At 38.5% G+C, this 249,690-nt stretch overlaps 6 protein-coding genes across 14 annotated transcripts; 4 read left to right on the forward strand and 2 right to left on the reverse strand.

The window, feature by feature from the left end:
• The first annotated feature begins 15,126 nt into the window (after positions 1–15,126).
• On the forward strand, positions 15,127–71,067 carry rxfp2a (relaxin family peptide receptor 2a). 3 transcript variants are annotated; one of them, XM_041802208.1, is made up of 21 exons: positions 15,127–15,416; positions 26,485–26,628; positions 33,199–33,282; positions 34,601–34,706; positions 37,261–37,332; positions 39,423–39,494; positions 39,994–40,065; positions 42,927–42,998; positions 48,391–48,465; positions 48,975–49,046; positions 52,768–52,839; positions 53,473–53,547; positions 56,875–56,946; positions 57,022–57,093; positions 57,222–57,451; positions 62,415–62,560; positions 63,862–63,957; positions 67,816–67,984; positions 69,099–69,317; positions 69,418–69,515; positions 69,810–71,067. In XM_041802208.1, the coding sequence occupies exons 1-21, from the start codon at positions 15,350–15,352 to the stop codon at positions 69,840–69,842; spliced, it is 2,118 nt and encodes a 705-aa protein (XP_041658142.1). In that variant the 5' UTR covers positions 15,127–15,349; the 3' UTR covers positions 69,843–71,067. The 3 variants fall into 3 exon arrangements, with proteins under 3 accessions (XP_041658142.1, XP_041658141.1, XP_041658143.1); XM_041802207.1 differs by having other exon boundaries at positions 69,418–71,067; XM_041802209.1 differs by lacking the exons at positions 67,816–67,984; positions 69,099–69,317; positions 69,418–69,515; positions 69,810–71,067 and adding an exon at positions 64,763–65,675.
• A 2,339-nt stretch (positions 71,068–73,406) lies between these two features.
• Positions 73,407–158,757, forward strand: fryb (furry homolog b (Drosophila)). 7 transcript variants are annotated; one of them, XM_041800986.1, is made up of 67 exons: positions 73,407–73,534; positions 105,688–105,881; positions 106,283–106,336; positions 106,491–106,630; positions 107,719–107,809; positions 108,163–108,242; positions 108,428–108,508; positions 110,870–111,038; positions 113,201–113,293; positions 113,665–113,763; positions 117,587–117,688; positions 118,204–118,307; positions 118,542–118,650; positions 121,975–122,061; positions 122,663–122,834; positions 122,920–123,052; positions 123,533–123,640; positions 123,844–123,970; positions 124,083–124,196; positions 124,451–124,615; positions 124,933–125,019; positions 125,113–125,372; positions 125,500–125,689; positions 126,265–126,389; positions 127,425–127,482; positions 127,850–127,941; positions 128,172–128,344; positions 128,547–128,707; positions 128,810–128,920; positions 129,151–129,305; positions 129,571–129,670; positions 129,772–129,943; positions 130,628–130,878; positions 130,965–131,111; positions 131,224–131,392; positions 131,511–131,601; positions 131,694–131,767; positions 135,181–135,331; positions 135,650–135,753; positions 139,743–139,834; positions 139,999–140,092; positions 140,223–140,442; positions 140,612–140,763; positions 140,941–141,128; positions 141,223–141,317; positions 142,967–143,165; positions 143,267–143,488; positions 143,647–143,845; positions 144,727–144,824; positions 145,462–145,632; positions 145,840–145,980; positions 146,092–146,277; positions 146,444–146,608; positions 146,996–147,070; positions 147,590–147,760; positions 147,961–147,969; positions 148,360–148,554; positions 148,696–148,833; positions 148,919–149,133; positions 151,278–151,482; positions 151,651–151,800; positions 151,913–152,011; positions 152,104–152,187; positions 152,525–152,542; positions 152,723–152,833; positions 154,014–154,249; positions 156,102–158,757. In XM_041800986.1, exons 2-67 carry the CDS (start codon positions 105,762–105,764, stop codon positions 156,358–156,360), a joined length of 9,006 nt encoding a protein of 3,001 aa, XP_041656920.1. In that variant the 5' UTR covers positions 73,407–73,534; positions 105,688–105,761; the 3' UTR covers positions 156,361–158,757. The 7 variants fall into 7 exon arrangements, with proteins under 7 accessions (XP_041656920.1, XP_041656915.1, XP_041656917.1 ...); XM_041800981.1 differs by lacking the exon at positions 73,407–73,534 and adding an exon at positions 88,497–89,197; XM_041800983.1 differs by lacking the exon at positions 73,407–73,534 and adding an exon at positions 88,497–89,197 and having other exon boundaries at positions 140,642–140,763.
• A 942-nt stretch (positions 158,758–159,699) lies between these two features.
• Positions 159,700–162,144, reverse strand: zar1l (zygote arrest 1-like). The gene is made up of 4 exons (XM_041800733.1): positions 161,520–162,144; positions 160,357–160,449; positions 160,205–160,279; positions 159,700–160,080 (listed from the first exon to the last, which is right to left on the reverse strand). The coding sequence occupies exons 1-4, from the start codon at positions 162,096–162,098 to the stop codon at positions 159,937–159,939; spliced, it is 891 nt and encodes a 296-aa protein (XP_041656667.1). The 5' UTR covers positions 162,099–162,144; the 3' UTR covers positions 159,700–159,936.
• A 2,648-nt stretch (positions 162,145–164,792) lies between these two features.
• On the forward strand, positions 164,793–216,244 carry pds5b (PDS5 cohesin associated factor B). The gene is made up of 35 exons (XM_041801599.1): positions 164,793–164,876; positions 179,606–179,733; positions 181,665–181,868; positions 182,144–182,230; positions 188,589–188,686; positions 189,593–189,719; positions 191,193–191,273; positions 193,356–193,496; positions 194,381–194,496; positions 195,318–195,412; positions 195,650–195,795; positions 198,806–198,957; positions 203,557–203,670; positions 203,842–203,923; positions 204,016–204,064; positions 204,229–204,368; positions 205,015–205,130; positions 205,222–205,327; positions 205,839–205,999; positions 206,187–206,310; positions 206,491–206,649; positions 206,902–206,970; positions 207,190–207,326; positions 209,138–209,261; positions 209,507–209,711; positions 210,177–210,291; positions 211,346–211,478; positions 211,568–211,687; positions 212,018–212,080; positions 212,182–212,327; positions 212,584–212,656; positions 213,639–214,051; positions 214,195–214,275; positions 215,250–215,346; positions 215,458–216,244. Exons 2-35 carry the CDS (start codon positions 179,626–179,628, stop codon positions 215,488–215,490), a joined length of 4,215 nt encoding a protein of 1,404 aa, XP_041657533.1. The 5' UTR covers positions 164,793–164,876; positions 179,606–179,625; the 3' UTR covers positions 215,491–216,244.
• A 5,184-nt stretch (positions 216,245–221,428) lies between these two features.
• kl (klotho) lies at positions 221,429–232,848 on the forward strand. Its single transcript, XM_041801533.1, has 13 exons — positions 221,429–222,212; positions 223,967–224,397; positions 224,480–224,559; positions 224,652–224,814; positions 225,452–225,557; positions 226,125–226,274; positions 226,559–226,794; positions 228,109–228,304; positions 228,542–228,720; positions 228,964–229,071; positions 230,934–231,039; positions 231,379–231,505; positions 232,134–232,848. Exons 1-13 carry the CDS (start codon positions 221,496–221,498, stop codon positions 232,463–232,465), a joined length of 2,931 nt encoding a protein of 976 aa, XP_041657467.1. The 5' UTR covers positions 221,429–221,495; the 3' UTR covers positions 232,466–232,848.
• A 3,910-nt stretch (positions 232,849–236,758) lies between these two features.
• Positions 236,759–240,743, reverse strand: rfc3 (replication factor C (activator 1) 3). Its single transcript, XM_041801539.1, has 9 exons — positions 240,562–240,743; positions 240,112–240,249; positions 239,850–239,917; positions 239,177–239,274; positions 238,058–238,239; positions 237,789–237,925; positions 237,583–237,681; positions 237,428–237,497; positions 236,759–237,333 (listed from the first exon to the last, which is right to left on the reverse strand). The coding sequence occupies exons 1-9, from the start codon at positions 240,646–240,648 to the stop codon at positions 237,142–237,144; spliced, it is 1,071 nt and encodes a 356-aa protein (XP_041657473.1). The 5' UTR covers positions 240,649–240,743; the 3' UTR covers positions 236,759–237,141.
• Between the last annotated feature and the right edge of the window lie 8,947 nt (positions 240,744–249,690).

The following is a 249,690-nucleotide window of genomic DNA, read 5'->3' on the forward strand; positions in this document are numbered from 1 at the left end:
CTGCTGTGAATTTATATTTGGCTTGTTTTGTTTGCAATGAATCAGTTTCTTTGAGCAATAAAAAGACTGTCATTTGCCAGTGCTGTCAACAGCTTTCATAGTTTTTTGATATCTTTAACATTTTGGTAAAATAACGACCTAACTATCTTAATCACATTGTCAATATTTTGGCTTTACAGCTCAAATTAAATCATGATTTCAGTCTCCGATCTCATTACACACAGCCAACAGATAAGTGTAATGAATTATGCCAAATAATTTAATTAAACTTGATCTTAGAATGGCTCCCTGTCATACTGAACTCCATGTGGACAAGTTGCCTGAACAGCTTGGCTGTTATCCTTCAGCTCGGTGTGGCTTTTTGAATTAATATGAAATTAAAGCAAAAGAACACACATCTCATAGGCTCTGCAGACTTGCCTGTGACATTTAAAAGTGGGTCAGTAATTCTGGCACCTTTGATTTAATAATGAGAATGATAGGGAACCACAAGATCCTGGTCACATGCCAGTTTAAAGCACTTTCTCTCTCCCAGCCATGTGTGTGTCTCACAGCTGTTACCCAAGTTTGGTAATAAAATGCATCCAGCTGCACGTGCACTCCTGGGTGAAGATTAAATGGCTCTAAGTGGGAGATGACATTTATAAACTACAATCATTATAGCTTAACCCCAGTTTGCACAAATTTCGGAGGTGATGTATGAGAGGTCTCTTTTATGGCACATCCCAGCACTGCTTACTCTCCTCACCACTTTACATGTTGTCTAATTATTTTACTGGGGCAGCAGTAGCTCAGTCTGTAAGGCCTTGGACTGGGGATAGGAGGGTTGCTGGTTATAGTCCTGGTTGGACCAAATCTGGACTGTGGCCTGGTAGCTGGAGAGGTGCAAGTTCACTTCCCAAGTACTGTTGAAAGGGCCTTGAGCAATCACCTTGCAAAGAAGATGTTTCTCACTGTCGAATCCATCTTGCAAACCCCCTGTCTGAACAGTTTGGGCCCAGTTAGAAAGTGACAGGACCAATCAGCATCTAGGGGCAGTACTTTCGGGCACCGCAGAGTCGTGACGTAAACAAGCAGCAGCAAGAGGCCGGTGCAGTTATGGTGGAAGACATTAGCGTGGATGCTGCTAAAGCGCCAGTTTTATCAGAACTTGACGACATTTGTTCATTAAAAGAAGAACAAAGAACAGCAGTGAGTTGTTTTCTTTTAAAAAACAACAAAAGTCATGTACTGACATGTACAGCTGCCATGGTTCGCGTATGCAGTTCTCTATAGAGTTTATGACGTCACATGTTTTGTTGCTCTTGTTGGCCCATAAAGCCATGGCAAAAACTAAACTTACATGTCATCAGAGTTTTATTTCTAAAAAGTAATGTCAATTAAACAAAAATATGTAAGGTAAAATAAGTGCTTGCATAAATATTCACCCCCAGACAGACCTAATTCAACAGAGGCCCAGCCAATTCATGCAAGTAGTCTTATAATTAGTGAAACGGAGATCACCTGAGTGCAGTTAATGTGTCACAAGTGATTGTAGTATGAAGACACCTGTGTCTGCAAGGTCCAGTCACTGATTAATCAGTATTCCTGGCCACAATTACACCATGAAGACAAAAGAATACTCAATGCAACTTAGACAAAAGGTTACTAAAGAGCATAAGTCAGGGAATGAATACAAAAAAGTCCAAAGGCACTGAACATCCCCTTGAGTTCACTTAAATCCATCAGCAAGAAATAGACGGAATATGGCACATGTGTAAATCTGCCTTGATCAGGCTGACCTCACAAACTGAGTGACCGTACAAGAAGGAGACTAGTGAGAGAGGCCACCGAGACACCCATGACTACTCTGAAGGAGTTACAAGCTTCAGCAGCCGAGATGGGAGAGACTCTGCATACAACAGCTGTTGCCTGGGTTCTTCACCATTCAAAGCTTTATGGGAGAGTGGCAAAGAGAAAGCCGCTGTTAAGGAAAACTCAAATTGAATCTTGACTAGAGTTTACCAAAAGGCATGTGGGTCTCCTTGGTCAAGTAGAAGAAAGTTCTTTGGTCTGATGGGCTGATAAAAATTAAGAATTTCCCTGGCTTAAAAGTGTTGGAAAAATTTGAGACAATGTAAGAACTCTGACATGACACAGCTACACATTTTAGAGAAAATCATTATCACAATGCAAATGACTTAGAGAATGAAAAAGAGGTCCTGTTTATAAATCACCCCCTCCATTGTCTCATGTTATTCTTGTTACTCTTTCTCCCTTTGTTAAAAAGCAAAGATGGCACGCAAGCAGAGAGTAAAATGATTAATGAGTAGCTGGATTGTATGTTAAACTATGGGACCATTTATAGTGCTTTGTTTTGTGTGCAACCATAACAAAAACAAAACCTTCAGCTTTATATCCTGTCCCTCGTATGTGAATACAACAAGGAAAGGGAAGTCTTATCTGTGCAACCTCTAAGCAGTGTCCTGGGATCCTGTGTGGTCTGTTAACTATGGACTGGAAACATTTAGAGGGCTTGTCCGACCTTGCAGGTGGACTGACTTTGTTTCATGCTTTTTCATGATGTGAAATTTGCAGGTGTGTCAGACCTCTAGACAGTGTTTGACCTTCCTATCCACCTTATTCCTGGGTCCACTACTGTAAATCTGAATATGGGTGCTAGAGTGGAAGTACATTAAATACATCTATTCTAATACGGCAGCTAACGATAGAAGCTAACAAAGAATGACAGATGTTCAATAGGAATTCACCTCGAATTTGTAAATATTTACATATTTTTGTAATCACATGTTTAAATTGTTAGTCTTGTAAGCTGTAAGTAAGTAAATAAGGTGGATACCACTCTATTCCTGAGGGGGTCTACTGTATCTATGAACTGGCTTACTAAACTGATTTAGCACAACAGTGGTTGTTCTGAAGTAGATAAATATTTGCTGCAACCCTGCTTCATTTTTGTTAAATCAGTATGAGCTGAAAGTTTTAAATAATATTTTCTGTAATGCTCAGTACCGGTTGCATTGTTCAGGGTACCAATAGCATGACAAAATTAAATAGGCTATTTGGATTGTTTGGTTTTATGAAACATGATTGTGTCTTTCTATACTGATATGAAGCTAATAAAGTTAGCTAAATATGCTTGTCTAGGCTATCTGAGGTGTTGTTGTCACTTTGTACTCTCTAGTAGAGGGCGGAGCGATAATAATGTTATCCCGTTTAATAATAATAATAATAATAATACATGTGAGGTGAAGCAGTCAGAGTTTACATATTTGGTATCCAAATTGCTCTAATAATCACTTTCAGCATCTCATTTCTATGCAATCTCCTATTTAGATAGAATGGAGTAGAAGTTGCGCCCATACTTTATGCAAAGAATCATGGGAGATATGAATAAGGTGGATAATGTCGCTTTTGTCTGTAAATGTGCATTTCTTTACCTTAAGTACAACTTTCCTTTTCTATTATCATAAGTTTGCCTAGTAGCTATGACCGGCTGCTGTTATTTTGATTCCAAAGGAAAATTTGTTGATGTGGCTCTTTATTCTCTGAAACCACCTCCGCATTAATGGAAACACAGAACTGAATGTATTTTTCATGCAAGTACTCTTGTAATATATCACCCAATCCTGTTACTGCTGTGGCTCCAGAGGGGACTGCCCTTTCAAACTCCCACTCAAACCCCCCTGGCATTTGCTTGAGAGGGGTCTGGCTGCAGACCGTACATCTCTGATGGCCAATCTCACAGACTGCTCATCTGAGATGCCGCATATATCTCAGAAAGGAAGTGATGTAATTTGCCATCCAATATATCTTCAGTTTTAGATTTTTTTCTAAATTCAATTTTATTCATTAACAAAGTCCAGCAGTTACATTCATGAATAACCACGTTGCAAACAGACTAAGCACTACTTCATAAATAAAACAGCAAAACAGGTCAGAGGTCTAGCCCAGGATTAACCTAGAAAAGCACTCAGAGTACAGACCTCCGCCATTAGCCCTATCTCCCAACAGTGACGAATCCTTTAAAAACACTCCTTCATCCATACAGTGATCCTGATCACTCCCAAAATCTAATTGGCCAATTACTCCCTCCAGTGGGGTGGAGTCATGGTGAAGCAAAGCATTGGCTTCACTGCGTGTAGACTGTCATGGTGCTCACATTGCCTGCCTAGCCAACAGATGCACTGACAGTCTCACCCATGGTCTCACCGGACAACTGAAAGTCATGGCAGAGGGTGAGTAGTCCTCTATACCTCCCAGCACTGTGGGTATTCTCTCTATAATTCGCTGTTGTTCTCTCTGTTAAGCTCCGACTTGTCTCCTCGACCGGGCGTGCGTCTTTCAAACTCTATTTTGAATAGAAAGGCACCAAAAACATGCTGCTGGGATTGAAGTTACTCATGTCCGCCATCTCCTGGTGTGAAGTGGTAACAGTGCAGACCTCTGCCATTAGCCCTATCTCCCAATAGTCAAGAATCCTTTAAAAAAATTCCTGGATCCAGATGGTGATCCGGATCAGTCCCAAAATCTAATCAGGTCTTCCTTATGCCATTTCTGACGTTTCCTGAAAATTTCATGACAATCCGTCCATGAGTTTTTGAGTTATGTTGCTAACAAACTAACACTAACTAACTAACTAACTAATGAACAAACCCACCTCATCACATAACCTCCTTGGCGGAGGTAATTATGTATAGACCCATTTAAGAAGTAGATACACAAAAAGTGGCTCGCTTTGGCTTTGTAAACCTTACCTAAATTTAATACAGCTACACTGTTACAACATAAGCCAATGTAGCTACATCAGCTTTGGCAACATGAGCTTTAGCAAATGTAGTTAAAGCTAACATAGCTACATAAATCCCCTATCTGGAGGTTTAAATAGCTGCTTTGTCAGCTTTTCTTTAGCTACCTAGCTATGAACGGTTGAATAAGCTAAGCTATCCTACCTCATTTAGAATTAAAATGTTCATAAATACGTATGTAAACTAACCTGTTTATTGTCTAACCATGCCTTCTAACTGTCCTCTTAAACATTCTGTTGATAAATATCAGTTATATTATTTTTCTTGTCTTGATAAAAGCACAAGCTTTCAATTATTGATAAAATGTCTGAATTTTCAGTTATCATAAAAAAATAACAAATGTAAAAAGGAATGGATAATTACTTGTTAAAAATGTATAAATAATTTACCGTTAAAATATGTGCATTCTATAAGATTTAATGCGTTTAAACATTCTAAAAAAGCTTTAAAATATTTTTGTTACCTTATTTTTACATTTGTGAGGTAATGACCTGGAAGTTTTGTTTCCGGTGACCTTACGCAGAGAGAGGAAGAAACAGGAAGCGAGCCGCAGAGAAAGATTCGGTTGAACTGAGCCAGACTCCCAGTAGAGTTGTTACAAACTGTGTCTCAGTTATCCACTTTTATTCTCCTGTTTGACTGTGAACTGTTTTCAGCCACTAAGCTGTAATTTGTGTGCTTTTTTTGATTGTTTACTGACAGTGGAGTGTTTATTTCTCAGCTGAAGAGGGAGCTAGCTGTGTTAGCTTAGCCGCCGCCATAAGAAGAGAGAAGGCGGGCGATCCATCCCCTGTGACGACAAGAGCAGAGACCGCAGGCGCGAGGAGATTCAACGGATGTCGCAGGTGGGGTTTGGTGCGGAGGGTGTCATCTCTTTTCCAGGTGGGTGTACCTAGCTGTTGTCGCTGCTGTGCTCATTCAGACGTTGGAATATTAGAGGGATTTCTCTATGGTTGGAGCCGTTTCCATTCTATAAAATGGGAGTTTAAGCTGTTTTGTTCTACATGAACTCCATCTTTAAGGTGTGTGAACAAAATGAAATACAAGCTTGCTGAAACAACAGAGTTAAAAGAGTGCTCTCAGGTAAAAACTGGCGAGGAACAATTTAAAAAATCCTGGGGTTTTTCTTTTGGTGTTTTTCTTTTTCTGAAAGGTGTCATTTCCACATTTCATGTAAATTATTTGAGTTCTGTTAAAGGTGCAGTGTGTAATATTTAGCCTAGTAGCATTTAGCTGAACAAACTTGGTAAAATAAAGCAAAATATTTCTAAGACGGTCTATCTAAATAAGTGTTTAGTCATCTAAATTCAAAAATAGCTATTTTAAAGAAAACAACCCAGAATAAACCTTTAATTCATACATAGGGAGGGTCCCCTCCATCTTGGATTTTTATATGTTTCCATGGTAACATAGAGGAAAAAAGGAAAAAAGGAAAAATAAAGTTATTGTATTGTATTGTATTCACATTACAGATACACATTAGGTTCAACTGGTTACCACAGTTTCCAGCAGAGAAATGCCATCTAGAACCCACTTCTGGATGTTGATATCCAGTTTTACACACTGCACCTTTATTACAAATTCAAATCTGAGAGACTGCTGTTTATTTCTACATGCTTTGAAATTCATTAGGTGATCACTACATTTTGTTTACATTCAAGGCTCAACGTTGCCTTTTTTTGCTCACCAGCCACCGTAGCTGGTAGTTTTCCAAAGGTATTAGCCACTCTGAATTTTCTGTAGCCATAATTTTCATGTTGAAAATAATGGGATTTATGATTAAGGTTGACTATGACATGGTAAGAGTAGCTTGAACTACATCCTTCGAAATGTAAAAGTATGCTTTAGTTTTAACTTCCTTATCAACCTTGGAGAAAACATGAATTGACCAACAAAGTTTGTGGTCTAATACAATGGGCACAGTCTAGCAATTTGAAATTATTTTGGTGGAAAATTGACCCTTTTAATGCAAAGCAGTCTCCCTACAATAAGCATCTATCACTGTAAAAGTTCATAAACACTGGCCCAAACAGCAGAGCCCAGTTAGAATAAAGCACAGAATGTGTCAGATAAATTCCACGTGTCAAAGTGGCTAGTGGGAGTCACTACCTTCCATGTCTGAAATCTGGCTGCATTTGGCTGGTTGGCAGGTGTAAATGTCAAGTCCTGTTTTTATTAAACTAACATAATTTTACCTAACTTTAGCGCTGGCCAGAGGCATCAGCCACATAAGCAGATGTTCAGGGCCCCAAGAGCAAGGAAGGGAATTTTCATAAGCAGTACACTAGCAAACTATACTGACTTAAGTCAGGTTTTAAACGATGTTTCAGGTGAAAGAAACAGTGCCCCATCTCAGATTTAATGTTTTAAGTTGATATTTTATATCAGGGTATTCACAAGAAGCTGTTTTGGGTTGTTTCATAAGTGTTCTCATTAAAGCGAGAAGAGAGGAGCCTTTCTTCCATCTGTGTGCTAAAAGGTAAAACCTCCAACATCCCAGTGGAGACAGAGGAGTGGAAGACTTCCTGATCTCTCAGAAACAGTCTGTCCTTTTCAGATTCAATACAGTTGAGCTCACAGCCAAAATTACTGCATGAATGCCAGTAGGCCCAAAGTGGGAATTTAGTAACCACTACCATTATGTATAGGGTAGACTAGTAGACTAGACTAGACTAGACTAAAAGGATAGTTTATACAGACCAAATAAATGAGTACAGTATAACTAATGTGAATAAATATAATTAGAAATATATCTTAACACTGCACTTCATATCAGATGATAAATCATTTTATTTTTCATATCAAAGTGGTTAATAACTCACAGATATGAGATATGACTCATCATAGCATGCTATCAAGTTAGCAGCTTGGTCAGCTAGCACACTGCCATACAATCTTTGGAAATCTACAACAAGCATTTTTCACACTTGTTGCATATTCTGGATGAAAATATCATTGAGGGGTTGGTTTTCTAAGCATGTCAGATATCATGGAAATTCCCGTATGAATGAACAGATATTCGTCTGACTAGCCTATGTAAGCATGTATGTGAAAACAAGGTGTGAGACACTTGAACTTATGCAATGAGAGATAAGTCACTAAAAACAGTAGAAATAAAACTGAACTTCAACTTCACAAATATCCATTTTCCTGACTGCATGTGTTTCTATCAGATACATGGAATTAGATTACTTTTAAATTCTCTCAATTTATTTTGGTCAAATGTGTTGAGGAGAAACATAATTGCTGACCGTTGATATTGTCAAATGTCAAAATGAAGCCAAACAGAATACTAATAACCTCAATACATGCCATTTAAACCATCTGCAATTATCCTCAATGTTCTTTTTGTCTGTGCAGCACAGATGCATAATCTTTTGTTCCTTAACCACCTCATAATATGGCATTGTTTTTGCCCTGAAAGAACTGCAGATAGGGCTTTTCTCAAATAACTCCTCAAAGCCTCTTCATATCATGCAGATGAAAAACGTTCCAAATTTTACAGTATAACCAGGATTTATTTAACAGCTATCTAATCTTAAAAATGTTAAATGTGTTCATTTAAATGTTAAGTGTTTTGTGTTTACAGGGACTTGGAAAAAAAAACAAAGAATCTTTTAAACATCTGGCTGATACCATTTCATGATAAAGACCTAACTTGTGGATCCTTAGAGACTTTAAGTCGTGACACATCAATAACTTAAGTACTTATTTTTTGCCTGCTAACACTGCGGGTAAGAAATGCATTATGATTTAGAGTAAATATGACCTTCCTCCCTCAAACAGACACTGACTCAGTGTGTTGACATCATACTGCACTCCAGAGAAAATCCTCCACAATAAAAGGAAACCCCATGTTTTTTGTAGAGCATCATGTCAGCATATCTAAATGAGTAGAAGAATTTTACAGAACAAGAATAGCTGCTTCATACCCCTTTCTGCTCACCAGTTCATGCTGTGAATATATCCAATTACACGTTAAATTGATATAAAGACAAAAATTGTCATTTCAGGGACAGCCTGTACTAAATTTCCAAGATTTTAAGGAGTACTTGTTTGAAAATAGCCTACGTGATTGGTTGTACTTCAGTTTCTTCAATGAGGCAGGTAATAGAAATAGATAACCTCATGATAATCCTCAGAGAACATGAACTTTGGAAGATTTAAAGAATGAATATTTGTCAACCGCTTAAACAGCTTCTTCATGCTAGAGCATAATTCTGGTGGCATTTTGTTTCTCTATACAAATTCTCTTTTCTCAGAAGGCTAAAGGATTACTTGTTCTGAATCATGGGGAGGTGAAAGGAGGCTGCAGCTGCAAAGCACAACTGCATTACGGGGCTCATAAACAACGTCAGAACTCAGTTTCATGGATTTCTCAAAGGACATGTGAAATATTCATTTGAAAAACTTTTTTTTAAAATAGCTTATAGGCTAAAGAGATCCAAGTTATTGGTATTATATCTACATTTTTGTCAAATAGCTTGAAGGAGGAATGTCAATGTGAATCAAAGGGATGATGTTTCTCAGTCTGCCTGTACATATTAGGAAAAAAAATAATAATTTACATGCTTTTAATGTTCATGTTCAGTACATGCTTTAAAGAGAGTAGATAGTTAAATGTAATTACACAAACTAGCTCCTTTGTGGAAATGCCCATTAAAAAAAAGCACATTCTAGGCCTTAAGGCATTTCCTCGGTGGGGGGAATGAAAAACTGTTTCTTCACCCCTTTCATACAAATTAATAAATGAGTAAAAGTCTTTTTTTCTGTGGCAGTGTGGCTTACAAAAGCACAAAATGTAACCAAGCAAAGACTCTTCTGATCTTAATCCAGTTAACAGTTGCCAAAAAGACAGGGTTTGTGCACTGGTGTAGCTTAAATTATCATCGAAGTGGAGGCAAAAAAAAAAAAACTCTGAACAAACTGGCACAAAGGAGCAAAAAGAGCCAGAAAAAGTGCTCTGGGAGGTAAGACTGATTAAATACAGGTGCGACGATTATAGGCCTCGCTGCAGCTACAGATTCTCAAAAAGTCTCAAGATTTTTCTGATCTAATGTCATACAGTGTTTTTAAGTACCATTTTTACTTGTGAGAGGTCTTTATAAATTATTGTAGATAGCACTTTGAAATGTTCTGAATATGCCAGTTAGGAGAAGAGCAAAAAAACATCTCTGCAAAAACAAGCTTTCTTTCCAGTCCTGCTATTCCAGCCTCTGGCCCACACTTTGGGAACCACTGCGCTATACTACAGCTACATCTGAACTAATCACTACACTAGGGGCAGCCACTGCTACCTGTTTACTGTTCAACTAAACATTTAGCCAAAAAACATTTCCCATTTATATGAATGGCTCTTCAGAGAAAGAACCTCATTTTGTCCAGTTCTGACATAAGTCAGCTAATCTGAGACTTTTTTTTTCTTTTTTTAGAGCTGTTCACAAACTAATGTATAAACATTGGCTCAACTATTTGTTCTTTTTATCTGTAACAAAAGTTTACACCTTTGTGATTCTTCTGCAGCGGAGCGGGGCGCTAGATTTTGTGGGAATGTTTGTGCATTTGTTTGAGCGCAGATGGTGAGGGTTGATCTCTGAAAAAAACATAATTTGGCTGTTTTTCACTCTCTGTAATTGCGAGGGGGAGCCTGGGTCCTTTTTAGTTTCTCTGGCTTCCCCTAGTGTTTCTGAGCCAACTGATGCTTTCACTGTTCATCTTCAAATGTAATGAGTCTCTAATGTGTGAATCACACCAACAGCTCTCTGTCTTTTACTCCAGCTCAGGCCACAGGGAGACCACATGTCAGAATTGTGTAATGGGATTTGTGACATACTGAAGAAGCTATGGGAGGAAATTAAGGATCTGAGTTTGTCTTGTTGAAAGCCTGAGATATAACAAAATTATGATGTCTTAGAACTGCAGAGAGATTAACATTGAATGTTTAAAATACTTATTCCAGATGTTTAACATTTTAAAATCTCAAATTTGCAGTTCAACAATAACTTTTTTCATGTTGCACCCCAACTTCGGTAATATCACTTCAATATTCACTCTGACTGCTCCAGAGATCCTGTGTGGAGATGGGACAGAGTTCCAGAAGGACAACCATCACTGCACCTACCAATCTGGGCTTTATGGTAGAGTGGCTTGATAAAAACCTCCCTTAGTGCAAAACACATAAAAATCTGCTTGGAGTTTACATAAAGCAGCTAAAAGACTCTTAAGACTGTGAGAAACAAGTTCCCCACTCTGGTATACCTAAATGTCACTTGTTGTATCTTACAATGCGTCATGAACAGGAGTAGAAAACTTTGCTTTATCTTTGGAAAGTTGAAAAAGGTCCATGAAACATCGGTGTTTGTTAAGGCAGGGAACTCCCCAGATTTCCAGGTCACAGTTTGTACACCTACACCACCAGGGAACTCAGCATCTCTAGACTCCACTGAGGTTTCTCTCCTCTCTTTCTTCCTACTGAGTCTCCATCTGTAGAAGCTGTTCCTCTGTGTACTCTGGCTTATAGAAGTATCCCCTCACATCCACAGTAAACTGCACAATATCGCTACTCGAGTCAAAAAAGCTCATTTTAATTGTTTTTAGCTTAGTTTGTCGTTGTTTTCTCTGACAAAGACTGCACACCCTAACGGCTGACCAGAAACACTGAGGCAGGAGAGTATGTAGCAGATAGCCAAAGCTTGAATTGCAATTAGTACCAAACAAGAGGCCTTCTGGGTCAAAAATAAAATTCTTCAAAAAAATTCAATATCATAAACAATTGCTCCAACGTCGTTTTCAGGTCTATTTTTACCTTAAACACGCCAAATTACACGTAACATCTGTATCCATCTGTGTGTGTCGGAGTGTGTTAAAATAAAGCAATCTCTACTAATGAAGGGGGTTTCTCCAAAGAAATGCCACCCAGGGCTTTTACTTCGAAAAGCACAAACCAGAAGTGCACTCATACTGTGTTAATCTTTCCTGTGAAATATTCTACCGGTATGGAAACGGAAAGCTTCACTAATGGTAGAAGTTTAGTGAAAAAATTCATTAAAAATGCACGTTTAAACTTATGGTCTTCTTTTGGGTCATATGAACTGAAAACATATTCTACCATTATGGATGTGCATATGTGCTACAACAAGGTAAATACGGCTCTTCATTTATCATTTTCCTGTCAGATTTGGCTGAAAAACTCTTGAGTTGTTAGCATGCAAACAAACGGAAAACCGAGCCATGTCGCAGTCAAGACGCACATATCACACATCCAGTCTGGAATGATTAAGAGTTCACACAGCCTCACTTTGCTCAGAGCAAAGTCCAAGACTGATTGAAATTTGTGTGTTAGTAGTATTTGTCTTTTTAGCCAAGTATGATTTAGAAAAATATAGTTTCATTTAGACTCTTTTGTTCACTCTGTGTGAGTCCTTGCTGTACCCTTTTTTAATCGGTTTGTGTTTATTTACCTTTTAGAGAAACTCGAGTGCCTTTACCATCCTCCTTACTTGTCTAGTATTTTTCCACCTTTTTAGCTCTTTTAGGGGCAAAGATGCTTTGTGAATAACCTTTGGCTTTACCAGGATCTAGTCCTCTTTGAAAGTCAAGTTTCTAAGAATCTTCTTAGAATTTTATGACTTGGAGGAACTCTTTGGACTTATTATTTATGAATACGGCCCCTGGCCTTGCTCCTCAGGTTTCCTCCCCTCTGTGACAGTCCTGCTCCTGGTTACCAACACCTGCATCTCGTTATCCCTTCATTGTCTTTATATTTAATCCCAGCATGTCCTTCCTTGAATTGCTAGTTTGTACTTTTTTCCCTTGTGCTACGTCAACTTATTGGTCATTAGTATTGCCTTCATGTGTGATGATTCTGCCTGATTTTTGGACCCAGTCTTTTTCCTGCTTCTCTGGTTTTTGTTTGCCAAGTGACTGAATTACTGTGCACCAAACATTGGACTGTTAATAAATGACCTGTCTTTTTTTGAATGCTCCTTTGAGTTTGTGTTTGGATCCATTGTGTGTCATCATTGGCCGTTCTCACACCAAAGCCCTATTGCTCAATTTTGATTTTAGTATATTGTGCCAAATAAGGGTAGAAATTTCAGTAACACAGGCGTGATTTAAACAAGACATTAAATGATAACAAGGAGCTGAAAGAACCAAAGAGGATGAGCCAGAGGAGGATTTAAGAGGTAGTTGCTGGTGAATGTGGTCAACCTTTGCAATGAAGAAGGTCATTAAACAGGTGTTTCTTTGATTAGCCCTTCTAGAGTTGTCATTATCACAGCAGTCCATGGGTATTGAGCTGTAACATCTTTGTTTGCTGCTACTTTGATGCCAGATTTTTTATCCTTAGAATTGTTTTTGTTAACTTGACTAAGCATTTTAGCATCCACAGTGGCCAATGCCACTATTTGATGCCAAAACTACTAGAAAAGACTCAAAGAGTATCATGATTTGAGTTAAAATAATGTTTTATTGCTGACTTTCTTACGCTGATGACACACAAAAGCACTTTCCTGGACAGATTCCTGTGTTTGGCTTGTCCATCTATCAATTCATGCTCCGTGTATGATACCAAATCCTGTTTTTGTCACCTGAAGCTTTCTTTGGGGAAAAACTAGAAGGAACTTCCCCTAAAACAGCAGAAATGAACAACCTAAGCAGATAGCTGGGAAAGAGGGTGAAGCATTTGGCAGCCAAGGAAGATTTAACAGGCAGAATAATTCACACATTCTTAATGTGTTAGTAACATGTCTTGAATACAAAAGTTGGATCTTGTCTTTTACACATTGCTATTAATAAAATGCACATGCTTGTTAACTTGACCATGTTAGGTTTTATTAAGCCTCATGTTCTAAATCAGCGCCCATGAGACCATGTCATGCAGGTTTGAGTCCTGCAGTAATCTTTGTAATTCTCAAGATCAAAACACATGTATTCATTTGATCTGTAGCAAAATGTGCGTTCTTTGACTTTTAATGGGAACACAGATATCCTGGAGTTAGTTTCTATCTCCAGGCTTATTGGTAGGTCTGAAAAATAAAACACAAGACTACTGTTGATCCACAGTGCCATTTCACAAGGAACGGCTGCATGGTTCTAATTAATGATTGCCTTCCCAAGGAAAATCACTGCAAGTTAAGCCACATAAACATAGAAAGAGTCGCTACCTTACCGTCAAATATGTTGGTTTTTGATGTTGCATGTGGGATTCACGATGAGGAAAAAGTGTATGAGCTACAAAGCATTATGAAATCACTTGCAGCTTTAACCAGGAAGTCCACTTTAACAGCTTTTTCTCCCTTCTTATATAAAATTCATCCATGGAAAAACAGTTTTCAAAATTATGTTATTATGGTGCGCCGGTAGTCGAGTGGTTAAGGCGCATGCCATATACGCAGGCGACCCGGGTTCAAATCCGGCCCATGGCACTATTTCCTGCATGTCTCTCCCCACTCTCTCCCCTGTTTCCGACTCTATCCACTGTCCTATCAAATAAAGGCAAAAAGGCCAAAAATAAATCTTTAAAAAAAAAATTATGTTATTATGTGATCACTGAAAACGGTGAACAAATGTCATTAGTTTGTTGTATCATCCTGACTAAATCAGTTACTTAAAAAAGTTCAGACAGATCATATGAAAGGATATAAAAACATGGAGTTTTTATTGAAAAAGAGCCTTCAGTTACAAAATTGATAGGCAACAGAGGTGGATGGAGCACAACACTCTGTCAGATAGCTACTTGACATGTTCAGATTACAAATATCTGTGTGCATGAGTTTAACGATGCCTGACATCTGCAGCCAGGTGCAGCTTAATGAGGGTGGCATGGTCTTTTTAATAACACAGTAAACATAATCCATTTTGAAGGCGCGGTACATTATCGCCCTTGGGTTGAGCTAATAGCAAGCTAGCTGTAAAGCTAATGTACCAAATGGCTGTAGCTGCAGCCTAAATTGAACTGATGATTTAGGGTACAGTATATTGTTAGCTTTGTCTACAGTGGCTTAAATCCTGCTGTGAAGATTTAGGGGAAGATTTTGAATAAAGTCTCTATTATTACCACTTTACAATGTCTGGTTTTTATGTGGAACCAGCTGGTGTGTCACAGCAGAACTAATGTGTGAAAACTGCACGAGGAAGAGTCACCGAGAAGTGAAATAGAGGAAGAGAGGAGGGGAAGCCCGCTTACAAACCCTGTGATGGTGTGTGTTTCATGCCCGCATGTCGAGTGTGTGCATCTGTGTGTGACAGGGAGAGGAGGGGAGAGAGAGTGAAGAGAGGGTGCAGCAGACTTTCTGCAGACACTCCAGTCAGAGCTCTGAGGAGGACAGGAGGGAAAGCATGCATCTATATTTTTATGCACCGGCTTTATCCCCACTTTCCATGCTCTTGCACAGCTGATTGAACCTTAGTTTGTATCCCAGCATGCTCCAATGTGTTATACTGACCAGAACTTCTGTCTGAGTTGTCTGTGAATTGGCACGTTTTCCTACAGTGGATTACTCAGAGGCATCACATGTGAATTGATCTGGGCGCAGGAAACCATGCGAGCCTTTATGATGGATTTACCTGTCATCATTCTGCTCCACCTGACCCTCATGGAGATTCAAGGTAAACAAATCCTTTCACACAGTCATTCAGCAATATTTCCCTTTTAAACTGATAAGGAATAAGAGGTCAGCGCTTAATTTGTGTTATAATTGAGTCGGCTAAGTAAGAGATATTCCCAAATTATTTTCATGATCTTAGCTTCTCTGGTTGGCCCGAGGCTCAGTGATGTAGTAGTTAATCTTCCTCAATCCTAGGTTGAAAGCTCAATCCCCCTATCTTTATGACAAAATGTCTTTGGTCAGTCCCTTGGTGAGTGTATGTGCAAGGGTAAATGTAACATACCATATGTAAAAAAACGCTTGAAGCAGCTCAAATTACTATGAAAGTTCTTAATAATCAGTCCATTTACCATGTCCTTATACTTTTTTTTTTTTAATGGAATTGTGCTACAGTTCTGCAGTAAAATCTGAACTATCTTCACTGTGTGCCAAGGGCTCTCCATGCATCACAAACGTCAGCTGGCCTGTGGACTTGAAAAGTGTTGATGGTCTGCTTGAATTTGACAAAAGTTCTTTTTCTATTGGGATTTGTCTGTTCAGCTGTCAGATTGAAGTAGAAAGGCATGAAATAGACTGAGAAATGGAACTATGTGAAACCACAGCGCTTATAAAAATAGCCCTCACCGGAAAGACTCTTAAACCAAACTTATTCTATAATGTAAAACAAAGTGAAGTGTTGGGATTTTAACGTGGTTGGTTCATTTGAAAAGACACTGCAAGTCTATACAGATGTCACATGATACTGAGTTTTATTTGCTTTCTTATCAGCTGTTAGATTGTTATCCATCCGTTACTCAGACGTTAGGGAGGAGTTAGATGGATTTAACATACAGTGGGGGGTTAAGCTTGTAGATATCCCAGCATTTGGTATTCAGCTCTTGTCTAATGCCCACTCACACTTCCTTTTCCTCCCTGTCTGTGACTCATCCTTCGATTTCCTATTTTGGAACAAGATTTGGTGAATGTTTGAGGTGAACAGACACAGATTCTGGAGTGACTGGATTGAGGTGCCAATTCAGTGTGGGTGGAGAAAACTGAATACATTATCTGTGACACCTTAGAATGGTTTAGTCATTTTCACATTCATAGAAAATTTCCTATCAGGCTGCTTCTTAAATCTTCCTAAGTTCATTGTTCTTACATACACCTTTCATCCAGAAACCGTCCTTAGGAGGGGTCTTAAGAGGCAAGGCAAACTGGGGATGAATCAAAAGTAGAAAACCTGATGAACATTTTTGTGTTTATATCAATGCCACATGCAGTTTGACATATATGTGGATGGGACTGTGTATTGGTAAGAATCTGGAGATACAGGGGTGCCAAAACCGGTACATTGTGATACAATGAATAAGGCAATATTTGGCAATATATTATATATATTCTCACATACACATAAATATGTGTAATTTTAAATATAGAAAATAACAACAGAATTAAACTATTAATTAAAAAAGGTCCTGCTCCATCTAGCTTTATAACTGCAGTCTGAAGATGAGGGGTTTTCCTCATTTGCTGTCATGAATTAAAATGCTTGCAGGATTTTTTTTTTATTAAGAAAAGGCAAATAAGTAAATACAAAGTAATTGTACTCCAATCTTGTAAATTTCATGTTGTATCAGTTTGTATATCATTACTCTATTTTCTTTGTGTGTGGAGGCAGACTATGGGAGACAGGCTGGTCCTCAGCCCAGCTTTAAGGACTGTTGGACTGTGTTGAGGGAAGGGCATGATGTAACAGGCTTGTGTTTTTACTGTAATATGGAAACCATCAGTCTCAACACTAAGACAACACAGATCCTTACAATCAAAGTTGTGACTGTGTTCATGGTTGCACTAGTGGAGACCAGCAGTTGCTTTAACAGGCTTGTTTCCCATTAGCCGTTAGCTTTAATGCTATCACTATGATGTCTGGCTATGAATGTTTAGATTTGCTGTGGTGCATCCTCTCTTAAAAAAGCCAAACTTGGACACTTCAGTCTTGTCTAATTTTAGACTAATTTCTAAACTTCCCTTCCTCTCTAAAATATTGGAGAAAGTTGTTTTTAGTCGACTGGCAACATTTTTAGACAGAAACAACATCCTTGAGGTTTTCCAATCTGGTTTTAAAGAACTACAAAGCACTGAAACAGCACTTTTAAAGGTTTTTAACAATATTTTATTAATCACTGATTTTAGGAATTCAGCTGTTCTTATACTTTTAGATCCTTCTGCAGTTTTTGACACTGTGGATCACAACATTTTAATTTCGCATCTTGAGGACTAGGTGGGGATAAAAGGTATTGCCCTAGAGTGGTTTCAGTCCTATCTGACTGACAGAAGCTTCTCTGTCAGCCTTGGCGATGCCACCTCCTCCTCAGCTCCTCTTCCATGTGGAGTGCCCCAAGGCTCCAAACTTGGTCCAATTCTTTTTTCATTGTATATGATCCCCCTGGGGTCTATTTAAAAAATATATATACGCTGACGATACACAGCTGTATTTACCCCTTAAAACTGGAGCTTCCAATTCCTTGGGCCAACTGCTGGACTGTTTCAGAGACATTAAAGCCTGGATGGCTCTAAATTTTCTCCGACTAAATGAGAGTAAGACTGAAGTCATTGTCTTTGGACCCCATGGCGGCTCTACCAGCCCCAGAGCAGATCTGTCCTTTCTTGATCCCTTTCTCAAAGAATCTGCAAAAGATTTTGGAGTAATAATGGACAGAGATTTTAAAATGGATCTGCAGATAAATGCAGTTGTAAAAGACAGTTTTTATCATCTTCTTTTGACTAAGGTCAAGTCCTTTTTCTCTTTTAATGATTTTGAGAAGGTTATGCATGCTTTTATCACAACTTGTCTTGATTATTGTAATGCACTTTATTTTTGGTCAAACCTTTCTTAATCATTTACAGCTCGTTCAAAACGCTGCAGCTCGTCTTTTAACTGGTTGATGTAAATTTAACCACATTTCCCACATTTTAGCCTCTCTTCACTGGCTTCCTGTGCGTTTAAGGATTGATTTTAAATTTTGTTATTAACTTATATGTCTCTAAACAGGCTGGCTCCTCCTTACCTTTCTGACCTTTAAAAACCCCATATTTTATCTCCGACTCTCAGATCCTCTGACCAGTCTCTTCTGACCGTCCCAAGGTCAAGGTTGAAGCTCAGGGGTGACCAAGCTTTTTCAGTAGCTGCACCAAGGCTCTGGAATGCTCTTCCTCTTCAGCTCTTCCTCTTCATGTTCGACTGTCCCCCTCACTGCCTGTCTTTAAATCAAACTTAAAAACGCACTTTTACTCCCTGGCTTTCGGCTCTGCTTGAGAATTTGGCTTTTAATCCTTTCTGTTTTTATTGATCCATTTATGTCCTCCAGTTTTTACTTTGGTCCTGCGTCTGAGTTTTTTGTTTGTTTTATTGTTTTTAATTTTCACTGTACAGCACTTTGGTCAGCATTTTGTTGTTTTTAAATGTGCTGTATAAATAAATTTGGATTGGATTTGATTGGACTTATTTTTACTCTGCTCTTTACTCTCTCAGCATTTTGGTATATTATGCTGCAAATATTGTAATATTTCACTCCTTGTACACGTCAAAGCAGGGATTTTTAAAAATGTTATACAATTTGGTGAAATATATTCAGGGCTTTCACTGCTGTCGGCCAAACAGCCAACTAGTCACTTAATCATAACCGGCTACTTTTCCATAACCTTGCAAAGCCAGTAAACTGGCCAGATTCCATGTCTGTTGTTAAGCAGATCCATGTTGTAAAAGCTTCAAGGCCTTCCAAGAAGAGTGGAGGCTGTTGTAGCTGCATAAGGGGGGCAACTCCATATTAAAGTAAATGTACATGAATACACTGTCATTACAGTCCCTTTTGGTGTAATGGGCAGGCAGCTGTTTCACCGAACCGCAGACATGTCTCCAACTTTGCTTGCCAGCTTAAATGGTGAGAGGTTGACATTATGCTATCAAATATTATCAAATACACTGCAATGTTTAATGACTATGAGCACAAGTACTTGGTTCTGGTACTGGTATCAGCATCCCTACTTCAAAGGCACCACTACAAATGTAACCTTGCAAAGCAGATGGATACGCCCATTTCTGTGTTTGGGCTCGGTTAGAGAGTGACAGGACCAATCAGTGTCGAGGGGCAGTACTTTTGAGTGCAGTGGAGTCATGACGTAAGCATGCAGCAACAAGAGGCCCGAAGACATTAGCGTGGATGCTGCTAATGCGCCAGTTTTATCAGAACTTGACGACATTTCTTCATTTAAAGAAGAACAAAGAACACTGCTGAGTTGTTTTCTTTTCAAAAACGACAGAAGTTGTGTACTGAAATGTCTACAGTCGCCATGGTTCGCGTTATACAGTTCTATGTGAAGTTTATTCCTTGGTAGCTGCGGTAGTGGTGCACCTTGGTAGCAGCGACAACATCACATGTTTTGTTACTTTGATTGGCCCCTACAGATGTGACAGAACATTTATCCAATCACCCTTCAAGGTTTTTTTTTTTCAAAGGTTCTGCCCTTTCCCAAACCCTGTGTATCGAAGGTTTTCCAGATGGATGTGTGAAACACATCCATCTGGCATGTCAGGTTACTACAAATGACAACACTAAAGAAATCAAAAGCCTTGAGTAAATCAAACACTGAAGAGTACTTCAGCCGCATTGCATCTTGGCATTTTAACTGCAGTAAAGAATGGACTCCATCTTTTTTCTGATTGAATTTAAAGAGCTCTCACTGTGAATTCTTCTTTCCTTCAAAGTCAAAAGTCAGCTGAGGACATCTGTTACTGAGAGTCAGTAATACTGTAGCATTCATATAAATCTGAATTAGACACAGCCATTAGTCACTCATGCTTATATGTACATCTACTAAGACTCAGAAGAATGCCAGCGAGGAAAAGGCCTCTAAAATTGAGTTAAATCCTTAACTCAGATACTCAGGATAATGCATTCAGACCATGTAATCCTGGTCACACTGTGAGAGATTGCACAAGAAGAGGAAATGATCCCTGATAAAGCCTTTTATATGTCAGAAAGAAGGGAACATGGGAGAGGGAGATAGACATCAATTCTGTAGAGCCTGTGCAGCTCAGATTGGGATCCACCCAACCATCAAGTTCATACAAAGATTTTGATATTTTTGGTTGAACTGGAGACTTGTAGTCTGCAAAAAGGTCCAGTATTTTTGACTGATAATGCTGACACATGCTAAGAGGTAGTCTTGTTGATAAGACAACTGCTAATCTGAGATAAGAGGTTGTATTATTTTACAACCAAGGTTATAATTTACAAGGAGATAGGAGTTCAAATCTTGATTTGATGATAATTATCAGGGGGCATTTGTGCATTCTGTGGTTTAGTGATACAGAGCCCCTCGGTAAAAAAAAACTGCATAATTCATAAACAAAATCATTTTGAAGATATGAATTTTATTACATGCATCATCATAGCTTGGTCACTGAATGGCCATAGTTGCTTCCAGATGTGATGAGGGAAAAGCGGTTGGGTGGTGTCAGTTTACTTGGGTATGGGAGCAGATTTTTGGCACTTTGCCTGTACTGCTCTGGCCTCCTGATGGCTATCGCCTGCGCAAGGACCACACCTCATCTCTCCAAGTGTCCTCAAGCTGAGACCTCCATGACGCATGTGGTCTCTGGCATCTGGACCAGCCCACTGAGTCCTTGGCATCCAGTGACCGTAAAAGCGCAGCAGTTTAAATTGATTCACAGTCAGTGTTGCTTCTTAACCATAGACTGTAGAAAGAATTGGACAAAGCCTGTGTGAGGTTTTTCCTAAACATAATCTAAACGATTGTGGCACAAAAAATGCATGTCATTTCATCCACTCTTTAGCATCAAATATTAAACTAAAACTAGAAATACCACCTGGTTACATGTTTCTGTGAAATGTACAATTGCTTTAACCTTGCAAAGCAGATAAGCCCGTTTCCGTGTTTCTTACTGGCAAATCCATCTTGCTAAGTTCCCATCTGAACCATCTGGGCCTGGTTAGAAAGGGGCAGTACTTTTGGGCGCGGCAGAGTCGTGACGTATGCAAACGGTGAGAAGAGGCAGGTGCAAGTATGGCGGAAGACATAAGCGTGGATGCTGCTAAAGCGCCAGTTTCATCAGAACTTGACAAAACTTCTTCGTTAAAAGAAGAACAGAGAACAGCAGTGGGTTGTTTTCTTTTCAAAAATGACAGAGGTCGTGTACTGAAATGTCTACAGCCGCCATGTTTCGCGTTATGCAGCTCTCTACGGAGTCTGGCCTACTCTGCAGTAGTGGTGCACCTCAGTTTGGGGCTATGTCGTCACGTGTTTTGTAGCTCTGATTGGCTCATAAAGATGTGACAGACAGAATGTTCATCCAATCACCCTCTGAGTTTTTTTTTCAAAGGCTCTGCCCTTTCCCAAACGCCGTCAATGGAAGGTTTTCTGGCGTGTCAGGTTACAATCGCTGTGCTGTGAATGTAAAGAAGAGCTGATGCGTTTCCTGTGATAGTGAGAATTATGGAAACTGTGTAAGCAAAGGATGAACATGAGGCCCAATGACACCGACCATCAGTTTATCCTCAAGCGATAGTGGATATTTGGGCAAAGTTTGAAGAAGATCTCTTGAAGACTTCTTCAGATATTGCGTTCTGAAAAATGGCCCAGATGGACACAACCCAAAAACTCTAATGCTTCAGCCTTGGCTATGACTGGTCCTGAGATTTACTCAACATTAGTACATTTGTCAGGACAATGAGAAGTAACAATAATTTATGAAACAGTGTTTGAGAAAAAAAAGGCATGTGTTTTGATTTATTAGCGGCCTAAGTTAACATGGACAAGACAGAGTTTATGACCCCTGCTGCAGTCAGTCAGTAGGGGGATCAAAAATATGCTGGCTTCACTTTTTGGGGAGCAGTCATTTAATATATCTTTTTACACAGTCCACATGTTCTGGCTAATGCTAGAGATTCTGGCGTTGTGGGTATGAGCGAAAGGGGTAGATGAGAAAAGAGACGGAGGCACTGCAGGATAAAAGGATGCACTGGAAATGTAACACACAAGAGAGCACTGTTGCAAAATAGAACATGGCATGCTAGTCATTTTATCTCAAACTATCTTGTTTCTTGAGACAAAAATAGAAATAAAAAGTAGGCCTACAATCTAATTAAGTTTGCAGGTGTTGGCTACTGTGAGATCACCTGATAAAAGCCTTTAGCCCCACAGACAAACACATGGACTGGTGCTAAAAACGCAGATATCTTTGGTTAGAAAAAGAATTAAGATATGATGTGGATCTGTTCTCAATTTCTCCTCTGTCCATTTTTCTTCATTAAAAAATCCTTGAGTCATTGAGGTTTATTCTGTTTATTTGTTTGCTCTTTACCTCCAGCCTCTGTAATTGCTGATTTGTCTGTTGATGAATGTTGAAGTTTTTACAAGAACCATGTGTTTTTAGGGCTGTTCAGCATGTTGGTTCCTGCAGAAAACAACCATTACAACAAAAAACGGACAAATCTTTTCATTGAGATAACTCCTTTATTCCACATTGTAAGCATTCATTACATAATAACACATTATTAAAAAATATAACTAGACAGCATGTAAGCAACTTATAATGTAATAAAACATCTGATTACAATGCACAATAAGCACACCCTTGTTCATGAAATGATAGAATACTGTAAAGCATAGGGTTGTAATAATCTATGGATGTAGAGTATATTGATACATGGATTGGTTGGTTAATTATCTTGAAGTGGGTCAAGCAGGACAGCTGCTTTCTTTATATCCCCCTTCTTTCTCTATTGTCTAGAGGCTGCTCTTAACAAGAGTGGGCAAATAAGAAGTACTTGAGGAAATAAAAAAAATTGTACTTAAAATGTTTGTTGTTAGAAAACAGTATATTTCAGTATAAATGTCCACATTATGTTCATAATTTGAAGGTCCAGCAACATTTAATACATGGCAACACCAAATTTTGGATGCAACATGGAATCATTTTCTCATTATGTGCTAGATACCTTCATGTGGTTGTGTTTGCCACACAGCTGGCCAGGTTGAGATTATAAGGGAAGCTTGGACAACTAGACCTCCTCCTTTTGTGATGTGTTTTTTGTATTTTCACTAACGGGTGCTATAAATATGTACAGTAGTCCACAATACAATATGTAAAAGAATGCCTGACTTTAGAAATTACTCAATTACAGTAATGCAGTTATCTTAGACCCCTGCAATCGGTTATATGTCACTGTAATCCAGCAACATTTATGGTATTTAGTAAACTTTACAAGATTGAAAGAAAATGAAAAAGCTGGTGTAAGAATTTGTTAGACTAATTAAGCCAGAATTTAATAAATGAATCAATGCAAAGAACAGCTAATGTGTTCCTTGATTCTAAAGTGTTTACACACGGGGATGAGCTTTTCACTACGCTTAAATAGTTAACTTAATACTTGAGTTAGTATTATTTTGAAGGTGTATCCTCCATGACTCCATGAATATTGAATTAGCTCATAAACCATCAGTCACTTCTTACTGGAAAAGAAAGGGGCATAACACTGGCATTTTAAAATAGGGTGTCAATTCTTGGTGATTTGCCATGTTTCAAAGCATTCAGTATAAGTCAAGCCTGTATCTTTGTTGTATAGTGACAGTGCTCAGTGTGCTCTTTGTTTTTGTTCTTTTCTGCAGCCTCTTCACTTTGGTTATAGCACGAATGGGGAAGAATTGTTCCCCATCATCATGCATGTCTCAGCATGTTGTGGTTATTACACATTCTTTTTCTTTTTCCTTCCTCTTCTTTTCTCACTTATTACGAAATCTTTGTAATCCAGAGATAGTCCAGTTTATTTTGCTGCATGAACTAGGCCTATTTTCCAAATACAAACCCTTATCAATAGATGAAATTACAGTGAAGCTAGCCCTGTGTTTTATGCTCAATGTGAGCCATAATAGATCTACAAGAGAATGATGCTGAAACCAAAAACAGCCATTCTTTTCTGTCCCAGTTACTGAAGCAGCTAAAGGGATTCATCATTTATTTGTTTACACCTAGGCTTCCTGTTATTAGCTGACAATTACTAATGTGATAGGTCAGAATATATCCTGTAAAAGTGGAAAATTAAAGGACTGTAAGTTCATAAAACAATGCAACGTTTTACACAGTGATTTAAACCTTTGAGTTAATGTGTTTATTACTGAATGACAAATGACTAACAAACAGATATGAAAACTTTAAGCTTTTTTTTTTTTTTTGAGGTGAAATATTTTCTTCATTTATGGGTAGGCAACACTCGTGAAATGTGTGAAATTTGTTTTTCCAGCTTTGAAGAAAAAGAATCACAGATTAGGAACGTTAGTTTGGTTGTAACGTTGACAAATAGTTTACTTACAGCGTGCCTCAAATAACATACTTCTGTGAGTATGCTGTAATACGGTGCACTAAAATGCAGTACAGAGCGCTAGTGGGCTAGTATTGTCCCAAATCGCGTGCTGCTGTTTTATACCAAAAGAAAGTGACGGCAGTTTAACCACCTGTTTTCTTCTTCTATTTCTCTTTGAACTTCTCTGAACGGCGGACGCCCAAAACATGTAAGGTGCTTATATCAAAATTTGACAGCTAGTACGCAAACGTTATACACTTGACAAAATGAACTCCCATTGCTAATAGCATGTTAGCACTAGCAGAGCCACTGCTGACAAAGGTCCTAATGAAGACCCGAGTAGGTCGTCAGCTTTTTATAACGTGTTTAGCCATGTAAAATTACATATAAAACCTACAGAGTGCCTTGGATTGCTGTTGGAAGAACAGTTGCAGTTTTTCTATTTCATTGAATATAAAATGTTTAGATTAAACCCATTTTTTACTCATGCAATCACCCCTTCACCAGATGAACAGAGGAAATCAGCCTGACTTTTCCAAAGAGCACCTGTATGTGAAAACATAAGATACCCAGCGGCGCTTCTTATTTTTGTCTTCAAATTCAGTGTATTTTACTCACATTTAATTTATTTTCAGAACATAAAGATAGCTCAGGCTTATCAAAATACTTCTTTTATCTTTCTTTTAATTGGAATTGTAGCAATAGGAAGTGAAGTAATGAGGATGTGACACACTGTAAATATGCATGAATATTTGATATGAAGTGCTGTTAAATGCCATTTGAGTGATGACTAGACAAGATGTAAAGTACAGTTGCGTACATGTTTGCAGTGATATTCAGTGCAAGAAGATTAATAGTTAAAACTTTACCTGTAATCTTTGTTTTTATATCTTTCACTTGTCTGAAAGACAAAAATTCTATTCAAATGTTAACAAAGTAAAAAAAATGTGCAAAAGCTTGTCTCATCTGGTGACATAAGAGTCTCCCTGCCCTAGAAATAGGACAATATTCTGATGTATTTGTCCTTGAATTTGTATTAAATGCCTGTTGTTAAAGCAGTTGCAGACATTTCTTCATTCTTTTTCATTCTTCAGATATTACAGGGTATGGATTCAACATGACGTCAAAATAGCCATTCAAATTTCTAGATGTATTCTCTCTGAAAAGTGTTTTCTTTATCAGTTATTTTTCTGTTTTACTGTTTAAATAGCATTTTTTTTTATTTTGAAAAATATGTGAGAAAAAGGTGATAATAAATCACTGATTACAATTAAACTGAAAATTACAAGAAACAACCTAGTGACTCAAACATACATGCACCTTTTTTTTCAACAGGACTAGAGGAACAGTAACAGTGCAACTCCTAACTTAAAAAATTCAATTTTTTCTGAGCAACACTGAGATTTAAGTTGAAGAACTTTAAATTGTACCTGACAGCCCTCCAAACAACTCCCTGCACTGAGAGTCCTCTAGCTCTGATAACAGAACCATTACATGCTGGGCAGCTGCCTCCTTTTATGCACCTTCTCAGCTGGAATTTTTTACTTGGTCCGGCCAATCTAGCATTTACCAAAACTGTCACATTTCCAGTCAGGGCCTCTACCTGTTAGAGAATCATGTTTTCCTTGTTTTCTAGCAGTAGAGAATGTGAACACTGACATTTGGTGCATGTATTCATGCTCTCTTTTTGCATTTGACCCTTAGCATCCCTGGCCAGCAGGGTGTCACCGGCATCTGGATGCCCCCTCGGCCAGTTCCCATGTGGAAACATGAGCGAGTGCCTCCCACAGGCTTTGCAGTGCAATGGACACCAAGACTGTCCCAACGGAGCTGATGAGCGGCGCTGTGGTGAGTGAAAAAGTGACAGCAAATTTCTGGCTAAACAGTTCAAACAAATAACTTAGAGACTCTCATAACTCAGTCTAAATTTACAGTTGTGAAGCTTGAAAAAAAAAACCTTTCTATTTATAATTTACCTTCTAATGTACATGCAAGTTTAAGGGTAAGACAGAAAGATCACCAGACAAGTGCTGCTGACTACTCTTCATTAAAAGTACAAATCCTCTCATTAAGGGGCTGGCAAAAAAGAGGAAATCCTCATGCAATACAGCCAGGCAAAGATGAATTTTATAAATATAATTGCTACCTCAAACATTATTTCAAAGCTTTTCCTAGGAGCAGATCCTCCGTTCACCCTTGTTTGTGGCCAAAGTGTTTTCCAGAAAATAAATCAAACTTTCTTTCTATTATCAGTGGGGAGAGGATGAGCCAAGAAAAGCTCTGCACTGGCACAGAGTTGACTTTGTCCTGATTTTTAAGCCAGTGTAAAAGGGGTAAAGTCATCAAATAATTATTTTTAGGTTTTAATTAGCATCCCATTGCCAAGAATATGAAAATAGAAAAAAGGGAGGAGTTTGAAGGACTGAAATGTTGTGACTTGCATTTATTAGGGGAGGAATTTCTATTGGACCGTGACTTACACAAAGTCTTTTAACACAGCTGTAATTATTTATCCACTTAGTTGAAAGTGTGAGCCTTAAACTCAAGTTTATTTCAGCCTGAAGTCATGGAAGGAACAATGCACCCCTCTTTCACATAATAAAACAGACTGCTCATTTTAAATAAGAGTCCTTCACTGACATCAAAGCTCAGCTCTCAGCCACTAAACCAATATCCTTAGAGAGCTCATATATTTGAAGACTTTCTGACTGTTTACAATAAAAATGCTCCACTGGAGAAATTGGAGTGTAAGTGCTCTAAATGAATGTCAAGAAGCAGCAGCTAAAGGGTAAGTGGCTTTTAGGAATGTATATTAAAGTAGCTGCTTCTGAGACATGACATCTCTGTAATTTTAGTGTTTAACAAGATTAAAGTTTGAGGATGACATCTTTATTATGGATGTATAGATAGCAGGTGCAAACAGGAGTACCGGAGTCATGGTAGATTTAAGAGACTGAATGTAATTTAAGTCTCAGACGTTTTCAAGCCGTTTTTTTTTAACAGATGCTGCACTTTTGACCCAGTAATCCAGATTAATTTTGCTTAAAATAAAGGAGCAGTGAGGGCTGCACGGTGGTGCAGGGGTTAACACTGTTGCCTCACAGCAAGAAGGTCCCTGGTTCACTTCCTGGTCAGGGCCTTTCTGTGCGGAGTTTGCATGTTCTCCCCATGCATGCTCATTAGGTTAATTGTTCACCCTAAATTGGCCATAGGCGTGAATGTGAGCATGCCTGGTTGTCTGTCTCTATATGTCAGCCCTTTGATTGACTGGCGACCAGGCCAGGGTGTACCCCGCCTCTCACCCAATGACCGCTGGGATAAGCTCCAGCCCCCAGCATCCCTGAACGGGATAAGCAGTGTAGAAAATGGATGGAAAAGAGCGGTGAATTCTGATGTTTGATAAAATCCTTCAATAATGTTTAATGCCATTCTTTAAACTACAGCAGGGGTGTACAACATAATATCGATATAATATTGGTATCTGAAGATAATACTTGAAAAAAGGTTAAATATTGGTATCAACAGAAATGGAAATTTCATTTCAGTATTTACAGCCGATTTATCAGCTGTGCTGAGGTTTTAGTAAACCATAATATTTCACTTTATAAGGTAAAGCATCAAGTGTTTATTTATTTATCCATTTATTTATCGTAACTTTTTCATGCTTATTCCTTAATCTTGAAGGTTGCCTCACAGGACCAAAGTTTTAGGACTGACTGTAGCTGGTTTAATTATTTTACATTTAAGAGAAATGGTTGTCTCACTAAACCACCCTGCAAACCCATTCATCAATTAGCAACAGTGATTTTAATTTGAAAGTACATGTTAAAATAGGGTAGAATTTTTACTTCATGCTTTACAGAGCTCAATTTTAGCAGGTTTTATGGAACTTTTTGCAGATGAAGGTAATTTTTACTGTTACTGTTTGAAAAACATTTTAAATATAATATACATGTAATCCAAATAATTTACTTTTCTTACTAAATATCAGTTTTAGATAAGAAAATACAAATCTCATTAATGTTGAATCAAATGTTGTCTGTCTAATTAAATGGATATTTAGACTGCCACAATAAAATTCAGACCCAGGCTCCACAAGAGGATGGGGGAAGCAGAGCTAGGGTATGCTGACGCTCTACATCATCCTCCTTCCTACCTTAGCACGGCTCATAATAACAACCACAACAGCACTACTATTCCTATCACCAACATGACACACGAAACTGCAAAAGATACACAAGAGAGAAGGAGAAAGAGAGAGCTTAGCAGGATGGTGGTTTAGAAATATCAGCATACTGGATGTCAGCAGCAGTGCAATGTCATGCATCCTATTACTGATGCATCATCAAAAAAACTGCATTGCAAAGATAAGAGGTTCACAGGGGAAGAATGAATCCACTGTAGCCATTGTATGTATGCAACTTAGATTGTGCGGGAGAGGTTGCCTGCAATTATTGAAATTGAAAACAACACACTGTCAAATATAAAGTGCATATCGCTTGTCTTTTTATGTTGATGTGGTATTAGTTCAGGCATCCAGATTGTTTGATTGAGCCTTGAATCTCCAAGTTTGAATTCAAGTATCAGAGCACTGACAGTCTAAAGATTATGTACAGAGCAGATGGCCTGGTTTTCAGTTCAGCCTCTGGCTCCTTTCTTTCATGTCATTCCCCACTTTGTCTCCCTCCAGTTTCTGTCACTCTTCAGTGTTCTATCCTCTAACTAATGCCATGTAAAAGCCCCAAATTAACACTTAAATAAAATAAATTCAATCATGGTTACAACCCTAAAACTGGGCTTTATGTAATGTAATACATGCGCAAACTATTTGTTTTTGAAGAGTGATCACAGCTCATGTGTCATGGCTAAAACATCAGACTTGATGGCCAGACTTTCCTAAATCCTCCAGATCCTTGGCTTTCTTTTTAATTAGGTGCTAAAGAGCCTTCATCTCACCGCTCATCACATTCAGTAAAATCAGTGAACTGCTGGAGAAGAGAAAGCTGTGTGTAACCCAGTCGGATATCTAAAACAGAAGACTTTGACTCAACTTGTTGGCAGCCAGTTTCACAGAACAGTTCTGTTTTACATCAACTATCAAACTTCTTATCTAACTAACACTGACTCTATTGTTTCAACCATTCTGGTGTGAATTAAGCATCAATTTAGCTCGAAAATATTCATAATGTGAGTAATGCTAATTTGTACTCTTGTTTGTAGAGATGATGAAATCCCCCCCTCTTTCTTATTTGTTTGTTTCACTCATGTTTAAAACACAATAGGAAAAAGACATTTTCAGTTTAGCTTCAATCTCTTCATCCTTTTTCCTGAAAGCCCTGAAGCATCTACACGTATTCTGCTTATCCTGTGCGAGGCCTGAACCAGATTTATTTATTTATTTATTTCATTTAATATGCTAATAAATGTTTTTATTTAAGTAAACAAATGGTCAGGGCATTTCTCACATCTTCCTGTCTGTAATCAAAAACACATTCTTTGTCGTATTACCATTTCTTTTTCCCACACTCATAATTAGACATGTTGCCCTTACAGCAACGCTGTGCAAGAGGACCAAAATAAAGGGAGTTAAAGCATAGCTAACAATGACCATCTGGCCCTTCCTCATAGTGCAGCACATCTTGTTAACAGCCGTCCTGTTAAATGAAGGTTTGCTTTACATCCACATCAGAACATATAAATCCTACATCAGTTTATTAATCATTGGATCCCTGGTTCATCCTGGTATTCTGCTTAACTCAGGTTATTTCATGTTTTAATTAAAAGTCATTTTCTTACTGCTCCCTTGTTAAAATGTAAAAACTGCAAGGTTTTTGCAGCCTTATCCACCAAACGTACTTTTGATCTTGCAGATAGAAAAGGAACTCTTAAGTGTAAACCTGAGTAAAAGAAGTGAGGAGGCTCATGTCCACTAACAGTGTTCAGCACTGGCAGCGGTGCCAACGACCTCAGCTTCAGATGGCTTCTAACCTCTTCTGGTTTTGAAAGTTGCACTCCCTCTTCCCTCGGAAGTGACTGTAGAATCTGTTTTTAATTGCTCCTGTAGGCTTGTGTTTGCATTTCTTAAAAAAAAACGTACAAGGAAGATGTTAAACCAATGGAGAGAAATCATGTCAGCTCCAGACCAGGAAACTGTACCCTAGAAAAAAACAAAAAACAAAGCAAAAGTCTGGATGCATGAGATAAACACCAGCATCAGTTTCTTCTCAGCCAGTGTTGTTGACAAACTTGTTATCAGGAAGGAAAACAGGATGCTGTGGGCTGACAACACTCAACTACTTTGGTTTTGTGTCGTGCTGTGCCAGTGCTTAAAAACAAATAAATAGAGAGAGGAGGCCCTTAAAGAGGGCATTACCAATAAAACTAGTCTAAGGTTATTTTTGTTGTGGGTACATCGAGATCTGTACAGTAAAATTCCCCAAATTGGTTCAGAGACTGCTGACCCACACGTTTGCTCTGCATTAACCTGAATATGGAGGTAGGTGGCACTGATCTAATTCTGAAATTTCAACAGCAGACAAAGAGCTGATTTTATTTAAAGTTTGCTGACAGTAGAATGGTTGCTGAAGCTGAAGATGCTCTCCAAATAAACAGAGAGAATTTTAAAATGATTTGAAAGAAATATAGAGAGCTTTGAGAAGTGAGATTTGTGCTTAAATGTGAGTAAAATGTGTAAAAACTCCATAAAATGTGTATTTTTATGTGATGCTTTGTGTGACAGCATACACTTTAACCAACCACCTCCAGGGAAGGTGGGGGTCCCTGGTCTCTGACGCTGTTAGGGATCACAGTCTGGAAAATTTGGAACCCCTGATCTAATAGATCTGATGCTGAAAAGTGAAAAAGAAGAGTGAAAAAGAAGAGTGAATAAAGTGTGAGCAAGGAGAGGGAAATTTGGCTGCTGACTAACTAGAAAACTAACAAGCAAAATAATGTCCCTCCATCACTTCTGCTTATCTGACTCTGAACAGCTGATTCTTTGAGTTCACTTGCAACATCCAGTGCAGCCAAGGCCTGAAACAAACTCTGTGGGACTCCACTTATACTGAAAATTCCTTAATAATAAACTGTTTATTCATATAGTAAGAAATCCTATCCACTTTGGCTGAAGGTGGCCTGAATTTTCTTCTTGCCACAGTCAACATTTAATCTGTGTTTTGGTTTGGAGTGCTAGATGACTGTCGATGTTCTTGGTAAACCACAAAACGGTCTTCTTTTCAAAGATAGCATGTGTGACAACGTGGTTGACAGCTTGTGTTTGGATTAATTTCATGCCATTGGTGCAAAATCTGTAGAATTCGTCTATCCTGGTGTTGCGTAGGAGAGTGAGGCCTGGTCCATTGTTGTTTAAGGTTGCCAGGGCATGAAAACTACGTATTGGATCTGGTTTCGAAAATAATTTTAACCCTCAGATGATGTTGAAGAAATTGCACTCAGGGTGTGAGTGACCGAAAATGGCAGCATACATAAATAACACTAAATATGACCTATAATTTTTAAAAATATTTTTTGCATGATTTTTGTAATCAAGATCAGACCTGATCATAAATATCAGATATTGATTATATTTTATTTTTTAGCAATTAAACCCCTTTTGTGCCAGTTTGTGCAACAAATAAACCCACAAAAAAGAAATATTTTGATATCATACATGCATATTGAATTTACTTGAAGGGGGTTATTGCAGGCATTAATGTGTTGATAATCATGCATGTTTTTTTCTTTGATTTTGATATTTCAATAAAAAGTTACACTCGGGCTATAAGTGGCCAAAAAAGAACACCATGCATAATAAGCTTTAAAAAATATGTACGTTAACATTTTTCCATTTGTTGTATTCATTTCTAATCAAGGGGATTATCATAGCCTTGATTATATTAATGAGCAACAGCTTTGAATTTTATGCATTTTAATTCTTTTTTTCTTTCTAAGATTTTAATACATTTTTACATTGGAAGCCATATAGAAAACCAGGAAAGGCATGCATACAGAGCTTATCATTGACCTTTAACAGATTCTGGTATTAGTATTTCAGAATTCTATTGAAGAAAAGCAGAACCTCAAAAATGTATGTTTTTAACTAACAGTAAAAATGATTATAAACAAAAAGACAGAAAATGGCTCAAAAAGCCATAAAATCTCATACGTCCTCCATGGGTTAATAAAATGTCTTGCAAAGCATCAGTTACATTCAGATCCACTCCTTAAACTCATATGAGTCACGATTGAGTCTGGATTTAAAAATGCACGTATAGGATTGCAGAATTAAAACTTGAAGAAAACATGAATTCATCGCCACATTCTGCACAGATTGCTTTGTCCACAGGAGCAGCGATAACATAGTCTCAAAATACAGGCTTGCCTGAACCGCTTCAGTTTGTGTTTTTGTTTTATTTACAGGAGACAACGCCGGATGGGCGGACTTGTTTGGTCAAACACTAGAGAATACCAGTCCAGTGGAGCACTACTTCCTGGATGAGTGTTGTAAGCATGTGCTGTTTTATTTATATTTGCTTGAATGTGTTAAAGTATTTACTTTGGCATGTTTTAGTGTTTGCACGTTCACACATTTACTAATGAGGAATAATATAAAGTCTGAAACAATGGCATTAATCTTCTAAAAAAACATCATGAACAACAAACAGCTTTTGTGTGGCAACAAAAGAAAAAATCCCAAATAATACCCTATCCATAACAATCTGCACCCATTACTACATTATTTTAAAAACAACAATAAAGAAACTTGTTGCTGGAGTCAGGTCAAAACCTTGTATCGCCATTTTTTTTTTTTCATAAATCACTTCTATTGGTAACCTGCAACATCTGTGTTGAAAAGATGCTGACTATGACTTTTAAGTGTCAAATTATTTTAAAAAATGCAGATTTATTTTTCATTCCCTGAAAAGTGGTGATTTGGTAGATAAGAGGTTTTGGCTTGATGCCAGCATTGTGCAAAAAGCATGGACAAGGTTTGGGGAGAAATTAAAAAAAATGTCAGCTTTAGGGTCATTCATAGTGATGGCACAGTCCGATTGTCCCTAATTACTATATTTATTATTATTCTCATTATTGTTTTCTTGATCTATTTTAAGATTGATGTGTTTGCTCAGAAGTTAAATCACAAGTAATGGAGACACATCAATTTAAAACAGAGGGTTTGCGGATATTAAAATCTGAAGGGTTTTATTCCATTTTAGTAGAAAAGCATGAACTATTGACACTGAATTCATCAGGAGGACATCTCTGACATCTTTGAGACCAGGAGTTTCTGTGAGCAGTTGGCTATTTTAGTATCATATTAATAAAAATGTTAGTGCACTTGTAAAGACCAGATGGATCACATGCAGGAGTGCTTGGCGACAGGCCTGCCCAAAGAAATGTCTGGGTCCTTGAAAGGCCCGTTGAATAGTTGCCTCACAAGATGTGAATTAATACTATTGACACGTAGCATTCCTTTTCCTCTCCTTTCTTTTTTTGGTATCCTTAATTTAGTAAAGGTCATTACAACACAGTCCAAAATTACTGGCTTACCATCTAAGTTCAAAGGTCCATTCTGCTCTGTTAACTGTTAATTAATTTGATCAGTATTCAGGTTAAAAATTAATTTTTTTTTATCATTGCTTCAAAGTAAAATGGGTCACGTTTTGATGACCACAGTGGGCTAAGCCCCATCAAATTTTTATTTGTTGAATGTTAAAAAATCTCATTATGTAATTTTTTTTAAAGATTGGCACAATCATTAATGAAAACCCTTACGCCAAACGCAGCTTGCATGTGTGAAAATAAGTGTTTGTCTGTTTAGTACTGCAGGAGTATCCAGAGAGTTGTGCCTGCACAAACACAGACGTGGAGTGTGTGGAGGTCAGCCTGCAGGATGTTCCTTCAATCTCTCCAAACGTCACCTGGCTGTAAGTGTCCTCTCCTCTCATCATTGTAATGACTGTGTCTGTTACCCAGCCTTTATGTGGAGTTTAATACTTCCTACTAGATCTCATGTCTTTAGATGTCAGTTGGCTTTTGTCAAAAATATAATTATTTTCATGCAGGATTTACATAGTCTTAGTGTCACACTGGATTTCAATCCCAATTTCCCCATGGACTGAAATCACAAAAGAATCTCTTTTTCATTGTTTTGTTTTGTGAAGTATTTACAATGTAGAGGTTATGAGCTGAACACAAACTCACAGCCCTCATTAGCATGAGAAACACTGTTTCACATATTCACAGGCACATCTTTGAGCTCCTAAATGAAATGATTGTCTTACTGGCTGGTATCAAAGGCAGGGATTTAAATTGCTGACTTTGATACAGGAGATTGGGGTCAGGGCACAATGAGTATCCAGTGTGGGCCCTTGGGTAAGGCCCTCAGAGCCAGAAACACCAGTCCCAAATCAGTCACATTGGATAAGAGCGCCTGTTTAATGACAATGTAATGTAATGACCTTGCTGCATTGATTTTTACTATTCATTCTTTTCATCAACTGCTGCTTTCACTATCGCATTTATTTATTTATTTATTTGTCCATTTATTTATTTGATTAGGACAGTGCACATTAAACAACATATCTGCAATGCACTTCAATGTAAATATGCCTGAATTAGCGCAATAGCCACATTTCATCTGATGTCCTGACGCAGGTAATAAACAGATTTAAAATTGCAAGATACCTCACAGCACAGAACACAAGACAGTACACCAAAAGCACAGTCTTAACAAACAGGATGAACACAGGTTGTACGCAACAAATAACACACACACATATATGAGTTATTTAAAAGCAGGATACTCTAGAGCCCTCAGCAGTTAGCATCTTAAGAGGAGACAGGTATGAGTAAGTACATGTTTGAGTTACTTTTTAAATGTTTATTAGTTGTTACAGTCTCTGATATGTGTCTGTAATCTGTTCCATGAATGTGCACCTCTAACAATAGTAATACAAAAATAATGATGATAACAATAATGATAAAATAACGCCCGCATCCAAATGAACTCTGCTCTGCGCCTCAACACATTGCAGTCTCTCTGGCTTGTGCTCTGGTATTTATTCTGCTATTGTTCTTTTTCTGAATAAAATCATTTCATGGTGTCAAGGCAAACCCATTTAAAACGTAGAAAATAAGACAAATATCTGTATATGTGGTAACTGTCGAAATGTAATTATTATTCTTACTAATGATATTGCAGTAATGGAAATGAAACGATTTCCTGTCCAAGATTTTGACTGTCTTCTTGAAGAGATATGATGGGTTTTGTCGTACTTGTATGAGACCAGGTTTTAAAACAAGAAAATCATTGTGTGCATTTAAGCTTTAGCTGACTGTGTAGAGAGAAAAGGTCTTATATGAGCCTTCCAGGACCAGTTGCTTAGAATCATCGCCACAGTATGATGCTGCCACCGCTGTGTTTCACAGTGGGGATGTTGTGTTTCTGGTGATGTGCAGTGTTTGATGTTCGCCTTGTCTGGTGACCAAAAAGCACTGGACTTCTGCTGAATTCGGTCAGTCACTTTAAAGGAGGTGAATATGTTTGCGGTCACTTGTTTTGATTTACATTTATAGAAATCTTTCACTTTATGATTAAAGTTTTTTGGTGAAAAATCAAATTATATTGACCATGATTGATTCCTAAAATCAATCATGGTTTTAGTCTGCTCCTGCTACCACTTATTTTCCTGCCCCTGTGTCATTTGTGCTTTTTCTGAAAGGTGTCATTTGTTTGAGATTTTCCAAAGAGGAGTATATAAAAGAAAACAACATAACTTGTTTTCCTCAAGACTCACTCAAGGGTTTTGATTTATTTTCTGTTGATATTCCTTTGTTAGTTTTAGGACATTGAAAAGCTTTGCCTGTGCCGGGCTTGTAATGGTCTCTTTAAAGAGCTGAACTTTATGTAGTTGCAGTTTTATTAGACTGATGAGAATAAAAAAGCTGTTGTATTTTATGTTCTCCTCAATGACTGTTTGCAGGAGATTTATCGCTGTCTTATGTGTTTTGTACACAATGAGCTGTGGTTTAGATTTTATTATGGTCTTTAACTGAGTCATATATTTTTTACTCTGCTGCTACTGCTGTTGTAAATGTAGCCAAGATCAGCCTTAGTCAGAGGCTCAAATAAGGGCGATGTCGAAATTCAGTTTTTGGGATTACTTGTCTGTGACTGCAACTACGTTGTTTCTCTGGTGCCAGACAGTTTTACGTGTTAAATCACAGTTTGCAGATGAGCAAGCTCTACCTGATTTTGCCTGGTAGAAACTTTTGCAGAAAAGTGTACTTTGGACCTTTTAGATTTGTATATCTTATACTTTCCAAACTTTGGCAACTCTAGGAACTCTTGAAAAGTCATTTCAGAATGATTCAGAATCAAATGTGCTCCTTTCTGAGTAAATCTGCACTCAGGTTTTCTGTTTATGCAAATCTGTGTTGCATTTTTCTAACTGTGGTATTTTATGTCCTCTGTTACAGGTCACTAAGGAGCAATGAGATCCAAGTGTTGTCTGATTTTGTCTTCTCTGAATACTCTGCCCTTGAGAGACTGTGAGTATTGTTAAATTGTGTTCTCCTTGCAATATCACCTCTGATTTGTTTACATGTCATTCATGCATTACTGCATTTATTCTGTAAAACTAAAGCTCCCTCAGAGTCTGTTTGAGAGATTTTACTGAGGGTGACTCAGCAGGTAACAGCTGGCAGGTCTGGTTTAATCATTTGGCTGACTGATTTTAAGTGATAGACCTCACTAAGTTAGACTGAATGTTTTTTTTTGTTTGTTTTTCTTTTAATCTGATGCCATTCGTCTTCTACTGCCTCCCCTCAAGGATATGTCACAGCACTAAGTGAATAGATCACATCACACCAGTCCTCAGATCACTACGCTGGCTCCCTGTGAGTCAAAGGATAGATTTTAAAATCTTACTCTTCACATATAAAACATGAAATGGTCTTCAGACCTCCTCACCCCTTATAAGGCACCCAGACCCTCAGGTCCTCAGGCCTTCTCATGAGTTCAGCAACTTCTTTTATTTTTTTGTTCAAAACGTTTAATTTAACTTGCTACTTAATGCAACTTCTTTTATTCTTTACTTTGAATTTAATTTGCTATTTGATTTATTCTGCAAAGTTTTCCTTCAAACTTAAATTTACTTTAAAAGAACTCTGATTTTAATTCTGTTCATTGTTTCATTGTAGTGTCTTCTTGTTGTATTTTAAATGCTCTTTCATTCTAATCGCTGTAAAGTGGTATGAATTGCTTTGTGTATGAATGGTGCTATACTAATAAACTTGCCTTGCTATCACTACTTAATTTTTTTATATACAAACGCCTCTCAGTGTCATTTCAAAGATGAGTTTGATCAAGTTTGAGGATTACTCTGGTGTTGTTTCTTTACTCTGTTGTGATGGTTTTAATCATTTTTGATACTGATGTTTTATTCTTGTTTTATTAATCCTGTTTTAACATTCTCTTTTATCTGCTGGCTCTGGTCTCTTACTCTGAAAAAAAAAGCTGAAACACATTTTGAGAATGCCTATAGATTACTAGCAGCAGTTTTTAATGAGCTTGCCCTTTTACACAGAATCAGGGCTACATTGAAAACTCAGGCTATTCTGGCTGACTGCGTTCATGCAGAGAACAAGCTGTTAACATGCGGCTGCAGATATCTTCTGCCTAGGTGAAGGACTACCAGATTCAAGTCATTTGTCCCTTATAGCACTGACCTCAAAAACAGCATCATGAGACCACTTCTGCCCTTGATCAGTGTAATTCTGTGCTCATTCTGTTTATTTCAGGGCTCTTTTTTTCAGAAGTAAGTAGGTTTTTTTGTTGGTTTTATTCACTGCTTACTGCTTGCTATAGAACAAATTGTCCCTCAAGAAATAGAATATACTTTGAACCATAAAAGTCTACTTTGAAAAGATAAAACAGTAAGAGGTACTTGACTTTAAAAGAGTCCTCTCTGCTTTAAAAGACTCATCTCTCTTCTTTAAAGCCATAAACACACTGAACTCCAATATGCTTCCCACCCCACCAAAAAACCAAACTCCTGTCTGTACAACAAATTACCTTGAACCTTGAACACCACAGCCATCGTTTAGCACATTATCCCCTCACTTTTTTGTAGAATAATCACTTAAAGGTGTGATCATATATCACACCAGCAAGATGAAATTCAACAATAACATTCCAGACAGCTGTATGAAAAGATAACAGTCTAAAGGCACGCTTTTTCATGGTGTGTGGGAGTGTAAACAGATAGTAGCGTTCTGATGTGAAATCCCACAAATAATTTTTTCTAAATGCTACAGATTAAGCTACATTGTGAAGAGTTATTCTTTATGGAAAATCACATCTCTAAACTTTTGATAGGAATCAACTGTCAGTAAAAAGGTTTTGTGAGTGTGTTTTGAATAGGTTTTTATCATGCTGGATATTTTTCTCAGTAACCATGACTTAAATTTTAGGAATAGTTCAGTAATTTGCAAGGGGAAAATTCATGATATTGCCATCCCCACAAGGTCATAATGACTTAGATGTTGATTTGTGTGCAAACAAGGCAGAAGTGAATGACAGGGACAAACTCAGAATTGACTAGAGCTATGAAATATCTGAAATATCTCACTGTTTCTAGATTCCTCCAAAACAACAGCCTGCAGTTCATATCCCAGCACGCCTTCAGTGGTCTGTACAACTTAAAGAGGCTGTAAGTATCCTGCTCATCTTGTAATTTACATTTAGTTTATTTCCCTCCTCTTCTAGTTTTCCATCAAGACGTACTTATCCCTCATAAATGTCAGCTCTTGCTAGAACTCTTACTTTTCGTTTGAATGCTTTAATTTTATTTATTTACCATTTCCTCTGAAGTTCTTTGTCAATTTGTGCACAACCAAAACAATTTCTCTGCTTTACAAGCTCATTTTTTTGCATTTGGAATAAGTGATTGAGACTGTAAATCTGATACAGCAGGCATCATTTTCACCTTATATTATGTTTAATCTGCTGTTTTATTCCAAAATAATAGTAGTAATAATAGTAATAATGGTTGCAGTTTTGCTTAAATGTTCAAAATACAATAGAATAAAATAAATAAAAAAAAAACACACAATGTGGACAATTTTAAACTCTGGAATTTAGAGAAACAACATTAGTAGTTGTATATTCACCTGTTCTTCTTTCTTTTCTTCTTAATCTTCTCCTGCCAGATTTCTCAGTGAGAACTTGATATCCTCACTCAGTCCTGGTGTGTTCAGGGATCTCCATCAGCTAGAATGGCTGTAAGTAACACACAAGTGGACACATCTGTAAATGGGTGTGTGGCTGTTATTGTGTTGAAAGCAGAGTTTCCATGAAACTATTTTGCCTCCGGCCAAAATGACCAACAGTCCTGAAGAATTCCAGCCATACAGACCAACTACTGGACATTTGCTTTTGTTTGCCATGAGACCAATAACCTGCATTTAACAGCATTATAATATATACTTGGCAGGGCAGGGGTTAGCGCTTTTGCCTCACAGCGAAAAGGTTGCTGGTTTGCTTCCTTTCTGTGCATGTTTTCCCCGTGCGTGCGTTGGTTCTCTCCGGGTACTCTGTCTTCCTCCCACCACCAAAAACATGCTCATTAGGTTAATCGGTGACTCTAAATTGGCCATAGGTGTGAGTGTCTTTGTTCAAGTTGTTTTAACATACTGCTAATTGTGAGCTGTTCCTTACACACATGCAGCCAGTTGTGCAATATACACCTGCAACAATGGCAGCACACAGCTCCACATTAGCATCATTAGCTCTAAGTTAGCCTGTTAGCTCATTAGCTGCTACCGAGACTTAGCAGCTTGTAACAGCCATATAACATCCTCCACTGAAAGCACCAACAAATCAGCCAAACAAATAACCAATTAGTCCTCTGTTAACTAGACACCACCTTTAAACTAGGGCTGGGCAATTAATCTCAGATTAGATTAAATCGCAACATGGCCTGCTGCAATTTTCAAATCACAGAAGGCGCAATATTTCTTTAGCCTGAAATTAGTGTCAAAATACCAGTTTAGAACTTTTTTTGCAGCAGAGATGTTATGCATTACATATCTTGCAATCATTCTATTGCCATATTTTTGGAATAGTGTACAAGAAAACCCAGTTTTCTTTATTTTTGTATGTTTTTCTCATTCATCACATTACAATTATAAAAAAATTGTCATTCCCTTTAATAAAACAGTTCATATACAATTTGCAAAATAAGTAAAAAGTCATCACAATTTGACATTTTTTAAAAATTGTTCGGCCCTAGTTTAATTTAATATTGTGTTGGTTATAGTATTGAATGGATTATTGCCTGTTTTTATAGTAAAATGCATGAGATAAGGAGCTGAAGAAATAATCACATATTAAATTGCAATCATAATATTGGGTAAAAAAAAATCGCAATTAGATTATTTTCCCAAATCAGCCCTACTTTAAACTCAACATTACAACTGAAAATTGAGTCTTACCGTCAGTCGTCCCATCACAGTCCTCATAAACTGATGATCTCAACTGTAACCATTCCTAAACCAGTAAATCAAACTTAAGTGTTTTTGTTTTGTTTTGTTTTGTTTTGTTTTGTTTTGTTTTGTTTTGTTTTTGAAGAAGACCAGAGGAAAGACAAAAGTGTTCCTCTTATTGATGGCTTTTCCTACATTGTTGCTGCTGATTAGCAAGGATGCGAGGAGCATGATGTCGCAAGACCAGCAAATACCAGACTCAGACTGAGAAGTTATAAAAATTTTAATGCATTTTTTTTAAATATTTGTTACCTTGTTTTAAGTTACCAGTGTATTTAAGCAGTTAAGACAGTATGCAAGAATTTATACATTTTTTGTTATTAAAAAAAATAAGAAACTCCATATTAAGTGTCTGACTTCTGATTTTGTTGCAGTGGTTTCAAAATAGACATTTTTATCATTAGATATTTACAAGGATTGTATTGATGATTGATAATCCAGTATCTTGCAGATCCCATTGGACTGTACTGTTGTTAAAGCTGTTAAAACTTTGTGACTGGTGAAACATAAGTGCACATTCAAAAAGAAACACCCAAGTTTTCCATCTTCTCTCTGTGATATCTGTTGTTTTTTGTAGTATAAGATCTGTTTTATGTTTTCAGGGGTTTCCTTTTATTTATATGGCATTTCCTTTGTCAGAATTTGATTGTTGGTTTGAGGTCCCCTTTGAAGAGCAAATGTGCTTCATGTGTTTAAAATCCCCCACATTAGCAAAAGGATGGAGTGAGACATTGAGATTTATTTATTTATGCCTGTGACAGATCACAAATTTCACAGCCTAGAGCTGTTGGGATAGTTTGATTTTCAGCATGAAATCAATTTGGAGTAGCACAATCGAGCGAAAGCATACCTCAAAAGCAAGTTTCCTGAAGAGGAACATTTTGTTATTGTTTCAGAGCTTTATTTTATTTGTGTAGCTGCTACAGGTGTTCAGGACTCACGTGCCAATGTTAACAGACACTTTGATGCTACCAGCATCCCAGACCCCGCAGGGGAAATTCCATCGTGTCATCCTGCTGCCAACCAATACAAAGTATACAAGAGTGGTGGAAGAATGACTCCTGTATCTGATCAAGTGAAAAGAAGTTTATCACAAAGTGTTTGCAGCTACAACGTTTATAGCATATCTGAAGCTTATATTAGGTCAGTGCATGCTGTTCCATACTTATGAACATCTTAAATAACCAGGCATGGGATAGTGGAAGGTAGACTGAACTTTATACAGCACAGACCTACGATTTCTGCAGTTTTCTGTTGTGTACCCAGTCTTGCCTTCATGTGTGCTTTAGGAGCTTCTCCTTCCATATTTGCAGTGGTATTTACCCTGTTTTCACTTGTATGGCTGCTACAGTTGATGTTGTGAAAGGCTCCTCTCAGAGCTTGTGCCTGTCTACATCTAACTTCTTGAGATGACTCACTGCTGCTGACGAATATGCTACACATGCATAATCTAGTACAGCTCACATAAGGGCCTTGTAAATATTCAACGACAATCCTCTAGTTGCTCCCAGTCTTGCCCTGATAGGCATATTTTAAAAATGAATGACGTTTGGTTAAATGATTAGATAATGTAAAATAATTTTTCTTTGTTCTTCTAGGATGTTGGATCATAACCCATTGAGCATCTTGTCCCAGGATACTTTCATTGGACTCCAGTCTCTCATGTACCTGTAAGTAAGAAAAATGGATATGAAGAAAATCAATGCCTGCTATTTGTTTCAAATATATTTATTAAGGAAAACAGGATCCTTAAATTGCATCCACATAAACCTCTTTTTCTTTAAACAATTAATTGTTTAAAGGTCTGATATCACAGCCTACAGCATGTGAAAGGTGGGTTACTTATTCCTTATCAGCAGGCGAAATGTCTCACACATCACAGTGTATTCAGGTCTTTTCTGTTAAATTGTATTTATCACAGTGTGGTAAGATTTCAGGGAATGTTCTGTGTAGTGCAATCTTAGTATATTCTAACCTCTATTAGACAATAATGTTCACCCATACTGCCTCCCAGCCTGTCTTAATGGTGTCAGTAATTTTCGCAGCTTTGTTCTCAAATGTACTGTGCTGGCAGGAAATCATATTTTCAGACCTAGCAAGATATTTTAGACCCTTATTTTGTTTGTCAGGCCCATCACTCTCAAATTCAGGGAGACATAATCTCCTTACCGGCAGGGATTTAAAGATATCCTGATTTGGCAGAATGTCTTCTCTCTGTAGGCAGAAACCCTTAAAATATTCAATATAGAAAATTAATCATTTTAGCTGGACACTTAATTTTCATGTTAAATAGGTTTAAGAGATACAGTGGATCAAATTACAATCATGCATACATTGTGGTAAAGTTTGAGAAGTAAGCCCCCTTGATGTTGACCATTTCAGTTTCAAGATGTGAAGCAGTATGCAACTTCATTTTATTCATTTATCTAATATCTGTGGGACACATCAGTGTAAATGTGCTTGAATTAGCACGATAGCTACATTTCACCCATTGTCCTCAGGCAGGTGAGCACCTTCTCCGCTTCTCTTCCCATATTTCCGAGAGGGGTCTGACTACAGACCATACATCTCTGAGGCCACACTCAACGAGCGTTTATCTGAGATGCAATCTCTGTCGGGACAGTAAAATTCAAAGTGACATCAGATTAAACTTCTGTTTAGGGTTAGGGAAAGGGTTAAGGTGACCAGAGGTGGAAAAGTACACAACTATTCTAATCAAGTAAAAGTATAGTTGCTCTGCTTAAAATTTAAGTAAAAATAAAAGCGCTGGTCTATAAATCTTCTAACGTTAAAGTAAAACATATTTAATATAAAGTTTCCTTTAAGTACTGCGCACTGAGGAGTTGTACAGTAAAATATGATCTTGTCTTATTGGCAAGAACAACAAGAGAATGGATCTCCAACCAGGATGTTCAGGTAAAGTCACAACTCTGTAATAAGACTGACCACATCATTAAAACTCATACAGACTTTAATATAACACTTTAAAAGTGTCTTTTTTTGGTCCACATTACATAAAATTAAATTACACTTTTGAAAGTGTAAAACATTTTACAATATAACAGAGCAGCAGTAATTCTTGAAAATCTGTGGCAAGGTGGGTCTCCTCTGGCAGGAATAAAGTAGAGAGTCAACCTCTTAGCAAAGCATTTCATACTGATGAAGAATATGACCTTTGCAACTTTAAGGAGCACCTAAAGTCACCAAGGATTAGTATCGAAAACAGATGCTGACAACACATCTGATACCAGCCGGACTGAATTATAACACAGATATTCATACTTCATTTTGATACCCTGCAACCCAGTGAGAGGCTAGAAATTTGTGTGATGTATGTGTTAAGTTACACTGAATTCCTTTTATATCCCATGTTTGACTGGAACCTTATAAAGATATTTCTATAAACCATGATACCCAGACAGCTTTTATTCTCCTGCTGATTTTCAAGGCATGTTTTTGCCCTCAAAAGTATCAATTCAGGCACTGTTTAGGTACTGGCTCTGTATAAAAAGTGGCTAATTAGTAACAATATGATAAAAACCCAAACAATACCCTACCCTAAAAGTCACAGATGGGAACTCAAACTCAATGGATAACTTCACTCATGGTGCAAATAAGTCTAACATCAAAAACAACAACAATCCAGAGATGTACTGTCAGCCGTTAGACTGTGCAGGGAAATTTCTTGTCTCTCTACAGCTGTCCCATCAAATAAAGGCAAAATGCCCAGGAAAATTATCTACAAAAAACATTTACATTATAGGACAGCCTATCATACATTACACAGAAAACTCTCAGTTTAACAAACAAGATGGACACATTTTGTAGAAAACAAATAACAGACTTATGACAAATAAGCAAAGCACCCAGGAGCCTGCAGTAGAAAAGCAGATGGACATTATGAAGCAGAATGTGACTGGTTTGTTTCATTAACCAGTGTTTGGATTTCGTTTTGAATGCCAGATAGTGGTCACAAGCTCTTAAATGTGCTGTTTATCTGTTTGATCAATGTTCGCTTTTAACAGACTCCACCTCTTAACTAAACTCAGCATTCCTCCCTGATGCATTGCAGTCACCTTCAGTTTGTGCTCTGGTGTTTATCTGGAAAAAGATCACTTAATTCAAAACTTTAGAAATAAGACAAACATCTGTAAACATCTGGTAACTGTTTCCTATGTGTTACTTATGTAAGGCCAAATGGAAGTGTTCTGATGACAGACCTCTGGCAAAGTAATTAATTTGTTTTGGCTCATTTGCCTAAATATCAAGTCTAGCATATTTGATTAGGCTTATTAAAAGCAGTGGTGTCAACAAAAGCACTAGAAAAGACAGTAATTAAAACATTGAAGAGTAATAAGCAGTAAGCAAACATTACCAAGCTTTGCTATCATCACATCTTTCCACGTTTACATCCAGCTTCTGCTTCTTTAAACTTCATGGAAAGATTGCCAATGTTGCTCTCCCAGTTCATGCCTCCAGTCAACGTAATGTATGTGATTCTCATTCTTTTTCTGGAAGAGATATCCATTTCAGTAAATTCCCTTTTAATGTGTATACATCATGGTTATAACCCTTTAAATTAGCTCTCTCTTTTGCCTTTTAAGAGAGCGTTCAACCTCCCAAGAGAAATTCTAAGAGAAATATCCCTTTATAGTTTCTCCATTTATGTGTGGATTTAAGGGGTCCTTTTTCTCTGCTCTCTTCTCCATTCATAAATACATCTTTTCTGTTTTTAATCCAAAAAACTTACAGGGGCTAAAATCCACTCTAGTAAATTCTTAATGCCTCAAGGGGGTTTCATGTTCTTAAAAACATCTTTTGAATGTTCTTATTCCAATTTTAAGCTTATTCATAAACCATACAACATGTACTGACATGAGCCATAAAAACAGTAGTTACATTATAATTCACTGTGGCAAGGCAGGTAAGAGATTGCAAACTTATACAAAATACATCTGCTTGTTTTTTTACTTTTCATTTAAAGGTTTTCTGATTGGCTGCAAAGATAACTATCAGATAGGTGTAGAGGAAAAGTCAACAGGCATGTAAGGGAAAAACAATCTTTAACCTGACACACAAGATGGATTTGTTTCACACATACATCTGGTAAAGCACTCATAGACAGCATTAGGAAAAGGGCAGAGGCTTTGAAAAAAAGTTGGAGTGTGATTGGATAAACGTTTTATCTGTCACATCTTTACGGGCCAATCAGAGCAACAAGACACGTGACGTCGTAGCCCCACACCCAAACTGACTGCAACGCAATGAGTAAAATCTATAGAGGAATGCACAACAGGAACCATGGCGACTATAGACATGTTCCTGTCACTTTGCAAGATTCACCCGTGAGAAACACAGAAACTGGTGTATCCATCTGCTTTGCAAGGTTAATCTTTATTTGGAAACTAAAACAATATCCTGACTTTACCCAAGATTGGTTTCTTGTCTTTATAGCACAGTGGACAGGTACAAAATTAGAGATGAGTGGGAGTGACGTGCAACAAAAGGCTGACAGTGTGGGTCAGCTGCTTGTATACAGGGCACGACCTAAGCGCAAGACCAACTGGAACCCTATAACATGCTGACTTTGATATGAAATGATGCTAACAAATGTATAGATCACTTAATATAGAGCCAGTTTTAGTCTCAAACAGATTCATAATTAAGCTCTAGTTTGTGTGTGAACTGGTGGCCCTGGTGGGTGAAGTCACACCTCTTTCTCTTTTGCTGATCTTGTCCACATGCCTAAGAAAAATTATCTGTTGAAAAGTCCCATCCTGCTGTCTTTTAACAGTTGTATCTGTTACTCACCTTAAAGAGAAGACTTTCTGTGCAGTATGCCGGGAATTGCCAGTTCATGCCAAATTTTGAGTTGCACGATTCACTTGGAAGTCGGATGGAGACATTTGATATCTGGTCAGACAACTGCACACACTTACACAGTGAGAGCAGAATCCCCAACTGTGAAGCAAGTTTTTCTTTGTGAAATTACTGACAGCATCCTAAATCACCATGAAAACAGCAGGGATGCCTGTTTAATGTGAGTTCCCCATCTTAGATGAAGGGAAAAAAACAGGCAAAAACCTATATAAGATACATTTTTGGGGCTTTTGGTGCCTTTATTGATAGGGGAGGACAGTAGATATGATCAGAAACAGGGATGAGAGAGAGATATGTGGGAAAGGGCCACAGGCTGGACTCCTGATTCAGCATGCTTAGATACACTGTATGAAAAAAAAAAAGTTAGGCTGCACCTGTTAAATATCAATAGTGTGAATTCAGACCTATTGCCACAGATTAACCATGTTGTCAGTCAGTTGGGTGAGTTGGGGTTTGGTGGATGCCAGGAGAACATTACCTGCCTGACAGCATTGTGTCGACTGTGAAGTTTAGTTTAGGAGGGTTAATTGCATTGGGGTTGGTTTTTAAGGTTTGGGCTAGACCTCTTTTCTCCAGTGAAGGGCAGTCTTACTGCTTCAGTATACTAAAACATTTCGGACAATGTCATACTTCCTAGAAAGATATGATTTGATTAGTTCAGTGTGAAAGAGAGATCTGACCTCAACCCCATCAAGCACCTTTGGGATGAACTGGAACAGAGATTGCGAGCCAGCCTTCTAGTCTAACATCAGCGCCTGACTTCATAGATTCTCTACAGAATGAATGGGCACAAATTCCCGCAGAAACACTCCAAAATTTTGTGGAAACCCTTCTAAGAAGAGTGGAGGCTATTATAGCTGCAAAAGGGGGGAAACTCCATATTGAAGTATGCCATTAAAAAATGCCACGGCAGTCCCTTTTGGTTATTTCTGCAGCATGATGGAGAATTATTTTTTGTTTGTAGCCCTACCATTTTTGCTCATTCCAGTGAGACATCATCCAAAGATCAGACTGAAATATTATTCTTTATCACACAAATCACTGCATTTCTGCAGCTGTCAGGTTGTTCCACTCTTTTATTTCTAGCCATTCAAGCTTTAAAAATACATCACCTCTTCTCTGTCATGTATCTGCAAAGTTAAATCTGTTTCTTAATCATGTTTATTTTCTCTCTGTCATCAGATCCATGGTGGATACTTTATTGCAACAGCTTCCTCATCCGAGCTTCTGCCAACACATGCCTGCCCTGGACTGGCTGTGAGTCTGCTCTGACAGTGTACTTGTGTGTGTGCAGGTGTGTAGTGCATGTGTGTGATTCAGTAGACATGAGCTTCAACAACTTAAAGACAGATTGATGCGTGTGCTTTAAAAAAGGCGGACTAGCTGAGGGGACTGCTTAGCTGGAAGTATGAGAATCAGAGTCTTCAGTCGATGTCACCGCTGGCTGTTAGATCATCAAAGTTTATAGCCAGCAAGACTTAGTGCAGAGTGGATGGCTTGTGCTAGATCACTCTAACAATGACTTCATGCCATGGTTTGACTTTTATCCACATGCTACTTGTTAGCACTCATACCCAGTCTACTTCTATGAATTCTAAAGCAGGTTTATCTTTTGCGGTATTGTTTTCATTAGTATGTTTTACTTCTTTCCATGCTCATTTGGTTAAACTCTTAGTCATGAATCATGTGAACATTACATTTGGATCCATGTCTTCTTAAGTCATTTCACAGTCTGTTCTTTCCCTCCCTCCCTTTTTTGTCCTCAGGGATCTAGAGGGAAACCAGATTCAAACTCTCAACTTCTCTATCTTAAAGACCTGCAGCAAGCTGGAAGTCCTGTGAGTGACTCCACTTTGAAATGTAATAAAAACCGTCATCTTTGGAAACCCAGTCCTTTTACTAGTTCACAAAAGTCATACCACATACCTATGGGGACATTCCCAATATAAAAAGCATCTAGAGGGGGATTTCTGAGAATTGCTGCATCAGAACCCATAATACACCAATGGTTATGCCACAACTGTGCGTCATCATTGTCTACAATAAAAATTGCATCTCTGGCTCCTTAAACCATAAAACTGTAGGTATAACTTTCTAAGACCAAGAAGAAAATAGATCCTCATACCTTAAGTCTTCCTCTTAACAAGGGAATTTTGTGTTCTCATCTGCTCTCTGGGGTCCCAAAAACACAAGAGTGCAAAACCACATCTGTTCTTTATGTTCCTGCTCTGGAGCGTATTTACCATTTAAACACAAATTAGAACTGAAGGATTTCTTTGTTATCAATTTAACTTAATTGTGCAGTTTTTGGCTTGGATCGATTTTTCATGTATTTCTAACTCTTTGACTAAAATGAACCTTGAAGACCAGAAAATTACCCTTGAATCTTGTTGAAATTTAAATTCAGGATCTGATCCTGCACACGCAGACAACAGACACACTTGTCGACTTCGTTTCATTTAATTAGGAGCTGCTAATGGCCTGAGGTGTTCCTTGTCTTTTCACATTACTGAGGAGTGTAAAAAGAAAGGACAGACACAACGGCACCTCGTTTATACGTGTTGGCAGCTGGTAACTTCACAGTAGGCACCTGTAAAACTGCTCAGACCATCCAACTCTTTGTATGATGGTAACACTTGTTCCTACACTTCAGAACATTACACCTCTGCTTTAAGAGCACAAAGACAACTAGGACCTCAACCATTTTTACATGTAAACTGATTTACTCAGGATTGAATCTTTATTTAAAATTACTACAAAGACTTTAAAAGTCATAATGAAAGAGGTTTGAACAAGAAGTAGCCTGTCAGAAGAGCCTACAGTGACTCTGAAGACCCCAGGGAGACTAGCTGCTCTAGGACAGTGGTTCTCAACTGTAGCCTCAGGACCCACTGCAGTCTCTTTAATGACAAAGTGCGACCCACTCAATTTCAACGACTCGTATGTATTCAATGCAAAATTTTCAGTTTGGTCTGTAGATGAAGCAAAACATGACTGAAAAAGAGACAGGACAAAATACCCATCACCCTGTTTTCATGTGATAAAGCATACTTTTTTGGCAGCTTTCCAGAGATCTTGAGGAATTTCCTAGTTAAAACTGGAAATGCAGGTTTGTTGTCCAATAAAAACTGGATAAATGAGTTAACATATTGATAAAACACTAGATTTTATCCGTCACCACACTAAAACAAAAATAAGATGTATAAATGTATGCCCAATAAAGGCTTCAGTCCTCCATAGAGTTTTTGACCTTGCTTTTTTCAGGCACACATTCACAACAGCTCCTCTAGGACTTTTGGGTCTCAACCCACCAGCTGAGAGCTGCTGCTCTAGGGTACAGTTAATGGGGATTCTAACGAACATTTAAAAAATAAGGCTTGGATACGGACAGTCTGTAAATCACATATCTATTTTAAAGGCAAACAGAATAATAAGATGAGCCTTTTTACTCTAATGCAGGTGAAACTGTGATAGAGAGAGGGAAATTTTGTTCTTTAGATTGCTCCTAAAATGTTAATAGAAGCTGTTTCACACAACCTATGAACATGACTGTTCTACCTTGATACAAGAAATATGTACCAATAAAGGGTGTAGAAGCCATTTTGCCTTTTTGTAATTTTGATACCAGAGCCTCTAACTGTCCAATAATAAGCTCTGTACACTTTTTGTATACACTCAGAGTGTTTCTGACCTAAAATGCCCAATTAACCCCGTTAATACCAGTATCTTATAACCTCCACCTGTCACATTAAAAACAAACATGAACTTTATGATATTACTCTTTCATTCTGGAGTCATTGCTGCTAAATATCAGCCATTTTCCCATATTTGGCATGAGGGGAAATTGCATGCCTTTTCCTGGTTTCCTATAGGGTCATTACTGAAAGATTTATCAAAGTCTTTAAATTACGAAAAATATGCATCAAAATCATAGTTTTTGCCCATTATTAACACAATCCAGGCTGTGATAATCTCCTTCAAGTAAATCCAGTTTGCATGTAGTATATGAAAAAAAAAATAACATTTTTTGTGTTTTTTTTAATTGGAAAAATCTAGCTTTTTTTACACTTAAACTTTCGTTGAAAGTTTAAAATTCCTTAAAAAAGAAAAAAGTAAATATTTGATATGTATAATCAGGTGATTTTGATTTAAAATTTAATGCAAATAAATAGAAATGTTTTAAATGTATCTATATTACTATGTATGACATCCATTTTTGGCCACTTACAACTTGAGTGTAACAATTAATTAAAATATTTAATTAAAAAAAAGTATAAAAGCAAAGTTTTTGCTGTTTATTAACATATTCAGGGCTGCAATAATCCCATCCAAGGAAATCCAATTTGCATGTAGTACATGAAAAATATTTCATTTTTTTGTTTTTTTACTATAAAAAATCATGCTGTTTTGCACTGTAACTGGCATAAAGGGTTGAATTCCCTACTAGAATAATATTTATGATCAAGTTTGATCTTGATAATAAATGCAGAAAATGTGGAAATGTGTTAAATGCATAGTATTATTTATGTATGGTGTCCATTTTTGGCCAATTACACTGTGAGTGTAACATTTTCTTTATTTAAAAACATACTGCAAAAGAAAACAAAATATAATGGTGTATTAGTTTTATTGTCTTTGTGTATGCTGCCACTTCTGGTCACAAACACTCTGAGATAAGTTCAACGGTTTATTTACACCAAATGAGGGTTAAAAGAAAAGTCCGAATTTAAATTCTACCTAAACTATAGTCAGTAAACTAGAGAAGAAAAATGTTAATAGTTACAAGGAACAAATAGAAAAACTTATGATTGGTATAATCACTCAATGCAGGTGAAGACCTGTAACTTCCATCTGATAGACAAGTAAGGGAACACAATTTAATGATTATTAATGCAGGCTTTGTAAATGGATAAGAACTAGTGATATTTTACTTCTCTGACAATGCTGTCTCCATTTTTCAGTAGAGGCTAATTCAAGAATATAACCTTTAACTCACAATGGAGCAGCAAACCCTGCTGGGTTTCATCCCTTCGCTATTTCCTCTGTGTATTTATTGCTTGATAGTGTTTTTAACCAAATACATAACATTGTAAGACTTTTGCTCTTTCAAAATGTAAAGAGAGGCAGGCGGAGGTTTCAGATTTTCATCAAAACCATAGACACCAAGTTGGTCTCTAAGCTGATGGTCTTGGTTGTTTTTGCAAATCATAAAAAATCATCAGTACGTATCAGTCTATTTCACAAGCAGCTATGAAATCCATACAGAAGATTTAATTAGCCCACAAATTAATTGCACAACATGTTATTTTAGATTTTTTATTTCTTAATACAGAATGAATGAGAAGATCTCATAAGAGGATAAAACAGAGATATGAATCCAGTCCGTCTGAAAGTTATAAAGCCCTGCTGTGATGTGATGAAGTTGCAGCACTAAAGGAGCAGCCAAGGAATTCAGCAGCAGAATGTGCAGATTCAGAATCCAGTCCCAGCTGGAGTTGACCCCAGGAGTTTGAACACCATTAGACTCATGGTTTATGACAGCAGCTTTGTTTTTTGCAGGTTACTGATGGACAACAGGATCAGAAAAGTTCCTGAAAACACTTTCCAGTCTCTGTGGAAACTGGCTGAACTGTGAGTGTCTTTATCATTCTGTCCATGTAATCAATTTACTTGAGAGGACATTAAATAACTGAAGGATAGATGAGTATAACAAATCATCGGGCTTCAGAGAGAATAAATAAACTGATTTAAGATTTTGCCCACTCCAGTACTGAAGGGAAGTCATGTTTGCTGATATATAATTGAATTCAAACATATCCATCTCTTATCCTGCTCTTTATATTTTCATTTAAGGAAGACTCACTGGAACAGCTCTAAAACTGATATCTGATCTTTGTCATAAAGTAGACAGAATGAATCCACTATTCAGATATAAGTGATAAATCTCACATGAATCCTTCAAAGATATCAAAGGCTAGAAAACAGTTTAAAATAAAATGAAACCAAACAGATTAAAAATTTGATTTAATATGAAATGAGAAATAAATTATTCAGCAAACATGCAAGAAGTCAAACAAAGGTCTTTAGAAAAATATAGGGATGTTTTTAAATGAATCAATGAAAACCAATGACTTATGCTTTCGTTTATCCATGTCAGGACATGACATCAAACGGTGTATGTGGATCAATTTGCATATTCTGACAATGGCCTACTGTCTAGGATTTGTCATTCTATTTTTCCCCTTCTTTTTCCTTCGTTTGCAGGAATCTTTCCAGTAACCGGATAAGGGAGCTGCCAAGAAACACCTTTAAGAGCCTCTCTAAGTCGCTCCTGAAACTGTGAGTAACTGATAATCTGACAGTGAGGAGTGATGTGTTTCCTCATGTAAGGATTGGGGTTGTGGATAATGCCGAAAAGGATTTTATTAGCTGTAAAAACATCAAAGGTTGAATTCAGAAGACACAGCTTCATCTTACTGTTAGTGTTCCTCAATAGACAGAAACTCATAAAACACTCACAGCTCTGAATTCTTTGACTGTTTAAATTTTATTCAGTGTCAAGTGTTTTAGGCTTTTTCTTTTCTTTCCCAGCTGTACATGTTGCAATGAGACAAATTTGACATGTTAAAGGCATATTTACTCATGTTCCTTCTATGCGACCCTGTTTATCTACTCAACTACACACCGGAGGACAGATTACAGTCTTCTTTCGCTTCATTTATCACACACAAGATACCTTACAAATTCAGACTTAACTTTTGCATTCACTGTGCTTAAAATGATTAGTTGTTAGAGAAGCAGTCTGGGTCACTCTATCTATAAAATCCCCCACTTACCCTTGAGTCTCCTTCAAACTCAGGTCCTCCACTAGAGGCCTATGAGCCTGAGGGTTCTGGGTAGTATCTAAGACATGGGTCATCAACTATATTTGTACAAGGGCCGGTTTTTACTTGGAAGATACTGAATGGACCAGACTTCCCAAAAATTAAATGAAACAAAGAATGAAAGTTATTTCTGTCAGTAATCTCGAGAACAATCATTCAAACCTGACATCTTAATCAAATCACGTGATTCACGTCCTCCTAAACTAGTGGGCCATTTAAGCTGCAAGATTTCCGGTCTCTTCCTCTGATGCATCGCTGTGCCTGGATCAACACTGTGCTCTCGCCTTGAAAGTTGACATGGAATCAGCTGCTTTAATCAAGGACAAATTCATGAGTATGTCTTTATCATGCCATATTTTCACTAATAATGGCTGACGGGTGGATTACTGTAAAATGGATCAAACATTAAGCCAACATTTAAAGCCTATTTGGATTTTTTTTAGATAACACACCCTAAATACCACAACATATTATTCCTCTGCACAATTTCTGATTAAAAAAATCTTCTGGGGGCCTGATGGGAAGCTGTGGAGGGCCTGATGTGCCCCCCGGGCCTCCAGTTGATGATCGTTGGTCTAAGGCCCCGTCCACACGAACACAAATTCAGGAGTATACGCAAAAGTTTTCTGTTGTATCAGCATTTCATCCACACAGAAACAGCGTTTTAAGAGGCAGTAAACGCTACTTTTTGAAACCGGGTCAAAGAGTGAACAAATCTGTAAATGCTTACTGTTTCGTCTCCGTGTGGACAGCCAACCGCATCTCTCTTGAAACGATTGCGTCACACATAATGTAGCACACTTACACCACATGTGCTGTCGAACCAAAACAACACTAGTGGATTACAGTGCTGTGTTTGTGCTACAGAAGGTACTGAGCTTATTATAGCTTTTACAGCAAGATCTGATGCTCCTTTACCACCAACGAGAACAGCATACACCAGATGCTCTTAAATCCACCGCAGAGAACAACCAGAAGGGCAACCAGGACAAAATTTGTGGCGGTTTTCTGTAATCTTCTTCTCTCTTTTGGTGCATTCCCGTGGCAGCGCCACTTACAGGCTTGGCATATATACTACAGCGTTTTCAGTGGATCCGGGCTTATGCAGACATTTCCTGAAATGATCCCGGTGGACAAGGCCTAAGATATTCTTAGGGCTGCACTTCTCTGGACAGAAATCTCAGAGGCTGTTCCTGAAGTGTGCTGGAGCCACTGTCTCAGTGTTGGGATGACAGTCCTGTGTACCTTTCACTGGGGTTGCTTGCACCATAGAATTCTAACAGTTCTAATCTCGACTGCTCTTGAAAGACCTGAATTCAATAGTTAACAGGTGTGGCCAAATAATTTTATCCATATATTAAATGTTCACGTGTCTTCTGGAAAAAGAAAGTTTGGTTTGTCCTCTATATCTCTGTACCCAGTCAGCTGTTTGTTATCAGCTGTTGTTTGTGTGAATTTAGCGGTTGAGAGCAGTTATACCTCCAGTCAGAGTCCTGCTTCATAAACAGTGTTGTCATAAAAGTCCTGAGCTCCAAAGTGCCTGCTCATTAGTGTCCTGCCTCAAGCTTTTGGAAAACAATTTACATGCATTAAAAGCGTGGGTAAAAGGGTGGGTTTTATCACTGAAAGGCAAAATTTTCCACTTGTTGTTCATTCAGGAATCAGCTATTCATGCAGACTTTGAACTACCTAGACAGAGCAGTTTTCAAACTGTTTTTCATGATGTGTTTTTTTTTAATTCAGTCCTTCCAGCCTTTCCAAACCCCAGATTATCTAAGCCGCATGAACTACATGATGATACAACACTGTTAATTCTTAGTCAAAAATAGCTGGATATAAATTGATTTAAAAGCAGGAGGATTTTTTTAAAGAATGTATAGCTTGATATCAAAGTTACACATAACAGATTATACAAGTAGATGATACAAAATGGGTTATGTCATGATGTTATTGTTATTGTATAAAAGTAGCAGAACAAGAGAAAGCAACTGTGTTGTGCCATCTACAAGCACTTGAACATCTCTCTCCTTGGTATAAATGAGACAAAAGATATGAATGAAAACCTGATATATCCAGCAACAATCATCAGTGTTCAGCACAATTCGCATGGGATTAGTATTACCTTTGGACCTCTGATAATGTGTGAATTGCCCTTGATGACTGTTTGATGCAATGCATTCCCATGGAATAAGGGAAGTCTGTAATATACGCAACTTCACAGACATATCTGAAAATGTGTATTAAGAGAATATCAGGAAAGTAGAGTTAGGATAAATAAGTAAAATAAAGTCATTTTTGAACATGAGATAAAATTAATTGACAGAAAATCAGTTTTGATAACATATATGTGTCAAAACTTTGTTAACAATGTCCTACGCAGCCTCTATTAATTTTTTTCGATAGAAAAAGCCACATGGATTGTAAAAAACCCACATCTCACTCAGACAACAAAATCAGCACAATACCAAAGTTAATATTAACGGCTTTCAGTTTGGCAGGCAACAATTCATCACAGTTCACACTGATTGCAGTTGCGATAGCTTATATATTTACAGAAGGGTACCAACAATGTTGTCCTTTTGTTTATGTGATGTATTTTACATTGTTTAACTCTGAAATAGCATTATACTGAGTCTTGATCCATTTTGGAGCAGAATTGAACACATGCTGATGGTCTGTTTCTAGTCACATAAAAAAAAAAAACAATTTCTCTTTAATTTTACTGCATGTTTCATTTCCACTGGGTACATTTTATTGAGTTAGTCATCTGTTTCTTTCCTAGAAATATTTCCCATAACCCTCTTGTCCACATTCACCCCAGCCACTTCCGCCACCTGACACAGCTTCAATCTCTGTGAGTAAAAACACTCACACTAACTGCTCACTGCAGCCTACACAGAGCTGAAATGATATGTTCTGTTTTGTGCAGGGCGTTGGAGGGCATAGAGATCCCAGATATTCAGACCACAATGTTCCTTCCTATGAAGAACCTCTCCCACATGTACGTACTGTCCCCGCACAAACACCACAGTCAGTGACACAAATCAAATTACGTGTTTTATTGTTTGCCAAAGTTGTTTCTTGTGCTGTAAGTGTTCCAATTTTATTTTTGGTTCTTTTCTCTTCCAGTTACTTCAAGACATTCCAGTACTGCTCATATGCTCCTCATGTCAGGTCCTGTAAGCCCAACACAGATGGGATCTCGTCCTTTGAGGACCTGCTGGCTAACATGGTTCTACGGGTGTCCGTCTGGGTCATTGCGTTTATTACCTGCTTTGGAAATCTTTTAGTCATTGGTATGCGGTCGCTGATCCGAGCTGAGAACAACCTGCACGCTGCCTGCATAAAAGTCCTCTGCTGTGAGTAACCACATTTGCTTCAGTCACAAAATAAAGGTGCTCTATGGGCAGATATCCCCCTAAAACCCAGTATGTGCAGTGCTGTAAAAAGTTATTGGCCCCCTTTCTGATTCCTGATTTTTTTTTTTCTTATTTATTACACATAAATGTTTCAGATCATCAAACCAGTTTTCATATCTCACAAAGACTACCCAAGTAAATAAAAACTGCAGTTTCTAAATGATGATTTTATTTATTAAGGGTAAAAAAAAATCCAAACCTACAAATATTAATTATTCTTATGTGTGTAACCCTTTTAATGTCAGGTTTCAAAAAACAGATTTTTGAAATCTAAACAGCACAAAAAATTAAATATTTCTATTTGCAAAACTGATATTCTTGAATATGTTAATGATGAGCAACAACTTTGATTTTGATTATGTTATAATAATAATATAATTGTTATAATAGTAACCCTAAAGAAAACCAGGAAAAAAGGATACTATTACCTCTTTTGTCATAGGAAAATGTCTGACATTTGATGAAAAACAAGAAAAACTACAAATTTAAAGCAATGACTCCAGAACAAAAAGCCAAATATTATAAAATGCATGTTATGTTTTTTTTGTTTTTGTTTGTTTGTTTGTAGGTTTGTTTGTAGGTTTGTTTGTTTGTTTGTTTGTTTGTTGTTTTTTTACTGCAATGGTTCGGATCAAATTTGTTGCGTTTTTGGTCACAAACACCCTAAGTGTATACAAAAAGTGTCTAGAGCTTATTATTGATCTGCTATAGGGTCTGGTATAAAAAATGCCAACTCTACTGTAAAAATATATGAATACATACCCATATTTGGTATCAGCTCTGGGCTCCTTAAAGGGTAACACTACTTTGCGCTGAAGTCCCTGACTACAGTCTTACCTTCCTGACAGAAACATAGTCATCTAGGCTCACAGTTTGCTTGAAGTTTTCCCTGGGTTTTGAAAGAAAATCTAAGTCTACTATCTTAAATCATTGTTAGCTTTAGCACTGCCTGTCAGTATGATTAATATTTCTCTTCTCTCATTACAGTGTTAGCAGTGTTGTAAGCTATAGCTCCTTGAGTAGAAGGCAGTTAATCTGATCTTTGGTTTCCTGCGCTCCATTTATATGCTCTGTAGTTCTTATATGGAGACACGTTTTGTCTTAATGAATCATATTTAGTTTGATCGAAGAGAGTCAAATAGATTTAAAGAGGGACAAGACAAAGTCAGTAATAAAGACTGTGAACAGCACGTCAGCAGCTGAGTTCTGGACAGAGTTATGTGGCATTTGTGGCTGAAGTAAAGAAGCTAAGGACTACGTTTATAGAATACTGAGTGGCCCTTTTTTTCTTGGAAGAATCCTTCTTGTATCTTCGCTGCATGTTTACTGAGTCAACCCTTATTAAAACATCTAAATACAGTATTTCAGCTGTTCTGTTCCCCCAGATGATGAGAAAACTGAACAACTTAATATCAAACAAAACATTCAAATGGGCAAGCAGTAAAGCAGATGAAACGTAATTTTATCAATGCACAATCTAAGGCAGCTGCATTTAATTTTTTATGCAGACTTAAAAAGACCATTTTATATCAAAAATTTTGTAAAGAAATTTTATGTTTAAATCAGAGGTGAGCTCTTGGAAAGACTGATCTGTGAAAGAAAATGGGACTTTGCTTTATTGAGCAAATAAACTCACTGCTTTAGATTTAAGTTTTATAAAACACCATGCCCTCCTGGGTAATTTCACTTTTCACCCTCTCTCTCTTTTGCATCATGCATTTATACCTCTTTCATTTTTTCTTAGGGTTAGGGTTAGGATTAGAAACCAGCTCCAGTCACTGTCTGACTCTCTATTCTCGGCCAATCATCTCTTCTTTTGTTTCATCCTGCAGCCTTTGTTCTTCTTTTCCATTTGCTTTATCTCAAATTCTGGGATGAAGATTTATCTTGTTGTCATTTTCATCCTTTGAAAAACGGTGTGCACTGCAGTACAAAAATAAAATTTCAGCTTCCCCAGGGCCTTACATTATCTCACCTTTTTTCACAGACACCTGCTCACAGCAGCATATCTGCTCTGTGGTTCGCACATCACAGCAAAGAAGGTCCTAGGCTTTAATCCAGGACCAAGTTTGTGGGTGGCCTACCTTCCATAAAAATGTGTATGTTAGATTAAAGGCCTTACCAAAAGATTTAAAAAAATGTTTTATTTCTCATACTACAACTGAATGTCCAAATATCATACTGAAATGGGAGGTTATAAAGGATGCTGCTTCCACTTACTAAGATCAGATGTAAAATTTCATTACTCTGGTCTCAGTGGGCGCATTTCAATGATTTCAGTTAGATCAGTCTTCTTCACAAATTTCAACTGAGGAGACTTCTGTGATGGCAGATCTTTAAGAACCTGTGTAAAGTGACTACATCTTCAGAGAGTCTGCAAGATCATATCTGCTTTGGTAAAAGTCCACCAAAGCAGTCCCTTGCCTCGGAAATCTACATTTTACTTCTCTTAAAGGGAAAAAATACATAGTTTGTGTGAACCATGCATAAGTAAATTGAAAAATAAATACTAAAAATAACAAATAAATCTATTAATACATTTTACACAGACCAAAAAAAGGAGTAGGCTAGAACTAAGGCATATTCATCTTTTTTTGCACATTAACCCTTAGTTGAAGTTAAGTCAAAGCATGTTATTTATCAAACAACTGGCTCTGTCTGAAATCCTGACCTATTTATAATATATTTTTGATGTCATTTTCAATTGTTGTTTGAATGCTGAGTGATCACTGTTATAAACTATACACTTAATTGATCCCTCAATGCACTGCGAATAGTGAACAAGTGATGGTCTCTAGCCTAGCAAAATTAACCATCATGCATCTCAGTTCAATCTTAAAAGAGTAGAATGGGCGCATTTAAAAGTAGACCACAGAATAACATAAGAATTCATATTCTGAGTCATTTTTACTAAATCTGCAGTCTTTTATAATAAAGTGCTATAGTAGATTCGTAATTGTTTTTTTTCTTGATGATGAGAACAGACACAAGACCATCTGTATGTACAAATAAATAACATAAAGCACGATAATATGTCTTATTTTGCTAGATCTTATATCTATCATTTACGGGTTTTTTTTTTTTACAAAAGATGTTGATTATCAATTTTCAATGAAATTGTAACATTAATTTCATTCTGAGCTTTTGTCATGGATATCTGTGAGCCGTTGTTGCTACACCATGTCCAACAAGGCTGTGCCATCAGCAAGGAGGTGGTGGAGGCATGTTTTGGGCTGGATTCATGAGGAGAGAGCTGGTAGGCCCCTTTAGGTGTGAGGATGACCTCGGCAAAGTATATAGAGCTTCTGACTGAGCACTTTCTTCCATGGTACAAAAAGAAGAACAGTGCCTTCCATAGCAAAATTATTTTCATGCATGACTATGCAGCATCTCATGCTGCAAAGAATACCTCTGTGTAATTGGCTGCTATGAGCATAAAAGGAGAGAAACTCATGGTGTGGCCCCCATCCTCCCCTGACCTCAACCCTATTGAAAACCTTTGGAGCATCCTCAAACTAAAGATCTATGAGGTTGGGAGGCAGCTCACATCAAAACTGCAGCTCTGGGAGGATATTCTGACATCCTGCAAAGAAATTCAAGCAGAAACTCTCCAAAAACTTACAAATTCAATGGATGCAAGACTTGAGAAGGTGATATCAAAGAAGGGCTCCTATGTTAACATGTAACTTGGCCTGTTAAGATGTTTTTGATTGAAATAGCTTTGATTTCAGTAAATATGACCTCCCAATGCTGCAAATTCAACTAATGATCATTTTCAGTTCTTTATAACCTATAAAATTTTTTGAAACTCTGTTGTGCTTAATAATTTGCAACAGTGTATTGTGATTTTTTTTTATTTAAAAAAAAAAGTTATCACTGGGAGGTTTGTTGAATCAAGTTAAAATTATGCTCTAACAGTTGGTTACTTGAAAATTATACTGACTGTCATTTGCATCGACAATTTATGAAAATCAGAGAAAAAAATCATTTGCGTAATAATGTGAAACACGGTGAAAAGTTTTAAACATTTTTGACCCCATGTAGCTGTTGGAAATTCCAAAAGGTTCATAGTTGCTTGTGAAATTTCTTTAGATTTACAGAAAAATTACCAAAAGTATCTGCAAAAATGGCCACAGAAAACTCCCAAAACTGAGAAAAAAGTAAAATCTTTGTGGGGAATTTACTTCAAGTTCCTTAAAAAACATTTCAGGGAAAATTCTTAAAAGATGTCATATGAATTCTGGTGAAAATTCCTGAATAATTCAGACAAAAATCTTTTGGTTTCCTTTCTGCTGTCAAAAACACAGACTTAGAAGAAATAAATAAGTAAATGAAAGCACTTCATAGACTCTGTCTTTTTTTCCCACTGCACAGTTTCGAGTCCCAGTGTAAACAGATCTGTGACCCACTTTTGGGTCCCTGGAGAACCACTGGCCTAGCGGTTAGGTCACACCCCATAAATGCAGGCAGCTTGGGTTCAAATCCAGCTTCTGGATTGGTCCACTCGCACATGTCATTCCCAACTCTTTCTCATCCCTTTTACTGACGCTATCCACTGTCCTCCTCTATCGATTAAGGCATAAAAATCCCCCATATTACTGGGATATTAATGATAAATTGAAATTAAAAATGAAATTTACTTTCTTTTAAGAAGTTTTTTTTTATCTTGCATTATCTTCCTTTGTGAGTTTTATTAAAGATAGTTATATATCCTCTGTTTTGCCTCAAACTGTGCAATCATCTAACTGCATGTCTTACTCTGGACACTTGAAAATCAGATTTATAATCTTAGAGAGACCTTACTTCAGTTTAAATTAGATTATAATAAAAGAGGTAAATTTGAGTCATCTGCAGCTGATAGTTGAACTCCCCTCTTATCTTCTCTCTCTTTCTTATCACTCAGGCGCAGACTGCCTCATGGGCGTCTACCTGTTTTTTGTTGGAGTGTTTGATGTGAAGTTTCGTGGGCAGTACAATCGTAACGCTCTGCTGTGGATGGAGAGCGTGGAGTGTCGGACCATTGGATTTTTGGCCATGCTTTCCACAGAGGTAATTAGCAGAGATCAACATCAACAAACATTCATACAGACAAACTATAGTCCTCTGTGTTTAGTGGTAATTAAGACACATAAAAAACTTTATTCTCTACGATTCAAACCTTAGATCTGTTTCTTTCCTTTTTAAGCTTACACAGCCAAATTTTGCTGAAGCTGCTTTTTTCATTGATCCCCCATCTACCACCACTGCTTCCAGCTTCTCTGTCCTCTCTGATCCTGGTTTTGCCCATAGAGAATTTGATCATCATTTTTTTCATGCTACTACAGAATTTGAGCCTAAACATAACCCCATGTGTGAGCAGGCCAAAGTGACTGCTAGAGTGTGGCTGATGGAAGATTTAATAGCTTTCTAGTGATGTCACTTACTAATGGCACTGCCCCGCTGGTTGGCAAGAAAAGTGTCCTACTGCTGCACACCACAGAGAAGCTGAAGTCCTGGTTTTCACCTGTGTGTTTTAACCAATTTTCTTTTTTGTTTATTAATGAAGGAAAGTTGTTTTAAACTGGATACACAAATTAATGAGGAGATAAGCCTTGATTTTGCTTTTATGGGACCCCAACTCTGAAAGAAAAAAAATGAATGCCTATTAACTAATATTACAGCCACAGAACACTGACTGAAAATGACAGCTGAGAATGGTCCTGATGCTATTGTTAGCTAACATTAACCAGCTGATTAGCACTCAACTGTGCTTTAATGATGAAGAATGTCTTGTCCTGACAGCTGTGTATGGGGAAGGATCTCCACTACTGCGGACATTTCAGTTTGAATATCACCAAAGTAAAGCTTTGGCAGGGACTTTGTTGTTTTTATTGATTGAAAAATCATCAATATTATTAATAACTTTATTTACTTTATTTATACAGCACTTTTAAAAACAGTTGTTTACAAAGTGCTTTACACACAGCAAAAGCAAAAACTCAGGGAAAAATGAACATCAACAACCAGAGCAGAATAGGAGCTCGATAAAATCAAACAGGAAGGGAAGAACATGATGTGGACATAGAGGAAAAATAACAAAAATTAAAATGACACAAGCAGATCTTTAATGAGAGTTACAGTAAAAGATAATAAAATCTAAAATACAATGCCCTCTAGACCTCTGTGCCTTATGTGACTGAAAGCTATGAATTGTGGTCCAAGTGGCAAAAGTAAAACAGATTTATGTTAATGATTTCTCTTTCTCTGCAGATTTTCAGTTCTATAAAAGTTTCATTTATATAAGCTTAATCTAACAAAGATGTCTCTAAAAATATTTTAAATATGAATCCTAAGAGTTTTTTGTCCTTTAGGTGTCTGTTCTCCTCTTGACCTACCTGACTCTGGAGAAGTTTCTGGTCATTGTTTTCCCCTTCAGCAATCTGCGTCCAAGCAAACTTCAGACTGGGGTGAGCCTTACTGCTAATATGGTCTGTTGATGCTGATTTTCTACTGATATCCTTTTTACATTCATTAGACTGGGCTATTTTGCTTGATTTAGCTGTTTTAATTACAAAAACCTCTAGAGAAAAAACAATCTTGAGCTGCTTCCCGCAGGTTTTTTTTATGTAAAATAATTAGCCAGTACGGCCACATAAATAAATAAATATAATGTTTGTCTTTGCAAAGCAAATGTATCATGCAGTGTACTAAGTTAACACTCTTTGGCCTTTGCTTTAGCCACCTTTTACAAAAGACAAATTATACTGCAGAGCAGTTTCTTCTTTAAAGGGAGGGAGAATAATCAATCTGTTCAATGTTTGGAAGTACAGCTTTTCCACTTTTGGTCCCTATACCAGCTTTATTTTAAGATTACTGCATAAACCTATATGAACGACAATTATAAAAATGATTTTCTGCATCATTAAGCCATAGAAACCTTCTTTTGGAATCTCTGTTAAGATCGACAACAAAGATTAGAGACAGTTCTCATCTAAAAGCACTTAAACTGTGACACTCAACTTCTAAAAAATATACACACACATAGTTCTGCTTTATTTGACTTGAGTTCAACTCCACTTCTTAAAGTGCTGTTTTGGCAAACTTAATGGGTGCATAAAGATAAAAAATCTGTACAACAACAGAAGGGCGATATATGTTGCGGAACTTTGTTGAATTTGTGCCTCATAATCTCTGCACATCCAGTTATATTCATGCAGTGTTAAACTTTGCACTTATTACTTTAACTTCTCACTGATGTTAATATTTCTTTAGAATCCAATGGTGATCAGACCGGTTTCATCAAAGGCAGACATTCATCTAATGGACTATTCATCACAACAATATACACCATCCATCATCGTCAAACTGGACGCAGAAAAAGCATTCAATAAAGTTAACTGGTCATTTCTCATCCCCACAATGCAAAAGTTTGGCTTTGGGGAATCATTTATTAATTGGGTTAAAATTCTTTACACTGCACCTTGAGCCACTGTTATCATGGACAGACTAACGTCACAACCATTCACACTGCTCAGGGGGAACTAGGCAAGGATGCCCACTCTCTCCCTCACTATTAACCATCTTCATAGAACCTTTAGCTGCAGCCATCCGTCAGAACACCCACATCCATGGAATCAAAACACCAAACCACCATCATAAAATAAGTTTATACGCCAATGACATACTGCTCTTTTTACAGAATCCATACATAGCACTACAAGAAACAGTTCAAACCATAGAAACTTACTCAAAAATTTCTGACTACTCCGTAAACTGGCACAAATCTTCAATCCTCCTGCTCCATAGTAACAGCTGGGATGTGGCAGCCCATGCACCAGTGTTAATTTTGACAGTAGTTTTTAATTTAGTTTTAGTTATAGTCTTTTGCCAAAAATATCTTTTAGTTTTAGTCATAATTAAGTCATCTAAATTGTTTTAGTTTTAGTCTAGTTTTAGTTGACACAACTTCCCAACATATCAGTCGACAAAATTTACAGTAAATTTAGTCGACTGATTGGATCTCCCCCAACTTACCCCGCCACCACGTAGCAAAAGCAGTCGTGATCAGATCTCCCCCGTATCTCATCCCACCTTTCCACACAGCCAAAATAGCTGTGATTGGATATGTGCCTAACTTGCCCCTACTTTCTACATGACAAAACTAGGTCTGATTGGATAAAACCTCTGTCAAACATTTTCGTCTCATGTATTTGTTGACTAAAGTAATTAATTTCTTTGAAGTTTTTGTCCATGTGCACTTGGTTTTATTAGTTACTGTCTTGGTTTCATCAGGGAAAAAAGGCTATTAAAAAAAACTAAACCGAAAATAATTAGTCAACAAAATTAACACTGCCACACATCACCCACTCCTTTATGCACTAGTCACATCACATACTTAGGTATTAACATTTCCTCCAGGCTGTCAGGGCTTTTAACCCTCAGTTACACCTCATTACTCAAACAATAACTGTCACTCTCCTCCATTGGATGAACTTAACCACTTTCACTAACTGACAGGATAGCATCAGTAAAAATGACAGTATTACCCAAAATAAACTATCTCTTCAATATGATCCCACCCCAACCCACTTCTTCATGGTTCAAATCTCTAGACTCCATCATCAATAAATACTACTGGAAAAAGAAAACACCCAGAATCAAACTAACAACCCTACAGAAACCCAAAGCACAAAACTTTTATCAATATTTCCTGGCAAATCAACTACAGTACATATTTAAATGGATCCACCCCCAACAGTCAGACAGTCCATGGTTAGATATTGAAAAGATAGAATGTGACAACATTCCATCTCAGATTTACCGTTCATCAGTCCATCTATTAATGCCAACCCTGTTTAAAATATTAACGATATCATCAGCTCTGACAGCCTGGTGGGAATTCCACAAAATCACAAACTCTACTCTGGCACCATGCAAACTCACCCCCATCTGGACCCACCTTTCTCAGCAACAAAAAAACCATTTCACCTCCACTCATAGTCAGACAAAGGCATCACACATTTACAAGATATCTTCCAAAACAACAAACTGGTTTCATTTTCCCACCTGGTCCAGGAGTACAGCATCAGGAGCAATCAATACCTGGACTACCTGCAAATTAAATCATCCATTCATGCCAAATATAACACTATAACCACCAACCTAGATCTTCCTTAGCTAAGCTCAGAAATAATCAATATCAGCTCAACAAAAAAAAACTCCTTTCTAAAATATGTAGAGTACTATCAAAATCAGACGGTACCATAGCCATACCAATATCATAATGGGAAACAGACTTACCGATTGCTCCTGATGCTGACTTCTGGACCCAAATCATCCAAAAGATTTGCATAATTTCAAAAAATGCAAATAGACAACTAATACAGTGCAAAATTCTTCACTGAACACACCTCACTGGTCAGAAAATGTTTTAAATGGGATTCAACTCAGAAATTTGTACTTACTGCACCTAAAACAAACCAGACACCTACATCCACGCCATCTGGCACTGCACACCGATTCAACAGTTCTGGAACGAGGTCATGGCACATTATCAAAGGGCGAACCCATTGGCCGGTTCCCTCCGCAGGGTCATGGGGCGACTGAGGAAGGGCCAACTGAACTTCACACATCTGCAAAAACAATAGGGAGGGGGGTTAAAATGGTATTCTTTCACTCTCTCTTTATCAATTATTAGAAGCTTTTCTTAAACTATTCCTTCACCTATATACATCCCACATCCATATATACTGCATTTTTTTATTTTATTTTTTACAGTGCCTCTCTTCTTGTCTTAATGTATTTATCCAACTTAATCCCAACTTTAATTGACAGCCAATACCCTTACCATTCCTAATATTCCACTTAAACAAATACATTCACACACACACACATATACCTATACCCATATATACATACTCACGCATTTACACACACCCACACGCACACACAAAAACATAGCCCCTCAACACCCTCAAATTTAAAGTGTCATTATGTTATGAGTTCCTGCATGTCTCTGTCTTGTCTGGTTTCCTCTCTCTATTGTTTGAACACAGTGTTGTTGCAAATGTGTTGTCCCTCACTTGTCAGGTTCTATCGTGCATCACTCAATTTAAAAAAACAGGGAAAAAAAATCTAATGGTGATTTTTAATGAAGCATTTGCTCTCTAGAAGAGTCATCACAGTTGCTGATTTAATAATGTAACAGAAGCTGTTGTCAGGTAAATGACAGTGAAATTGTGATAATTGAATTTGTCAATGTGTGTTTCTGTCATTTTCACCATGGTCTTCAAATAACTAAATCCTGTTTGTTTCCCTGCTGTAAGGTGGTGCTGGCCTCTATCTGGCTGCTGGGGTTAACTATCGCTGCCGTGCCTCTCATGAATGAAGACGTGTTTGGTAATTACTACGGCCGTAATGGTGTGTGCTTCCCCCTGCACTCTGACAGGCAAGAAAAAGCTGCCGCCAAAGGATATTCAACAGGGATTTTTCTGGGTAATTTGAAGAATAAATAGTTTTTCCTATTTTTACACATTTTACAACAAATACCAGCATAGGACTGAAAAATGGTTTGATATTTTTGTAAAAACTATGTTCTCTCCTGGGCCAAACGCCCATCAGACAGGGCCTCTCTGTGCATGTTCTCCCTATGCATGTGTGGGTTCTCTGTTGGTACTCTGGCTTCCCACAGTCCAAATACATGCTTACAAGGTTAATGTGTGACTCTAAATTGCCCGTATGTGTGAGTGTGAGCATGACTGATTGTTTGTCTCTGCGTGATTGAGTGGCAATCAGTCATGCCTTTTACCAAATGAGAACTGAGATGGACTCCTGCCCTTAGCAACCCATGACAGGATAGGTGGTGTCAAAAATTGATGAATAAATCAATATACATAGAATATACAATAAGTCAAGCAGAGCAAAATTTTCTTTTTCACTCAGAAATAAGGTAGAGAATTCCAGAAGAAGATAAACACATAAATTCAATGCACCTTGTACTTCTGTTTTGTGTTTTGTAGGGGCCATTAGGGCCCATATGGTGTTGTAGATAGTATCAGCATTGTCTCTTCCTGGAGCTTGCATATATTGAGTAAGGCTCGGTTGCAGGTTGGTGATGCTGTTAGGGTTGTAAGCATCATGTAGTATAATAGGTAAGATAAAAGTCATCTATGTGTGGGTGTGGTGGGGGATGAGAGCTAACATGTCACTGAGGTGTTGGGGTTTACTATCCAGCCTTCCTGACGTGTCTTGGGACCATTTGGATATAAAAAAAAGGGTGCCTTTGCCCCCCAAGCTAAGACAGGTTCCTCACATGAGACAAAGATTATTTTTAACCCAATGAAGACAATTTGCTTGAAATGACAGCTAAGGAGCCAGAGGGAAAGAAGGAGTGATTAACCTCTAGATTGATGGATGATAGATGATTCAACCTGTTATGATAACAATAGTACCATATACTATACTCTATGTACACCTTTTCTTTCTTTACATAAGAGCATGACTAATTGCACAGAAAATTGCTGAAACCTTTTTGTAGCACACATGCACGTGACTTTTTCGTCTTTCAGCACAATTAATGAGGATGTGTGAATATCCTGTCTTTCTATAGGTTTGAACATGGTGGCATTTCTGGTGATCGTCCTCTCCTACTCCAGCATGTTCTACTCCATCTATAAAACTGGCATTAATGCCACAGACCTGAGAAGCAGACTGCACAGAGATGTGGCAGTGGCAAACAGGTTTTTCTTCATAGTGTTCTCTGACGCCCTCTGCTGGATCCCTATATTTTTGGTGAAAGTCCTCTCGTTGTTGGAGGTGGAGATACCTGGTAAGAAAATAAAAACAGTCAATTTTATGGAATAATGTTCAGTATTATAGTGAAATAAAATGCATCCATAGACACACTGCACAATTTGGTTTTTCTTTAGGTACCATCTCCAGCTGGGTCGTCATCTTCATTCTCCCCATCAACAGCGCCTTGAACCCCATCCTGTACACCTTAACCACCAGTTTCTTCAGAGAGCAGGTAGAACTCTTACTCTGTAGATGGCAGAGACACACTTTGAAAAAAGATCGTAAAAGCCTTACCTCCTCCACCATCTTCATGGAGACAACACGGGCTCCTTCATATCAGCCATCATACCTCCAGCAGGTGTCACTGACTTGTCCAGACCCTCGCTACGCCTAAGAAGGGAACTTTTCCCATTATGCTATGGTCCAGGCACCTGCAGCTGGTTATTCAAAAGGCCTTTAACAGGTTGTAGTAAGCACAGCCTACGTATGAAACTGTTTAAACTTTATATTTCTTCCTCAAACACAGGATAACCTTTGGAGGACCTTCTCAGTCATGTAAATATGGACACAAGGAGCACCAGATCAAACCCCCAACCTGATGACTGGTGGATAACAATCTGCACAACTGAGCTAAAGTGATGCATATCATACTTACATCTGAGGATGGTTCTAAGCATAAATGCTTTTTGCAAAAAGAAAAAAAAAAGGTCTTGGGCTTTAAAAAAAAAGGCAGCTTTCAAACATGAATGTAGTGCTATGATTTGATAAGTGAATTCATATTTAAAATTCAAGTGCCAAAATTCTGCTTGTTTCTATTCATCTATATCATGTATTTTTTTATGTTTTCCAAAAAATGCATAGCATTTATTATACACTCCACCCTCCCTCTGTATTTCTGCTTCTTTGTTGTCTCATCTTCTCTTCCTGGTTATTTCTCCCTCCAGTATTCATCCATTTTCCGACCTGATTAGATTTCCCTCTCAAATATCTCTTTTCAGGGTATCCCACACAGAGAAATGTAAATGACGTGCAATAATAGGGTGCATTTGCATTTTAGCACAGTTTGATCATTCAAATTATTCAAATGCCACAGCCACAGTTTAATTCATGAAGCAAGACTAAGAATAAAGAGTTTAATGAAATATTCAAGGGATGATTTTGACACTAATTAAGTTATGACAATTAAAATAGGTGCAGATTAAAATGACATTACTAACTGGGTCTTTACTTTTGAAGAAAATCAAATGATGTGTAGCTGCCTTGTGGGTTGAAATTAATTAAGGCAACATTATAAATACATATTTAAGACACTATGGATGTTTTTGAGCTTTTGAAAATCCCTTTATAAAAAATGTGTCATCTATCAACCAGTGGAAGAGAAGTATAGGACTAAAATTAAACCATTGACAATCAAATGTTTTGTATCAGTTTTGTGTGATAACAAATGCCTATTAAAGTCAATTTGTTATGCTGCTCTGATATAATGACATTATCTGAAATATTTCTTGGGTAGAGAACATTCAGTATAACCCACCTGCATGCCTGATATGTGCTCCCTTTATTTCTTAATCTGAACCTCTATGAATGAATATGAATACATCATTAATTTGTTTGCTGTAATGCTAGACATCAGATTGACTGTTCTTTATTCATAGTTTTTAATACTGATATTTGCTTTCATTTTGCTGCCTTCAGGTTATAGTGAAAGACAATCATTGAGAACTTGCATAATGATGGAAAGGGAACAAAATAAACTTAGCACAAAAAGTAAGGAAATTTGTGTTTGGTAGATTATTTCTTCATTGTAACAAGGCTTCTTGGCAATAAAGCTTATACTGTTGGGAAGCCTGTTTATTTCCCTTTTAAATGGTGCCACATTTATAAGGATCATGCATTTGTGGGATGAGCAGCAGAGCTGAGTATGTGGGTTGCACCCATGAAAAATTTGCCAAATCTTCTCTGCCAATGCCAAAAAGCTTATTCTGCCACTGACTCTTGTTTGGTGTTTGGTGGATTGGATGATTGAAGTTTGAACAAACAAGCCATATTGGCAATTTAACAATTTATTCATTTAACAAACAGGAGCCTCAGCAGCACGTGGAAGCACCATACACAGCCACAACAGCCTGGCTCCTCCTCCTCATGCTGGTCACCAGCCTGGTCACACATTTCTGTGGGATGGCGTCCCATTCTTGGACTGCTGGCAGGTCATTCCATTCTCTCCACTCCCAAATTCTGGAGGTAGTCTCTGATAAACCCCGCCCAGGGGTGAGTGTTGTCATCTTGGAGGATAGAGTTTGGTCCCAGACTCTGGAGATATTGGATTTCCACTGGTTGCAGAATCTCATCTGGATATCTCTCTGCATTGAGATTTCCTCCAATGATGGCAAGCCTCGTTTTTCCAGTGAGGGAGATGCCACCCACCCCATCACACTGCCTCCACCAAAAGATGTTAATTATCAGTGCAGTAATCAGCATAGCATTCTCCCCGTCTTCTCCACACTTTGACCCTACAATACAACTGCCGTAGGCAGAATCTGGACTCTTCACTGAACACAGCGTTCCTTCACATGTTCAGGTTCCAGTGCACGTGTTGCCAACACCAAGGCAAATGGGCCTGATGGTGAAGGGCAATCATGGCAGGTGCTGACAATCAGGTGCCAATCAGGCACCTGATTGTCAGCACCTGGGGGTACCAGAAGCTCAAAACAAGAGTCAATAGCAACAGCAAAATAAGCTGTTTGGCACTGGCAGACAAGATTTGGCAAATTTTTCATGGGTGCAACCCACATACTCAGCTCTGCTGCTCATCCCACAAATGCATGATCCTTACAAATGTGACACCATTTAAAAGGGAAATAAACAGGCTTCCCAACAGTATAAGATTTATTGCCAAGAAGCACTGTTACAACGAAGAAATATTCTACCAAACACAAATTTTCTTAATTTTTGTGATAAGTTTATGTACAGATGAACACACAGGATGTCTAAATGATTGTAAGAATTACCGGTATTGTAATACATATATATGATTTTGTTTTTTTTCACATTTCGTGCTGACAACCGTCCGTACTGTGGATGTAACGTCTATCCTTGTGTTTCCTGGAGTCAGATTAGTGTAATTAATTATTTTTTCTTCACAGAGATGACTTCTTAATTGAAATAACAAAAGACAAAGAAATACTTTTGAGTACTTTCAATTGTTCAAAGCTGACTATTGAAAAGGCACAATGTGTCTAAGTGCTCACAAATAAGCTCACATGATGTACTTGGTTAAGAATTTGTTTCTTATAATTACCAAAATTGAAAATTTTTCCAAATAAAGGAGCATGTCATCTTAGCTGTTTGTTTATTCCAAAGCTATACTGATTTTTCAGTACTGTGCAGGCTTGTAACAGCTCATCTTACTCCAGACAAATTTCAGAAATTTAGCATTCACTACGTCATTTCTAATGAGCTGTTTCAATTTCATCAGTTTTGTTTTACAGTGTTTAATTCTCATTCAAGCATATTTAATAGAAATATCTGCATGGTGTGGATTTTAAGTCAGTAACAACTGTAACTGACTTGGTTGAGATATTTGAAACACCAAAAAAATGAAGATGTTTAATACAGTGAGAAAAAGATTTACAGATTGAAAAATACTAGATGAGTTTCTTCTTGTATTAGAGTAAGTTAGATGGGGGAATGGTGGATTTTTTTTCATTAAATAATTTTATTAAGTGGCTATTTTCTACACTACAGCAACATTGTGGTTACTAGGCATGCGCAGATGCCTTTTAGCTATTTAGTGAGATCATTCTAAACGTGAACACAAATGCAAGCTGAAGAAAGGCTGACTCTTTGTGCCGCTTCATGTGGTAAACTCTATCACTGTAAAGCTGCTATGTGTCTTTAATGTTCTTCCACAGCTCTTTCAACACTTGATTTTGCCCCACCTGCGGCGCTCAGCATCCTTTCACAGCAGGTGTCCTGCCCTTGGACCAAGGTGCGCCCCTAGCGACACGATGACGGACACGGCCGACAACCAATAAGAAACGTGCTTTGACTCAGTTTCCAACACATTGTCACCTAATTGGTTGCTAAGGGCGGGGCGCTGTCATCCCGAGCAGTAGTGCTGTCAGCCGGGGCGGCACGACTCCTGGAGGAGAGAGACGAGACGGATTGATGAAAACAAGCCACAAAATCACATAAACAAAGAACCGTCAGCCTGGAAATGATCGTTTAGTCGCCGAGGTCGACGCCAAAAAGGTACCGTTCCGTTTAATATTGCATTACTTCCGTTTCTGGTGGGGTTTAACGGGTCTGTGTTGACTACAAAGGCAGCTCAGCAGTGTCTTGATGTAACATCGGTATAACTACCATAGAGGCTCGTACTAGCTGGTTGGCTACCGAGTTAGCCACAGGCATTGCTGGTTATAGTGGACGACACCCGCTAAATGAAAGAAAATGTGACTAGCGCGACCACGCGTCCACGTTTCCGTGGCAGCACCTAGACAAGGAACAATGCCGGGCTCGCTTTGTGAGGCTCGTTAGCAGAGCAACAGTCTTTACGTTGATTGTAAATAACCGCCCGTGATGGCGGTTAACGTTTATGTGCTGCACTGCTTGTTGGCTACCAGCTACGTCGCGTGCATTAATGACACACAAGCCTGATAACCAATGCTAGCGGCTAACAATAAGTGCATAAATAAAACATTGAACATCCCGTAATGTTACATGAATATCTGTCTGGTATCCTGTCTGAGCCTTTGGACCCATACTCATGTGATTCTTTTCTTTTTTGTAGGGATGATTACACGGTTATTTTGATTGTGGATTAAAACAAGAGCCTTCCAGTTGTGAAAGATAAACTGGTTGTGGTCCAGTGGCGTGCATCATCTCGCCTGAGTAGCTGTGCACTTTATTATTCTAGAGCTGAGATGCTCAGAAGTCGACTTGAACATTTTGTGAGAGAAAGCCTGTATTACTGCATGTATTATTTACATCATACACAACCAGATAGCAGACCACTATTCTTGTGGGGTGCTTTACTCTTAGTCAGCATTCAAAGTGGGTTAACGTATATTGATTTAATTTTTTCCACATAGCAGTTGACATACCATTGCAATGGTTTGTTGACAGGTAGTATTACATTTTCATATTCACTAGTTTGTCTCTGTGCTTGGACTCATGCTCTGATTTCAGGCCCATCTTATTCCTCACCCTCCCTCCCCTCCTTCCTCATGACTCAATCATAGTCCCTCTCCATTTCTCCAGCTGTTTGGCACAGCCAGTCAGGAACGGCGACCCAGTTACTACATTGTTCTGTGTCTGGACTTATACGCTACAAGTAACACACACAGACAGCATGTCATGTGTGACACAGGGCTTTGCTCCCCCCACATACTCCAACAAATTTGTACCCAATTAAAAAACCCGAGCTAGGGATGATGTGAAGACTTTTTTTTTTAATCTAGAGATACTAACATCAGAAACATGCAGTGTTAACTACTGTCAGAAAATAGTCAGTGGTTGACTTCAGTAAAAGAAATTACTACAAGAATTCAGTGGAGCCATGCTATGCTTAAGTACTTAAAGGAATGTGAGGAATTAGGATTTTCTGCTGACTTAAATGTTGTAATCTTTTTTAATCATGTATGTTGGTGTGCATGTGGAGTTGACTTGCACTAAACTAAATAGTATACCATTAATTTTAACTGCTGTAACAATGATGGTATGATAAGTGGGGTGAGTATTTTTATCCTCATCTTGTTCATTTAAACTCAGAAGCCAGTAAAAAAAACAATTTTCTGACATCTGGATACAATATTTGTAGGCAAGCATGGGCGTCGCCACAATACAATTGGGGGGTCACGTCCCCCTCACCTTAAAGAAAAAGTCTTTTGGACCCCCCACATTTACCATCAAAAGTATTAGCATGGCCGCTTCTTTCCATTGCTTCACAATCAAATCCGTTCAATTTTTTCATTAGGGGGAATTACCCATATCAATAGAAATCCACACCGCGTTTTCCTGGTTTCCTACACACACAGCTGCATTACGCAGGCATATTGAGACTGAGAGTCAGATCAATGACAGCGACAACAAATGTCAAAATGTCACGCTTTTGCTGGAATACTTTCTTTGACTGTTCAACAGACGAGAGAAGGACGTACGGAGTTTTTTTCCGAAGAAAAGGAAACTAAGTTAGAGTTGCCCAAGTTTTCCCTTGAGTGACCAAACAGCTAAATCGCGTTCTTCCATGGCCAAACACAGCCAGCTTTTCTGATAAGAATGTTAGCAGGCTAGCACCCCGAGCAGGCTGGCGCGTCGGTCTCATCAGGCACCTTGTGCTGGAGCAGTGTTGCCAACCTAGGGACTTTGTCGCTATATGTAGCGAGTATTCAGACCCCTCTAGTGACTCTTTTTTAAAAAAGCAACAATCGACAAATCTAGCGACTTTTTCTGGTGTTATTGGAAACTTTAGGAGACTGACATGAAAGCACGTGTTGTTGCTAGTCCTCTCAGTGAGCAGCGGGGGTTGCCGTGAGCCCCTCCCAGTCTCAAAGCTCTTACAGGCGGCCAAGTCTTCACACAGCAGTCCCTCTCAGCTGCAGTGGAGCAGGAGATGTTAAACCCCTTCATATTGCTTTGGCAGTTTTTCTGTTGTCTCTTTGGTTCATTTAGAACCAAAGAAAAAAAGAAAAAACATATGAATGACATGGTTAAAAATGTTCATGTCTCACTGTGATTTGTTGCAGGCTCTTAAATGGACCATAAGTTTCAAAACTAAACCAAAGTTAAGAAAACTAAACTTATGAAAAATAGAATAAAAAAAAAAAACAACTAAAAATACAATTTGAAGTAACTGCCAGAGTATCTCTCTTGAGTCATTTTTGCAGGTCTTAAGCCCAGATAAAGGATGAGGGTTGGAAGTGTGACGTTATAAAATTAAGAATCGACAGAAGTAAGTTCATCTGTAGTTCTAAACATATTTGGGCTCTTTTTTACTCTCTTTTTTCTCTCTCATGATGTTATTCCTCTCTCTGACAGCATCCATTAAAAAAGACTCCAGGTCTGAACACACATTTGACAATTTCTGAACTGTCAAACTGCTCTGTCATGTTTTAGGGAGCTGGCCCATTTCTAATGTAGCCTACATAATTATTAGGCTGCTATACTACCTGTGTATTTGATATGCTGATAACATGACTTGGCTACATCACAGAAATCTTCATATGAACAATCTACATTAAGCTTATTTCAATTATCAATATGAAAGAATGCTCAATGCATCTCCATGTCTCCTGATATAGGTGGTTGAGATTGAGAGTAAGTCAGAGGCAGAGGCAGGGGCAGTGGAGAAAGCTCTGGTGCTGAGGTGAGTGCTGAAAGGTGACAGGCAGTTTTTTTCTGCAAAGAGTAGTTTAGTGCTTGCTACGTAGCCTGAAACGAGTTTAATTTCTAAAAATTTAGATGCAAATAGAATAAAAATTAAATCAAATGAAATAGAGAATAAAGTGCCAAAAAGTTGTCAGTGTCAGTTCTCTGTGTATTACACCAGAACATAGCAGACAGTAATTGCAGACCATGCTGGCTCCATGAACAATGAAAGAGGGAGATAATTTTCAATATAAAAACATGATAAAATGCACCAGAATGCGGGAAATTACATCTACTTCTTGCACTAGGAGACCTCTGGTGCGCACTAAACCAAATTTGTATTGTTGCTTTAAACGGATCCCTGTTGACTTGGGCGCATGGCCACTTCCTGGGCTTCATAATGTAATGTAACAGACTGCATTCAAATATGCCTTACAAATTAAAAAGTAAAGATATTTTGTGCAATATAGGCAGTGAGTTTGCCTGCATTATTTGGATATTAAAAAGAAGCAATTTGGGTTCTTCACAGACTTCTAATTTGTTGCAGTTGTATCAAAGCAAGCAACAGTATCATTTCTTTTATTCAACAAAATGTAAAAATCTTGCAACATGCCAACCCTTTGAGGAGACGTTTAAAAATGGGCTGCAGTTACCACAATGTACACTAAAAAACTGGTGTCAAATATATTTTTATTTCATTTATTTAATGTTTTTGTTTAAAAAATCATCTTTTTTACAAACTGTAAAAAGCATTAGTTTTGCTGCACTGCAAAGTGCACACCCACTGGTCTTATACACTTTACACACTGCTTCTGTGCATTATTTCAAAATTCAAATCAGAGCCATTAATAATTTAATCTTTCATCTATTGTGATGATTTTTAAAGGATCACAGAATTCACAGGGGTTTCAAACTAAACATGGCTAGAAGCCTGTATGCATGGTGTCTACCTTGTATTTATAAAGCAATGTTCAATGCATGTGTCCCAGTTAGATTAGAAAAAAAAAAATATATATATATATATTTTGGATTCTTGTTTACAGAGAGGGCCTTCTTAATATCCACTTCTGAAACACTGTTTGTTTCATGGTTTGTAATAATGGAGATTCCCGCTGTGCTTCATTTTCTTTACTGTATGTAACAGGGAATATTTGTTAAGGCTTGACATCTGACATTGGAGGCCATCTAGATTAGTGCTTCTCAACTGGTAGATTGGTACTCAGAAGTAGGTCATAGAGCCTTTTCAGTGAGTTGTGAATGTGTGACTGAAAAGAAAATTGTGGCAAAGAGTCGTATCATGTACGAAATCCCAAAGTGGACATATATCTACAGTACTGATGCTATTTTTTAAAATTTTACAGTGATTATGAGTGGATTTTTATTGTATTTTTGAGATGTAGATTTATTTATCTCATTATCTTGGGTGAACAGAGCTGGTTTTTCCATGATAATGTCTTAACTTCTCAAGGTCTTAAAAAAACAACCAAACTATTATGTGAAACACAGTAAATAAAATGTATGCCTGCTAGCTCTCCCATGCAAGGCTTCTGTTTTGACACGTTTATTTTGTTCTGTGTCTGTTTAGTATGGTTTTCATCTGTAACACATACTAATCTACATGTAAGTTTCTTTAATTATATTCTATTAAATAAAATATCCGATTTTATTAGTAACTAATTTTATCAGATTTGTACAATTGATCTGCATTTTGTTGGCCTTTGAGCATGAAAATGAATTGTGCAGCCATCTTATACGGGATAAGTATAACGCCTTCTTGTGTTCTTTATAGGTTTTTTTGCAGTAGTTAGCGTCAGTGGATAGAGACGTAAACATGAAGAGAAGGAGGAAGCAAAGATGACAAACGTGTTTAGCTCAAGGCAAGAATGCTGTGGTTTCTTATGTGTTGTTAGTTTGTCACAATGTGAGCTCATGATCTCTTTTTCCTTTTTTCTTTCTTTTTTCTTTTTTTTTTACTCCCAGTGACACAGTGCTCTATTTTTGCTCCCTCACTCAGTGGTGTGCTCCGAAGGCTGTTGATGACTTTGTCTGTGAAGACGTTTCTCATCTTCATCCACATGTTGGAGAGCAGCGGGCCAGACACTGTGTGACCTCCCACAATCTGACTGTTCAACCACGGTCAGATTGTGGGTTATCAATCTCTCCTCACTGCCATTGTTTCCATAGATACCACCCGACACCTCACTCCCACTTACTTACATAACTGGGTGTTTCTGCCAGGCGCACACAAGTCCACACACACTCAGAAACTTTGGCACACACACAAACACATTCCAGAGCATCACACTCCCTTTTCACTTTGCCTCAGGTGCTGTTGGAGATGATTAGGTGGGCGAAATCTTCTTCTAAGTATTACTTAGAGAGCAGCAGAATACTTTTTTACTCTCTATTAATCTGATAAGCTTGTTTGAGCCCTGTGTTGACATAGTTATGGAGAATTAATTAATTTGACTGATTTGTTTTGGATGTTTGAGTTAGGACTTCAGATAATTAGTTAAGGGAATGTTCTTTTACTGCTGATAGATTTGATGGACTTCTAAGCTATAGCTAATGCATTACTCTGTGCATTAGAGACAACAGAGATAGTGTTACATAACACAGCTCTTTACAGTGTATATGAAAAGGCCTATGGGCATACAGCACTGAGTGTTTGTATGTAATATTTGTGCCTAAATTAATGAATGCAGTGGCACATCTTCCTTTCTCACAGCTTTCATGAAATTGACAGCATTTTGCGGTCACTTTGAGGTTTAAAGTTTTAAGTCAAAACAAATGTACAAAGATGAACTGAATTTTGTCTGAAATTTAATTGTATGTTTTTATATGTCTATTATATTCAGTGCCTATAGAGGAGTATTCATCCTTGAATGTTTCACCCTTTAATTGAATGTAAATCAATAACAATCAATATAGTTTAGCATTTTTGACACAAAATCCTCTTTAAAGTCAAAGGGATAACAGATTTCTACAAAGTAATTTCAATAAGATTAAGTAAACATAATGTCACATTAGTGATTGCATAAATACTGTATTCGTACTGTACCCATTCAGTACAGGCCTCTCAGTACGGTACAGATGTGTACTGAACGGATACATGTAGAACGAAGCTCACACACAGACAAAAACCAGAGAACAACTCACTGTCACACTGTCCTGTTAACCGAAGCAAATGACAGCAACAGCCTGAATATTCCCATATAAAAGTGTCCTGTTAAGGAACCCTTTGTTTCCCAGTAAAATACAACAGTGGACAAAGACAACAACAGAAGCACTGACATTATTCAGCAGATGTATTGCTGAAAGCACGTTGTCCAGCAGATCAATCAAAGCATTTGGAAATCATTGCATGCATATAAGCTTTAGCTGGCTGTGTAGTGACAAAAGGTCTTATATGAGCCTTCAAGGGCCACTTGCTGAGGAGCATCCCCACAGCACGATCCTGCCGCCACCGTGCTTCACAGTGGGGATGGTGTGATGTGGTGATGTGCAGTGTTTGCTGTCTACCAAACATACTACCTTGTCAGATGGCCTTAAAAGCACCATTGTGGTCTCATCAGACCTCTTGTCCATGGAATCTCCTATATGCCTTTTGGTGAACTCTACTTAAAATTTAATGAATTTCCTTCTACAGTGGCTTTCTCTTTGCCACTGTCCCATAAAGCTTTGACTGGTGAAGAACCTGGGCAACAGTTCTTTTAACTCCTTCAGAGTAGTCATAGCTGTCTCTCTCACTAGTCTCCTTCTTGCATGGTCACTCAGTTTGTGAGGACGGCTGGATGTAGGCAGATTTACACATGTGCCATATTCCTTCCATTTCTTTATGATGTATTTAACCAAACTTTGGGGGATGTTCAGTACTTTGGAATTTTTTGTATCCATCCCCTGATTATACTTTCAATGACCTTTTCTCTGAGTCGCGTGGAGTGTTCTTTTGTCTTCATGAGGTAATGGTAGCCAGGAATATTGATTAACCAGAGACTGGACCTTTGAGACACAGGTGTCTTTATACTACAGTTACTTGAGACACTGCACTCAGATGATAGCACCAATTAGCTGGACCTCTGTTGAATTAGGTCAATCTCTTTAAAGGTGTTGAATACTTATGCAATCACTTATTTGACATTTTATGTATCATTGACATTACTTGGTAAAATGTTGTTTTCACTTTGACATTAGAGAGTTTTTTGTTTGTTTGTTTGTTTTGGTTTTTTTAAAGATGTGTCACAAAAAGCAAATTAAAAACATCTAAGGGGTAACCTTGCAAAGCAGATGGATACACCCGTTTCCTTGTTTATCACTGGCGAATCCATCTTGCAAAGCTCCCGTCTGAACCGTTTGGGCCCGGTTAGAAAGTGACAGGACCAATCAGCAACGAGGGGCAATCACACTCCAATTTTTTTCAAAGCCTCTGCCTTTTCTCCAACATTTCCTGTTGAAGCTTTCCCAGATGGATGTGTGAAACAAATCCATCTGGCATGTCAGGTTATCCAAGGGGTTGAATACTTTTTATATGTAACATAAGTCCCTGATAAATTTCTACTGAATGTATTGCCGGGGGGGGGTCTGTAGTTTAAACACCCCAAAAAAACAATTATTTATGATCCTTAAAGAGTACACAAGAGTCCAAAAACAAAACTATCAGAAGGAAAATGCATAAGATGCCAGTTTAACACAGTCAGTAGAGCAGCAGTTGACCCATATAAAGAGAGGAAAAAAAATAATCCCAAAGAAAGTATGTGAAGTGCCTCTAAATCTGACCTATTGTAAGCAGAATTATTATTTCTGTAATGGGCTGAAGGGGGCACTGTTGTAAAGCCATTGTGGAGGTCTGATGTGACAGAAGATAATAAACAAAGGTGAAGGACATCTGAATGTTATCATATAATCATGTCCAGGCAGTTGTGCTATGACTGATATCTAAGGTAGCATTTGTGATTTAATCATACAAACATGAAACATCTCACAATAGTTTGTGTTAATTCCAGTATATCTTATTCCTTACCCTAGTCTGCAGCTCCAGACTTCTAAATCGAAGCCGATGATAAAGTCTCTCTTGTTTTGAGATTCAAGTAAAAGGGAAAATGGCATAAGCAGGGTGCTGCTGCTCAGGTGTTGGCCTGTTCTTAGGTTGTCAAAATTACATATCCGCGTATTAACTAAAATCATGATTAAAAACATGTAATTTATATGTTAGAATCATTTTTTTTTTTAAATAGAAACTAGTAGAGATGCTGAATGCTGACAGATAAACATTCCTGTGACTCCAAGGATTAAAGGTTGGGACCCACTGTTTTAAATGGTATCTGATCCTTATAAAAAGGGTAAAGAAAAGAAGAGGTTTGATAAGAAGTAAAGGCGTGATAATGCTATTTAATGCAGGATGATGCCATTACAAATGTGCTGTAAAACATAAATTGGTTACTGTGCCTGTGAAAAACCTGCTTTTGAAATGTACAAACCGTAAAAAAAATGCTTGAAATATTTAATAATGTCATAAGCAAAGTAATTACAGGATGTCAAGTCAAAGGCTGTTAGTTAACAACTATAAACATCAAAGCCTCCTACATGTCCCATCCTCGTGGTTTATCAGCTCTGGTGTTGACAAGGGTTCGAAATATGTTCTTGATCATATACTCTGCATAAATGTCTCAACTCCAAATAGGAGCGAAAAACATTCTGTGCTGCAAAGCTGTATTGTTCGTCACTAAAAGGCTGATCCTTGCAGTGAGTCACTCCTGTCATTAATTCTAGCTTTCATCCCTCTGAATCCCTGAACTGCAGTCTCTGCTGATGTGCATAAGCCAAAAGTAAACTTGTTTATGCCCTCATTTCTCCTGTTAGACCGGGTTGCCGAGCATCGGGGGCGATCTGGGCGACTGCTAACATGACAACATTTTTGAGTGGCAGGGAAAATAAAAGGGTGTTTTTCCACTGTGGTTAAGGTCTCGGGGGGGTGCAATCTAAATGATTAGTGGAGGGTTAATAATCTGAAGAAGTGGTTCTTGGAGTGAGGATGATTCTGAGACAGTTTTGATAATGGAAATAAGGTGCCCACTATTAGCATGCCACATTGTTTAAAGGCACCTTTCTTCTCCCAGTGCCCCTATGTCTGGTAACTACTGCTCCAAAAATGATTGTACTGACCTGTTAAAACACCAGCTAATGCTCCACAACAGCTAAATCACCAAGGGCATAACAGTTTAGACAAGGAAGTACAAAAACAGAAAGATGTCAATGATAATAATAAGCCTCAAAAAGTGATCCCGGCACATTCCTTGTGGTTTCCTCTTACCCTCAGTTATTTCTGTGTGGGAGAGGAAATCGTTTTATATTTCAGATGGTATGTGAAGCTGCATGGTGCTTTTAGTCTGCTTTATGTCATATTAAACAATCTAATCTTTGCCCAATTAAGGATTGTCAAATTTTCTCATACTTTTGATACCACATTTTAAAATGATACCACCTCTGCTATTTGATTGACGTTAGCATTGGAAGTGCCAAAACTTTATTAGTTCATGTATTTCCTTAAACAGTTGCTTTGGAGAGAAATAAATTCTTAAAAGATTGCAAGCAAACTCCTTCACACTGTCTGAATTTCTTGTGTATCAGTTGAAAATTAAACATAAGAAGTTATCCAAGATTGGTGACCTATCATTGTATTGTTGCTCAGATAGCTGGAAACATAGTTGTGTGTTGCTAAAAGCCAAGTTTTTCGGGCTTAACAGACCGTGAACTTGGCTGTTTGGGTGTGTTTGCTTGTCTCAGTCAGTGGGTGGCAGAGCACATAACTCATATTCATGGTCAAAATCTGCTTACACACCCAAGAAAAGTAGAAGTTTGAAAAATAGATAGTGTATTTTTAAACCTTCAGGTGGTCTTTTTTCATATTTTACAATTTAAGAATTTTTAACTTAGATACAAGTAAAATCAAGCATACTTATTTGGATACTTTGATGAAAATATAGAAGTTACAAGCAACCAGTATCGGGTAATTTCCTGTTTTCATTTTTCAAAATTAGCAGGCACACTTCATAAAGTCTGGCACACACTAAGAGATTCCTAAAATTGTGACTGATTTTGATTATGTAAGACCCCACACATGGTGACATATAATGACTGAATTAACTGTTTTGTTCTTGTGTGTGTTTTAGAACAAATGACCACCCACAGATTCGCCATTCATTCACCAACAACCAGTCTCCACAATCAAAACTTCAAATCTTTACTTTAGAGTTAACAAGCAAATGTGACTGGCTGTTACATACCAGCAGCATCCATTGCAGTATGTGCAGTGTGTGCTGTAATGTTTTTTATAGGTCATGTTGTACAAACACTTGCCCGTCTGTCTGTCCATCCATCTTTCCATCTTCATCCACTTATCCGGGGCCGGGTTGTGGTGATAGCAGACTGAGCAAGTCAACCCAGACATCCTTCTCCCCACAAACACTTTCCAGCTCCTTCTAGGGGATCTTGAGGCATTCCCAGACCAGACAGGATAAATAATCCCTCCAAGTTCAGGTCTTCTCATGCTTGGAAGACCTCCGAAGGGAAGTGCCCAGGAGGCATTCTGAAAAGATGCCTGAACCACCTTGACTGGCTCCTTTTGATGCAAAGGGGCAGTGGCTCCACTCTTAGCTAACTCCATATTTCTGAACTCTTCACCCTATCTTTAAGGCTGAGCCCAGCCACCCTCCAGAGAAAACTCATTTTGGCTGCTTGTAGCCATGATCTTGTTCGACTCACTCCCCACACGGTGGGAGCAATCCACCATTTTCTGGCAAAGAACCATGGCATCAGACCATGTGTTTGTGCCATGCGTGTTGTTGCAACAAACCTTCAAGTTGCTCTTCCATTTCTGACATCCATCTACGGTATGCTTTACGTTTACTACCTTTGCCATGGCTATGTTTGTTGTGTGTCCTTAAGTCAGCTTGCTCCCTGATTGGGTCCATGGAACAAAACTGCTCATGCCAACTCAGCTGTCCTCAGTGTTCCCCTTACAACAGGAGTTCTGATCAGAAATATTGAACATGTTCAGTATTGATAATCTCAAGTCAGCGTAGCTAGTAGTAGTGGAAAGAAATACCATAATAGTAACAGTAGTAGTAGAAATATCACTCCTAACACATGACAGGATAACCTGGAAGATAATCTTTAGAACCATCTGATAATTGGGCCTTTGCTGACTATAGGGGGGAATCATTAGAAGTCAGCACAATTACCTTGCCAGGCTTCAATTGTGTGGATACATTGGCAAGGAAATGATGTCAATTATTATAATTATTAATTATATAATTATTAATCCTTCAAATATTTTTGAAGGATTTAATCCTCTCCTACACACATGTCTAATGAGGTGCATGTAGTTAGTTTTAAAGCATTCATGTTCATAAAAATAACAGAGTATGATGTTTGAAACCCTTCGCTTCTCACATCAGTGAAGTCAAATTTGACTTATGTCTTTAAACAACTGTAAAAACAATGCTGAGATTTATTAACATCACAGAGTTCCTGAGACCATGAAGTGAGGAATAGACAGGATTATTTACCATGTTTGACCTGCTCAGTATAAACACAACTGACTAATCAGGTCAAGCAAACAAGAGAGTGATAAACCTGAGTAGCTTGTCAGAGAACCCTTGTGGAGCCCATTATCATCAATCAGCCACTGTGCAACCACAGCCAAGTATGTTTTCCATCAGCATAACATAGATTTCCATCTGTAGGTCTATACTTCTCATTATTACAGTCTGGTGTTCCCCTCAATCATCACCCACTTTGTCCTTGGCAAAACAGTCCTGTAGATCAGTTGACCTTATCCTGATTGGTTGGCCAGATTTGTTCATTAATGACAGGATAACAACAATCTGCTGTTTGTGTATTCGTGTGTGTTTGTGCGCACACTTAAGACTTGATATTTGGCTGCGGTGTTTCCCTTGGGGATGGCACGCCTCTTTAACTGACTTTGGCACTGTGCCTCCCTGCTCTTGTTTGCCACCTTTAACTCTTTCCTTCTCTAATTGTTGATGATGAAGCACATTTTGAGAAACTCTGGAAGTCTGTTAAAAGAAGGCAATGTATAAACCCTTGTAAATGTTATTTTTCTAATAAGGTCTGTTTTGTTCCGTGTGCAGTTTAGGAATATAACCGTCTGTGGACCAAAGTAAAAACCTGTTATCCTTTTCTTGTGCTGAATTTAAAATCATTGACAGATATGATACAGACTTTCACTGTTCAGTAGATTAATGATTGTTCTTTTTTTCAGTGCGTGCATACAGTCGTCCAAATAATGAAACATCTGTAAGATACAATAACCAATTACAGCAGCAACACACACCTATGTACTTCAACATATGTTCATAATATGTGTGCAAGCATGAAAGTTGTGTTGTTTTCACATCTATGTGCGCTCTGGTGAAGCACTCAATGGAGCTGATGTCATGACAATAATGACATAAACAGCAGGAAGTCACCTCAGGGTAGCTATCTCCTGAGAGATACTACACCTGCTCCGCATTCAGAGAAACAGAGAACTAGTCCGAGGGTTTTTTTAGAGTACATGCCAAGAAAGATATTTTCATCATGGTGTTAAAGGGCTTCAGTTTGGGGAGGATTTTGTCCATTAAGATGGTTTTATATTGTTTAGGGAGAGGGTGGGAGTGGAGTCTAATTTTAGCAGTCAGAATGAAAATGCTTTTGTCAGCATTACAGCCCCTTGTGTAATTATGGTCAGAGAAAACCCTGAACTATACTTCCTGTGAGATTTGTGTTTTGTAGATAAGGGGGCAGGGAGGTTACTTTAGTTTAGACTGAGGTTTTGGTTTATTCCTGGTCTCTTTTCAGTATAGACATTAGGCCAGCATTAAATGAGAAAATATGCAAGGCAGAATATCATTGTTGAACACAGGAAGTTAACGCCGGTGCATATTTTTGTTTCTACTGACATTTTTTATATACACTTGTTACTCTTCACAGTGTAAAAAAATGTTATTTACAAAGCATTTTAAGATTGCTCGCTGCATAAACTAGGAAAGCTGTTTTCCTCCCTCATTGTGTGAAATTCATCCATGAAACAAAAACAGCTGTTTATTGTAAGTATACCTTTTGGAGTGCAGTTTTTCATCGAAGAACCTTCAGTTCAAAATGAGGAATAATCAGTGGAAGTGGACAGAAACTAGCAGCACATCTCAACTCTAAAATGTCTCTAGTGCCATAGTATTACTAGAGCAGAGGGGTTGAGATTGTGCATTATGGGGACAATTGGGTGATAGAACGTTGAACCATTTGGCAGAGAATAATTGTAGTCCATAATGAGTAAACAGCTAAAAACATGAATGAGATACAGTACATCAACAGAGATACTATGACAGTCTTTGACTTTACATAAATTGTGGGCTTTTTGACATATTTACTTCTTAAAATTTCAAGAAAATTTCAGTCAACTTAACCTGAAGTCTTCCTAAAGTTTATATTCACACATGCCCCTCAGTGAGTTTTTTGTTTTTTTGTTTTTTTTTCAAAGGACAGGGTCTCCTAGGGATCAAGGTGTAAACATGGCACTTGAAACAGCCATAATGCAGATGAAGTAACAGAGTCTGACACTGGCAGTTTTATTCCTTTTAATTTAATTGTTCCTGTGATTAAATGTCTTCGCACTATTAAGGAAAGAGTAGAAAAGATCATACCTGGGAACTAGGGGTGCACCAATCGATCGGCCAAAATCGGTATCGGCGCCGATTTCCTTTATTTTAGGAGATCGGCCGATCCTTGTAAGTAAGATCGGTGGATAAGATCGGTTTCATATGCCTCTACCTACTAAAGACTAAAGGAACTGATATAATTTAGTAGTTTGGACAGCAATGCTCTAAACTTTTCATTTATATTTGAGAGAACTACCTCATGTGCAGTTAAAACAAGTTTGTATTGTTTCACGGGTATTGTTCAATGTTTTCCAATAAAATAAGATTGGAACATTGAAGGTGTATGCTGTCAGTTATAAAAAATCGGTATCGGCCAAAATCGGAATTGGCAGGTCAGGCTTTTTAAAGATCGGCGATTGGTGATTGGCCAGAAAATTGCAATCGGTGTACCCCTACTGTGAACATTATTTTCACGAAGATCACAGTTTATTTAACTGGTTACATTTAGGCTACACATGCAGCTGGGAAAGTTTTGTGGATGTGTGAACATAACTAAATAGTGGCTTTTATCTTGCTTTTCACATTGTGACATTATATTTTAAAATACTCCCTTAATAGAAGGATGTATGAATTTATAAATGTGCTTTCTGCTAGCTTTAGGAGCTGATATTTTAAAACTTCTACACATGGCTGAGTGCTCAAACTGTGTGTTCTCGTGTTCTTCCTGTTTGTTTGGCTTTGTTTCCCCCTTCTGTAAAGGGGTGTGTCCACCCTCAGTAATCCTACACCATTAACACATTGAGGTTACTGTAACTGGCTAAACAGCCTCAACCAGTGAGTGCAGAGCCTCACACCCACATGCCATGTGTTGGCTGTCTGAATCAAGCAGATGCATGCCATTCTGTTGGGTTTTTACTTCCATGGGAGATAAAAAAGGAAAACAGGTGTGTGCAAGACTGAGGTAATGTTCTAGCAAATCAAAAGACTAGAGGGAGTAGTTGGAAAAACCCCTTCAGAGACAGAAAGGAGGAAAAATGAGGAAAGCGAGGGAGAAAGGGCATTAGGGAACCACCCAAACTTCCCAACCACCCAATCAAGCTGCGTTCTTGGAATTGGATCCCTCCCTTATTCACCACCTGAGAGTGAAGAAACAGAGCCGTGCCTCAGAGGCTCAGAGGAGCGAGGAACGCACAGAGAGAAAAAGACAGCACAGGTGAGCGCAAAAACAGAGCACGCAAGACAACTACTGCTGAAAAACTGAGATTTTTATTCTCATGAAAGCGAGAGAGAAGCATACTGGAGATTAGAACCTGAACTGTCAGGAGAGCTGTGTATCTGAATCAACAAAGCATGAGCTCACTCTCAGGACTGAATGAACACAACGTAAAGGAAAGAAGCACTCGTGAGAAGAAATTGGATACCAAAATGTGGACAAAAGGGAGATGAAGACAGAATTACAGGGATTTAAGGGGTGCCAGAGATAACTTTTTAAACTTGCGGAAACTTTTTTGGCCATTTTTCTTTGTGGATTTTTTTTCCTGCTGAATCTTTAGTCAAATCAAAATGTAGCCTCTGTTTGCAAGCTCTGTGGAGGGCAAGGTTTAGACTTTACAGTCGAAGTGTGTTACATCTGATAGTTGAGACATGTCTCTTGAGGATGTAAGAAGCACCAGCAGCCTCAGGGCTGAAAGCACTGCTTCAGACCATTGCAACGGCCACTCTCAGAGCAAAGTACAGGACCAGGACCTGCAGAGAGAGAACCAAGGCCAGGATGGGATTGTTCTGGAGCGAATCGCCTCCCTTTCTCTGGACATGTTTGACCCTAGTGACTTCACTGGGAGATTTACTAAGATCCAGTCTAAATCAAGAAAGAGGACAAGGATCATCAGAGGTATGTTTAGGATATTCTTTTGGGAATTTTAAGCAAAAACATTACAGCAAATATCTTAGATAGCAGTTTAGTTTATCCTGGTTAGTTTGAATGTGAATGCTGAATTGTTATGACCTGAGGCTGTATTGCAGACAAGCTTGTTGAATGACTGATAGCAGATCCTGTATTCCCTAACTGGAATGTGGGATGGCTTTTTTTTTTTTTTTTTTCATCCCACCTGGAATTTTTTTACATTTTCAGTGCCCTTTACCTGATTAGACTGGGCTGTATCTTTCTGTAATCCATAACAAGGTTCTTCTTTTCTGGGACCTGAGGTCTTGACAAGTGTCTTTGTTGTGGCTTTTGTTGGTGCTGTGGAAAGTGATACTTGTTTTGAGGGAAAAAAAAGGCACAAGATAGTCTGAGGAAAAAAATATATTTTTTTTGTTTTGTTTTGTTTTTTTGTTTTGTTTTTAGCAGGTGACTTTTCAGAAGTTTCATTTAAAAACACCATCAACTGTGGGATATTGCTAAGGCATTTCAGGCTATAATGGGACAGTGGGTTTGGAATCAAATGGTTACTCAAGATACGAGGGATGTACCATATTAGATTTTTGCTGATATGCCAATAAAATGTAGCTCAGACCCAAAACTTCACTCCTAAGACACTAAATTTAAGATTTTAGGATGAACAAATTCCTAATTTTCAGTCCTTAGAAAACACTTTAAGTGTTACGAATGATGCTGAATAAAGAAAAAGATCTCAGCTGCTGTAGGTCTGTTGGTCCAGCCTAAAACTCTATTAACTTCATTGTCCATATGGCCATTATTTACAGCTAATACAGGCTGATTTGCATAGACAAAGTTTTGGTTGTAAATATCAGCAGAACTATTCAATTTTTATGTAAGTAATCATATTGGGTCCCGTTCTTCTTTGATCAATTCAAATCTGAAAAACCTGGGAGTGATTTTTGATCGGACTGTACTTCTTATGAAAATGTCAAATCATCAGCTCGTTCATGTTTTCTCCATTTAAGAAACATCATTAAATTGAAATAAGTTATCTCACAAACCAAATAAGAAATGTTAATTTATGCTTTTGTTTATCACGTCCTGACGATGGTAACGCCTTCTTTACTTGCCTCCATAAGTCTTCTGTTGACAGCTTATGACGACTATTAACCAGGTCCAGCAGGACAAATCACATGATGCCCATTTTATATTCTCTGCATTGACTTCCAATAAGATAAAGAGTACATTTTAAAACTTTTTTTTTTTTTTTTTTTTTACTTAAAGCCCTTCATAATAAGGCACCTGAATATATCTGATCTGCTCCACCCCTACAATCTCAGCAGAACCTTCAGGTCCTGGGTTTTGATTTAAAACCAAAGGTAATTGTGCCTTTGAGGTCAGTTAATCAATCAGTCTTTGTTTGTATAGCCCCAATTCATAACCAAAGCTATCTCAAGACACTTAGCAAAAAGGACAGGTCTAGACTGAACTCTCTGTTGCGGCCTGTTGTAATAGACCAGAGCCGTCATCAAGGCCCTGAACCTGGAAAGCACTTTTTGACTTGCCCTGTGAAATGTGCTTTATCAAATAAACTTTACCTGCTTGCTTTTTAAGCTTATATCTGCTGATACCAATATTCATATCACACTACATTCTTTACCTTTAATCTCCCCTGTCTGACATTGTCCTGCTGCCTTTTACTCCTTCTTCTCACATTACCCTCATTCATGTCATAAACACCACAGGATGTGATGCATTATTGTCATGATGTGTTAATGCCGTTAGATAATATTTTGCACTCATTTTAAATAGTTGTATCCTAATTTTGACCAAGCACAACCTTAGTGTCCACCTTATCTAAACCAAACCCAGTGGACTTAGCGGGATCATGTATATTAAGAGAGTGCTGCCACAGTTGAATATGTATTTTATCTGTTATGCTCTTGAGACTATTTTTTTGAACTTCAAAGGGAGTGTCTTTGCCTAAAATTGTTACCAGTTAGTGGCTGAATATTAGGTTTATCTGTGAAGCTTGCCCTTTACACTCGTCTTTTCAGTTAGAATTTACAATAGTATCATATGTTCTCTCAGTTGACAAACAGATCTTATGTTTCTGTCTGTTGGAAACGCTTGATCTTTCCTGGAAATCCAATGTGGGAGTGATGCAAGTCCAGTGCATTTTCATATTTATTAACAAGGCTGATGCTGTTATCAGTTGTGACCTAAGTTACAGTAACTGTCTTTGCAATTACATTTGTTGACGTTTATGATGGTGAAAAGTTTTAGCAGTCTTTTACTAGGTGATTTTACTTTTCCAGCTGTTCTTCACAGGAGTAGAAAAAAGTGGCCATATACCCTTAACCTGACGTGAGGTAGGGCCTGTGTAATCAAGTACCACCTGCACAAACACGTCTTTCAGGAGAAGTTAACAGAGACGTCTCCCATGAATAAGCACATAGATCACAAAGGTTCGAATTGTCGTCACGTGAAACGCCACAAAATGGAATATTGTGTGACTTGTATGCAGTGAAAATGTGCAGGACTGAAGCTTTGAAGTTGAGGAGACAGGTATGCCTGGTATGAAAACCACTGACACACTTGCACATTCTTCTCTAAAGTTATCTATTTGATCAAGCCATCTGTGTCAAGGAAACACCACTGTGTGAACTCAGAGCCTCAAACAGACCATCTGTGTGTGTCTGTTGTGTTATGACGGAGCAGTTAACACACACAACAATAAACAAACATTGTGCTTGGATTAATCTGATTTGGCCAGTTACTTTTTTTTTAAACTCATGGATTAATTTAACTCATTTCCTGGAAACTACTCTGATAAAGATTAGTGATTGTTTTATCAGATTTTAAGCATAAATAATATACAGTAGCTTCAGTTTTTCAATGTTTTTCTCATGCTGACGTTTAGTCTGCAGAATTTATAAAATAAAGACAAACACTACTGTGCAGATCTATCATAATTATGCACATTTTTACATATAAAGGAAAAGAGGTGTTTAAATGAATCCTTTCTATGATATATCACCACAAAGACATGGACAATACTGCATTAATGAGGTGGGAACAGTCATTTAACCTTGCAAAGCTGTTGGATAGGCCAGATTCCATGTCTTTCATCAGGCAGATCCGTCTTGCAAAGCTCCTATCTGAAACGATCATAACCCAGTTTGAGATCAGACTGGCCAATCAGCATCATTTAAGGAGAACAAGGTAGTAGCATTGCTTAGTTGTACTGTAAGCTGGTAAACAATGGTAACTGATGTAGTGATTAACTTGAATTTGGCTATAATATAGCTGCAGTTTTTTATGTCAGAACTGGACCACATTTCTTTATTACAAGAAGAGCAAAGAGGTGCATTAAAAGCTTTTCTTGGCAGAAACGATGTTATTGCTTTTCTGACCAGCTTCGGCTTGAGTGTGTTTCACTAACTGACTCCACTTTTACTTAGCAATGATAATGGCCACTGTATTAAGTTCACTCTGGAGCTATGCATGCTGACCACATCATGTTTCATCACTCTGGTTTGCGAGTGATGAATGAGATCGACAGATTGTTTGTCCATCACCCTCTGAGAATTTTGCCAAGGTTCTGCCCCTCCCAAACACAGACTGAGGGCAGTTGCCCAGATGGATGTGAGACATACAGTCCCTTTAAAAAGAATTCAACCTCCTTGATGTTTTACCTTTTTATTGATTTTTTTTTTTTTAAATGTGTGGTGTTCTTAAATGTCAAAATAAAAAACAGATTTTCAGCAAAGTAATGTCAATTATATAAAAACAAATATAATGTAAAATAATGTCTTGCTGGAAAAAAAAAATCTTCTCCCAAGCCTTGGTTCTCTTGCAAACTGAATAAGATTTTCCTCCAGGATTTTCCTCTATTTTGTCAATTTCATTTTACCCTCTACCTCTGCAAGCCTTCCAGGGCTGGGTGCTGAGAAGCATCCCCACAGCATGATGCTGCCATCACCAGGCTTCACAGTGGGGATGGTACACTTACACAGTAAATTTATTTTGCTTAACAATGTTAAAATGTTTATGTTAAAAATTCTAAAGCACCCTCCAAATGATAAAACGGGAGTTCATATTCATTTGACCACTTGTCTTTATTGATTAATCAGTAGCCATGTGCAAAAATATAGACAGTTGAGGATGAAAGCCATCATAATGGAATCATTAGACCAGTGAACATGCACAGGCTTCAGTAGGATCAAGTATTAAAACACTCAAGAAAAAATAGGGACTTTGCCTTATATTAAAGATGATACTTAAGGTGCAACATTGAAACCAAGATTTTCTCATTTTAGTCTCTTTCTACCTATTGCTTTAAGAGCTGCAAAGACTGTAATTGATTAGTCCATTTAAATAAAATGAGAAGAAATTAGTCTCTTTATAAAAGGGCCTGCTTTAAAGGATCCATACACTACAAAGAGATTGTATGTGCTCATAGCAAGTTGCATAGTGCATAAGAGACTTTTTTTTACTATGGTAAGTGAATGAATCATCAAAATTAACATTAAACATCTTTTTAGCTAGAAAAGTTTCAAAATGTTGCCTAAAAGTCACTATGAGTGGGAAAAAAGTCTTCATTTTAAAAACCAGACCTGCCTCAATGCTTGATGCAATCTCTAAATGTTTATGTTCAATTCTTTGCTGAATTAAGAAGTCATCATATTGATAAGGATTGATATTATGCAATTAATGACCTGTGCATTTGTCTGTGTGCATGTAGGAATATGTTTAGGTATGTGTGCGTGTATGACTGTATGTGTGTGTGGTGGAGTTACATTCCAACAGCTGAGGCCCTGCTCAGAATGTGTGGAATCCTGGGAGCTCTGGGTGTGTTTCTGAGCATGTGTGCCCATGATTTTTGGGTTATAAGCTGAATAAGTGTCTGTCCCTGTGTGCGAGAATGTCCCTACTCTTTTGAGGTCATCAATTTGAATATATTTCCATATCTCTGATACCTCTTTACACAACACAACAAGCAGTCATGCTACAGAAAACTTCTCATTTACATCTGGAAAGTGATAATTGTTTGCTAAAGAGACAAACTTGCTTTTTAATTTGAAAACTATTCTATTTATTTGCTATTCAATTTTCAAGGAATGTTTCATTTGCTTAGAGACAGGGTCAACAAACAGTTATACTTTGCTTGTTCAGAGTTTGTTTTGTGTCAAGAGAAGAGTGTCTGACTCAGGGATGTCTAAGTGGGTTTCAAATAAAGAACAGACCTCACTGTAATATGATCATCCACCTTTGTCTAAGTTCGATGTACATTAAAAACTTAAGCTGGGCAGTTGAAAGAGAACAATGCCCTGATTCAGAAAGCAGCCAACAAAAAGGCAGCACTGGTAATTTGTTAGTTCTGTTTGTCTGAAGTTTTTAATGAAATCAGCAGAAGTTACAGACAGGAATAGGCCTGCAGAGATCCTCTGCTATATTTCTCCTCCTTTGAGATCAGACTGTAATTGTCTGTTAATGTGAACCAGGCCATCCTGTGCTCGTCGGCTCTCCTGTGAGCTGCAGCTTGATATGTATGATACTGTATCTTATGTACTTTCTCCTCCTCCCCTCCCTGTCGGAGCTCTCCCTCCCTCACCCGTTTGCATGTCCTGTGGCACTTCCGCAGTTCATCCAGGGAATTACAGGATGACCCTAATTATCCACTTTTGCTTCCACTCTAACTCATTGAACCGTAGCGTGATTGTCATGATGACCATCATACCTCTCTGATCGGACAGCCAAGGGAAGTGATGGTTGAAGATAGAAGGGGAGACACTATTTTCTTTCACTCTTACATTATTTTTAGAGACTACACTCAGATTTAAAAGATTTAACCACAACATCATTTAAAGTTGATATCAGCTGATTGCAATTTTTTTGGATTCTAAGGCAATACAGTACGATAGAAGACAATATGATACATTTCTCCAAGTGCTCCACACATTAATCTTCCTCTAACAAAGTATTGATTCAACAACAGTGGTTTTTAGATCTGTGAAAATTGCAAATACAGTGTAATTTCATCAAGCAACAGAGCAACTACGTATATTTTAAGGCCTCTTTTTTGGCTTTTCTGCCTTGATTTGAGAGATATGACGGTGGATAGAGTTAGAATGGGGTGCACCGACAAAAAGCCCTGAGCTACCACTGCCCCATACCTAAACTGTTTTACACACTAAAATGTCAAAGAAATGGGGGAAGTTAAACATGCTACCACATCAGCAGACTTTTCTCCAATATGACATGGCACTTTCTTTAAAGTGGACACTGCAGAGGAGTTGTAAGGTTTTCTTTTAGCATTTGTCTGCAGGTATCCCTCAGAAGCTGCTTTTGGCCTCAGTCATCCTCATCATGAAGCAAGGACACCTTGTGTTTGGCCTAAGAGGCAAAATCCAGGGTACAAAAAAATCTTTCAGTCACTTACTGCTGTTGTGGCTCAGGAGATAGAGTTGGCCATCTCTGAACTGGAAGGTCAAGGTTTTGAGCCCCAGTTCCTTAACATTTAACCCCAGTTTGCTCCCACTGCTGCATCAGTGGCATGTATGGATGCATAAGAATGGGAATACTGGTGGCTGCTCGACATAGCAGCTTTTGCCATCTGTGTGTGAATATGGAAAAGGGATGAGTTTGATCAGCTGGCTAAACTGTTAAATTCAGATCCAGTGGTGGTCAGGACCAGAATTAATTAATATTTCAGGCCCACAATCACAGTGAAATGCATCATCTAAACCAGTGATTCCCACAGACAGGGGCCCAAAGCAATGTTGGGGATGTTCAGCAAGGCTACATAAACACAACACTGCTAACAAAACACAGCAAAGTTTTTAAGATGATTTCCAGGTAAATATAGGGCTAACAATAAATCCACAGAAGATGTCATTACGACTTAAACATAAGAAATTTTAATGAAAGGTCATGTTTTGCCTTCTGCTTTACCCATACAACAATGCGTATTAAAGAGAGAACAGTACGTCATCATTTTACCACGTTCTCCCAGTGTGAGAGGTTTTTTTTTTTCCGTGTGTTTTGATGTAAGTTTATTTGTTAATGGTGGGGGCTGAAAATATTTTCATCTAAAAAAGGGGGCCAGAGAGAAAAGTTTAGGAACCACTGCTCTTACACAGCTGCCTGCCTCTAGTAACCCTTCTTAATGAGCAGGGCCATGCTGCCACAGTGCTTTGTAATCCAGTGTAAACAACGTTGAACTGATAGCATCGATGGCATCTCATCAGAACAGCATGTTTTAGCACAAACACTGGATTGGAAGTCAGTGGTAAATGTTACATGGATTTGAGCTTAAATGGCACTTTTCTAGTCATCTGACCCATTCACACCCTTTCATCCCATTCACCACATTCACACACTGATGGCAGACATTTCTATGGAGAATTGGTCATCAATATAATCCATAGTCATCAATAAAATCCTTAGTAATCTTTACAACATTTTGTCAACAAACTTTGCAACATTATAGTGTGAAGTTGATTTGCAGAATATATTTATTTGACTAAATGCAGTTAGAATATGCACTATAGGATGTGAAAGGATTCACTTAGGAACATCCCTAATGTGGAGTGAATGGGTGTGAATTGTTAAGTGTGACATGCAATGTAAAAGTGCTGTGAGTTGTCAGACAACTTCTAAAGTGCTATACAAGCTGCATTTCCACAAGTGTTCACTTGAGGCTATTTGCAGTAGTAACGTAGTCACCCCATGTGAAAATGCTATTGATTTTTTTCAGCTAGATAAACATATTTACTGCCTGGTAGATCGGAGAACTGGGCTAGTGTTTCACAACAGCACAGGGTTTATCAATCACAGGAAATTAAGAACATAAAGCACTAAATTCACTGAATTTTGGAGAATATTTACGCTATAATTTATGGAGAAAGATGATTAAACTTGTGTAAGGTTGGCTAGAAAACGAAGATTCGATATGGGAATGTCAGACTTTTTTTAAGACTTTTTATGGTCTTAAATTTCGAATGTGCAACTTTAGACATTTTAAGACTTTCCAAGGGTCTGCAGGAGCCCTGTGTGTTACGCAAAGTCCACCTCAAATCCACCTCTTTGTCTGACAGGGTCTTCAATATGGTGGCTGCTGTTGATTGTCTGCAAAAGTCTGCTCCAATAACCAAGCACCTGGCATCACTTTGACTTTGTTCAGTATTGCCTTCAGTCCATGCTTCTCCCTGCTGGTACATTCTGTCTGTTGGTTTATTATGTTAATACCTGTAGTCCACTCAGTTGGGCATTTCAACAGTTTTGTTAAGGACTACTTCTTGTGGTCTTATTTTGGCAGCTGTAGAGAAAGTGTGAAAGTGATCATTCAAAATTTGTTTTCGGAAAAGTGTTCCCTTATGCCCCGTTGAAATTAACTCCACACTATACTGCCTAAACTCCCTTATCTGAATTTGAAAACTTGTTATTGTGCACTGTGCAGTAGATAATGTATTCTGAACAGAGCAGTCATTGTGCATTGCATGGTTGCACAACCATCACACACTTCTCTAGAAATAGTATACATGTCGCCCACACTTTGTGCTCACATCTCTGCTGGATTACGTGTGCAGTATGGACTCAGACACGCGATGCCATTGACCAGTTGTTATTCTCAGCAATTCATTAGTGCTGACTGCCTATCAGTGCATCTCTCTGCTCTCATTGGCTGAGGCTGGCTTACAATATGCTCACTCAGCATATATTTTGAAACAGAATTACAACATTTCTGCGTTTTGTCTCTGTAATCTTCATTTCACCAGTCTTCCTCCTTCCATAGTCTTCATTGAGCAAATCTTTCATCTTTCTGCAATCCACCCCATGCAGTGCTATCTACTGTATGTTTTTATCCCTCCCCTTCCTCTCTCTCCTCCTCTCTCTCTCTCTCTGTCCTTCCTCTAAGAGGATTGGCTGCCTGCGTCTACCAACATCTGTGTATCACTGTCCTGAGAGAGCAAAACAGAGAGGGGATGGGGGGTGTTAGCCAGCAAGATAGCAACACAGAGCGCAGGCAAGGCTGACTGCCGCTCTCTTTTTCCTTTATCTCTGACATACACACAGGCATTTCTTTGTGCACACGCACACAAACAAACACACACTCAGCAGCCGCAGCATCCGCATCGCTGGCTGCCCACCCGTATCCATCTCTCCTTTCCTCCCAGTCTCTCTCTCTCTTTCGGACCGCTCACACCGCTCTTTCTCTCACTTGTTCCGTCCGCAACGCCTCATCCTGCCGTCCTGTCCCCCCTCTGCTGTCTGTCACCGTGGCGACATAGCCTCTGCAGCCATGGCGACCAGCCAGCAGGATTCAGGCTTCTTTGACATCAGCATCAAGTCTCTGCTCAAGTCGTTAGGAGGGAGTGAGTACAGCTTACGCATCCTGGTCATTGTAGCTGGTGTACAGAAAAGAAATGTGTGCTTCCTAAAGGCATTCAGTCGATCCTGCACTGTGCCTACGTTGCATTTTTGTTTATGCATTTATGTGGAGTGGAAGAGACTGAAAAGTAGACAGCATGCAGCATGATCCACACTGTCAATATTTGGCAATGTTATGTAATGGAGTAATGGAGAATCAGGGGTCGAGATGGAGGGAGAGGGACCAGCTTCAGAGGTTAGCTGAGGTTAAGTGTGGTTCCTAGGCAGTTTAGCGAAATTACAAAGCACATTAATAAGCAAACTAAGCATATCTTCTGTTTTATTATCATCTTTATCCTTAGCAATGAGCTGACCAAATTCAACACCAAGTATGAAAAGAGATCAGCAAGTTTGGTCTCATCATCTTTCTCTTAGCTCTAACTCATGCAGTGTTTATAGCCTAAAAGTCTTCATACACCAGTCATTTCCTCAGTCTGTAAGTCACTGTTTACCAAACAAAAAGTAAAGCACTCTAAAGCAGTGCTGGATAAATGTCAATGCTGCTGTATTCCCGCCGTCACCAACAAACTGGACATACTGTACTTTACCCCTGCATCCAGCAATAGGCTCATTAAACTTATGCGTCCAGTAAGAGTAGGCAACTGCTGTCTTTATTTCACCTCTGGGGACTGTTAAATAGCCATCAACTTGCAGCTTACTGTAACAACAATGTTTTTCCTATTGATAAACTACAGAGATGAGCCAGCAGAATCTCCTGTTATTGTCCTCATTTATTGGCTCTTATTTTGGGCAGGTATGTGCAAGTTACTTTCTGATAAGTTAAGGCGTGCAAGAAAGGCCTTGTTTTGCATTCTGGTGCTGAATAGTCTTCATGTTATTTGGTCCTTTAATTAGATGTCATAACCATTTGGTTTGTACAGGGCAGCTGCGAGGAGCTCATATGTTTGGAGCTGAAGGTTGCTGTCAGCAGGGGTTATGATCAGCTGCAGAGCAAGAGTTGTGTTGACCGTTCCCCTTCCTCCATTTATGATCAAGTCATAAAAAAGCAGTGACATAGTATATTCCCACTGTAGGACTAAGTTAAGTACATCTGTGTCTTTCAAGGTCATGAATAATGCAGGCAGTAATGAGGCTCCAAAGCCATCAAACAGGCCTAATAACTCAAGTCAGGTTAGATAAACAGAGGATATCTGACGTCATTAGCTTGAACTTGTTCGCTCTCATGCCAGCCAGACTAAATTAATCATGTGCAGGCCTGTATTAACTATAACAACACACTCATAGTCAAAAGAACAATCCTGAATCCAAATGTAAACAAAGAGATTAGCAAACTATGAAAACGTTAGCACAGTAAAGTAACCTGCCATGTTATCGTTATAATATGCACTTTAAGGTTTGTTTGTTTTTCAGGTAGTCTTTGTAAAGGATTAGTAGAGAATGAGTTAAGATGATCACTTATAATAGTTAAACACTTTTGTTCATCTGAATGTCAAACTTTGGAATTGTATGTGTGAACTGAAGCATGTAGCTTTACCTTTTTTGCATTTGAAGCTCATATAAGTAAGGCACAAAAGGCCAGTGAGGTCAAAAAAAGGCTGTTATACAGAGAAACATTAATCACATGCGATGAGGATTAGTCAGCTGCCTCCTCTGAAAACATACAGGTTTGGTTCTGCTAGGTCTTGTTGAAAGCAGTCGGTGTGGTAATTGTCTGTGCTCTTAAAAGTGAGTCATCCCTATCTGCTTTATTTCAACACTGACAACAAAATATACCAGCAGACCTAAGATATTTGTCTTTGTAAAAACCCTGTAAATGTTCGATTAAATCAAGGCTAGAATATCTCTCAACCGCTAGATGAAGACTTGTGTTTGATATCAAATGTTTGATGTGTCAAGTTGTGTTTATGTGTCACTCATGATGATTCATCCCTTTATCATGCTTGTATGTAGTGTATGAAGTGATGGATTAAGGTCAACCTGCAACTATTCAAAGCTGGCTTTCTACTAGTTCTGCAACTTACATTGACTTTTATTTTCCACAGATTGTTCAGTCTGTGAAAAAAGTTGCTCAATACCACAATTTCCCACAGAATGTGTCCCTTTAAACCAACCATTAAAACCTAAAGATGGACAGTTTGGAAGGAATTTAATAATACATTGCAATACAAACGAGTTTAATTGGACAATTTAAAACAATTGGAACAAACATTGCAATTATCTTTGTAGTTAGCAGAGGTTGCTGTTGGTTTCAGAGTTTTTAAAATGTGTGCCTGGAAAAAAATGATTGCAAAAGTCTATGAATTTTAATATTTTCTCAATATTTCAACTCATTTCGCTCATTTTTGGGTTAACATAGCTGTTTTTTCTCCCATCATAGTGTTGTAATTCCACAAGATCTTTGGCAAATTGACAGAAATTGACATGCTATAATGGGTAAATGGATGTATTTGTTTTGTCATATCTCTTTATCAGTCATACATTTGATCCATCCAAGATTTGACCAGCAACATTTTTTATTAGATTAAGATCCATTGTTGGGTTGTGATTTGATATTTAAGAGACCAGTAGAGAACCACGCCTCTAAAGCACTTTCTGAAAACAATTACAATGCATATATTATCATGGAATGGGCACATAGGCCTTAAAAACACAATTTTGGTCACACTGCAGCACTGAAAAATAAAATTAAAAGCCTGATTCTTGTGTAGAGCTTGCTTACTGACATACAGTACGTTATTCATTTGCTGACCCTAACACTGACATGATTTCAGGGCAAATGAGACCATTTTGATTATTAATGTCAGGATAGTAAATCATCTGCATATTAACAACATTTCTTGGTTAAATTTATAGAATTTTGAAGGCACTCCTGATGATGTCAGACAGCACTGCAGGTGAGCAAGGCTAGACATCAGAAAAAACTGTTGTGTATTAAATCAGAGGCTACAGCCTTCTAAGACCCTAGCCTATGGAGGACATAGCCCCGAAGCCTGTGGAGATCGCTTAAGCCGATCTGAAATGAGACAGTCTGAAAAATGATTCCCTGTTTGTGTAACCAGCTTTTCCCAACCTTACCCTGACTTTTCCCACTATGTCTAGGCACCACCCCTCATCGCAACCTCAACAGCTGGAGAAACTAGCAAATATAAAATGCCCTGTGTGAAAGTACCAAACAAGTCATTGTTAAATGTAGATTTGTGTCAAGCAGTTTTTAATCCTAGTGAATAAGTAAAAACACTGAAGTATTTTCAAACTGAAGTTAAACGAAGCTTTATGTTGTGTATGCCAATTTGTAATTGTAGTGTCAGACTTTGATAATAAATGGAGAAGGTTCAACCCAAAAATAAAACAAATTGCACAATGTGTTCTGAGTAACAATCTCAAAATCAAACAAATATTACATTTATGAAGGAAAGATAGGGAAGGGATGTTCAGTATTTTTATTGCCATGGTATTAAAAATAAAACAACCTGGGTGCCAGTTCAGCTCTGGAAGTAGAGCAGGCACCCTCATCGAGCTCATGCCATCTTAAACATGTTAATTTTCCCCTTTTTTTTCTCATCACTCTCACTCTTGCTCACACAGTGTCTTAAACAAGCCTTTTTGGATGTATGTAACTAAACCAACGTATTGATCAGATGACAGCTTTTTGCTGACTCATCACTTTTAATGTTGAGTCATGCAAACAGATCTGAGGATCTCAGGAAGCGCTGCAGTGCTCTGTATCGACTGCTCTATTGCACATCGTAAAGTCTCCCTACTCTTCTTCCCCAAAGACACACATACACACACATACATGTTGACACACACACACACACACACAACTTAAATTTATGTGACTGGGAAGCTTTAAGTGATTATGTCAGTTTATGAGCAACCATTGTTAAATTAGATCAGTGCTGCTTGCTTTGTAGTTAAATCACATTAATACATTTTCCAGATTTGTCACCGTCCCCCCTGGAAAAACTTCAGATTAGAGTACATGTGTGTGTTTTTGTAGTCATGTTTGTGTCTGAGTTTGCATGTGTGTGCACTTGAGTGTGGGTAGGGGTCAGTAGGAGTGGTGGGTATGTAAGAGAGTGACCTCCAGTGGTCTATATATAGCGCCCTCCCTCCTCCCCTCGCCTCTCTCTCGGGGCAGTGTTGAAATTCCAACCCGACTCTTCTGGTCAGATCTCCACAAGGAGCAGACTTTACTTAACTGCTTCTGACAACTGAAGGACAGCCACAAAACGGCCACTGAAAGAAGCACTTTATCTTCATACAACTTTTCCAATGCAAGGATTCAAAGGCGCTGCTGCCGTACGGGGACGTGATGGCAGGCCGGAGGCGGAGCAGAAGTAGAACCTGATAGTTGGTCTGAGGGCTCATATAGCTCTCAAACATGGGGCTCTACGCTGCATCTGAGCTACATAAAACTCTGCTGGAGCTGTACAGTGGAATATTTCCTTACCAGCGTTGGTAGACTTAACTTGTTCGCCCTCTGTTACTTTTAGGAGACGCTTTGACAACATCTCTTCTTCTGTGATTGCACTTATCTGAGTAGTCAAGTCTTTCTTTGGGCAGTTTTACCCCTGGCTCTTCTGGTGTGGGTGCAGCATGTCTTCCACTTTCATTTGGATTAAATGTTGGATACAGCTGTCATGAGATCTCTACTTTTTGCCCCTGGCAAACATCTTTCACTTTACCTGCCTGGCATTTTCTGAAGGATGGAGCTTTACTGTTTTAGCTTTGGTTAAAACCTGCCCTGTGCAGAAACCAGACACCACTCAGATGTCTGTGGTCACTGTCTCCATGCAGTGGTTGAATATTAAAGACTGACTTCTGTGCGCCTAAGTCTTCTCAAAGGAAGTGCTTTTACTTGTCAATCATGGGAGCTATATTTTAAACTTCATAGACTTCTTGGTAACCCCCTCTACCCTCTTCCATTCACCCTAAATCCCAGTGTTTCTTCCCATATAACTCTTCGCCACCCACTGTGTCTCTGCCCCACTGAGTGGCTGTCCTCACCATGGAAGTGCCAACTAAATGGAGCAGGGCTAGTGTCATCAGCTTCATCAAGGGTCTTGGTAAGCGTGCAGGGGCGTTATGTGTTTACATGCACGCCAAGTTTGCGTCTTTTGAGTTCTCGGGTTACAAACAAACAGGTTGTTGTCTGTTAGGCCTAAGGGGGGCTGTACTGTTGGGGAATTAGTATTTACACTTCACCTCTTCAAGGAGGTCAGGTCATATGGTCAGGAGAGGTCAGATGGACCTGACAGAGTTGTTAACTCGCACACACCAGACACTTCTGGGAATGGCTTGAGTGAATTATAGCTTGTTTCATCTTGTGGGGAAAAAGTGAAGGCACACAAACCTCTTCTTTGTTGTTTGGCTACCATTGCTGAAATTGTATTGTGTTTGAATGTGTTATTTTTCATCATCTAAACTGGTTGAGCTCCACCAGCCCTTTCTATATTCTTCCCTGCATGTTTAGCCATATTTATCTTGTAAAACTTAGCTTTTGCTCTATGATGCAAGATGGTTGTTGTATTGAGATTAGCATTACATTCATGACGTTAGCTGATGAGCGCAAATGTGTATTAATATTAGGGATGCACAGAATTTTGGAATGATTTCAGTATCAGCAGATGTTAGCTTAACAAGTCTAATATCAGTATTGGCAGATATGAACATTTCTTCTAATATTTACAGCTGATATTACTGGTCGAGCATATCGCCATTATAAATCATATCCTCCCTAAAGATTGGAAAAATGTATCAGGTATGGGTAGTTCCCAAGGGCAGTGACTTTCAAACATTTTTTGCCCAAGGCACACCTAAAATCAAGCCAAAATCTCAAGGCGCACCATTTCCATATTCATGCAGAATCTCCTCTTTAACATGTCTTTATTTGTGTCTTCATTGGATGTATAGTTGTAGTAATAATGAAAGGTTGCTTAAATTCACATCCCACTCCTAGACATTCCTGGCCTTCACCATTTGGGATCAACTGAGGCACACAAATACACTCTAAAATATCTGTTTTATCTGCCTTATTCACAGTTGTTGATTAAAGCAATCTACTGTTGTAAACTTAAAACTTTTTGCACCTTTTGTTTGGCATTTCTACACGTAATCATTCAAAATCTGTAGAGTTAGAACATACCAGAAATGCCACTGAAATAATGCAATTCTGCAAGCTTTAAAATGGCATCCTTGTAACAATGGCTATCTTAATCAGTAATAGGATCAAACATGCCATTGCAAACACATGTAAAAGTATCTTAAGTTGTTGTATAGTCAAAACAATAATGAATTCTTGGAAAAATTCCCAAGGCACACTTAGACTTTCCCACATCAAGTTTAAGAGGTCTACATTTAGCCCTGAACAGTATGAATAAAGTGGCAAACTTAAAAAGCTCCACTTGACTCAGCCTCTCTCTGCACATGAGACACTTGGTAGTATAGGTGTGTATATAAACGTATTGGTATTGGCTAAAATGAGTTTGAAAACATCTGCATATCAGCCTAAATCCTGTATCATGCATCCCTTAGAAGATTATAGAAAGTGTCAGTACAAAACTTCAGACTAGGATTGCACAGATGCATAGGCTTTACATTGGTAACAGCAGATATCTACCCTGCCTACAAACACTGACCTTTGGCCTTTTTTTTCCTCAAACCATTGATTTTCACAAAGTCATTTTGAGGAAAGTGTTGTACTGTAAAACATATTACATAGTGTAATATGAGAGAGTTACGATTAGCGATTACGATTACAATTAGCAGTTAAAGCAAGGGCCCATTGTAGAGTCTAGAATCCTTGCGGTTCTTCTGGGGGTTTTTTTTTTTTAAGTAAATGGCTTAAAAAATGCTCCATTGTTTACTTTCTGGTTCTGTGTTATTATTAGACTTCCTCTTTACCCCCCCCCCCCAAAAAAAAACAAAAACATAAAGAATAGATCATGATTGATAGAAATATCAGAAAAAAAGCAGGGAATAATAGTATGTTGGATTTTTTTTGTCTGTAGTGGTGGTGGTGCCCTGGCTGGCTCTGGCTATAGTATTAGTTTTTAAACACCATCTGCTCCAACTAATTCTCCTGTCCTCTGTCTCCTCAGCCTCTCCAGTGGGACTAAAGCCCCCACTCCCGCCAGTCAGTGGAACCTTGGGAGAGAGGAAGGGTCCTGTCGTCATGGCGCCCATCAACGTGGACCCTGAGAGTAAGCCAGGCGAATTTGTCCTCAAAAGCCTCTTCGCAAACTTCACTTTACTCTCCGAGCGCAAGATTCGCATCATCATGGCTGAACCCCTGGTGAGTGACTTTGCATATTTATGTCATCTTTTTGTGTTTCTTTTGCTAATCTCCTGCTCCTCTCAGGTTACAGAATTAGATTGCTTTACATTTTTTGAGTTTCAGCTTATTGTTTTTGAACAGTATGTCTTCAGTATGCCGGCTAATATATGGTATCACTGCCATTAATAGACAGTGATACTGTAGTGATACTGATTAGCTGAAGAAGCGGAAGAATATTTGACCCCATTTTTATTTTCTAACTTGCAGTAAAAGCTACTTAGACTTACCTGAAGGTTCAGTGCTCTGTCTGGTAACACTTTTGGGGATTGTGTATCATATTACCTGTCAAATGGTTTTTGTAACAGATTGTCACTTGTTTCTCCTGACTGTTTATCTTACTGCCTGTTCTTGTCTAACAGGAGAAGCCCCTCAACAAATCTCTGCAAAGAGGAGAGGACCCACAGTTTGATCAGGTGTGTTTACAATCATCAGCAGCAGTCTGAGCTGCCCCCATTTTTATCCATTATCCAAATCAAGCAGTAACAGTGTTGCATTTTGGGAATGGGATTAACCTCACTTTCTCTCTCTCTCTCTCTCTCTCTCTCTCTATCTCTCTCTCACCCTCAGTTGATCAGCACGATGAGTTCTCTAGCCGAGTACTGCCTGCCCTCGATCCTAAAAACTCTGTTCGACTGGTACAAAAGGCAGAACGGCCTGGAGGATGAGTCCCATGAGTATCGACCCAGGGCAAACACCAAGTCCAAAAAGTGAGATGACACCAGCAGAATACACACAGTTTAAAACTCTCCCCTGCAATGACTCTGCATCTATCTTAGAAGTGCTTAGATTGTGACTTTAAAGTGATAAAAATGCATGGTTTAAAAAGTGTGGAAAAACAACAATTAACCAAACACCACCATTTGAACAGTCTCACTGACATTTTTATATGAGATTTTATTGTCATCCTGATTCATAAAACAAGCTACACACCTTAACCTTAAATGTCTGTCCGACTTAGTAAGGCTATACTTTTGGCTATGACCATGATAACCTGGTACTCGTAGGCTGCCAGTCACTGAGTAATGTATGCAGGTATATTTTGTGTTGCTTTGTGTGAAATGAATGGCTGCCTAAGACAACCCAATTGCTTGCCAGCATCTTAAAATATCTGAGGTACATTTCCTCATCTACATCTCTCAGTGGCCAAACAAGCCCAAAAAACTCCTCTGCTGATTCGGCGGCTATAAACTCCATCCTTCCAATGTCTCCTCTGTTATCTTCAACCACTGCTCAGATTTTATCAGCTCAATATAATACACTCAGTTTCAGTTGCCATTATTTCCTGTTTACAAAAAAGGAGAGAATGCGATTGGACAGTGAACTGACAATATATTGAGCATAGGAATCTCCCTGCTAATTTGTGTTTTGGGAGAATAGTGCAGAATGATGCAGACACATCAATGCACAAGCACAGTATGTTGTACTCTTAAGGGTTTAGACCACAACAGCTAAGATTTAATGTAGAATTATAAGCCAGGCTTAACTGTACAAACCTTCCACACAAATCAGCAGCAAAACGAAACCTAAGAAAATAAATATATTATGAAACAATAGCACAACAAGAAAAATACATAAATGAAGTGCACCGAGGATGCAATCTTTACAAAGCCTCTACCCAAGCAACAAACAGCACTAAAATATTGTACAGAATTACACCTCGAATATTCCTATGTTGAAAAAAATCCTCAGTAAGCAGATTCTCCTGTTTGACATATTGATGTGCAGAGTTTGTGCTTGGACTACAGTGACCAGGACAACTTATATCTCTGTGTCTTTTTCTCTCCCTCTGTCTTAGTGATGAGCAGCAGAAGGACTACTTATTGGAACGGAGAGATCTGGCGATAGACTTCATCTTTTCACTTGTGCTTATTGAAGTTCTAAAGCAGGTGAGTCTGATTGGAAAGCTATATCAGTCTCCAAGCTTGTGTGGTTTAACTTCTTAACAGTGAAAAGGTAAAAACTTATTCACCAGTGAAAACAAACACACACTTTGATTTGACTGTTAGAAACAGGTCTGTTTATAATACAGTGACAGGGTTTCAACAGTCTGAATTTTTAACATGTTTTTCTTTGACTAATAACACACTCAATGTCAGATATCAAACTCAGTTTCCAACCCTCAAAAGGAATTTAAAAGGCTATTGGCATGTTAGTGATACAACTTAAGTGGATTTGCAAAAACATAATGCATCAAAGCCAATTCAGCAACATTTATTCACAACTCTTTCTTTTTATTTAGATTCCTCTCCATCCTCTTTTGGATGGACTCATCCAAGAAGTCATAAACCTGGCCTTCAAGCACTTCAAATACAAAGAGGGGTAAGACATGTTACATTTACCAGGAACAAAAATGTACCTGAATAAAAAAATCTGCTACATTTTATTTGTATGATTAACATATAGTTTATACTTGCACTTCTCTAACAAATAAAAAAATGTTTCATAACAGCAGTTCTGTACATAACTTCACATTGTTATTTATATTTTCTGTGTTGGCTTTGTAGGTACCTGGGACCCAACACTGGCAACATGCACATAGTGGCTGACCTCTATGCGGAGGTTGTGGGAGTTGTAGCTCAGTCCAGGTACTGACTTGCACTGATTTAGCAAAGTATTGTTTGTACTTTCTGTGTGTGCATTCACAATGCTTTCAGTTAGTTTTTGTGTTTTTGAGTTATTGACATTTAGTTTCCCAACTTTATAAACTGCTTCTGAAAGCTTGCTGAGATTATTAAGTAATGGCCATATGCCCCATAATGGAGAATCTTATTTAGACCTTTATCACATAGCTATTCACCGCGAAAACTCTGAATTTCCTCAAGTGCACTTGTCAGATTTCTAGAAAATATACACCCACACTTATACAATTAACAAGTCAAGGTAAATATCAAATTTAAAACAAAAAACATAACTTAATTGGCTAATAAGGAGAAAACAGCCACCAATTCAACAAAGGGAATATCCCTGTTGAGTTTCTGATAATGCACTCCTGTCTTAAATCATGAAACTTTTCTTTCCTCCGGTATGTTAAAATAGGATTTTTATCTGGATTTGCCAGGTGAGTGTGGCCTATATTAAAGTCCCTGTAAAATGATAAACAATCTCTGTTTTAGGTTTGTTGTATGACAGGCCACTGTGTTATGAACCACCAGGTCAAATTTCAGTCATGAAAAACATCTCGAAGTTTCTAAAATTAAGCTTCAAAATTATGAAAAATGAGGCAGTAAAATAAGAAATGAGATCCACCCAAATTAAAAAAAAAATGCATCTGATCAGAGCACAGCTGCCTGGCACTGTGCCAGAGCAAAGAGACAGATGTTGGGGATTTACTTTAAATTTTGTTTTCTGGTAGAAAATCTCCCTGCCATGATACTTTCATGACCCTTTGTCCACCATGGCTGATAGATTTGGGGAAATTTGCCTCGCAAAGAACAGTAACACAGCTTTGCATAAATAATCATGTAAAAATGTATATTTTAAGGACTTTGTGTACACATTCCTTACATTTAGGCACAAATTTCAGTGAATAACCGTGATTTTATTTGAAATGTAACTAATTTTAAGGATATTTTTTTACAATTATGGATGAAATATTTCTCTGGAGGATTTTTTTTTTTGTTGTTGTTGTTTTTTTTGTTTTTGTTTTATGTCTTAGGATCCTCCCAGGGGTCCCAAAGTATGACTATCTTAAGAAACCATAAAGTTAAAAGAGTAAAAAAAAACGATGACATTTCAGTATTTCCCCTATATTTATATTTTCCAGGGTTCACAAGTCAAGTTAGCAATTACAGAATGAAGTAAAATCCAGTATGAAGTGAAGAATTTGTTTATTTATTATCCTAATTTTAGGCTAAATTTGTCATGTCATTCAGGCAGCCCTAATAGAATTTTCTAATTTGGGTCATGTTGCTGCTTTAGGCTATGAGTGGAACATTGAATTTATTTCTACAGTAGCTACCTGTCCTCCTCCTGACCCCATTTCCAGTAGAAACAATTATAAATACAGTCCATTTGTCTTGAGTGAGGTAGTAACAGGAACAAATGCCTGCCATACCCCGTGTACTCACAGCCTGGAAGTGTGTTTATGCTGACGACTGATGATAATGACACTCTAGATGATGCTAGAGCTTCTGTTTAATGTTGTGGGTGATGAGAGATGAGCTCTGTTCCAGTGCTCCAAGAGGTTATTACTGTGATGGAGGAAGTTCACAGTAGTTCAGTCACTGCACTGATACACACATGCGTACACACATACACAATATCAGAGCATAACAGCATTTAACACAGTCATCGATCTAAATAATGGATCACAGTCAATACGTGGAGACTTAGTGTACCAAACATAAACCCTCCTCTATCTGGATGAGTGTTTTTCCTTTTGATTATGCTCTTTTGTTGATTTCTTATCAGTGTTATTTATTTACTGTAATGTCCACATAGAGGGGAATGAAAAAGCTGAACATTAAAAACCTGATGCAGTGCTTAAATCTTGGCGTTCCACTGTATGTGATTATGAATGGTGTTGTTTATGTGTCTGTGTAAGTCTGATGGTTGTTCCTCTCCCTAAACTGCTGTGGTAACTCCTGCGTATCATGCAAAAGCATGTGAAAAAAACTAGACACACACGTTCACATTCCCTCCACATCACCCCTCCAGATGCCTTTCTAAATATAGGCACGCTGAGCACTGATGGTAAAATCTATCTGGATGGTGGGTGCATACACAAGCACACACACCCACTAGTACATGCAAAAAACAGGTGCATTAAGGAGTAACAGTGAGAAAGAGAAAAATAATCCATGCCAACTCACTCAGCTATATAAGCATGTAAATATGTACTTAATTGTTGTAGTTTCACTCACTATACAACCACATAGTATATTAGAATACATTGTAAAAACTAAAGAGAATAGAGCTTCATAAATGTGTCACTGCTTTGGCCACAGGTTCCCAGGAGTGAGAAAAAAATTCATCTCAGAGCTGAAGGAGCTGCGGCAGAAGGAGCAGAGCCCCTACGTCATCCAGTCCACCATCAGCCTCATCATGGGACTCAAGTTTTTCCGTATCAAAATGTATCCTGTGGAAGACTTCGAAGCCTCCTTTCAGTTCATGCAGGTAGAGCCGCCTCTGAAGTTATCATTGTTCATGAAAAATGAATGAAATAACAAAACAAATTTGCTGAAACTTTTTCAAACTGACATGAACTAAAACAAGGCTTTACAAAACAATAAAAAATACATCTAAAATCAAGTACAATGTACAATTGTGTTTTTGTCATACCCCTGCTCAGTAATTTGAGTAGATATCAAAATATTTTTTTATCTATCAATATATTTCACTGACTGAGGTAGTCATCATAGTCCATCTTTAGTGGATGGTTTTGGTTGTTGGTTTCAATGGTATGGCTTTTTTGTGCTCACTTTTTAACACAAGATGTATTAAGAGCTTTGGGGGGAAAATCTGCTCATGTAGCCCCATCAAATAAAAACAAACTATTTACATATCCCCTTTGCCTTGATGAGGAAAGTCAAGTATAAACGTTGAGGATCAAGAGACATAAAAAGGAAAAAAACATGCATGTATGCACATATTCACCTGCTGTAGATAGATTGTGTTCAGATGTACGTTCTATCATAATAACTGATTTTACTTGTTCAAGAAGCAACCAAGTCAAAGTTTTCACGGTGGATGCCTCACTGTGATTTACAGCCAATGATAGTGTATGAGAGAGATACTATAAAGCACTTCTACCTCTGATACTCAACCTGTAGCTCTTGAGCTTGTCTCTTTTGTGACTAGTTGTGGCTCTTTTAAGTCAAAACAATCCAATCCAACAAAACAAACAAAAAAATCCATTAGAAGTATTTTCAGGAGGAAGATTATCACAGAAATGTTTGATTGCTATGACAACAATTTATACCAGATCTAACCCTGTTGGCGGACATGCGTTTTCACACTTAAAAATCTGCTGCAAAGACATCAGTTCTTGCAAATGAGAACCCAACTTCCAAGTCCATCAGCGTTGGTAGTCCTTGGCAGCATTGTAAAGTAACTTAAAGCAACCTGCAGACTGACTGTGAAGGGGTTAAGAAAAATAAATCTTTGTCATCTCCGGCTGCTGCTGTGGGACAGTTATCCTTTTCCTCTCAAAGCAGCGGTGGTAAGCACTACCAAACGTTGATGTAAGGTCTGTTAAAAAAAAAATTAAATTAAAATCTGAACACAGGCTCAATTCAGTTATTGCCAGTTCCTTTTAAAATGCAATGTCTCATACCCTCAACAAGTTATTCATATTTTTTGATGATAGTATTGATAATGACTTGGATCCTAACAGGTACGGATAAGGGTAAAATGATCAATTATAAAAATCTTCATCCCAAATTGCATCTTGCATCATATTTTTTATTCCATAATTAACTATTATTATACCACAATTCTCTACTGCAAATTGATGTCAGGAAAGAGGGGACCTTTTTGTATTGGGGCTAAGCAAAAATATTTTTGTCAATGTCCCTTCTGATTAGGGCAATCCTGAGTACCACTGACTTAGAGTATTCTCTTAAAGAAAAAGTTTCAGCAAAGAACCAAGAATGTATCATGGTCATCTTTGTAGCAGTTCAACCTGCAAATTTAATATTCCTAAAGGTCTGGTTTTATCCCTGACAGCAAAATCATCATTAAACAGGGAGGGCTGTTTTAGAATTTGGATGTTTGGAATATTTTCAAGACACCTTAGACCAAAGGCTGAATACAAAATAACACTTCCAGAAGACATGGAGGCGTGTACCAACATCTTGGACTGTCTATGAGCTTCATTTTAAGCACCTGTGTAGTTTTGTGGTCTTATGTTTAGATTTTTAATCACACACTTTTGAGTCTTGCCTCTAACACAAATCTTAAGTCAAAACCAAGTGAAATACAATCTCATCTAAATTCAAAACTAATCTTACCCTGTTAAGTTGGTATTATTTTGCAGCTGACCTGTTATTGAAAGTCAATGATTTATTCCAAATGTTTAGAATAATGTCTCTCGGGGCATGCTAATGTCTGGAAGTAGTAAGTATGCTCACAGCACTCCTCTCACTTCAACTGGAGTAACAAGGTGTTAAGTGTTTTCTTTATTGGCCCTTTGATGTTTGCAGCACAAGAATGTTTCTCATTTCCTAACCCCATGAAAAACAGGATAAGGTGCCAGCGGTATTGCATGAACAGAGTTAACCCGTACATACATATATTTCACATTCTCAGAACTTCTCTGTCTCTCTTTGTGTCTTTAGGAGTGTGCACAGTATTTCCTGGAGGTAAAGGATAAAGACATTAAGCACTCATTGGCTGGACTGTTTGTGGAGATACTTGTTCCTGTAGCCGCTGTAAGTGCTCTGCCTTTTACTGTTCATTGCATTTGTAATTATCCCTCCTTTTAGGTTTTATTTTTTGCAATAAAAGATGTGGTAGAAAATATTTAGCTCTAAAATTTACCATTTATGATGCAGATTTTTAAAAATCACAGTCTTCAGCTGATTCCCACCAGAATAGTGCCTATAAATGACAGAAAAAAAATCATTGTTTGTCTTATTTGTTCTTGAATGCACTTACATTTATTGGTATGAAGATTCTGTAGTCGTTTTGACTTATGATCACAAAGTTACTTGATGCACATTTACACCAATTCAAAAACCAGTATCTTCCTCATGAAAAATATGACTGGATGTAACGTCTGCCATATTTTTTTCTCTCCCAGACTGTGAAGAATGAGGTGAACGTGCCATGTCTACGAAACTTTGTTGAGAGCTTGTACGATACCACGCTGGACCTATCCTCGAGGAAGAAGCACTCTCTGGTAAGTTTCTTTATTCAGTCTCATCACTGCTGAACATTCTCCATTTCCCCTCCATTAACAGCGATCGGATAGAGCACTTACTAAACCCCTCCAACATGTGGGCTTTTATCTCTCAGTGGGAAGAAGGCAGAAGTGTGGTATGCAGTACACGTGCTGGATTTTGAAGCAGTGCCAGATGGGTAATAGTTGCCCACAGCAGGGGCACAGAGAGGAAGTCAGCAAATTAGACACAGTAGATCTGCCTTATTAAGACAAGGGTGTAACATGAACAAGCACGCCTTCAAGCAGGTATAAAAAACTGTCAGAGGACATGTTTGAACATTATTGGATAAAAGGTAATTTATTGTAACTATATCTGAACTAGTGTTGCATATACTGTATGTGGATACGTTTCTTCCAAATGTCATGAACTCTATACTTATTCTTACTTTAAAGATATCTTGGTTTGTAATTCTGAACTTTGAGTATTTTACCCCTTAAACAAAGTTAAAGGGGAATTTTAAACACATTTTTAACTTTCTTCAGCATAAGCCGACTTCTTACAAGTCTATTAAAACTTATTTTGACCTATTTTAGTGCAGAAAACTACTGTTATCTCAAGACATGCATTTTATAAAATTCTAGCAAAAGTTTGTTTATAGGTTGTTTGCAATCATGTGATCCTGAATGTCTGCTGGGGATGAGAAAGTGCGGGAAACCCACTGGTAATGAATGGGAATGAAGTATGTTTGGTACTTCTCTAAATTGAACTGTACACTGCAATTCTCATCAGAAAATTTCTACATACATTCAGTAAGATCCCTACACTTTACAAAATACTGTTTTTTTTCCCACTGTTTAAGTTATTTACCTGGTGTGGAGGTGATTAATATCCCAAGGTACTCTGGCTGAGCTAAGAGGCTAGCTGAGCCACTTTAACATAGTAAAAAATCCTCAGTTTGCCACAAATATGCTTTTGATTGAAACTGTGATGTTGTATCTATCTAATAAACTTTGAAGGGTAAGCAACCAAGTAATGATGTGCCATTCACAAACAGGCCTGTTCTATGAAAGGGCTCTATAATGAGAGCCATGTTAACTAGCTCACATTTTAGTGCCAATTTTCTTTCCTCCATCCTTTGTTGTTTTTTAATCCACATTTAAAAAGCCAAACTGTAAATGATGAGCAGTTTGGGAGCCAAACAACCAGCTCTACTAAGCGGCATAATTGATCTGAATCTCCAGAAAGAGACAGATTTCTGTCACAACAAGCGAGGCTGGACAGCAGCTGAGAAAACACAGCTAAGATCAAAGCTTAATGTGCTTAACCTTTGGAAAACTGTACTGAACCAAACCAGATTGCTTTGTAGAAACAGACCATACACTTGTCCAGGCTTTAGATGAAGACTTTTTTAATCCCTGCCTGAATTCCTGCCTGCTGTCGTTTCTTTGTGAGTTTTTTTGTTTTTTTGTCTGAATATTTCAACAATTTCAGAACACAAAAGTATCTTAAGAATAAAGATTGTTTTTATTTTTGCACTTTGAACACTTGGCATAGTCGTAAACAGCTCCAAACCCGTCTTTTTGATAGCGTCTCTATGTAGAAATCACTTCTTGCCCCCCATCAGGAGGTCCCTGCTGCTGCAGGACGTCATATTTAAAGAATCTATAGGACTTAAATCATTTTTTTTGTTCACAAAAATTGCTTTAAAAGCTTATTTTTTCAGCATTAGGGACTTGTTTTTCCTTTTTCTCATAAATATAGCAATGCCTTTGACTCTACACCCTTTTGATAGGCAATTGGATCATGACATCAGGCTTCTGTATGATGCTTTATTATGTGACTTTAGCTGTTGCATGAAAGCATCCCTCATGCTGGGACCAAGACTCATGTCAGGGCTGCAGATATGTCACTGGCCCAGTATGTATGCGTCCTTCAACAGATTCTTCAAATACTTAAAGAAACATGCATTCTTGACCCCACACACCTCTTTGCACACCTACTGTCTGTCTTTTCACTTTTTCCAAGCGAACAGTGCGCAGGTATGCACCCAAACAAAACATAACAATAACCTACCGTTGTACTGAAAAAGTGCTAAACATGACAGGAATGGCAGAAATGTGGTGTATTTCCTTAATTGTTATTCTGGGTGTCTGAGAGACGTTGAAATGGGAGATAACAAATACTCATCTTGATAAGAAGTGACAGGTAAACGATCCTTTCCACAAACGAAACGTTCATGACAAGGGTGTAACTGGACCTGGACTGATCATTAGCTAAACATTCAGGTTGAAGAACGATCTGTATGCAGACTTACATGTCCTGTACAGGTGGTTGAACAGACTAGAGACCAAGTTCACATGCCATTATGGGAACTTTATGTTGAACTTTAAAATAAACTGATTTCCTTGTAAACCTTAATTGGTTTTGTCTGTGCAAGAGGCAAAAAAGTACAAAGCCAAAAGGGGATATTTTGCTTTTAAGTTAACTTTAAAGTGTGATCTCTACACTTAAGATGACTACAATAACACTTCTTCCATAATTTTAAACATTTTCTTCACCCATGCTTCATGCCTTTGCTTTTTGACTTGTTATTTTGCTTTGTTTAATAGGAGAAAAATACAAGAAAAGATATCGCTGATTGGGGAAAACAGGTTAAATAGTTTAAAGATTTTTATGTCTCTATTTGGGCCGGAACAGTAGATAGAGTAGGAAATCAGGGAGAGAGTATGGTGAATGACGTGACACAGAGAAACCAAGGGTCAGAGTCAACCCTGTGCTTTAGGACAATAGTCTGTACATTTGCTGTGTAGCCTAACTCCTAGGCTAACCAATGCCCTGTTAAACATGATTTTGACATTTTTTGTGGTTTATCTGAAATAATGTTATTCCATTTTTTTGTTAACCTTACAAAGCCAATGGACTGGCCAGATTCAATGTCTGTCATCAGACAGATCCATCTTACAATGTTTCAATCTGAAAAGCGCATCCAAAGTCAGACCAGATCAGTCAGCTTCAGTTGAGGAGAGAAGGGCAGTAGACACAGGCGTGTTTTAGTCGTACTGAAAGCTGGTGAAAAGATTAGTATGAATACATCAGTAGTGGCAGCTTTATCAGAATTGGACCATACTTTTTTGTTAAAAGATGAGCAAAGAACCACACTGGAGGCTTTTCATGGCTGAAAAGATGTTTTTACTATTCTTCCAATCGACTAATGCAAGACTTTGATTCACCAAGTAGCTCCACTGATAGTTAACAATGACAACAGCTGCGTGTTGAGCTTATCAAGTCAAGTCAAAATGTATTTCTATAGCATGTTTAAAACAACCACAGCTGACCAAAGTGCAGCGGAGGTTTAAGATTTAGAAGGCAATAAAACACAGTACAAGACAGTCATAAATAGTACAAATAAGAGCAGCAAAAAGGACAGATGTCAAGCTCGACTTGTATTTGCAGGTAAATCTGGAAGTCATATGCACTGGAAAAATATTTTTTATTTCTCCAAATTGTCCCTAAAGTAAGGAGATACAAAGATACAGAGGGGGACCTGGGACTGAGCTTTGGGTGACCCCACAGTCTAGTGGGGCTTTAGCAGAGGAGTACTGGCCCAAATGTACTGAGATATGATCGGTGCTACTTTAGGACCGTACCCCTAGGCTCAATTTAAGATTTTCAAGCTTTTTGCGTGATTCTTTTTAAGATTTGGTGTCTGAAACCAACGTGGTTGTTTATGACATATTTTCACTAAATAATAATGACCTTTAGATTAAGATGCTTTGCTGCCTGTCGTCTGAAGCTCCTGATGCTAATGTGTCCCATCTGTTGTCTCGCTCTCTTTTTCAGGCTCTGTATCCTCTGGTGACCTGTCTGCTGTGTGTCAGTCAGAAACAGTTCTTCCTCAGCCGATGGCACATTTTCCTAAACAACTGCCTCTCAAATCTCAAGGTCAGCTCCTCTGTCTGCATCATGCCTTTGCTAAAATAACCATAGTGGGGGTTGTTTGTTTAGATTGCTAACAGTTTTGCACTTCTACTAAGGCTATGTTCACTGTGCAATAAATTCTGCCCATGGGGAACAGTTTTGATAAAGTGACAAACTGTAACTGCATGCATGAGTGAACTACTTCACACTTCCACTGCACTAATACTTTAAAATCAGCCATCAGTATGTGTTGCCTTCAGGGAAACACAGCAGGTTAAGAATGTAGTGATTGATTGGGGCTCATTAAGACTACAGTAAAAGTTGAGTTTATGATCAAACTGTGAATGCTGAGAAAGCAGACTGTGTACAGCCCGTAGTAAATTATCACATAACTGCAGAGTACAGTATGTTAGGAATGTCTAACAGGGTGTTATCGCATTTCTATGAGAAACTTTGTCTGTATGGCTGCAAGCAAATCATATCTCTATTTGTACTTGTAAATAAAACAATTAATGTTCTCTGTGTTTATATAAATGCAGAATAAGGATCCCAAGATGGCACGTGTGGCCCTGGAATCACTCTACCGCCTACTGTGGGTCTACATGATCCGAATAAAGTGTGAAAGCAACACTGGAACACAGAGGTGACAGCCACATGTTTTTGTTTTCTCCAAGCTTTATCTATCGCTCTGTAATACTACTTCTTTCAAACACAGCTCAGTTATAAAGTCAGTGATTTGCACAGGTTTTCGCCTTTTTTGTAGTTATTTGCTTTTCTTTGGGATTGTGCATGTCTTAGAATCATGTGGGCAATGTATCTAATCCTTGAAATGATAGCAATACATATAAACTTGCCTCTGCTCTCCTCTTTTCCCCAGTCGTCTGACGTCCATCACTTCCACTCTGTTCCCTAAAGGGAGTCGGAGTGTCGTGCCCAGAGATATGCCCCTTAACATCTTTGTCAAGATTATCCAGTTTATTGCACAGGTGTGTATGACTGAATAATGAACAAACTTACCTGAGGGTTGGTACTCTTCTGCTTGAGAAAATACCAAAGGTATGCAGATGTATGCAATGAAAACAGAAGTTTTATGTCCATTGTAGTGCTTAGGAGTCTATTGGGGTGTGTGAAGCTCTCTTTAAATATTTGTGCCATACCGTGCCTTGTTTTTGGTTTTCCTGTACCTATGAGATGTGGGTATTATAACCACTTTCCTCACCTTTCTGCTTCAGACCCTCAGATATTAAGTGAGGTTTGCTGTTTGTTACATGTAACCAACAATGTGTCTTCTGCTGAGATTTATTTTTCTCTGCTGTCACCAAGATATCTAACAAGAGTTACTGCAAAAAGTTCTTCATGATAGATTTTCTAAAACAGGTCAAACATATTGAATTACTTCCATATTTACTTAAAAAAAATACACAATTACATAGAAACAGAATGTTTTTAATTGTCCCCTGAAGAAAAATCCCAGAGTCAAAATATCCTTCAGGCCTTTTTTCATAGATAATACTTTTTGTCTATCCAGCACCCATAACCTCATTTACAGAGTGCTTTTCTTAAGCAGTTATTGTATCTGGGTTACTAACAATGATCATTGTAAAATAGCTGCATGCACTGATATTTTTCCTTTATTCAAGGATATATAGAAAACCTGAAAAGAATAAATATTATCCAATGTAATCCACTACAGATTACTGGGAGAAGTCAAGTCTCAGTGAGAGCTCAGCAGTAAGGCACAGACACATCTAATGGTGTTTCACTGTTCTGATGTGGTCAGAGGTGAGTAAGGTGGACACATCTGCCCTACTCAAGAGAAAAAGCAAATAATTACTTAAAAAATGTCTGCTATTATTTATCATCTTTTCTTTTCAAACTAAAAAATGCCCAAATGTAAAATAAATGCTTACAGTAAGAAATTACTGTCTTCAGTCCGGTAGATTTACTGGAATGATAATAAAAACAAATTTGAAGCTGCTTTTCTCAACTCATGAAAACTCAAAGTAAAAGAAGTCTCAATGGAGAACTTTTAAGGTGTAGTAAGAGGATTTAAGCATCTTTTCATTCTTCAGATCATAGAAGAGCTACAGATTTAATCTCATACTATTTTTTCTTCATAAATAAAGGAGACCCACAGTCTAATAATGCTTTTTAGCTTATATTATGATACTCTACAGAGCTCATTCGCTGCTTCACTCTCAGGCTCACCTGTAACACCTCTGCTCCCCTGTCACACACCAGCCTCTCCTGCTGCCCCCTCCTCCTCATGATGTAGCTGGATATTCACCAGCATTAGATCATCTCCTATAGGGACTTAAGAGTCTTTGACAATTTTGCAGCATCTTGATTGACTGTTTTTTGTTTTTTTTTTTCATTTGGCGTTTATTTACTGTTCCAGTCGATCGTTTTGGCGCATAAGTTTGTTTCCTCTGAATACTTTCACTTTCAAGTGGGAGCTTAGTGGGGATGGGAGAGGGGACAAACAGACCTTTAGGAGACGTGATCGGACCAGTCCACAGTCAGTATAAGGGGCAGCACCTCTATGGAGCCGGTACATAATGGAAACGAATAAATCATACTGGCCCAAAAGTGTGTAGACCCCCCAAGAAATGCCTGGTTTGCCAGGTAGTGAGTCTATCCCTGCTGGCAGTAGGGTTGCCAGGAACTTACTGTAAAATTAACGGTATATTGCTGTTGCTGAAATTTACAGTTTGCTACTGTTTTTATAAATACAGCAAAAAGCTTTTATTTTAAACCTTAACAGGAAAATGCTGTTAAAAAGATTAGCAGTTTATTATCGTTTTTTTACACTTTTTCTTAAGAGGTACAGTAAATTTGCAGATTTTTACAGTGAATTATCGCAAAATACTACACCTTGCTGTGAATTCATTTCCTTCTAGCAAAACTGACAAAATATTTATTTTTCTAAACCTAGTGATTTGATAAGTTACTCCTTACATGTCATGTTATAAACACCATGTTTTAATGTGATAAACATAGCCTTTGAAACTGCAACTTAAAATGTCAAGACAAATAACAAAACTTCAAGGTGTCTTCTCAAACCATGTCTCTTTATTAAAATTGAACATACATACAGGTATGTATGAAGTATCGCTGCTGTCGTGCCAAAACCTTCTGCAAAAAAGTCAACTTTTCAAGGTTTAACAATAACTGGCAAATTTTTTATTTGTTTGTATATTGGGTTTTTAATGAGTTTGATGGTTCTTAGGATCATCAAACTTTCTCATAACTTAGAAAATAACTTAAAACTTCAATTCTACTTAAAACACTAAAATAAAACGAAAATAAGTCTGTTTAGGACTGACAACAGCAGTCTGCTTTAAGCGTTGCTGTCTAAGAAGATTATAACACAAACAATAAATATCAAAAAATTTGGTTGTAAAGAAATATTGCATCACTATAAACTGAAGTTTCCCATAGGCCACTACAGAACTACATTAATGTCCACAGATCTGGCATGGAAACATTATTAAAGGTACTGTAGGATATCCTGGACTAGAGACATTTTTGCTGTAGCTCCCTCTGAATTTCCTTGCTGGACAGGAGCTGTGGGATTCTGTATAGGGGAAAAAAACAACATTAGAACAAAAGCAATAATACATTAAATGAATTATCTGAATTCAATTTTCAGCAACTGTTAAGATCAAGCTAATGTTAGCTGGCAAAGAATTTACTCACTCTGTGTGCCTGCAGTGTTTGTGTGTCATGTCAAACTCTAGCTAATGGTAATCTTACAAATGACCTCAAGCTTAGTAAATGATGGTTTTTGCCTGTTCTAACTAACAAAGCAGTAAGGCACTCACCCGTTTATTGTTAAGATGGAGTTGGATAACAATATGTAAGATCAGGTACTTGCAAAGAGAAGCTGTAGGAAGCAGAGCAGAAGCACTGGGTATATGGGTGATGTGAGCGCAGCAACAGAAGCGGCGCTAAGAGACGCTAAGAGTATTTTTGCCTCCAGGATGGTTAGCTCTGAAAACACTAGACTACAATAGGTTTGTTTTGGAAATAAGCATAAAAAGGGGCTGTGATCATGTACTCTTCATGTTTCAAAAACATTTGTAAGTACTGCTTTAGTTCAGTAGACATTAGGCTCATAATTTTCCTATAATGTTTTTCCTGTCATCTATTGTTTGATCTACATTTGTCACTTCTCTTTATGAGCAGTTATGCAATGAAAAATGTCCTGACTTTGCACTGTCAATGACATAACACTGATGCACTGAGATTCCTCACAGCATATTAACTTTTCAAAATCCTGTAACACCGGTATGTTGTCCTCTGCTCAGGAGAGACTGGATTTCGCCATGAAAGAGATCATCTTTGACCTGCTGAGTGTCGGGAAACCTGCCAAAGCCTTCAGTCTCAACCCAGAGGTAAAGACCTTCATTCATGAACACACAATCACATAGATAAACGGAGTATCTGCTGGCCATGTATCAAGGATGAGCAATCCAACATTTATATGTAGTGTTCAGACAGTGGGGGCAGTGAAGAACAATAAGCTCTCTGTTAGAGCTCTGACATGTATCACCAGGATGAAGGAGCAACTTGGGAGTTCATCATAAACAATGTAATTACAGGTCTTACGAAAAGAAACAAGTAGTTCACATTACCGAAGTTTGAAGGGGAAATCCCATGAGTTCACACAGTAAAGTCATTTTACAGGTCTGGGATGAGGGGCTGAAGAAGATGTGAAAATGTTTGCTCCTGTGAGGATTTCTTTTTTTAAATACGGTTATGAAAGAACATTGATAATGATGACTCTATATGAGCTTCAAAAGTGAAGAAAAGCTTCAGTTACAAGACTGACTATTTCTGAATAGTTCTTGAATACCTGTAATTCAGGGCAAGGTGTCAGAGGAGATGACAGCATGGTGGTAAAACCATTAATTCCATCTTTTTTTGGCTAGTATCATGTCTTATATTAAAAAACTTCTTAGCATGGACTAAAGATATGTGTTGTCTGTGTTCCAGCGTATGAACATAGGTCTGCGGGCATTCCTGGTGATAGCAGACGCCCTTCAGCAGAAGGATGGAGAGCCTCCAATGCCCAACACAGGAGCCACTCTGCCATCTGGAAACTCTCTGAAGAAGAAGAAAACTTATCTCAGCAAGACGCTCACTGAAGAGGAAGCCAAACTAATAGGTCTGTGTGTTTTTGATGAGGTTTTAAAGTTAAGAGCCTGTATGATTTGACAGTTGTCATAAATGTCTGTCTCTGTTCTCCACAGGCATGTCGCTCTACTACTCCCAGGTACGAAAGTCTTTGGACAACATCCTGAGACACCTTGACAAGGAAGTGGGTCGTTGTATGATGCTCACCAGTGTCCAGATGCTCAATAAAGAACCAGAAGACATGATCACGTATGTAACTATAATCCTGGTATTGAGCACCATTCTATTCATTTGTAATTAACAGGCACTTTCAAATAAAAGGTTGTGGATATTTATTGTCTGAAAGTTTTAAAGTTTTGCAAAATTACCATAGAATTTTGATAACATGAGAAAAAGCTGCAGCTGTAGCTGAAAATTGACATTTTACATATGCACTGAAAAGACCTCCACATCATCAACAAAAGGTTGCCAAGCCTTATGTAATTTCCAAACCTTGTAAAGTGAAGCAGAGAAGTTTTTCTGGTTGTTCCTAACATCCTTGATTGGCAAATCAAGCGACAAGCTGAATAGGTCATGAACTCTTGGAGCTGAGTCTTCTAAGGCCACTTCTCTCTTCTGCCACCCTAAAGACTTATCTTAATTGTTGTAATTAAAAATGTTGCAAGAACCAAGTTTCTGTTCCTTAAGAAAGTGTCACAAAGCTCATAGCCCATCTTTTATCTTTGACAGAGGTGAAAGGAAGCCTAAAATCGACCTGTTCAGGACGTGTGTGGCAGCAATTCCTCGTATCCTTCCTGATGCCATGTCCAAACCTGAGCTTATAGACTTGCTCTCACGGTGAGTTTTAAACAGGATATCTAAATGTCCATTATGTGTGACAAGATACTGTTTTTACAATACACTCAAACATGTTTATTTTATTTTCACTGATGATTTTATCTGTTTTAATTTATTTGTTTTGAAGCTTGTTTAAAGAAATTCATTAGAGCGAGGTGGTAAAACTATTTAACTTGTTCATATGTTTGTCATCTATTCCTCAGACTTACGGTACACATGGATGATGAACTTCGTCTCATTTCCCAGAACTCCCTGCAGAGTCTGTTGCTTGATTTCTCAGACTGGAGGGAAGATGTCCTGTTTGGTTACACACATTTTCTTTTGCGTGAGGTATAACTGAACTAGCAGCTACACAAGTATGAAAAGAGTACATAATGCATTAAAATAATTCTCTGCCACAGAAACCTAATCTATAAATGTGATTCTGTATAAATTATTCCAGGTCCAAGACACCCATCAGGGTCTGCAGGATGCGTCTGTGAAGCTCCTCCTCCAGCTGCTCACACAGTGGAGGTTAGCTCTGCAGCTGCAGGGCAAGATGCGCGGTGGAGTTGAGGTGTGTACAGCTTGTGTGAAAATTAATATGGTGATGGTCACATTACAGATGTCTCTTTTCCTGTTTTAGTCCAGTCATTATGCTGTCTTCATTCAAAGTTACAGTGCATATTGTCCTTTTGTGTCCACAAATAACATTAAATGTCCTCTATCTACCCCTGATGATTGGTTGGTCCAGTTTTATCCTGCTGTGAAAATGAAGGTATAATTTTTCCTAAACTTACTCCCCCTTTGTTGTCTTTTTTTCTCCATCAGTCCAGCCCTAGACTGCCTGATCGAAGCCCTCACTGCTCAGTTCTCCATGCAGTTGAGGGCCTGGCTCTTCTGCTGCTCTGCTCTTGTCAGATCAGCACAAGGAAGCTGGCAGTCGGTGTGTTAAGAGAAATACGGTGCCTCTTCACAGCTCTGGGACATGCTGAGGTATGAACAGGGAACCCATGCAAACAAAAAAAATCTAAAGTTAATCACCAGCATCTCACTTTTTAGACTTCCTCCTAGATTTAAGTGACTGTTGAAATACATAAACACTCAAACGGAAGTTAAACATGATGTTATAGGTAGCAATTTCTAAGTTTTTACACAATGAGAATGATTTGGAAATATTTATGATTGAGGAAAATCTAATTGACTGTACTGTCACTGTGATCAGATATGCAGCATATGCAGCCTGTGAATTCTCTCACACTGTATGACGCTGTTATAAAAATAGCTGACTCTATAAATGTCCTCCCCTCCAGGATGACGACAAGCCCATGATAGAAGTCATGGACCAGCTAAGCCCAGCTGTAATGGACAGCTTTGTTCATGTAGCTGTGTCTGACTCAGTAAGTTTACATGCAGCAGTATTTACATTGAAGAAATATTAGAAATAAACTATTTTGTTAAATTCTTTTGTGTCTCTTCTGTTGCCTCTCCAGTCTACCTTGCCACTCCACCACAACATTGACCTACAGTGGTTGGTGGAGTGGACGGCTCGTCTGGTGAGCAGCTCATACGACGTGAAGAGTCCCAGCCACGTCTGGATCTTTGCCCAGTGCATGAAGGACCCATGGGTGCTCTGTCTGCACATCTTCCTGCGGCAGGAACACCTGCCCAAACACTGCTCTATCGCCTTGGGATATGCCTGGCCCTATGTGTTCACACGCCTACAACTGCTGCTGCCACTGGTCGACCCAAAGTACAAGAACACACATTAATTATGTCTTAGTAGTTTCTTTTTTGCACTTATCATTCACAAAAGGATCCATGTTTATAAAAGATTTAGATACCCAACCACCTGCTTGTTTTCTTCTTGTCTCCTGCAGCAGTCCTGTGAATGCAAAGAAGACCAGCACAGCAGGCTCTAGCGACAGCTACATGTCTTTATGGCGAAACTACCTGATCCTGTGTCTGGGTGTGGCTAAGCCAAGCATCATGTCGCCTGGTCACCTCAGAGCCTCCACACCAGAGATCACAGCCACCACACCCGATGGCAGCGTCACTTACGACAACAAGGTATGTTTGCCTGCAAAGTACAAAAGTTAATAAAAAATCTGGATGGTTATCTTTGCTGCCAGAGGACCAGTTTGGTGCACAGCCAGCAGTATTAGAAAACAAAGAGAAATTAAAGAAATATTAGACACATCAGAAAAACACTCCTGCATGAGAGTTAAAACCAAAGACCTGTTTCCTGCATGTGTTTTTCACTAATAATGACACAGCATAATAGAAACCAGTGATGGGCTCCACCAAAGCAAAGTATCTCAGTCGCCTCTTGTGGCTGGCTGCAGTATAGATGATCAGGACTGACCTCACTGTTAAAGGATACAAAAAGTACAAACATTTAAACAACACCATGCTAATAAGACCACAATAATTAGTATATTTCAGTTTAACCAAAAGTGTGGTCCCCACAGTATCTGTCAAGAAAAATGCTGACCCTTGTGCAAATATAGTTGATGATCCCTGTTTCAGATCTTTAAAGAGGAGAGAAATTGTAAATATTCTGGATAATAATGACTTGTTTTTGACTTATTTCTTTTTAATTCAGATACCTGCTGCATGTCTGTATATTTGTTTTTGTCTCTCAGGTGATAGGCACTCCCTCAGTAGCATGGCTTTTGAAACAACTTGTTCCTCTGATGAGAGCTGAGAGTTTGGAGATCACAGAGTCTCTGGTGCTCGGATTTGGATGCACTAATGCTTTGGTCTTCAGGTAAATGAATATCAACACTGCCAATACTTGTTACACATACTACACCGGGTTCAAGTGTACAATGTAGGCCATCTATTTGTCCATTCCATGGACAAATGTCCAATTTAAAGCTGAAATGGCTTGAATCTTGAATACGTTTTCATAAATTGTCATTCATTATGTAATGCTGTTCAGGCCTGTTCTTTGGTGTGTTTTCTTTGACGGTGAATTACTCTTACATTTAGGATACAAAAGAAATGAATGATGTGCTAGATTTGCTCCTCATCTCTTACATAAGAACAGTGTGATTCATCAGTCTCTTAACCCTGCCTTCCTTTATTAGTTATTCCCATCAGTCTTTACATTCACTTCATAACTGAAATGTGCTGCATGCCTCTGAGACATTCAGCAGAGAAAATAAAAACCTGGGCCTCTGATGTAGAAGAGGTTTCTCAGAGGGACAAAAATGTAGCACTTTTTGATAGACAGAGGATCCTTTGTGAGAGAGAGGTATTTCATTTTGAAAAGATCACCTATTTTTAACTCCAACTGTTTTCCAATAGGGCGCCCATTGTTATGAAAGAGATTATCAGTATCCCCCAGACGAATTTGTCTAACGTTAGACTGTGTGAGGATTAGTGGTTTTAAGGGCATTTGACATTTAGGCTGCACAAGATAGATATCTGTTACAAACGGCTCTCTCCTTAAATCAGAATATCCTCATTCACCTCCATCTGGGTGGCTGTGGATGAGTGGGTTCGATCCTCAGCTCCTGCAGCCACATGTCGATGTGTCTTTGGGAAGACATTTAACCCTAATTTGATCTTACTGATTAACCAGTAGTATGTAGTATGTGTATGGATGGGATTAGTTAACACTGATGTGAATGGGTAAGGGTGATCTGCAGTTTGTAAAAACACTTTGAGTAGTCAGATGACTCAGAAAGCACCATATGAGCTTAAGTCCATTTACCATTTACAAGGAAGGAGATTTAGCCAGTGTCATTTAGAAATGGAGCAATCAATTGATTCCCTCTCTGATCCTGTGTGTTTATAGAGAGCTGGTTGAAGAGCTCCATCCGCTGATGAAGGAAGCACTTGAACGGAGGCCTGAGGTAACACACAAGCACCCACAGAAAGAGAGAAGGATAGAGAACTGCTAGATAAGATTTACTCCACTAATCCCAGACAGAAAACTGTCAAGAAATATGCTCTTGGTAGAGTGTTAATTGAGATTAATGTTTATGTAAATAATGCTGTTGATAAAGGTTAAGGTGTGTATCTTTCAATGTGTTTGCTCATGGCTGCTGGCAATCCTTTTCAGTCATTAAAGTCGTTACTTTATTATTCATGAGAATGAACTTTATCAATTATTACTTCAGCTAAAGGTTAGCCACTTTTCCTCGTAGAAACTTATTACCCAACTTTAAAAAACATGCACAAACTTCCAGGGGAAACAGATTTGGCTATGTGTTTTTGCAGAACAAGAAGCGCAGAGAGAGGAGGGATCTTCTTAGACTGCAGCTGCTGAGGATCTTTGAACTGTTGGCTAATGCAGGAGTCATCAGTGACAGGTACCACCCACATTTAAACTCCAAATGCCCTCTAGTTAATTTGGTTTTGATGTTTCATTATGTAATACAGCTCATGTAACTGAGGTGTCATTCTTTCTTATATACAAAAATATCCATCACTTACTCGTTTCCTCCTTTAATTTCTAGCTCAGCGATGCATATTTATGATTTTCTGTCAAACTTCTAAGATGATCTCTGTGGTTGCTAAAATCATGATTCCTCCTCTAAAGCACTAATGGAGCATTGGAGCGTGACTCCCTGGCTCTGGGCGCCTTGTTCCTGGAGTATGTGGATCTCACTCGGATGCTCCTGGAGGCTGAAAATGAGAAGGAGCTGGATGTGCTTAAAGACATCAGAGCACACTTCAGTGGGATGGTGGCTAATCTCATCCAGTGTGTTCCTGGTAAATTATTTAGATTTCTTTATATACCTACAGTATATGTTAAAGTTCATTGGTATTTTTTCAGATGTTGTGGCTCTGACAGTGTTTTGCATCTGCAGACTAAATTTCCTTGATAGATAGTGAATATACAGTCCGTCAAAGTAAAGTTTTTCTACTCTAAGTTGACCTATTTTCTCTCTCTCTTTCACTCTCACCTGTGCAGTTCACCACAGGCGCTTCCTCTTCCCTCAGCAGTCTCTGAGACACCACCTCTTCATCCTCTTCAGCCAGTGGGCCGGACCCTTCAGCGTCATGTTCACTCCCCTTGATCGTTACAGCGACCGCAACCACCAAATCACTCGCTACCAGTACTGTGCTCTCAAGGTTGACGGAACTATTCTCACCACACAGTTGAGGCTATTCTGTTAAGTTTTTGTGTCAATGCATCTGCACAACCTTAGCATTAACTTAACTTTTGTCCCACAGGCCATGTCAGCAGTTCTGTGTTGTGGTCCAGTGTTTGACAATGTGGGACTCTCTACTGATGGCTATCTGTACAAATGGCTCGATAACATCTTGGCCTGCCATGACCTGCGGGTAGGGTCAAATGTTGCTTCTCCCTTTTGCACTCAGCTGTGAAAATGGTGTTTTGATTAATAAAATGGTCTATACACATGTGGATTTTCTCATGAAAATTGAACATTTTTTGGAATTTTTTAACACTAGTTTACACCAGGACAAAATACGTAGAAGTCAATTATGCACTCACACTGTTGCTCCTCTTGCCGCACTATGTAGCTAAAAATCTACGTTTTTTTCCCCCCCAGGTGCACCGTCTAGGGTGCGAGGTTGTCATCCTGCTGTTGGAACTGAACCCAGACCAAATCAATCTTTTTAACTGGGCAGTGGATCGCTGCTTTACTGGGTCTTACCAGCTCGCATCTGGCTGCTTCAAGGCCATTGCCACCGTCTGTGGTAACAGGTGGGGAATTATGAGTTTATTACAAATGCTACAACAAAGACACTGAATATCCAACTGCCCTCTTAGCTTAAAAACTCCCATGTAGAGGTTTAGGTTAACTATAAAATGTAGTTATGATTGAAAATATAAATCATTTAGGAAAAAAGCTAGTCCCAAAAGTCTTGTTTTGGTTGCAGTGTATTTCGTAGATTGTCCACAGCCATTTTAACACTTATAAAGTAAGTTTTCACCATAATCTATAATGAATGACTGTTGTCTCTACCAGGAATTATCCATGTGACCTTGTGACTTTGCTCAATCTGGTGTTGTTCAAGGCTTCAGACACCAGCAGAGAAATATACGAGATCTCCATGCAGCTGATGCAGGTATATATAGTGAAGATCTCACTCCTCATTTGAAATATTTCTTAATTGCACAAAACATGTCTGTGAATATTAGCAGTAAAGTCGATATAATGTTTCTGCAGGTGCTTGAGTCTAAACTGTGTGCATACTCTAAACGCATGGTGGAGCAGAAACCTGGTAATATTTTATATGGAACACACGGCCCCCTGCCTCCACTATACAGCGTCAACCTATCTCAACTCTCAATCCAGCTGGCCAGCATGTACCCCGAGCTCACTCTGCCTCTCTTCTCAGGTACATTAGCATCTGTTGTGTCTTGAGTACAGATGCAAAGAGCAGTATCATACGTGTATTATGTTGGCACTACCCAATGCATGCTGCTGATGTAAATACTATAACTCCACACTCGACCTTTTAATGTCCCTTTTTACGATGTTTCAAAAGCAAACACTGAATCAGATAAGAAGTGTTTCAGAAGTTGCATTATTGAGACATTTTTGTTTGATTTTCTGAATGCTTAGTAGTTGCATAATATTGAAGCTCTCATTGAGCTTTACTTATAAAGCCCTTTTCAAAATCAACTACAGAGTGCTTCACAAGGATAGCAAAACAGGCAGGTCATAAAATGAAAAGCAAAGACTAAAAAAAACATTTCAGAAGAGATTGGATGCATTGAAAATAATTCTTGAAGACACAGAACCCATTTAGGTTGTTTTTCATTAAAATTGAGGTAATACCATACCATACCATACCATACCATGAAATACTTTATCATGCCATGCCATGAGTTACTATATATCCCATCCCATCCCATACTATATAGCAACAACAGTCCACATGTTAACAGAGACGCACCACAACTGACATCCGTTTCCCACTTTTTATAAGATCTGCATTAAGAAATGCACCATAAATAGAAGATAGAAATAGAATGAAATAATAGATACATACATTTTTTCACATTTTTATCTTGTGCAGAGGTGAGCCAACGTTTCCCGACCACACACCCTAACGGCAGACAGATCATGCTCTCTTACCTGCTACCCTGGCTGAGTAACATTGAGCTAGTGGACACTGGGCTCATGCCACCTGCCTCCAGCCCCTGCACACCAGAAGAAGAGCCCCACAGCCAAGGTCAGGGTCTGTCCCCCTGTCTGCGAGGAAATGGCTGGGGATCCCTGCAGGCAACCTCGCTTGTGCTGAACAACCTCATGTTCATGACTGCCAAGGTAAGCGGCCATATTTGTGTTTTTTTTAATATGTAAAATCAATTAAAAACTGATGTGCTGTAACATGTTTTTTCTTACATTATCAGTATGGAGACGAAGTTCCTGGCCAGGAGATTGAGAATGCTTGGAATGCACTGGTAACAAATGAGAGATGGAGCAACAACTTACGGATCACTTTGCAGTTCCTCATCAGCCTGTGTGGAGTCAGTAGTGACACAACACTGCTGCCATATGTAAGTGTAGCTTGAACACAAGCCACACTGCTCTACTGTACAGTGGAAATTCACAGTTTCCAAGAGGATTTATTGATAAAAAAAATCATTTTATATATTTGTCTGCTTTTAGATCAAGAAGGTGGTGATTTACCTGTGTCGTAACAACACAATCCAGACCATGGAGGAGCTCTTGTTTGAGCTGCAGCAGACAGACCCGGTCAACCCTGTGGTCCTGCACTGCGATAACCCTCCTTTTTATCGCTTTGCTGCCAGCAACAAAGCCTCCACTTCACAGACAGGTGAGAGGAATCATTCTCAAATACTCTGCAATGTCAAATTATGCAGAACCAACTTTCAAAGCTGGGCTTTTGGCAGGAAATCAGTGCACTCATGATTGTTCTTTTGTCTCTTGTCTAGGAACTACCTCCAGTAGTAACACTGTGGTGGCTGGTCAGGACAATCTGGCAGACACAGATGAGAGCAAGCTGTGCAGAGAGAGTGAAGAACGGTAACTATTAGTATAATCTTAATTTTTACTTATGCAGTTGCATTTAGCTCTACACTTCAGAGATAAACTTTGCATGTCATGCATCTTCTCAGGAGGGCTAGGGCTCATAACAGACTGGAGTCTCGCTACAGCAACAGCTCAGGAGGCTCCTATGAAGACGAAAAGAGTAAGTTCTCTTTGGTTCTCATGGGAATGATAGTGACAAATGACTGGACAGTATTGATATTAACTTTCTCAGACTCCTGGCTTGTTGATAATAATACTCTTTATAGATCTATTGCAAGTGACCTCACAATGTCTGCCTCACCACAGCCTGGGTGCCAAAAGGGACGTGTTGGCATTAGTGCATACAGTGCTTCTGTTGCAAAGTAAACATTGCTATGTAAAATGATTTGCTGGTATCTAACTCTGACATTTAAAGCTTTCTAAACTTCTCCTTTTACAAAATGCACACTACAAAGATTATCACTGGGGATTTGTAAACAAGAGTATTTCTTTAGCTCTTTAGCTCCATTCTCAAGGTTTAATATGTTCCACTGTTCACTTGCACCTTTCAACTGAATGAGGTGTTGAAACAAAAAGTACTCATGAATGCCTCTGTGTAATTTACATTATATACATGTCTGAAGAGCATATTTTAAAATTTTAATGATAAAATAAAAAGTGTTCACACATCTGTGCTGCATAGGCATTCAGGTTTATGTATTTTATAATGTCACTTAATATGTATGGAGAAGCCACTCTTTCAGTCTGGTCATGGCAAGTTTCACAGTTTGTGAGCGCCCTCAAGGTGGCTAGGCTCATTTGTCAGTGTCACTGACATTTGAATTAAGAAGGCTAACTCTTCTATGGGTCTTTTGGTTCTTTTACATGCTCCAAAATACACCTGAAATGTAATTGTTGACTAGAATGCATGGTAGCCTTATGTCAACAGCAATAACTCTGCTGTCCACTGTCGTGAGGGAGGTTATAGTAGTCACATGTCTGAAATAGTAGAATATTGGGAGCACTTTATTTTAGTGGGCCCTAATAACCTTATAATTTTATAGTAATAAGTAATAATTATCTAGTAATTTCTCAAGGATAAGGTGGTAATTACAATGTAAGTAGTTGTATTTTACCAAGAAATAACTTGGTTATATTAAGGAAGTATTTACCTTGTATCAACATATTAATTATCAAGCAATTTCTTGTAATACCATTTCAACTCTCTGCTAAATAGGTGCTATTTTACCCTAACCCTCTTTCTCTAACCCTTGTAATGTTATGGCAATTCTCTGGCAATAAGGCGGTAAGTCCTCCCTGAAAAATTTTTAAGTAATTTTTAGGATTTGGGTTAAGGTTAATGTTAGAGTAAAACACTACTCAGATACCAGAGAATTGCAACAAAATAACAAGGAATTACTTGATAATTAAACACTATTACTAGCTAAATACAGTTAGCACAAAAAGTAAGGAAATTTGTGTTTGGTAGAATATTTCTTTGTTGTAACAATGCTTCTTGGCAATAAATCTTATACCGTTGGAAAGTCAGTTTATTTCCCTTTTAAATGGTGCCACATTTGTAAGGATCATGCATTTGTGGGATGAGCAGCAGAGCTGAGTATGTGGGTTGCGCCCATGAAAAATTTGCCAATTTTGCGGAACACCAGCTTGAAGATGCCCTATTGCACAGGCCCTGTCCAGGTCAGTCAAATGTGGCATGTCAATTCTTGGAGCAGACACCTACTGACCACTGTAGCAGGGCCCATGCTCACAGGTGCTGCCTATCAGGTGCCAAAACAAGTCAGTAGCAACAACAAAATAAGCTGTTTGGCATTGGCAGAGAAGATTTGGCAAATTTTTCATGGGCAAAACCCACATACTCAGCTCTGCTGCTCATCCAACAAATGCATGTTCCTTACAAATGTGGCACCATTTAAAAGGGAAATAAACACGCTTTCCAACGGTATAAGATTTATTGCCAAGAAGCATTGTTACAACAAAGAAATAATCTACCAAACACAAATTTCGTTACTTTTAGTGCAAAGTTTACTTCCCTAATATATTTCAGAGTTGTTACTTTTAAAATGCCAAGTTATCCTTATATTTACATTACCATTCAGAGTGACAATCAGTGTTGTTTTAAATAGGACTCTGCATCATATACTGTGTCATTCACTACAGTTTGTTTTTTGATGTTTGTGTTGAAGTTGTAAATCAAGCATGTTTTTGGAGACAAGCCAAAGCCCACCATGTGTCCCCCCTTGACACAGCTACAGATTTAACCTCATCTACACTGATGGTACCAGTCTATCTTTAGCAGGCGTCTGTGTCAGGACATGCCCTCGTATGAGTCTGCTACTGCTGCAGTCGGCATGTTACCAAACAGAGCTGTAACCAGCCAAGAATCAAGCTGGGTCCATAGTTTAAAAAGCTTTTTTCTCAAAGGAACTTTGAGTAAGTGTTGATTTTAGTGACCCCTGTGTATGAAGTAGTCTGCTATCTTATCCTGTACATGTTTAAGTAGTGTTTTCTGAAAAAATATAACGCGCCCTGCCCTTTTGAACTTCCAGAAATATCACCCACTGTGAATCTTTGATGTGAAAAACACGACAAAGCTCCTCTCTGGTGCACTCATAATCTCTTTGACACATACAACCTGGCAACAGTTGTAGACATTAAATTACTGTGCAGTAAGTCACCATCGACCCTGGTGGTCTGGTTTGTTTTGTAAGTAAAAAAAAACTATCAGTAAGCATTTCAATCATGAAACTTCATTTGTAAAGCACTTTTGAACAAATTAATACAAAACAAATAATACCATAGATGAGACAATCTCAGAGATGCATATTTAAGATCCTTAAAGACTGATATTGAAGAATATTGTCAACTTTGAAAACAACAATAAATGATGGTGCTATTAAAAAAAGGATCTTCATCAGTAAGGCAGTCAGATGTGGACAAAACAGAAATATATATATATATACAGTGCTTAACAAATTTATTAGACCACCACCAAAAGTAAGGTTTATGCCACAGCTGCCCTAAATTAACAGCATTGGTAAAAACTGGTAAAACCAAAATCATTTTTTATGTTTCTGCAACGGTTAATACACCAATATGTAGAAGATCTTTAACCCAAATGATATTTTTAATGCTAAGATACAATTAATATTTTTATCCATGAATTTTCAAATTCATTGATTTACATAAAAACTGAAAAAGTAGTACAGCACATTAATATTTGTTGATTAATATGTCAAATTATAGTTATTTACTTGCATTCCTGAAGAGAAAAATGAGTTTTAGTGGTTGAATGTTATGCTTGATTAATTTCTGACTTCTCAGAGAAGCCCAGTGAGCCGGCTCAAATTTGGGTTTAAAAAGGTGAATTCAGTTTAAAATTCCTCATTCCTGTTCAAAATGGTAAAACGTGGAGAGCTCAGTGAAAATGAAAGAGTCTGCATTAAAGCACTTCATAATGCTGGATGGTCTCTGAGGCAGGTGGTCTAATAAATTTGTTAAGCACTGTATATACTGTGTGTATATATATATATATATATATATATCTTTTCACTAAGTATGATGTTTTTGTAGATGATCCTCTCCCACCGTATGCTGGTTGGCTTCTGGGTGTTCTGGAGACCAATCATCCTCAGCCGTTACCCATGCCTGTTAACGGAGGCTGCTGGGCTCCACTGGTCGATTACCTCCCGGAAACCATCACACCCAGAGGGCCACTGCACAGGTACAGTACAAACACAAACATGACCACACAGCACAGATCAACGTCTCTGAAAGAGCTCAAGACCCAGAGTTGGGAAAGTGATGATCCTATCACCCAGACAAATTGGCAGTCGGAGTCAGCATGGTGAAGTTTTTTTCTCGCAATGATGGGATAAAGGTATACCTCCTTGCAGCTGTTCTGATGAACTCCTCCATGAAATGACACCAAGCCAGCTTCTCTGCTACACAAAGAATGGCTATCACAAGGAATTACAGATTAACCTTTACAAAAATATATATTTTGTGTAATTATTATGTATAAATATGTGCTGGTTTGCAGGTGTAACATCGCAGTAATCTTCATGACTGAAATGGTGGTGGATCACAGTGTGAGAGAGGACTGGGCTTTACACCTGCCCCTGCTACTACATGCGCTTTTCTTGGGTAAGTGAACAAAACACAACATGCACATACGTTAACTTTATTTCACCCCTTTCTTGATGTCATTTTTTTCCAGGAATGAAGGTTTAAATTTGATTAAGATAATTTTAAAATTATGTTAAAACTGGACTAGTTGGCTGGCTAGCCACATAAACTCAGAGAGTTTTCCAGCATCTCTTGCTCTTATCATTCATCAGCTGGACAGAAGAAATTTGAACAACAACGATATGATCAAAGATCACCTTTTACTGTCCTTTTTGTTTACATACCTACACCAAGAATAACGCAGAGGTGTGTCATTGTTTCCTGTGACGTCCATTCAGCTCATAGCGTGAGAGTTGGAGGATTGATCTCTCAACAAAATGGGCATTTCAGAGATGCTCATCACATTTGTAGATTAATCAGTTTATGGTTCAACCCCTTTTAAAGTAAGTAAAGAGAAAATTAGATACCTAGGTATATAGGTTACTCGTAAGCATAAGGATCTGTTTAAGGCTAACTTTCCACCTCTGTTATCAAGTCTTGAACAGGACATTGAGCGCTGGGACCCCCTGCCTATGTCTTTAGGTGGAAGGATTAATGTGATCAAAATGAATGTCCTTCCTAAATATTTTTATTTGTTTCAGTATCTTCCAGTTTTTTTAACCAAATCTTTTTTCTATAAGCTGAACAATAAAATACCTTCATTCATATGGAGCAAAACAGTGCCAAGGATAAATAGAAATATATTGCAGAGACCCCAAACACAAGGAGGAATGGCACTTCCTAATTTCATGCAATATTACCGGACAACCAAGATTAGAGCTTTACTTTACTGGATGAGGAATGACGACACCAGTCCCAGCTGGAAAATGTTAGTTGCCGCATCTGCTAAATTTTCCTTGACATCTTTTCTTTGCTCAAAAATGTCACTTAACCAATTACAGCTTTTACTTCAAACCCTATCATCATTCACTCATTGAAAATTTGGAATTAATTTAGACATTCCTTTAATCTTACTGAACTTTCACATGAAGCTCCAGTGACAAAAATCATGTTTCCCCCATCATTGATGGATGAGGTATTTGATAAATGGTCAAATATGGGAATGGGCATGTTGTCTGAACTTTATGTGGATGGTGTGTTTCCATCTTTTGAACAGCTGTCACAGAAATTCACAATTGGCAATTCAGATTTCTACAAATAAGACACTTTGTAGCATCTAACTCAGCCTGTTTCTCTCAACATCCCTCAGTTTCTCTGTTAGATTCAATTTTTAAATGTAAAACAGTCACTAAACAGATTACTGGAAAAATGTATGCACTCATTAGCTCACAAAATCTAATTAGTTTGGATTGTCTAAAGAATAAATGGGAGATAGATTTAGGTGAAACAATTCCAGAGACTATACGGCAGCAGGCAAGGATTTACTCCTCTTCAGTATACCTTCATCATACTATAATTCAGTTTAAAGTGGTGCACTGGTTACATTGGTCTAAAGATAAACTAGCTAAATTCAAAAAAGATCTTGACCCTACATGTGATCGTTGTAAACGAGCTCCTGCCACAATACTACATATGTTTTAGTCATTCCCTAAGCTTTGTAGATACTGGTGCTCCATATTTGAGACCTGTTCTAAAATATGTGGTACAAGAGTAGATCCCTCTCCATTAATTTCCTTGTTTGGTGTTATCCCAGGAGACATCCATCTTAATGTATGTCAGAGAAATATGATTGCCTTTTGTTCCCTTTTTAGCGCGAAGACTAATTCTTTCTAAATAGAAGGACACTGTTCCCCCAACATATGGTCAGTGGATAAGGGAGGCTATGTGTCTTGTGCACCTAGAAAAGATCAGATATACTATCAGAAGGTGCAGCAAGAAATTTTTATGTTGCTTGGCGACCATGTATGTCTTTTGTTAAAAAAAAATGACAGCTGACAGTATAATGTAGTACCCCTTTTTATTTATTTATTTATTTAATCTTTTTTTATCATTTTCTTTTCTCCTTGTCTATTAATTTTTTTTTTTTTATATTCGTGTAACATTCGTATGTAATGTTCATCATATGTAGAAGGAAGAAATCTGATTTATATATATATATATATATATATATATATATACAGTGCTTAACAAATTTATTAGACCACCCTAACCAAAGTAAGGTTTATGCTACAGCTGCCCTAAATTAACAGCATTGGTAATTACCAAAATCATTTTTTATGTTTCTGCAATGGTTGATACACCAATATGTTGAAGCTGTTTAACTGAAATGATATTTTTAATGCTAAAATACAATTATTATTGTTATCCATGAATTTTCAAATTGACTGATTGATTGATTTACATAAAAACTGAAAAAATAGTACAGCACATTAATATTTGTTGATTAATATGTCAAATTATAGTTATTTACTTGCATTCCTGAAGAGAAAAATGAGTTTTAGTGGTTGAATGTTATGCTTGATTAATTTCTGACTTCTCAGAGAAGCCCAGTGAGCCGGCTCAAATTTGGGTGAATTCAATTTGAAATCCCTCATTCCTGTTCAAAATGGTAAAATGTGGAGAGCTCAGTGAAAATGAAAGAGTCCGCATTAAAGCACTTCATGATGCTGGATGGTCTTTGAGACAAATATGACAGGTGGTCTAATAAATTTGTTAAGCACTGTGTATACAACTGAATGTTTTTTTGTTTATTAAAGGCAGGTTAAGTGATGAGAAATGGGGTAGTGGGCAGTTTGTTTTTTTGTTCCTCTCTGTCCTTTCGTGTTGTTGTTGTTGATTGTCTTTTTGTTATATATGTGTAAAAAATCTATATAAAGGCCTTAACCAAAAAAAATGTGCATTTCAGAACAGACAATTATCTTGTGTCACAGCAGCACTTACCCCCTTGGGTCAAAGTTGCTCACAAATTGCTTTCTTTTAAAACGTGGACACACTCCTGCCCCGCTCCTTCCTAAATATTTTTATTTGTTTCAGTATCTTCCAGTTTTTTTAACCAAATCTTTTTTCTATAAGCTGAACAATAAAATACCTTCATTCATATGGAGCAAAACAGTGCCAAGGATAAATAGAAATATATTGCAGAGACCCCATACACAAGGAGGAATGGCACTTCCTAATTTCATGCAATATTACCGGACAACCAAGATTAGAGCTTTACTTTACTGGATGAGGAATGACGACACCAGTCCCAGCTGGAAAATGTTAGTTGCCGCATCTGCTAAATTTTCCTTGACATCTTTTCTTTGCTCAAAAATGTCACTTAACCAATTACAGCTTTTACTTCAAACCCTATCATCATTCACTCATTGAAAATTTGGAATTGATTTAGACATTCCTTTAATCTTACTGAACTTTCACATGAAGCTCCAGTGACAAAAATCATGTTCAAAAATGGTAAAATGTGGAGAGCTCAGTGAAAATGAAAGAGTCCGCATTAAAGCACTTCATGATGCTGGATGGTCTTTGAGACAAATATGACAGGTGGTCTAATAAATTTGTTAAGCACTGTGTATACAACTGAATGTTTTTCCTGCAGTAGGATGTACTCTGCATATTCTAGGTACTTGCAAAGTTTGAGTTTAGGATGTTTGTTATAGATCCAGCATGTGTTACTGTGGGCATGAGCTGTCCAAAAGCTCATTTGTGTTGTCCCTGAAATATTTTACTGGAGATTTAAAGAGATAATGTTACAAAAAGCTGGTAGATGCTATACATGAGAAGTTTACTCTTGGTTCAAGATTGTCACTGCAGGCACTATGATACAACAAGCTCTTGCACAAGTGGGTTTTTTTGAAACTGCACACCTTCACGGCATCTTGCAATTCATCATTTCTGTTTACTTTGCCTTTAAAGTTTTGGTCATTTAGAAACTGTCTATTTACGGAGAAAGATAGATTTGCAGTTTGATATGATTCACAAAAAGTGAAGAAAGGAAAGTGAAAATTTTCTTTTTCTTTTCATATCTGAGTCTAGTTTTTGTCTAAGTGGTTCTTTTCTGTACTGGACAGGTCTGGACCACTACAGGCCAGAGGTCTATGAACACAGCAAGCGTCTCCTTCTCCACCTCCTCATCGCCCTCTCCTGCAACAACAATTTCCAGGTCAGAGTGTGATCCAAAAATGTGTTGTTATTTGCCATTTTAAAGGCATATTTAATTCAACTATCATGCACAGTGACCGTAAAAGCCATACTGTCAAAATAAGTCAAACACTTTTCTGCTTAACTTCAATAGCTACTTAAGGAACCTTTTGTTGTCTTTTCAAGGTCATAGCCTCCGTTCTGATGCTGACCAGGGAGATCAGCGACAACAAAACTCTTACCATCAAGTCAAGCTACCACACTGAGTACCAGCAATCCCGTAAGTTTGAAAATAAAGGCCTGTTCTATCAGTTTGTTCAGCAAAATGCCTGTAAAAATACTTGAAACTGCAAATGATTTGATATAGCATGCAAAGCAAGTAGTTCATTTCTTTGCTCATGTTTCTTTAGATGCACCTGACTTTCTACGAGAATGGCAGGCATCTCCAGTCGTGGACTCCGGCCTCAGCTCCACTTCAAACTCCTCTTCTGCCAGTCTGGGTGGCGGCAGCACTGCAGGCAGTGTTGGAAATTTGCCCCTAGTGACTCCTGATGACCTGGAGGACCTGGAAGACACAACCAATGAGACGGACGAGAAGACAAACAAACTCATTGAGTTTCTCTCCACTAGGTATGAACACACACTCCCAGTGATGTTATGAGGAATTTTAGGTGGACATATTTTCTTGGAGGTGTGTTTGTTGTGTGGATGTGACAGTGAAAATCTCACTGTGTATGTGGCTCACTTGTTCAAGTGCTGGTGTAATGTGTATATGGTGCTACTGGTGGTGGGTATACAGTGCCTGGAGTACTGTGTTGTCATTGCTCAGAGCGTTTGGGCCGCTGTGGGTGCACGAGGACATTACACCAAAGAACCCTAACTCTAAGAGTGCGGAGCAGCTCTCCAACTTCCTACGCCACGTCATCTCTGTCTTCAAGGAGTCCAAGTCAGGTGGGAAACAACGCTACTCATGCCATACTTTTTTCCTATGTTTTAAAATTACCAGGATTTATGTATTACCTTGTGAGCACTTCATTCACTTCTGAAATCTAAATCTTATTCAAAATACAGATGGTTAAATGTGTTTCTTTTTATTCTAATATGCCATTGATCCATCTGTTTGTACAGACTTCCACCTGGAGCAGCAGCTGAGCGATGTGGCTTTACAAACAGCTCTCTGCAGCTCGTCACGTCACTATGCCGGGCGCTCTTTCCAGATCTTCAGAGCCCTGAAACAGCCAATCAATAACCATGCAGTCGCTGACCTGGTCTCACGCCTGGTTGAAGTGGTGGGAGAACACGGAGACGAAGTGCAGGTGAGAGTAAGCTAGAGAGTGAGGGAATATTACAACTTTTAGTTTACTCTATGGTGCATTTTGGTGCTTATGTGTTTGCCTTTTTTGCGTGTAGGGCTATGTGATGGAGGTGCTGTTGACACTGGAGTCAGTGGTGGTGAATCTAGCTGAATGTCTGAAAAACAGTGACCTTATGGCAGCTCTAACAAGGTAGGTCTCTGCTCTTTATGGGTAAAAAAATGAATCAAGGTAGCCTTTGAGTTTCATTTTATACAAGGACATCCGGAGCTGGAGACACGCTTGCTGCCTAACCTTGCGCTTGCGTATTTATCCAGCTGCACCATGAGCTTCTAAAGTTACATTCCTATAGGGGACGGGTGTTACTGGAGGACACCACTAGAGGGCAGACAAGAGAGCTCAGGCTGTATAGAGTTACCTGATGTTTGGGATCTGAAGTACAACCATGGAGACATTTGATGAGGCATTTGGGACAAAAACTAAAATAAAAACATTACTTATCTAAAGCTTTATTAGCTCAGCTCAGACTGATGACTGGTGGTCAGAACATGCTGTCTGCACTCTGCGTCTTTTCATATACCTCCACAAATGGAGACCCAGTGTTGTGGTTTAATGGGTTACCTTGTTAACTGGTGACTTTGGGCTGACTGCAGTTTGTAGATGTGGTTTCTACAGCAGTTTGAAGACGTAGGGTGCCCTAAAGACTGTTTAGTGTGTTATCTTTATAATGTCAACATCAGTTTGTTAGACATGTATTTGATGAAAAACTAAACTAATACCAATGCATTTACGGACTTACTTTCTTGAAAGTCAACAGTTCACAAGGTACTCATTGAACCTTTATACAGTTTTAAATGTTGACCTCTTAAAAATGTATTTTTAACAAGCTAGTTTGAGTTATACAGACATGGTTTTCAGTGTCAAAAACACAGTATTTAAGCGTAGATGATTGTGCTTGACTCAGGCTCATCTTCTGTCTCCATACTCCTCCTACTGGTCATGTATGTTCATACTGCATCTTACGTCATAGCTGTGTTCGTTTTTTAAGATGTGAACAGCCAACATGTCGCGGGTTCTTGCGTGTCCCTGAAAAGTCTAAAAGAGTCTTAAAATGGACTTTTGCCTGATATATTTTATGGTTCAGCACCCAGTACTCAACCCTTTGGGATGTGTGTGCCTTAGAACTTTTAAGAACTTTTTTAAAATGGACTTACGACATTTTAAGCCACAACAAGTGTAACTGTTCTTGCGAATCATCTTGAATTTTAAATGGCACTTTGCCTGTGACATATCTTCATCAAGTCATTGTTTTCTGGTCAATTTTATATTATTTTAATCATCCTTCCTCCACTTAAAAAAAATCTGTACAGGCCCCCCTTATTTTGACAGGTCCGCCCTGAGAAAAAATGTAATTTTCATTTTTGATGACAAAACCGTTTAGCATCAGGTTAGCACACCTGAAAATATATCATAAGTTTCACCATATGATATATTGATGAAATAGAGGTATTAAATGGACCAGAAATAATCAGATTTGGGCATGTACAATCCAAAAATGTCCCACACAAATTGACATTTCATGATTAGTACCTTAAAACAAATTACCAGTGTGCTGAGGAAACTCTCGTACCTTTATTTTTTGACCATTTGCTGTGCATAAAGAAGTATAATTTTTTTCTCAGTTTAGTTCTAAGAAATTCAAAACAAAGCTTAGAAAAAAATGTTGATTTTTGAAAGTGTGCAGGAACCCTGATGTCAAACGCAAATGTAGTTGTATCTCTAGCCTTATCCTACACATTTACATATTTAGATATATTGAATCTTACTGTGCTGATTTTCAGGACATCTTCACCAGACTTTGTGACCAGTGACAAACTGATGAACAGAAAGAGCACAGGTCAGTTAAACTTCCCTGGACCTGGGTTTGTCGGCCTTTCATCCCAGCGGCACCAGCGCTCCTACTCTGTACCCAAAAAGTTTGGGGAGTGTGGCTACCAGGCGAGTGATCCTCCTCGCAGTGCAACTCTGGACCGCATACAGGCAAGAAAAGAAGATTCTTATTCAATACAACAATACCACAGACGACAGGATAAACACAGACCATCTCACGCCTTTAGTCTAATATTATTTCTAATCTACAGGCCTGTAACAGTCATGGTTTGGCCAGAGTAGGAAGAACTCCTGGCTCCTGCACATCATCGACCAATCGTATTGACCCAAGCGTTCTTTCTGATCCTGCTCATATTTCCCATCCATCATCGATACTGGCCACAGTGTTCTGGGTGGCAGTGTCACTTATGGAGTCAGATTTTGAGTTTGAATATCAGATGTCACTTCGCCTTGTTCACAAGTTGCTGTCAAAGGTAAATGAAATGTAATGTACTTATCTAAGAGGTTACATGATTTATAATGTGGAGAAAACTGGAAAAAATTCTCCTAATCCAGAATGTATTACAGTTTAACACTAGATAATCAAAGGCTTTCAGTCTCAAATAAACCTAAGTTATTTTTTTCCTCCCAGGTGCCCTTAGACAGAGCAGAGAACCGTGAGCGCCTCGAGAAGCTGCAGGCTCAGCTGAGGTGGAGCGGCTTCTCTGGGATTCAGCATCTTTTGTTGAAGGGTTTTACATCCCAGGCCACTTGTGACCTCACCTTACAACTCTTCTGCCAGCTCACGCCAGTCTCGCGTGTGCCTGTTGTTGACAGCTCACAGTCCATAGGTAGGCACTTTAGATCACTACTGTAATCTATAACTCCTTTGGCAATCATTGTGTTTTGTGCCTCCTGGAATGAAGGTAAATTTTTCTTTAGTTCCACTGAAGCTGCAGTAGATTTAAGTGTTAATTGACTTCTAGGCATTTTTTTTCTTGTTGGGTTTATACCTGCAATGTAAGGCTCTTACTTTTTTTTACCTGGAGTATTGCCATTAGTCTAATGAGTCTTAGTCCAACAGTAAAAGTAATGTAAGTTACAGCAGCTTTACTTGCACTCGTGTGAGTCTAAAAAAGATTTTAATGTGGTATTCACATATTTAAGTGGCATAAAGTTTTCCAAAATAGCAACATCATGATGCAGATTTGTTAAAAGTCAAGCTTTGTCTCTTCTAAGGAGAAGAAAACAATTTTTAAGTTCCATTTGTTTTGAACAGAGTCTGGTTCAGTCCTTTTTCATGCATTTCAGGTAGTAAGGAAATCAAATCGCTGATTGGCTTTAAGCAGATTTGTGGCTTGAGGTTAAATTTTATATCTATGCTTGATTCTTAGCAGTGTTGGCAGATGTTTGTTTACAGAGACAAAAAAAAGCATCATAAGAATGCTGTCGGTTAGAGAAAGTTTTCGCCTGATGATTGTTGTCAGCACAGAATGCTTATCTGTAAACACCAAATCCTTCTGATATGTGATTGGTCAATAAAGCTCAGACTACAAATGTTTTACCAGAGCCTTTGACAAAGTAAAAATCATAATCTCATTGTACAGCTCCTACATCTCTCTATGTAGAATCAATAAGTAGAGATTATTATTGTTGTAATCCTGTTGCATTGAGTCCACAGAGTGTTTTGTATCTGTGTGATTTTGAAATTAAATTTCTCCTCTGTTTTCAGGTTTCCCTTTGAATGTGCTTTGTCTACTCCCTCACCTGGTACAGCACTTTGGCCATCCTACTCAGTTTTGTAAGGAGAGTGCTGAGAGGATTGCACAGGTATCGTCTAATTTGTCTTTTGACTATCCTAGTTTATTTTAGTTTCTTTTGCTTTAATTCCACTTGGAAAAGGTCAGATTTTAGTTGGCACAAACCAATGTAACAGATACAAGCAAAAATAAGGACAATATGTGGGAGCAACAGTTGCTATGCTGCAAAATTTGTTGCCAACTGGACTTTGATAACTGATGGGACACAAAGATATACATTTTTTGCAACCAGCAGATCCCCCAGAAGGCTGAATATAGTAAACTTTCTCCTGGATTTTTTAAAGAATATTTTCTCTGCTGCTATCACAGTAAAGTTTTTTGCCTTTTCATCCTTCATTAAAATGCACCCTTAATTTGTGTTCATTAAGATGTTTTTCTAATTTGTCAGTCTGCTTTATACCAGTGTTCATTTTAATCCCATCTCATATTCTTTCCTCGTTTGTGTAACTTATATTTATCTGTAAGTTATTTCATATTTTTGTCTTTATCTACAAACTGCTCAAAACCAATTACCCATGGAGGAATCAATAAAGTTGTTTCAATTACATTGAACTGAATTGGTCCCTCATAACACTAACTGGTACCTGCCTTTTTCCTCCTCTTATTTTCTCTCTCTCTCTCTCTCTCTCTCTCTCTCACTCTCTCAGGTGTGTTTGGTAGAGAAGAACACAAAGCTCTCCCATCTGGCTCATGTGATGACGCTTTATAAAACACGCTCCTACACACGAGATCCTTTCTCTTGGGTTAGCGTAGTTTGTCGCTACCTCCACGAGGCTTTCTCTGACATCACACTCAACATGGTCACCTATATGGCTGAGGTAAATGGTGAAAAACATGTATAATTAACCTTAATTCTAGGATTACACGTGTGTGGCAAGTGTGGCTTCATGGATTTAATTGGGCTTTGGTTTGCTGAATACCTTTTGGTTAGAGTTTTCTAACTTTGTAAAGCAAGTACTGCTGTAGTGCACATGGGCTCAGTATGCTATTCACACATTCACTGAATTTCTCTGTCTGTCAAACAGCTGCTGGATAAGGGCCTTCCTAGCATGCAGCAGTCCCTTCTCCAGATAATCTACTGCCTGCTCAGCCACATGGACCTGACAGCTGTTCAAGTCAAACAGTTCAACGCTGATGTCACAAAGACCATTGAAAAATTTGTACAGGTAAGTGTTGTTTAGTGCTTTGTTTAAGCTTTGTTTTTAACATTTCCCTATTACAATACGTGTGACATGTGTGCCTCATTTATGTTGTGTTCTCTTTTTGTGTTTCAATAGACAATACACTGGAAGGACGCCTTAAACATACTGAAACTGGTGGTATCGCGCTCTGCCAGCCTGGTTCATCCAGTGTACGGCCACTCACAGGGCGACCTGTCAAACCTGGAGGTCAGCAGGGTGTGGGATGGTTCATCCAAAGCACTGCCTGGAAAAACACTGGACTTTACTTTCGATATTTCTGAGGTGAGGAAGCAGTGACATGAAATAGGGAGTTTACGTTTATAGAGACAATGATAATAATAACTGTTGACAAGGTTATGACAAATAAAAGGAAGATGATAAATTCAACATAGAAAACGACAAAAGGAAGGACTACACTTAAAAGACATTGTTACTGTTTTCTTTATAGACTCCAGTGATTGGGAGACGGTTCGATGAGCTCCAGGGCTCAGGGGGTCGAGAGGGGAAAGCCAGAGCCATGGCTGTTACCCGCAGTACCTCCTCCACCTCTTCTGGATCCAACTCCAACACGATCCTGGTGCCGGTCAGCTGGAAGCGACCACAGTCATCTCAGGTAAACTGAGACTCTGACTTTATTTTGTGTTTGTCTTCTGTGGCTCTAAGCACAAGTCTTTTGGAGTGGGTTTTCCAATTCTGCTTTTGTTTTACAGTATAAGTTTGATAGAAACTTAAATATGAAAAGTATGAGTATCATGCTGTTATTACATCTACCCACTCGTCTTGCCTTTATATGGTAGAGCAAGAACAACCCTATCAGATTTGCTAATGTAAATGCTAAATCTGTTAAAGTATTGGGCTTAACTGATGCAGAGGTGGTTAAAAAAACTGCTTCAACTTTATATAAACAATCCAAGGAACAGAAAATCTGTGCTCTTCAGTAGATACTATTCCTCTTTGTTTCAGTGTGTATCTTTTGTTGATGTCTTTCTTTTTTATACAGAAAAGAACCAGAGAGAAGCTGGTGAACGTTTTGTCTCTTTGCGGACAAGAAGTTGGACTTACCAAGAACCCATCAGTAAGCTACTTCAGTTAATGTTCTTTACAATATTTTACTGTCTGCTTGTTTACAACAGTTAAGTCTACTGAAGTCATTTCTCTTGTAAGCTTTTTTTTTGTTTTAATTTTTTTGAAACCCAACAAGATGAAAAGTACATCTATATAAATGGAGGACAATGCCTCTAATTCCTTCAGGAATGTAAATTATGTTATATGGCTACCTTTATTTACTTACCAATTTATCTGTTTATTTATCTATGCATTTATTTATCTATCTATTTCAGCTGTGCAATCTCACTAATAAAGTGGTTGCATAATTATGTTTAGTGCTTATATTTCTTTTTGATTGCTATTTCTTGTATTTTTTAGTTATATATTTGTATTGTGCCTAAAATGTATATATATATGTGTATATATGTATATTTCTATCTTCTTTATGATAATTTTGTTTATAAAGGCCACTGGAGTGCCCATAATTCAATATATTTATCACATGAGGAGTACTGAGTATTTCTGATTCTTGTCCTTTTTTCATCAGGTGATCTTCTCATCCTGTGGCGACTTGGACATGATGGAGGTGCGTGAGAGTGGCGTGTCATCAGAGGAGGGTGGAACCAGAGAGGACACGCTGGACGATACAGCCAGCGAGCAGCAGTTCAGGGTTTTCAGAGACTTTGACTTCCTGGACGTGGAGCTGGAAGATGGAGAGGTGAGCTTTGTTTTGACCTGAATTTCACTCATGAACTCTTCAAGTTTCTGTCTTTTTCCTTCTGTTCTATCTCTTACTGTGTTTAATTTTCGTCCTGTCTTTTTTTCACTATAATATATTTGAAATGTATTACTGTCCCTCCTCATTGTCTCTCTCTCTGTCTAACACTTTGTCTCCTCTCTCTTCCCCTCGCTGCCCAGGAGCTTCAGGTAAGGTCTCTCACACTGAGCACTCACATTTGCTTTTATCAGCGCTGTGGTGTTGCTGGCTCCTTTGTTTCCCCCTGAAGAAAACAAAGGATGATTGTGCTTCATTTTGCTCTCACAGCTTGGTTGCAGAACTACATTTCTGACTTTATTGCTATGTGCCATAATGAAAATGAGTGACACTGCAATGTCTTTATGAGGAAAAAAATGATAACTTTGATGGAAACGGCATTTCCAGCACATTTTCATGCCATGAATAACAGTTCATTTTGCATCTTGTGCTTATCAGATGCTCTATATTAGAACTATTTGAAATATTGAAGATCAAATGAAAATCTTCTCACTGCTGCTGTTGCTTTTTGTCTACCATGTGTATGTGCATATGCTATCTAGGGCGAGACAGTGGATAACTTTAATTGGGGGGTTCGTCGACGATCGCTGGACAGCACAGAACTGGGTGACTTGTTGGAGGAGAGCCAGCACTCAGGCAGCACCCCAAGTCTGGGGCATGAGGACCCCCACGACTCAGACGAGTCCTCAGAGGAAGAGGAGTCTTCAACCAGCCAGAGTCTGTCTCACTCTCAGCTTGTGCGTAGCTCTAACTGTTGGATTGATACTACATAAACATCCTTTGGACCCTGAAGAATTTATGTGTCATGGTGACAAGCCAATTTGACACCAAAAGTCAAATGAATTTATAGATATTCCTACTCTGCCTTTATTTTCCAGACTAACCCTTCTCCATCAGAGGAAACCAATCACACTGACTCTCTGTCTACGTCTTATGACACATCTGCTGACCCACAATCCCTCAACGCAACCACACCTGGCCAAGGCGCACTCCATGACGATCTCAGAGGCCTACATGTAGGATAACAGCACCCTTTAACATGTGCATATTCTTTTTTTTTTTTAATATCTTGAGGAAAACTGATTGTCTTTGTGTCCTCAGAGGAGGGTGTGTGGCGATGATGAGGATACTCAAGCTCAGGATGATGAGCTGTCACTGAGCACCAACGAGATCCCGCAAGGCTCAGATGGAGGAGAGAGCTTTACCCTGGAGCTGCCAGGGCAGCCTCAGGACCAGCCGCTCAATCTGGACCGCAGCCTCAATCCAAACTACTGCCAACCACCGCTGGACTTTCTAGACCCCAACTGTCTGCCTAGGTGAATGTGACACAGAGGAGTAAAAAAAGAACAGGAAACAAGGAGGAGTTTTGTTTTACTGGAAGTTTTCTTATGAAAAGCACATTTATGACCAAGAGACCAAAACTCCAGTATTACTGTAGTCTTGGAGTCTTTTTTAAATCTTTTTGAACATATATAATGAATATCGTAGCAAAAGGATTTGCATATGTCACCAGGTTGGTGCTCATTGCTCGATTTCCCATCTGCTTGCAATATACAGTGAATGAAGGTAAATAAGGGATAAGAATCAGGTTTGTGCTGCCACTTTTATTTTAATTAATTATTTATCCGTTACTTATAGGTGCAGTGTGTAATATTTAGCCTAGTAGCATTTAGCTGAACAAACTTGGTAAAATAAAGCAAAACATTTTGTAAGACGGTCTATCTAAATAAGTTTTTAGTAATCTAAATTCAAAATAGCTATTTTGAAAAAAAACAACTCAGAATAAACCTTTAATTCATACATAGGGAGGTTCCTCTCGATGGATGCCGCCATCTTGGATTTTTACGTTTCCATGGTAACATAGAGGAAAAAAGGATAAATAAAGTTATTGTATTGTATTGTATTGTATTCCCATTACAGATACACATTAAATTCAACTGGTTGCCACAGTTTCCAGCAGAGAAATGCAATCTAGAAGCCACCTCTAGATGTTGATTTTCAGTTTTACACACTGCACCTTTGACCAGGAGTATTCCCATCGAGATACAAAAATCTCTTTTACAAGGGAGTCCTGGCCAAGACAGCAGCAAGATAGGTTTCACATATATGATAGAAAAAAACAGAACATAACAATAAAGGTTGCATCAATCAACAAGTCAGCAGCTTTCATCAGAAAAATATGCACATGCATTCCCTAATTCTGGCTTTAAAATCTCCTAAACCAATGCAACGTTCAATCTTTAGATGACCCTGTAGCTAAGACCAAGATGATTTAGCAAAAGCATTAAAACCTGAAAACACAAATTATAGCCAGAGAATTCTAATTTTTTGGAACTGAAATGTTTATTTCACTTTCTACTGAAATCCAAAAAAATCCAAATTTCCATAAAATTTAACATTTATATATTTTTTGTATATTATTTAATACTTTAGGTGTTTTTGGTAAATGATAATCCACTTGAGGGGATTTTTATCATTTTTCAGATTGTATTCAGAGGTTTTTTTTAGTAATTTATGATCATATTGATTAGATAAAGGTATTTGTCAAATATGTGACAACAGGCTTTAAGGGGTTACAAGCTTTTTTGCCAAAGACAGAGCAAATAGAGGGATCTCCTACATGATGAATCCATAAATAAATCAGTTGGGGTGCTGATTTAATTTAAACTCCTCATGTCCAGACAAGTGACTGGAGAGGCGGAGCTGTCCTGAATTGGTCACGGTAAGCCTGCGAGACCAAGTTCAGGGCAAACACACCCTTGCATCAATAATTTGCTGTGGATCTGTGTACACATCTGTTCCAGAAGTTTAGCCATTTCAAAAAGGAACTCAGTTATAACAGCTGACTTCTGTGTATTTACAGTTTGTATAGTAGAAAGATTTTTAGCCATTATTTACAAAATAATCAACCCATTTGTTTATCTTTGTGTGTGTTTAAAGATTTGTGTATGGATTTGCAAGTTATTTTTCTACAATAAGCTTTATCATTACTTTTATTTAAAATGAAGTTCACAGTAAATACATTTCCTAAGCATCCAATTTAAGTGTAATATTTTTGGAAACTATATTTAAGCTTTTGTATGAGCAACTTAATGGCTAAAAGAAAAAATGCTACATAAGTTGGTAATACTAGCATGTAGTATTTCTGAGGCTGTATGTGAGATAAGATAATTCTTTATCCATCTCCAGAGGGTAAATTCTGGAAATGTAGTGAATATGCTATGTTTAATTCACCTTGAATGTTTTTTAATTTTCTGCCCCCTTTAACCAGCACTTTAGGATGGTTTTGAAATCCAAAACCAGCTCTAAATGGCGCAGAGGCAATCACGTTATTCAGTTCATTTAATCCCACGAGGTCACTTGGTTTTTTGATTGAAAACCGTTTCTTTTGGGGGAAAGTATCAAATCTTTTCTTTTTTATTTCTGTGCCCCCATTTCTTTTCCATTTCCATGGCAACAGCTTACGTGATGATGTAGATGACTTGGAAGACCTTGGTTTTCCTCCTCCCCCTTCTCCATTTTTCTCCGCCATCTTGGCAGCCTTCCAGCCCACGGTGTGTGACGACGCTGAGGAGGCATGGCGATGTCACGTCAACCAGCTTGTGACCGACTCAGACGGGTCCTGTGCTGTCCATACTTTTCAAGTCTTCTCATCTCTGTTCAAGGTAAATCACTGGAGGGAATGATCAAAATCAATTCAAAGTCAGTAAACTGTATTTATACAGTACTGTTGCTGTTTGAGCTCTGTAGGCAAACTCTTATATCCTGTAGGACTTAGAAGCATTTGTGTGGCACAGTACAGTAAATCCCCAAACATGTTCTCTCTTTCTCAGAACATCCAGGGGAAATTCTGCCTCTTGACGAATGATGTTGCCACTTACCTTGGAGAGGGCTTAAGGGGCATTGGATCAAAGTTCCTCAGGTCTTCGCAGATGTTGACCACATGCTCAGACTGTCCTACAATCTACATTGATGCTGAAACGGTAAGGACAGCTTCAGACTTAATCGACAAGGCGATGATGAAATAAAGGATTGGTAAAACATGTTTGCTCTAAAGCAGTGGGAAATAGGATTTGTGCTTCTTCTCCTATCCAGATCATGTCCTATGGTCTCCTTGAAAAGATGAAGTTCTCTGCACTGGAGCTGCAGGAGTATCTGGATACCTACAACACCAAAGAGGATGCTGCCGTATCGGTAACTTAACCACATAATTTCAATCTCTTTTTAATGTGTATGTATAAAAAGAATGACGAAGATTCTTACTATGTCACCTTTTTATGTTTCAGTGGCTGAGAAACTGTAAAGACACATTTCCCAGGTGCCCAGGTGAAAGCGTGGTTACCTGCCAGCCTGGAGACTCGGAGGAGAAGGTACGAGTTCTTTCCTGCAACATGCTGATATGTAGGGTCAATATCTGGGTAACTTCTTCATCTTTGCTTTGCATACGTGTTCCTCTTTGCTCTTCTATAACTCTGATGTTTGTTGTCTTTGCATGTTTACTGTTTGTGCTCTGTTTTTGCCTTTCTGACTTTATACCCACAGACACCAAGGATAAATAAGTCTTAAAGTTGCTGGTTTATTGTACACTGTTGACTAATTCTGACTGTTAATAGCTATGGTTTATACTGTGCGGTGCATGTGTTGGACTGACGCTCTGTCTTCCTCTTACCTCACTCTGATGCCCTAACATGCTCTCTCGCTGTCTAGCAAATGGAATCTCTTGCAGTAAGTCTTACAAGTTTCTTTACCTTTCTGCTTTAGATGCTGACTCTGCTTAATTTACTCTGCACAGCTGAACTAAAAAAGCTGTTACCGTGTGTTTGTTTCAATTCTGCATGTATATTGCATCTATGTAATCCATGTCATAGCTGAGTCTGACCATGATTATTTCATGATGTCTTTTAGCAACTGGAGCTTTGTCAGAGACTCTACAAGCTGCATTTCCAGCTTCTTCTACTCTTCCAGTCCTACTGCTCGCTCATCGGTCAAGTTCATGCCATCAGTTCTGTGCCTGAGGTGAGCCAAGTCATAACTCAGCAATCAATCAGTGTTTTTTAAATTGTTTACACATAAAGCTCTTGATTGGCTCTCTTTTTATTGTCAGAAGCAGATTTTTGAATACAGTCCTTGATTGTTTTAATTAGTGCTGTCAAACGATTAAAATTTTCAGATTAATCACAGGGTTGCTGTGGATTAATCTTGATTACGTAATCATGATTAAATATCATTCATTTTTAATCCATATTATTGAGTTTCATTTTGCATAAGCAAACAGACACAAGAAGGAAGGTAATATATATGCCAGGGCTATTCAATTACAAATCCACGTTAATGTGTTATTTTAAACCGGAAGTGCTTCTGTGAAAAGAAAACTCCTTCCTGCAGAATGTGCATAATACTTTATGTTGGTCGACTGTTGAATGAATTTGAGTCATTCTGCACTGTAGATGGGTTAATTGCATTAAAATTTTTAATCAGATTAATCATGATGATGGATTAATCCGCATTAGCGCGTCAATTTTGACAGCCCTAGTTTTAATACAAGAAAAGGGAAGTGACGGAGAAATTTTCTGAGTGAGATATTTTACAATGAAAAAAAATCACCTTGTTGGTAATTTTGTCAGAATAATATTTGTTTTTAATATTGATGTGATGGTAGTAAATACAAAATACATTAGACAGCATAAGACAACAAGCGTTCTTTCTTTTCAATGGCAAACAAAAACAGGAGAATCAAAACACTATACTGAGGAACTATGTTTAGGAGTGAGTATAAAAATCACTTTCTTTTATCTATATTATTGTGTTTGCTTGAAGCCCAAAAATAAGTTAGTAAGCACTCAGCAGCCTTTAAAAACTCTCCCACAAATCAAGTGCTGACGATTTTTAAACCACTGAGTGTGCTCGTCTTTGCAGACAGAGTGCCAAATAACAGCATGGGGTCTGCACAAAAGAAATCACTTCTGTCAAAATCAACAAAGAAAAAGAAAATAAACTGACTGCTCAATAACTGCAAACATGATGAAACATCAGTGGAGTCAAATTAGTATCTTTCACAAAACTCACCTGATTCATATCAGAAATCTGGTTAGCTATCCCAAATATGCATGCACACAAAGCTTCAGCAACATGGTCTAAACATGGCACATACAAAGACACATGCTAAGCCACCCTCTGTTTCCCTCCCTCCTCGTAGTTGCTGAACATGTCTCGGGAGCTCACCGATCTGAAGACAAGCCTGCAGGCGGCTGAGGCAGCTGTGGCCAGCGACCTGGAACACAAACTCTTGGCTCATACTCACACGCATGCCACCCAGGTCGCAGCCGTGGTCGTCCCCAGCTTCCCCACCTCTGAGGCTGCGTTGCAGGCCTTACTGGAGTGCCTTAAGAACCATGAGTTCACCAAAGCTGTGCGCTACATCCAGGAGTGCAGGTGAGGAACTAATGTCTGTGTCATCGTATGACATCATTGTTCAATAGTTTGTGTTGATATAATATTGACCTTAAAACATTTTTATTTTTTGGCTGGTTGTGAAATAGACAATGATTAATACAAATACATGGACACAAAAAGCAAAAAAAAATCAGAACTACTTATTGTTTTATAAGTTTAGGCAATTTCCAGTCTAATCTTTAGATCAGCATTTTCGGTGCTGCGTGGTAGCAGACCAGGGTCCATTGGGAACAAAGTTTTATGTACACTAGAAATAGCATCATAACCCCTGACCCCACTGAATCAAAATGAATGATTTTAGAAGGCTTCAGTGTATTTCAGAAATCTGTTACATGTTCACAGAACTTGGAGTAACATTTTTCAGCACATGCACCCTTCAAATCGACCTATCCAATGATCTTTTAATGATATTCTTTTGTAAGCAGACATAATACAACAGAACAAGTTTTTCATCTTTTCTTTCTATAAAACTGATGTAAATACAAGTCAATTCATGTGATAATGGCTCAGTTATTACACAAATCTATTTGCCTCAGTATTGCACAACAAGGGGTGGAAAGTAACTTATCACATTTACTCAAATTAATGTCATCGTGTAGTGTTTTTGGGTACTGGTACTTTTTTGAGTACATTTTGAAATTAGTACTTTTACTTCTACTTAAATTAGTTTAATGCGAGTAACTCTACTTTTACTTGAGTACAATACTCTTGTACTTTATCCTCTTAAGTTGACTAGACAGGAGCACATAGAGAGAGAATGATTCAACACCACATCCCAAAACAGCTGATGTTCGTAGCAAAAACTGGAGAGTTGATATCTCATGGTTAAACATTTCTAAATTGATTTTTACTCCCAAAGTGTAATTCTGACTCCATTTGCAGTGAAATGATCTTTAGTGTTGGAGTTACTTGGGGCTGACAGCTTCAATTTGATTGGTCGATTAATTGATCGAAAAGCTTTAGTTCGACCAAGATCACCCTGGTCGGCAAATCGCCGCCCACCCCCTGACTGAGATTGACTCTCTGTGTTGTTCTTGACAGAGGAGACCCACTTTGTCACATATTGTTAGGAGTTACTGAAACGCTATTATATTGTAAAATATTTAACAATTTCATACTATATAACTATATGTAGTGTGGATTAATATAGACACTCTAAAGGTGTTGTGCTGTATATGTTTACATTATTATAGAGATGTGACTTTACCTGAACAACCTGGTAGGAGAACTATTTTATATTATTTTTTTACTTTAACTTGAGTAGATTTACATACCAGTAGTTTACTTTTACTTTAGTGAATTTAATCAGAGCACCTGTACTTTTACTTGAGCACAATAGACGATTACTTTTTCCACCTCTGCGCAAAACTTTCCCCACCCTCAGATTTCCTGAGAAAGTCCTCCTCTAAATATCTTGAAAATCGGTCGCAATTTCCATCCAATCAGCCTCTGTTGGAGGTATGGACTGGAATCACTTACATGTTCCTGTTGCTGGCTTTAAAATAATGTCTTTCATTAGTTTTTATCATGCACATAGAAGTTGGCTGCATTGTTGCCCAGATGAATTGTTGAGAAAGAACAGTCAATCCCTTAAATAAAATGTTCTGTACGACCTACTACCTTCTAACAGTATGGCCGAATTGCAGGGCAGTTCAAGAATATGTGAAAATGATCCGCCAACTGTTCTCCACATTTCCCTCAACACAGACCCTTTCCAGCCTCAGCTGTCTGTATCTCATTAGGTTACATCAACAGAGTTTCTTCCAAAGACTCATGCTTGAGCTGTCCATATCACATATTTAATATGGTCTTCTTTCATATCTCATTTCAGGCGGCAGTGGCCTGGTGGTGTCTTTGGTGGGAGCTCAGAGAGCGAGGTCCAGACTCTGCTCAACGTCTACTTCCGGCACCAGACCCTGGGGCAGACTGGAACCATCGCCCTGGTTGGATCCCGGCAGGACCTCAGCCTGATCTGCTCCAAGCTCCTTGAGCTCAACGGGGAGATCCGCGACATGATCCGCCGCGCCCAGGGTTACCGGGTCGTCACAACCTACCTCCCCGATTCCAGTGCCTCCGGGACCAGCCTCTGACAGGACCTCAGGAGCCCCCCGCCCCCTCCTTCCCCACCTTTACTTCACCCGTTGACACTTCCAAAACCATCCCCACATCAGTCTGGTCTTACAGAGGAGGCTCAGCACCCTCACACCTGGCCTCTCCCTCCTCCTGTGTGTCTGCTGCCCCGGCTGCACAGCTCCAGACCGATCCCTGCATTCCGCCCCGCCCATTTTTAGATACAAACCTCTCTCCAAGCTCCTCATCTCTATCTGCTGGAGCCTCTGATAGCACTTATCATGAATTTCCCAAACCCCCTGATCTGTTCTCATCACCGAGGCGCTTATACACACAACACCAACCAGACTTTACACTGCCGCGCTTGCACAAGCCAAGGAGAAGTTATCTGGAAGAAAAAAACGAGTATTACAATCCTTTAAGAGGAAATTCATCCCCCAGCTCACCTCTAGTTAGAGGCAGCAAACACCTAAAATCATCAGTCATGTCTCACATGCTCCCGACTGTGGCCTCAGAACCCACCCTGCTCGCACAGTCGGACAGAAACACCTCACCCCTTCCCCCTCCAGGCTCACATCTCCCCCACTTCCCCCGCTCTCCATACAAACACCCAAATCCCTCCCCTGCACTTCACCCAGACCATGACTCAGTCTTAACACACGGCCCTACACCATCTTCATCCCTCCTCCTTCCTCCTCCTCCTCCTCCTCCCCCCCCACCTCCTCCTTGTCCCACCGGCCCAAGAGAGGCTGCAGCATGGGGGTGTTGTTGCTCCCTGGGAGGTGCTGCTATGCCATTATCTCGCTACCTGGGGAAGGTGGGGCACGCTGCCCTGCCTCTTTTGAAAGCAGGGGGGCTCCTGAATGCTGAACCATCTGACGTCCAGACCTGAGGATTAAACTCAGAATCCTTAACTGATTTTTATTAATCTAAATGCCTAAAACCAAGTACTTCTGCGCAAAAGTCAGACATATGTATCTAAAAAGAAGACACCTGTACAATGAAAACTCTTGACTGAACAAATCAATGAACCAGAAGGCTGCCTACTGATAAAGACAACCCAACATGATTCTATTCAAGTGCTCATGTTTTGACAGTCATCGTCCAGCATATTACCTGATCTGCACTTGAGGACCTGTGAAGGCTTTATAGCTCGGATTGGACCTAGAGAAACTCACGCCCTGTTTGAACTTGATTGACTCGTTGCTGCCCCCTACAGGAAGTATGTAGTTTGCTGGTAGTTTCAGTGAGAAAACTCCTCCTGACACTACATTACGTCACTGGTAGAGTTTTTCGCTATTGCACTAAGTGGAACTTTGGTATTATTTTCTAAAAACAAAAGGAGGTAATGTTTGTTTGTTTTGTTACTGTGAGAGAGAAAAGGGCTGAAACTTAGACCGGAAAGGGAAAGCCCAAAGCTGGATGAATTTTTCTCTCCAGTTGTGTCTTCTGTTTTGAGGAAAATGTGCAATGCATGACCCAATTGAATGCTCTCTACTGTATTCGTGTCCTTTTTTGCTCACTAAAAAGTCTGACCCCTGCAGACTTGACTGAAAGACTGATGGACACAGAGCAGATGCAGAATATTCAAGCGTAATTCCTCGTGCTGCCCCGGCTCTGTTTATATTCTGTTATCAGTGAAGCAGCTCGTCTCCTGACTACTGTCGTAAATATTGGTAGAATAATCATACCGTTATCTGATCACTCCTCTGTGGCTAGTGTTAGGATCATTAGCGAGTGTACACACTGTATATTTCTCTGTCCACACTGTATCAAGCTGACCTTATGTGTTCACATGCCAAACTACCGTGCATGTCTACACAAATATTTGTCTCTGTGTCTACTGTTAGTAGAAATAGGCACACAACCGTTGTAGCATATGCTTGTGTGTGGTATGTAGTTACCTTACACGTGAGGGAAATGCTGACATTCAGCACTCATTGTTGATGTTCAAAACAAAAACTGTGCTACTACTGAAGTCCAACACCTCCTGTTGTCAGCCTTTTTTGTGCCCCCCCCCCCCCGAAAGTTATTTGCTGTAAAAATGTTTTTTTTTTTTTCCTATTTATATCTGCTAAATCACTCATTTGACTTCGGTTTTATATTGATGTTTGTTCTCTCAAATCAAACTGCCATGCATGCATTGTCTGTGTACTGTATGGAGTGTTTGAAATATTTATTTACAAAAAAAATCATTTTATCTCAAAGATAGGTTTGTGTGAGGTGCAAAAAGGGAGCTGAAAGCTCATGCGGGTATGTTTTTTTTTTTCCTGTGTTTGGGAGAATGTGTGTGTGCATGCCAAACAAGAAATTGCACATTTTTAAAAGCTTTTTAGATTCAGACTGTAGTTGTTTTTTTCACCTTGTAAATACTTTTACAGCCTTTGTGAAGTTGTTTTGAGTTTATGCTCTGTACAAGTCGGTGTCATAGTAAAAGACATGAAATTAAGTTGTGTGTGTATTTGGAACCTCCTTCAAGATTTTTTTTTTTTTACTAGGATTATACTCTAAAACAAGGATGGGCAACTGGCAGCCTCTGGGCCACATGCCCAGATCAAACATTTCTTGCACAATCATTGATTACTGGTGTATGTTAAGTTCTTCACAAGAGTTCTTAGATATAATTGACTGTTAATATTCATGTTTTTTATATGCATGACTAAATAGATCTTAAAAAAGATATGAAAATCAAGTAAGTTTAAATAACCATTACCATCATGGTTACAGCATTGGTAAATAAGCTAAAATTTGGTTAAACTGTTTGTATTATATTACTTGAGTTGAAAATCTAAATTTTGGCACAAAAATGATCACGAAAGCTTTATTCTTCCCTTCATTCATTTGTGAGTAGGTTACATTGAGAATATCCAAAAATTCTTAACTATTTGGCCCTTGGCATTGAGAATAAAGCTATGTTCACCCTGCAGTTAAAAGTGAACTGAATCTGATCGTTTTGCTCACATGTGACTCATATCAGATTTTTTTTCTGAAAGTGCGAACAGCGCTCACATTGAATCTGACCTTTTCGAATCAGATTCTGGCCACTTTCATGTGCGGTTCTGAATCAGATACACATCTGATCTTTGGAAGCTGACTGCAGTGTTAACAGGCAAACAAAAAAATCAGATCTGAGAAAAGATCAGAATTTAGCATTAAGGCCTGCAGTGTGAACGTAGCCTAAGATTAATGTGGTCCTCTTGGTATCCAAAGTTGCCCATTTCTGCTCTAAAAGTAGCACAAATCAGCACAACTGGGCTTCTACTGTTTAAAATTTCAGTTTTAAGTCATGAAGATCTAAGTTTTACACAAAACAATGAAGATTTCATATACTTTTAAATTAGTCGCCTTTTTATGATGCATTGAGTTTATAATTTTTTTTATTAAACTGTTCAACAATGCACCAGGATTACTGAAGGCAAGCAAAGGCATGTCTTTATTTAGAAGTTGTTTTGAATAAACAAACCCAGCAAGAGATTTCTCTAATCTCTGGTAGAAGAATAAATCATCTCTTAGAATATGTTAAATGGAGACAACTTCCACTGTGGACATGTGAAGGTATGGTCTTGAGCAATGGCTGTATCCAGAGCAGAGCCAGCTCAGATGATATATTTAAAGCTGTAGGTGGTATCACAGGACAACCTCATGCCCTTGCAGCGACAGCACAGGTCCTGACGATGAGGCCTCTTCATGTTAATGTGCCTCTTCTTTTTCTCACAGCTGCAGCACGTCTGAGAGCAGCCCTGATACAGCAGAGACAGGACAATGGCATGTGGGGAAGAAGAATCAAACTACTGGATAAAATATGTGTGGACCATCTTCAAGCTGAAGCACAATATCAAACCCAGGTGTTTAACGTGGCTGTACCTTACAGAGGATGGACTCCACTCTGTAGGGGTTAAACCCCACCTGACACTTCCGACAGAGCTGCTTGTAGTACACCTGACAAGTTAGGAAAGACAGAGTAATGCACCTACTCATCAATGTGGCAAACTGAAGATCTTTAAAAAATGACATACCTTACTGGTTCCAGAGATGCACCACACATAAGCACTCTCCCACCGGATGTTACATTTCTTGCAGTGGAAAAAGCCAAACCTCTGTTCCAGGAACTAAAGCAAATAACACCCATGTTTTTAATCTACATATATATTATACAAAAGACAGTGATGGAAATAGGCACGATCTACATCAGTCCTGAAAATACTTAACTATGCACATATGTTGCAAAACCAACTGGCAATATACTGCCTTCAATGAAACCTTACCTCCCATTTCACCCCGCACTGCTCCTTTTTGATGTCTTTTATTTAACAATGTTAAAATCTATCAGGAATATCATTTTCCTTCAGCATATTCTCTTCTCCTTTAAAATCTTATTTAGGGCATTTTTAAAACTATATGAGGCTATGAGACACAACTTACCAAACACTGTGCTATTAAATCGAGCTTTTTCTATAAAATATGCAGGAGCGTAGCTAGGAATTTTGGGCCCCCAGAAGGAATATTATACAGGGTGCCCTTAACTGGCTAGCCAAGCGACAAATGTTGCTAAAGTTTTACAAATATCCATGCATTTCAATATATTTTTGAACCATAAGTCTCCCATTTATGAGCAATATTTTACTATGGTTAAACTAAATTACTTCCATTACTTCACAGAACTGGACTACACCATTTGGACATTATTGAGAGAGGAGCAGAGACCCCCCAGTATTTTATTTTATTCTATTTCATACAAATTTCAGTCTGTGCATTCAGTCAGACATTAGTTACCAAGAAAAAATAAAAACACTCTTTTCATTGTAGGCTTCTCAAGGGCCCACCCCTACTGTGGGTCCAAGAAATATCCTTTTCCCACCTGTGCTACGCCCATGAAAACATGCATCATGAAAGCACAGTATTAAGTAACCTGGTGTGCCATATCTAAGACCAAAATATCTTATTCACTTTAATCTGACGTAAATATCAAACATGTCCTAGTCCTCAGTGGCCATAGATGGAGTTCAGTGCAGGGCGTTTGAGAAAAGAATGGTTTTGAGGGGCATAACAGCTTATTTTATATCTCAGGTAGGTTTATACAGGCGACAACTTGATCAATTTGATCATTTGTGTTCACCTCTGATATTGTCTTGGTGTGACTCTAAAGGGAGCTCGGTCTCTTCGTGGTTATTAAACTCACCTGAAAGTTGGAGCCCTTCGCAGACCTATTGAATGCTGTCTTCAGGTCTTTGACCGTGTCCTCACAGCTGTTGTCCGTCTCAGCCTCCTTATCTGACTCTTGTTCAGCACCTCCAGCCTCTCCCTCCCTTCCTCCATCTTCGCTGAGTTTCTTCACCAGGATCCTGCGGTCAAACACGGGTGAATAGATGGAAACCGGCTTCAGGAAGCGCAGGTTGCTGACAGGCGGCGTGATGCACGGCGCCTTCCCTTCCGGTCTGGTCAGATCTGGGCTCTTTGGGGACTTTGAAGTCACACTATTATGATGTTCAGCCTCCATGCAGAAAAGCGTTTTGGGCCCCAGTGAGCACTGCACGATTTTATCAACTTTGGCGTTGACTTGTACGCCGCACTCTTTGGTGTTAGCCTTTTTAAACTGAGGTGGTAGAGCCGGGCTAACCTGGGATAGGATGGCCTTGCAGAGCTCCAGGTAGTTGAGGCCCTGGGGGGTCATGAAGCGGCCCTCTCTCTTTGCCCAGCCGCAGTCCTGGGCTGGACCTGGGGCAAGGTACGGTGGAAACGTGGACAGGAACCCCTCCATCCTGGAGCCATGAAACCAGTCCAAGTCGCTCCTGCTGCGATTTAAACAGCTGACTGATTGGTTGATTGATAACAGGGGCGTCCAGGCTTTGATTGAGCTGCTTTCTACCAATGAATCCAACAACGATATTTTAACATTTTAAATCTTCATCTCTGACACTGTGCTTAATATAAGAGTAAGTTAAGCTGTCTGCATTTTTAGTTTTAATAACTACAGAGTTAAAAGATTTGATTGGAGCTCCCCCTATAGTTCACACTATGCAGAGATCATTAGTGCTTTAACGGAACCCTGTATATTCAGACGGACCTTATTGGATTATTCTTAAATGCCGTATGATAAAATATATTGGAACATTTGCAAAATATGCAAGTAGGTACCTAATATATTGTTGTGCAATTCTCTCTGGGTAATGACGTCAAATAATTGCATTTTTCTCCACCTCTCATATTTCTGTTAGTCGATCTACATTGCAGCAACTTCTCTACTGCCCACTTAACTAAAACGGAACTCGTGATAATTAGAAAAAGTTTACAGTCCTTAGGAGTGAGAACAATTTGACACCATTACCCAAAGTGCAACAATGGCGGCCTACATGTGATTTTTAAACAAATGAATTTTTCCTCGTAAAACATACACATAACACATAGTAATATAATTAGTCATCATGCTAGTTGGAAAAAGTATACGGCTATTGCACTCAAGTAAAAGTACAGTTACTCTCTTAAATTTACTTCTGTAGAAAAAAAGTAATGTTCTATAAATCTACTCAAATAAAAGTAAAAAGTATCTTATTTAAAGTTTACTTTAAGAACTGAGTAGCTATTGAGGAGGCGTACTGTAAGATATGTTCCGTACTGGCAAGAAAAATAAGAGACTAGATTGTATAGAGCTATATTTAACACTTTCAAAGCGCTTATATTGGTCAAAACTACATTTTCGAAAGTGTTAGATATTTCACAATCTGACAGAGCTGCAGCAACCCTTGAAACTCTGAGGTAAAGTGGATCTCCTCTGGCAAGACCAAGAATATGCACTATGAGTTCTTTGGGAGCACTGCTAACTCAGTTGGTAACTTCACTTATGGTGCAGATGGTGTGTGTCTCATATCAAATACAACAACAATCTGCCAGAAACATGACCAAAAGAACCCCAGCAGGGAAGATTGTACAACAGGCAGCATTAAAAAACATGGTTGGGAACTCTGCCCACACAACCCCTCCAGATTTGAAATCACAGTAAGCAAAGCTTAGATCAATTGACTCTACAGTGCTGAACTAGCACTGGTGGATCAGTGCTCTCAAATAATAGTGAGGCCCATTTCACTCAGAATAGAGATAAAATTACAATGTGGGTGTAATCAACTCTGAAATGTTTAACCCTGAGATATCAACTCTCTGCTTTTTGCTGTGTACAACAGCTGTTTGGTGACGGGAAGTGGAATCATTCTCTCTCTTTGTGCTACTGTGTAGTCAACAAACAAACATATACATTAAAATGAAAAAACAATTACTCTGGTTAAAATTTACTCAAGTAGAAGTATCGATTTCAAAATGTACTTGAAAAAAAGGCACAGGTACCCAAAAACACTACTCGGTTATATTAATTTGAATAAATATAATTTGTTACTTTCCGCTCCAGGTCATCATGTCTTACCATGTAGTAATCCTTTCAAAATAATGTGCCTGTTTCATGAGATCAGGGAAATAAAGGTCTGTAAAATAATCCACAGCACAATTGTACTGCATGAGAACAGGTGTTTGTGCACAACGAGTGGGGAAAGAAAGAAAGAAAACAAAAAATGAAAAGGTATACAAAAATAATAAGAAAATCTGTTGTATACAAATTCATTATTATTATTATTATTATTATTATTATTATTACATAATGACAATGATGATACATTTCATTTATAGGTGCCCTTTATAGAACTAAAGGTCACCTTAAAGGGCAAATTTGAAGCATGACACACAATAAGACCCACAGATATGTAAATTGACAATAAATAAAAATGATGTATTGGTCTATGAAGGCTTAATACCGAGTGTAATATTTGAATAATTACTTATATTTACTAATACTTATATTTATATACAAATTTGTATTGATCCTATTGTCTTACGATGCAACTATTTGTATTCATTGTGACATGAAAAAAAAACATTTGACCCAGGGTTGGTGCGTTCAGGTGCACGGTTATGTTTGAAATTCGATGTTAGATCCACGGGGCGAAGACATTTGTATACACTACTATGCCTCCCTCTCAGCCTTTTTAAATTAAAGACTGCTGTCTAACTGCACAGTTTTGCATTACTTTTTGACACATCAATCAAAAGGCCAGGCAATCTTTCCACATTTTTATCACTATCTACTTTTATAAGGTTGTTTTGTTTTCTGAAACTGTTATTCGCACATATTATGATCAAAATTTTGTCTAGCAGCGGGAAAATATGTTTCATTCAAATAATATTGTAGTCATTTGTTTTATACATCAGGCCTACGGTCTACCACGAAGCCTTATATTACAATGTATCTGTGTCGAAAAAGAGCAATTCGTAATCATTTGGATGACGTGCTTATAGTTCTGTAATACGAGCATCCCTTGAAGGCAATACTATCAAGGCAGACGTGTCACGGACTTGCTCCATAGGTGGCGCTACACGCTTACTGATGTTTTGTACCCATGGGCACTGAATCTGTACATATTGGCGCCATTTTGGAGCTAGGAGGGGGAAGAGAGCTGCAGAGGAGGACACGATTGATCACAATTCACCGTAACGGGTAAGAAAATAAACGAATACAGTGGTTGTTTTGATGTAAAAGTGGGTATGTGTTCAGCTTTTGCAGTAAAAAATGCGTTATAATTGAGGATGTTTCCGAGGAGTTGCTATGTTTCCAGCGCGGAGGAGGTGGAGTGCAGCCCGCCTTGCTCGCCTGTGTTCTCGGCAGCCGTGTCCGATTCCCAGCGCTGGTTGACCTGGTGCTGCGGCGCTAAATGGTTAGCTAGTGAAATACTATCCATTGTGCTAGTCTCCGTGATTTAACGGTGGCTCGCGTTGCCTGTAGGACTTGATTTGGGATGTTAGTAACGGTGTAACGGTGGTAAGCCGGGGTGTTTTGTTCAGTGCCGCGTTACTATCTGTCCGCCCTCTGTCACTGAGATTGCTGCTTACAACGTTAGCTCCGTTACGCTAGCAAGTACCAGCTAGCTAGCGGCTGCTAACTAGATTAGCCGTGGACAACATTACAGCAACAAGGGAGTCTAACTGTACCCCAGTCTCTGGCCTTGAAATGCTGCTTTACTGTAACGATACCTACCTATATTCATAAAGTACACCCTTCTTATCCGCCTGATAATGACACCTCACGTGAGTTAAGTGTGGAAATCATAATTGCGACCCTCATTTTATGGGCTACTTGCACAATGCTTATTGCTTGTAACATAATATTAATTGGTCTATTTGGCTGACTGTTGGCTGCGATTTTACTTTTATCGCGTCTGAGAAGAACATTTTACTGTGTCTAAGAAGGGCTTTCATTGATTTTAAGCACCTCACCTGGTCTCGTGCACGCTTTTGTCTGTATTTTCAGCCAGCTGACAACACAAAGGCTTTATGTGAAGCAGCAGCAGCAACAGTAACCTTACAGACTGCAGGGTTTATTTCTAAAATTGGATACTGTTTGTTTGTCGTGTAAACCGAGCGGGAATGCTGCAGTGCATTTGTTTTGACAGCCATCAGCGTGTGATTATTAAGTAGAGTGTCATCAACACTGCTGATTGGTCAGCTGATCATAGGGTGCAAGACGACTTCACACTTTATAACCATGATGTAGAGAAAATGATTCCCAGTTGTTTGGTTGGTTAGTTGTTTAATTGAAATTTCAGCCCGATTAGATGCATAGAATCAGCCCTGTTCATCATTTTCTCTTTGAAGAACTAAGTCCGAATTGAATGTTATTTTTTCAAAAAGCTTTAACCGGTAAAATGATCATGTTTCAGCTTGGCACACATTTACTACCATCATTTCAAAATGGATAGGCAGAAAATAGATGCACTAAACCTACATTTCACTGTGATAATATACACATATGCCAAGCTTGTTATATAAAATTCCACAACTAACAAAGAAAAATGATTCCAACATAATGTGGGATTGTGTGATTATATGATAATGTGGGATTCTATATAGTCTAAAAAAAATGAAAATGTTTCAGACAGAACAGCATATTTCATTTTGCTTCTTTTAGGGGTGCACTGATAGTGAAAATTGGGCCAGAAGCTATAACCAGTATTTTTTTCTATTACTTATTTAGCTGTAAGGCTATCACAATGCCACATTGGACTTTAAAATCAGTTGAGAGTATGTTCAAAAAGTTATTTTTTTTTATCCTGTTAAAAATCTCGTATTTGATTCAGCAGCTAGATATACACTAGTTGCAAGCTTAAAATTTATTGGAAGCAAGGCTGAGGGGTTTGGTAAAATAATCGAATTGTGACACCACCCACCCAGTATTGCCATTTGAAATGAGATTATTTTTTAAGATCCTCATCTTATGCATTTCTTAACATGTCATTATCACAAAATTGAATAATGTTTTCCCACATTCTAATATTGTCCTCCTTTTGTGCAAGTTTTAAAAAAAAGATACATTAAGAGGAATATCAAGGTGTCTGAGTACTTAGTTCTAGTGATTTTTAAAAAATTTTCCCTTGTAGACGGAAGCAGACTGACAAAGAAGAAAATTATTTTTGATCAAATTTATGCCGTATGATTTTCTGCAGTTTGATTCTCTGTGACAGTTTTCTTGTGTGGAAACATTAGAGTGGAGGAAACATGGCTGAACTGATGGATGTGTAACTGCTAAGTGGCAGCTTCTTTGGTTGAAAATTAAAGGTCACTTATTTTACTCCTTTAAGAGAAGTTAATATTGGTCTCAGGGGTCCAGAAAACATGCCTGTGAAGTTGTTGCTGATAAAACACTCCAGTATTGGATTTTTGCATGTCTAAAAACCCTCTGTGTGAGCCCTGCTCAGAACGAGCTGTTTCTGTGTCTGCACCTTTAAATATTACTGATCTGTCTGACTCCGCCCCTGACTACACCCCTCTCAGGAGAGGAGGGTGGAACTTTCTTCCAAGCAGGGAAGGCCAACTGAACCTGGGGGCGGTGCTAACTCCCCACATGACATCATGAGGGGAAAATCTGAGAACTGCTTGTTTCAACACACATTTTCTGAAAGGTGGCGAAAGAGGCATGGGGAGGGAATGGATTTTTCTGATTTGTGGGGGGGATTTTGGACAGACCTGAGGCAAATATTTTTGCTAGAAAAGCCTGAAAAGTGTATTTTGTGTAACATGTGACCTTTAAGCCTGTGTAGAAATGAAAAAAAAAAAAACTGCAGTTCCACTAGTGTCCACCTGAGGCTTGCTGCAGAAGCATCTTAGGCCACATATACACCCCATGCTAAAATGCTGGTTGTAACAGGAGAGTTACACAATTTCAGTTTGGTTAAAAATGGCATTGGTCAGAGTTGTTCACTTCTTTATGGACACACACCAAATAGGGGGTGGGTTTTTTTATAACTTGTCCATTTGTTTTAAGGAGGAAACGAGTTATGCAAATTTTCAAACTGCAAGATAAACGTATGCGGCAGTAATCTTGGAATTAGCATGTAAACTGTTGAAAACGGTTTGTTGAAAATCTCTCTGAGATTCTCCCGAGACGAGATTTTGATGGAGCAAACTGATGAGGTCATCGCAATGGCATCTCCTGACTGGTTCGTGGTCCGTCCGTGCTGCAGGCAAAGCGGCCTTTTAGCCATTTAGCAACACAGTAATTAAAGACTTACCAAACAGATACGTCCTGCTCTATCCTTCGCTGCTGCTGACCCCACCCCCCAAACTATAAGGATCAGACTCTGGGTCTAAGACGTACAGACGTATAACAAAATTCACCATATTTTACTCAGTCAGACCGGTTCATTCAAAGTTTTCAACTACTAGCATAACAACATTAGCCATATTGGAGGGGGCGGGCACAAAAAATTGAGTCCTGCCGCCAGCCAGCCTCTGGAAAATCGGCCAATTGGAGGAAAGCAAGTCTGTAGAGCAGGGGGTGTTAAAGAGACAGCAGCGAAAATGAAGTGTTTCAGACGGAGGTTAAGGGTTTTTCAGGACGCCAGTGTGAGAAACATGAGGAGTTTTTTGAGCTGTAAACCATGTAATGCTACTACCTGGGTATCAGAGAGATGGTGTAAAGCCTTGAAAAAAGGCATAATACCCCCACTTTAAGCTTAAGACCTGCCTCAGCTCTTCTCTTGTGTGATTTCTGGTAGATCTAACAGTTTGAGACAGCGTTTGATATGGTCACTGCTATGGATTGGCATCTGAAGCGCCCTTCAGTGACCAAATGGCTTGTGTGATTCAGATTTTTCCAATATTTTCTACGGTCTATGGTTACTGCTTCGTTGTTTCTTTGTCATGTCACACATCTTCCTCTTGCAGTGAAGCTCCACTCCCACCTTGATGCCTTGTTTTCATAACCTTTTGACTTATCTCAGTCCCTTCCTCCGAGCCTCATTGTTGTGTCTGGACAGTCTTCACTAGTTCAGAATCAGCCTGAGGATGGATGTGTTCTGAAAATGTCTATTTAACTTCATCCTAGGTAAACTAAACTCTTTGATAGTCCTTGCCTGTTCAGCAGTAATGCACTCTTTTGTTAGTGTGAGTGCCCATGTGGAGGTTGATGAGTTCATCCTCACAGTCAACTGGTGTCCAGTCCTCCCCGTGTTGCCTGACAGTCTCTCTCTTCCCTGTGATCACTTGTGGGGTAAAAACAAAGGATGTCTGTGCAAAGGTTCAAATTAGGTTAGGAGGACTGCGTTGTGTCTTCATGTTTCTGCTGGTAGCTGCATTAAAGGACTGAAGTAGGAAAGCAGAAGATGGATACAAAAACCCTGATGGAGGTCTTAATGTGTTTTATTGTGATAAGTTAAAAGAAACCCATGCTGAGGAGGGTCTGTAACAGTAATTTTTGTCCATGCACAGTCATTTACTGCCGCTTCTTATTCAAAGTGAAATTGTCCCTGGTGGATGGTACCCAGACAGGCCCCCCAGGTCGAGAAATACTCACCTCTGATTGGTTGCCAGAGCTCCCGGTTTGAGCGTGTATGTGTGTGCATGTATATGTGTGTGGTAGACGGAGAGAGAGACGGACTCAGATTTGGCAGCAGCTGTGGGGTGGAAAAGAAGGTCAGAGCAGAGCGATTTTGGCAGCCCGCCAGTGCTGGACAGCGTGTGCGCTTACCCATGTTTGTGTGCATGTTTGTGTGTTTTATAAAAGCTGAAGTACAGCTGCAGAAAATTGTTTTGCTGTTATTTGAAAAATCTGTATTGAATTTTGGCCTCTAAATCAAGCTCAGCAAGTGCTTTTATCAGGCGGCAGACCAACTAACCCAGACTGCTTCATAAAAATCTATTCTGCTTGGGTGATAAAAGCAATAAAAAGTCACTTACAAGGCAGGTACTGTCTGTTTTCTCTTGCTCATCTTTAGGCATGTCATTTTGAAGCCCTTTCACAAATGTATGAAAATCCTATTAAACTTACTGAAATATTTAGTATACATGTGTGAATGCACACTGGCAATATTTTTGCCATAATTTCTCCTTTCAGCCTCCTTTTTTTGCACAAAGTGTTGAGCTGATGTGAGAATGTAGGGCCCTATGAAATCTGTTTTATTTTTTGCCAAATTCCATTTTATTTTTTCCCAAACTCTGTTTTTTCCATTTTAATTTTTTGGAATTCCATTTTTTAACCTTTTCACTAATTTTACCATAAAAAAGTGTCCTGTTTATGTAAAATGAATAAAATGTTCACTAATTAAATAGAAATAACCTTAAATTTTTTTAAAAAGGGCCGTAGTTGGCCCAGGAGCCGTTGCTGCCTCTGCATCCTTGAATCCATACACAGTACATACATAAAGATCTATATGAATCTATAAAATTATAGAAACTGCTGTGATGCAGTTGTCTTCACTTTAATGGGGCCCAGAAGCACATAAGAGAGTGAATGGGCATTTTGGCTGGTTATTCAACAAGCTCTCCAAACTTTAGGAAGCCATGTGTACTTGTTAAGAAACTGACATCAACAGAAACTGAATTTAATAGAAGTTAAAGAATAGATAGAATTCAGGGAGAAGTGCAGATGCTGCGATTTTGTGATAATTATGTGTACGAAACAAAACAGCATCTACTATTGCACTGACAAATAAACCTGTTTAATAGAGGTGGGTAAAAATATTGATTAATCGATATATCGCAATATTTCCCCCCTCAATTCAATATTGATTCAGCAAATCCTCTGAATCGATTCACCTCCTGGCCAGTGGGGGTCACTGTGCATGTGATTCGCGTTGTATGGACGGAGGACGCACTCGACCAAACAACAACCAACCATAACCATGTTATGTGAGGTTTATCACAATTTCCAAGAAGAAAGAAATATTATTAAAGTTTACATGCACTTTACTTTTTCATTGTTTATATAGAACTGGCAAGTTTTTTACTTCTGTACTCCTTATGCACAAATAAGTTAGTATAGTGCAATTTTTTATTTTCATATGTTTTATTGCTAAAAAATGTGAGGTGACCTACCACATATGTTCACAAAAATAATTATTAAAAATTGTCAACAGATCATTTTTGTATTTCTACTTCTAACTGAATCAACATCAAAGCATTTAAATCAATATTGAATCGATATCGAATTGAATCACAACTAAAAGAATCAAAATCAAATTGAATCGTAAGGTTCTTAGCAATACCCAGCCCTACTGTTTAATCAATAGTTAGATTTAATAAGGCATCAATGATTCAGTCAAACTGATGCAGAAATGATTTCTCAAAATTTCCCAGATGTGAGCTGATCAACAACTTCCGGAGCATCTGGAGTGACCGAGCCATCACTCAAACACTCGTTGGCCAATAGGGATACACCCCAGAAAAGCCCGCCCACACATCATGTGTCAGAGCTGAGACCAAAAACTCAGTCAAACAAAGGATCAGGCACAAACACAAAACTTAGATGTGAGAGCAAAAGTCTGATCACTGAGAGAGAAAAACAGGAACTGTAAACAAAAAGATAGATGTTCAAAATTCAAAGACGAATAATTTGGTTGCTATTTCAAATTTGTTCTCTTGATGTGAAGATTTTTCTGCTTGGATCACGTTTTTTTTTTTTTTTTGTTCTCAAATGCAAATTTTTGTTTGATACTGAAAAATGTTTGTTTGAATCTCACTGACACAAATCTCATTCCATAACGGCCTTCATGCTGTAGTGTGGTATTACGTTGAGTCCTTTAACTGTCAAACATTTACCAGTCCACGAGCAATAGTTTCATGTGAGTCGTTATTGATATCTATTCATTCACAATAATGAATTCTGCAATGACTTATTTCTCTCTCTTCACTATTATTTTCCACACACATGCCATGTCTCCGTCTCTTCCTGTTGTCTCTATCCCTGTGCGATCTTTTGTCAGTATTCCGCCGTTTATAAAGGTTGAAGAGTTTCTGTCGTAATCTGCATTTGGAAGAGGTTTATTTAAGAATGTAAACAACAATCATAAACATCTCCAATAGCTAGGGATGCACAATATAATCTGCCTGATATCAGTATCGGCAGATATTAGCTAAAATAGGCAAGTATCGGTAATTTAAACTTTAAAGTGTGAAAACACTTTTTTCCCACGTTTCCTTTTTCATCCTCAAACCTTAAATTGTGTTCAAAGGACTGAATTTTAGTTATGTTAAAGATATTTAAACATAGGTATTGGCTTAAATTAATCTGTAGATATCGGTATTTTGGATACTGGCAAAAATCTAATATTGTGCATCCCTACCAATAGCGTCAGGTGCGATGAGAAACATGCATGCAAGGAATGAAATACTAAAGGGATCATCAACCAATTTATTGATCCAGATGAATGAATTTTAAAATGATAAAATGATCGTCAGGTGACCCGCAGATGGGTCGCTCAGTCACAGTCTGTATAGGAACTGATCCCCTCCGATATTTACGGCACAGCTGTCCCCACACACCTGTGAGGGGCCTTGTGTATTTCTGCCTGATGTGGTGAGAAGATCAAGAGGGAGTTGGTGCAACATGAACCCAACTGTCGCTGTTTTTAACCACGTTTCCCACCAGTTTGTCAGTTTACAGCGTGGTATACGGGGGATTGCAGGATTTTCCTGCATTACAAGTGTCAGCCTTGTTGGGAGAATTTAATAAATTGTGCACGACTGCTGCAATCTCGCGCCAAAATTCAGCACCCGTTTAACTATCTTGGACGTAAAACAAGCGGGACATCGATTCATACGCAACTTCAGTGGATAAACTACTTGCAGTGGAGATCTCTCTCTCATGATACTGAGTCAAAGCACCCCAGCACACGTATAGGTTGTTTCCACTGAGCGGGCTGGCTCAGTTTGGTGCGGTACGGCACGCATTTTTTTGGCGTTTCCATAGAGAAAGGGTCCCAAAAACCGACCCGTACTGTCCCACTTTTCGGCACCCTTCCGTAGGGGTGCCAGTCTTACCTAACCATACCAAAAAGGTGGAGCTACACACACAACAATAGGGGGCTGCACTGACATCATGTCAGCGTGCGACTCAGCTGTGAGAAGTGGGCGAAAACGGGAGAAAATGGACTAATATCTGCCTAAATGGGAAATATTTGGACTCGACGGAGATCCAAACTGTTTCCTAGTCTATGGATATTGGCTTGTAAAACTTCAGGCTGCAGACTATTTCACAACGAGATCAGTGCACCCTGGATTTCTGACTTAATCTAGCTTGATTTTAACACCAGCTGAACTTTTACTTTATTTTCAATGCAGCGAATTCTCACAGTACAGCTCTTAACTTTCATATTTTGTCATATAAACTGTTATAGCCTAGATATATTCACATATTAACGTAGCGTTATGACTCAAACCGTCTCTGTACACGTATTCCATCAGCTGAGGATCTGTACTGACAGTGGTTAACATCATTAAAATGTAGTTATTTTTTAAAAAGCACTTTCAGCTGAAATAAAGCTATTTACTGCTTATTCCTGACGAATTTCTGTCATTCATCCTTTTTATAACTCTGCGGCTGGACCAGCAGACTTGTGTTGTCTGTGACTTCACACGCTAACTATTTTGGGGGTTTAGCGTACCAAACCATACCAAATCGAACTGAATCAAACCGGACTCCCTGATGGAAACACGACTGTGTTAGCCCAGCTCTGACATGGGGTGGAGGTGGGGCTCTCTGGGTAGCGAGCGTGTGGGTTTTCTCAGCTGTGGTCATAAAGTCACAAGGAACAAGCAGAAAACCGGGACTCAGAAATTTGATGTATTCATGTAAACAAGATACAATGCTGTGAAAAAGTATTTGCCCCCTTCCTGATTCCTGATGTTTTACATATTTATCACACTTAAATGTTTCGGATCATCAAACCAATTTTTATAACTCACAAAGACAACCCAAGTAAATACAAACGCAGTTTCTAAATGATCATTATATTTATTTAGAGAAAAAACACTTACTGTTATTGATATTATGTGTAAGATTACTCAAAGCTCCAATAAACTTTAAATAGTATTTCTAATTCAAAAACTGAAAAATATTTTAGAGGTCACATATTATGCAAAATACACTTCTTTAGGCTTTTTAAACAAAAATATGTGCCCCTTGCTTGCTCCCCCCAACAATTGACATAACATCGCCCACTGGCACTGAAAAAACAACCTGATATGAGTGTTCACAGTAAAAGCTCTCTTGTTAAACAACACAGACTTTAATTGTGAGAGAGTTGTGTGAAGTACCAAATTTATCACTGATTTCATGTTACTTTAGTAACAGCCACCGTGTTTATGATCAGCCTCGCTGCCACTGACTACAGCTGATTCTCTGGCCTTGCTACATGCCACAGCCTGCTTCTTTGAATCATCATGGACTTACAAAGCTTACATTTTAATGGTTGCTTTAACTGTTTTGTAATACAAGTCACTGCAGCCCTGGGCTAAAGATAAACTGTCTTGATTACCCGTCGTAGTAAAACTCCAGACAGGCTGACTTGAGACGCTGGTCAAAGCCGACACTCATTGCATGTTGCTGTTATCGACATCAAACTTAGGGAGGAGAGAACACACCTTTTGCCTCATTACTGTGCTTCACAATAATCACACAGACACAGAGGGGTGACGTTTAGGTTGCTAGCAGACTGCTCTTAAGTGTCGGAGGCTAGGCTTTCATTAAAAAGTAGTTAAAATCACAATATGTCCTGCTGCGATTCTCAAATCACAAAAGGTGCAATAGCCTATTTCTTTAACCTGAAATGTGTGTTAAATGCCAGTTTAAAACTTTATTTGCTGCAGGAATGTTAGGCATTATATGTCAGGCGGGGGAATCGCAATTAGATTATTTTCCAGCCGATCATTTACGTCAGTTGCCGTAAATGGAGCACAATTTACGACAGGCTGTAAACGCGCCAGTAACAACAAAGCGGCAGTAGCAACATTAGCTTTCTTGTGTTGAAAATCTCAGCGGTGTGGAAATACTTGCAGCATCTGTAACACGACCATTTCATGAGGTGGTAGCAGCAGAGCTTCATTTGATTCTACAAATTTGACGTGTCATTGCCTATCAAAACATGCAGCAGAATAGGGGGACTTCACTGTAGCAACAGGCAGCTTCACCGTAGCAACATACTCTGGACTTTCAGAGGAAAGACAAATACCCTCACGAGAGCAATAAGGCAAAACGATAACAGAAAAGGTGGTCAATTCATGGCGCTGGACAACCAGCCCATCTCCGTGGTGGAGAATTCGGGTTTTTGTTGTCTTCTTGAGCTTTTAGCCCCTTACTATGCCATGCCGCCTCGACATTACATTACTGACACTGCGTTACTGGAGCTGCACAACAAAATACGTGATAGCATACAAGAGAATTTAAAAAGGAATGGAAATTGCAACAATGTTCCAACATTTCCGTTCCAAAACGGGCCGAGTCTCCCATACTATCAGGTGTGAAAACGACCTTACAGTGTATGAAAAGTTCTGAAATGTATTCTGTTATGTTTACTATTGCTGATTATAAAATTATTATTTTCCTATTAAGGGTAAAGCAAACCTACACAGAACTCACCAATCCTGCATGCAGCCGAAGGCCAAACCCCTGCAGTCTAGTCCACCAGTTAGGCTCACAGCTTTGATTACATTAGTCCATTACCTGTGCGGATGCACGCTGGACCGGCTTCTGACAAGTTCATGACATGAAAGTCATTAGACCTTATTCAAGAAACTCTCCCACGTGATCATGGGGGGCAGAAAGCTCGTTTAGAGGCACATAATTTTAACCCCTGGTTGTCGGTGTTTTGAACTGTTATGCTGAAATTAGTCTCCTTAGTTGTGGAGGGTCACATTTGTCCGTTGCTGGGCCAACTTCTCTCTGACATGTACAACTCTGACAGGGTTGTTTTCAGCAAAATGTTCGCGCCAAGGCAAATCACATATTCTGGGTTGATTGTCTTCATGAGAAAATTTTAAATCCTGGCTTTTCAACAACACTGGGGTCATGTCTTTAGCGATGTGTTGTGTAACTGCTGCCATTATCTCAGCATCATCATGTGGTATACTCTAACAATTACCGTGTTTAGTTCAACATATTCCTTTTTAAAGCTGAACCACTGCCAGATAACAGATCCAGCGCTGTTTCTCATTGTCTGTCTCTGAATGCTCTCTGATTACATCGCAATATGTCCTGCTGCAATTTTCAAACCGCAGAAGATGCAGTACTTCTTTTACCCAAAATTTGTGTCAAAATACCAGTTTAAAACTTTTTGCAGCAGAGACATTACGCATTACATATCATGCAATCATTCAATCAAAGGCTGTGATGAGTATACTCGATATATCGCCCAGCTCTATATGTAGGCTCTTAATGTGGTTGAGGATTGAGATGCTGAGGCAGATATCCTTTTATGATATTCAGGGATGTCCCAATCACATGTATTGGATCGGGGCCGATACTAAGCATTTTTAATTGATCGGCAATTTGATCCAATCAGCCCAGCCAATCATTTACATCAGTTGCTGTAAATGGAGCAAAATTTACGACAGGCCGTAAACACGCCAGTAACAACAAAGCAGCAGTAGCAACATTAGCTTTCTTGTGTTAAAAATATCAGCGGTGTGGAAATACTTCAAACTTAGGAGCAAAAACAGTCCAATGACCACTTGCAGCATCTGTAACACAACCGTTTCACGAGGTGGTAGCAGCAGAGCTTCGTTTAACTCTACAAATTTGACCCGTCATTGCCTATCAAAACATGCAGCAGAATACAGGGACTTCACTGTAGCAACAGGCAGCTTCACCGAAGATACACATTCTGGTCTTTAAGAGAACAGACAAGTACCCTTAAGAGATGGATAAGGCAAAAAAGATAACAGAAAAGGCGTTGGACAACCAGCCCATCTCTGTGGTGGAGAATTTGGACCTACACTATCCCCTGCTGTTTCGACATTACATTACTGACACTACTTTATTGGAACTGTATAACTAAGTACATGATAGCATACTGGAGAAAAGCAGCTTCACTGCCGTTAGCTTCACTACAGACATTTGGAGCTATAATGTTTGCCCCATGTCACTGCTGAGTCTCACTGCACACTGGATTGAGTCCTCCACCTTCGTGTTAAAGCACGCAGTGTTACATGCACCCCACTTCCATTTTAAAGTAACAGTGGGTAAAGAAATAAAAGTGAGGGGGGGAAAAAGTGATGTAGCAGCTCTAGTTGCACTTTAGAAATTGCACTGAAATGAGAGTGCTTGTATTTGATATTTGGGTTTTATTGCACTGTTATTGTTTTGGTTCATGTCTCAGATTAAGCTGCTACATTATAATAGGGATTGTTGTTTTGAATCTGTATGATTCATATGTTTTTGATCCTATTCAAGTTAAACAAGTCAAGTTAGCTTCTAAAGCAGGGTACACACATAAAGATAATCGGGCTGTTTTGTCCCGATTTTCCAGCTTCCTGACCAAGGACGGCAAACGCCCAATTATCTTAGGTCTTATAAGATTATCCTATAAGATTATCCCGTGGTCTGAGGTGTGTTAAGAGTGAATTTGTCCCAATAATTGGCTCCCAAAACGGTCGGGGCCGACAATCGTAAATGTTAATCTTGTTCAATATTTAAGACCAAAAATCGTCGTGTGTGGGGCAAGCCGACAACTCCCGAGTCATGACTCCATGAATTGTGACGTGGAACGAAATGTAGCCAATCAAGAAGCAAGCTGACTGACAACAACCATAGACATTATATATGTATATAATGTTTATGACAACAACTCACCTCTAGCTCGCCCAGTAGATTATAAAGTCCGTGTTCGCGCTGTCTCCAGGATTTTCTCTACAGTCTTCTCTTTTTTTTTTTCTAGTTCATGATTTTTCTGTTGAAAGTAGTCCCAAGAACACCATCATTCCCTCTTGTATGTCCTCTTGCATGTTGCATGCTGTGTTTCCCGGTTGTTGCTATGTTTCCTCTTTGTTGATTTTGTTACATCATGTGTGATCACGCGAGATTTCTGGCTTGGAGGACGAGATTCTAGATCGGTGGTGGGACAGAATCATGATGTGTGTGTTGTGTTGAGATTATTGGAGCACACCACACACAGTACGATCAAAACTGTTCAATGCCTGATTTTTTATCTTCGTGTGGGGTCTCTAACAGATAAAAATCTCTAAAGATTTAGAAAATCCTTATGTGTGCACCCTACTTTAGTGGAATTTTAATCTTTAAAATTCATTTATTGAATTTATATGTTATTGTGACTATTGACTCTGTTACACCACCTTAAAGTGAAACTGAGGTTATTGAGTTCACTTTTTTGACTGCTCAGGTCATTCAGCTGACCACTTTAAGTGGATTTTGATTGTCTGATTGAATACTAAAAACTGCACTAAGTGAATATGTACATTTATTTGTTGACAGATAATTAAAGCGAAACAGCGCTAATACACCATTCTGAGCAGAAATGTGATTTTAATGTTTTTTACAACAATATTGGCTGTACTGAGTTAAATGGATTAAGTTTGAGATATCTAATAGTAACAATTGAAACTGTATTCTAGGTAATTATGAGTATTGGATCAGGACTCGGTATCAGCAGATATTCAGTATTAAAAAATCGGATCTGGATCGGAGGCCAAAAATGCTGGTCAGGACAACCCTAATATTATATACCCTATTGTTTGTGAGTGTGTTTGTGTGTCCATGGCCTGTTTTTAAAGCTCTTCATCATAGCAAAGCTGGCTAACATTTAGCTTTTTAAATAGTTATAATTTTGTGTTATATTAGCAACTCAGAGACCTTAAAGGACACATCTGTATTTTGGTTTTAAATAAAGGGACACCAATAAAAACCTTTTCTTTTTTCATCAGATTAATTGATGATTTAAATATTTGTTAGCTGCAACCCCAATTTCAATCATACAGTGACTGATGAAGCCTTTTGAATTGTGCATGATGATTTGAATATTTGAGGGTTATCTGATTAAAGCGACTGAGACATGACTTCTGAAAGCACTTTGAGTCAGTTATTCAATCTGTAGCCCTCTGATTGATTTGTTGCAAACCTCTCTCAGCCTGCTTTTCTCTCTTAGACTCAAATCTCCCGGGAGGAGCCCCTGACTTTGAGCCCTGCTGCTGTTACTAATGCACTGCTGTGTTCAATGTTTGTTTGGATCATTTTCAAACCCCACTGCAAAGTATCAAATCTTGAATCTATTTTAAAATTACACAGCCATTTCACCATGCAGGTTCTTTATTTATTCAGTGACTATTAGCCAGGCTTCAGGTTGTTTAACCGAGGATTTAGTAATGATGTAGGAGGTAAGATGAAGTCATTTTCCTAGTTTGATACAATTCTGCTTTTTTTTTTAATCGTTAATGAACTGTAAGGTGAGACAGGTCAGTGCAGTATCTATCACCAGAGCAGTTTAATGTGCAGCATTACTGATCCAGCCATGAAATAGAAAGTCAGAGCTCTTTTTACGTCATACAAATGCCCCAAACATGAACTGGCTGTAATCCTTGAGAGGCTGATGGCTGCGGTAATGGCATGTGGAGCACAAAAGGAGCAGCAGCTTGTGATGACAAGTCAGCTTGTCATCTGAATGTAGCAATTTCATCGTTCATTCAGCTTGTACATTGCTATTACTGTGCTGTGAATACCTTACTGAATATTTTAAAGGTCTCTTTTGCCGCCTTCTTTCAAGGCTTTGAGTATTGAAGAGATTCGTCTTGTGTTTCTTGGGTTGATAATACCCTTTTTGATTGTTTTTGTTTTTGTTGAGGTTTAGCCTTTCTTAAAGATTTGATGAATGTCTCTTCCTCTGTTCCCGTCTCATTTGTGTTTTGCTTTCTTTTAATTTATAACAAATATCTTTTTCTCCTCCCCAGGCAGTGAAGAGCTAAAGAGGATGGCTCACTCTAAAGCTCGAGTCACAGACGGGAAGGTGACCTACCCCCCGGGGGTCAAAGAAATCTCTGACAAAATCTCCAAAGAGGAAATGGTCCGCAGGCTCAAGGTCAGTGTCATTTTCCAATCCTGCAGCAGCTTCATCTTCTTTCTCAATCGGGCAGAAATGATTATGCCTCTCAGTATAATATTAGGCATAATTTCATAATTATTTCATTCAAATCAGATTTAATCAGATCAAGAGTTTCAGTATAACAATGTTAAAGTTTTTTGAGATTGAAGTGTTGATGTGTTTTTATAAGGAGAATAAGGAGAACTGTTTGGACGTCTACACAGTAGGGGTATAATGGTACCAGACTTTAAAACCTTGGTAAAGTTCTGCTAAAAATCTAATTAAATTAACATCCGTTTAAATACAGCCACAACAGGTACCCACTATCAGTTAGTTTCTTCTTTGCAGTTTTAATAAATTGCAAGCAAACTCCTGCACACGTATAAATTGCACACGATTTTTGGTTTGCAATGTTTTTTGCAGTTTGAACTTGAAATGGGACACAATTTTAGAATATTTGAAAAGCCATTTATTTACTGTAAAGTAGGGATGCACAATAATTATTGGTACCGATAGATTATCGGCCGATATTGCATATATTTTACATATTTTAATTATCCCAATAATAAAATATTAACCGATAAAACCCACCAATTAAAAAAAGGTGTTTGTGAATTACCATTTAAGATCTCAAAATCTGGTTTTGTCTATCTTGGAGTTCATGTTGCTGACACGTTAGTTAATCTTTATAAGAAGAATTTCTTTACTTTGCTTACACAAATTGAACATGATTTTGAGCAATGGCCCCTCCTTAATCTCTCAGTTGCAGCTGGAATTAACACTGTAAGAATGAATGCTCTTCCTCGTTTTTTCATATTTATTTCAGTGTGTACCAATATTTCTTCTGCTGTCTTTCTTTCGTAAGGTTGATACTCTTATTTTTGATTTTGTTTGGAATAAATGGTCACCTAGGTTGTGATGCCAGACCTTACAGAGACCCAAGACTCTGGGTGGCATGGCATTACCTTTCTTGCTATACTATTACTGGGCAGCAAACATCAGAAACTTGAACCCTTCTTACCCCCAGATGTGCATAAACACATCGAATAAACTTTTTTTTTTTTTTTTTTAAATCAACAATTGAAAAACAATTATCGATTATCAGTTATCGTCCATCAGGAGTAGTAAATTATCGGTTATCGGTATCGGTTCAAAAAATACTTATCGTGCATCACTACTGTAAAGGCACAGTGTCATTATGTATTCTCTCCCTGACTATGTACTTCTCTGCCCTTCATCACTACCGTGAGTAAGTGGAACTACACACTGCAAGGGCTAAAGTTGCTGTATCGTTGATCTCTGTTGCTTTGTTCCACACTTCTGTCATTTCTTTTTACGTCACATACTGCCCTCCTAGAAGCCCCCTTAACCACCCTCCACTTGGCATGAAAAGTCTCCCAGTGGAGATCAAGTTATTGACTTTTTTTCTCCAAACTATTGCTAGAGACTTTTAAAACCGTACTTTCCTTTTAATGGCGGTTCCTGTTAGTGCCTGTAGACTTATGAGTTTCAATTGTGATTATGATTTTAGCTCTCGCAATCATGAAAACAAGATACAAGAGATGTGCTCCTTTTGTCATGTGTAGTACACAGAGTTGACATCACCCCTTTAAAAGCATGATGAGTGCCTGCAACGTTGTACCTTAATGTGCTAAATGTTCGTATTTTAAGTGACGACATAAGCGTAGCTCACTCTGAGGCCGCTGAACCTGCGTTCTGTTTGGTGAGATCCATAGACTTGGAAATTGCTGTATCTGAAGCAGATTCACTCTCTGCAAACTCTTATGAATGACACTTTGTTAAAGATGTTATCGTTAAATGGTGTTTTGGGTGTAGTTTGGTTTAACAGGACAAATTAATTCCACAGATTGATGTAAACTTTGTCTTTGACTGACAGGACACTTAACCTTAGTCCTTGTTTCTTCCAGATGGTTGTAAAGACCTTCATGGACATGGATCAAGACTCTGAGGAAGAGAAGGAGCTGTACCTGAACCTGGCCCTCCACCTGGCCTCAGACTTCTTCCTCAAACACCCAGACAAAGATGTGCGTCTGCTGGTGGCCTGCTGCCTCGCAGACATATTCAGAATATATGCTCCAGAAGCACCCTATACATCTCCAGATAAGCTAAAGGTAAAGTAATGAAGACCGTGGATATTAAACAACTTTCTGCCGTACACTAAACACTACCTGCACATTTTTTAACTTCTAATTCAATCTGTATATTAGACAGTTTACAGACACACACAAAAAACATTTTTCTAATGTTTAGGCAATCATGTTCTTATCATTATGAAATTTTATACCAAAAGAGGCTTTGTTTTCCTCCCTTAGTCACACCTGGGATTTGCTAATAACTACATCTGTGCATTTAGAGGACTCACTGTGTTTTTGTCTCTCCTCTCCAGGACATTTTTATGTTCATCACAAGACAGCTGAAGGGATTGGAAGACACTAAAAGCGCTCAGTTTAACAGATACTTCTACCTGCTGGAGGTATGTCACTTAACAATATTATTTGCCTGATATTTGAGGTTTGTTTTTGATCAGGCTTCATGTATGAGAATGATCCATCATACTTAAATTTTACATAATTAGAACAAAGTAAAACATACCCTAATCCACTGATTACACTTGTGCTTGTGAGAGCTGGAACCCGCAATAGTACATACACTGTGAACTGGCTTTTTAGTGAAGCAGGAGGCAGTTTAACATTTTAAACAACAATTTGTTGAAGGAAAAATCCAGGGGAACAGTAATGTATTTATTTATGACAAAAGGGAATTTAATTTTCTGGTGGAAAACAAACTATCCAAGATGCTAAATATGATATGGATACTTGTTGTCATTTTATCTTTATGACTGTGATCTGAATACTGAAGGATAATATTTCAAGATTACTGAAGCCAGACATCTTACTGTTACTTTGGTGTGTAAACATTTATGTGTTTTCTTCTCTTCAGTCATGAAATCACTATTTCTTGTAAGGTTGATTTATTATTGTACCTCACATTATTGGCCCTTTATATTTGGCTGAGTGCTTATCAATCAGGAGCAAGAAGCTCTTTCCCCCTGTCTTTGTGCCTTTTTTGATGGAGTTATATTTTATTGAATAGTTTATAAATGTCTCAGAGATTCTTACTCACTCTATTTTTAACTTGAGTAGTGCTTAGAGTCTTCCTGCTCATTATTTACTAACAGTGTAAGCATCAGCTCTTGATTGATCTCATCTCTGAATTTCTTACAGTACTTAAACTCTGACGCTCTCAATACATTTTCCATATCTCATGTTTATTCATGAACTTGTTTTAGTGTTTACTATTAAATAAATGATGCTGGCAGTGAAAGTGTACAGGCTGTGGTGACAGAACGATGTGTGCTGTATCCTGTTCAGCAGAAGCTTATCTGAAACATATATCTTTATCTAAACATAATCTTGCAGTTCTGTCTTTTGTCTGTGAGAAACAGCAGCAAACTCTCAGTCCGACCTCGGTTTAACATCAACTTTTAAAATTAAGTTAGAAAAGGTTGTATGCCTTCTTTATTTTTCAGATTCTTTTATTAGACAATATTCCTCAGTCTTTCTTATCTGTCATGATTTTTTTAAAGAATTTTGGTGAAAGTGATTTTAATGCTTATTGCACCAGTAAGCTAACCTGGCTGAAAACTACTCAGAGACAGCGTTTGGGAAAGGGCAGAGCCTTTGAAAAAAAAAAAACTCAAAGGGTGATTGGATGAGTGTTCTGTCTCACATCTTTACGGGCCAATCAGAGCAACAAAACATGTGATGAAGCCGTTTCCGAGTTGCTACCCTACCGAAGGAGTAAACTCCGCAAACTGTGGCGACTGTAGACATGTCAGTACACAGCTTTTGTCATTTTTGAAAACAATTCAGTGCTGTTCTTTGTTCTTTTTTTAATGAAGAAATGTCATCAAGTTCTGATAAAACTGATGCTTTAGCAGCATCCACACTAATGTCTTCTACCATAATTGCACTGGCCTCTTGTTGCTGCTTGCATACGTCACGACTCCGCCGCGCCCAAAAGTACTGCCCCTCGTCGCTGATTGGTCCTGTCACTTTCTAACCGGGCCCAGTTGGTTCAAACGTGAGCTTTGCAAGATGGATTCCCAATAAGAAACACGGGCGTATCCATCTGCTTTGCAAGGTTACCAATCAGCCATTTCCTGAATCAAAGGGCAAGTTGGAGCTAATTGGTAGTAATGATCTTTAGTTTTCAGCTTGATTAATACACTTGATTAAAAAGCCAGTATTGTGAGCAAGGCATAATTAGATAATCAGAGGGAGATGAGAGATGAAGGGGATCCAATTTGCAGTTTTTATTATATTAATTGCATGAGAATTCATACGACAAGACAGTGAAATTGGCTACAAAGCTGTAATTGGTAATGCTGAAACCTTTACTAATCAAAACAGGTCCAGACAGACTTTCATTTTTATTTTGTAACAGGCAGCATAGGTAGTACTTACTGTCTTAGTTGATCCTACTGGAGTTAAATCTGCATAATAAAAATGAATAATTCGAGAAGCATTGCTCTTAATGATAAACCGTTAAACCTCATTTACTGAATCTTTGCTTCATTCTGTTTAACAGAGCTTGACAAACAAATTAATGATTGTTTTTAGCCATTCTGTTTTCAACGTTGCTATTTTCATGCAAGTAATCAAAATTTGTTTTCAGTGGTTGCATAAAATCACAGCAGAAAGCTCTTTACAGTAAAAAAGGAAAAAAAAAGAAAAAAGCATAAAAAATGTATCATCTGAAGGGCCAGAAAAATCCTTAGAAGTTGGTCAAAACTTGAAACAGAGCTTAAAGATGACAGATACTAAAGATGCCAGTAAATGCCATCATTTTCACTAGTTGTCACCAGAAAAACTTATTTTCTTACTACTTCAAAGTAGTAAAATGCTTTGTCCCAGCTGTAATGACTAGCAGGTCTAGTTAATGTCTATCACCATTCTGCTAAAGTACCCATCTATCTGGATGCAAACTAGCACAATGGACATGTGGCAGAGTGGCTGGGCTTTGATCTAGAAAACAGTAGGGGTGTACTAGTGTTTGTATTCATGGCGGTTTGGAGGTCACAGTCCGGTGCACATAGTCCCGCATCTGAGTTCTTTCTACAATGTATGGTCAAAATGGAGAAATGAGGCAATCACAGATTACAGTATTACCCAGGAATAAAGGGGCAGTAACACTCGTAACTGTTAGTTAACCGCTATTAAACTACCAACAAAGAAGAAACTTTACCTATGGTGCAGCAGCATAGGAGCAGCAAGATCAAAACCCGCTGGCTCCTTCCTCCTCTCGCCAACTTCTCCTGAAAAATGCTCATATTTTGGTCCTAACTTTTAGTCCAAGCTAGGGCTGGGTGATTATGGAAAAAATCCTAATCACGATTAATTGAACTCTTTTCCTCAATAACGGTTCATGAACAGTTATTCCACCCCCTGCCTCGGTTTGTGCTGTAAATATTTGTGAAACTTTAAAACAAATAACTGATATTTTGTATATTTTAGGGATGCATTGAAATGAAAATTCTTGGCCGAAGCTGAAAACCGAAAATAAGGAAACCCAGGCTGAAAATCGAAAACTGAAACACCGAAATAAATTATTATGCCAATTATTAGTACCATTGCATTTATGGCTATGACTGTGTACTAACCTCACTAAAATCAATTGCAGTTGCATAAATTAATATTAATGCTTCAAAGAATAAATCAATTACAAAATTATGTAAGTATTTATTAAGCACTGACATTCCAACAATGCACAATATAAAATAAAATAAAATACAAAATAAAATGTATAGCATGAACCCACTCATGTATACATTAAATTAGTGGTTCTCGACGTTTTATCAGTCATTAACCCTCTGTGAAGTATTTTTTCAGCCAAGTACCCCCTAAACAGCGCAAAGCTTTTTGGCCAAAAAGACATTAAAGAGTGCTGTGACAGCCGTCTGATTTATCAAACTTTGTGACCTATGAACTTTGAAATTACAAATATGAGATTTTGTATTTTTTTTTCCAAACATTTTAAATGTTATAAATGCATGACCAAATTCATGGCAAATCTTCGCATCACTAAATGTGGGAATTCAAATTGATGTAGTGAAAACTGTGAGTGGAAAGGCATAAAACCCAAAAGTGTGCAAAACTCTGCTCGGCTGCAGCGGTCTCTTTGGAACAATTTGGAAATAAAAACACAGAGCTAGAAGGAACTAAAAACCTGTAAATAATTAACTAATTATAAAAAAGACAGCTCAGTGCCCCTTTTTGGGATCATAATAAAGTTCTTTTCTCAAACTGAAATCATGAACTTAGTTATAGATCAGCATGTCTTCACAAAAAATAAACCATGAACCTTTTTATGAATGGTGTGCGACATTGCTGCAGATATTTTTTCAAAGTTTCACTCTGACGAACGCAAATGGTGGTGGTACCGATTTTTAAGGCAGAGGAAGAAAAACGTCCTCCTTTCCAACACTACCTGATGTTTGTCCTCTCCTCATATCTGTCTGTAGTCAGTGCTTGTGTTTTTGGCTCATGTAGCCTGGTAGAGAGGGAAACGGGCAGCAGGCAGCCCGACATGCCCATGTGAACGTAAATGCACTACTCACACAGCTGGAGCTGTTTCTAAACTAACGGGACTTTAGTCTAGTGAAAAATTCATTGTTCGCAGCACGAATGTGATTTTAGAATGTAATATACTCGCAAAATCGTGTCGCTCCTGACATGCAAAGGAAGGCGCTATTTTTCTTACATATCCGGAATATATTATAAAATCTCGCATACCCCCTGGAGTGCCTTTACGTACGCTTACCCCTATTTGAGAACCACTGATCCAAGCGCCTGCTGGCCGCAGTTTTTGCTTGTGTCATCACAACATTGTGTTTCAGCCTTGTTGTTTCAGTGATAAAAGTCTTTCAGCCGAAAACCGAAAATGCACTTTTGGGCTGTTTTCGGACAAAAATTCTGTGGCCGAATTTTCGGTACATCCCTAGTATATTTTAAAGTTGACTGCATCAATCTTGTGTACTTACAGGACAATATAATGCGGCTGAATCTATAAAATGCTGTTCTTTTTAAACAGTGTTTTGCCCTTGTAGTAATTAAACCAGAGAGGTGCTGATTCCAGTTTGACTGGCCATTTTCAAATGATTTTCCTGGTCTGAACTCCTGATAAAGTTTTAAGATTAACCAGATTTTCTTTCCTTAAAACCTGTCATTGACATCAGTTACTCACATTGACATGAATTACATTGAAGCATCAACAAGGATATTATACCAAAAACTACCACAGACTGTTTTGTTTTTAGAAAAACTTGCCTTTTTTCTGAAAAGTCACACACTTGATCATTTCAATCCTTTTAATGATCATATTCCTTGTTGCAATAATAAAAATAATATTTTAAGTTTTTATCTATTATTAAAAAACCTTTATCACCTAGGTTGATTATTTTAATCATAGCTTAATAAATGCCGTCTGTTTTATTAGTGTTTTCCAGAAAATTTGAACTAACATAAACTCTTCTTGCCTCCCCCCTGCCACCCCCCTCCTTTCTTCATAGGCTAGACAAACAGCAGCTCACCTGTTTCTCACCTGTTCTGCTTTCTTTCTCTCCCTAACTGTGTTTCTGCTTAAGTGTTATCATCAGTTGCCTTTTTAAATTAAATTACCTTTCAACATACGTCCTGGATGGGATGGTCTCACGTGACCGCCTCTCACGTAGTGTTCTTCTATGGTGCATTAATAGAGAGATTTACAAGGGGGCAAAACCAAAATAACTGACAAACAGGTTTATGTCGGTTATTAACTCTAAATGTCGGTTTTGGTTATTCTTCAATTAATCACCAAGCACTTTATTATCTTGCCTGAATCCGATATCAAATTAAGTTAGTGTGTTCTTTGCACCCTGCCAAACCTGGGGTCCCTGCTTTCTACAGCTGAGAGACAGAATAGCTGCAGATGCATTGTATTTTGACAGATGGAGAAATATCATGGATTTTGTATGTCTGATGAAAACTAGACTTACCTTTAGCCAGTTTTAGTCATCAAAGATCTGTTTTTGGCTAGTCTAATTTAAAATAACGGCTGTCAAGGAACATTTTTAGTCATAGTTTTAGTCAATGAAATTAACACTGGTTTCCATGAGCTGTTGTGTGGTCCTTCACTGAGGAATATGAGTCATGATTTTGCACAAGTAATACACACTTTAGCCAGTGTCCTGTATATATCACTTCATTATTCTCTGGAGATGTTAAACTATTAATTTATGTGTTTAGCATCTATTTAGTTTTTTTTTTTTTAATGTTTAATACACCACAGCCTGTACCAACTATCACTGATGGTTCTTCAGACGAGAAGGATCAAACTGTAAGCTACACTACTGTCAGCTTAAAAGTAATAAATTTGGGAAACCAAGAATTACGCCTGTAAATTTGGGACTGTATTTTCCTTTTTTACCAATGAACTGAACCAAATCATGCCCCAAAAACTGAAGTACCAAACCATGACCTCTGTGAACCATTTCACCCCTAGAAAACCGAGATGAACTTGTATGAAGGCTGTCTGGCTTAGCACAGCTAATGTCATCTGCACTCACCAGCCCATCATAACAGAAAATATAAATACTGTTTTCTTCCTTGTTTCTTTGGATTCTACATTTAAAGAGAAATTACTGTAATTGTTTGTTTATATGTATGTTTAAGTGTATGTCATTGGAAGTCAAACGGTGAGCAACCGTGCCTCCACCACTGCTCTTACCACACTCCTCTCCCGGTGCGTATTTGCAGTGACTCTAACATCCCACCTTCTCTCTTTTTGTTCAGAATATAGCATGGGTGAAGTCCTACAACATTTGCTTCGAGCTTGAAGACAGCAATGAAATATTCACCCAGCTTTACAGAACGCTCTTCCAGGTCATCAAGTAAGTCTTTTTTTTTTTTTGTTAAAGTCAGCATCAGTGTAAGAGGTAATTTTTAGGTGATCCTAGACCAACTCTTATCTTCCCAGCATTCCTGCCTCTTGCTTCTTAATTTGCAACAGCAATTCTGCAGCGACAGAAACTAGCTCCTGTAGCCCTCTGTAACACCACAGTTTGTCTCTACGGCTACGTCCTGAACCAGCAAAGTAGCAGTCCAGTTGTTTCTCTTTGATTGCCCGCCCTCGCTCTCCCTCTCCTTCTCACCCCGCTCTCAATTTCACTCTGCTCAACACAACCTTGAGGGCTGAATTCTGCAGCACAGAGCTTGGCTCTTTGCCATTGGTACAAAATAGTGGATGAGTGTGTCAAGGTTGTGCCAGCACAATGCTGGTTTATTTTAAAGGAGGACTCTAAAAGATCTCGGTTTTTCATTTGAAAGGCTAGCAGAGAGATGGGCAGTGTAGGGGGATACAGCCATTATGTTTGTGTGTGCGTGTGACACTCAGTGAATTTGAACGTAATGAGACTTGTAATGCCTGGCAGCATCCACAACAGCAATCACTGTGATACAAATCTAGGTAATAAGCTTTACCTCCTGCAGTCTTGCAGATCATTAGGAGGCAGTACACCCAGCCTCCTAGGGTTAGGTCTCAAATTGGGAGGTACATCAGGTAAAAACATAAATCTCTACTAAATTCATGGTGCCTGCAAAGTAAATCTAATCCATGATGCAGATTCAGCTTCATGAGATAAGTCTGAAATGAACACACTTTGTAAAGTACTTTGCAATCTCTTAAAACCCAGTCTATTCAATTTGCTGCCATATTCAAGTGTGTTTGTGCTAAAAGGTTTTTTGAAATGCAATAATGGCATCTGTGATCTTTAATATTTCTTTCTTTGTTTCCCTAGCAATGGCCACAACCAGAAGGTGCACATGCATATGGTGGACCTAATGAGCTCCATCATCTGTGAGGGAGACACAGTATCCCAGGAGCTCTTAGACACTGTGCTGGTGAACTTGGTGCCCGCTCACAAGGTTTGTACACCGAAGATCACACACCTGAATATACACACATAGATATTCCACTATAACTGCTAATAGAAGTAAAAATGCCTCTGAAATGGTCTTGAGTGTGCTCATTTTATCTATTGACTGTGGCCAATGTCATTTTCTATTCTCTGTAATTCAGTGAGACCCCTGCAGGTGACAAGAGGTAGTGCATCGTAATACTTTGTAAAGAAATGTATATGGACAGCTCTGCCAGCTCCAAGCTAGAGCTTAGATCAGGCCCAAAAAGATCCAGCCAAACCTAACCAACCCTGTAAATTTTCTCTCCAAGGCAATCCCTTTATCTGAATTTATGCAACCAAACTGAATTTTAAATCAGATTTTTTTATCTCTAAAGGCTGACTGTTAAAATACAGTTTTACAGAACTAATTTAAGTTTTTTGAATGACAGGAGGCTGCTCAGAAGAGATCTCGGAGTGCATCATGAAAGCGTGTTAAATAAAATAATGCTGTGTTCATTTGGATCACAAAAATCACAGAATTAAACATCTATAACCAACACTGATGTTACACTGACAGACTAGAAAGGTGAGGCAGGTGAGATAAGGAAACCCCAGGTGGGCTTATAATGAATACTAATAATAATCAACTTTATTTGTATATCACCTTTAAAAACAGAAGTTTGCAAAGTGCTTTGACAAATAGCAGAATCACAGTGAACATCAATATATCATGTATTGATCATTGGAAGGAATGGTTGGTACATTATAAAAACTAAACATGGTAAAGAGAACAGTAGAAGAGCATAGGAAAGGTGGGGAAGAGCAGTTGTGCATAATTGTTATATATATATGTATATTGTTATTGTATATGACTGTTGCATATATACATAGACATACATATCTGGTTATATTTACAAATATACACATACATCTGTACACATACCCTTACATCATTGTATGTGGATAACTGTATAGCTGCCATTGTTTTTTATACACAGCTTTATACACAATATTGATGGAGATGTTATCTGAATTCTCACATATAGAAATATTTATATACATATACTCATACACAGATATCTACATACACACTTATACCCACCCAGAAAAATTCTTATTATTATTATTAGATTATTATTGCCTCCATGTTTGTGATAATCAGCTAAGTAAGGCGCATATAGACATGGCCTATGTGAAAGTTTGACCATTTCTAATTAACACATTAGTAAGGATTCAGACATGCAGACATCAATGCTAGCTTTTTGGAGGTAGTGAATCTAACCTCTACTTCAGGTATCCTGATGGGATCCTTGGATCAGAGGGAAACAAGGATGAATGGACTATAGCCAGTATTTTTATTAAATTATACTATTATATTAACACTTTGTAGTTTTTGCTTCCTATACAATTGTCTTTACTGTCTTCATTTCTTTCTAACACTGTTGAAACATATTTTGTGCTGCTGTTTTACTCAACAATTATTTTTCTCTCTTTATAGAACTTGAACAAACAAGCCTATGACTTGGCTAAAGCTCTTCTGAAGAGAACCGCCCAGGCCATTGAACCCTACATCACCAATGTGAGATACTTTCTCTTACACACTTAATGTTTAAAGTTTTATATGCACATTACACCTTGATTATTAATTTGCATTAACACAGACCAGTGCACAGTAATAAAGGACTTTTACTTCAAGAGTTATACATGAAGCTGAGTACTATGACGCTGGGAAGTTTGTCTCCTGTTGCCTGACGCAGTGACTGTAAAGCTTACATTTAGAGAGTATTTGAATGAGGGTTAGACATGTAAAAATCTACACGTACATATATGTTTCAACTGCATAAACTTCATGTGTGATGATGACTTTGAGAAACAATCATATTAGATTTGTATAATACAAGTATCTTAAACTTAGATACAATACTAGTGAAAAGACATTTAGATTTATAGAACCACAAGTTTCAGCATCACTGCAACAAAAAGAAGTCCAACAAGGCACCCAGTTGTGGGTAATATCTCTTGTTTAATTATCCTGGGTAATTTATGTTTAATTACAGAAATTACACACCTGCACACAGTCTAAGTTGTACTAATACAATGAAGATGTTTTGCATTCTCTCGCTCTTCCTGTTGTTCAGAGACATAAAAATAACTTTGTGTCTGTACGAGAAGCCCAAAGGACTTTAGAAACATGTTTCTTTTATTACACATGTGCAGACCCATTAATCTAATTCAAGGGCTGTCAAGATTCATCAAAGAATAGCTATCATCCACAGTTAGTGCACTAGTATTTTCAAATCCCATGCTTTATTTTTGCCTTCAACAAATTTTGGTTTAGCCATTGTAATGTCTCCCTGTAGCCGTAGTGATGTAAAAAAAACTCCACCATTGATCCTCAGTGTCATATTTCATATTTAAAACTTACAGAGAGCTCAGTAGACAAGTCAGAAGTCATGAGCACCTTGTGTTATCAAGCATTTACCTTTTAAGGTTCATGTATGTCCTTTTCAGTGCATAAAACGTTCATTTTTCTGTGGTTAAGTTCATGTTAAAATCTTCAGTTTACCTATAAAAGCAGGCCTGTATCATAACTGGAAGTCAGGTACCCGTAGTTTAAGATGGTAGAAAAATCTAAAATGACACAGAAACAGATTGAAATGCAAAAAAAAGGAATTTGAGAAATGGATAGAAAGGGTGTGATTAATTGTGATGTACTATAGAAATCCTGAGATTAATTTCAGGTAAGAATCTTTATCTTTTGGCAGCTCTACTTTGTTTGTAAAGCACCTGTCTATAACCAGAGTTATCTCATGACACTTCACAAACAGTGCAGGCTGAGACCATACTCTGTTATAATATTTATAAAGAAAGACCTGACGTTAATCCATCATGAGCTCAGCACTAAGCAACATTTAGCAAAGTTTCAGTGGCAAGGAAAGTCTTCCCTTTACTGGGCAGGAACCCTAAATAGAACTAGACTCATGCTGAACTATTTTCTGCTGAAGCAGTTTTGGGGTTGAAGTGGGGAAGAAGGAGAGCAGAGCAAGAAAGAAGAGGGAAATTAAGAAAAACCAGAGAGAGGCAGGTAAGGTTAGAAAAAAAGGGGAGATGTAGAAAAAGAGCACACTGCAGATTTGGGTTGTAAAATGAGTAAAAATCTGTCTTTTCAATAGCTGAGCAACTTTTGGCACTATTTATTATCAATAAAGTGAGATTGGATCTTTTCAGAGTGTAGTTTTGAACAGTACCAGAAATATTACAACCATACTGGACATTGAGACAAGCAGAAGAACACTGCACACACCCAAAGTTTCACACTGAATAAATGCAACATTGTTGATCAGGACTTAAAGGGAGCTGCTGAAATAGACCTTAAAGGGTAAGATTATAGATTGCCCTGTTGCAGGAGTCAGGTCCATGCAAAACTCTAGTGATAGTGAAGCTGCTTGAGTTTTGATGTCATGACAGAGGAGACAAAAGAAAACATGAGATGTCATTAAAAAGAAGAGTCCTGACATCAGATTTGAGCAAATCCTACACACCTGTTATATGTACGACTCATGCAGATCCTCAAGTATACCATTAAAGGACCAGGACCATATTGAATTTACATTTGGATGAGTAATTAGAAGCTGTTTTCTTACTCTGTGCTCTTCATCAGTTCTTCAACCAGGTGCTGATGCTGGGAAAGACGTCTGTCAGCGATCTGTCTGAACACGTTTTTGACCTGATCTTGGAGCTTTACAACATTGACAGCCACTTGCTGCTCTCAGTGCTGCCACAGCTGGAGTTTAAACTCAAGGTAACAAAAATCTTCAAGTTACTCAAAAAAACCAAACTGCTTGTTTTTTTAGCTTAAGGTCCCAAATGGAGCCTTTATTTTGCTATTATGGTCGTTTTGTGTACACACTAGTGTACCAATTAGACTGATGATACACAAGACATGATAGCGAAGATAATGATGATTAGTTAAATTTAATATAAACAGCACCTGCAGTAATGGAAACAGCAGCAAATCTTGTGTTTAGATTGGCACTGTGAGTTCATCCACACAACAGACTAAAATCCTGTTTTCTGACCTATTACCACAGAATTGCACATTTTCGCTCTCTCTGCAGGTTTGTTGATTCATATTAGAAATATGAAGCATTCAGCCAGTCAGCATAATGTTGCCTCTGCAGCGTCTCATAAAGGCATCCTGCTGATGGATAACGCTCATTAACTGTTCAGAGGGAGCGTAGATCACCGCTGTCTCCTCAAAATAATAGCTGCGATAAAATCTATCCCTCTAGGACTTCACACACACACACACACACACACACACACACTCACTGTTTCTCTCTGTTTTTGATGCTCACTCAGTTTTTCTCCAACCCTCACTCTTTTTTATCTTTCTCTCTTCTTGCTTGTTTTCCCTCTGCATCTCTCCTTCTCTTGCCCTCCCCTCTTTCTTACTCTTGTCTTCCTTTGTCTTTATTCTGTTGTCTCTGCTGTTTCCTGTCTTTGAAGCTAATTTAAAACAAGATTAATACCAAACAAACTGCTGTTTTTGTGTGCACCATGAACTGCACTAATGTTGCCAGCGTAGTTAAAGTAAATGACTTGGCCTGTCCGTTCATTGAGCACAGCCAAACTCTGTGCATCATTTCTCTCTCTGTTTTTCTCTCCCTCCCTCTGTCTCTGCAGAGTAATGATAATGATGAGAGGCTGCAGGTGGTGAAGCTGCTCGCTAAGATGTTTGGGGCCAAGGACTCTGAGCTGGCTGCGCAGAACAAACCTCTCTGGCAGTGCTACCTGGGCAGGTAATGTTTTAGAGTCTGTAGCATTGTAGCACTGATGCCTACAAGAACAAACTCGCACATCTGTCACTTATCTGCTTTTTGTTGAGTTTTTCAAAATGCAATATAGTATAATAGTTTATTTTAGCTGTAACTGTAGTCACATTGTCATTGCATTTGTGTCGGTTATTTCCCATCTCTTCGTTTCTAGACACAGAAGCATGTTTCCTTGATTTAAACCTGTATGATACCTATGAAAAGTGACAAACCACCTGCAGAAGGCGTAACCTGCCTAGCAGGATGAATTAAAGGCCGTTTACATTTTTCAAACCATCATGAGTGACTTGATCTGGATCATTCATACCAGTGTTTGTGGTCTCAAGTTTCCACCTCTTAAAAAAATGAAGATTACATATCACTGAAGGACCTTTGTTGCATTAGTAAGTTTTCTGTCAGGCCTCCTGAGACAAAGCGTGTTCACAAATACATACTTAACTGCTGGAGAGGGCTGAAACTGCATAGCTTAATAACTCATCTCCTGATTGTTTTCAGAACTGATTTTTAATCCAGTGGTTCTCAACTGGTGTAGCTTGAGGACCTGCCTCTGCCTTGTTAATGACAAACTGACCCCAAAGTCTGAAAATTTAACAAAACCTACAACTGAAAAAGAAACACGACAAAACAAACACATTTCAGTAAAGCTCCTGTAATAATGTGTACATTTTTGGCAACGTTTCTGTGATTCTGAGGAATTACCCTGTTATATTCCTGCCTGGATGATTTTGTTGTTTGGGGTATTGCTTTGCAGACTAGCGAACATTAAAGGCATTGTTTATTCCCTAAAGGTTCAATGACATCCATGTGCCTATCAGACTGGAGTGTGTGAAGTTTGCCAGTCATTGCCTCATGAACCATCCAGACCTGGCTAAAGACCTCACAGGTAAATCAGCTGAAATTTTTCTCTTCATGTGACTAAAAACTTATGACCAAGTAACCAAAAGCTTTAAATATTAAGTTATGACCACAAATAAGACCATTATTGTACATTACTACCTATATTATTCTTTTGCATTGTGTATTTTAGTAGAGACAAATAGAGTTTTTTCTGAGTATTTTTTCTGATTGAGAGGTGATCTCTTCTCACATATCTCTTATTTGTTTCTGTTTTCTTTCCCAGAATTCTTGAGGGTCAGATCACATGACCCAGAAGAGGCAATTCGCCATGATGTTATTGTCTCTATAGTAACTGCTGCCAAGAAAGACTTATCTCTAGTCAACGATGCTTTACTTAATTTTGTTAAGGAGAGGACCTTGGACAAAAGAGTGAGTCTCAACAATCTTTTAATATTTACTTTGTGTTTTATACAGTTTGTTGTACGGTAAAGCATGCATAAAGTCAAAAAATGTCTCCCTCCCCTAATATCAGTCATTATCATAATTACACTGCGCCAATTTATCGCCATGAAAATGGAGTCACTATTCCTGTTTGGCCTCAGGATGAATCCATATGAATCCTTAATTGAGACATGTTAAGATTAAAATGTTTTGAGTTTGCCTGTCAGCTCCATGTTCATTTAAATTCAAGGCATTTAACACAAGTGTCTGTCTACATGAAGGACATGGATGTTGAAAGTGTAGTGGTGCTTAGGAAATGTTGATGCAAACATGCAGTTTGCCATCTTTCATCTTTGCTGACAAATGATTTCACTTTGATAACTCTGGACATCCCTGTCTTCTTAATGCGTACATTAGCCTTGCTGCATTTGGGATTGTCTCATCCTCTTTTTGGCCAAAGTGGTTGAAGTGGCCGCAGCATTTCCTCACCACTAATGTTTGTGGCCTTCTTTTTTTACTTTATTTGGAGTTATGTAGAATTCTTTATATTTACCACAAACATTAGTGACACAACCTACTGAGTGATCCATCTTTTCCTGTTTTACAGTGTGGATATAAAGTAGAGCAAAACAGTCAAATACGCGGTTCTTTTCCTGGAAAATCAAGCAAAATGAGATACACAGTCGTTTTGATTGAGATGTCTATGTAAATAAAAAAGGTTGTCTAGGGGGGAAAATGAATTCCACTTTACCCAGAGTTCCTCATTTGGTTTTCTGCAGTCAAAGCAAGAAGGTGACTCAACACATTATAAAGACACAGATTATACCAGTTCTCTGTTGATGGGTTGTCTGGTTTAAGCCACTTTTGATTACTTTCTTCTTGGTAGCAATACCTGGTAAACCAAACATGTATTTCATTAAGTTCTTTTGGATGTCTCTAAAAGTGCCGCATACATTTTTTGATTCTCTCCATGAGGTTGATTCTGTAATCTTTCGTTGAGATTAGCGTTATTTAGTCCTGGCTTCCTCAGAAATGGAAATATGACTTTACTTTCCCATTTTTATTTTTGGTGATTGGTATGCTCTAGTTTTACCTCCTCAAGATAATCCTGAAATTATTTCAAGACCAGAATCTGTGGCCCCATTTTCAACTACAGCTCCTGTTACTTTATGTTGTTGCTTCCAGTTTATACAGTTTTGAAGTTTTAATTTTTTTACAGTCATATGTCCAGCCCACATGGGCTTATATGACTTACAGAGTCCACAGTAGTTCTTTCATTGTTAAGAACAGAAGAGGAGAATGGAGACGGAAGATTTTTTAATTAAATAAACTCTCGTTTTCTTTTCAGGCTTTAAAAGGAAACCTACATGCTAAGACAAGTACATCTTAGTGGATAGATAATTCACTAGATACCTGTTCTTTGTGAAAATTTGAAGTTAAAAACTCACCAGAATGCCGCAGTGTTTTAGTCCGCTAAGTAGTGTGACATCATGGGGCTTCAGCGCTCCTCTGCCTGTACTATTTCTATGCATTTGTCGCTTATCAGATCATTATATTATGAACCTGATCCACTGTTAGAGAAACAATAATCCTGAAGCCCTTACTCTCTGTGTAAATTAAATTAACTGTAGAAATATAGTCATAGAGGCAAAATGGGGTGAGTGGAGCTGATATAGTTTATATTAGCGCCTGTGGAGAGAGGGAGCCTACCTGGGTGAGCAGTCCTGACCTTTGTTCCCCCTGCACCTTTTTTTTTTTTTATTTTTTTTATTTTGGCAGATACATTCTTACATATTGTCTCACATGATTACAGCTGTACTACTGTTAAATCCACACCACATTTTTTGAGACATTCCATTCTCCAGTTATCCAAATGTTGCCCTTCCAAAGTATTTTTTTAAAACATTTTTTTAAACAATGTAGCATAGTTAACTATATATAGTCGAACATGGGAAGCTCTTCAGTCCATGGTTCATCAGACATCTATGGTAAGGAAAACAACCACCTATACATATATACACATACACATATATCTGCATGTATTCCTACTCCGCATACATATCCACATACATGCGTATATAAGACAAGATCAAACAGAAACTTACATATACATGGTGACTTTTTGATGTCCATATCTACATTTCATATTGTGTCAAGCATCTAAATCCTTTATTGCGTCAACCTCACTTCAAACATATTGTTGAGTTAATTAAAATCTGATCGAATTGGTTTGATATATTCAGTCCCCCCTGCAGCTTTAAGAACTGTTATCCACACCTGGTCAGATCCTCATCATATACCAAAGTCTCAGTGATCACCTGAACGCTTAATATGCTAATAAACACAGAGGCCCATTAACCCCTTTAATAGACTTTGAAAATAGGAAATAATTAAGACTTTCCACAGCACAACCTGTGTTTGTGGTCCTTAAAGCTGTATAGATGTTAGGCCAGAACTGCTCACCCAGATAGACTCTCACTCTCTTTCTCTGGTCAGGCATTAATACAGACACTATAATATCAGCTCTACTCACTCTTTTACCTCTATGCCTATATTCACTTTGATTTACACTGAGAGTAATGTCTTCAAGATTTTCATTTCACTAACAGTGCTATTAGTTCATAATATAAAGATTTCATGGCCGACTAATGAACAGAAATTGTTTGGGCAGAGGACTGCTGAAGCCCCATGACTACCAGAGTAAAACATGGCGGCTTGTTCCGGCACCAGTGAAGTTTAGTGAGAGGGTTTTGTCAGTCTCTCTCTGACTGTCTGGGATTTGATACCAAAACGGTATGTCTTAAACAAGCTGAATAAGTTGGCTCGTCAGTGTACTGTGAGTGTGATAAAAGTTTAATGTCTGACTGGAAAAATCTTCAACTTCCTCAAACACCCAGCTCTAGTGGCATTACAGTTTTTCTTTTGAGGACTTCAGCCTCTCGTGAAGCTGTCATTTAACTTGTTTTGCTTTTCTTGTCTTATCCTATTCCTCAATCAGTGGCGTGTTCGTAAGGAGGCCATGATGGGTCTGGCATCGATCTACAGGAAGTACTCGCTACAGGGAGAGGGAGGGAGGGAGGCCTCTAAACAGATTTCCTGGATCAAAGACAAGCTGCTCCATATCTACTACCAGAACAGTATCGATGACAGGTTTGTGTTCTCGCCCGCTGTAGAAGACATTATACATCATTAATTTTAATAAAAGGTTTATATCTATAGGGTAGAGTTTCAAACTGAAAATATGCTGATCAGACTGTTTGAGTTTCTCAAGTTCATAGCTCTTTGTTTGTTCAACTGCAGCTTTTGTCTTTACATTACTTTGGGCAAATGATGATAATAATTAATAGTAGACATTTATTAGTGCACCAAAGGCTTTTATTACTTTTTTAAACAGATTTTAAGATAACAAAGAGAAAAGCTTCTCTAATGAAACTTTTAGTCTGTTTATTTTGACAGCTTTCATACAGGGTAAACTGTCGCTGTACAGCAATTCATTTGACCGCCTACAGTAACCTCAGGGCACAGCAGATACAACTGTTTTTATAATTAAAATTCAGTCAACTCTGTAGGATTTGCATTTAGACTCATTTTAGCTGCGAGACAACACACTGCAGTATTACTTTGAACTGAGAACTTGGGATTATGTTTTTTTCTCCACCTACACCCACAACATGGAGACCATAAGTGCCTCTCTGGTGGTTGTTGAAAGTCATTCTGCAGAATGTCAGAAGCTGAAGCAGCACCTCTGAAAAAAAAACACACAAAACACCACAGTCTGGGATCTGATTGCTGAAAAGTGTTTGAGGGTGCAGTTGTCCTTTGAATCACTATTTGTGCTGCAGTGGAGCTGTTCTGCTGGCAACAGGAAAAGTCTGTATTGTGACAGGCAGTTCCTGAGTATGGATGTGTGTTAATGTGCAATTATCAAACACTTTAGTACTGAAATACTTGTGCATGCTCAGCAAATTTTCTCTTGAAAAAACCCTGCCCTTCATCATGAAAAACAGGTTCATTAAGCATCTAAGGCCCAGTTTCCTCATACCATATGGGACACAGTAATAGCCCCCTGCTTGTGTGCATTCACATTTTAACTGGCCTGAGCTTGTAGATATAAAATGACATCCAGCCAGTTTAAGCAAGAGGATCTGGCTGCAGACCTTGAGCAGACCTCTATGGTGGGGCGTTCAGCAGCAGACCTCTCCACTGGAGCGATGGCGTATATTACCCAAGCCAAAATTGTAAGACTTGGTAGATTTTCGATCCCTTTTTTTTTTAATTTTTTTTTTTTATAAAACTGTGCTGTCGTGTAAAGTAGCGACTCACCAGCTGTATCTGAAACAACATACTCATTTCCAACACAAAAATGATTTCGGACATTACTCCGGCCGCAGGAAACAACGTCATTGCCGTCTCACAACAACGGCTTGTAGATTTCCATGACAACAGCCGAGGATCAAAATTGACTGTAGAAATTCACTGAAAACTGATACTGAACGTTAGGTATTTTCACAAAAAATAGAAATACTAATAGATAAAGAAGTTTTGTGTCTTTAGTGGTAAAATAGTACACATTTTTGTTTTATCACTGATTTTTGCAGAAAGATGATGGTCTCATGTCTTGTAATCCTCATAGGGTGGAAAAGTTACCCCGTTTTGAATCCTTAACATTTTCTTAAAGATTAAATACTTTGGTTAAAACCAACAAAAAAGGCTTTAAAGTGTTCCTGCGCTCCTCTCGTTCGTCATGTTTGAGAGCAGCAACTGTCATCGCCCCAGTGTAGAGGTCTGCTGCTGAACACCCCACCACAGAGGTCTGCAGCCAGATGCCTCTCAGTTTAACAGGCATCTGGCTGCAGACCTCTATGGTGGGGCATTTCTGTTCAGACCTCTACACTGGGGGGGACCTAGACCATTGGGCGGGAAGTGACATACTAACCTCTTGGTTTTCCTTTGTTTGTGGTGTTAAATGTGCCCCCCTCAGTAAATTTTAGATTTGTATCCATAAAATTCAACTTTTTGTGAAAAATAGTCACGTACCATAACCTCTGACAGAGAGCAGAAACTATACGTCATTTAGTAAGTCATCGTGCTTCAAGCTTTTTACATGTTCGGCCCGATCCTGTTTAGCATGTACATTAATGATCTGCCATCTTTATGTGAACAGTGTGATATTTTAATGTATGCCGATGACTCAGTTGTTTGTACTCATGGTAAAGTGCTGAGGAGGTTGCGCTCAAACTAACCAATGAGATGTGTAAAATCACCTCCTGGCTCAATCAACACTGTTTGCAGTTAAATGTGTCAAAAACAGTTTGCATGTTTTTTGTTTGTTTGTTTGTTTGTTTTTAACTAAAGGTCAAATTCTTGACATTAAACATGACAGGGTTGTATCTGTGTCACAATACAAATACTTGGGGCTTCATATTGATTAATCTTGACTTAAAAAAAATATCCAAAAAAGTCTGAAAACAAAGTTAAATTCAGCTTTGCAAATTTCGGGTTCATCAAAAATTCCCTATCAACTGCTGCAGCTAAGATGTACTTACACTCAATAATTCTCTCTCACATCACCTATTGTGTGTTATGTTGGTCAAATAGACTACAACCCTAAAACCACTGGAATCATTATATCAACAAGCACTCAGAATTTTAGACAAGAAACCATTCAGTTTTCATCATTTCCACATCCTTAAGAAGTATGGTCTGTTCAGCTGGGAAAACCTGATCAAATACAACAATGTCTGTCTAGTGTATAGGGTTCTGCATGGCTTAGCAGCCCCACCTCTATCAGGCTTTTTCAACTTTATCAATGATGCAAACAGAACCACTAGAGGTGCTGCTAGGAGGGAATGCATAATTCCACTCAGAAAAATCACATATGGCCAGACTGTCTTTCCCTTCAGAGCATCACACCAGTGGAATTTAATACCACAACCAATTCGAGTCACCATCCTGTCATTCATTTAAACATAATGTTAAGAAATGGTTGATTGAGAACCAACAATGTCAACACTGATGCTGCGGCTACCTATACTAACATTAACTGTACCATTTCAATTGTGATAATAATTGTTCTTGTGAATCATGTTGTAAATGTTAATTTTATCGTTATTACTTCTTTTTTATTGTTGTATGTTATATTTTATTCTACGATGCCTAATAACATCTAGCAAAGGGACTATCAATGAAAATTAGCCTCTCAGCTTTCTCGGGCACATTTACATATGCTCAAATGTTGATTAATGTACACTGTCCCTTTTCAAATAAATACATTTAAAAAATTTAATTAAGATCATGCCCCGTGGTCGAGGTTGCCCCATTGTAGAGGTCTACAGCCAGATCCTCTTGGCAAACTCTGCCCACACTTCAAGTAAATACTTCTTGGTCCTCTGCATGATACCAACTAGAGGAATGTTTTTATGTAGCATGGCTTGGCATAAATCCAATCGTTTACGTTGGTCCCCTCTGACGTAGTCTCATGGTTAGGCCGGCAACGGTAGTCAACAGTATAAAGTGGGTAGCATTATTATCACACATTTATAAATGTTGGCCCGTCTTCACAATATGATGGCTTGTCATGATGGCTAGCATGGTGAACATGCTACATACAGTAGTAAGTCACTGGCCTGCGCTGCTATCCATACCTTGATATTACCGTATGTATGACGAATGAAGCGTTAAATTTATCATTAGAACATGTAAACATGAATCAGCTGTGTCTCCTACAGCTAGCAAAAGCAAGAAGTCATGCTACATTGCAGCGACCTTTACCTTCGTTTTGACATGTGGTGTTTCACCAAACTTTACACCAACTATCGTAGTTACAGGCACAAGCGGGGTCATGGCTGGAGCAATAATAAAGATGCTTACCTGTGGCGTCAGCCACTCACAAGGGAAATGGATGCATTATATAGGGGAAGTCCCCAAACAATAACTCAGTGCAGTATTTTAGGATTTTATTGAAATCTACACATATTTATGATTTTATGATTTTTTTAATGGCACCAGTTTCGAACCAGTACACCCAAGAAGTCTTCTGAGAAGTTTCAATGAAAATTGAAGCAATGACATGGCATGTAAATCAATACAGACACACTGCCAATTATAGTAGTAAGATGCTAACCTTATTATTTAAAATGTTTGTCCCCATGTCCACATTCTATGAGCTACTGTTCAGTGCCTAAGCCCACCTCTTCACCTCTTTCGTGCCAGAGTCCAGGAAGTTTTCCAGGCTTGAGTATGGTGCGGAGTAATCACACTAATCACACTGGGCTTTGGGGGTCAAACATACCTGAGCATGTTAAGGATTGCTTGGGAGAGTGTGCCCTAAAAAGGTCTTACTTGCAATGAAGGAGGCATTAAAAATTGGCAGTCATGCCTACTGCAGTGAGAAATGTGTTTAGACGGACAGTTGCTGATACATTTAGCTTGAAAGTTTCAGTAATAGATCGTACTTTCAGTCTTGCATAAATCATAATGTCAGTAAAATCAACAAGGTATTTACAATTACATCTATTTTATTCAGAGGGATTCCCAAACTTTTAACAGCACTTTCCCGTCTTGCCTTAAGTCGTGACCCTGATGTAGATAATCCCATTAAATGAATCTAATGTTAGCTAAAGACTGTCAGGTCTATCAGCTTATGCCTTTAAAGAGGAAAAACAAAGCATGTTACTTCCTGAGGATATGCCACATTTGAAGCCATGTTTTTTCTTTAAATGTGTTTTTCACCTTCTGTGTGCATGTCAGGTTGCTGGTGGAGCGGGTCTTTGCCCAGTACATGGTGCCTCATAACCTGGAAACCACTGAGCGGATGAAGTGTCTGTATTACCTGTATGCCACGTTGGACACAAATGCCGTCAAGTAGGTGTTCTCTTGTTTTAAAGATTACCAACGGTTCTCAAACTTGTTTTTTATACTTGCTGTTAAGTCTTTCTCTGTAAGGTTTCAAGAGATTTTATTATGATGAAAAATGTCAGCAATACATTTTTTTTATGTCCTTTCACATGTCTGACTCCTTTTTGTGCCTTTTAGAGCTCTGAATGAGATGTGGAAATGTCAGAATCTGTTGAGAAACCATGTCAAAGACCTGCTGGACTTGGTCAAAAAACCCAAGGTAACTCTGAGTGAATCACACCACAAATAGCCAGTATCTCTTCTTTCATGTTTCAAGCTTATTTCTTTCTTGTTTATTTGTGTTTGTTGCAGTCTGAAGCCTCAAGCAAGGCCGTATTTGCCAAGGTCATGGTGATCACAAGTAAGTGATCTTAAACATTTGAAATGCCTTATTGTTTCTGACTGATTGAGTAGCTAATTTATGCCCCCCACAAGATTTCATCAGTATAGCCGTAGAAACAAAATTATTGAAATAGGCCGATCTGTGTAGTCTTTGTAGAAACAAGTTTATTTGATTCTCTACAGGGAACCTCCCAGACCCAGGCAAAGCCCAGGACTTTGTGAAGAAGCTGGCTCAGGTCCTGGACGATGACGAGCGGATCAGGGATCAGTTGGAGACTTTAGTCAGCCCCTCTTGCTCCTGCAAGCAGGCTGAAGTGTGTGTGGTGAGTATTGATGTTTCATAGATCAGATTGCTGTGTTGTGTCCTCTCATTGAAATTCTGCCATCCCACCACTGGCCTTGTTTTTATTTTGATAAATCACCTTGGAGTTAAAGTAAGCTTAATTTTATTGAACTGTTTGTTGGAATAAAGCACTCACACAGAGAGCATCTCAAGATTCTTAAGTAAGATTCATGCATTCAGTTAGTATTTTTAGTAACAAAGCCAAGAGAGAGAACAGCCGAGACAGTGAGGAAGAGTTTGTTCTCTCCCAAAAAGCATCAATAATGAATGTTTAAAACCTTCCTGTGCTTTTGAACCTTTAATGACTGTCAATGAATGCTCACTCCATCTTCTAACGGTGAATCAGCTGAAACATTTTTCTGCAGCTTTCCTCTTATATATAAGCAAACACTTCATGTTGTTTTGTAATATCAAAACAACAATGTTGAGAGAAAAAAAATGTCAACTGTAGAAACAGGCCCTTATTCATTTTTGCCCATCATTTCTGTCAACAGTGTTTGATTTCTGTATGTGTTCAGTGACTCTTCAGGATTAGGATCTTGCTCATTAGACTTGAATATTTAAATTTAATCAAATTAAAGGGTGCCCATCATTGACCATGTTGTTTTTTTGTGTAACTTTCTTAGCGAGACATCACCAAGAAGCTCAGCAGCCCCAAACAGCCCAGCAATCCTTTCTTGGAAATGGTCAAGTTCCTGCTGGAGAGAATCGCTCCTGTCCACATTGACACGGAGTCTATCAGGTGCACTAATACACATTTTTAATCATCACTACAAAGACAGCAGAGATTCAGCTGGGAAGATTTTGACCTTTTTCTCTCTCTTATGTCTTAGTGCTTTGATAAAACAGGTGAACAAATCTATAGATGGAACCGCTGATGATGAGGAAGAAGGCGTCCCCACTGAAGAGGCCATCAGAGCAGGACTGGAACTACTCAAGGTAGAAAAATAAAAAACTATTTATCTGCAGAATATAAAAAAAAAAAAAGGCTAGGCCGTCGTGTCATTATCTTTTGTTGTTGCTTCATCTATCAGAGAAAGGCATGTAGGAGGAAACGATCAAATTGACCGACTTTCATTCATATCAGTCTTGTTGCTGGGTTGTCAGTGTGAAGTGCTGCCTGCGACTCAGTAATCAGTGAATAAATAGACTCTTTTGACTCTGTCTTGTTGAGTTAGATAATTGATGAGAGCAAAAGGAAGGGAAGGGGGAGAAAATGAACTAGCACTGATTGATAATAGCACTCATGCAGCTTCCCCTGAGGTGTTTGTGACAGAAGCATTCATTACGAAAACAACACATTAAACACGGATGCCATGAAGACCTCAGATCCTTTCTCTTAATCTGTGTTCACAGATGTCAATTCAAACACATTTCCTGATTTATTACTGAAAAATACCATAGCATGTCCATCAGTTTGACACTTCTTCAATGTTTCCACCCCTCACAGGTGCTGTCGTTCACACACCCAGTGTCGTTCCACTCTGCAGAAACATTCGAGTCTTTGCTGGGTTGTCTGAAGATGGATGATGAGAAGGTTGCAGAGGCTGCGCTGCAGATCTTCAGGAACACAGGCAGCAAAATGGAAGAGAGTTTTCCTCACATCAAATCGTACGTTTCAGTGCTGGTTTTCCTTTCCTTTCCCTTCAGATTGTTAACAAAGTGCATGCAGTTAAATCAAGCATTCAGTGAAGTCATGAATATTCTGGAAATGCTCTCTTTGAACATCTGAGGATCTTTGTAACTCTGTAACCACTTCCTTTGTCTCTAATTGTGTTGTCCTGCTTGCTCCCCCAAGTGTTCTGCTGCCAGTACTGCAGGCTAAAGCAAAGAGAGGCCCCCCTAGACAGGCCAAGTATGCCATCCACTGCATCAACGCCATGTTTACCAACAGGGACACACACTTCGCCCAAATCTTTGAGGTCAGCAAATCCAGTCTCTCCTATTCATAATTTTTTAAACACTTTCAATAAGCTTGAAAATTGATGCACATTTTTCTAGTGTTTGACAAACTTTCCAAAGCTTGTGTGTTTGTTCCACATTAAATTTGGCCTTGCTTTTATGGTTATGCAAAGCAGTTAATGAAAAGTGTGTTTCTGCAGCCTCTCCACAAAGGCCTGGACCCTGCTAACATGGAGCAGCTCATCACTCCTCTGACCACCCTTGGTCATCTGGCTCAGCTCGCCCCAGAACAATTCGCCGCACCGCTCAAATCTTTAGTTGCTAACTTCATTGTGAAGGACCTGCTCATGAATGATAGGGTAAACACATCAAATACAGACATGCATATCAAATATACAAAGTTTGTGATTGGAGGCAAAGCTTCTTCTAATTGTTCTTTCAATTTCAATTAATCTAAACAAATATTAGCCAGTTTCTTACACCAGTTTTATTAGGAAAAGGAATTTCTAACACAGTATTGCTCAGATTTCTATAAAATAGTTGACGGAAATGCCTTTTGTTGTCTTCCATTATGATCGACTTACTGTACTTTCTGTGATTTTTTTTTGTAGATCCCAGGCAAGAAGACGACCAAACTTTGGGTTCCTGATGATGAAGTGTCTCCAGAGACGATGGCTAAGGTCTGCTAGACATCTCTTTAAAACTCTATAAATATTCTTCTGTTTTGTTTTTTTTTTTGTTTTTTTTTTAAAGTGTTATTTTCATGCATTTCCCCACAGGGCTGCTTTATGTTTTTATCTCACACATCCTTACACCTAGGCATCGCTGCATCAGTGGTGCTTCAAAAATTGTTGCCCAAAGATGTTTAATTATTTTTCTTTTCACCCTCTTTTTTTCAGATCCAGGGCATCAAGCTGATGGTGAGGTGGTTACTGGGAGTGAAGAACAACCAGAGCAAGTCAGGCAACTCCACCCTAAGGATGCTGACTGCCATTCTGCACAGTGACGGAGACCTGACAGAGCAGGGCAGGATGAGGTGAACAGCAAGAACGCAGATTTTAACCACAAGAATTGAATGAACTCTGCAGGTCTCTCCCAAGAGCAGGTCACAGAGCAACTTAAATTAAATTAATTGGTAGCAGTTTATTCAAGTGGGCCCTAATTACCTAGTTCTTTTATACTAATTGTAATTATTCTGTTATGTTATTATGTAATTATTATAAGAAAAAGGTGGTAACGGGGTGTCCACGGGTCCTAAAAAGTATAAAAAGTTGATAAACTAATTTAGCCAAAATTAACACCTTTAAAAAGTATTAAACAGTCTTAAAAGTAAAAATGAGGTCTTTGATTTTTTGCTTTTATTTTTACATTAAAGAGGTTGCAGTCTGCATGGCTTATGGAAATATAGAATTGAAATAATACAACTCAACTAAACTGAGCTATTGCTGATCAGTTGCAGCAGTAGAGTGGTCATTGACACATTAATGCTTTAAGAATTAAAAAAATAAAGAGTATTATAAGTATCCTAGAGTGAGCATTTTAAGCCTTTTTTTTTTTTTCTTTAAACCTAAATGTATGCTGTTCTACTTTTTAGCTTTAACTGTGGTGCAAAACTTGTAAATAAGTAGTTCTAGATTGTGGTTTAACTTTTGGGCCACTTAAAAGAAAAATAAGACCTTACATGCAGATTCCTTATGGTGTAATTAGTATTTTTTATCATAGATAATTTTCCAAGAAAACCTAATTTGCATACTACAATTAGAAATGTTACATGTAGTGTTTCTTCTTTTTGTTACATTTCTGTATATACAGAGCCCATATGTAACTTTTTCTAATGTAAAGGGTTAGAAAATTAAAGTGGAATAATCTTAAAAAGTCTAAAGAGGGTCTTAAAAGTATTAAATTAAATGTTAGATTTTCTCGATATACCCTGGGTAATACCCTAGTAATACATTTGCATTTTACCAAGTAATAATTCAGTGATATTAAGAGAGTATTTAACTAGTAGTAATGTTTTTACCATCAAGTAATTCCCCATAATACCGTAGCAATTCTCTGGTAATTAGGTGATATTTACCCCCACCCTCTCAACCTAACTCTAACCCTAACCCTGGTAATATTGTCGTAGATCTCTGGTAATAAGGTTGTATTTTACCAAGTAATTTCCTCTGAATAAGACTATAATTTTCTATACAAGTTGCTTGATAATTCCCAGGTAATTTTTTTTATTTTGGGTTGTTTCTGAATTTTTATTTTATTTTTTTTTCAAATAAATTTTTGTGTTTGGTTAGGGTAATGGTAAAATACTACATAAATGCCAGAGAATTGCAACAATATTACTAGGAATTATTCAATAATTAATACATTTTTACTAGGGAAATACTTACTTAATATATACATATTTCTGAGTTATTACTTAGTAAAATGCAAAATTATTACAAGGTAATTACCTCTTAATACTATAAAATTATTTGGTGATCAGTGCCCACTAAAATAAAGTGTTACAAATTATTTTGTTGTTCTTCATCTTTGCATTCTTCTGAACTAAGACTGGGAAATTATGATAAACGCGACTTGATAATGTTTGAAACATGGAAAGGGAGAGCAGACGTTACAGAGTGGTGTTGTTTTTTGGCATCAGGTTATGTTATGAACCCTAGATAATTTGAACTTGTGTAACAGTTGTTTAGAAATATTTCTGGTGGCGTAAATAAGCTCCAAGCTTCTCCCTTCCTTTTTTTTATACTGATTTCCTAATTTTGTGTCAAACAATCTTGTTTGATGTTTGTTTTCTTAAGCTGTTTGTAGCAAAAGTGAAATATTCTTTCATTTATTCTCTTCCCACAGTAAACCTGACATGTCAAGGCTGCGGCTGGCAGCAGCATGCGCCCTCCTGAAGTTGGCACAGGAGCCCTGCTATCATGAAATCATCACGTTGGAGCAGTATCAGCTGTGTGCTCTGGTTATCAATGTAAGAACCAGCCAGGTCTCCTCTTTCCAGGAAGGCTAAGACCTGCATCTTATTTTACATTTTCATGGCTCTGATTTTGTATCGTTTTTAAAATGGCACACTCGTATTGGGGATAATTTTTCTACAACAACCCTCCAAACATCACTCAAGCATCCCTCCCAGCATCTTTCTTAACGTTTCCTCATCCGTCTCTTCCTTCTAATCAGTTTTCTTCTTTTCTGCTCATCTCCCTCTTTGCTTTTCAGGATGAGTGCTACCAGGTGCGACAGTGTTTTTCCCAGAAGCTCCACCGAGGCCTGTGCCGCCTCCGTCTGCCTCTGGAATACATGGCAGTATTCGCGTTGTGTGCCAAGGACCCTGTGAAAGAGAGGCGGGCTCATGCTCGTCAGTGCCTGGTGAAAAACGTCAACATACGCAGAGAGTACCTCAAACAGCACGCCGCCATCAGTGGTAAAGAAAACTCAACACAACAGACTAATTCATTATGAAATCAGACGTTTCAATTTGAACATTTTTTTATTAACAGAACTGCAGAGTTCTGCAAACCATATCTATTTAATTTCTTGCTGTGATGTAAACTGGATTATTTGAAAGGTTGGGATTGTAGGTTTTGTACTGGGTACTGTAAACTGTACATCTTTTAGTAAAAGTACAAGACCTCCTCCTCCTTTTTTATTATTTAACTTTTTTTCTTACCTTTTTCATAGTGTTCTTCAACTTGCCATTAAGCTTGAGCACTTCTGTTTTGATTTATAGTAAATTATTTTGCATTGATGTCCTACTTGTTGTAAATTGTGTTTAGTTGATCAGATATTTCCCTGGAAATGCATTCTCATACTCCTTTGTACAACGGTTGCTATCCAAAATTAAAAAATTGATGTGATTTGATCTAATTCATCATTTGTTTGCCTGCAGATAAACTGTTCTCTCTGCTGCCTGAGTATGTGGTGCCCTACACCATCCATCTGCTGGCACACGACCCTGACTACGTCAAAGTACAAGACATTGAGCAGCTAAAAGAAATCAAAGAGTAAGTACTGAACGGGGAAGCTTTAAAAATAAGGGCTATATCAAATTCCCTCTCTTAAGCCCAGTTCAGACCAAAGATTTGAGGCAAAACTAGCAATTTAGAACATTGCAGGTTTCAGAACGAGCTGGTGCAGCTCGGATCAAGTCATCTGATAAAGTCGCCTGCGATTCAGCTTGACAAGTCACAGACAGCTGGTAGCAGGATGTTGCAAGCATACAAATGTGAAAATGGGAAATAAAATCTTATTTTGAAATGCTATAAATAGCAGTGTCATTAGATAAAGTCAAGCTATGAATTTCGAAATAATTACATCTGTATTTTGTTTTTCACATGGAAACTTCAGTGCATGAACACTCCTGTCACAGCTGATGGAGGAGACAGGATGGTTAATGGACTGAAGTTTACATCTGAAAACTGAAAGAAAAAAAAGACAGATATAATTGTGCTCAAGAAGCGGATAAATGTGAACAGGGGAAATAGAAAAATAGTTTTGAAAAGGCTCTCCTTTTTCAGCTGTAGACAAGCTTTTTTTGTTTTTATAAAAATTGCAGGCAAATTCCTGCTCCTGCACTTGTCTAAATATCATATTTTCTTTGACAACTATACAGGACTGAGACGGTGAAAACTACTTAAGAGGGTGCTAGACAGTCTATCTCTTTAGGGCAGTTTTGGGTAAAAAGAAATTGACTGAAAGTCTGACATAGTGTTTTTAAATTTTCTTTTTGGTGATTTTCAATACTGGTGACCTTTTGACTAGTAACATAATTTGGACTGTATTGATTTATAACAAATATTAGAGTACTGTGACAGCCGTTTTCCAACCAACAAACACTCAAAGATGGGTATACATACAGAGGGACACAGACAAAAATAAGTGAAATCTAATTGAATAAATGAAAATAAGCTCTACGAATATTTTATTGTTGTCGTTACTCTTCAGTTTCTGAAACTAAAAAATGCTTCTTCCTACCTCTTAGAAATGTGATAAATACTCTGTATTGATGGATTGCATTTAAAATCATGTGTGCTGACGTCAAACTTTTCTCCTCCTTAGGGCTCTGTGGTTCGTCCTTGAGATCATTATGGCCAAGAATGAGAACAACAGCCACGCCTTCATTAGAAAAATGGTGGAAAACATCAAACAAACAAAAGATGCACAGTCCCCCAATGACTCCAAAACTAACGAGGTATGCAGTAACTGAAGTTACTGAATATGATCCACACACCGCCTGAGCTGTCATCCTGAGTCACCCATCTTTGTGTCCCTTCCCTGCAGAAACTCTACACAGTGTGTGATGTTGCCATGCACATCATCATGTCAAAGAGCACCACTTACAGCCTGGAGTCCCCCAAAGACCCCACGCTGCCCTCAAGCTTCTTTACCAAACCCGACAAGGTTGGTGCTTTTACCAGACAGTCCTAAATGAGCAACTTTAGGCCACTTTATTTACTTCTCTTAATGTTCTTTGTCTTTATCTGTAGAAATACTAAAAAATTTTGATTACTTCAAACACCATCTGAAAAAAACCTTGTACTAAAAATTAAAAGGTGATGTTTCCAGCCAGTGGGTACTGGTAGTTTGTGGTGCTGCAGGACTTTTTCAGAGCAATATCAGCATAGTTCTCTTAAATTTAACTAACCAGCTTATCCACAAGTATCTCAGGCTTTTTGCAGTTAATCTTCTCTTCTCACAAACAAGCCGCCTGACAGTTTCTGTCTGTTACAGAATTTCAGCAACACAAAAAATTATCTCCCGCCAGAGATGAAGGCCTTCTTCACACCAGGAAAGGTAGGCTCAATCAGACCTCTGGATTGTGAATGTTGGCTTCATTAAATTTCTAGATTTTAACGAATGGGAGTCATATCATCTGTCTTCTCTCACTCCTCAAGCCTAAGTCAGCCAACGTTTTGGGAGCAGTAAACAAGCCCCTGTCAACAGCAGGGAAACAGATCCAGAGTAAAGCTTTTCGTATGGAGACCGCCAGCAATGAAGACTCTTCATCCAACCCAGGATCCCCACAACGGGGCAAGACCAGGTAAAAAACATGTAGGAACAAGCTTAGGGGAAAAACTCTGGTGTTAACAAGCCTTTTCAAAATAAGGGACTAAATCCCATCTTGTTCCTGGGGCATCTTTGTAAATTCATGGAGAAAGTGCTCTGGGTCTAATCATTATTGCACACAAAATAAATAAATGTTCATATACTTCAATGGTTCAATAAAAGGCACGCTTTAGTGTCACTTGTTGCATTCATTTGTGTCTAAAAACACTTTGAAACTATGACTGTTTCAGGCATGACAGCACAGAAATGGATCACAGTGAAAACGAGGACTTCAGCCTGAAGAGAGCAGACAGCACTGACAAGGTATTCATGTCTTTTTCAAGTACTTCTTTGATATTTCCTATCCTGTGTCTAGCTGCTGTGTTGGTAAAACAGATCATCCATGTTGTTTTCAGATTACTAAGCTTAAATTTTCAACTAATATGTGAGTTGTCTCAAAGTGATTGATTTTATTTTATCATAACCAACACACCTGAGAGCGCAGGCTGAAGGTCATCTGAAGGTTTTTCTAGTTTTACTAAAAATATCACAGAAATTAAATATATACTTTGAGTTTTTGTTTGGCAAGTACCAGCCTGTCTTAATCCTCTTAAAAAGTTTCTTCCCACATTTGAAAACATATTTGATTTTTTGGAGGGAGATTTTGTTACAATTTACTATAACTGCACATCCCTATTTTTACTATATTAAGTTTTATATAGAAGCAACAATGAAAAAGAACATTTCTGTTTTAAAAAAACTGTCATAAAACTACATTAATTGCTTATATGGACAAGCTTTAGTTGTGAGTCTCATAAACTGTTTTACTGAACATATATTTTGCTCAGAAAACACTAAAACAAACAAAAGCATCTCATAAATATTTCCTTAAATGACTCAGTATCTTTGGACAAGTTTAAATAGACATGTTGCTGTGATGCACAGAAGTGTTTCCAGTTATAAACCCTTTAGTCTCAGTGTTTTGATAGCACTGTGCAAACACCTGTTCGGTTTAAGCCAGATAAGATTAGTGAGTACATGTTGTGTAAACTATCACCAGATCTACTGTGGACACATTTTTTTCTGTATTAAGTAAGTTTATTTTAACAGGAGGCAAACTGTTTTTTGTTTTTTGGTTTTTTTTTTTTTTTTGGTTTGTTTGTTTTTTTTTTGGTTTGTTTCATTTTTTTAGGAGCTTTTCAGGAAGAGTAACACTTTATGTTCACAGAAAGGTTCTGACTTTGACATGAAACATCCATCTACCTCAATTGAAAGCCTGTGTTTACTGGTTGGTCCCGCTGTACAGGATATTGAAAAACCCCGTGGTCGCAAACGAGGCGTGACCTCCAGCGACGACCAGGACAGCAAGCCGAAGCGCGGACGCAAGAAGGCATCAGCAAACACGACAGCTGCAGCTGAGTCTGAAGACCAGTGGGACGACGACAACCGGCCAGAGGACGAACAGAACAGCCCGCCAAAAAAAGGACGCAGGGGTCGGCCTCCAAAGTCCGCTACTCCAAGTCAGGACTCACCTGCCAAAGGAAAGAGAGGGAGAAAGAAGGCAGCCCCTCCACCGGAGGATGATGACGAAGAGGAGGACGAGGAGAGGGGGGAGGAGGAAGCAGACGAGGAGGAGGAAGAGGATGACAGGAGCAGTGAAAATATGGAGTTGAAGCCCAAAGGAGGAAGGCAGGCTAGGACACCACGGCGATCGCAAGGGTGAGATACGGAAAAAGAGCCTAAAGGAAACAAACAGATCAGATTTGATAACAGTTGTGATTTTTGCACCGATATTCCTTTCAGAAAGATACACTTTTAAATTCTAACTGAAGTGTCCTTTGTATTTTGTCTTCGTCAAACAGCTTGGATTCAGCAGAGTCGACACCGCAGAAGAGAAGAGGACGTCCGCCCAAATCAGCTCAGCCACCTGCCAAGAAGCCAACGTAAGGTTCACACGGGCTTTGTGCTCAGCAGATTTTGTTCTAACTCCTTAATGGGTATATTTCATGAGCCATATATTCTCATGGTGCCTTTATTAAACCATAAAAATATATAATCTCCTTTTGTATCAACTAACAAATTCCAGCTCTGGCTGTCCCAGACAAAAGCTAAATACAGCTACTGTATCTTTACAGTTGATTTGGGTCTTTATCTAATATCTTTATGTTGTCTTTATATATTAGATACTGATTTTTTGGATCTACTGAAGGTAAACTTGAGCCAGGACAATTACAACATTATTCACTAGGAATGGGAAAAAGCACAGATGCAGAAATACAACATCAGCCTGACTTGTTCTACTATTATAGAACCATTATGCTTATTATGGATATTTTATGTACAAAAGTTATAGCTCTCTTAACAGATTTTCCCACTAATTTGGCTCGATGTGCTACTACCTTATTACATGGATGAAGATGACAACAGAGATTTATTGACCAAAGGGTTAATTAAAAGCAATTAAAGTCCAACAGGCTTAAGTTAAAGTATTACTCAAGATAAGTGGAAATATTGACACCAAACTGTAGTGGATAGATACATAAATTCAGCACTTATCCTCCTTTGAAGCTCTAGTAGCTCTCAGACTGGGTGCATGTGATCACATAAATGTAGTGCCACAGCTTCATTTTTATTTCAGCATGCATGTTAGGTTGGGGCTTTCAGGCTGCCTGTGTTAGTGCTGTTTCATGTGCCAAAATGTAGAGAACAGAAGACTCGCCCATTTCTAGCCACCTTATTCCTGGGGCCACTACTGTAAATCTGAATGTGGGTGAAATTTCCGGTGCTAAAGTGGAGGTACATTAAATACATGTATTTTAATACAGCAGCTAATGATAGACGCTAACTACGAACAGCAGTTGTTTCTATAGGAATTCACCGCGAATTTGTAAATATTGATACATTGCCTCGTCTCCAGGCGTGGTGGGCGATCGAAGGCAGCTGCTGCAAAAGACGACTCTGAGGAGGAGGATGAAGAAGAGGAGGAGGAGCAGGACGAGGAGCCAACACCTAAGGTACTAAAAATATGGCAAAAATCATGTCTGAATTAAGTTTTCATTTTAAATGAAGAGAGTATGTAGGCATTTAAGAGCTAAGTTTCATATTCTCTCTTCTTATCCTCTTAGGGGCGGAAGAAGGCAGCAGGACGGAGAAGATGAGCTGAAAAAGGAATATAGGACAAAGGAAAGCGGCGAGTCTGTTCTAAGAGATGTGGAAGAATGACGTAGGAAAGAAAATATGGACATTGAACTTTTTAAACTTTTCATATGCCGACGCTCCTACTGTTACACAAATTCACATACTTGCATTTACCACATGCACACTACATGAGTACATCGGTTTCATCAGCTGTGGTTTGTTGCATTGTGATGATGTTAGCCACATTAGGTAGAAATAATTTTAACAGAAAAACAAAAAAAGATCACCCATGTAAATATTCTCTTCTGTCTGTTTCATGTTCTGTTGTTGTGTTTGATGCTGACTGGGGGGATGCTGTAAAGCCTTTACCCGCTGATATTATTATTAAAGTGCTCCCATAAAGCAATATTGCTTATGAATCATTCCCTCTGTGTCACATTTTTAAAAACTAAAAGAGATTAACCATTATCTTTTTGTGACCTTGTGTCATTTTACTTCGATAAAAAATATGCATTTTTGTGTTTACAGTTCTGTATATTAAACCTTTTTTTACCGTTTATTAAGAAATTAAAAAAATGTCTGAACCCTGTTCAAATGTAGAGTTGCCTCTGGAGAAGATTGTAGTGTGCGTCTCAGTTTAAGGTTTGTACTTGCTGGTGTTTGAAAGTCCTGAGCAGCTGTGGTTTTAGTGTTTGTCACTGCTGATTAACTTGGCCTCACATCCACCCAGTCAGATCCTCTGTTGTATCAATATAATTCTCTATAAAACCTGAACTGCTCCTTTTCTCTTTATTTCGCCCTCAAGTGTTCGATGAAGCAGATTGCTTGTTCTCTATTACATTTCTGATATTTTTACATAGGGGCAGCTGGGGCTCTGTGGCAGAATCAATCGTCTTTCATTTGGAAAATTGGAGGTTTGATAATCTTCTCCCAGACCGACACAGCTGCAGCAGATGGTGGTTCAGTATGAGTCTGGTTCTGCTCAAGGTTTTTGTCATGTTAAAGGTGCTTTTTCTCCAGCCACTATTCTGAATGTTGCAAAGTGTTCTGTTCATGGGTTAATTTTACCTCTTTGTAATGAAAAAAAAGCCTTTTTCACACATGCAACGTACAAGACTACAGTATAAACCTGCTTTCATATGAAGTGTCTTGACATAATGTTATTCAAGAATTGGCAGTATACCAAAAAAATGATCCCAACTCCTGCAGTTCACATGTCAAAGGCTACGTTCACACTGCAGGTGAAAGTGACCCAAGTCTGATTTTTTTCCTGACAGTGTCAACAGCTCAAGTCACATTGAATCTGAGCCATTCATATCAGATACCCGTCTTTTGGAATTTGACAGCCAGGTCCCACTCTGACATCACTCTGGAACAACACTGTTCTGTGCTGGTGGGCAAAAGAATCAGCAGAGGTGCATTCTGTGCAATCAAAACAAGCATGGAAGACTGCAGTGACAGAGGCAGTCAGTGAGGCATTAGACCTCATAAGTACTTGTGAAGCTTATACAAGTAGCACTTTAGGGGCAGTATCATAGCAAACCCTTGTTTTTAAAGATTATTTTTGGCATTTTGCTGTTATTTGATTGGACAGCTGAATAGAGACAGGAAATATGGGGAGAGAGTGGGGGAAGACGTGCAACAAACAGGAATCAGGAATCCAGGCGTGGCTGCTGCACTGTGTCACTCCGCCCAGTGGTTTACTCAAGAAATAGTTCCGAGTATTTCCTTCATGCGTCGTAATGTTACACAACTATATGTTATTATTTCATGGTGAGGTGAATGTGCAGGTCACAACTTGTCCACGAGAGCATTTTGGAGTTGTTGGATTGTGTATTTGATGAGTTTGATGAGGGAAAGCCGGAATACCGTCTGCTTACATTGAGTTGGCACAGCAGGTCCTAACCCAGCAACAGCCGATCTAAAAATAGCTTGCACCGACAACTAAAGGTAATGAACCTATTACTAAGACTATAGGGATTATGGCAATGGACGAATTTGCCAAAATGTTTAAGTATCCCTTTAAAGCAAATTTTTAAGAGGCTGCAGACTTGAGTCAATGTTGCGGTCGCCATCAGATCACGTTTTATGAGCTGGTCTGTCGGATCAGTTCAGGTGTTTTCAATTGTGACCTGTTTACAGTTCACAGCAGTCTGTATATTTAAAATGTAATGTGAACAGCAAAACAACAAACTGGATCTGAGGAAAAAGTAAAAATTGAGCATTGAGGCCTGCAGTGCGAATGCGGCCAAAGACACTGAACCCCATGTTGCTTCTACCACATTACCACAGTGTGTGAATGTTTGAAGTGCCAACAGTTCCCCTCTTTAAGAGAATCCTCTGCCATCAGTGTATGAGTGTGATGTGAAGGTGATGAAGAATTTATTTGAGTGATCATCAGAGTGCTTTACAAGTACGGTCTGTTTACAAAAATATAAGTAACAATGAATGCAGCAGAAGAACACACTATAACAATATTCAACTAGTCTGGCTGATATCTACCCCTGGTAGTAGAGATACTAAAACATCCTTTATAGAAATAATCAGTCTTGTGGCTGAAGGTCTCCTTTGCTTTGGTTTTGTAGGTCAAAAAGACGCATCAGTATGAGTTCTGTTAACTAAATTTATAGGCATCAAAGACAAATTGCATTGTGTAATGTTTTAATTGTACACCTTTCTTTTTCCAGTGAATGCATTTCTTGGCACAAAATAGACCGCAACAAAAAATAATCAAGGTTCTACTGAAGCCAAGAGCACACCACACTTCTTTTACTTGAATGAAAAATAGTCACCTGGCATTTGAATGTATTTTGATTTCATAGGGGTGATCCAGTTTGCATAGTTTCAGTTCAGAGCACATAGTTGATGTCCTACACAGAGTTTAATGCTATTGCTAATTTCCTTCTCCTAACCCTAGTTAGACCTTTGAGTAAACTCAGTTCATGAAAAGTTCAACATTAAAGTAAGTAAAGTCATTTCTTTGTAGTCTTAACCCAACTGTACCCAAAGTATGGTGTGTTTTATGAAGCACCTTTTGCTTCACTTTACTAAGCTATAAGAGCTCGTCTTTAATTTGAAATTTAGCTGTGTACATTTCTCCTGCATCTTCAAGCCCTGTATTTGATCTGGATCAGGACTTTTTTCAGTATTTGCAGTGTATTCGCTCCATTGAGTTTAACCACACAAACAGTTGCAGCATAAACCCTCAGTGCTCTCAGGCTGCTAAGCTCCCCTTGTTGGCGTTCTTCCTGTGTTTTCTATACAGCAGCAGAGCTGTCTATTGAATATGCATGTACACTTGAGATGGGAACTTTCCAGTGCAGCTCAGCTCGATGGAAAATCACCCACACACCATGTTCTGCTCCCAGTTGTCATCATCAGTGACTGACCATGGATGCTGATCTTCTATGGGGTTGTATCTTGAGCACACAAAGTCAAACTCATGACTCTTAAATTAATAGTCAGGTAGTTTACCTCAAGTTAAAAGCCCCTGTCCAGTAAATTATAGTTTTATTGTGAACATCTCAGGAAACTTGTTTGATTAAAACATGCTCATAAAAACGTGCCATCTGTGTCAAATCCAGGGGTGTTGCTGTGATAAAGGGGCCCGTGAAAAATAATCACACTAGGCCACATCAACCTCAGCCCAACAAGCACCCAGTGGAGTTTGCAAATTCTCCCCATGCATGCATGGCTCCTCCCACAGTCTAAAGACATGTCCATTAGGCTGATTTGTGGCTCTAACTTGCTCGTTGGGGTGAGCCTGACTTCTTGCTTATTTCTATATGTCAGCCTTGGGATTAACCTGAGACCAGTCTGGGGTGTACCTAGCCTCTTGCCCAATGATAGCTGTGATTGGCTCCTACTTTGAACAGGATTAGCATTATAGATAAGGGATGGATGGAATAAGCGCTTTTTTGACATTCAGATACACTATATTGATCAAAGTATTTATCTGACTGTCACACCAACGGGACCTGTAATGACATTATATACATGTTCTTTAATATTGACTTGCCCCCTTTAGCAGGTATAACAGCCTCCACTCTTCTGTTCACTAGGGCACAGTAATGCTGGAATAGAGTGCCTTCCCCAAACTGTTGCCATAATGTTGGAAGCATAGCATTTTCCAAAATGTCTTGGTATGCTGGGGCATTGCCTTTCCATCCCCTTACCATTATCCCTACTCCACCAAACTTCACAGCTGGCACTTTGCAGTCAGGAAGGGACTGTTCTCCCAGCATCTGCCAAACCCAGACTCACCCATCTGACTGCCAAACAGAAAAGTGTGATTTGTCACTCCACAGAACACGTTCTCACTGCTAGTCCAGTGTCAGTGTGCCTTACATCACTCAGTCTGACACTTGGCATTAGCCTTGTTGATGTGAGGCTTGCGTGCAGCTGCTCGGCCATGGAAACCCATGTTTTTTTCTTACCTAAATGTCAGTGGAAGTTTATAATGCTTCAGCTGTGGAATCAGCAGGGTGTTGGTGACTTTTATACGGCATCCGCCGACTTAGCGGCGGGGCCTTCTGCTTCATGGCTGAGTTTCTGTTGTTCCTAAACGCTTCCACTTTCTTAAAATATCACTTACAGTTGATGGTGGAATATCCGGCTGGGATGAAATTTCACAGACTTATTGCAAAGGAGGCATTCTTCATAGTACCATGCATGAAGAATTACCTATTTTGTATCACATATGCTTGTAAATGCAAGACTGCATGGCTAGGTGCTAGATTTTATACATCTGTGGCAATGGGTCTGAATGAAACACTTGAATTTAATAATTAATAGGTGCGGCTAAATACTTTTGTCCACATAGTGTAGCTTTTAACACCCAGATTTTTTTTCTTTTTTCAGGATTTTAAGATTTAGAGAATTAAAAATAACCTTCAGTTTTCTGTGACATTCGTGACAATGACTTTTTAAAACTACATTTACAGAAGGCCCAATAAGGGTCCCTACTGTTACCACCCTCTGTAGTCAACTCCACTTTCCCCTTTTTACTAAGGCCATGCTCAGACCTCCTCATATGGATGAAGGTGCCATAGAAACCAAGATGACAGTGTCCAGGCAACACTGTTGAAGCAGGAAAATTAAGATGTAGTATGTGGTGTATTGGTGCTGTTTACATCTTCTCCCCCATCATCACAGCCTGCACTCACTTCTGACTCCCCCTGATCCTGTGAATAATGTAGATGAGTTTCTAATGCTGCAGAGACGTACCATTAAAATGTGGTTATCAGATTATTTTCCAGTGGAAGATGTTACTGAGATCCTATCCAGGCATTTGCACCTGGGTCACACTGCCATTCTTCCCCTTTAATGGGGTACAATCAAATTGAGGTAAAAGGCTCCATCTAAATGAATATGAGCTCTGCTCTTGAACTACACTGCAAAAATATGACCTATGCAAGCGTATTTGTGAAGTTTTTGGTTTGAGATCGTGTATTAGGCATATTTTAAGTCATTCTCAGCCCAAAAGTCCAGATAAAAATAACTTGAATCATGATGTGAATAAAATAATGAGGTCTGCATTGCTCATTTAAGTGAAAACAACAGCCAATGGGTCAAGTAAGGTTTACTTATTGAGTGCACTGAAATGAAATGAGGTCAATTAGTTCATAAATCTCACTTCAAGACAAATGACTAAATTTTGCTTGTATTGAGTGATGACTTAAGACATCAGCCTCATTTTTGTTCTTAATATCTTGAGATATTCTGGACTTTCCAGGTGAATATGGCTTAAAATAAGTGTAATTAGACTAAAAATCAGAAAAATCCACTTGCTTGGATTTGGGTTTTTGCAGTTTAATGTGTCCCTGATGTGGGTGAGATGGATCACTGGGGCTCCTGTTGTGCTTGGAGACCTTCGTGCGTCAGGTGCTCTGGCTAATAATTGACAGATTTGGAGAGGCGGCGTGTGGTGAGTTCACAGCTGGCTGGCCTGCAGTTTAGTCAGCTCCAGGCATGGTTCAATGAAGATCAGAATCAAAGACCTGGACACCCAGTTCTGATAGGCACCATGGGTGCTTTTCTCGCCCTTTTTACATTTCTCTTCTTCACCTGTGCACCAGCAAAACCCAACGCAGGCTTGAAAACTTGGGGGCGGTTCAGTAAGCTGCCCAATCCTGGAGACAAGGCTTTCCTCTATGATACCTTTCCCAAAGACTTCATATGGGCGGTGGGCACGGCGGCGTACCAGGTGGAAGGCGCGTTTGAGAAGGATGGCAAAGGGCCCTCCATTTGGGACACTTTTACGCGCGGAGGGAACCGAATTATCAAGGGAGACGTAGGCAGCGACAGCTACCACAACATCCCCGCCGACATCAGAGCCATCGTTCAGCTCGGGGTCAGCCACTACAGGTTCTCCCTTTCCTGGTCTAGGATATTTCCCAACGGCACCCGCGGGAGCTACAACGAAATCGGAGCCAATTATTACCGTAACCTGATCAAGAAGCTGAAGGAGGTCCGCGTGCAGCCGGTGGTCACGCTCTACCACTGGGACCTGCCCGACCACCTGCAGCAGACTCTGGGAGGCTGGAGCAACCCGGAGCTGGTGGAGATTTTCAAGGATTACGCCGATTTCTGTTTCCAGACTTTTGGGGATGATGTGAAGTTCTGGATCACCATTGATAATCCGTTTGTGGTGGCACGGCTCGGGTACGGGTCTGGTGTGGTCGCTCCAGGGATTAAGAACGACCCTGATCTTCCGTACAGGGTGGGACATAATCTACTCAAGGTGAGGAGAAATCTTAAACAAAGTTATGTATCTTTTTTTGCAATACAGAAATTAAGTCTTAAAGCTTTTGCTTTTTGTCTTTTAACGACAAAGTTTGGTTGGTATTCAGTGGTTGAAGAACTATCAACATTTCTGAGGTATATTTAACGATACTTCTCTGCAAAATTACCATCAAACATACACAGGGCATTAAAGTTTGAATAATCAAAATTTCCCTAAAAATTGCACTAACTCTATAAATTTGAAGCAGTTTGAGATAATGTAACCAGGGTCTCTTCCATGTATCTCTGGGCTCTGAGAGAAAATATTATTTTGAGCCCCCCACCACAACCCCACCCAAAATGGTGATATTATTATTATTATAACACAATTTATAACCTGACACACTAGATAAACTGTTTCATATATCCATTGCATGAATATATTTGTCAATCATTTCAGAAACCTCACATACAAAGCATTTGGGAAGGACAGGACTTCAAAAAAAATTCTCACAAAGTGATTGGGTAAATGTTCTGCATGCCCAATGCGCATCTCCAATGCTAACCTGAGCTATACAGACTAGCGCTACTGTAGTGAACGCCGAAGCATGCTGGGGGAAAAAAACTAATGCTGAAGCCTATCAGCAGACGCTCAAAAACATCTTCTCTTTTAAGATAAACTTTTGGTTTGGCGTGTTGCTCTTGATTTAATAAAGACATTTGGTCAAGGTCTGATTAAGCTGCAGCTTTTCTTCAGCTACATCCAAGCTAATGGCTACCATGGTGGTAGCCATTGCATACACAGGCCTACAGTACAATTCAACCCACCTGTAATGATCGCAAACCCATGTTGAAACAGGTCGGCAGAAGACTGGAACATCTTTCTCGTCATGAAAAGCTTCAAAGGCTCTTCTTTGCTTCTTAGTTAATAAAGAACTGTCAGATGGAATTGCTGCTATACTATAGCAACATCTGACCTAACTGCGACACTTGGGGCCTTCTCCTCAATTGATGCTGATTGGTCGTTTTTGGTTTGGCACAAATGTTATGGATTGGAGCTTTTCAAGATGATGACAGTCTGACATGTCCATCTGCTATGCAAGGTTAAATAATTTTTGCATTTAAAGCTTTAAGTTAAGTCCATTGATAATCCCTCATTCAAAAAGGTTTTGAAGCCATGTACTCTAAAGGGTTAAAAAAATCTTTCCTTTTTAAAAAGCGTGAGAAAGAAGAATAGCTCATTAACAATTGCAGGCAAACTCCCTTACACAAACTTTAGCAACTAAATAACAGAAATACATCTTATCCTAATTTGTGCTCATTCATTCTGTAGAGCATTATTGAGGTCAGGCACTGATGATGGATCAGAAGGCCTAGCTTGCAATCTTCATTCCATTTCATCCTAAAGGTGGTCATGGGGTTGAGGTCAGATCTGTGCGACTAGTCAAGTTCTTCCACTCCGAACTCATCAAACCATGTCTCTGTAGTCCTTGCTTTGTGCAGTGGGGCACAGTCATGTTGAGATAAGGGGCCCAAACCCTGATAAACAGCCCCATACCATTGTCCCTCCTCCACTAAACCCTACTTATGTGTGTATGCAGTTGTCTTCCTGTGCTTTTTTTCTTTTGTCAGTTTAATTAGTTAATCCATCAAATATCAAGAATTTTTCAGTCTATTTGAATATATATAACAGTATAATCTCATTACTCTCTTTGACATCCTCTTCTCCCTCTCTCTAGCCATAATCTTTCCTTCCCTCTTACCCATTCTCAGGCCCATGCTGCTGCCTGGCATCTCTACGATCGCCACTATCGCCCGCGTCAGCAGGGCAGTCTGTCGATCGCGCTGGCCTCTCACTGGATCAAGCCAAGTCGTACCCGTCTGGAGAGCCTGCAAGAGTGCCAGTGCTCCCTGGACCACGTTCTGGGCTGGTTCGCCCGTCCACTCTTTGTTGATGGAGACTATCCACCCTGCATGAAGGCGAGGCTGGGCCCCAGGCTGCCCTCCTTCACCAAGGAGGAGAAGGACCAGATAAGGGGGACGGCTGACTTCTTCGCTCTCTCTCACGGAGCAGTCCTCAGCTTCCAGCTCATGAATGACTTCCTGAAGTTTGGACAGCAGGAGGATCTAGACTTGAGGATGCTGCTGTACTGGGTCAACGCTGAGTACAACAGGCCACCTATATTTGTGGTGCAGAGTGGCTGGTAGGTTCAGACAATGTTGAGTAGATCTTTCTGTGTTGTCATGATGATGAAAGCATCTCATTTTTACTGCTGCTCTACACAGGCACGTCCCTGGTACTACCAAGACAGAAGACCCAAAACAAATGTACTATCTCAAGAGGTTCATCGCAGGAGCACTAAAATGTGAGAAATGATGATGCTGTCACCAAAACTGCATGAACATTCACGTCTCTTGTTTTGAAAGAAATTACTTAAGCTTTTTGATCTTTACACAGCTATCGTGATAGATGGAGTGAATGTGATCGGATACACAGCCTGGTCTCTGATCGACGGCTTTGAGTGGCACAGGGAATATGATATACGACAAGGACTTTATTATGTTGACTTCAACACTTCTGACATGAAGAGGGAACCAAAGACGTCTGCCACCTTTTACAGGTACACTGTGTTTCATGACTCTGTCCTGATTTATGACAGACCTTAGTCACTGTTTTTAAGTATGAGTAATTTGACACAGTGATTTCTTCATTTCAAATGTAGACACTATACATAGCAGCCTTCACCTTCAGTGTATGAATGAGTAAATGTGATATGCAGTGTAACAGGTAGTTTGAGTAGTCAGATGACTAGAAAAGCTTTATACAGGTCTGTTAAATATTTTACCATTTAACAAGTATTTTAGAGTGGCCGTATCTTAGTGTTAAAATACTCATGGGATGGATGCAGATTTTGTATTGCTGAATGTATTGTTTGGTATGGTATAGTAAGGTATGGTATGGTACGGTACAGTGTGGTATGGTATGGTACAATATGCTTTTGTACGGTACAGTATGGTATGGTACAGTACAGGACAGGACGGAACGGTACAGTGCGATGCAGTACGGGACGGGAAGGTGCAGTGCAATACGGTACAGAATGGTATGGTATGGTGCGATACAATACTGAATGATATAGTACAAAATGGTATGCCACACAATATTTCCTCCCTCTATGATTCTTTTTTACATTTTTTCCACTTCATCCTCTAAATGCAGTCTATTAAGCAGCCTCATCTTTTCACCCATTATTTTTAAAGAAATGTCATCCAGAAGAACGGATTCCCAGAACTTCCAGAGAACAGACCTGCACAGGGGACCTTCCCATGTGATTTTGCCTGGGGAGTTTCTGCCAAGTCCATACAGGTAAATATGATTTTGATTGTGTGATTATATGTGATAAGGGGTTATAATGTACACATAAATTGTATGTGTGTTTCTGGGAAGATTAAAGAGTTATGGGCACTGCTACAGGTTAAAGGTCTGAGACTGAATGAGTCATGACTGAATACTTCCTCAGAAAGAGAATCTGAGAAAATATTAACAATGTATTAACATGGTTCAGAGATTAACTTCACTCATATTGGATGAAACATGAGTTTTGTTGACAATGCAAAAAATAAAAAGGACAGTTTCATGTTTTCAATATTCAGTCCCTTCATGACTGTCATGATTATTATATATTCTGTATCAATTCTATGTAATTTCTTATCTTTAATAATGTTCATAGATAATATTTGACTTGCAGTTTTCATGGTGAAAGTCCAACTCAGAGACAGCCACCATGATAATTCTTCCCTTAATCATAAACCACAAAACCTCCCTCTGTGGGCCATCTGAGCTCAGCAGCAAAGCACCAACAGTCCTTATCTGTCTGGCCCACTTCACCTTTTTTTAAATAGAAGTGTTACTCCATTTTTCTACATTTCACAGGTGGAGACCACGCCTACCCAGTTTGCAGACCCCAGTGTGTATCTGTGGAACATCTCCAACAACGGAGAGCTGATGAAGCTGGAGGGATTCAGCGCACCACCTTTACGCAGAAGCACACACTGTGCAGATTATGCTACCATCAGACAGCAGGTGGGCAGTCCATTAGATGAAGTTTTAAATTTTGAAATATATTTATTCCAGGGATGTCCAGACTTTTTCACTGAGGTCCATTTCATAAAGAGAAATATAAGGATGAACAGGCTTCTTTGATAAACCTCACCTTCAGTGTATTAAACTTGGCTGGTTGGACTGTTAAAGGTATTGCAAGAACTGATTTCCAGGAAAGTTTGCTGCACTTTAGATGTCATGACCAAGCAACTAAAACATTTTTCAATAAAAAGTAGTGCCATGTTTATCCCCTGCCTTCTCTGTAGGTGGATGAAATCCGACAGGTGGGAGTAAATCACTTCCATTTCTTCCTTAACTGGTCAGCTCTGGTGCCTACGGGTGATGTGGCTCATCCCAACAGCACCCTGCTGGGCTACTACCGCTGCTTCACCCGTCAGCTGCTGCATGCCAACGTCACACCTGTGGTCACGCTGTGGCACCACACACGCCAGCGCAGCAGCCTGCCCGCTCCACTAGACGCCACCAACAAATGGCTGAACAGGTAGGATGTGAGGATGATTGTAGAAGTAAAGCTCCTTTAACTACTGCAGCTTTAATGAGGTATTCTAAACCTATGTTTATGAGGCTTTATTTACAACAACAATAATCTCAAGGTTTGTCTGGAGTTAATGAATAGGACGAGGAAGACAATATCTCTTTTATCTGATGAAGATAAAGCTAACCTTTCTACAATACTCCTGTAACAGTTAATTCATAATCATTTGATCAAAATACTGGAAATGTCTTTGAAAGAGTCTTGCATATCTGCTCTCTTAACTGTATTTGGAGGAAATTTACTGTTGTTTTAATAAACAAAAAATGTTTTCTTCACATGTTGCCACATGAATTTGTGTTAGATTAAAGGTGTATCATTTTTATTTATTTGTTTATTAGTTTTTATGGAAGCCCCAGTTTAGAGCCGTACAGGATCAAAAATCTGCTCTGGTGCTTGATCCCTTTTCCAATTTGATTTTGGTATTTTTGAAACTGGTTTATATGAGGTATTTGGCAATAGTAGTGGTATTAGCTTCCGTTTATTTCAGTGAGTATTGGCTCTTCACAAAGGACGAGCTTGGAGACATTAGGATCTACAGCTAAGCAGACAGGTACGGTTTCTCGGCACAATTTGGCAATCTTTGGGTCAAAATGGGCCAAAAAACAATGCTGGCACAATTATACGCCATATTGAAAAAAAATGTAAGCATTGCATTTTTGAGAAAGCTTCTTTGGCACTATTTGGCAATGCAAGCTTCAGCTACCAGCTATATGTTCTTCCACCTCAGCGTCTGAACAGCTATTTGGGAGCAGAGGTACTGTACCCATCTGCTACACTGTATAGCCTAGCTTCAGCTAGCATATCCTGTTTAATGGGGCAGCACTCACTGAAATCACTTGAGGCTAATGGCACAACTATCATCAAGTATCTCATACAACCCAATTTCAAAGATACCCAAATACCCCTGTAGACTGGCCTCATCAGGAAGACCACCAGCAGCATGGCATGATGTGGTTTGGAAAATCAGCAACCAGCATTGTTTGTTTTGTAGATCGACAGATAATTATCCTGATTTAATACCAAAAAAACAAGCTTTGTTGTCCTGACATAATGAAATAAATTATTCAACAGCTGAAGAAAATGTCTATAATTAACTCATCACAGGAAAACCAGCATTGTCACCTCGAAACAGGGGAATCTTTTATCACTCAAGAACAGAGAGAATGAGAGATTGACAAATAAGAATCTATAGTTTTTGATATATTGGGATGACTTTACATTCAATGACTCTGCAATCTGTATTTGACTTAATTTTCTCAGGGAGACTCCTGAGGCGTTTGCGGAGTATGCCAGACTCTGTTACAGAGAACTTGGTGCCCATGTGAAGATGTGGATCACCCTGAATGAGCCCAATGATGAAATGGTGAGCTACCAGGAGGGTCATCAGATGCTGAGGGCACACGCTCTGGCCTGGCATGCTTATGACCGTGAGTTCAGACACACTCAGGGAGGACAGGTCAGTAGTTCAGCCATTCAGAAATATTATACTATTATGCTGCACTTCATTACTTAGTTCCTGAATGTTGCTTTGTTTCAGTCCTTTTGCTCTAGATTCTTTTGAATTGCATTTCTTGTGTATAACTGTGTGCATAGTGTCTTTTTGTCTATTAACCCATGATGCTTCATGCCTGCATTTCTTCTGTTTGTTTTAGAAATAAAAAATCCCACAGGTGCACTCTGTGTCTTTTCTCAGGTGTCTCTGAATCTCCACATGGACTGGTCGGAACCAGCGTTTTCTTTCAGCCGTGAGGACGTGGAACCAGCTAAGAGAGTCTTAGACTTCACTGTGGGCTGGTTTGCAGAGCCGATCTTTGGCGGTGGGGATTATCCACTGGGGATGAGGAGCTGGCTTCGTCAGCTCAACTCACTTGAGTACTAATACTTTAAACTTTAAACTACTTGAAACTACTTTAAACTTGTGTCATGTAGTTAGAGTATACAGTAATGTTTTTGGCCACAATGAGGAATTATCTACTGTTTTCAACCAAGCACTGAATAAAATGGAAGACGACTGAATTCAGGATAGAAGGAGAACAATACAACATTTTTCATTTATTTTAGTCAAATACTACAGTATATATAACATGCCAGTTTTCTTTGTGTTCATTTCTACAGCCTCCCAGTGTTCAATGAGGAAGACAGACAGCTGGTTAAAGGCACATACGACTTCTTCGCCATCAGTCACTTCACTACAAAGCTGGTGACACATGCCAAAGAGGATTCGTAAGAGGAAATCGTTTTTTCACTGTAGTTTAATAGAAGCATCGGACCTCAGGAGATTACAGACAACACTTAGTTGGACATTCTGCAAGTGCAGTGGTTCCCAACCTTTTTTCCTTATGGCCCCTCCTACTCATAATTAACTAAAGCTAAGCCCCACCCATGACCCACTTGCAAAAATTAAACATCAGTTTTTATTGTTTTCATTTACAAAATCTCAACAAAAAAGGCATACATACACTTGTTCTTGACAAAAGATTCATATATAAACTATCCATTTATTGACAGTGTATTAGGGCTACTCCAAAAAATAATAAAGAGGATGTTAATTTCCAAGAAAAACTTTTATGTTTACAAAGTGATTCATTCTTTTTTTAACTTCAAAAGTTTTAAATGCAGACTATAAAGTGGAAAATCCAACCACTGTTTTGGTTCCTTGATTTTTTTTTTTTAACTACAGTTTTAAATTTACAGTTTTAAAAACATTTTACGTTTGACATTTGTGAGTTTCTAATGTCAAATTTGACAACTTTTTAAACTTGGAAATTTCTTTTTTTTTCTTGTAAATTTTGAACTTTTTAAACTCTGGAATACTAAGTTTGATTTATTGTAAATATACAACTTTATAATCTAACCCCTTCCAAATTGTAATGACTTTTTTTTTGCACAGAAATTAACAGATTCTCTAATTTTTTCATCTTTTAGGTTGGCCAATGTTTTTTAGTCATGGTTTAAAAAAAATACAGTGCTTTACAAATTTATTAGACCACCTAACCCTAACCAAAGTAAGGTTTATGCTACAGCTGCTCTAAATTAACAGAATTGGTAATTACCCAAATCATTTTTTAGGTTTCTGCAATGGTTAATACACCAATATGTAGAAGCTCTTTAATCAAAATGATATTTTTAATGCTAAAATATAATTATTATTGTTATCCATGAATTTTCAAATTTACTGATTTACAAAAAACCTGAAAAAATAGTAAAGCACATTAATATTTCTTGATTATTATGTCAATTTATAGTTATTTACTAGCATTCCTGAAAAGAAAAAATAGTTTTAGTGGTTGAATGTTATGCTTGATTAATTTCTGACTTCTCAGAGAAGCCCAGTGAGCCGGCTCAAATTTGGGTGAATTCAGTTTGAAATCCCTCATTTCTGTTCAAAATGGTAAAACATGGAGAGCTCAGTGAAAATGAAAGAGTCTGCATTAAAGCACTTCATGATGCTGGATGGTCTTTGAGACAAATATGACAGGTGGTCTAATAAATTTGTCAAGCACTGTATATGCACATCTAGTTTTGACAGTGTCTTCGGAAAAACTGTCAAATTATGAAACAAGTTAAGTTAGTGGAGTAAAAATTATGATTTTTATTCTTACCATTACTACTATTTTCTGTTAAGTATTGTACTTAAACAATATCACACTCAAGGTTGAGAGGGTTTCCTGAATAACATCACTGATGTGATTATCTTCAGCATGCAATGAAAAGGACAGTGTATTTTTCAAATGATTAAATACTGAATATTTATAGTCAGCATCTTTTTGGCACTTTAATTGCTTTCAAATTTGATAAACCCACTGAAAGGGTGACCAAAAACACTGATTTATGAAAAACAGATAATTAAAATGTTGAAAAATGAAGATACAAGGTTTTGGCCCCAATTCAGTGTTTTGTATTGAAGCAACATCACTCTTAAGGTTGTGAAGTTGTAGTTGATAACACCACTGCTGTGATTATCTTTTACAACATAATCACAGCCTTTCTGATACTCCATCATCACACCCTCTTGTGAGATTTTGCTCAATTATACACCTTAGGTCACAGCCAGTTTATGTTATACAGCTTCTTCATGTCTGCAGGTACACTTACAAAGCAATGCTAGAGGTCCAACACATGATAGACACCACATGGATCATGTCCTCGATGCCTGTCGTGCCCTGGGGTCTGAGGAAAGCTTTAAACTGGGTAAGAGTCAAAAGGTCCGAGTCACTGTTTGTGTGTGGGGACTGGCTGTTTTGCAGATTCAGGTCATCTTGTCTTGCAAAATCAGGAGTGAATTTTGTGCAGATGTATGGTTTTCTATGCTAAAGGCTTTAGATTTGGTCTGAGATGACCAGTTGATCTACCTGCTTCAGCAATATCAAGCCAACGCATATTTCACCCCTTAAATCTTAAAGTTATTATTTAAGGCAAAGTAGTGTAACTGTCTTAATACTTTCTGGACATGACTCAGATTTTCACAATGTAATCTTAAATATCTAAGCCTGATAACTGCCATTTAAACATCTGGTATTACTGTGTAAGGTGAAGGAGCACTACTCTGATGTCCCGGTCTATGTGATGGCGAACGGGGTCCAGGAAGACCCAGCCCACTTCAAAGATAGTCTGAGAGTCTACTACCTGTACAACTACGTCAATGAGGCACTAAAAGGTAAGAACTCAAGCATTCAAAAGTTCTTTTTTAGACAGAATACTACAAAACACTTACAAGCTAATTATTGTTATAACTGCATGTGGGTACTGTGTGATCATTCAGAGGTGACTGTAGTTTGTCCTCCTCTCTGGCCTACGTAGAGTTTAATCATTAGACAGCTATTTGGGTCACTGACCCCTCGATAGTCAGCTGAGTCAGAGCACGCACAAAAAAGTCAACACAGATGCACAATCTACACATGATCACTGAGTCAAGATTACTCACTTTTCAGTTACCTGTCCTTGTAAATTTTAGGTCACACAGAGTGAAGACCTCAGGTGTTCATGAGCTCTCAGGTTGATAAGGTTTTTGATGTTTTCTGTCACCACTGGGTGGCATCCAAACACAGCAGTGTGCAGATATCCTGTCTGTGTAGAAAAATATTAAAGATAAGATAAACTGTACAACACTTGTCTTTTGTTTTCGATACCCTTAAAGCTTGTTTTTTTGTATTATAAACACTTAAAAGTATGCTTTTATTCTAATATTTTTTGGCTGTCATTCACCTATTCCTCTACATTTTACAAGCTCATACAGTTGAATTAAATGAGTCTTGAACTGTTTCATCTTCCTGTTTCGTCCTCAGCCTACACTCTGGATGGTGTGAACCTGAAGGGTTACTTTGCGTACGCCCTCAGCGACCAAAGGGATCCAGGGTATGGTTTGTATGGCCAGGTCCATGAAGAGGTCATCGTCAAGGCGTCTCTTTCAAACTACCGTAACATCATCCAGCACAACGGCTTCCCTATTGCGGAAGCTGAACCGCAGTGTCCCAGCATGCCTCAGCCCTGCAGAGGCTGCCAGGTTCTGCTCAAGAGTCCTGTGGTGGGCTTCCTGACTCTCGTAGGTTTTGGGGTGCTGATCACTCTGGGCCTCATCATCTACTACACAGCTAAGAGACGCAAGGATTGTTACTGATGGTTGTGACAAGGATTTTTTGTCTTTTAATGTGTGGTAAAGGAAATGTGTATATTGTACAGCGGTAAGGTGTTCAATCTCTTCTAATGTTACAAACTTAAATAACAGCACTTTTTGACCCTTATATTTAAGAAAATGAAAGTGATCCACTAGGACTGCAAATTAGCCATGGCTAGATGTCTTTTATACATTGCATCGGTTGCACTGTAATTAAATGCAGCAATGCTTATGTATTGTCCCTGACAAATAAACAGATAAATAAATAATCTTTGGAAATGAACTTTGTTGGAAACCTGACAGGCATTTTGACAGTTGATGAACTTATATAACAAGAATTGCTTTGTTTTTTTTGTTGTTGTTTTTTTTTTTTTTTTTGACAATTTCATGCTTCACCATTTGTCTATAAAAACTCTCTGTAATGGCTAGTTTGTAATTTCTTTTTTTTCAAACATAATTTTATTGTTTTTTCTTTACAGAAGACATAAAAACACAACAAACCTAAAGAGAAAGGGACTTACACAACTTGACAAACTCAAACATTGTAGGCAGCTGTTACGTCAACTTAAGGAAAATAACAACAACAAAAAAAAAAACAACAACTGAATATTACATTAGGTGACATTGTACTTAGACAACAATAATTATTAATTATGACTGTTACATTCATTCAGCTCTGTGGGGTATTGAGCTTGGTTTTAATGTACTCCATAAATGGTTTCCATGTTTTCTCAAATTTATTAGAAGAGCCATTCAATATATACCTGAGTTTTTCAAGCTTAAGGTGCCGCATCACATCTCTCATCCAGTGGATCCAACTAGGTGTATGCTGGGACTTCCAATTGAGAAGTATCAGCCTGCGTGCTAACAAGGTTACAAATTTTGTTATTCTGAGATTGGTTCCTGAAAGATTTTTGTTCTTTTCTCCAACTATGCCAAACACAGCAATCACTGGATCAGGATGAACTGCTTTTTTGAAAATATCAGACAGAGTTTGGAAGATCGAGCACCAGTAGGTGTGCAGATGAGGGCAATGCCAGAATGAGTGTGCTAAGGATGCAGGTGAAAGCTTGCATTTATCGCAAGTGGAGTCCACCTCTGGAAAAATTTTAGAGAGCCTGACTTTTGAGAAATGGAGACGATGCAACACCTTAAACTGGATGATACCATGTCTGGCACAAATTGAAGTAGTGTGCGTCCCCTCCAATGCTTTATTCCATTCCTCATCTGTCAGAGCCACCTCCAAATCCCCCTCCCAAGCAGTTCTAATCATATCTAGAGAGGGATTATAAGAATTAATGAAAAAATTATAAATGGTCGATATTCTACCTCTCTTCAAAGGTTCAGAGGAAAATAACTGCTCCATAGGCAACTCTTCAGGCAAATAGGGAAATGACGGCACATTAGCCTTAATATAGCTGCGAACCTGCAAGAATTTAAAGAAGTGGGATTGTGGAAGGTGGAATTTGTTCCTGAGCTGTTCAAAGGTGGGAAAGATTTTTTCAATACCTATGAACAGCGATTTCAAGTTATCGATTCCATTATGCATCCAGATATCGAAAGAATTATCTAATATAGAGGGAGGGAAGAGGTGGCTCCGACAGAGAGGAGTCAGTAAACATCCACCCTGCCAACCATAATGCTTCCGTATAGTAGACCATATTTTCAGAGTTTGTGTAACAATGGGGTTGTTCTTGACATAGTGTGTTGACAGAGGTAGTGGGGAAAACAGAAGTGCAGCTAGAGATGTGGGAGAGCACGAAGATTGTTCCATGTGAACCCAAATAGGTTTTTCTGAATGTTCCTTAAGCTGAGTCCAAAATGTGAAAGCATGAACATTACATGACCAATAATATAATTGAAAGTTAGGCAGTCCCAGCCCCCCCACTGACTTCGGTCATTGTAGATAGGTCTTTCTGATTCTGGGTTTCTTATTGTTCCAAATAAAACATGAAATAACTTTATCACTAGTTTGTAATTTCTATTTACTAAAGACAGCATATGCAGGCTGAGCACTTCTCGCAGATGGATTTTAATATAAATGAGGTTAATACTGCAGAAAAATGAACCACAAAGCACTCAAATCACAATGGAAGAGCCACTGACTACTTTCAATTTAAGCTTGCTTTTTGCGCACACTTTATCATACTGTACACTTTTAAGTAGTTCAAATGTGAGTCAGATAAATCCAGCATATAATCAGATAAAAGAGTGAAGGTAGACTGGATAATCAGCTGTATGAAACTATGGCAAATTATTTATTATTGAGTCCAAAAAAGATATATATATATATATATATATAGTAAGTTTTAAATTATTACCAATTAAAACCACAAAATTGTCATTTTAGACTAGCCTGCTTGAGAGCCGACAGTATGAGTAAAGTTAAAATGTTGAAACTGCTTTCAGTCTCATGTTGCAGCCTGATGCTACAGTCTAAAAAAAGATTTTTTATTCTCAGTAATCTACTCTTAGTGCCCCATCATGACAAAGCAAAAATAGTATTTTAGAAATTTTTGCAAACTGATTGAAAATAAAATACTAAAATATTACATTTACATAAGTATTTAGACTCTTTGCAAAAACACTAAATGTAGCTCAGGTGTCTCCAGTTTCTCTTGACGGTTTCTGAAATATTTCTGCACTTTGATTACAGTCCATCTGTGGTCAATTAAATTGATTCGACATGATTTGGAAAGGCATACACCTCTCTATAGAGGGCCTCACAGCTGACAATGCATATGAGAGTAACAAAACAATCCATGAGGTCAGAGACAGGAATTTTGCAAGGCACAGATCTGGGGGAGGCTACAAAACATGTCTGAAGCACTTGAAGTTCCCAAGAGCACAATGGCCTCCATAATATTCAGTGGAGGAAGTTTGGGACAACCAGAATGCTTCCAAGAGCTGGACTCCCATCCAAACTGAGCAATCGATGGGGAAGGGCCTCAGTAAAAGAGGTGAACAAGAACCTGGTGGTCAATCTGACTGAGCTCCATAGATCCTGTGTGGAGATTGGACCCACATAGCCTGCTAAGAGGTTGCAAAAAAACTCAGTGTGAAGCCAAGTGGGCTTGTAGGTGTTTGGCACTCATGGGAGGCTTTGGTCTAGCCACTTAACTGAAAATTCCAGATCACTGCAGCAAAGTTATAATAGTTATGGATTTTTAATTAGCTTTTATTTTTATTTCGTTTTTTCCTTTCTGTGTTCAATTTCAGTCCAGTTTTAATTAGTTTTAACTGCTGATTTGTTAGTTTAGCTTAGGTTTTATTTTGCAAAAATGCTTTGTTTCAGTTTAGTTTTATTACTTTTAGTGTAAGTTTGAGGTTTTTTCGAGTACGTCAGGGCTGAGTGAACGTCATACATTTTTAAAAAAACATTCAACCAGACTACTCTTCACTTATCATTGTATTTATTTATGATGTTTGAATACAACTCCAGACGTAGAACTACCACTGTGTGAAGTCTTAACCAATCAATTCAGGCAATTTACACTCCCCAGACTCGGGGAGATGCCAGTATGGTTGGGTCAAACACTAAAATTAAGGATATTTTGTCTCTATATTTTTTAGGTTAGTTTAGTTTTTTTTTTGGTACAGCTTCATTTTTATTTAGTTTCAGGCAACTAAAAAATCTCAAATTTCAGTATGTTGTTCTGTTTTAGTTAACTATAATAACCTTTGGCTACAGTGCTTTTGAGTGTACATCAATAGGGAAGAAACTGATTAAAAAGACTGCAACATGACATTTTTTTTTTTAAATGAAGGGTTCTGAATATTTTCTAAATGTACTGTACAGTGGAAGCCATTTAGTTCCTGCCAGTATGGGTTGACATTTTTTATTTCATTCCCACTTAAACATGCAGATTTGTTACTGATACATACTGCTTCAACAGGGCGCTATTTGCAATAAATTTCTCTGCCAGATTTCTTTGTGTTGTACAACTCAGACTTGCATTCTCTAATTTCCCTGATTCAATTTAGGCTGGGAGCTTGTGTTATTTATTTTGGGGCTTTTATGTCACTATTTGAGCAATAAGACAGTAGATAAAGTTGGAAACTGGGAACAGAGAATGGAGAATGACATGCAAGAAAGGAGCCCCCACCAGTCTGTGCTAAGGACACCAGCCACTGAACATCTGCATCCCTCTTTTCTCATCTGTCTTTATAACACAATGCTGTCAGCAGCAGCATGTTATATAATACCAAAAATGCCACTCTTATCAAGCTCAGGGAGAAAGGGTTATTGCAAGGACTCTGTATGTTCATGAGGAGGAAAAAATCTATAAATAGATATTCTTGCAGGAACACCAGACGAATTTTATTTAATGTTCTGATGTACAGTAAAGTTAAGGAAAACATGTTCTTGATACAAATCATTGCTTGCTAACACCAAACTTGCTATGTTTGGATTTACACCACTATAGTGAAAGTTGACATTTCTGAATAGTGCTACAGTTTTGGGTAACAATCCATAAATTTTAAAACAACAAACGGCAATGTAATTGAGTCAATCTATGTTTTGCTGCACCAACATGACCTCAGTGCCTTACATAATAAACATTCAAATCTGTATGCAGTCTGCTGAGAGGCTAGTCGGGACCAAAAGAGTGAGATTTCAATGAGAGGGGGCTTCTGAACAGCTGTCAGAAAAAGTATGTGTATCAGTCAATCCAGAATCAAAACATCATGGCATCCAGACCGTCCTCCATGAACTTCTTGTAGACGGCCATGAACTTGGCGACAAAAGCCTCCAAGTGGTAAATAGCTTTGCTGCCGAGCTGTAGTCTGTGTTCGTAGTAGGCTGCCATGTGAGACACCTCTGTCTTCAGCTGCCCATCGCAGTTTCTCAGCAACTCTTTCACCAGACCCTGTGAGTTAGAAGTAGAATCATCAATCATCTCTTAAACATTTACTGGGAATAGTTCCAGATTTGTGATGGGGGATGAAGTTTAGTAACTTTACCTTCATAATGATGTCAGGGGGGATGCAGTGAGTCAGCAGCTCGTACAGCCTTGCTCGGACTTCCAACAGCCTGAAACAAAACAAGATATTGATTCAGTTTTAAACTTTCCAACAAGTCTGATTAGCTTTATCAGTCGGTGCCTAATCTCCTCTACCTCTGTGGGCTCTGCTGGCTGACGATGGCATTAGCTGTTTCTCTGACATACACCTCCCAGTCCGTCTCAGGGACATCCTGGTCTGCTGAGAACGGATACCTGGAAAAGATAAACGGGCTAACTAAGCTCATACTGTCTGTTGAAATTCCATCCTTATCAACAGACAATGTTGTGAGGGGAGGATAATACGTTTTGGGACAACTTACTGCTGCACTCTGCAGGCCTCACACATCAACAGAGCTTTGCGGAGGTTACGACCAGACTTCTCAGAGATTTGCTTGGCCAGTTCAGGAGGGAGGAGCAGACCCTCCTTTTTACAGACTGACGTCAGAACGCTGCAGACCTGGCAAAAAGGAAATCACAAGAGGAGGAAAAAGATAAAAAATGTGACACAATATTCAGCACATTTCAGATATTCCTATAAGTAACTTTCAGATTTATGCTCTCAAAGATTTAAACCACATTGCCTTCTTACTTCTTCTGTGCTCGGCAGAGGGACTCTCACAGCCAAGCAACGGCTCCTGATTGGTCCAATGACTTTGGAGGTGGAGGTAGAGCAGAGGATTAGGCGGCAAGTTGACATGTACTTCTCCATTGTGCGGCGCAAAGCATGCTGGGCATCCTTTGTGAGTCTGTCCACCTCTGTAAGCAGAACAACTGGGAAAAAGATTGAACAGTTACTAGAAGAAAAACAGTGTGACATTATGGCTTAGTTAGAAAGTGACAGGACCAATCAGTGACGAGGGGCAGTACTTTCAGGCGTGGCGAAGTCTTGACGTATGCAAGCAGCAACAAGTGACCGGCGCAATTATTACAGAATAGATTAGTGTGGATGCTGCTAAAGTACCAGTTTTATCAGAACTTGATGACATTTCTTCGTCAACAGAAGAACAAAGAACAGTAGTGAGTTTTTTCTTTTCAAAAACGACAAAAGTCGTGTACTGATGTGTCTTCAGTCACCACAGATCGCGTTACGCAGTTCCCCATGGAGTTTACTCCTCAGTAGGGGCGCACCTCGGTAGCGGCTACGTCATGTATTTTGTTGCTCTGATTGGCCCGTAAAGATGTGACAGACAGAACGTTCATCCAATCACCCTCCAAGTTTTTTTTTAAGGCTCTGCCCTTTCCCAAACGCTGTCTATGAGTGGTGTGTCAGGTTACAACAAGGAGGCATTAGTGCAAAAGTTAATAAAAGAACGTGACTTGATTTATAACCAGCACAAGGGCTTCATGATAATGGCAAAAATCCTCACAATTATTCTGATTGGCATTGAAATCACAGTTATTAAACACACTTACACATTGATTGTAAAACATCTGTATCACATGCATTTATTAAACTTAAACACTCCTAACACTTAAAAAACAAAAATGAATATAAATGGGTAAAAAAACAAAAAAATTTATGATATATAAAAACTATGAATGAACAAAAATAGTTTCAAGGCAAAAAAACAAACAAATCTATGAACAAAAACTATGGAAAATAATGTAATCGCAATTATCTTGTTTCTGTAATCATGGGAAGCAAAACTGTGGTAAAAGTTGAACTGTATTAATTACCCAGCACTAACTAGCACTGTGCCTTTCCTACCTTTGAACTCCCTCTGGGCGCTTGACTGGATCTGCTGAGACTGAGCCACTGTTTTAATCAGCTCCTGAATCACCACACGATCCTGGTTTCCAGCATCACTGTATGACAGAGAACATTAAAACTCAAACTCAACTGACAGGAAGTTTCTGCTACTGCCTATCACAAGCAAACTTAGCAGTAGATTATTCTTAAACCACAACTGCTCAATTATTAATGAATTACTGTAAACTATCCATCACCTACCGCTGATATTAAAGGGAATACAAATTCAGACACGTTTAAACAAGGAAAAATTAAGATACTGTGAGAAACCTTCAGTTTGTGATGATTCTGGCCTCCTTTCAGTCAAAGATACACTTTTATTCTGTATCTTCAGACAAATAATATCCTGCTGTCTTGATATCAACCGTATTACTAATTGTGTAACTTTGCCATTGAAAACATTAAAATGAGGCTGTTTCTGAAACATATTAACCACTTTATTAGACACATCACCAGAAGCAGTTTCAGGCATTGAAAATGATTATATAGAAATAGCCAACATTCGCATCACATATGGTCCTGTTTGCTTTAGTAGGTCATAAAGTACTCAGTACTTCTTCAGTCTGTTTAATAACTATCTACAAGTATTCACTGGAGGTTTAAGATGCCAAATTCACTGCGTACAAGTTACCTTGGGTTAACTTCCAAGTGGTAGTTGCTGGCTATTGTGTTAATCTCGATCTTCTTTTTTGAGGGGGCCTGTAAAGACAAACACGAAACATGAAAGTAACTGAAACCTCACCAGACACCACGGGTAAGGATTCATGAATACCAGACTGACAGGAGATGTCCGGAGAAACCATCTGATAGCAGTGTTGCTTGTAACTTATGTGCTCTGTCGGGTGGGGGTTAACTACTGTAAGTTTTCATGTTATTATTATTTTCCCTCTCACCACTATGGTCTGGTGCTCTATGCGGAGCTTCTCCACCCCGGCTCCATACAGCTCCCTCAGCAGACACATGATTCGGGTCTTCTTCCCCGCGCCTGACGGACCGTAGACCAGCAGGTGAGGAAAGTCTCCACATTGTACCTGAAGAAAACATTACACACATGTCAATGAAAGCGCAAAAGTTTTAAATTCATCTAGAAATTGTGCCGATCATATGACATGACATACAGAGTTTGTCATGGCAGAGTTACCAAAACATGACAAAGCTATTAAAACAAGCCTATTAATATCAGCTACTTGTGGTCAAACGGCAAGTTTAACCGTAAAATGAGTCAACTTAGCAATCCACATCACAGGACTTAAACTATACTAATTTCTGAAGCCTTTTACAGAGATGCTAACGCTAACGTAGCCTGAGTAGTTGATCATCATGAATGGTTTTAATGCTCTCACCAGGTTTTTCAGCTGAGTCGCCTGCTCCTTGTGATAGTCGAGTTTCCCGAGAGAAGTCGGTCGGTATTTGTCCACCCACAGACTCATTGTAGTATTATTTTAGTCGTTGTTATTGTCCGTGTTGACACTTTGCTGCCTGACACTGGCTTGCTATTCTCCCGCGAAATACTTTTACCGCGAGGCTCTTTCCGGTTTGGCTACGGTGAGTTGAAGGGGTCAAAAATATCACAGGCGACTGCTAAATTCCCATTTTGCCTATGATTCATCAAAACTGTGAGTAAACTTAAGGGGAAATATGTTTAACAATGCAAACACTAGGAAAAATACTCTTGTTTCTGTTATTTCTTAAATACACATTTTATATGCCACATGTGGCGTGATTAGCTTGATTTTAATGGACCTAGCTTATCTAAATCAAATTTATGTGATTGAAAATCTTCCGCTTAGTATTTACAGATTCTCCTCCGACTTTTTTATCGTAATTTAAGTGTTTACAGAAGACTATGACAGGGCATATGTGATTTTTTTTGTCATGTTGGCAAAAGGTGAGAGGAAGGCAAGTGGTTAACACTGTCCCAGCAGCTTGTTTTGCATCCCTGTGGGTCATAAGCAGTTTTATGGCTTTATATATGGGATCCTTTGGATGATTGAATCTTTTCCTGTATCAGATTTGTTGGAGTTTACAGTGAATACAGCAGGGCTGTATAGAAACAGTCTGATACCACTAGGAATGTAAGATAGTTAATCCTTTGTAACAAAAACAAAAGCTCATAATGTCACCATGCTCTTGTGCCATAGATTAACAGAGAAGTGCTGTTTATGCACAGAAAAACTTTAATTTCTTCTATGATCACAGTGACTCATCTTTTGTGAAATCAAAAGCCCATGCAAAACAAAGTTTTTAAATAACAGTCTGTCATTACAATTCTCCTTCCCCACCAAGAAGAGTTTAGACTTTAAAAACATCTTTTCTCACATCAGTAGGAGAGTTATATGGTACATTTCTTCTTTTCATTTCTTCTTTTACATGCATGGGAATGTTTGATAAAATGGTACAATTTACATGCTATTCAGTTCCTCAAATTTTGTTTGTATGGTAATGTGAAGAAAATCAGAATAGGATGATTTCCAAAACGCTGAAACCCCACCTTTTTTGTCAGAATTATGTTTATTGAATTTTCTTATTATAAACATGAAAGTCATTTAGAAACATAAAAACACAAAAGAACCCCTCTCAATAAAACAAAATTCTTGGTGAAAAAAATACAAAAATACATTAATGAATGAATTAAATATACAATAAAAATGAAAATGATGGAACCCCCATATTTAACAAAAAGACAACGAACAGAATGTTAAAACTGAGAAATGTTATTGTTTTTGTAAAATGATATGCCCATTTTGAATTTTATGCCAGCAAAATCCTTAAAAAAGTTGGGACAGAGGCAACAAGGACTAAAACTGTGATGAAATGCGTCAAGAAAACACCGGATAAAGCATCTCACAGAGCAAAAATTAAACTTGCAACAGGTCAGTAACATGATTGGGTCTAAAAAGAAAATCCCAGTGAGAATGAGTTCATCTGAAGTAAGGATGGCAAGGGGTTTAACATTGTGATAGATGACCAAGAGTGCAACAATTCAAGAAAAATATCCCACAGTGTTAAATTCTTAATAATTTGGGGATTTCATTATCTACACGGTTTAATATTACTAAGATATTAAGAGAGTAAATCTATGCACAAGAGACAAGGCAGATAAGACTGTTTAAAAGCATAGTATTTAAATTCTTTAGACAGGGTGCTCACATTCAAACGATGGTGGAAGATCACCTCTGTTTCTCAGTTCTTGTTTGAATTTAGAACTCTATTCAACAAAAAGGCAGCCCAGAAGGTGCATTTACCAAACAGTAAACCCTGGTTTTTGTTTCTTTTAGGAGTTTCACATAATGAGAGAGAAAAGCTGTCAAAAATGGTCTCACTGGTTAGAGAAAGCTTTGTGAGTAGCTCGCGGTTCAAACCGTTGAGGCCAATTTCAACAGCTTCTACTCTGCTGCCTCATTATGTAAAATTATACCATGAAATGAAAACAGCGGTTACTGTTTTGTAGATACACTCTATGTAGTGCAGTTTAAGTTGAAGACTCCTTAATTCAAAACAAGAATTACACAGTAGATGTGGATGGAGCTTGGCAGCACGTCCCTACTTGACTTGGAAATGTTTCTTGGGGCCTTACCTTGATGGGGCTTGGGAGGCTGTGGGGGTGTCAGAAGCCGATGACAGAGAATAATCATGCTCCATCACAAATAAGCAGCACGAAACATGAATGAGATATAGCCACAGACTGGCACTAACATTTTGTGTCTATCATGGCCAATCTGATGAGAGCCACCATGACAACTGTGTCCCGCTACGACTATGAAAAATGAAGAATTTCACTGGTTCAGAAAACTTTTTGAAATATTTGAAGTAATGTAAGCATTCAACCAAAATAACATAGGATTTTTTACATTATTGTAGATATTCCCATGTAAAATATTATATATTGTACCATTAAGATGGACTAAAATGAAATGGAAAAACTGTTATGATTGAAGATTTGAGATTCTGTTTGGAAATAGTGAACACCTCATCCTCTGGGCTAAAAAAAGAGAGGGGGACCATCTGACTTTATATCATCGTTCATTAAAAAAATACAACATGCATGATGAAAAAGTGTTGCAGCCGTACACGAAGTATGGGTGACCTTCACATTAATACTGAATCATACAGTCCCTGTAAAAAGTATTCACCTTCTTGGATGTTTTCCCTTTTAAGAATCATAAATCAACTACTTTTTGACAAAATACCCATTATTAATATCCAAGTGAAAACAGATTTCTACAAAGTAATGTCAATCGAATAAAAGTATGAAATGTAAAATAAGTGACTGCATAAATATTCACCCACTTCAAGTCAGTATATAGTAGATGCATCTTTGGCTGCAATCACAGCCCAGAGTCTGTGTGGATAGGTCTCAAACAGGCTTGCACCTCTGGGCACTGCAATTTTACTCCATACTTCTTTGCAAAACTGCTCAAGTTTTGTCAGGTGTATGAAGATCAGGCGTGAACAGCCCCTTTCATCCCAGCCACAGATTCTCTATTCGATTGAGGTCTGGGCTTTGATTCAGACTCTCAAGAACATTCACTTTGTTGTCTTTAAAACATTTCTGTGTAGCTTTCTCTGTATGCTTCAGGGCATTGTCTTACTGAATAATAAATTTTCTCCCAAGCCATAGTTCTCTTGCAGACTGAAAAAGATTGTCCTCCAGGATTTTCCTATCACATTCCCACATTAATTTTACCCTCTACCTTTACAAGCCTTCCAGGGCTGGCTGCCAAGAAGCATCCCCACAGCATGATGCTGCCACCACTGTGCTTCACATTGGGGATGGTGTGTGTGTGTGATATGCAGTGTTTGGTGCCCGCAAAACATGGCATCTTGTCTGATTGCCACAAAGCACCATTTTGGTCTCATCAGACCAAAGATCTTTCTTCCACAGAGTCTCTCCCATCTCAGCTGCTGAAGCTTGTAACTCCTTCAGAGAAGTCATAGGTGTCTTGGTGGCCTCTCTCACTAGTCTCCTTCTTGTACGGCTCTTCAGTTTGTGAGGACGGCCTGAACTAGGCAGATTTACACATGTGCCATATTCTTTCCATTTCTTGATGATGGATTTGATTAAACTTTGGGGGATGTTCAGTGCCTTGATGATTTTTTTTATTAATCCCCTGACCTATACTTTTCAATAACCTTTACTTTGAGTTGCTTGGAGTGTTCTTTTGTCTTCGTGGAATAATGGTAGCCAGGAATTCTGATTAACCAGTGACTGGACCTTCCAGACACAGATGTATTTATACTACAATCACTTGAGACACATTCACTGAACTCAAGTGATCTCTATTTCACTAATTGTGAGATAACTAGCACCAGTTGGCTTGACCTCTGTTGAATTAGGTCAGCCACTTTAAGGGGGATACATTTTGAATTGTTTATTGTACATTACATATTTCTATTTGTTTGACATTACTTTATAAAAATCTGTTTTTACTTTGACATTAAAGATTTTTTTTTAATATATTAATTTGTCAAAAAATCCAAATTATTTTGACCATGACTGATTTATAAAATCAACAAAAGGGTAAACATGGAGAGAGTTCATTTGCAAAAACAGTTAACTCCGTTATTATAAATTGTCATATAATGTATTTTTTCATTGTAATATCAAGCAGACTGAAGTTGATTAAGTATAATTATAAGAAGTATAATTAATTAATATATTTTTTTAAGATTTTAGATCAGAAGACGGCTCTATTAAAAGTGTTGATTTTATTATTTTTTTCATTATTTACCAGAATGGCATTTAACTGTTTTTGCAAATGAACTGTTCATGGGATGAATACTTGTTTATAGGCACTAGATCTACAGATGGGATGAATACTTGTTTATAGGCACTAGATCTACAGATTTTGGAGCAACATATGGATCTTTTTCATCAAGACAATGCTAAAGTACGTTCTGCATATAGTACATCATGGCTCTTTAGTAAAAGAATCCAGGTGCTGAACTGGCTTACTTGCAGCTCAGATAAAAGTACAGTATCTTGACAATTATCATACTTCTCTATCACTTTTCTGTGATGATTTTATTGTGCATCTGTATCAACCTGTCAGTTCTCCCCATACCTTCTTTCCCCTTCTCCTTCTCTCCCCAGCATTTCTGCAGCCTGACCCAGGCAGCTATACCTCTCTATGACAGGAATGTTATGTTATATGGAGGAACGTGTCTCTGCAGGTTGGCGTTGGCTTGCATTGAAGTATGTGTTTGAGCTTAATTGAAATGCATACATCATCACAGCAATGTATGACAAACTGAGTAACATCTGGGATGGGTGGGTGTGGGTTGTGGGTGAAGTTTATCAAGTCAGTTCAAGTAAGATGACTTTTGAAGTTCATTCATAAATACCTAATTTAATTGTGAATAAGTACTTATCTATGAATCACCTGACAGAGGCTTGTTTTGACGCTGTGTGGTTTTTAAATAGCAGTCACTCAGTCATTTACAGGGAAAGGAAAGGTGTTTAAAGGGTTAGCTTGCTGAAAAACAGTCGAATTTATGGCAATTCCATTTGAAATCAACACACAGAAGAGAGTAATGTGAAAGCTATCAATTGTCTACATATAAATAGAATAATGATACAGGTACTGTGTGAATTATCAAGAAATATGGTATATTTGAGAACCATTTCTCTTGCTTGGTTTATGATATATAATTTTTTAAAACATATATATACATTGACTGACTCTTTTTACAGCCTCCACCTTGACCACATCTTGTCTTCCCAAGACCTTGAGGGTCAAACAGGTCCCAACAAGCAGAATGAGCTAACATACAAATTGCAGGTCTCTGCTCCTGACCAAAGACATTCCCTTCAAAAACATGAAATGTTGTATTTGCTGGCAAACCTGAGGAATTCCACAGCCCTCTGACAGCTCCATGAGCACTATCGGTCAGTTGTTTTTGTTCGAGGCTTACAGCTCTGCTGCTGACACAAAAAAACATGAAATTAGCGGAATGAGAGAGGATAAAATGCTTAAAGCATTACCTCATGTGTCGTCAAGGAATGTGCTTCTGAAGAGAGAAATCTTTTGCCTCAGGCCATATTATATAGCAATGTGTCAAAAAGAGGCACAGGGAGAAGGAGGGGGGTGCACTACAGACCCCAAGCCTGTAAATCAGTCAATTTGTCGAAAGCTCACATAAATGAAGCTTTTCATCATTTAGATTATTTCTAAAATCTTGTATTCATCTTGTTTTGGCTGCATTTTTTTCTCTCTTGCTAAAACCTTCATGCACATGCAAAACAACTCAGACACTTTTTAGACTCACACAAGCAAAGAGGCACACACACTCTCACAAATAGCTCAAACACCTGCCTGTGGAGCTCTCTGTCTTCTTGCTGAGGTAATGTAGGAGGGAAAGCATTCCTCAACCCTTTCTTTTTCTCTCCTCCCCTCACAGAATTTCATACCATTTGGGAGGTAAACTCACACGCTCTCTGCTCGGAGCTTCACGCAGCATGGAAACACAGAGCTGGATACCACCCGCTCCCTTAGACTGCTGTGTCTGATGTGTTGGAGGACTACACAGCGTCTTCATTGGCACAGGAATGATTGGTAAGTTTAGTTTCAAACGGCGGGGTCCTTTATAAAACAGCCTAAAGTGCTTTTTTTATATTACAGACTTAAAAATGCATGCAGAACATGACATCAAGAAACTGTACCGTAACGTTTTCTGCAGAGTTGACTCGTGGCCTTCACAAAACAGGAGAAATAACACTTACTGTTTGCCCATTTTAGTTTGAGACTCTCTGACAATCCACAGATTCTTAACACACTCTGACGTTTTGCTTTCACTTTGCTGGTATTTTAACTTACTTTCAGAACACTTGGTGTTTGAAGGACAAAGAACTCGTACTCAGCAAGGAAAGGATGTGTATGCTGGAGCCAAAAATATCCACCAGGAAAAAACACAGTTTGAACAAAATGCTTTTGTCCCAAAAAAAGAGGTGTTACCCAGTGGTGCTTTTATGAAGGCAAACTGTGAGGCTTAAGGGAGGATCAACACCATCTCTGACTGTTTAAACCCTAAATATCCTGCTACAAATGTTTTAGCATGATATGACTATTCTACCTAAATAAAAACAAAAAAACAAATCTAAGATTTTGCAAACAAAAAAACTAAAACAGGGGCTGTTAGTGATGTGTGAAGTTTATTCAGAAAATTACTAGTTTTCTTTATTAAAGCTACTATAAGGGGTTTTTCAATGGCTATAAAACAGGCTGAAATCCATACTTGTATCTGCTTATGATCTACAAAAGCAAAAGAGACCTTCAGGTATAAGACTGATTATTTGTCTGTAGGAAATTTTTATCCCCTTAACTACTGCCAAGCATCCATGAATGTTAGTTGAAAACTTTTCAAAGTATTATTTTTTGAAACGCTGAACCAGAGTTATATCAACACTGTACACAGAAAAATCATCATTGTTCATTCAGCTCCCATTGTGTTAAATAAATGTAACACTTTATGAGTTAATGTGACTCTTCACTGGGTACAGAGTTGAATTAACACTCTTGAGAGTTTTGAGGTATTTATAATTTTACTTATTTACACAGTGCAGAGATTGCCACCTCTTGCTTAACATTTTTGGTAAAGTCAGGTGTCTTTAAGCAATGATAGAGCAAGAAGACAGAGAGCTAGAATACAACCAGAGTTGTCTGCACACTCCTTTCAAGCGTAGACATCCCCTACCACTGGCAGGAAGTGGCCGACTTAGTTGATAACTTCACTCATGGTGCAAAAGTGTTTAACATGAAAAACAACAATAATTCACCGGAGACATGAGCAAAGGAACTCCACCAGTAATCACTCTACAACAGGTAACATCTAAACACATCTAAAACACATAGAAACACATACAGTATAGCTACATCTAAAAATGTCTAAAAACACACCTGAACTATCCGCCCAAGGGCAGGATGGAAAAACGCCCCTTGTAGAGCTTAGATCAGTTGACCCTCTACAGAGTTGGACTAACACTGAATGAACAACACTGTCAAAAACTCTAACACTGAAGGCCATTTAATTCAGAATGGAGAAATGTTTAACCCTGAGATTTCAACACTTTAGTTTTAACTGTGCAGATAAGCACATTTAATTAGCTGCATTTAGTCAGAAAATCAAGATTTATATAAGATGTATTTCATCCGTTCATTCGAATAAATGACACTGGATTACACATGTATTGTATGTTTAATCCAGTGCCAATTTTCAAGTTTATTATCGCTGCTGCAGGGCCAAAGCCTCCTATCTCCGATACAACTATTCATGGAAAGAAAAAACTGCTGTATTTTTTCAATTTAATTTTAACACTGAATGGTTGATAGTCAGCATCTCTTTGGTTTGAAATTGATAAAACCCACTGATGGACGTAAAGGTGACCAACAGCACTGCCCGATGAAAAAAATCATGAAAATGGAGATTGGAGGTTTTGGCCCGATGCCATTGTGCATGTCTGTCATTTTGTAAACATTTTTAATCACAGAAAGACCTAAAACTTAAAGAAATGGTCTCACTGGATGCTTTAAAGGAGGTTTTCATGACTTGGTGGGAAACACATCAGGCTGTAGATGATACAGTATGTGTGCTATTGCTAATATATGTTTGATTATGGCTGATATGACAAAATTCTCTGTTTTGCTCATTATCTGTGTTTTAACTAAGGCTGTCAAACTATTAAAATGTCCCAACAGTGAATAATCTCAGAATTTTCAAAGTTAATTGTGATTAGTCTCTGTTCTTGTTTCATTTATAATTATGGTACTGTCTCAAACTTAGGGGTAATTGACCTCCTGTTGCTTTTATTTTGAAAGAAAATGAGGAACTTCGGATAGATTGAGGACTTCAGCATGAACTTAACCACAGAAAAAGAAACCTGAGATGGACTGAAAAAGAAATGAGGGAAAAGTAAAAAGTTAAATCTTTGGTTAAACAAGATGTAGATAATTTCTGACTAGTCCACTGAGCTGTCTGTGAGTTTTTTGTTTTTTGTTTTTTTTTTAAGTGAAATGAGACATTAACCACAGAACCACTATCTGGTAAAACTGACCCCAAGCTTTTTTTTTCTGTTTAGTGTTAGTTCAGTTTAGTTTATCTCAGTCACTTTTAGTACACAAACACAATTAACACTTGTCAACTAAAACAAATAAACATGAAGTTAATGCTTTTTTGCCATTAACACCAAAAGATAATCATAAAGATATAACAAAACAAAATTGTCTTTGACTTCACATTGATACAATTCTAAAGTCTGTCAGTCTTTGACTTTTCCTAAAAGTTTATTTGTGCCCCCTAGTGTCATAAACAATGATTGCATAACCCCAGATTTTTATAAAGGGCCATTTTATACTTAGAACTGCCATGCGGGTAAAGTTCACCCCATAAGAACACATTGATTTTGCTTCTGTTTTATTCAACACCAGCAGATAAACAATATGTGTTGTCATGAAAACACCTTCTCTCTTTTGCTA

This window comes from Cheilinus undulatus, linkage group 12, assembly GCF_018320785.1.
Source record: "Cheilinus undulatus linkage group 12, ASM1832078v1, whole genome shotgun sequence".
NCBI classification, from domain to species: domain Eukaryota; kingdom Metazoa; phylum Chordata; class Actinopteri; order Labriformes; family Labridae; genus Cheilinus; species Cheilinus undulatus.

Coding starts and splice junctions, on each gene's coding strand:
- pds5b (XM_041801599.1), top strand. CDS start 179,626: ATGGCTCACTCTAAAGCTCGAGTCACAGACGGGAAGGTGACCTACCCC. Junction 195,413..195,649: donor CCTGGCTAAAGACCTCACAG/GTAAATCAGCTG, acceptor TTTCTTTCCCAG/AATTCTTGAGGGTCAGATCA. Junction 214,052..214,194: donor ACACCACGGCGATCGCAAGG/GTGAGATACGGA, acceptor TTCGTCAAACAG/CTTGGATTCAGCAGAGTCGA.
- zar1l (XM_041800733.1), bottom strand. CDS start 162,098: ATGGAGGGGTTCCTGTCCACGTTTCCACCGTACCTTGCCCCAGGTCCA. Junction 160,450..161,519: donor CGAAGGGCTCCAACTTTCAG/GTGAGTTTAATA, acceptor TATTTGCTTTAG/TTCCTGGAACAGAGGTTTGG. Junction 160,280..160,356: donor GCATCTCTGGAACCAGTAAG/GTATGTCATTTT, acceptor CTAACTTGTCAG/GTGTACTACAAGCAGCTCTG.
- rxfp2a (XM_041802207.1), top strand. CDS start 15,350: ATGCGAGCCTTTATGATGGATTTACCTGTCATCATTCTGCTCCACCTG. Junction 40,066..42,926: donor CTCCATCAGCTAGAATGGCT/GTAAGTAACACA, acceptor TTGTTCTTCTAG/GATGTTGGATCATAACCCAT. Junction 57,094..57,221: donor ATGAAGAACCTCTCCCACAT/GTACGTACTGTC, acceptor TTTCTCTTCCAG/TTACTTCAAGACATTCCAGT.
- rfc3 (XM_041801539.1), bottom strand. CDS start 240,648: ATGAGTCTGTGGGTGGACAAATACCGACCGACTTCTCTCGGGAAACTC. Junction 240,250..240,561: donor CGACTCAGCTGAAAAACCTG/GTGAGAGCATTA, acceptor TGTTTTCTTCAG/GTACAATGTGGAGACTTTCC. Junction 237,498..237,582: donor AGCCAGCAGAGCCCACAGAG/GTAGAGGAGATT, acceptor GTTTTGTTTCAG/GCTGTTGGAAGTCCGAGCAA.
- kl (XM_041801533.1), top strand. CDS start 221,496: ATGGGTGCTTTTCTCGCCCTTTTTACATTTCTCTTCTTCACCTGTGCA. Junction 224,398..224,479: donor TTTGTGGTGCAGAGTGGCTG/GTAGGTTCAGAC, acceptor TGCTCTACACAG/GCACGTCCCTGGTACTACCA. Junction 229,072..230,933: donor ACACATGCCAAAGAGGATTC/GTAAGAGGAAAT, acceptor TCATGTCTGCAG/GTACACTTACAAAGCAATGC.
- fryb (XM_041800981.1), top strand. CDS start 88,951: ATGTCTCTTGAGGATGTAAGAAGCACCAGCAGCCTCAGGGCTGAAAGC. Junction 124,197..124,450: donor AGATGCGCGGTGGAGTTGAG/GTGTGTACAGCT, acceptor TTTCTCCATCAG/TCCAGCCCTAGACTGCCTGA. Junction 146,278..146,443: donor TTACTTTCGATATTTCTGAG/GTGAGGAAGCAG, acceptor TTTTCTTTATAG/ACTCCAGTGATTGGGAGACG.